Below are 255876 nucleotides of genomic sequence, written 5' to 3' on the forward strand. Positions count from 1 at the left end.
TCCAGTACTCTTACCTGGAAAATCCCATGGATGGAGGAGCCTGGTAGGCTGCGGTCCATGGGGTCACTAAGAGTTGGACACGACTGAGTGACTTCACTTTCACTTTTCACTTTCATGCATTGGAGAAGGAAATGGCAACCCACTCCAGTGTTCTTGCCTGGAGAATCCCAGGGACAGGGGGAGCCTGGTGGGCTGACATCTATGGGGTCGCACAGAGTCGGACACAACTGAAGTGACTTAGCAGCAGCAGCAGCCTGTATATTTAATTTCTATTTCCACTTCTATTCTCCTGAGAAGAAAATCACATTGTCTAAATTTTCTTGTAAAATTTTTTAAAAAGTCAATTTTTTTTTTCACTAAAGAAGTCAGAAAGGGTAGGACCAAACATTTGTTGAACATATTCAACAAACCAGCTTCTGTGCTTTGTATTTGAAGAGAAGGGGATTGGCCAAGATTTTAATCTTACTGCTTTGAGTTTATAAAGTAGAATCTTAAAGGAGTAGCCATAATATATTTCTAATGAGTAAAAGTAGGGAAAGAACTTTATTTCTGCGTGATATGAGATGCAGAGGTAGAGAGTGTTACTAAGGTTGGAGTGAAACTTTTGCCGCTAGTGTTCCGTGAGTAAACTTTCAGCCTATAAAATACACAGGAAGAAGCAGGGAGGTTCTTTGTATTAATTCCTAACATTCGGTAAACCCCCATCGACTTTTTTCACCTCCTGCTTCCAAACCACAGAGCAGTAGTGGAATGAGAGATCCCTGAAGTCCTTTTACTCAGCCCTTTTGCAACTGTTTCTCATCACTTCTTTTATTCATCACTAGACTCTGGTGAATTCCCTACAATGACTCCCATCTCCCATACCTTATTTTCTCAAGATGATTTTGTCCCTTCCTTTATGGAGAAGATTGAGGGAGAAGGATGAGAATTCCCTCATTCTACCTTTACTTTGTAGATAAAACTTCAAATCCTTAGAGGTCTCAAAATTAATTTCTGATTTATCTTTTCTTCCAGCCTTTATGTAGGACTAGTTCTTATATAATAGGGTATATATAGCATCTTCATTTTTCCTGTATCCACAGGCTTCTGTTTTGGCCTTGGTAGACTTAATATCTACAGATATTTTGGACTTAATGAGACCCTGTTCTCAAATACTGTAATTCTTTTTTCTCCTAGCCTCTGCTGTATTAGCACATAACCTCTGCTGTGTTAGTACTTAACAGCATCTTCTTTGTTTCCACTTACTCTATTTTTAAACTATTGATAGACTCTGCCAGGATATTGAAGATATAGAGTTTAACATATTAAGGACCTTAAAATCTAGTTGCCTAGACAAAGTATAATCAATCTATAAACTTGGTCAGAACTTCAAAGGCCGGAATTAGCATGGTATGTTGTAATTATAATGATATGTGCAGGTGGATAGGAAGAATGAGGGCATATTATGGAGAATTTGTCAGAGGAATTCAAATGTGGAGGGTAATCAGTCATCAAATATAGATGATACCTGTGCATTTTAAAAGTCTGACTATTTCTATAGCATTGTAGCATTAATATGAAATATATGGTTCTGCTTTTGTGGTTGAAATAGCCCTAAAAAAATAAAAATGAGGACCTGCTCTTTAAATAGCTTAAAGTCTTTCTAAGAGTAACAATTTTAGAAGTCTAGAGTAACAAAAACGAATTCATAGGTTGGACAGATGATACCTGCCAGAGATAACAGATCACCTGCTATTTGGGTGACCCATGTTCATTAGAGACATTGATCATGGAACCTGTCGCTGAAGAACCTAGAACACAGTAAGAATTTACAGAACAACTCTCTGAGCAACTGATACTAATGAACTTTGGCACTGAGATTAAACATTTTTACAGTCTTCTATTTAGGAGTTGGGATGTGCTAATCAAGGTTTCATTGTAAAGCTGGACCTTGAGTGATGGACAGCATCTCTCCAACCTTACTTTCTTTTGCTCTCTGACATGAACTTTTTGGCCTGTGGCAATGTTCGCCACATGAACCATTATAAATCATACCTGGATGTGTTCATGCTGATATTCCTTTCAATTTGAGATATTACTCTCCCCTTCCAGCCTATTGCACTTCAGAATCCTTCAGATTTGTTTCAGAATTTGACATACTAGATTCCTTTTCTTTGAATTCTGATGGTTAATCCCCACCACGCCCACTCAGCCCTTTTTTGTGGTTTTAATCTCTATTTGGCTTATTTGGATTCCATAATTAAAATCTAGGGAAAGTGAGGAGGGAGGTGGAAGGGGGGGATCAGGATGGGGAACACGTGTAAATCCATGGCTGATTTATGTCAATGTATGGCAAAAACCACTACAATATTGTAAAGTAATTAGCCTCCAACTAATAAAAATAAATGAAAAAAAAATCTAGGAAAAGGACTGTATCTGTATCTGACAGTCTTATTTCCCACAGAAAATACTAGTTGACTGATTGTAGGGGAAATTTACATCATTTAGCAGGAATGACTTAAATGTCATTCAATAATGTCAAGAATAAGCTGAAGACTGGTTGCAATATATGTGAGGCCTAATTGGTTTAAAATGAAGTGGTGGGAATTCCCTGGCGTTCCAGTGGTTAGAACTCCCAGCTTTTATTCTGGAGGGCATGGGTTCAATCCCTCATTCAGGAAGTTGTGCTGCTGTGCAAGTCACCCAGTCCTGCCAACTCTGCAACCCTCTGAACTGCAGCCCACCAGACTCCTCTGTCCATGGGATCAGGAGGCTAAAATCCTGCAAGTCCCGTGGTGTGGTAAAAAATTATAAAATATTTTAAATGAAATATTTTCTACTTTTCCAATAACTGAATGGTTTCATTTTTATTTTTAACTTTCTTCAGTTCTATCTTTAATTCCCACATGTAGATTATGGCAAAATCATTTTCTCTTCCTCGGTTTTGCTTCTAGACCCAAATTTTAGACCTCAGTGAGGTTCACCCAGTTTCGTTCAACAATAAAATCTTGCCCAAAGAAGACGTACTATTTAAAGTGTTTATTTTCCTTAAGAAGCTATTTTGTAGGAAGGGCCTAAAATATTTATATAACCCTTTCAATGAGAATTATGAAGTTTGGAGCCACTTATTTTTCCCTCAGGCAATAATGGTTAATAAATTCACAATCTCCACTTAAATCACTTGGCTTATAGAACGACAAGTCAAGGAACGTTTCCCCTCGTTTTTGGCAGCAACAGTGTTAAAAAATGTTTAATCTAATCCTCCTAAGGGAGGAAGGTAGTTTTGGTGAGGAGCGTTGTCTGAAAGATATTTTTGTAGAGTTATGTTAGAAAGGCCACTGGGAGCCTACCGTAGGGAGCTGCTCCAGATTTGTGAGTTCCGTTTTAAATTTCTCTTGGAAACCTCCTGTGGGCGGAGGCCAGCGCCTGGAAGTGCAGAGCGGCACCGCAGCCCTGTCCGTCAAGGGACCCGGCCGGGGTCTGTAAGCCCCTTTCCCCGCCCACCTATCATCTGGTCGCGCATGCGCTGAGCTGAAGGGCCGGAGAGTTGTCGGCTGGGAAATGGCGGCCGCGGGCTTGGTGGCTGTGGCCGCGGCTGCAGAATACTCTTGCCCAGGAGCGTCGGGAGGTAACCTCTCGGTTGTTAACTGCGGCCCAAACTCCGGCGCAGGCCCTGGTCCTGGCCCGGGCTCGTGGAGCCGCTCCCTCGACCGAGCGCTGGAGGAGGCGGCGGTAACCGGGGTGCTGAGCCTGAGCGGCCGGAAACTGAGGGAGTTTCCCCGGGGAGCGGCCAACCACGACCTGACGGACACCACTCGGGCGGGTGAGTGGGGTGGTGGACATCCCAGCGGACCGGAGGCCCGGGGCGCGGTCGGAGGCCGTCCTGGCCGTTCGGGGGAATCGCGGGTAGTTACAGTAACTGGTCCCATTACTCCTGGTCGGACCAGGGTAACGGGGAGAAACCGACTGCCCCAACCCACCCAGGCCTGCGGGTCAGATCCGGAGCCTGGGGCGAGGTGGACAGCAGCATCTCTCGGGGAAGAAGGCCATAGGAAACTGATGGGTAGTGTTTTACTCTCCGAGAAAATTAACTTCTGCGGAAGCTGAGGTAGACCCTTGCTCCACCGGATTGCTGCAGGCCAATTCGGATTTAGGATGCCAAATTGACTTTACTCAGATTTAGGATTGTAGCGCGCTTTTAATCGGAGTAAAATATTGGTCGCTGCATTGTCAGGAAAGCATGACTCTCAGCACTGGCGTTTTTTAAGAACTGTTGTTTCCATTGGAGCCCAAACGCTTTTTCTTTCTCCCTTTCGTCTGGTTGACTTACCAAATGTACTTGTAAAAATAACTAGGGCCAACTTTCAGACTTCCACTACTTTTCCTCTTTCCTCATGCCCTCTCAAAAAAAAGTTGCAGGAAGAAAACTATTTAGGAAAGGCACAAAAGATTGCCTACCGTATCTATGTTTAATTCTTAAAAAAAAAATTGCTTTGCCTTATACATATTTTTTTAACACGGAAAAGACAATAAATTAGATATTATTTGATTTTCTTAGTTGTAGAGAACAGTATCTGGTGACTGACGTGTTCAACATGTTCCCTTTGTGTTTAAAATACAGCTTCCTCAAGGAGTAGATTAAAAACAGTCAGTACAAAGGAGGAAAACATCTCTTACATATAGTATAGTATGATGTAATTATTTTCATACAACCTTTTTTAAGCTGTTAACTTTTCCTATGTTTGTGCACTCATTAAAGATTGCTGAGTACTACATATGATTCACTCATTTTAGAAAGATAAGCAAAACTATTAACACTACTTCAAGAAACTGTTTTCCGAAGAGACTGCCTTTTCTGTAAAATGGAAGGAATCAAATGTCTGTTTGTTTAATCTTTTTGAAAACAGTTATATAGAATATAGTTTGTGTTTTTTAGTGAATGACCTTAAAATTAATTTTTTTTGCTTATGTAAATGAGCGGCCACTTGCCTTTTGCATGTGTTCCGATCGACAGCGTCTAAACTTGTCGTTCATACCCCAGATTTCGTGATTCTCTTCAGGAGGTGGCTATATGGCATATGACTGACTGTTCAGGAGATGGATAGCATAGTGACTTCATATTGCATGAGTCATTTCAGTATTACTGCATTAAGCCTGAAGTTAAGGGATAAGTTGATTGTAGGAGTTTATCTAGCTCATTATCTTACCGGCTTTAAATAGCTCTAGGGCCAGTGTGTTTTTCCTTTAAGAAATATTAGCTAACAAAGAAAACGCTAAGGCATTTATAAAGAATAAGTAATGCCAATGAATTTTTCCCTTACTATGCCATGAATTTCTAATTCATTATTATCCACACTTATTTTTATTACTTTAATAGTTTGTTTATAAACCAGATTTTTTGTTCCTTGACATTTTATTTAGTCAAAAAGTCTAAAAGATTGCAAAGTACTTTATAACCTGTTAGACTAGATTAATTTCTAAAAGGTCAGAAATATCTCTTATTAAGTATAAGAAGTCTTTGGCAGACCTTGGTGAGTACAAAAATACTGAATTCTCTAAATTATTTTAAACAGATAATTTGATGTGGATAACATTGATTGAGTTTTCACTGTTTACTCTTCATTGTGGTAGATGTTTAAAATACATTGCCTTGTTAAATACTTAACAACCAATGAATTAAATATTATCCCAAGGATTTCCCTGGTGATCCAGTAGCTAAGACACCGCACTTCCAGTGTAGGGGACCTGGGTTTAATCCCTGGGCAGGTAACTAGTCCCTCATGCCACAACTAAGACCCAGCACAGCCAAATAAATCAAAATAAATGCTTAAAATATTATTATCCCAAATTTACATATGAGGAATCACACAGAATTTACAAGAAGCCACTCAGAAGCATGTAAATAATAATAGTGGTAGAATTTCAGCCTGGGTCCATCTTACTCTTTTTCTCTTCACTGTGCCACACAGCCTCTTTACATACAGATAGATATTACCATTCCTGTTTTTAGAGGTAGTGAAACCCAGGTTTGGAAAGAAAAATAATTTGCTTAGAGATCTGTAGCTAAAGCCAAGGAAAGTGTTGTTAGCCGTGATTTGAGCCTAACTCAAATCCTGTTGGAGGTAACTCCAAAACCATAGACTGTTACACAGGGTACTTTGAATTCAGACCCAACTTTTGTTAGCGGAAATGTTTTGTTTAGACCCTATAGAATATTTAAAGCCCAAAACATTACTTAAACACTATGTTAAAAGTTTCCACATAATCTGTTCTTTCCTAATATATAGAATGTATCTATAGATACATAGAACTGCTATCCTTACATTTTAAGAAATAGTACATATTACCCGTACTGTTTATAACTTGACATAATTACAATTCATCATGCAACATTTTCTTGGGATTTTTCCCCTCCTGTTTGTTTTAAACGGTAGATTTTTAGGAAGAAGAAGACGTATTTGTTTGGGAATGAGTTACCTGATCCAATGAACAGGGAAAATCTTAAATCATGAAAGACTTTTGGGGGCTGAAAAGTTGTAGCTTTAATTTGGGGAGGCAGAAATGGGAAGAAAAGCCACTCCAGGCAGTGGAATGGATCCCACCCTGCCACAAAGGTGTGCACATAACTCAGGGCTAGCTAGTCAATGTGGTCCATCCCTCTGGCAATAGTGATAGTTTAGAGATGGACACATTTTCCTATCAGCATGCAGGAGTGTTAATTCTGTTGAGAATGAGGCATGCTTTGAACCCTGGAGTTGCTGAGAGAATAGAATGTGAACCTGGAGCTTGCCAATAAATTGAAAGCAGAGCCAAAAGATAGAAGGAATGAGGCCAAGTTCTGATGGTAATCTTTGGATCAATAGCCAGGCTTTGAATTAGTGGTATCCTTGGACTGTCAAATTATGCAAGCTAATGAATTCCCTTTCCTACTTAATCTGAGTAGACTTTTGGATACAAAATAAGAGTCCTGAGTAATTTGATAGTGAGTCTGCTCTTGAAGTTGTGGGGAGGTCAGTTTGGTCAGAATAAATCGGTTGGATTAGAGAATATGAGAGCTGCCCTTTGCATTTGAGGCAGCTGACTGATGATAGGTTTGGAAACAGGGAGACTGTTCATTTAACAGATGTTTGTTGACTAAAGGATTTTCAGGTGTAGATACACAAAGAGGACCAAGACACTCCCTGTTCTGAAAGAACTCAAGAGATCTAGTGTAATAGAATGAGTAATGTAAAGATTATTTGAATTATCTAATAACAGCAAAACTTTTATGCGTAAGGCATTATGCTAGGTAATATAGTGGGAATAAAAATAAGAGAAGACTCTACCCTGTAAGCATTAAAAATCTAGTAATCTGTTTGGCCGGCTGCAGTAACAGTCAAGGAATGAAAAACAGTCTGAGGTCATACTGGAAAATAAATGTACAAATGTTGACTGAATTTTCTTTTTTTTTTGTAAAGAGACAGAATGCATCAAGTTGCCGGAGTTATTAAACCTGTAGGAGTAGGAAGGTGGTAATGCTGCTGATAATAGTAGCTAACATTTGTTGAGCTGTTAGCATATTGCAGATATTGTACTAAACTATATATATAAAATGCACATATAACAACCACCTGAGTTGTAAGTACTAGTTTTAACCCCATTTTACATGTAAAAATGGAGACCTGAGATTAATCTGATCAGTGTTACACAGGTAGTAAATGACAGCACTAGGATTCAAATTCAGATACATCTGATCCTAAAACTTGTGGTTTTGATCACTAAGCCATACTGACAAAGTTTGGTTCAATTTCTTTAGTTGGCCTGATACATGTGCTACTAGAGTCTTAAATGTATCAGGCCAACTAAAGAAACTGTGAAGTAAATAGAAGTGTAAATCTGGAACTTTTAAGAGTTAAGTTAGAACTGCAGCATAAATTTGAGACAGTCATAATGAAGGGTTTATGCAGTTCTTGGAGAGAGAATGTGGAGAATGGAAAAGTTGGTCACTGACAACCATGGGGTACCATAGCACTTAAAGGGCAAGAAGAGGAATCAGTTCGAGAAAAAACCAGAAAAAAAGTTTTATAACTAGGCTTCTACTAGAATTTAGAGACTCCTAAAACCAAAGGAACTGTGGTAACACTCTGAAGTTATTTTACAGGTGAGAAGCTGTCTTAAATATTAAGACTTTGTTTAAGGTTATGTAGTGAAGTGGTGCTGCTTTGCAGAAGACAAGTAGGATCATAGTTGACGGTGTAAGAAATCTTTTCTGAATGGAAAATTGAAAACAGGAAACCAAGAATTCAACTTTTGGAAAAAGCCTGTGGTTGATGGCAGATGGGAGAGACTAAGATGATACAAAAAAAAAGAAAGAAATTGAGATGTAATGGGTGAGCCTAAGTAACACAGTCTTATTGAAGCCATGAGAATAAAGCTTTCAAAAATTGTGTGCTTACTTCCTAGATAAAGAAGAATGAGGATTGCATAAAAGACCTTTTAATTTTTCAAAAAACATTCTGTAACTCACACAATCATGGTTTCGTTAGTCTTGGAAATATGCACTGAAATGCCAGGTCTTACGTGGAAACCATATTTTTTTTGGATACTTATTTATGTATATTTTGTATCAACAGCAGTCTGTATACTGTGAATTTTCTACAACGGTGCTGTCCAGTATAGTAGCTACTAGCCATAAGTGTATTAAAATTAAAATAAGTTAAAATTTTAAAATTTGGTTGTACTAGCCACATTTCAAATGCTCAGTGGCCACATGTGCCATACTGGTCAGCACATTAGACAGACCTACTGTCAGTTATATTGGACAGCACAGGAAATAGAATCTTCTCATCATCACAGAAAGTTATATTTGACAGTGATGTTGGGGCATACTGTGTTGAATAGAATTGAAATTTTCTTCTGCATTGTCTATTTTATAAATCATATTTCTTTTGGCAAATCGTTTCTATATCCATAAACACAATAAGCCACCATGATCACTAGAGATGAGAGCACTTAAATAATTGTTGAGAAGATAGCAGCAGATGGGGGCTCAGTCATAATTACCAGATCTTTGATAATATCTCAGGGCTGAAAGGGGGTATATCATTTTTTCTTCTAGAAATAATATCTTGATTTTTTTTGTTTGTTTGTTTTTTAAGGGTGTTGACTTTTTACTTTTTTTGGCTGTACCAGGTCTTCGTTGAAGTACACAGGATCTTTGATCTTTGTTGCAGCACATGGGATCTTTAGTTGTTGCTTGCGAACTCTTAGTTGTGGCATGTGGGATCTAGTTCCCTGACCAGGAATTGAACCTGAGTCCCCTGCATTAGGAGCACAGAGTCTTAGCTGCTGGACCATTAGGCAAGTCCTAGAAATAATATCTTCTTAATAACTGCCACTTAAGCATGCCATCTTTGTTAATAGAGGCATTAACTGTATAGTTGACCCATTTTTCATCTGTATCATGCGCTCAAATCAGGAACCTTCTAAGAGCCTTAGCCATGAGAAAAGAGTAGAAAAAAACCAAAGCTAATTTTATTTGACTAATCAGACTGTTTCAAAATCACTCCTGATATCAAGAGTTGTACATGCTCATTGTAGTACAAAAAGTTATAAAGAAGACATTAAAGATCTTTTGTAATTCCACTTACCACAGAAAACTGGTAGTGAATCTTGGTTTGAAATCTTTAAACATTTTATTCATGAATATATACATTCTCACTTTTTAAAAAAATCTTAAAATGGGACCTTATAAAGGCTGTTTTATCATTTTTTCACTAAATGATATACAGTATCAGAAAATATCTGCTACAGAAAGATATGTAGCATATTTTTTAATAGTAGTCCACCATAGGTATACTGTCTTCTCATTTACCCTATTGATACACTTTGAAATTGTCTTCATCTTTCACTGTTACAAACGATATTGCTGAAAATAACTGCATGTGTATCTCTTTGCAGACTTATTTAATTTCCTTAGGATAAATCCCTAGAAATATAATTGGTTGGTTAAAAGAATGTACAGTTTTAGGGGTTTTTAAATACAGGTTGTAAAACTGTTATTCCTAAAGGGTTTTTTAGCTTAGGTTTGTATCAGCAGCTCATGAGTTGTCTTCACTTTGCTGATTTTATTCTTTGTGATCTGTGTCAGTCTGATAGTCTGAAAAAGAGATTATATCTCCTTCTTCTGTATTCAGTTCATCTTGAGGAGTGTAATTTTTTACTACCATTAGAAAAAGTAAATACAAAGAGAAATATTTATTTTTTCTGTTCTTTTCTGTGTCCTTTTGTCAGAATAAATTGATGACAAAGAATCAGAAACTGTTTGTGCCTGTATATAAACTGTATATTTGAATTTTTCCATGATTATAAAAGTAACACGTTTATTACAGAAAATTTGGGAAAAAATAAAGTAGAGAAAGAAAAAGAGTTAATACTACTGCATCAATAAAGCACTGTGAACATTTTGACATATTCTTCCAAGTTTTTTTTTAATCTGTGTACATGTATATTGAAAAACATGGTATTAGCTTTTTGTAGTTTGCTTTTTTCCACTGTAGAGTATATTAGAAATACTGTGTCATATCTGTTGACATTTTCTTGTAATAGAATTCTAGTCGTTGCAAAGTATTTAGTTATATCTTTGCACTTAAGCAAATCCCTCTTATTGAGCATTTAGACTATTTCTAATTTTTTATTGTTATAAATAATACTAGAGTAGAAAATGGCATCTCCAGTATTGCCTGGAAAATTCCATGGGCAGAGGAGCCTGGTGGACTCTAGTTCATGGGGCCACAAAGAGTCGGACAGGACTGAGCACAAGTGAACACTTATATAAATGTAACTCTTTGCTCACATCTCTTGTTATCTCTTACTGGATAAATTCCTAGAAGTGGAATTGTTCTAACAAATTATATGCAACTTTAAAAACATAAGTAAAACATAACTTACAAACAGAAAGGAGTTTCTCATAGAAACAGTGTTACGTACTTTATGTAGTTTAACTAGGTTTATAGGCCACCCACAAAAGACCTGTTTTTTTCCCCTGGACATGAAAGCCAACTTAACTCACATTTGATACGTCTCTATACCTAAAAGCCAGCTCTTCCACATGTCTATGTCTATAAAGATTATGTGTATATGTTAATAACACAAATTCTTATTGAAGTTCATCTAACCTCAGAGAAGATCTGGGGTATAGAGCTTGAAGTTGCCTTAATAGAGAGCTTAAAATTTCAAGGCTTGGAATTGTAGTGAAGTACCATCCTATATTATATGTTCATGCTTGTTTTAATACAAACCTATGGCTTCAAACCAAATTAGTTTGTATAGTGTTATTGTTTTCTGTAATTCACGAGTGTCCCCCCGCCCGCCCACCCCAGCCGCCCCAGTATTCCACTTTCACAAATATGGATATAATATTGTATATAATGGTATTCTGTGTAACAAAGTTTCTGTGAATATATACACGTTGAATTGAAACGTGGGATGCTCAGAACACATCTCAGGAAACATTGTAGAACTCCCCTGCTCTTACAGCTTTACCTCCTATTTGGAATGAGAAATTGTGTGATTCCTAACTGGAATGAGCTCTGATACAGTCTCATCCACTTGCCATATCCTTTCTCTTCTCTTCTGCCTGAGGAGCAGCACAATTCTTATATTGTATTGACACAATACAAAAGACTTAAAAATATCCTGTTACTTATGTCTTTACCCACCTCCTCCCTTGCTCCCCTCCTGTGACAGACACATATTTTATAAAGAGAAGCAGAGACCATGGGGAAGATCATGGCTGTTGAGTATAAAGGTTTCTGAAATAAGATTTAAATTTACTTTTCAGGGGAAAAATCTAGACTCAGCTGTACTGGCATTGTTTGTTTTAAATAGGAAGGGTAAATAGTAGGATGGTGCCTTTAGGAGGGGTGAGAAGATGAGTCATAGATTATCACACAAATCAGTGTTGAGACTAAATGAATGGCAACAAGGTTGGGACCAAGGGTTTCCTAGGGTTCATTTTCTTTTCCTCTGGCTGTATTTGGAGGCTAGATGCTTAATATTACCTCATAAAATGAAATAGGACTTTTAAGTAGTAACATGCATGTTCATTTTTTTTTTTTCCAGTTTATTTATGAAGCAGTTACTCCACTGAAGTTTGGAAGAAAATAAATGGTTAATATGGTAATTCACAAAAGGAACACTGTTTTGAGTTCCTGAAGTAGCCAGCAATATCAAATGCAGTGCTACTAATTATAGAATCATAAACTAGTACTAAAATTTTAAGGAATTTCCTTACTTTTAACTTTCTTCCTTGCTCCTCTAAATTTGTAGATTTTTTATTATTTGAAAGAAATATCAAACCAAGAACTTTAACTTATTTGTTAAACATATTTCTTATAAGAACTAGGTAACCAGTTTTTTTCATTAAAAATGGGTTTTTAGAAATGACCTATAATCATAGAGAGTGAAAAGATAAGCCACAGAGTAACGGATTGCCAATAAATACAACAAATAAATGATATCTAGAGTATATATAGAATTTCTGAAAAAAAAAGAAGATAGCACAATAGAAAACTGAGAAAACACTTGAACTGATACTTCATTAAAGAGGAATTCCAAATAACTGATAAATGTGTGAAAAGGTGCTCAATCTCATTAGTAATCAAGGGAACGAAAAAGAAAACCAAACTGAGATATTTCTCTCTCTCTCTTGCTATCCCACGGTTTAAGTTGCTATCTCAGGTTAGCTCCCTCCGATTGCCCTCAGGGCATTCAGGCCCGGTCCTTACCCTAAGCAATGCCGCCCGCTCCTCTCCGTTCCGCCCCCACTTGTTGGTGGCGGATGCGGGCGTCTGGGGTACTTTTCTCCTGGGAGTTGCTTTTAGGCATGTAATCTGTGGGTTTTATTTATTTTTCCTCCCAGGTAGGTTGCCCTCCGAGAACTTCCCCCAGACCCGCCAGTGTGAGGGTTTCCTGGTGTTTGGAAACTTCCTCTATTACGACTCCCTTCCCGGGACGGGTCTCTGTCCCTAGCTCTTTTGTCTCTCTTTTTATGTTTTATATTTTGTCCTACCTCCTTTCGAAGACGATGGGCTGCTTTCCTGGGCGCCTCATGTCTTCTGCTAGCGGTCAGAAGTTGTTTTGTGAAGTTTGCTCAGCGTTCAGATGTTCTTTCGATGAATTTGTAGGGGAGAAAGTGGTCTCCCCGTCCTATTCCTCTGCCATCTTCAATGTTTTCCCAAACTGAGGTATTTCTCATAGATTGACAGACAGTACAGAGTACTAGAAAGTAACCGTTCTCCCTCAGTGTCCTCAGGGAAATGGTTCCAGGACCAGCCCCCACCTCCACCCCCCAGACACACACACACAAAGACACTAAAATCTGTGGTTGCTTAAATCCCTTACATAAAAATGGCATACTGTTTGCATGTAATCCATGCAATTCTCCCCTGTACTTTAATTCCTCTCCAGATTACTTGTAAGATTTAATATGATCTAAATGCTGTGTAAATAGTCACTGGTGCGTTTTGCTTTTTGGAGCTTTCTGTAATATTTCTCCCAAATATTTTCAATCCAAGGTTAGTAGAATATACAGGTGTTGGTTCCCACAAATACAAGGGTACTGACTATGGAGCACTGGGGACACTTATACAGTGCCGAATGGAGTTGAAAAATACCCAGTAAAGTTGAAAATACACATATTTTATGAACCAGAAATTCCAGGCTCTGAGGTACATACCCCAAAGAAACTTGTGTATAAGTGCACTAGGATATTTGTATAAGAATGTTCATGTGCTATGCTTAGTCGCTCAGTCGTATCCGACTCTTTGCAACCCCATGGACTGTAGCCCACCAGGCTCCTCTGTCCATGGGGATTCTCCAGGCAAGACTACTGAAGTGGGTTGCCATGCCATCTTCCAGGGGATCTTCCCAAACAAGGGATTGAACCCACATCTCCTGCATTGCAGGCAGATTCTTTACTGTCTGAGCCACCAGGGAAGCTGAAGAATGTTCATAATGTTGTTCATATTTGACAAAACAAAAAAGCAAATGATCATCAATAGAATGTTGTTTAGTCGCAAAGTCGTGTCAGACTTTTTTGTGACTCCATGGACTGTACCTGCCAGGCTCCTCTGTCCATGGGTTTTCCCAAGCAAGAACACTGGAGTGGGTTGCCATTTCCTTCTCCATCAATAGAATGGGTAAATCAATTATTGGATATTTATGTGATTTCACAGCAGTGAATATGAGTAAGTTACAACTGCATGCAATTACATGGATGAACCTTGGAAACATGTTGAGCAAATGAAGTATATAACACTATATGCAGCACACATTTACTTAAATGAAGTTCAAAAACGAGCATAATCATTCATAAATGCTAAAACTTTTAAGAGGCAAGAAAGTAATTACTGTAAAGTTAGGATTATGATTACTTGTAAGTGAGAGGGGAAAATATTAAAGGAAAGGGGCTGTGGGTTAAGGGTGGGTGCATTTCTGAAGTACTGAAAATATTCTTTAACCTGGATTCATCATCTATATGGTTATTCACTTCATACTATTTTTAAAAATTGTACATCTACGTTTATGATTTATGTACATTTTTAATGTCTTCGTTGTTTAGGCTTGCTTATTCATTCTTAACTCGATTGTTACTCATATCACCTCTTCTTTTTTGCCTTCATTTTGTCTTCTCTATCACCTTACCATCCCCCTTTGCCAGTCACTTTTCTTGCTTCCCTAATACTTGTTCACACATTTTTACTGTCACAGTGAACAGTAGTGTCTTTTTTTCATACTAAATTGGAAGCTTCTTAAAGAAGGTATATTAGTTTTCTCTTGCTGCATAACAAATCATTATAGCCAAAGCTCAAAACAACATTTATTATTTTACAGCTCTGTAGGTCAGAAGACTGGATTCAGCTGAGTTATCTGCTTGTGGTCTCACAAGACCAAAATCAATGTCTTGGCCAGGCTGGACCCTTATCTGGAGGCTTTGGGGAAGAATTTCCTGAATCATTCAGATTTTGGCAGCATTCAGTTTCTTGCAGTTACAAAACTCAGGTCTCCATTTCCTTGCTGGTTGTCATCTTCTGGCTGCTCTGAGGCTCTGAGAGGTATCCACATTCCTTACAGCATGGCCTCCTCCACCTTCAAACCAACAGTGGTGTGTCCTCTTGGAATCTCTGACTTCTTCTTTTACTATCAGCCAGAAGGCTCATTTGATGAGATTGGGTCTAGCCAGATTATCTCTTTTTTGTTTTAATTCAGAGTCAGTTGATAAGCAGTTGCTTAATTATATCCGCAAAATCCCTTCTGCCTCATGAGGAATATAATCAGTGATATTTCATATTCATAATCCCAGGGAGTAGGGTGGAGATCTGCGGGGGGCATTTTAGGATTCTGCCTAACATTAAGGGTTCTGTCTTAATTTCATGTTTATTTTGTACATCACTTAGTACAATACCAAATACCCTTTGAGTGTTTATTGGATGGATGGATGCATAGATGGGATATGGATGGGAGGGAAAAGTGAATGAATGAGAAGGCAAAAACAGGAAATGAAAAGCCTCTTCTCTTTTTTAGCTTTAGAAATAGTGACAACTGACTTCTGTGTGGTTGGGTATAATGAGGAGCCTTGGGGCTTCAATGATATAGTAGAATTCAGTCAACACATTCTCAAGCATAATGCCAGTGTATATACTTCCCTTTTATGTCAAAAGTCAGGCATTCAAAGCCTCTTTAATTGGTGTCATAGAGGATAAGAGTGATCATGTTACATGTGCTAGGAGTCAGTACCCCAAAATAATAAGTAACAATTGAGAATTTTTAGGTGTTTGAAAAATTTTAGAATAGGACCTTGATTTGCTAATAAAAGAAGTAAAACAAATTTTAAACTCCTTACAGTAAAGCAAGTTTTCCGTGTATATTCAGTATTTATAACTTTAATAATTAGGCAAGGCTCAGTTATCCAAGGAGACTCTTAGCCTGATAAATATGTGATCCTTTTTCTATCTCAGTAACATTGTGATATCTGGTCATCTGTTATCAAGTGACAGACCATAGCCTGTTGGTTCTCAAACTTTAGTGTGCATAAAATCCCCAATGGCACTTTAAAAAATATATACATTCCTGGGTCCAGACCCTAGAGAGTCTGATTCAGCAGATCTAGGGTGGGGTCCATTCAGTTCCATTTTTAACAAGAAATCAGATAGTTGTAGGTGCATGTGGCCTAGGAACCACTACTTGAGGAATTCGTTCATAGACTTTACTACTTTACTCTAAAATTTGTTTAGGAAAATAGTATCTGTTCACTTCCTAAAAATATCTTGATTGGGTAAGCCAAAGATTTTATTCAATTGAAAAAAATATTAAGTATAAAATACAGACTTCATTTTGCAAAATTGGGCACTTTGATACAGAATAAACCTTTGAAAGATTGGTTTATTTGTTTTAAAGGTAGTGTCACTGAAGAGCTGTATTGTTAACTAGATACAAATAGATAACCAACTTAATAAGGTTATCCAGTGGATATGGGTAACCAATTATCTGTATAAACAGCTAACCAAATACACTATGAAAATTGAGCATAAATAATTAGTTAGGGTCTTAATTACAAGCAGCAGACACCGGCTGTGGTTATGAGTAGCCCCCGTGATCTCTGGGAGAACTGGAGAACCAGGCTAGTAAAACATTACTTTCTTATAAGTAAGTAACCAGGAATGTGGCCCAAATCATGTGGCAGAACTTATCCTGTGAAGACACCACTAGCATTGCCACCTGGGGATAGACACCTCAAATTGCACCACCAGCACCAAAGATAATGGACACTGTTTACTAGCCCTGGAGCGTTTGCCACCACTACCTGTGGAAATTGGAATGTATTGTTATACTGCTTTTAGTTCAAGGTTAGGGGAGGATGTGCCTGGGAGAACCAGACCATATGCCCATGCCCATAACTGCAAGAGAGTCTGGGAAAGCTAACATATGGTGTGGCACTTTTCAGCTTCTGTTGAGGAAAGAACTGTTTCAAAAAGTATTGGATTCTCCAGACTGGAATAGTGTTTAGATCCTGGGCAGCCTGAAAAAATGGCATGTGTCTAACTACAAGTTGTTTTTGGTACTAAAACCAGGTAATCAATTAGGCCTTTATAATTATCAAAATAAACAAGAAGCAGTATGTATGATGCAGTGATAGGCAGTTTATTGTAAGTAGTATAATTTCTTTACAATTAAACATTCCATTGCCTGGTTCAGTTGGGAGAGGAGGAAAAGATTTTTCTTTTCAAGGGGTACCTTCAGTTTTCCTTTCCTTTTTTTTTTTCTTTTTTTCCCCTCAACTCTGATCATACCCTTAGTTTCTGTTTAAGATCTGAAGTCTGCATTAATTTGAGAAGAAGGATGAACAGTGTTGCCTACTTCCTGTCCTTTCAAGTTTGCATGTCCCAAATCCCAGTATCTAGGGACAATATTCTGTCATTTTAGCCAGTGGTCTCCATAGTAAGAAATTATTGACAAAAAATGTGTTTGTTTATTGTGTGTATGTACTAAATTACATGTATTATAAAATAGGCATAAAATACAAAATTTAAAGTAGAAATTAAAGACAAATAGAAATAGAAGTTCTAATGTTTTTGTTCTATACTCCAGTGGATCATTATTTTACACTCCAGTGGATCGTTACTCTTCATCCTGTGGATAGCAGGCCCACATGAATACTGTTGATTCAAAACAATGATTAGCCTCTTAAATATCTTAAGTAGAAGAAAGGGAATTTAATGTTAAGTATCTGAAAGCACTCTAGACCCTACTTTGAGGCAGTATGGGAAGTGAGAGACTGTCTGAAGTATGGAATCCAAGGATAGAGAGCTGTGACCTGTTGAAAAGGAAAGGGTTTTAGAAGACAAAGACTTAATAATTTCTTGAAGCAGTGCTATAGATGACAAGGGGTTCCTTTTATAGCATGTGCAAAACCAGTGTCTGTGTGAAGTGTGCTGAGCTGCTCCCACAGATTTGAAGGGATGAGGTTAAGTAGGGTAGGAGCAGTGTTACTTTGGGAGTAAGAAGATTTGGATGCTGCTTCTCTGCTTTTAATACTTTTCCCCCTGTCTTTTATTTTCTGCAGCTTGATTATGATGAAGCTTTCTTTATATGCATCCTGCATTAGGTTTACAGAGCCTCTTGATTGTATGAATTGAAAAATTTTGGTTATTTGGTTTCAGTCACGAGTTTTTCTTTTTTCTTGGTTGACAGACACTACTCAAAGTCATAATTATTCTTCTTCGTTATGATTTGCTTTTCCCTGGGTATTACTATTATATAACATCTTGTTTTGAAATTTTCAAGTGTGATCTATAGGTCCAAAGTTTTGCTATTCAAACTGTGGCTTATGGATCAGCAATATGGCATCACTTAGGATTTAAGAGAAATGCAGAAATTCAGGCTCCATCCCAGAATTAGAGTCTGCATCTTAATAAGACCCCCAAGTGCTTATGAGAACATTGCAGTTTGAGAAGTGCTCCTCTACAGCTGTTCCAGGTAACTGAGGTTGCTTTTTTCCCAAAGGGTCTCTGAGGTAAGTATATAGATGACCCCAGTCATTCTAACCCCGTGCCGCAGAAGTCAGCCAGATTGAGCACTCTCAACACCAATCTCTCAAAAAGGGTGGGGAGAGGTTCAGTAGACAAGAAAGTTATGCCAGCGGTTTACTTTGTTCTAGGATGTGATATGCTCATGTGATTTTTTGGGCTCCCAAATCACTGCAGATGATGACTGCAGCCATGAAATTAAAAGATGTCTGCTCCTTGGAAGAAAAGCTATGACCAACCTAGACAACGTATTTAAAAGCAGAGACATTACTTTGCCAACAAAGGTCCATCTAGTCAAAGCTATGGTTTTTCCCAGTATTCATGTATGGATGTGAGAGTATAAAGAAAGCTGAGTGCCAAAGAATTGATGCTTTTGAGCTGTGGTGTTGGAGAAGACTCTTGAGAGGCCCTTGGACAGGAAAGAGATCCAACCAGTCAATCCTAAAGGAAATCAGTCCTGAATATTCATTGGAAGGACTGATGCTGAAGCTGAAACTCCCAATACTTTGGCCACCTGATGCGAAGAGCTGACTCATTTGAAAAGACCCTGATGCTGGGAAAGATTGAAGGTGGGAGGAGAAGGGGACGACAGAGGATGAGATGGTTGGATGGCATTACCAGCTTGATGGACATGAGTTTGAGCAAGCTCCGGGAGTTGGTGATGGACAGGGAAGCCTGGCATGCTGCAGTCCTTGGGGTCTCAAAGAGTTGGACATGACTGAGCAACTGAACTGAACTGATGCTCATGATCTGGGCATATCGTGGATATGTATAAGCTAGAGTTAAATATGATGCTAGCAAGTCCTTTAGACTGTGCCTTGGCTCAGCCGAGCCACTGCTAAAGTTATGTTCAAAGGGTTAAAAAAAAAAAAGTCTTAGTATGTCATCCTGTAGGTGTAGTAAGGATGCCAGCTTGTACAGAAACCCTAACCTATGTCCACAGCTCAGTCTTCTTGTGTTTTTTGATCTCCACTTCTCTTATGAGGATTGGAGCTTTCTACCCAAAATTACTATGTTGTAAGCAGGTTTTTATTTCTCATTGGTATATTTGTTTCTCATATTTGCTTTTAAAAGTCTAATTGTTACTGGTTCAGTTGTTTATCTTGCTTATAAAGACACTGTTTAGTAACAGTACAAATTAACTATTCTTGAGGTCGAATCAACAGTGACCAGCATAGGTTTATTAGTTTTGCTCTCCTATCATAGTACTTAGAGCTTCTCAGATGGCACCAGGTAAAGAACTCCAAGAGATGCATGATAGGCAAGTTCAAGCCCTGGGTTGGGAAGATCCCTGGAGTAGGAAATGGCAACCCACTCCAGTACTCTTGACTGGAAAATTCCATGGAGAGAGGGGCCTTGTGGGCTACAGTCCATAGGGTTGCAAAGAGTTGGACACGACTTAGTGCACATGCATGCATCATTGTACTTGCAATTTGTAAACACTTCATTTTCCAACATAAGATAATGACAAACACAACTTCGACTTACTTTCTATAGAATCTGTATCTTGATTATCCTTTTGTCACAAAAGAAAGAGAATTTTTCATAATGGGTATTGATTTCTTCACAGCATCCTTCATGTTATCTTTGTTTTTTCGGATCCTTCTGGACTTAAGGATCTCTTAGAGATTTAAGAAGTTTATAATTGGCTTTACCTGTTGTGTTCCATTACTCATATCACTGCCTAAACCCTTCATATGTGGGAGCCCTTCTCTTGAGCAAGCCTTTCCCCATACCAGCGTTGCTGCTGGGAACTTGAAAATTGCATTTCAAGAACAAAAAGATTTTCTAACTCTGTCTTGTTTCCCCTTCCCTCAAATAAAGCATTTGTTATCTTTAAGCAGTCTTTGTTCCTTGTAGTGAGCAATAGGATACAGGATTACAGTCTGTCTGCTGCAGCCTCCTTTTATCGTATTTCATATGACAACTGATACCAGACAGGATAGCATCAGGGACAACTTAGATAATTTATGTGAAGGAGTAGGAGCCTTTCAAAGGCATGAATGTGGACAGTTTTAACTGTTTGACCAAATTCTTTTTTTTTTTTTTTTGACCAAATTCTTTTCTTACTGTAATATTAAAGCTCTGCAGTTGATTCTCATTTAATTCTAATCTGAGTTACCAACTTTTCCTTTCCTTCATACCCAGTATAGTCTTATTTTATGCACTGTTACTATATTTTATTATATCACACTGTATTTTCAATTAAAGTACTGTCCAAAGTTTCAGAAATATTACATTTAAATGCCACCTTATGACTGCTTATTTTCAGTAACTCTTATATATATGATGCCACTGAACCGTATTTTTGAAGACTCCTGAGTTTAACTTCCTTAGTTTTCTCAGTATATTGATAATTGGTTTGATTTCGTATGTATATCCAGTTGGCTAATCAGGACCAATTTCACCAAAGACTTATCTTCTTTCTTTAAAAAAAGGAGTATTTCATATGCATAATGACTTTCTAGCAAAATGTATTTAAACTAACATACTAAGTAATGTAACAGCTATTAAACTCAATGTAAAATAATATTATTATCAAAATAAGTAGTATTGAATTATTTCACATTCTCTGTGCCTCAGCATGTGATGGTTTTTGCAGAATACAATATGTTCTTTGCTGTCTTACATTATGCTGCCTTGTCAAAAAGTACTTTTTTACTTTGCCAGGGTTATATGACTCAAAACTTTATATTTTTCTTTAAGTTGTTGTGTTACTATTATCATTAGAGTATGTATTAAAAGTTTGTTATTTTTGTTTTCATCTGTTTTCTGGAGGAGGAAACCTTACTGCAACATACACAGTTGCAGCTTCATAGTAATGCACTATTCAGATTTCTTAGTCTGTTTTTCAAATGTAGACAAACACAGAAGCACAGAGATAATTTATTTTATTTTTGGCTGCACTTGCTTTTCGTTGCTGTGCCTGAGGCCTTCTCTAGTTGCGGGTGTGTGGGCTTCCCATTGTGGTGCCTTCCCTTGTTGCAGAGCATGGATTCTGGGGTACATGGGCTTCAGTAGTTGCGTCATACCTGCAACATGTGGAATCTTCCCAGACCAGGGATCACACCCGTGTCCCCTTCATTGGCAGATGGATTCCCAACCACGGGTCCACCAGGTAAGTCCAGAAAGAAATATTATTCGGTCTCACCTCAGGCCTGTAGTATCTGAAATTCTAGGAACCAGGTCTTGCAAGCCCTCCGGGTCCATCTAATGCATGCTAAAGTTTGATAGCCCTTGCCATGGAATATAGAAAATCTCAAGGTAATTATATAATTATTTTTATAACTTCTCCATTAAATTCACAGCATCAGTTATTTTTAATAGCACAAACTAAAGAATTTATCTAAATTCTAAAGCTCCAATTTTGAGGGGCCAGTACTTTAAAATCTTCATGGTTACAACTTTGCAATGGAAGCCCTAGTACATTGCTTGCTGCTAATAAAACCTTTGTTTTATCATTCCCTCCACCATGCGTGTGTGCTCAGTCATTTCAGTCATGTCCAATCCTTTGCTACCCCATGAACTTTAGCCCACCAGGCTTCTCTGTCTGTGGGTTTACCCTGGCAAGAATAGTGGAGCAGGTTGCCATTTCCTCCTCCAAAGATAATCTTCCCAACCTGGGGTTCAAACCTGCATCTCCTGCATCAGCAGGTGTATTCTTTCCCATTGAGCTGTCAGGGAAGCCCTCCCTCCACCATACTTTGTTTTTAAAAACTGAAAAACTGCCTTTTGCTTTTTAGGAACCATTGAGTAGTGGAGGGAGAGTAAAGGTTTGATAATAGTATAAAACATTTTATTAAAAGTTTTATTAAATGCTTCTTAAAAATGGTAATAATCCCCTTCTCCAATCCCCTTCCCCTCAACGTAAAGGAACAGAAATTCCAGTAGATACTGAAAAAGCAGGCCAGGGAGCATGAGTAAGAAAAGTAGCCCCTTTCCCTTCCCATTGTAATTTTCAGCCTTCCTGTTTTAAGATGCAAAAGAAAATCCAGTCCAGTGACATACCAGAGTATAAGTATATTGTAGTTATTTAACCTGTAATCCCTGTGGATCTTAAAGGTAATACTTAGTGAGAGTCTCTGAAGAAGCAGTTTGATGATGCTGTATGATGTTAGTATTACATGATATCTCTTTAAAAATCCTGATGTTTCACTCTAATAATGGCATTGACTATTAATCATATATCTTTTTCAGCATTTTAAAACAGTTTTTAGTATAATAGTGTTTGATGTGAATGTATTTATGCATAGGCTTTGAATTTGGAGAAATCTAGGTTTGAATTTTGATTCAGTCACTTACTAACTTTGTGTGACCTATAGGCAATGTTTCTTAACCTTCCTAATGGCAGTTTCCTCATTTGCCTCAAGGACATTTTGTTGGATTAAATAAGATTGTAGCTATATGAAACAACAAGTGTTCTAGTGCTTATATGTGCCCAGCAAAAGATAGCTTCCTTTCTTTTCTCTTTTCCTTTATTTCCCCTGCTTAATTCAGTGCCATATCTATTTAGTAAAAATGTATTTTGTGCCTGTGTCTCAGGCACTGTTCCAGGCATGGACGTAGTTTTTTTTTTTTTTTAATAAATTGGGAGAGCTTTTTGAAGCATGGTTTTTTAATCTAACATAAACTAACTCCAGTTTGTTACAAAATGTTTTCAATTTTTCAGTCATATTTTCTGTTTCATTATGGAGTCATTTAAGGGCTTCCTTGGTGGCTCACTGGTAAAGAATCCACCTGCCAGTGCAGAGATATGGGTTCCATTGCTGGGTCAGGAAGGTCACCTGAGAAAGAAGTGGCTACCCACTCTAGTATTCTTGCGTGGGAATTCCCATGGACAGAGGAGCCTGGTGGGCTACAGTCCATGGGGTCACAAAAGAGTCAGACATGACTTAGCTGCTGAAGAATATTGAGTCATAACATACATGTAACAGGATTAAATTGATACATTGTGCTGCCATGGTTTTAAATGGACATATACCCCCATTGTACTGATAGAAGATAAAGATATTTGGTTACCACTGGTAATTGGTATGATCTTTTCCCAGAGTATTTTGTTGAAGTCATTTTTTGTAATGTATGATTTAGTTTCCTTCTGTTTGTACTTTAAAAGTTTCATTTTACTTGGAATTTTTGGATTATCACTTTTAAGGATTTCTTCTAAAATTTTGGAGAAATTCTTTAGTTGTCTTTAAATTTTATATTATTTAGAGTAAGAATCTGTCAAATAAAAATATTTTTGACTGCAGAGTTTCATCATTAATAATGCCTTACGTTTTTAAAATACCTTTTTCAAAGAACAGAGTTCTCATGCTTTTTTATTACACAGTTTTTACATTTCACTTATCCTAGTTCTGCATATGTCACCAACAAAACAAGATTAGAACCCAGGTCTCCAAAGATAATTCTCTTAGCTAAATTATATTAAGAGTTCTAAGTTTGATTTAATTTTTCACTCCTCTTGTTAAATTTCTTTAATATTTTTATCATAGCCCAGCTTTAGAAACATGTAGCAAAATTTTGTCAGCCTACATGCATTTTTCAGCATCCTACACTTCTAGGATATGTAGAAAACATAACTTGGGAGGGGGAGTTATTTTTCAAAATCATTTCGTATACATCATTGCTTTTCCTGGGTTAAATATGTGTAAAGGGGTAAAACATGGAATGTGGGCCTTCTTAGACTCTAGCGTTCTTGATAGCTTTTCCATAAGACTTTTTTTTTCCTTTTGTTTATTACACACTCGGTTCCAAACGTTGACTGCCCTGGGGCCTGGTGCGTCCTCCAGACAGTGAACAGAGGGTGGAAAGAAGGGCTGGAAAAAATGCAGTGTTTCATGATGTTACAGAAATGAGACCTTTACTCTGGCAATAGGAATTCACATTTCAAAAGCTGATGATTGTCAAGCTGATCTAAAAAATTTTATGAGAATGCCGAAATAGTTGCTGCTTTCTTAAAACTTGACCCTTTCTAAAACAAAATTTGTCTTTTCTCTAAATAGCCTTCCATATCAATAAGGAAAGCATATCACTATTTTTGAGTTAGTTCTCTTCTTTAAGATGTGTTGTGAGACAACATTCTAAGTTGGAGGGAAAAAAGGGGGCAACTATAGCATAGCTTAAATGAAATGAAATGCAATGAAAAAAATCCATTTACCTACATTTAGTTGTGTGGAAGATAGATGGCATTGCTTACATTTTCAAATCTTGTAAATAACTAGTCACAAAGTTAAGTGTTACTTGAAGCCTCTTGAGGTAATTAAAAAAAAAAAAGTCTCAGAAAGTTGCTAGAAACATCTTGTGTTAAGTTGTGAAGGAATAATGATCAACAAAAGCATTTACATAAAATCAGTATCTAGCAATTTTACACATCCTATAAAATAAGAGTTTGGGTTTTGAACAAAATTTGAACATTTAAGTATAAACAATGAGACCAAATTGCCATCCAGTAGGAGCCTAGGAAACTTTGGTCATCATTAGTGAGCTAGAATATACAAGATTACCAATATGATGTTTAACAACTACCTTGGGACTCCTCAGTTAATTGCTTTTATAGAATGACTGAATTGCAGAATAAAAAGGTTGTTTGAGGATCACTTTGTCTTCGTCCTTTTGCTGAATAAAATAACCTGTTTTTTCTTTTTCTTTTTTTTACCAGTAAATCCTCAATTTGATTTAACAATTACACTATGAAGAAATCATTTCTGGAAAACTGATTAACAATTTAAGTAGGGTAATGATAATACATTTGGCCATAATTTAAATTCTGCATGAGACAAGTGCTCCGGCCTGGTGCACTGGGAAGACCCAGAGGAATCAGTCTTTATATCAGCAATGATTAAAAAAAAAAAAGGTGTTAATCTTTTTTTTTTAACTTAAAAAAATTTTCATTGAAGTATGGATAATTTACAATAGTGTTAGTTTCAAGTATACAGCAAAGTGAATCCATTACACATACATATACATATATTCTTTTTTAGTTCTTTTCCATTATAAGTTATTACAAGACATTGAGTATAGTCCTTGTGCTATATGGTAGGAAAACAAGTTACTTTTAACAATTTATTTTTCTAGTAACATGTTTCTATGTTAAAAAGATTTGACAGTGCATTCATTTAATGTGAGGGTTTAATTTTAACCAATATCTATTAGCAACAAATTAAACTTTACTGTAAAGAAATTCTTTATAGTGTCATGACCAGATTTCCTAATTTCAGGGAAGGCCACAATGAATTGGCCAGACATGTTACAGTTAAAGATTGTTGTGACAAGATTATAATAAACTTGTTCAAAAAGTTAGTAAAGTTTTAACTTGTAAGGTACTAAAGAGAAATATAAAAAGATGTCATTGTATCATCTAAAAATTTTGATCATAGTCTATGCTTTTAATTTTCTAACTGATCAAAATCAACATCTGCCTCATAATGAAGCACATTTTGGCATCTCTGTAGATGCTGCTATGTGAAAGTAAAAATAGGGGAAATAAGTTGTGATAGTCACATTCGTAACTTTCAAAGAAGATTATGTATTTCCTGAATTAGTCATATCAAGTGGTCATCATTCTGTATGAATTCCAGCATTATAAATGAAAGTAAGATATTAATGGAATTTCTCCACTTATTTCTAACAGTCTACTTTGACATCATTGCTGATTATCAACATCCCTATTGTCAAATTGCTAGGCCTTTCTAGTTCACATTGTTTTTTTTAGTTCACATTGTTTTTGACTTTGGGGATTGTGAGTTACAGAGACTGGATCTTATTCAAGTATTTGCTTCACTCAGAAGTCAGATAGGTCAATGGCAATCCCTCTTAAAAGTTATGTGTGTTAATTGCTCGGTTGTGTCCGACTCTTCGCGACCCGCCAGGCTCCTCTGTCCATGGGATTCTCCAGGCAAGAATACTGGAGCGGGTAGCCATTTCCTTCTCCAGGGGATCTTCCCTACCCAGGGATTGAACCCAGGTCTCCCACCTTGCAGGCATGTTCTTTACCATCGGAGCTACCAGGGAAGCCTACCTCTCTAAATTTTTTTCCTGTTTCACTATGACACCAGTCATGATGGTCTGAATTTTTATACAGTACTCTAATGCAGAAATTAAACTTAGCCATCAGGTTGAGATTTTGAAATTTTTTCAGTCCTTGAAGTTGTTGCTATATACCCTGTACACTTCCATTATTTTCTTCCTCTAAGCAATCGAGATTTCTTAAAGGTCCTTGCTTTCTGAAAAGGAATAGTAATCTTATGGCAGACCATTTGTCTTTCCTTTCTGCCTCTGCAGTGCTTGGGCAGTAGTCAAAGTCCTGACTCTACTAGTCCTCTGACATCATACTAGCAGGAAAGTGGCAGGTACCTCATTACTGCTAACAAGTTGAAGTCCAGGCTCCCCATAAATGTCTACACTGATCCCACATTGTGGGGAGTGGAGCCCTGTTACCTTCTAGCGGGCACAAAAGTCTCAGCTTCTTTCTTACCCTCTTTGATCCCTTGCCAATGGGGACTGGTTGGAGGAGCCAATGAAATGCTAAGTTACAGTCCTGCAAGGGTGGAAGTTTAGGCTCCCTATTTAACCTTTGCTCCTTGCATGGTATGTGAGGCCAGTTTTTTCTGAGGTGTTTGGCTGGAGTAGTTACTGTATGAAAGTTTTCTGTCTTGTTAAGTTGCCCCTTTCCTGCTCCTTTGGCTAGAGAAAGCAGTCTTTTGTTGGTTAGCTGTTTTGTTTTGTCTCTGTCCATTGGTGTTTCTGGATTGCCAACTTGGAGATGTCTTCTCCAAGTGTAGGATATAGGAGGCAAAAAGAAAATCCAGGGAAATGATCACCATGTCACTTCTTGGATCTCGAAACCCTTAGTTGTCTTGTTTTAACCCTTTTGAATCTTATGTTTGTTTTAGATGTAATGACCAGTTTTTAGTTTAGGAATAGGGAAAAATATATCTGCTCTTTCTTACAGGAAGCATAAGTCACTAATTGGCATTTAAAATTATGTAAATTCACTAACTTTAATAAAAAAATTAAAATTAAAAAATTTTTAAAGAATATTCATACATATATAAATAAGACTTAATGAAAAGACTAGAAAATATACTCATTTCAACTTCTCTGGGTTGTATGATTTTATTAATAAAATTATTTTTATTGCACTCAAAATTTTCATGTCAATCTCATAGTAGTTGAAAGCATAGAGGAAATAACTATATATAGAGTATTTTTTTAGACTTAAAATTTTAGAGCAAATTTAAAGAGGGTGTTTAAAAAGTGTAACAAACTTTTGTCAGTCATCACAGTATCTTCATTTAATGGTCAGCTGTTTATGTTCATTCTCCTTGGTATTTGTTAGCCTGTGGGAAGCACCCCAAACAGTATCATTGTGGCTTGTTAAATAGTTACCAAATAAATCATATTTTAAGTTATAACTTTTACATAATTCTTTAGGGTCTTGATCTTCCTTAAGAATTTTAGTTTATATTTTGTACTTAACAGTTTCTTATTGAATGTGTATTTTAGAAATGTATAATAATTTGTTTTATCTTTTACTGTTAAAGGATATTATCTCTATAATATTCTTCTGAAATTTATAGAGTAGTGTTAAAATTCTCTTACACTGAATATTTGTCATAATCTCAGCCCGTTTTAACATTTGCAGCAGTGACAGTTCTCACAAAAACTTATAGTACTGTATATGTGGATATTGCATAATAGGCTTTATTTGGTAAGGATGATGTCATTGCATGGGATGGACTGAAGGAGTTACTATAAGAACATAAGACTTTTGACTGCTAGCATTTCTCAATAAATACCATACAGTTGAAAACATTAATTTGTGTTTGGACTGGAATGAACCTAGGTTTTCCTGGCTTAATTTTTGAAATTTAAAGAAATAAGTTCTGTTATAATTACAAAGCTGAATAGAATGAAATATTAAATCCTTTGTTTCCCCTGGGAAAGAGAAATGGAGTTAGGAAGGAAAGAAAAATGGAGTTAGGAAGGCAAAAGCTAATAACCGATATACATTTTTTGTTATACAGGTGTGAAACTAACTTTCTGAGATTTGGCATTACAGAATACTTTAAATTTTTGTTTCTTTAATTTCTGCATTATTTAGTTTATTGCTGAGGTGTAAGATAGGGTTTTTAGAAAAGTCCATAATTTTGGAGGAAAATTTTTAAGATACACATCACTAAAAGGAGACAGATGACATTTATTATCTACTTTGAGTACTATGCATTTTTATTGTAATAAAATATATGTAACACAATTTATCATTTAAATCATTTTTAAGTGTATTGTTCGGTGGCATTGAATATATTCACATTGTTGTACAACCATCACCACTATATCCATCTCCATAACGTTTTTTTTTAATTATTTTTTATTGAAGGATAATTGTTTTACAGAATTTTGTTGTTTTCTGTCAAACCTCAACATGAGTCAGCCATAGATATACACATATCCCCTCTCTTTTAAACCTCCCTCCCATCTCCCTCCCCCACCCAACCCTCTAGATTGATACAGAACCCCTGTTTTGAGTTTCCTGAGCCATACAGCAAATTCCCATTGGCTGTCTATTTTACATATGACATGACATCTCCATAACTTTTTCATCATCTAAGACTTCAGTTATGTTTATTAAACAGTATCTCTCCATTACCTTTTCCCCTTACCCCCTGGTTCAGTTCGGCTCAGTCACTCAGTTGTGTCCAACTCTTTGAGGCCCCGTGAACCGCAGCATGCCCGGCCTCCCTGTCCGTTACCAACTCCCAGAGTTTACCAACTCGTGTCCACTGAGTCGGTGATGGACCATCCAGCCATCTCGTCCTCTGTCGTCCCCTTCTCCTCCTGCCCCCAATCTTTCCCAGCAGCAGGGTCTTTTCAAAAGAGTCAGCTGCTCACATCAGGTGGCCAAAATATTGGAGTTTCAGCTTCAACATCAGTCCTTCCAATGAACACCCAGGACTGATTTCCTTTAGGATGGACTGGTTGGATCTCCTTGCAGTCCAAGAGACTCTTCAAGAGTCTTCTCCAACACCACAGTTCAAAAGCATCAATTCTTTGGCGCTCAGCTTTCTTTATAGTCCAACTCTCAAATCCATACATGACTACTGGAAAAACAATAGCCTTGACTAGATGGACCTTTGGTGACAAAGTAATGTCTCTGCTTTTTAATATGCTGTCTACGTTGGTCATAACTTTCCTTCCAAGGAGTAAGTGTCTTTTAATTTCATGGCTGCAGTCACCATCTGCAGTGATTTTGGAGCCCCCAAAAATGAAGTCAGCCACTGTTTCCCCATCTATTTGCCATGAAGTGATGGGACCAGATGCCATGATCTTAGTTTTCTGAATGTTGAGCTTTAAGCCAACTTTTTCACTCTCCTCTTTCACTTTCATCAAGAGGCTCTTTAGTTCTTCTTCACTTTCTGCCATAAGGGTGGTGTCATCTGCATATCTGAGGTTATTGATATTTCTCCTGGCAGTCTTGATTCCAGCTTGTGCTTCATCCAGCCCAGCGTTTCTCATGATGTACACTCCAGTGGTCATGTATGGATGTGAGAGTTGGACTATAAAGAAAGCTGAGTGCAGAGGAATTGGTGCTTTTGAACTGTGGTGTTGGAGAAGACTCTTGAGAGTCCCTTGGACTGCAAGGAGATCCAACCAGTCCATCCTAAAGGAAATCAGTCCTGGGTGTTCATTGGAAGGACTGATGTTGAAGCTGAAACTCCAATATTTTGGCCACCTGATGCGAAGAGCTGACTCATTGGAAAAGACCCTGATGCTGGGAAAGATTGAGGGCAGGAGGAAAAGGGGACGACAGAGGATGAGATAGTTGGATGGCATCACCAATTCAATGGACATGGGTTTGGGTGAACTCCTGGAGTTGGTGATGGACAGGGAAGCCTGGCGTGCTGCAGTTCATGGGGTCGCAAAGGTCAGACACAACTGAGAGACTGAACTGGAACTGGAACTGGAACTCTGCATATAAGTTAAATAAGCAGGGTGACAATGTACAGCCTTGATGTACTCCTTTTCCTGTTTGGAGCCAATCTCTTGTTCCATGTCCAGTTCTAACTGTTGCTTCCTGACCTGCATACAGGTTTCTCAAGAGGCAGGTCAGGTGGTCTGGTATTCCCATCTCTTTGAAGAATTTTCCACAGTTTATTGTGATCCATACAGTCAAAGGCTTTGCCATAGTCAATAAAGCAGAAAGATGTTTTTCTGGAACTCCCTTGCTTTTTCCCCCTGGTAACCATTCTATTTTCTCTCTCTATGAATTTGAGTATTCTAGTTATGTATGGAGTCATACAGTACTTATCCTTTGTCTCTGGCTTGTTTCTGGAGATGGAAATGACAACCCACTGCAATGTTCTTGCCTGGAGAATCTCGGGGGCAGAGGAGTCTGGTGGGCTGCTGTCAATGGGGTCGCACAGAGTTGGACTCGACTGAAGCAACTTAGCTGCAGTAGCAGCTGGCTTGTTTCACTTAGTACAATGTTTTCAAGGTTCATTCATGTTGTAGCATGTATCAGGATATCATTACCTTCTAAGGCTGAATAGTATTTTGTTGTATACATATATCACATTTTGTTTATCCATTCATTTATTGGTGGACATTTGGATTGTTCATTTGGGTTGTTTCCATCTTTTATTTCTATTGTGAATAATGCAGCCATAATTTTGGTAGATAAATACCTGTTCAAGTCCCTGCTTTTAGTTCTTTTGGGTATGTACTCAAATTAATTGTTGGATCATAAACAACATTCTCACCAGCAATGCTCAAGGATTCCATTATTCCATATTCTCACCAGCTCTTGTTGTTTTCTGGCCTTTGATTTTAATAATGGTCATCCTTATTGATATGAAGTGGTATCTTACTGTGGTTTTGATTTACATATCCTTAATCATTAGTGATGTTGAGTGTTTTTCCATGACCTTTTTGGCCATTTGGAAAAATGTCTATTCAAATCCTGTGCCCATTTTTTAGTCAGTGATAGTGTCTAACCATCTCATTCTCTGTCATCCCCTTCTCCTTTTGCCTTCTATCTTTCCCAGCATCAGGATCTTTTCCAGTAGTAAGTCATCTCTGCATCATGTAGCCAAAGTATTGGTGCTTCAGCTTCAGCATCCTTTCTTTCAGTGAATATTCAGGGTTGATTTCCTTTAGGACTGACTCGATCCCTGACTCAATGGAAATGAATTTGAGCAAACTCTGGGAGATAGTGAAGGACAGAGAAGCCTGGAGTGCTGCAGTCCATGAGGTTGCAAAGAGTTGGACACAACTTAGTGACAGAACAACACAACAACCATTTCTTAATTGGGTTGTTTGGTTTTGTTGAGTGTTAGGAGTGGATGTGTATGTGTGTGTGTATGTGTATATATATATATATATATTCATTCTGGATGTTAACCTAGCATTGATTTTACCCATTTTATTTTTAATTCATGTTGAAGCGGGTTGGTGGTAGTGTGGGTATAATCTGACCTGGTCTGTGAGTATCTCTTCTACATTTCCATTACTGCTGTTAAGGATCTTTTCATATGATTTCTTTCATGGATTTCCTTCATGATTTCCTTCCCACATTTAAAGATTAATTAATTACCTACCAAATAAACTTTGTTTATTCAGAAATAATTTTCTAATTCTTAATTTAAAAAATAGCTAATTAGAGAGTTGATCAGCATGAAATATCTAGTGTTGGCACACTGAATTAGCTTAATTCTAGCAAATAAACTTGACCTTTTAATAAGTCAGATATTGTATTAGATGCAAGAGACACAAAGCTCTTGGTCTCAAGGAAGTTAAAATCTAATGGAGAATTACAGTACAGTGTGATAATTGCTACATTAGAGTAATGGAAACACGGGGAGAGAATTTTTTGAGTGCCTAGACAAATCAAGGGAAGTGAAATGAGATTATGTTTGAGATGGCTCTTAAAGGAGGAGCAGAGTTTACGAGGGTATCAAGAATGAGGCGAGCTATGGAGTTCAGTGTTACTTCCTTTGGGAGGGTTTCCCAAGGTTAAACATCACTGATCTATATGACTTGGTATATATGACTCTGAAAAGCTGGGAGGGAAGGAGAGGCAACCCTTGTGAATGAAAGGGAGAAATTAAGAACATTGTGAGCTGAGTAAACACCCTAAAAAATGTCTCACTATATATTTACATGTATGATAATAAGCAGTACCCAATAGCTAAAGCATCTGTTTTTTTAAGAGAGATTTGGTCCCTTTCTCTTGTGTGCTTTAGATAACCTCATGTATAAGAGCTGGAAACATTCTCAAGAACACTGTATAGAAATGAATAAATACAAGTTATTTAAGTTTAAAATTAAAATATTTGTATTAATTGGTTCAACTGAATTTAAATTATTTTGGGTGTCATCCGGATAGGTGGTTCCTTTTAACAGGAATGTCACCACATTATTTCTTTTGATAGTTTACGTGAGAATAGGGAGAAAAATAGATGGACAGAGGTGAGCACAATATCAGATCTAGTGGGTCAAAGGAAATGATCTCAGGCACCTTATTATAAAAGTCAGATACTGATCTGCTCAGAAAAGGAAAGTGCTTCCTGTAGCACTAGGAGGAATCAAGAATAGTGATTGTTAAGTTTGTACTGAAAGAAGGGACAAAATTGAGCAGACTTCTTTAAGAGCAAAGAAGAAATTTATTGAACTAAACATTGAAACTCCTTAGATTATTAATAATTATTTCAAAATATTTAATTCATAAAATTATTATAAACAAGTTTTTATGTAACAAAGAATTAGGGTTTTTCCTTTTTGCACTAACTTATGAGAAACAATATCATGTTAGTAAAATAATTATACTTTTTTTTTTTTTTAACATTGTGACCTTCAGAGTCTCAAACAGAAATAGGAAGTCATAAAGTTAGCTGGAAGGAAAATGCCATGTCAGTTAAATAAATGTTTCCCAAAAACTTTTTTAGGTTTAAAAAGCCATGTTACTGTTGTCTTTGGACTCCAGGTTTGTCCCCTGAAAGCAAGAATCAACTACTCTTCACTCATAAAATCATAAAGTTATTAAATAGTTAATTGGGAAATAGAGTTAGGAAAAAAGTACTTTTTAACATGTTTCTTGCCTGCAAGAAAGCAAAATAATTGAAAATATCAGTGAAAATGTTAGGAAGATTCTGAAGTCTTCTAGAAATCTGTTGTTTAGTCGCTAAGTCATGTCTGACTCTTTGTGACCCTGTGGATTGTAGCCCGCCAGGCTCCTAGATGGTAATAAATGGGAGAACTAGGGCTGAAGTCTGGCTATGTCATATATCTCATTTAAGATAATAGTTTACTCTGAATTTCATTGTTTTGGGGCATGGCTTTGAAAACTTTATTGGCAGGCTTTGTGAAAGTGAAAGTCGCTCAGTCATCTCTGGCTCTTTGTGACCCCATGAGCCATATAGCCTGGCAGGCTCTTCTGTCCATGGAATTCTCCAGGCCAGAATACTGCAGTGTGTAGCCATTACCTTCTCCAGGAGATCTTCCCAACCTAGGGACTGAACCCAGGTCTCCTGCATTGCAGGCGGATTCTTTACCATCTAAGCCGCCAGGGAAGCCCTCATTTAAGATAATAGTTTTACTCTAAATTGCTTTGTTTTGGCTATGGCTTTGGAAACAGTTTATTGGCAGGGTATGTAATGAGCCATATTTCAAGATGAAAATATTACGAGAATTCAATCACAATTTTAAGGGTAATCTTCATAAACTCTGAGTTCATTTTCCAATATTATATAAAACCAGAATCCATTCTAGGCAGAAGTTCATGTTCTTTACTTTGTGGGCAGAGAGTCTTTTAAGTTTGTTGCATTATCTGAAAAGGAAAAACATGTAATGTATTTGAATGATATCTAAAAATAAGTGAGGGGGGGAAAATTTAATTAGAAAATTGCAGGAGTGTATATATGTATGTATGTGTGTAAGTATATTTATATATACACCCTTTCTCATCATTAAGATTTAAGATCAATACTTAGGTAATCCTTATTGTCATATATTTAACTTCAGCTAACATGTTTCACTACCAGATAGCCACATGTATTTATGATGATTTAAATCTTTTAGATACCCTTTGTACCTGTCACGATACAGCAGCTTGTAGTTTCTTTAATCGTTCTGTCAGAGCAGAACTAGAGTGACGTTTTCTCTAGCCTTCAGTCATAGTTTTTTTTCCCCTGCACTCAAGCCTCCATTGACCGGCACTGGGAGGCCCCTTAGGGCCACTGCCTGCTGCCTCATTTTAAGCCAGTTTTAGTGTTTTGTTATAGCAGCACTCCACTTCCAGGTACCAATTTCTCTTCTGTTTTTCTATTGCCATATAACAGATCACTATAAAGCTGGATGGCTTACAAAAACAACCCAGCAACAGTCATTAATTCTGAAACTTCCCTCGGACTTGGTGGTTTTCTCTTTTGTCCCCTACTCTGCAAATCTAACTTGCCACAAAAGTTTCTGTTATATGAGGGTGAAAAATAGCTGATTCTAGAACTGGGGCACAGAAGTTGCAAAATAAGCCTGGAACATCTTGCTGTGTCAGAATATAAGGAAATGCTAAAAAAAAAAAAAAGTGGCATATCAAAAAGATACAGGAGGACTTCACTGGTGGTATGGTATATAGAAATCCGCCTCTCAATACAGGGGACATGGGTTCCATCTCTGGTCTCAGAAGATTTCACATGCCGCGGAACAGCTAATACCTGTGTGCCACAACTACTGAGCCCATGTGCCTAGAACAAGTGAAGCCACCACAATGAAAGGTCTGTGCACCACAATGAGAAGTAGTCCCCGCTCACCACAACTACAGAAAGCCCATAAGCAGCAGCGAAGACCCAGTGCAACCAAAAATAAACAAGCAAACAAACTAAAAGATACAGGAGCTAGTGTAAAGGGGAGTTTTCATAATCAGTTCAGTTCAGTTCAGTCACTCAGTCGTGTCTGATTCTTTGCGACCCGATGAACCCCAGCATGCCAGGCCTCCCTATCCATCACCAACTGCCAGAGTCCACCCAAACCCATGTCCTTTGAGTCGGTGATGCCATCCAACCATCTCATCCTCTGCCTTCCCCTTCTCCTCCTGCCCTCAATCTTTCCCAGCATCAGGGTCTTTTCAAATGAGTCAGCTCTTCTCATCAGGTGGCCATATCAGGTCTGGGTCACAACGGGTTATAACATTGAATAAAATGAAAATCCATGAATTTAGGCAGCAAACGGATCAGTAAATGTACATCTTTTTTAAAAAATAGGAAGGTATCATAAATTAAAAACATTTTATATTTCAAAATGGAAAAAAGTCCTAATGTCAGTTTTTATATACCTGAGCCATTCTTTTGTTTGTTTTATAATTTATTTATTTTTTTGGTTGCACTGGGTCTTTGTTACTGCATGCAGGCTTTTTCTAGTTGGAGAGAACAAGGGCTACTCATCGTTGTGGTACATTCTGTTCTCATAGCAGTGGCTTCTTTTGTTGTGGGGCACAAGTTCTAGACACATGGGCTTCAGTAGTTGCAGCACACAGGCTCAGTAGTTGCAGCTGGGCTCTAGAGTGTGGGCTCAGTAGTTGTGGCACACAGGTTTAGTTGCTCCATGCATATGGAATCTTCCTGGACCATGATTTGAACACATGTCCCCTGCACTGTCAGGCATGTTGCTATCCACTATGCCATCTGGGAGGTCCACCCTCCTGAGTTGAGGCAGCATCTCTGACCAGGAGAGAGAGGCTGCAGGTGGTCCAGGATGTGTGCATCTGCCTAAGTTTCTGTTCTTTGTTGATAGAAACAATAATGTAATCTGAAGGGCCCTCTCGATCATACACTTTCTGAATCACTTGATAAAAGTGCTAGAAAAGCCACTCTTTCTGAGTGTCCCTGCTGCCGGCATCACCCAACTGAGGGTACTGGCCCTATGCATGCCTATCTTCATTCCCTTTGGAATAATCAGCTACTTTCCACCATAATTCTTCAGTGCTTAGCATGTCTTCACCCTCCTTTAAGTAGGCCCCTTGGGCAGAGTAAGAAATTGACAGAAAAGGTTTATACGGCTTACTTTTTTAGCTACCAGAGGTCTTCCATATTGTCTTCTTTGAAGTCTGACCAACGAAGACATCTTAAGTCCTGGCCCCAGTGTGCTTCCAGGGCTCTCTCAGGCTCCCTCTGAGTGCCCCTTCCATCCAGCTTCCTAAGCCATTCTTTTTATGGTTGTAACCTATCTTAGCTTTTTTAAAATTATAAATACCTATTTATGGTTTGATACACATAATAGTTTTTCCCTCGGGGTTGGAATTTATTCATTTTATCTAAAACGTACTTCTTTGGAAATTATCTTCAATCCAGGTTATGTAGTGTTTCTTAAAAACAAAAAAATAAAGATAAAATTGTAATTTTGTCCTTTTTCAGTATATTAATTATGCCTTACCATAGATGAAGCTCTGTAGATGGAAGACAGGATTCTTTCTTTCTTCTTATTCCACAGTTTTTGTTTCATTCATTTATTTGGTCTTTTTTTAAAATAAATATTGAGTGCTATTATATGCTACGAACTGTGGCTCTACTAAGTGCCAGCTTATACAGAGTTGAACAAACCAAACCTTTTCCCTACTCTTTAAGTATTCACCATGTGAATCTAGAGTGATCATTCTCATGCACCCCCCTTTAATATTGAAGATTCTCTTTACATTGTTTTAGACTTTTTTCTTTAATGTAGTATTTTTAAACTTGATTATTTGAGATGAGTTTAACTTTGAGGGTAACTTTTTTATAAATAAAAAAAAATCAGCATTTCATTGCAAGCAAAATGTTTTAAAGCTTTTTCCATTGAAATATTTCTTTTACTTATCTGAAGCTTCCATAATACATTTTTTAAGCTAAAAGTTTTCTCATATTTTTTATCAGGCCAAAATAGGCTTTTTTTTTGCTTTGTTCAACTGAATAATACATCCAAGAGCTGTGCAGGGTGGTACAGTTGTCAGCTCATGTTAAGACCAAGGCCATATTCAGGATATGATATGTAGAAGTAACTTAATAGCTTAATTTGCAAAGTTGCTTATTATCCAGTTTGTGGCTTTTTACAATACTTGGCAAATCTCAACTGAGCTTGCAGTCTGGAAAACAGCCTACAACTGACTACATTGACACAGAGATGGAAATTTAGAGGGCTCATGTGGCAATAACTAGTCTTATCCATATGTGTGAAATTAAATTTACTCTAGTGATACAAAAATATAGCAACCTCTCTTTATTTAACCTCACTGAAAGATAAGGAAACTGTTAAGCATTTTAATGTAAATCTTAAAATAAGTGTTTTCTACCTTTATGCTTTTTAAACTAAGTATACTGAAAGCAGTATTCTTTTTGGTGACCAAAGATCATAAATTATTTTATTGTACTCTGCTATATTTTATTGCATAGTGCAATACCATGTAATTGGTGAGGTGGTGGTATTTTTGCTGTATTGCTGTCAACCTTATGAAGATAGCTTTATGCATGTGCTTCTTTGCATTTTACAGTATATGAAGTAATTTTCCATGCATTATTTGATTTGATTCTTAGAACAATCCTAAGAGGCAATGACAGAAGAGATGAAGAAAAATGGTTGGGCTCACAGTTTATGTGGACCAAGAAATTGAGTGTTTGTTGATAGGATTATATTGGTTGGCAGGGGAACAGAGAATGGTGTTAAGATGCTTCCAGAATCCTGACTTAAGCAACTGGATACACAAAAGCATCATGTACTGAGAAAGGAAATACTGCAAAAGGAGTATATTTGCACATATGTAACATTTCAATGGCATTGTATGTGAAGTTAGTCCTCAGAAGCTCAAGTCTTTTTTACCTCTGTGGAAATACATGAGGTAGTTTCAGAGCATTCAGTTTACATACAAACTCAGGACACTGACTATAAAATGAGAATTTCTTATATCAGTTTAGTTACCAAGTCAAATATGGTTAAAATTTTATTTCAGCCTTTATTTCCTTCTTTTGAACTTTAATGATTAATAAAATTGGAAATATTAGTAGTCTAGCTGAGACCTTTGCTGTTTTGAATACAATTGAGATTCTTATAGTAAGAAAGAAGGAAAGAGCATAGATACTCAAAGGGCAATGAACTACATCTTTCATAAATAACATGGCCCTTTAAAAAGTTCAGATATATTGGTTGGGTCTCCTTGTTAGTTCCTCAGTCTTGTCCAACTCTTTGTGACCATATGGACCATAGTCCACCAGGCTCCTCTGTCCATGGAATTTTCCAGGCAAGAATATTGGAATGGGTTGTCATTTCCTTCTCCAGGGGATCTTCCTGACCTAGAGATTGAACCAGGTCTCCCGCATTGCAGGCAGATTCTTTACCATCTGAGACACCAGGGAAGTGTATTGATTGGGTGATAATATTAAATATAGAGTGATTTCAGTTAAAATATTAAGATTGTCAGACAATAAAAGAAAGAAAATCTACCTGTGGGTTGTTTATAAGAAACTTGTTCAAAGTGTAATAATCCAGAAAGTTCGAAACTAAAGAATAGGAAAAAGTACTCTGTAGAAATACTGATTGTTAGTTTTCTGTGCTGTATTACAAATTACCACAAATTTAGCAGCTTAAGGAGCTTCGTGGTTTCTTTGGATCAGAAGTCTAGGCACAGCTTAGCCTGGTCTACTGCAAGGTGTTGATCTAGATTGAGTTCTCTTCTTGAGGTATGACTAGGGAAGAATCTGCTTCCATGCTCCCTCAGGTTGTTGCAACTGTAGAGTTTGCAGCAACTTACTTCTTCAAAGTTGGCAACAGAGATAGAACAGATTGGATAAGAGAGTCATAACCACAGGAATGGCATCACATCAGCTTTGCAATATTCTATTGGTTAGGAGCAAGTTGGTTACTTTTTAAGGCCCACCTACACTCAAGTGGAGAACGGGATATTATACAGGGTGTTAATAGGGATCATGGGAGTCACAGTAACGTCAGTCCAACAGACCAACCAAAAGAAGAGATTTCAAAGCAAATAACTGTACTAGGAATAAAAGGAATAACTTAAGAATTATAAAACGTTTGATTTTTCAGTTCAGTTCAGTCGCTCAGTCGTGTCCAGCTCTTTCCAAGCCCATGGACTGCAGCACGTCAGGTTTCCCTGTCCACCACCAGCTCCCAGAGCTTGCTCAAACTCATGTCCATCGAGTTGGTGATGCCATCCAACCATCTTATCCTCTGTCGTCCTCTTCTCCTCCTGCCTTCAATCTTTCCCAGCATCGGGGTCTTTTCCAATGAGTCAGAAGATAGTAATTTAAAATTTTGTGGGTACCTAAACCCAAAACTCCAAAATACATAAGGAAAGGGTTGAATAATTATAGAGAAAAATAGACAAGATAGCAATAAAAATGAAACACTGTAATATACCCTTCTCTCTCAGGGTTGATAAAAAAACTCTCAGCAGTTGATACAAAAAACTGACCAAAAAATAAATCAATAAGGATGCACCTTGAACAATGCAGTTAAATAAATACGACCTAATAGACATAACCAAAACATTAATCCAATGTAGAATAAATATTCTTGTCAAACTCACAAAGGCTTCCCAAATAATTCAGTAGTAAAGAATCTGCCTGCCAATACAGGAGACGTGGGTTCAATCCCTGGGTTGGGAAGATCCCCTGGAGAAGGGAATGGCTACCCATTCCAGTATTCTTACGTGAAGAATTCCAAGTCAGAGGAGCCATGGGGTCACAAAGAACTGCCCCAGGTGGAAAGCTTAGTTCCAGTGCATCATAGAGGTTGTTTCACTATTTTGGTGTAAAATGCCATTCAAGGTACCCCAGCAGCTTGATCTGAGCTCCAAGGATGAGGCAAACCATGAATTGGCAAGGGAAAATAATTCACTTAAAGGAACTCTAGCAGCAAGAGAGAGGATGAATAAGGATTACATCTAGAAAAAAGCAACTTCAATGAAATAGAACTATTAGAAGAGATAATGACAAGTTTAACAAACAGAACAAAACAGAATGATCCAGTAATTCCACTCCTGGGCATTTATCTGGAGAATAGTTCGAAAAGATACATGCACTTTAGTGTTCATAGCAGCACTATTTACAATAGCCAAGACATGGAAGCAACATAAATGTCTCTTGACAGATGAATGGATAAAGATGTGGTACAAATGTATACAATGAAATATTACTCAGCTATAAAAAAGAATGAAATAATGCCATCTGCAGCAACATGTATGGATCTAGAGATTATCATACTAAGTGAAGGAAGTCAGAGAAAGACAAATATCATATGATATCACTTATTTGTGGAATCTTAAAAAGTGATACAGATGAACTTGTTTACAAAGCAGAAACAGACTTAAGACATAGAGGACAGATTTATGACTACCGAAGGGCAAAGGACAGGAAAGAGGTGGGGATAAGTTAGGAGTTTGGAATTAGCAGATACAGACTACTATATACAAAATAAACAACAAGGTCTTACTGTAACAGCACAGGGAACTATGTTCAATATCCTGTAATAAACTCTAATGGAAAAGAATCTGAAAAAGGAGATATATGTCAAGTTACATATATACATAGGCATGTGTATACATATATATATGGGCTTCCCTGGTGGCTCAGATGGTAAAGAATCGGCCTGCAATGCGGGAGACCTGTATTTGATCCCTGGGTTGGGAAGATTCCGCTGGAGGAGGGCATGGCAACCCAATCCAGTCTTCTTGCCTGGAGAATCCCCATAGATGGAACCTGGAGTCACAAAGCGTCGGACAGGACTGACCCACTAAGCACAGCACAGTGTGTGCACATGTGGGCGTGCATGTGTGTGCACACACACACACTCACACACACACACACACACACACACAGAAAATACTGCAAGGTGTACTACTGGATTACAAAAGAAGATAACATAGATGTTTGTTTTTTCCCCTTTGTCAGCTTATAAGATAATGAATTGGTTCTTTAATCATCTTTGGGGGAGTGTTTTATTTTAAACTCCTTTAATTCAGTAGCATATTATAGATTTCAGTCTGCTGCATTTATTATCTTTACTGAATCTCAGATTGTCTCATCTTTGGCCAGTGGGAGCAAAGATGTTTCCTGAGTCCTTTTGATGTGACGCTGATACTTTTTGACTGATAAAGAGACAGTATTTTGTTTTGTTTTTCTTCATTTTTCAGAAAATCTCAGGATGTTGTCTGTGCTTTTGGGAATGTGGATTTTAGGGATCCATTTGTTTTCTAGGATATTTGATACTTAGCATGATCTGTGATATGATTTGAAATGAAATTCCAAGGCTGATATTCCTTGAAATTTATGTTACTTGCAAAGAATAATGGTTTTATCTTTTTAGTATGTGTGTGTGTGTGTGCCAGGTTGCTTCAGTCATGTCTGACTCTTTGCAACCCCATGGACTGTCGCCCGACAGGCTTCTCTATCCATGGGATTCTCCACGCAGGAATACTAAAGTGGGTTGCCATGCCCTCCTCCAGGGGATCTTCCTGTCTCAGGGATCAAACCCCCATCTCTCACATCTCCTGCATTGGCAGGCAGGCTCTTTACCATTCGGGCCACCTGGGAAGCCCATTTAGTATTTATGGAGACTCAAAAGTTAACCAATGGGGCTTCCCTGGTGGCTCAGATTGTAAATAATTGGCCTGCAATATGGGAGACCTGGGTTCAATTCCTTGATTGGGAAGATCCCCTGGAGAAGGGCATGACAACCCAGTCGAGTATTCTTGCCTGGAGAATTCGATGGACAGAGGAATGTGGTAGGCTACAGTCTATGGGGTCGCAAAGAGTCAGACCCAACTGAGCGACTAACACACGCAAAAGGAACCAGCATTTTCCAGCAACAGATGTAGAGGCATATGTTAAGCTGGTTTATTCAGTCGGTTAATGTTTGAATGTTTACTCTGGACCAAACTTCACAATAGGAACTCTGGGAAATTCTGACAATTACAAAACCTACTTTTTGGTTAAAATTTTTATAAAATAAGTTCCAGGGATTAATTTTAAAATTATTTGTTTCAGATCTGTCACGAAATCGCCTCTCAGAAATTCCCATAGAAGCATGTCACTTCTTTTCTCTTGAGAATCTCAATTTATACCAAAATTGTATTCGATATGTACCAGAGGCAATTCTAAACCTACAAGCGCTAACTTTCTTAAATATTAGGTAAGAACTTTTTTTTTAATTTTAGTTTTGTGTGGTGTTTTCAATTTTCCTCATCCCTTTCACTAAAGTTAACATTATCTGAGTAATTCCCGTCCTGTGGCTGACCCCATGTTTCCATTTCAGGGGGCACGGGTTTGTTGCCTGGTCAGGGAACTAAAATCCTGCATTCCTTGCAGCCAAAAAATAAAAATAATACTTTTTAAAAAAATTACATCATCTGTTTATCTCAGCAATATCTCTTCATGTTTTTAGGCTAAATTAACAATATTTTCTGGGTCCCTCTAGTTTCTCCCTTAGTCTTTGCCTTTGCAATAGTTAAACTCTATAAGAGCTGTTACCTAATTGTCTTGTAGCAATGGTTGTCCAATTACATTTTCAAATAAGTTTCATCAAATAAGAATGATAGATCTGAAATTATTTTGATTCTTGTGATTATGTATTTTTGTGTACTAAGTTCTGAACATATAAATGCATTTATTTAACTCATCTACTCCGTTGTTTCACATCTTACAAGACTTCTTTTGTTATTTCATTATAAAAAGTTATAAATGTTGACTGGAGAAAATAAATTTAGAAAAGTAAAGGAAATACATCAAAATGTGTCTGAATTAATAGATGAAATTTTCCCTTTTTTTTCTAGGCCTTTAGTCGAATTTTTGAATAAATTTTTCCCCTTGTCAAGAAATATCCTTTGGAAATATTTTTTATATGTAATCATTTTAATGTACAGTTTATTTTTCTAAAACTCATTTTTGCTCTCAGATATTTACTTATTTTTTCAGTTTTTTCCCACAAAAGTAGAACTATTAGACAGCTTTGTATGTGAATATCTACTTATTAGATATGAGAAGTTTTAATGGCTCATGATCTATTAATAAAATCATCAAAAGATCTTACAAATGGGGGCTGTTGTTACTAAGGATTAAGATGTTAAATATGCATAAGGAAAACTTTAACTTAGTTTTATCCTTATGATCTATTTTTTACTTCCAGTTCTGATTTGTATACTTTTGTTTAGATAAAAGATTTCTTATCTATACTTCAGTTAGTATGATATATCTGAATTCACAATCTGTCCCTTGTTTCCCATAGAACTATATTTGGGTTGTTTATATACATTTGGTTATAATGCTGTGATGATGAGGCAGGCAAATTACAAATACTCTTAATGTTTATAACTCTTTGGAAAGAAGAGGAGAGGATGTTAGTTACCTACCCTATTTTAAAATAATTTTTCCTGTATAAATTTAACTGTAATACAGTAATATGATTTGCTTATGAGACATCTCATTATTTGCAAAGGAGTTTTATGGTGCAACAGTCCTGTAAACCCTGTGATTTACAGATGAGGAATCTGTGTAAGATGCAGATAAATTAAATGCTTTGCCTAAAAAACAAAGCTGACAAGTGAGTTTGACAAGTAACAAACTTGAGCTCAAATCTGTTTGTTTTTTCAAACTCAAATATAATATCCTGTTTCTTTCTTATAAGATTTACATTTGTTATTATACAGAGTGTAGAATGAGAAAGATGGCAGTTTTTTTCCCTGAGTGGTGGGCTCTGACTTAGTTCTTTTTCTGCTTACCCATTTAGTCGAAACCAACTGTCAACATTGCCGGTACATTTGTGTGATTTACCATTGAAAGTCTTAATTGCTAGCAATAACAAATTGGTCTCACTTCCAGAAGAAATTGGACATCTCAGATATTTAACGGAACTTGTAAGTGAATATTTCATTTTTTGATTGTTTTATGTATATATGTATGTGTATTAAAAAGCAGAAATGTAACTTTGCTGACAAAAACCATAGCTTTGACTATACAAAGCTTTGTCGACACAGTGATGTCTTTAATATGCTGTCTAGGTTTATAATAGGTTTCCTTCCAAGGAGCAAGCATCTTTTAATTTCATGGCTGCAGTTACTGTCAGCAGTAATTTTGGAGCCCAAGAAAATAAAATCTGTCACTGCTTCCATCAGTCAAAAGCCTATACATTTAAAAAATCAAATTCTAGTACAAACTGTGGAATTATTCCTGGACACAAAATCATAGTATTTTTTACAACCGGGGGGTATTATGCTGTCCAAACCTCATTTTGCAGATAGTTTAAAGCTGGCAAGTTTGTAATATCAGTACAGTTCTTTACTGTGTGTGTTGTTGAAATAGGATGTGAGCTGCAATGAAATTCAAACAATACCTTCCCAAATTGGTAATTTGGAGGCCTTGAGAGACCTTAATGTAAGAAGAAATCACTTAGTACGTTTGCCTGAAGGTAAGAAACTGTGAAACAGTTGTTTTGTTTTGTTTTTTGCCTTTTTATTTTAAAGATCTGTCAGACTGATTTGCACATCAAAAATGTATAAAAGTTACAGCAAGTGTTTGAGGTGTAATGATTTATTTAATACATGTTATCTGTTCTGGTGTAGATTTTAAAAGCTAGACTCTTGATTGAAAAGCTCCAATAACTATTGAGTAGTGATGGTAATTTTAGATCCTGTTAACTGATAATGTAGGGTCTCTGGAAGTTTCATTTGGCCTAACTACTTAAGAGAAATTTCACATGTTTTTGATAAATCATATACATGATTACTGGAAAAAACATAGCTTTCACTAGATAGACCTTTGTTGGCAAAGTGGCTCTTTTTTAATACGCTATCTAGGTTTGTCATAGCTTTTCTTCCAAAAAGCAAGCATCTTTTAATTTCATGGCTGCAGGCACCATCTGCAGTGATTCTTCCTGCATCAGAGATTCACATCTTTCATTCTGAGAAATTGTTTTATATCTGTTTGATAATTTCCTGTCTTCTGATTTCTGTTTTCTCCTTCGAGAATTTTTGCTAATTGGATAGTGGACTCTTAATTGATCTTATGATTTTCTTATATTTTTTATTGTTCATTTCTTTGTCATTTTGATTAACCAGGTGGTAACAGTTCAACCATTTATAATCTAACCATTCTTCTGAATTTTTAATTTCTGCCATCTAATTTTTCATCTCTAAAAACCCTTACTTTTTGCTGATTTAAAAACAAAATCCTTTCCTTTTTCAGTAATTTAGTATTTTATTGTTCTGAAATTGGAGACATTAGTTCTAGTTTTCAGAGTTTTTTTCTGTTTCCTGTATGTTAACCTGTTTTTTCCTGCACTCATTTTTTTCCATTGTTTTGCATATTTTGATTTCTCTCTCATATGTTGAAAGCTCTTCTAAATGTTTGTGGGTCATATGCCATTTATACAAAGCTAATTAGAAATTCCAAGTGTACTGGGCAGAAATTGTATTAAGCAGTAAGCTGGATATTTTATTGGAGGAAACTCTATATCAGTATCTAAAGGCCTTTTGTATGGGACTATATAGTTTGTCCAGAGAAAGATGTTTTCTTTCTTCTATGCTGTGTATCTCCTTAACTAACTGCCATTCAAGGCTAGGGAATGGGGTGAGGTTGGGTAGCAAAGTGCTGAGGTCTTGTTGCTAAGTTTGTAGACTTTCACTTAAATCCTCCATTTTTAGCAGGCAACTCATCCTGACTTTCCATTGCGCGGTCCTTGAGTTCAGAGGCTTTCAATTCAGTTTCACTAAAGGATAACTTGTTGACTTCTGTTGTGAATGGAAAGGAGCATGCATAAGTTAGGATTGAAAGCCTGTGCATCTAACTTGTTTTTATACAGATTGTCATCTAATCCTTTTGTTATTCCCAGCTTTCTGTGGTATCAGACCTAGTTTCTAAGACTTTCTGTTGTTCCGTAAGGGGTCACCATTTCATGCAAAGTCGGGCACAGAAAAGGACAGAAATGATATGGACCTAACAGAAGCAGAAGACATTAAGAAGAGGTGGCAAGAATACACAGAAGAACTGGACGGAAAAAGATCTTAATGACCTGGATAACCATGATGGTGTGATCACTTACCTAGAGACAGATATCGTGGAATGTGGGCCTTAGGAAGCATTACTACAAACAAAACTAGTGGAGGTGGTGGAATTCCAGCTGAGCTATTTCAAATCCTAAAAGATGATACTGTTAAAGTGCTATACTCAATATGCCAGGAAATTTGGAAGACTCAGCAGTGGCTACAGGACTAGAAAAGGTCAGTTTTCATTCTAATTCCAAAGAAAGGCAATGCTAAAGAATGTTCAAACTACCGCACAATTGCAGTCATTTAAAATATTAGCAAGGTAATGCTCAAAATCCTTGCAGCTAGGCTTCATCACTGTGTGAACCAAGAACTTCCAGATGTTCAAACTGGGTTTAGAAAAGGCAGAGGAGCCAGAGATCAAATTGAAAACATCCGTTGGGTCATAGGAAAGGCAAGGGAATTTTAAAAAAAAATGTACTTCTGCTTCACTAAAGGCTAAAGCCTTTGTGTGGATCACAACAAACTGGAAAATTCTTAAGGAAATGGGAATACCAGACCACCTTACTTGCCTCCTTAGAAACATGTATGCAGGTCAAGAAGCTACAGTTAGAACTGGACACGGAACAGCGGATTGGTTCAAAATTGGGAAGGGAGTACATCAAGGCTATATATTGTCACCCTGCTTATTTAACTTATATGCAGAGTCCATCATGTGAAATGCTGGGCTGGATGAATCACAAGCTGGAATCAAAATTGCCGGGAGAAATATCAATAACCTCAGATATGCAGATGACACCACCCTAATGGCAGAAAGCGAAGAGGAACTAAAGGGCCTCTTGATGCAGGTGAAAGAGGAGATTGAAAAAAGCTGGCTTAAGACTCAGCATTCAAAAAATGAAGATCATGGCATCCAGTCCCATCACTTCATGGCAAATAGGTGGGGAAAAAATGGAAACAGTGACAGACTTTATTTTCTTGGACTCCAAAATCACTGCGGACAGTGAATGCAGCCATGAAATTAAAAGACACTTGTTCCTTGGAAGAAAAGCTATGATAAACCTAGACAGCATATTAAAAAGCAGAGACATCACTTTGCTGACAAAGGTTGGTCTAGTCAAAGCTATGGTTTTTCCAGTAGTCATGTACGGAAGTGAGAGTTGGACCATAAAGAATGGTGAGCGCCAAAGAATTGATGCTTTTGAACTGTAGTGCTGGAGAAGACTCTTGAGAGTCCCTTGGACAGCATGGAAATCAAACCAGAATATTCACTGGAAGGACTAATGCTGAAGCTGAAGCACCGATACTTCAGCCATCTGATCGAAGAGCCAATTCATTGGAAAAAACCCTGATCCTAGGAAAGATTGAGGGCAGGAGGAGAAGGGGGTGCCAAAGGGTGAGATGATTGGATGGCATCACCAACTCAACGGACATGAGTTTGAGCAAACTCTGGGAGTTGGTGGTGGACAGGGAAGCCTGGCATGCTGCAGTCCATGGGGTTGCAAAGAGTCAGACACGAGTGAGCGACTGAACAGCAGCAACAACATAAGGGGTCAAATAGTTTGCTTTTCATTAATATTACAATCCCTAAGCACCTAGATTTCATTTTATGACACTTCGCTATATATCAGTTAATCATAAGAAAGGATGGACGTAAATACTTCCGTTAAATCAATTATATTTAGATAGAAGCTCCTGAAGAAAAAAATGTCTAGCTTTGAAATATCATTGTATATTTCCACCTTACTTCCCTGCAGAACTAGCAGAGTTGCCTTTGATACGGTTAGACTTTTCCTGCAACAAAATTACAACAATTCCTGTCTGTTATCGGAATCTCAGGCACCTGCAGATGATCACCCTAGATAACAATCCACTACAGTCTCCTCCTGCACAGGTAAACCACAGTTGATTTGAAGTATGTTATAAACTTTTTGGACAAAGGATGAAGTTTAAAAGTTGTAAGTTATATGTATTTACTTTTTGTCAGAAATTAACTTCTTTTTAAAATAAATTCACACTCACATGTATTCTTTAAAAGCCTTGAAGTAAAGGAGATGAGAGATAGGTAATGTTCCAAAAATGTTTTTCCTTTCACTAAATTGACTTTTTCACGTTTGAAGGGTTCTTCCTTAAAGTTTTTTTTTTTTCTAATTAAATTTGAGTTATTTCTTTCTAGTAAAACTTAAATGAAGACAATGTGAATGCTAAAGACAAAATACTCAGCTTACAGAATTAAAGATCATCAGTGTATTTCTCATGTCCGTTGTCTTTGTACCTTCCTGTTTTCTAAAATCTTAAGTTCCTCATTGAGTCAGTTTGGTCATTTGTTTATTAGTGACTGAAATGAAACTACTTAATGAAGTTGTTATAAGGTAGCTTTACATACAGATTTCAGACATTCCACGATCTAAAAAGCTTTTTATCTTATATTTTTCGCCATAGCTTTCCTTACTGCAGTTGACTCAGCCTTGTACAGGTGTCTGTGTGGCAGCTGTTAAAAGTGTTTGAGTGAACGTCATAACTACAGAAAGGCCTCATGTCCCTGAAGAGTTTATATGTTGATTTATAGGACAGAAATAAATAGGTGGCAACAGAACTATATATGACTTTAAAATTTAATCATTTCCTGCTTTTCTTTCTTACAGGAAGTAGGATTGAAAACATAATTGTGCATGATTGTTGCATTTCTAAAAACAAAAGTTGCCAGTAGAATCCATGGGGAGCAATGCTTTAAATCTCTGACTGTGCCTAACTAGTCAATATAAGTTTACTTGGTATTCTAACAGTGTTTATAATCATGAATTATGTATATTATGTTACTGAAACTTACTAGTGACTAGAAAACAAAAACCTACATTTATATCACTTAAACACCTAAGGTAACAAATGATATAATGTGTTATAATGAGTTAATTTTTAATATTACCATACATACTTAATAGAAATACCTTCTATTTCCAATATACATTAAATAAAAAGCTGATTGTGATTTAAAAGGCAGGGGCTCCTTCAGTTAAAAAAAATAAGTAAATTTAAAATTAAAAAAAATAAAAGGAGCAGAAGGAAAAAAGGTTCGGGTACACATATATTTCAGCTGAATAATAATTTGTTTCTATATGTTACTTTACTTAGATATGTATAAAAGGCAAAATCCACATATTTAAATACCTGAACATGCAGGCTTGTAAGATTGCTCCAGATCTGCCAGATTATGATAGGAGACCCATGGGTTTTGGCTCCTGGTGAGTATATTGTATTCTTTCATTTATTATTTTCCATCTCACAGAGAATCAAATAAATGGAACCCTTAAATTTGCCTGACAGTTTGTTTGACCAAAGCAAAATAACCTATTTTAACGTTATTTTTCTCAGAATGCTTATATTAAGTAAAAAATTGATTACATAGATGTGACCAAGTATAGTTCTAAGTCAGGGTTTCTTAACCTCAGCACTGTGGATATTTTGAAATAGATAATTATTTGTGGTGAGGAGCTGTCCCATACACTGGAAGATACTCAACAGCTTCCCTGGCTTCTGTAGCACTTTCCCAATGTGACAAACAAAAGTGTCTCCAGTTGTTACCAAGTATCCTGATAGGTCCTCAGTTGAAAACTGATGGTCTAAGTGACTTTAATACTAACTAACCTTGGCTCTCCTGTTAACTAACTCTGTAACTTAAGGCAACTCATTCAAACTTTCTGGGCTTCATTTTTCACAAAGGGAGTGAAGGGGTTGGATTTGATGACCATTAATGTCACTTTGGGATCTTATAAGCCTGTGAATCCCTCAGCTGCATACAGCATCAGACTTTTCAAAGGCATTTCCTTGGCATTCCCAACCATTGCAGCAGTCTTAAGTATTCATAAGGTCTTTAAAGGCAAAATAGATATCTCAGTGAAGGTGTAATAATATTAATAAACTTTACTCAAAAGAACCCTTTAGGCATTCTCTTAGAACTTGTCACATTTTACGTAAAAGCACAGTCCTGACCTTCTCAGTGTCCTAATTTAAAACAGATTAACAAACTTCTATTCTATTAGAGTTTCTAAAAGCAAACATATTAAAAATACAAAAATAATTCAAAGGAAAAAATAAAACCATAAAAAGCAGATGCATATTAACAAAATTAAAATTAGTGATAAATTCTGAAAGGGAGAAAGATTCCAAGTGAAAGAGACATAAGGGGGCTTTAAGGGTATTCATGTCTCACCATACCTTAAAAGCTATGTCAGTTATAGCTATTTTTTTATTTTATATGGTATTTCATAATTTTAATAAAGTTTTTAAAAACAATGAAGCTCTAGAAACATAGCAGTTTGACATCACCACGCATATATGTAAAGTACCCTTCATATTTTAATAATATTTTAAGTTACTACTGTATTTTAGCACTGTACAGTAATTGGTGCTACTTAAGAAAATGCTAAGATTTATCTTCCCAGTAAAGGGAAATACATATTATAATTTAAATTTTTTAAACTATATTTTTAGCTTTCTCTGCCTAAAGTCATCAGAAACAGCTTTGTAATGATATTTGGAGTTTTTTGGTCTGGCTGTTAGACTGCAGATTTGTATAGACCGAAGGACATTGGGAACACCAGCTTTAATCTAGTTGTTTGGTTTAGTATACTTACACAAGTACAGGGAGAAATGATGCATATGCATAAAAGATTCCTACCAGAACATCCTCAGCACTAGCACTTTTGACTCTGAGAGGACTAAAAGCAAGTATGTGGTATTAAGGAAGACAAAAAAGGTTTCGAAAAGATGGTGGGCGGGGGAGATTAGGTCTTACAGTGTGCTGATCTAGGTCTCTCTTAGAGGAAGAATTTTGGCAGTGGGGAAGATATGAGGAAAGCCAGACCACTAATACCAAGAATTTTTTAATTTTCTCCGTTATTTCCTTTTCATTTCTTTTTCCTCTTACCTCACTTCATTGCTTATAATATGGAACTCTTATTATCTCTAGAAGAAAGTTTTGTTTTTCCTATTTAAATATTTCTAAAAGTTTCTATTCCTGTACTGTTAAAAAAAAATGTACAACAACAAAAAAAGTAGCTTTTAGAGGACTTTCCTGGTAGTCCAGGGGTTAGGACTCAGCTCTTCCACTGCTAGGGTTTGGGTTTGATCCCCCTTCTGGAAACCAAGATCCCACATGCCATGAGGTGTGGGCAAAAAAGTAAATAGTACTAATCTTTTTTTTTTTCAAGTTGTTTTTATTTTATATATACACTAATTTATTTTCTCCCTTGGAGTTAGTAACCATTGCAAAGGAAAAGTTTTCCTCTCCTGAAGTAGCAGAGTAGGAATATTAAACTGCTGCTGTTGCCTTGAGGTCTGTGTGTGAGAAGATGAATAGTGATTACTGGGTGTGTGTATGTGTAATGATTACAGGGCATACCTGAAGAAACCAAGGAGGAAACATCATTACCTGTTTGAGTAGTGAGCTTTGATTGAGGGCCACAGTGCTAGTTACAGAATCTTTTTCTCTCTGATTCTGTCCTTAGTTTTGAGGACTAAGAAGTCTTCACCTAATTTCTTTGAATATTGCAGTCTTCATTGTTTTCCTTTTAAAAAACAGACATAAAAAGTTCATGGGAAGAGATTTGTTTGCTAAGAGATATAAGAAGGCTTGAATCAATAGAGAAACTCTTCCTAAATGGGCAGTCTAGATAGCATAAACATATCATGTTTCTCAAAGGAGTTAGTAATTACAGATCTAATATATTCCAATCCCTGTATCATCCCTAATTATGCTCAATAGATTATCCTCTGCATTTTCTATTTTTCCAGAGTTATGTTACTGTATTTGTGATTATTTCAGAATATCCTATAAGTTTATATATATATCAGTATATATGTTGTGTGTGTGTGTGTATATATATATATATATAAGAAAAATATCTCCTTCAGCTCCTCTTGCACCAACAAATGACACGTTGTACTTTCATGTCCTTTCTTACTAAGGTACAGATTAATAAGATTGCATTGTAGTTGGCAGTGCATTTATTCAGAATGCAGTCACGGAGTTAGATGGCCCTGGTTCTGGCTCTGAATGTCTGTACTGTTGGGCAGTTTTCTATTTATTTTTGGCTGTGACGGGTCTTTGTTGCTGCATGTGGACAGGGCTACTCTGTAGTTGTGATGTTCGGGCTTCTCATTGCAGTGACTTCTTTTGTGGATCACAGGCTCCAGGCGCATGGGCTCAATAGTTGCGGCTTGTGGGCTCTGGAGCATGAACTCAGTAGTTTGGTACATAGGCTTAGTTGCCTCAAGGCATGAGGAATCTTCCCAGACCAGGGATCGAACCCATGTCCCCACATTGGCAGGCAGATTCTTAACCACTGAACCACACAGGATCTTCACTGTATCATGTGGGCTCAGTAGTTGTGATCTTTGGGCTTAGTTGCTTCAAGACGTGGGATCTTAGATCCCTGACCGGGAATTGAACCTTAACCCCTGCGTTGCAAGGTGGATTCTTAACCAGTGGACCACCAAGCAAGTCCCTCAAATGTATTGCTCTTTCCTTGTACCTTAAGTTCTGATTCATTGTGACAGCATGACATAGTAACTTTTTTAAAGTTGCATACACAAATTGTAAGAATACATGGAATACAAAATTGAATACCAGAAGAACACTACATGTTTTAAATTTGTACCATTGAAAGTTGTTTTTCAACCTAGGCCATCTTATTAAATAAAACGCTAACAGACCAATTTTTAACCTAGGTTTTGTCATGTTTTAGACTTCAAATTAAGCTAACTTTTTAAAACTATGTTCAAGAACAAGCAAAAACTAAAGCTTTTATAGCTTTAGAAGAAAATGTAGAAGAATATCTTTGTGACTTGGGGAATGCAAGGATTTCTGAGGACACAGAAAGCAATAACCATTAAAAAAGAAATGATAAGCTCAATTTAATGAAAATTAAAGCCATCTATTTATGAAAAGAAACTGTTTAGAAAATAGGCAAACCACAGACTGAGGGAAATGATTTGCAAAATACATATAAAACAATAGACTTACATCCAGACTGTATAAAGAATGTGCCAGTTGTGTCTGACTCTTTGCAAGCCCATGGGCTATAGCCTACCAGGCTCCTCTGTCCATGGGGATTCTCCAGGCAAGAATACTGGAGTGGGTTACCATGCCCTCCTCCAGGGGATCTTCCCAACCCACGGATCGAACCAGGGTCTCCTGCATTGCAGGCGGATTCTTTACCAGCTGAACTACCAGGGAAGCCTGCAACTTAATGTTAAAAAGACAAACAACCCAACTGAAAACTGGACAAAAGGCTTGAATAAACTTTACAAAGAAAGATACATAATTGATCAGTAAGCACACAGAAAAGTGCTTAACATCATTAATCATCATTGAAATGCAAATTAAGTCACAGTGAGCTGTCAGTGCATATCCACAGGAATAAAATTAAGGCTGACAACACCAGACGGAAGGATGTGGAGCAACCAGTGCTGTCATGTTGCTTATGTAATGTAATTTGAGTTGTAAAAAAGTAAAATCAGAACATCCATTTTGGAAAGTTAGTTTGGCCGATTTTTTTTAACAACTTTATTGAGATAAAATTTACCCATTTTAAGTGTCCAATTTGGTGAGTTTTGGTAAATGGATACAGTCACAAAACTACCAACACAATCAAGATACGTATTTTCTTTTAATCACCCTCAGCCCCAGGCAATCACTAGTCAGCTCTCTGTCATTTGCCTTTTCTAGAATTTCATAGAAATGAAATCAAATATCATATGGCGTTTTGTCTGTGGCTTTACTTAGCAAGCTGTTTTCAAGATTATTGATGTTGTATTTTTAAATAGGCCAAAGATTTGAACATACATTTCATAAAAGAAGATAAATAAATAGCCAATAAGCACATTAAAATATTAAATATCACTAGTCGTCAGAGAAATACAAATTAACATTACACTTTACACCCATCAGAATAATAACTAAAATTAATGACTGGCAGTACAGTGTTGGCAACTGGAACTCCAGTATATTGTTGTTGGGAATTTTAAATGATTCAGCTACTTTTAAAAACAGATTGGCATTTTTTTGTTTTTAAGTTAAACCTGCACTTACCATATAAATTCATTCATCCAGGATGAATTCACTGACATGATGCCAAGTAGAAAAAGAGTACATACTCCATTTTTGTGCATTCTAGAATAAGCAGAACTGTTGCAGGAAGAGGGACCCCTTCCAGGGCCAAAACTGGGCTCTTGGCTAACACTCGGAAATGAATTGTCCGAGGAGACACATGTGCTGACAAAGCAAGAGATTTTATTGGAAAGGGCACCCAGGTGGAGAGCAGGAGGGTGAGGGAACCCAGGAGAACTGCTCTGCCGCATGGCTCGCAGTCTCAGGGTTTTATGGGGATGGGATTAGTTTCGCGTGGTCTTTGGCTATTCATTCTAATTCAGTCTTTCCTGGTGGCGCACACATCGCTCAGCCAAGATGGATGCTGGCGAGAGGGATTCTGGGAAGTGGACGGACTCGCGGTGTCTCCTTTCGACCTTTCCCAAACTCTTCTGGTTGGTGGTGGCTTATTAGTTCCATATTCCTTATCAAGATCTCCTGTCATAAAACAGCTCTTGCAAATGGTCACTATGGTGCCTGGCCAGGGTGGGCGGCTTCAGTGTGCTTCCCCTAACAGAGCAAATTACCCCAAACTTACAGGTTTGAACAACACAAATTAATCATTTTATGGTATAGGTCAGAAATCTAAATTTTGGTCTCATTGAGCTAAAATTAAGATGCTGGTGGTGCTCCATTCTTTTCTGTAGGTTCTGAGTAGACTGTGTTTCCTTGCCTTTTTCAACTTCTAGAGGTTGTGTGCTTTCCTTGGTTCTTGTCCCTTCCTTTGTCTTTAAGCCAGCATTGTATCCTCTTCTTTTTCCCTCTTTCACGTTCAAGAAACCTTGTGATTACATTGAGCCCATTCATACAATTCAGGATAATCTCCTTATTTTAAAGTACTCTTACTAGCATCCTGCCTTTTATCTCCAACCTTAATTCCCGTTTACAATGTAAAGTAACATATTTACAGGTTTCAGGGATTATATCTTTACATCTTTGAGAATAATTATTTGGCCTTCTATACTAATTTAAAGTTAAAAAAATTTGAATGGTAGTTGCTTCTTAGTTGATGAGGTGAGGGAAGTTGACTGGGAAGGGATGTGTGCTAATTTTCTGGTGAAGTAGAAATGTCCTATATCATGATAGGGGTGTATGTTACAAAGATGCATTCATTTGTCAAAGGTTTGTGTATTTCAGTGTGTATAAATTTTACCTTAAGAAAGAGAGTGCTATTAAAAACAATAATGGAGAGGTACGTTGGGAATGGCTAGAGGAATAGATGAAGTAAGAGTGTTGATATTTTTGAAGGTGGATGATGAGGACATGAAAGTTCATTATTCTCTTCTACCTGATTTCTTTGAGTTTGGAACTTTTCATACTGAAAAGTTAAAGGAGTACTCACTTCATTCTAAGCAATTAAGTCCCTAAATGCCATGAAAATATTTATTGCTAAAATTGCATCTATTTCAAATGTTAATTTTTAAAGTATCAAACTTCACAATGAGAACTAAAGTTTCTTTTTGGCAGCCATGAAGAACTGTACTCAGGTCGTCCCTATGGAGCACTTGATTCAGGTTTTAACAGTGTGGACAGTGGTGATAAGAGATGGTCAGGGAATGAAGTAAGTATTTATTGTACATGCTGCAACTTCTGATTAAGAGGAAGTAAAATGATGAAAATGGAAAGTGTCTTAATTGGACTCAATTTCTTGTTACGTAAAATATAGAAAAGCCAAATGAGGGGTAAAACTCCCACATAGTCCTGTCACTCAGAAATGGTATTATGTTTCTTCATCGTCTTTTTAGCATATTGTGTTTTACATGTTTGTTATCTCATTGTCTCATATAAATCATTTTATATCCTGGAAGATCTGAATGGGAACTGAGCCAGTTACATGGGAAATCTAAAATTTGAGTGCCTGGGTAATCTTGAGCAGAGATGAATAGAAGATCTGCTAGGTGAGAAAATAGAACTATAGGCTGATGGGTAATAAGATAAGAACCTAATGAAGTTATCTACATGCTCAAGATAAATAAGTAACTTTCTCAGCTAATTATATCATTTTTCTCTTTTGTTCTAATTATTAGTATTATGTTTTCTCTCTTTTTAAATTACTAAAGTATAATACTTTAGCTATAAATTAGGTTAAATAATAAAAAGATTTTGTTAGCAAGGCTGGTAGTATACCATTTTTAACATTGTTTTATTTGGAGTCTAAAGCAAATTAGTTTTAGAATACAGCCCATTTGTCATTTGAAATTGCTTGGCTATTTGTGTGTGGTTGGGTGTGTACATGATTGTGGCAATATCAAAAAAGATACATTTTTTTGGCTGTACTGGGTCTGTGTTGCTACCCTCAGGGTTTCTCTAGTTGCATCAAGCAGGGCCTACTCTCTAGGTGTGGTGTGCAGGCTTCTCATTGCAGTGGCTTCCCTTCTTGCTGGAGCACAGGCTTTAGGGCCCATGGGCTTCTGTAGTTGTGGCTCCCAGGCTCTAGAGTACAAGGTCAGTAGTTGTGGCACACAGGCTTAGTTGCCTCACAGCGTGTGGGATCTTCCCAGATCAGAAATTGAGCTAGTGTCCCCTGCATTGCAAGACGGATTCATAACCATTAAACCACCAGGGAAGCCCCATTTTAACCATTTTTAAGTGTGCATTTCAGTGGTGTTAAGTACATTCATATTGTTGAATAATATGTGCATCTTTCTAGATGCATCTCTGGAATTATTTTGCTCTTTTTTAAAAAATATAAATTCTGAGTTTATGCTATAAATACCTTGTCTAAAATTTGAAGTGATTTAGTGTTTCTACTGTTTTTTTAAGCCTACAGATGAATTTTCAGATCTGCCTCTTCGAGTAGCAGAAATTACTAAAGAACAAAGACTACGAAGAGAAAGCCAATACCAGGAGAATCACAGCAGTTTAGTAGTAACAAATGGTGGAGGTAAACATGATTCCTGACAACATCCAAAATCTTTTTTATCTCTGACTTTTTAAATGGCCTTTTCACATCCATTCCTTTTATTTATATATCTGTAACTTCTTCCAGTCTTTTTTTAGAGACCTCCCTCCCCTTCTCATGTGAATAGAAAAAAAAATGTTTTCAATTAGGATTAAATTTCAATTTCTCTATGTTTTCAGACTTGTAATTAAAATATAATGTTTTTCTCTTAATTTTATTTTGGGAGAGAACTTTACTAAGGACAGTTTATCTGGAATAGACATTTGCTAATCTTTTCTTTTTTTTTGGCTGTGCTGAGTGTTGGTTACTGTGTGGGCTTTTTCTCTAGTTGCAGTGATCATACACTGCATTTTACACTGCAGTCTCCAGCTGCAGTGTGTGGGCTTCTTGTTGCACTGGCCTCTCCTATAGCGGAGTGTGGGCTCTAGGATGCTCAGACTTCAATAGTTGCAGCAAATGGGCTGGTAGTTGTGGCTCCGGGACTGTAGAGTACAGGCTCAATAGTTCTGGTGCACAGGCTTAGTTGCTCCACGGCATGTGGGAAATTCCTGGATCAGGGATCAAACTGGTGTCTCCTGCATTGACAGGCAGATTCTTTACCACTGAGCCATAGGGGAAGCCTGATCTTTGCTAATCTTGATTTAACCATGGTCTTCTTAGACGTATTCTCCTTTTTAAAGATTCTCTTTGTGATCATTGTGTGACCTCTTTTAGAAATTGAGTGTCTTCTTGATGTCTGCCTCGTCTTTCATCTGAAATTGTGCTCTTCAAGGGCATCTGAATCTTATTTATGTGCTTCTCACCCCAGAGCATTTTGAGAAGCAAAAATTCCTCAAATGATTCCCTTCCATCCACAAACTGCTGCAACATACCTGCAATACTGACCTGTAAAAAATAGTTTTCTAAATAGGAAAATCTTTTTTTCTAGTAATGGACAGCAGTTACAATAAGGGGAACAGTCATCAGTATCTATTTTTTTATCACCAAGTCTCTGCTCCTGTCTTTTCACTTTTATTTAGAGTTGATTGTGTTAGGTTTTCTGCCTAATTATTCAAAGAGATATGATTAAGCCCCAAACCTAAAACATCCAAAAAAATGAAACAAAACCTAAAAGAAGATATACCCTTCAACATTAAAAAGTTATTCTTTCTCTTTTTGTCTCACAGAGTCAAGCTTGTTTAAAATAGTCAAGAGCTAGCCAAAGAAAAAAGAAATACTAGAGGTCTAAAGTCTACTAATTAGTACCAATTACTGCATTCTTTATAGTGAATCAAGACTAGGACTTTTCTTTAGCCTGTTCTTGTGAGTGACCATGGACTAAATGATAAAGGCTTATGTAATTTAAACTTATTCTTCCCACTTTCAGAATAGAAAACGTTAAGGAAAAGGAAAGAATGCAATTTAATATTTTTTGTTGGCTGTCTAACTTGAATTTTTTTTTTTGATGTGTGTGTGTGTGTGTGTGTGTGTGTGTGTGTCATGTGGACAGTGGAACATGATCTGGATCAGATTGACTACATTGACAGCTGTACTGCGGAGGAAGACGAGGACGAGGTGAGACCACACAAGGGCCTGGACTCGGACAGCCTCAGTTCGCAGTTTATGGCGTATATTGAACAACGGCGAATCTCTCATGAGGTAGTATACACATTTAAACCTAAATTTGTTGCCATCCCCTAGTAAACACAATTTATGATAGTCTAAATTTCTGTCATATCAGTAATTTGTTGGTTTAGGCTCAATTATTTGTTTTATTATCTTTAGTTCCAATTTTTTTACTTTTTCAAACTATTTTTAAAATCAGACAGTATTCTTAAGTAAAGTTGAGATTTATTTTTCAAACAAAAAGACAGATTTCAGAATTTTAAAGAAGAGAAATCTTAAGAAAATGCAAAGGAATATGATGCTTTTTATTGTCATTCTTAATGCTTTTTTATTAACTGATAAATCATAGTTTGGTCAGTAATTAAGAATTGAACCAACGGCAGATTTTTGGAGCAACATACTAACTCAACCATAGAATTTTATGATGAGCTTAATTATATTGGTGCTTTTATGCTAAGTCACACAGAATATAAATTGTTTGCCATTAAAATTCCTGGGTGTCTGTTATAGTGGAGCATTGAGTTGCCTTAGAAAACAAATGAGCATTCAGCCCACTTCGAAGTCTCTGCCAGTTCCCCAAGGGTCTCAAGTAGAAATAGCATTCTTCAGTGTATCTAGTCAGCATAATAAAATGGCTCCACTTCAGTGTGTGTGATGTTAATGTCTGGAGTTGGTCCCAGACTCTGAGCAGAGAGTATTTGAGAAACACTTGGGGCCTTTTTGAAGAATGATGTATTTAGTCTTTTAGAAATAGCGAATAGTCACTTCAAGTGGGACATGTTATAGAGTGTTATTATCATTCTTTTAAAAAAAAAAAAAAAGCTTGGTTTTCCTATCTGAAGACTTGAACACAGTATTTTTTGTTGGTTCAAAAGACACTCTTGTATTTAAAGTTTGATAAATACGTTATTCCCCCCACCCCATATTTGAGGGGAATACATTCCAAGAGCACCAGTGGATGGATGGTACTGAGCTCTATATATACTGTTCTTTCCTATATATACACACCTATGATAAAGTTTAATTTATAAATCAGGCACAGTAAGAGATTAAGAATAATAACTAATAAATATTTGCAACAGTATACTGTAACAAAAATTATGTGAATTTGGATGTGTGCACACTCACACTCTCTCATTATCTCACTGCACAAATTTAATGCCTTTCCCATCTTAACTAAGCATTCATTTACACACACTGTGGGTGTGTAACATTTGCAGTTTGAAGTGCAGTAGCAAAACTAGCATGAATGTCTCTTTCCTTCTTCACAACTTCACAGATGGAAGCTTTGTTCTTACTATAGATCTTACCTTAGAATACAATTTTTTTCTTTCCTTATTAATTCAAGAACTTTCACCTTTTCACTTCAACAAAGCATTTTACACCTTCTCTCAGGCATATCTGAATTACCACCATTACTACTTTTGTACTTGGGGCCATTATTAATAAAATAGGATTACTTGTATACAAGCACTGCTGTACTGTGACAATCTGATAATTGAGAGAAACTTAACTGAGCCAGCTACTAACTGACTAACAGGCAGGATACCCTGGTGAAAGGGATGATTCATAACCCAGGTGGGATGGAGTGGGACAGCTTGTGATTTACCACACTGCTTAGAACAGCATTCAGTATAAAACTTACAAATTGTTTGTTTCTGAAATTTTCCATATAATATTTTTGGACCATGGTTGACTATGGGTGACTAACATCTCAAAAGATGAAACCATCCGATAACGTCCATTGCTATGAATCAAAGTCCTGCAGCCTACAGATAGCAATGTGTACAGGTGATTAATGAAACTACTTGTGGTTCAGACTATAAGCATTTCTGCTAGAGCAAAGGGCATCTAGTTGGCAATAACATTTAAGTTAACAATGCCAACATTATAATCTTAAAGGGAATCCTTTTTCTTTTCTTGTAGTCTTTCTCTTTGACTATTTTATGGTTAATTATCCTGTGTAGATGAGGTATTTCTAGTAAAAGTGAAAATACCTGTTATACTGCCAGTGAAAAATTGTAATATCATTTCTTTAATCCATTACATTGGCTAATTTGTAATCTTTTTTTATTCCATCTACCTATTATGTCTTTATGATTCTGTCATAAGGCTCTTAAGGACTTCTGTGTAAGTCTGCCTGCAGTGCGGGAGACCTGGGTTCAATTCCTGGGTCAGGAAGATGCCCTGGAGAAGGAAATGGCAATCCACTCCAGTATTCTTGCCTGGAAAATCCCATGGACAGAGGAGCCTGGCGGCCTACAGTCCATGGGGTCGCAAGAGTTGGACACGACTTAGTGACTAAACCACCACCCATATATAAAAATAAAATGAAGCAGTATTATTTTAAGTGGTTTAATAACCAGTGAAGAAATTTTTTTTATATTCTTGGATACTGCCTAAAAATGGGTTGTTAAAAACTATTTGAGATTTTAAACGCTCTGCTATTGTTTAAGTTTTATCATAATACCTGTCACATGCATAGAAATATTATTTTAAAATGGGGTATGGCTTATAGACTGTAACATATTTACTTTTTTAATTAAACTAATGTTGTATTCATTTTTGTCACAAAAATTTCATGTACCTCTTGCAGTAATTTTAGGTAATCACAGTATTGTAAAACCTGGGTGATAAGTCGCTGATGGTAGCATACTAAGAGAGATTTCTGTTTACTTAAAAAGTCAAATTCACTAAAATTAGAATAAATATTCTCTCATCCAGATTCTAGAATTGTGTCTCATTTAGTATGATCCTTACGCCCATACTTTACAGGAATCAGCTTTAGCCCTTTGGAGTAATTCACCTAAGATTTTCTAGTTATGTGTGATGTACCTGTTTCTTGGAGATAGACTGTAAATAATTTTACAATTGATTTTTAGGGGGAATAAGTTGGGTTTTTTTCCCTTCTAGAATACCCATTTTGATGATTTTCTTTGGTGTTCAAGTAGGATTATTTTGTTTTTATAGATTCTCATTTGACAGAATACATGATGTCTCTATCTTTGATTTATATTTTTCAGTATATAAGCCATATAACTTAAACCAGTTAAGTTTTCATCAGTAATTTTTTTAAATGACCTTTACCCTTCAGTTTATAAATGTGTGTTTTAGTCGTTCAGTCATGTTCAGCTCTTTGTGATCCCGTGGACTGTAGCCTGCCAGGCTCCTCTGTCCATGGAATTCTCCAGGCAAGAATACTGGAGTGGGTTGCCATTTCCTTCTCCAGGGGATCTTCCTGATTCAGGGATTGAACCCAGATCTCCTGCATTGCAGGCAGATTCTTTATCATCTGCCACTGTTTCTCTTTTAATTAATACCATGGTGGTGGTGGTTGTTTAGTCACTAAGTTGTAGCCTGCCAGGCTCCTCTATCCATGGGATTTTCCAGACAAGAATACTGGAATGGGTTGACATTTCCTTCTCCAGGGGATCTCCCCCACCCCACAGATCAAACCTACATCTCCTACATTGCAGGTGGTCTCCTACATTGCAGGCAGATTCTTTACCACAAGCCAGCAGGAAAGCCTTAATTAATACCATCGTGCTGTGCGTGTTCAAGTCACTTCAGTCATGTCCAACTCTTTGCGACCCTGTGGACTGTGCCCTCCCAAGCTCCTCTGTCAATGGGATTCTCCAGGCAAAAATACTGGAGTGGATTGCCATGCCCTTCTCCAGGTGATCTTCCCCATCCAAGGATTGAACCTGAGTCTCCTGCATCTTTTGCATCACAGGCAGATTCTTTACCGCTGAGTCACCAGGGAAGTCCCAGTTAATATCATATTTTACCATAAACAGAAATTACTTTTGAGCTTCCCTGGTGGTACAGTGATTAAGAATTCACCTTGCAAAAAAAAAAAAAAAGAATTCACCTTGCAGTGCAAGGGATGCTGGTTCCATCCCTGGTCCAGGAAGATCCCATGTGTTGCTGAGCAGCTAAGCCAGTATCTCACAACCACTGAGCCCATATGCTGCAACTACTGAAGCCAGCACTCCTAGAGCTTGTGCTCCGCAACAAGAGAAGCTACCTCAGTGAGAAACCCGCACCGTAGAACAAAGAGTAGCCCACGCTTACGCAAGTAGAGAAAACCTGCGTGCAGCAGCAAAGACCCATCATAATAAATGGATGGGAAATAAATAAATAATAAATAAAATAAGTAAATAAATATTTAAAGAAAAAGGAAGAAATTACTTTTTATCTTGATATTCTACTAGCATCCCCAGGACTATTTGTCTAACATAAGTACAATTTATGATGATGATGAAGTAAAGAAATGTAATCTCCCCGGTGAACTTCCTGTTACCAGGAATAGTCAAGAGAGGCTGAGCAAAAGTCAGGATAGGATCAGTAGGAGTTCCTGTTCTAGAGGAGAATTTGTGCTCAATGACCTCTAAGATTCTTTCCAACTTTCACGTCTTATCGTTTTGTAAATATTACTGTATGGTCATTATAAATCATAAAATACAGTGAGAAGAAAATCTACATCTTTTAAAAATAAATGTTTTTGGATTGTGAACAGTTTTCTGTTTACCAAAGCAGTGATATAGCCTATAATTCTTCTAAACATGAAAATTCACATTCCAAGATTTTGTTAAAATATTTTTAGTGTAATATAATATACTGACCCCTAAATGCCATTGAAATGTGAACTGTGTAATTACACTTTTCTGGATACATGTGTTAAATTGATCTGTTTTTCTGTTTTTGGCCTAGGGTTCACCAATAAAGCCAATACCCATGAGGGAATTTCAAAAAACAGAAGACATGAGAAGATATTCACATCAAAATAGGTTTGAAAAACCAGTGCTAGTCATTTGTTTCTGTCTTAAAACTCGGTAGTAAGAGCATGAAATTATTTTGGTTTTGTGTAGATATATGTATAATGAAGGTGTTTAGATACTACGTGTTTTAAATATGATGTATTTATAGCTAAATGAAATGTACCTTTGTGCTGTAAAATAAGAAGTAAAACTGACTTGCTGATTCTAAATTCAGATTACCTAAACCACTATCTGTATAATTATTTGAAGACACTTTGTAAAGTTTATAATGATATATCTGGATTTATGCATAAATAGGGCTACATGAATTTCAGGAGTCCAGCGATTTTACTTAAACTTTTGATTAGATGACAGAACAATAGAGAAAACAATATATTCTTCATTCCCATCTCAGTTGAAGTAATCTTTTATCTATAATTACTGCCTCACAGGATATTTCTAAAATTAGCTTGATCATTTAGAATACCGCTGCTGCTGCTTTTTTTTTTCCTCAAGAGTACTGCTTCTTATTCTTGAACTCCAAAAAGTTTCTTTCATAAACTGTATCACAGTAGTTGAAAAATTCTCAGCCTTTGATTTTTTTGCTTCCTTTTTTTTTTTTTTTTTTTTGAAATCTTAAAAAAGTAGTCTTGATAAGTCTGTTTTTAAGTAGCATTAAATTTGTTGTGTAGAAAGTGTCATCCATCATTCTTTACTTATACTTGACAGGATATTAAAGTTGTTTAGAAGGCTGAGCTATAGATGAAACTGTAGGGAGAATAATGAAAGAAAGAAATCTTATAACTTGGCCTTTTTAAATCTTGTTAGTTCATGAAGATTTAGACACATTTCATGTCTTTGAAATTTATCTCAAAATGACCTTTTAGTTGCCAGTGTGTCCCTTTACTGAAACTGTGGTTATTTGAGATTCCAGTATCATGTGGGGATTTCTTGTTACATTTCCCCATGTTGGATAGACCTCTGCTTTATTTTTGGCCCCTCCTACCTTCTGTGTCCATTATAAGTAAAGCTCAGGATCTCCAGATATGACACACACCCTCAAGGCGAAAGCCAGCTTTTGGCTCAATTGCCTTACTAAAGTTTTAGTTTTCTGACGCTTCAGTTCAGTTAGGTTTAGTCGCTCAGTCACGTCCAACTCTGAGACCCCATGGACTGCAGCACGCCAGGCTTCCCTGTCCATCACCCACTCCTGGAGCTTGCCCAGACTCATGTCCGTCAGTTTGGTGATGCCATCCAACCATGTTACCCTCTGTCGTCCTCTTCTCCTCCTGACTTCAGTCTTTCCCAGCATCAGGGTCTTTTCCAATGAGTCAGTTCTTCACATCAGGTGGCCAAAGTATTGGAGCTTCAGCATCTGTCCTTCCAATGAATGAATATTCAGGACTGATTTCCTTTAAGATTGACCGGTTTGATTTCCTTGCAGTCCAAGGGACTCTCAAGAGTCTTCTCCAGCACCACCATCCAGAAGCATCAATTCTTCTGTGCTCAGCTTTCTTTATAGTCTAACTGTCACATCCATACATGACTATTAGAAAAACCATAGCTTTGAATAGATGGACATTTGTCGGCAAAGTAATGTCTCTGACCCTTATATAACAAATTACCACAAATTTAGTTGCTTAAAACACACCTATTTATTATATTACAGTTCTGAGAGATAGAAGTCTGGGCAGGTTTGTTTTGGTTCTCTGCTTAGGGCCTCACAAGGCCAAAGTCAAGGTGTTGGCTAGCATAGAGTCTTACCTAGAGACCCTGGAGGAGAATCCACTTCCAGCCTCATATAGGTTGCTGGCAGAATTCAGTTCCATGCAGTTGTAGATTGAGGTCTCCATTACCTTGTTAGCTGTTAGCTGGGAGTCATTTTTGCTTCTAGAGTCCACCCACATTTCTTGGTTCATGGTTTCCTCCATCTCAAGCCAGCAGTGACAGGTCAGATCTTCACATTTTAAATGTGATTTCCCTTTCTGCCACATCTCACAAACTCTTCTTGCCTTCCTCTTCTGGTTTTAATGACTTGTATGATTATACTGGGCCCACCTGGATAAGGTCGACCAATTAGTAACCTTAATTTCATCTGCAGAGTCCTTTTCTGATATGTAATGTATTTATTGGAGTAATACTAGGGGAGGAGATCTTGAGTGCCAAAAATCTGCCTACCAAACCTTAATCCAGAGTTCCTGTTTTTTAACTTCTTTTTAGAATCTGTGAGTTTTGTTTTTTTTTTTCTTTTTGGCACTTCAGCAGTGCATTTTAAAAGATTACTTTATTGAACAGTTTTTTTGTTTCCATTGGAAGAGTCATTCAGAATATGTAACCTGCCACAGTGCTAGAAACTGAATCAGTGATTACTGTTAACTAGGTGTTTCAAATCTTTAGATCAATACAGTTTTTGGATAAGAACTCCATACTTTATCCCTGTCATCAGTTGAGCTTTAAGATCAATACATACCTCATGTTGCTAAATATCTCATATGTGCTAAGCACTTTTTTAGGTATTGGGAAATAGCTGTAAATTTCAGAGTTCCTATCCTCCTCAAATGGAATCATGAACTAGAACCTAGAAAAACAAAATCACCTCAGAATGGCTGGCCACTCTCAGGCTCACAAGACTTGCCTGTAACCTGAGTAATGTTGCATTGCTTCATGTGTGTGCTCAGTCATATCCAACTCTTAACGACCCTATGGACTGTAGCCTGCCAGGCTCCTCAGTGCATGGAGTTTTCCAGGCAAGAATACTGAAATGGGTTGCCATTTCCTTCTTCAGAGGATCTTTCCAACTCAGGAATCCAACCTGCAGCTCCTGCATCTCTTGCATTGCAGGAAGAATCTTTACCTCTTGAGCCATTGGGGCTTCCCAACCTGAGGAATATGTTAACCTACAAAGTGTCGATCAATCTTCTGTTACAAAGACTGAAAGGAATTGAGTTAGTTTCTAGATTGCTACTTGCTTGTTGGTCACTGCTGGGAAAAAAGCTGTTTGCTTTTTTCCTCCCAATTCTCCCCTCCCATCACCCACCATGTACATATCTTCCTCCCTCCCCCTCCCCCCCACACACAGACACTGCCTGAGGATTAAGAAAGTTAAGGAGGTATGTTAAGAGTATTATGATAAATTGGGAAGTGTTTTATAACTGTTTGCTAAAAGGGAGTAAATAAATTTTTAGTTAAAATAACAAAACTGCCATTTATTTTATATATCAAAAAAAAATTTTAAGGGCTCACAAATAACCTGATTGTCATTTTAGTTCAGGAGAGATGATAATGTCAGGCTATGTCCTATGAAGTTCGTTAATTTCTACTGGAAGCAGTATAGTATTAAAGAAGTACCTGGATATTTTTAGTTTCATGTTACATAGACAAAACTAGAAAAGCTACTATATTAAATGTGATATCCTGAACAAAGAAAAGCAGAAGGGCAGTTCAGAGTCTGTCATACAGAGGTACAGAGGTACAGTTCTGGTTTCTCAAATAAGTTCAAGATTTAAAAATGAATAATTACAAACCTGTATTTTTGTATCAATATCCTGTATTTTTGAGAGGAAGATACCACTGCCATTTGTTTAAACAATATTTCTTGAGCATAGTCTTCATAACCAGCATAGTCTGGTTATGTTCTAGGTCCCTGATGTCACGTAGTTAACCTTTAACAACGCAATAACGGACAAATATATGTAACAAATACTTGTCAGGTTCTGCTCAGTGCTACAAAGAAAAATAAAGCAGGATGAAAGAGTTAATACTGAGTCAGTTTGAGGGGAAAGCAAGAGCAATTTTATGAGGTAATGATATTTTGATCAAAACCCCAAAGAGAGGGATCAAGGATTCTGGCTATCTAGGGGAGGAACAGTCTAAGCAGAAGCCATGATAGAGGAACATACTTAGTGTGTTCAAGGAACACTGCTGCTACTGCTGCTGCTGAGTCGCTTCAGTCGTGGCTGACTCTGTGCAGCCCCGTGGACTGCAGCCTACCAGGCTGCTCCGTCCATGGGATTTTCCAGGCAAGAATACTGGAGAGGGTTGCCATTGCCTTCTCCCAAGGAACACTAAGGAGTGTAAATAAGGCAGAACAGTTTTGAAGAGTGAGATGAAAATTAAGTTGTGGTTATGTTCTACTTGAGATGCTGCTAGAAATTCAGTGGTGTTACCAAGTAAGCAGGTCTAGATAGATAAATTTAGAGTGAAGGGGAGAGAATTAAGGCTTAAACAAAAAACTAGATTGTTTGTTTTTATTGTTCAGTCGCTAAGTTGTGTCCATCTCTTTGCGACCCTATAGCCTGCAGCACACCAGGCTCCTCTGTCCTCCACTGTTTCCTAGAGTTTGCTCAAGTTCATGTCCATTGAGTTGGTGATGCTATCTAATCATCTCATCCTCTGCTGCTGCCTTCTCCTGTTGCCTTCAGTCTTTCCCAGTGAGTCAGCTCTGACCTCAGGTGGCCAGAGTATCAGAGCTTCAGCTTCAGCATCAGTCCTTTCAGTGAATATTCAGGGTTGATTTCCTTTAGGATAGATTGGTTTGACCTCGCAGTCCAAGAGACTCTCAAGAGTGTTCTCCAGCATCACAGTTCAAAAGCATCAGTTCTTCGGCACTCAGTCGTCTTTATGGTCTGACTCTCACATCTGTACATGACTACTGGAAAAACCATAACTTTGACTATACGGACCTTTGTTGGCAAAGTGATGTCTCTGCTTGTATGCCGTCTAGGCTTGTCGTAGCTTTCCTTCCAGCGAGCAAGCATCTTTTAATTTCATGGCTGCAGTCACCGTCCGTAGTGATTTTGGAACCCAAGAAAATAAAATCTGTTACTGCTTCTACTTTTTCCCTTTCTATTTGTAATGAAGTAATGGGACTGGTTGCCATGATCTTAGTGTTTTAAATGTTGAGTTTCAAGCCAGCTTTTTCACTCTCCTCTTTCATCCTCGTCAAGAAGCTCTTTAGCGTCTCTTCGCTTTCTGCCATTAGAGTGGTATCATCTGCATGTCTGAGATTGTTGATATTTCTCCTGGCAGTCTTGATTCTAGTTTTTGATTCATCCAGCCCAGCTTTTTGTGTGACGTACTTTGTGTATAAGTTAAATAAGCAGGATGACAATACATAGCTTTTCCAATTTTGAACCAGTCCGTTGTTCTGTGTCCATTTCTGTTGCTTCTTGACCTGCATACAGGTTTCTCAGGCAACAGGTAAGATGGTCTGGTAGTCCCATTTCTCTTAAGAATTTCCCACAGTTGGTTTTGATCCACACAGTCAAAGGCTTTAGTATAGTCAGTGAAGCAGAAGTAAATGTTTTTCTAGATTTCCCTTGCTTTCTCTGATCCAGCAGATGTTGGCAATTTGATCTCTGGTTCCTCTGCCTCTTCACAACCTAGCTTGTACATCTGGAAGTTCTCAGTTCACATACTGCTGAAGCCTGTCTTAAAGGATTTTGACTATAACCTTGCTAGCGTATGAAATGATCACAATGGTATGGTAGTAGAGACAAGCAGGAATGGTTATGGAAATAGGAGAAAGAATGTCATGTCCCAGAGGCTAAGTGAAGAGACATTCTCAAGACATGTGGGGAGAGAGAGAAGCAAATCTCACATACCGCTGATAGGTTCAGGAAGGTGAGGGCTGAGAATAACTATTGGATTTGGACATGTAAATCCCCCAAATTGAAGAGAGCAGTTTCAGTGAAGTTGTGAGGACAGATCCAGATTGGAGTGGATTCAAACTAAAATGGGATGAGATGAAGTGGCAACAGTGAATTCAACCAACTTTTAAAGAAGCTTGGTGTAAAAAAGGGGATAAATAAATAAGGATATAAAGAAGATGTATATTAAAAAGTTTTGCTTAAAAAGCATTAAAGAAAAATGTTCAAATCAGGGCACATACACCCACTTGAGATGGTTTTATATGATCCTTTCTGGTATAGTTTATAGATGGCCAATAAAAGCTTTAAGAAATGTTAACAGTGAAGTTGGTAATTTGGGACAAACTTGTACTTAATGCTAGTTATTCTAGTACATGGTCCTGGAGTCACTCATCTCTCATTCTTTATTGGTTATATCTCAGTTAAAAATCTTATCCTACCAATACACTCCTCTCTCTTCTTGCAAGACTGTGACTGAGTATGCTCTGTTTAGGCGTGCTAGGATAAAAGTTGGCGAGGATTAATAGAAAGTTAAGGAAGTTTTAAATCTCTACCTTTAACATTATTTTAAATATTGTATAGGAAGTTATTAAGTAATTTATTTGGTAGCCATTAAGTAATTTATTCTGTTACTTTTAAAAATTATAAACAATTTATTCTGTCAAACTTTTTTTAATGCCTAGAAATTAAAAAAAAATTTGTGAATACTTCAAAGATTTGGAACCAATATGAGAAAAAAATATAGCATGAAAGAACAATAGACTAGCTTAAGTTTTTGTTTTCTTACATACTATATTTTTAAACTTTAGGAAATACAACAGGAAATAAATAAACCAAAATATAAGAATTAACACTGATAAAACTGAAAAGCAAATTTTACTGTTTTTTTTTAAGCATCAAATCAGGTTTCATATTTTTCTTAAAGATAAAAATCAACAAAATCTTCAGTTTTAGTACTAAAATTGCTCTTCAGTTAAAAATGGGAGTAGATGTGCTCTACACATAAAGTTACAGGTTCTGTAGTATTCCAGAATTGTGTTGATAAAGTGGCTTTGTGTTTAAACCATCTCTATGTACATGATCTTGTTTCAGTCCTAGTAATAAAGAAGATGTAGTTCTGTGAGCTGTAAAGAAACAATACTATTTGAAAAGTGATCTCAAATAACTGTCATCAGCACTGGCTGACATAGACAGTTGTTTGCTATGTATAGCTTGATCAGTGGTATCATCATGTGAAACATGAGTTGGAGACATCAGGTGTTCCTGTAGCTTAATTTAATGACTTGGGCTCAAGTTTATAAAATGCAGTTGGTCTTTCAATGTTGACCAGTTTGCCTGCTGATTAATAGAAAGCTACATTAACAGTAAAATTCCACTTATCTTTTATTTATCTGTCTTATCAAAGAGTTTTTTCTTTTCTATTTTTCCTTTTTGGATCAGGGTTCCAGCTGAGCCATCTTCTCTCTTATCACTATCACCAAGTCACAATCAGGTAAAAAAAAAAATTTCCAGTTTTAATTTCTCTTTAAATTAAGATGATTTTCTTCTTTTATAATACTTAAATTGCAGTTAATTCCCAAACATCTATAAATTTTATTACCTGTGTCTTCAATCTACAATTAATATAATATGTGCACCTGATAGGAGTAGCAATGTTTTAGACACCAGAGAGAAAATAAGTCTTTATAGTACATATAAGAACACAGTGCAGAAATGGGAAAAAATTAGCAATAAGCACATCTGAAGAAATGCTCAGTAAATGCAGAGTAAAAGTTGCTTGGGTCAGCAGTAGTTTCCCAAAATTGATAAAGAATATTTGTAAGTTGATCTTTATCCCTGCTTGCATATGCAAAATGATCCTCTTGTTCCAGTTTTCACAGACAGACCTGGAACTTCATCGGAGAAGAGAACAATTAGTAGAACGTACTCGGAGAGAGGCACAACTTGCTGCCCTCCAGTATGAGGAAGAGAAAATAAGGACCAAGCAGATTCAGAGAGATGCTGTCCTGGACTTTGTCAAGGTGAGTTCTTCGGGTTCTTTGAATGGTGCTCCTAAAGCTGCTAAGAATTAAGTGCATATTTGTTTCACAGAGGCTGTCAGGCTTTATTGCCTTCATGGGGAAAAAAAATTGGTAATCATAAGAATTCTTGAGTAAATAGTATAACTGTCTCCTTTTGTGATTAGATTAATTGTCCTCAAAGGTGGATGGGCTTGAGGATAATCAGAAGTGATTGATCTTGCTTTTAGGACAGTGACAATCTCTTACTCTTAATGAGCTGTCTATCATTAGACGTATCACTTTACTGTCCAGCTGCTGTTTCCTATGTCTCTAGTGCATCATGAAAGTGAAAATGCTGTGTAAACTGTAAAGTACCATGAAGATTTAAACTATTGTTATCTGAACCTATCACTAACTTCCTTACCTCAAAAATTTTCAAGGCTCACAGGCTTAATACTTTAGTCATCTTAGGTTCTTTCCTTTCTGTTTTCTTCCCAGCTACTCAGTTAATAATCCTTATTAATACTTCTGTTTTAAACAGACTCTGTAGTTGTCTCTAAATCTGGTTCACTTTTTTGGCCTGTTTTACTTACATCTTTTTGTTCTGCAATCACCTTAGATTTTTTTTTTCTTTTAAAATAATTATTTATATTTTCGCATGTTTAATATATGTCTCTCTCAAGAAATCCCTGGTGGTCCAGTGGTTAGGACTCTAAGCTCTCACTGCCACAGACCCTGGTTGGATTCCTGGTCAGGGAACTAAAATCCCACAAGCCTAGTGGTGTGGCCCATATGTATGTATTTGTCTCTCCCATTTGTCTGTAAACTCCATGAAGAAAGGGACATGTTCTTTCTATCATGTTTATTCACTGATGTTTCCCTAGGTCTAACCATGCCTTAGCCAACAGTAAAGCTCAGTAAATACTTTTTAAATGATTGAACAGATGAATCACTCATTGTCTCATTGCTTTCTCTTGTTTCATAACTCTAGCCAAAGTGTATCTTCTTTAACTACCATACACATAATAAATTCTTACATTTTTTCCAAATGTATGAAGCCTGCAATGATGATATTTGACGCCCAGAGAGGATAAGAGTTTTCCTAAGGTTAAATACTCAGCTAGTAAGTGGCAGAGCAAAGATTCTAATCAAGACAGACTGAATAGAAAATGGAAATGAAGCGGATGGAACATAAATAGTTTCTTAAAAAAAAAAAACTCTTGATGGTAACTAGACTTACCATGGTGATCACTTTGATATAGAAATATCAAATCATTATATTGTGTACCAGGAACTAATATAGTGTTGTTGATCAGTTATACTTCAAAAACAGACAAACTCATAGAAAAAGAGGTCAGAATTGTGATTACCAGAGGCATGGCATGGGGGAGGGGGAATTTGATGAAGGTATCTAAAAGGTACAAACTTCCAGTCATAAGATAAATAAGAATTAGAGATGTAATGTATTAATACAGCATATATATTAAGTGTGAAAGTTGTTAAGAAGGTAAATCCTAAGAGTTCATCATTTCATCATTTTTTTTCTTTTATTTTGAATCTGTATGAGATGGTAAATATTCATTAAACTTATTATGGTAATCATTTCATGACTTCTATAAGTCAGATCATGGTGCTCTCCGCCTTAAACTAATACAACACTATGTGTGAATTATGTGCTTAGTCGCTCAAGTTGTGTCCGACACTTTGCGACCCCATGGACTGTAGCACATCAACCTCCTCTGTCCTTGGGCATTCTCCAAGCAGGAATGCTGGAAGGGGTTGCCATCCCCTCCAGGGGATCTTCCCAACCCAGTGATCGAACCCAGGTCTCCCACATTGCAGGAAGATTCTTACATCTCAATAAAACTGGAAGGAAAAAAGAAAGGGAGACAGGCTGACTCAAATCCCTGGTCTATGACCAGAATGCTATACTGACTCTCAGTTGATGATAATGGCTAACACATATTATGTCCTAAGTGTTGTTCTATGCATTTTATATGAAATAACTCATTTAGCTTGCCTTATGTAGAAGTAACATAATTAGTAAGAGATAATTACATTGTAGATAGCCTTGATTAAAGGTCAAATTAGAGTTTGATCTTGAACAGTTAGGCAGACAAGAGCCATTTTAGTTCTTAAGTAGGAGAAAAATATGAGAGGGAAGGTACTTCTGAGAAACTAATCTCATGTTAGAATATATTAAAAGATGAGGAACGAAAGAAAATGAAATAGAGAGTAATTGCAGGAATTAGATGAAGGCATACAACTAGACAATCTCTAAGTTTCCTAAGGAAAAGCAGTGTTGTCCAGTGGTAAGGTCCTGTATCAGAAATATCTGAATTTGAATCTAGCTTTCCTACTAGGTATATGCTTGACTTTTGGAAAGTTACAGAGCCATTCTATGCCTTTATTTTCCTTATCTGTGTAATATTTAACAGTTAAATATCAGCTATTTCAGAATAATTGTGGCTGCACCTAGTACTTTTATTAGTATGGTATGTGCTACACCCTTTGGTACCACAAAGTGTTTTATAAAATAACAGTAAGAGTTTTTAGAAGCAGCATCATTATGTCCTATACATAGATGTGTAGTGAATGTTGAAAAATTATTGACAATGAATGGGGAAAAAAAGGTTCCAGAGCAAGATTTTTAGGCTACAAGAATGGTTTTAATGGGAATTAGCTTTGTGGAAGGAAGGTCAGATTTAGAGTTAGAAGACATAGGTGCAAATCTGAGTTCTGCTGCTTACTTTGTGACCTTGCACAGACCATATAAACTCTCTATCCTCAATTTTTTCATCTTTAAAGAATATGATTATGGTGTTTATCTCACAGAGTAAGAATCACTTGAGATACTGTGTATAGGAACACATTATAAAACACAGTGCAGATATTGTGAGATTATTAATTGACGTAATAATAGAAATTATCAAGTTAAATGAAAGAGCCAGTTATTATGGGAAATGGAAGGGTTTTTTTGATTATGTTGAACGTAAGATGACAGTGGGGTTTCCAGGTAGACAGTTTCCACAAACATTTGAAAATACAAGCCTGAAATTTGGCTGATGGGAGAGAGCTAAAGCTGTTAGCATTGGTGTAATATTTGAAGCCATTAGAGAAAGAAAGATGATTTCATTGAGAGAATTTAGTGAGAGATCACTACTCTGTGAATATGTTTTTATCCATGTACATATTTTGAAAAGCATAGTTTTTAAAATGTTCTCTTTATAGATGCTTGTATACACAGAAGAGTACTGTATATCAGCTTACTGCTTTTCCGCATTTAAAATATAAGCTACTTAAGGAAAGGGTGGCATCTAGTAACCAGTTAATTTAGAAAAGTGTCATACATAAGAGATACAGAAATTAATGTGAATGGTTACTTAATAAATAGAATTTTTCATTTCCAATGTTCCAAATTCTAACCAACTTTCCTTTCTTGTGGGGTATATAGCAAAAAGCATCGCAAAGTCCACAAAAACAACACACCCCCTTAGTTGGTGAGGTAAGTTTATATAATCACCTTTCTTTGAAATTTTTTATTACTGCAATGAAAATGAAATAGTTTGCATGTGGTTATCATATGTTTTCAGTGATCAAATTATTGCCATTTTCTTTTTTCCCTTCATAAAAATCTACTTACTAGGGAGAAAAAGACACAGGCCAGGAAGTTTATCACAACCTATAGATCACGATTTTTTTTTTAATTTATAACATATCCATCTGGAGGTTATTACCCTCCTTGCATCCCCAGCAGAGATATCATCTCCCTCATCCATTTTCAAAGCTACTGTGTAATGAGAGGTGGTCCTGAGATCTGTATCTAACACAGGTGATCGGTGTCAGTATTAAACCAAAAGCTCTATATAGTATTTCCACTTCGGAGCTCATTTCCTAAGTGTGTATGTTATTGGTTATACTTTGTACACATTAATTTTATCATAAGTTGGACATTTTCATTACAAATTGACATGTAAGATTAATTGCTTATTAACCTTTTTAAAAATCTATGCACCTGTTTTGATCTGTTAAACTGATGCTTACTAAATGAGTATTTTTCTTGTAATTGGCTTTTTCGTTAGCTATTTTCCTTTGTCTTTGCCTTTTTATTTTTTGGTTTTATGATCACCACTTCCTTAAGAATGCATTAATGTGTTTTTTCATGTGAATGATGACTTTGTTTTTTGTAAAATAAGTTATTTGAAAACCTAACACATGGGACTATATAAGCATCAGTTTTCAGCACAGTGTTTTTGTAGCACAAGTGTTTCTAGATTGGTAAAATATATTGGAAATGTTTTAAATTATCCATTATAAAGTTTTTAAATTTTTATTAGACATATAATAACTATTTTTGTTCATTTATTTGAGAACTTGGGCATTGGTAACACCTGAAAGATTCACTCAAGCATTTTCAATTGTCTTTTCTTCTCATGGTAATAACTGTACAAACCTTTGAGAGTCAGAATTTGATAAGTTAATATACTCTTCCTTTTTTACCCGAACATTTACTTCTTAATGATCCTTCTGGAGTAATTCATTATATAAAACTAAAGCTCTTCAGGAAAATGACATGTGCAGTTTAAAATTTCCAGTTGTACCGTTGTTTTGTCTTGAAAGGTAGTGAAGAGATGCTTGGAATATGAGGCATCACTCTTGGGTTTATTGTTTTGAATTTATCACTAGCTCACTAAATAACCAGAAATTCTTTACGTTATTGCTACATCCGTACTTCAGCTTTCTCTTCTTAGAACAGAGAATAATTTCCTGTTCCCTCCTCACTTTAGAAAGTTTTTAGGCGATAAAATCATACTTGAAATTGTTTAAGCTCTTTAGGAGAAAATCATTACTCACAGCTTACTAGCTGTTATGATGCATGAATTCTGAATGATTGTGAATGTGGTCCTGTATGTTGGCATCTTTACGAGTTTGTGTTAATATGTCTCTCTGCATGTGTATTTGTGAAATTCGTCGTGTGTGTGCATAGCTTGGTTTTGACACTGCTTCATTTTTCTCCACCTCTCCAGTGTCCCTTCCCATCCAGAAGGTCTCAGCACACTGATGATAGTGCCTTGTTAGTGGTAAGAACCTTGCACAAAATGGAGTTTTACATTGCTGTGTCTCAGGATTGGAGAATAGCTATTGTACTTTTCATTCTGAATTGATCTAAATACCATAAAACATGATGAGCATCATTACTGAATGCTTTACAAGTAGTTAGAATGTCTCCCTACATTACTTTTCATGATTTACTCAGTATTCCAAGTATTCTGCAGATGTGATTCAAATACCTTTGTTAGTGTTCTCAAAGTAAAACATCTGCATTGAGAACCATATTGGCTTTGTATGTGTGTTGGAGGAGAGTTTAAAAACATACTAGTTTTTAAAATGTCATTTCTAATTACAGATGTCCATTGTTAATCATTAATTTGTTTTGTGAGTCACCTGTATGATGAATGGTTACCTTATTACTTCATGATGCTAATTATACAACTGTATATTTGACACCCTATTTTATCATCTATTTTATGCTACTGAAAATCCCAAACTTTAAATAAATACTTCCATCTCAAGATTATCCCTCCATACCCATTTTATGTTTTAAACTCAGGGAAACATTAACTTGGAATGCTATCTAGTGATCTTTGTTAACATTAGTTTACTTTTCTTTTTTAACTTTATTTGATTTTATTGAACACATGCAAATTTAGAAGATACCTTAAAACCCAGTGGTTTACTTTTATTGTCTGTTTCATCAGCTGAAAATGAGTATAACAGGAGACCTTTATTGAGAGTCTCATTTTTATCAGCTTTGCAAGAGGATTCTAACCATTTACACAATTGGTTTTCCCATCATGTTTTATGTTACTTTTTTCACTGTAGTATTGAAAACCAGCAGTTCAAAAGCCTATTGTCTGTAGCAGTTCCTGTCTTAGGAGCTGGTAACTGCTGCTGCTGTGCATGCTATTGCATGAACTACATACGTCAGCATGAGATTCTTGTTACATAAATTTCACTGTCAAAATCTTTGTGTTCTGCAATCATCATTTCCTTTATGATGGATAAAGCATATTTTAACTGGACAGTCTTATAAAGAAATAAACTTCTGGAGTTTTAGTTGAAGTTGATTGGCTTGAGAGGCAAATAATAAATTAATGTAAAAAAAATACTGAGAGCCTGTGATGATCCAGACACTGTACCAGCATTATTTCATTCATCCTCACAGCATCCTAAAGAGCTAAGGGTAAACTTAACATCATTTTACAAATGATTACTGAGGCACAGAATGTTTTGTCCAGATGTGACTTCTCCAAGATCACGTAGCTAATAAGTACAAGGCTGGTTCAGATCCAGATTTGGGTGACTTAAAACCTGCATGAACACTGTGCTATGTTGCCTCCTGTACTATAATTGAAAACACTTCAGGGAACTGAAGATGAGATTTAATAACACGTATAGTAAGTGCTGAATGCCCAGATGTTTTTATCAAGGAAAAAGTGGAGTTTGGAAAAACAGCCACAAAATCCCCCCTTAGCGTGAAATTTGAAATTTCAGCCATTTTCAAACACATACACTTGTATTTTACTTAATAGTATTCATGTCTGGCATAAATTAGATGGCCCTTAAAAGCAAGAACCATATCTCAGATATTTTTGCATGCCAAATAGTGTCCAACATGTACACAAAGAACCATTATTTAAATCCTACCTCTCCTCTGATCTTATCAAAACTACTCTTAAATGACTTTTAAGAGCTTAAGTATCATCTTCACATGGTAGAATAAAGTCCATATACTTCTTAACATGGTCTGCAAACCCTTTAGAATAAGTTGCAAACTTCTTAACATGGCCTCTAAGTTCCTGTGCACTCTGGGTATTATTTGTCTCTCATCTCTGGTCTCATGCTATATCAGCATTTTTTTCTGCTCTGCAGATATGAGAAACCCTTTTCCACCTCAGGATCTTTGCAAATGCTGTTCCCTCTGCGTGGAATGTCTCTCATTCCATGCATATACCCCTTGGTTGACTCCCACTGATCTATCTGGTATCAACTTAAACGTCACATCCTTAAAATGGCTTTTCTGCCACTTTGCTTACCCCAAATCAGTTCTCCACTGTTACTCGTCTTCATAGTACTTTTAGGTGGGAGTTTATTGTTTTTTATATCCCTCCCCCAATGATAGACTATTAGATTATAAGTTTCATGGCCCTGGGGATATTCTCTGTTGCATTTACTTATGTATATTCAACCCCTATCTAATTCCTGGGATATATTAGTTATTAATTACTAATAAGTATTCCTCAATAATAAGTATTCCTGAATAATTTGGAAGTTTTATGTATTCTTTACATGTAATAATTGCTCATTTGTTAAGGTGGTCAAGTGGTTAGGATTAGGTGTTTTCACTGCAGTGGCCAAGGTTCAGTCCAGGGAACTGAGATCCTGCAAGTTGCATGGTGTGGGCAAAATAAAAAAAATAAAATCACAGTCAGGAAAATAATAAAAAGTTGTCAAAAAAAATAGTTTCGTGATGAGAAGGTCTGATGATACAGCAAGTAAATGTTGAATCTCATTTAAAGACCTCAAAATATGGGATTTGATATAAGTATTAGGAATGTTTAATATCTGTTACACTAACATTCTCTTAGGGTTGCCCTTCAGGCTCTGTTGCTTTCATATATGTTACATCTATGTCTATCCTATCTCTAGATAATGGCAAGTAGCTAGACTCATTTCACTTCCTCTTCTCTCCATTCCTTTTTTCCTCCTTTGCCAACATAGTGCCATTTAACCTTTTTATACTTGAGATTGGGCTTCCCTGGTAGCTCAGATGATGAAGAATCTGCCTGCAATGCGGGAGACCTGCGTTTGATCCCCGGCATTCAATCCCTGGGTTGGGAAGTTCCCCTGGAGGAGAACATGGCAACCCACTCCAATAGTCTTACCTGGAGAATCCCCATGGACAGAGGAGGCTGGTGGGCTACATACAGTCTGTGGGGTCTGAGAGTCAGATATGACTGCGACTAAGCACATAGCACATACTTGAAATTGACAGTAATTCAAGTCCATTTGATTACAAGGAAGCCCAGGAAATCTAAACAAGTAAAAGCATGTGAAATGTAAGACTGTTGTCACAGTCTGTTCTTGGTACATTTCTTTCTTCACTTTTTTCTGCCTTAAGATATGTAATGTTACTGTGAGTATTACATGCTTTTTTTTTTTTTTTTTTGCACACATGAAAAAAACATTGCTATCTATCAGCTCATTAAAATTATAGTTGTATTTATTTTATTGACCGTCTTACCTTTTCCTAAACACCACTTGTGTTCCTGTTCATTTATCCCATGATTCAGGTATTTGTGATCATAGTTTAATTTGTTTTTTAATTATTTAACTTATAAAGACTTTAATATCTTGAAACCTTTGGCATTTTTAACAGGTAAAATCCCACCCAAGCACCCTTTGTGAAAGTCTTGTCTTCTCTGATTTCCATTCCCCACAAGTAAAAAAAAATTGTCACGTTTTGAACAGCTTTTATCTATAAAATTCTGTATAATAGATTATAACAGTATTTCTAATATATTTAACTAGTTGTATGTATTCATAGATTGGTGAAAGGATAAAACATTCAAACAAAAGGAAAATTGTATGTTTTAGAGGTCATTTGGATTTTCACAGAAGCAGAAATGAAATGCTGGTTCATCCTTAAGTTGTGATGCAAAACCCTTATATCCTGGCATCTCATACCAGAGCCATTAACCTGAATTATAATAAATCTAATTTGGATTAATATTGAAAAAATATTGCCCTTATTCATGCCAGTTCCGATCAGTTAAAATGAACTCTTTGACTGGATTTGTTTACCTTGTCATAGGAATAGCACAGGACTCATTTGTTTCTAAGGCTGTTTTGCTAAAAAAAAATATATATATATGTTCTATTTTATTTCTATATTAAATCAGTCTTTCACTTCTTGATTAATGTGGTATGGAGTATTGAAACAGTTGAATTAAAGGTGGAGAAACTGTGTTAAATTACAGGCCTTTTCTCCCAGGTGTTCTCTTTCTGCCCTGTCAATGTCTTAGTGAACCATTTGAAAGTTTGTCAGTGACCTTTCCTTTTCTGCCTTTACTGAGAAGACCTGCCTGCCTGCCTGGCTGTCTGACGTTTTGCTAACATAAATGCTGCCTTCTGTTTCTTCTCTTTTTCTTTTGCAATTTAGTCGCTGTCAGGTGTGAATCAAGTGGGTTGTGCTGCTACCCTGCCTCATTCTTCTGCCTTCAGGCCTCTTCAGGTATCAGTATATCTCGTTATTGTATTTTACCAGGAACTTTTGCAAGTTTTATTATGCAGAAACATAGAGCCTTCATTAATTCTTTATACTGAGATTTTGCTTGAAATATTCTATTATCAAAGAATTTTTTTATCATGAGTTTACTTTGTAACTTTGTTACTATTTTACTTTGATCATGAGTTTTTATTTGAATTAACTCTGTTGGCTAAGTGCATGCGAAATAACTTGAGTCTCCCAGTTTGGGAGACTGTCTGCTGCCAAAACCCTTTTATAGTAGGGGTCAGTAAGCTATGGTCCCTAGGCTACCGGTTTCTGTTTTATTGACACACAGCCACCATGTGTCTATGGCTGCTTTTGTGCTTAAGTAGGAAGTTACAGTGGAGATCATATGGCCTGTAAGTCTAAATTAAAGACCTGTGGTATTTTATATTTTGAAGGCTTCCCTCTAAGGATGATAATTCCATGCTTATTATCATTTGGTACATAAATGATTAATAATCCTCATTGTCAACCAGGTCCTTTCCTTGTCTAACTTACATCTGTCCTCCTGTGATTTACACCTCAACTGTTTCTTTTCTTTTCTTTTCAGAGTGGAGATTTTCTAGTTACTTAGTAGTTCTTTTGTAGGGCGAATCTTTATAATTGAAAATGATTATGATGCCTCCCTTGTCTTCTCTGTAAATTAAGCTTTGGCCCTTTTATGTACCTTTCCTAGCCTGTTTGTCCTTACGAACTTTCACAAGTTCTCTGCCCTACATTTTGGCTGCATGGTCTCCCTCATTAGAGCCCACATGGTGCTGAGCATGAAACCAGGGTTATTCACATCCTAACACTGTTAGGTTGGGGTTTTCCTTTTCGGTATTCATTTTACTCAGTGCCCACTGTAATTGTCAAATGTTTTTATTATACTCCTAATGATAATAATTTCTAAATATTATATCTTCTGTTTTCCTGCTTAATTTTTATTTGTGAACATTTAAAATTTTCTAGCTTACCAGAATACTTTCAGAATCTTGAGTCATGTCCTTCCAGATGCTAACCCCAACTTACATCTGTAAACCTGATAAACCTCCTTTCTGGTTCTTATTGAAGCTACTCATACCTGAATGACTCCTGAAAAAGCTTTCTGATTCTCTTCTGTATTAACCTTCTGCTAGCCTTTGTCAGTACGTTCCTTATTTGAACAACACAGAAAATTATCTGAGGGACTGTTTTCAAAATTCTTTCAGGGAAGGTATATAAGAGAAAAGTTAATTTGTTACAGTCAGAGTATCAGCATGGTTTGAGCTAATCATTTTAGTATACTGGAATGCAAATCACTCAGATTTACAGTTTCAATAAAAATATATTTTAAAAGTCCCCATTAAAAAAAAAATAAATAAATAAAAGTCCCCATTTTATAAGTCCCCTCTAGTCTGGCTTTGTTTTTCATTACACCCAATTGTATGTTATCTTGGTACTTCTGGAGGTGAGAACATTTGTTGCCATTCAATGGAATGTGTTTCAGCTCTTCCTTATCTAGTTCAGTTCAGTTCAGTTGTTCAGTCATATCTGACTCTTTACAACCCCATGGACTGCAGCACGCCAGGCCTCCCTGTCCATCACCAACTCCCAGAGTTTACTCAGACTCATGTCCATTGAGTCAGTGATGCCATCCAACCATCTTATCCTCTGCCATCCCTTTCTCCTCCCGCCTTCAGTCTTTCCCAGCATCAGGGTCTTTTCAAAAGAGTCAGTTCTTTGCATCAGGTGGCCAAAGTATTGGAGTTTCAGCTTTAACATCAGTCCTTCCACTGAATATTCAGGACTTATTTCCTTTAGGATGGACTGGTTGGGTCTCCTTGCTGTTCAAGAGTCTTCTCCAACACCACAGTTCAAAAGCATCAGTTCTTCGGCACTGAGCTTTCTTCATGGTCCTACTGTTACATCCATACATGACTACTGGAAAAACCATAGCTTTGACTAGATGGACCGTTGTTGGCAAAGTAATGTCTCTGCTTTTTAATATCCTGTCTTGGTTGGTCATAACTTTTCTTCCTAGGAGTGTCTTTTAATTTCATGACTGCAGTCACCGTCTGCAGTGATTTTGGAGCCCCCCAAAAATAAAGTCTGTTACTGTTTCCAGTGTTTCCCCCTCTGTTTGCCATGAAGTGATGGGACCATATGCCATGATCCTTATCTAATAGAGTTGCCTATCAACTTTATCATTTTATTCCTAAATGTGTTAAAAGTTTCTAATCTATCTCACAGTAATAGGTCTTTTTAATTTTTTTTTCCCCTCGGTATCTGGAATAATCTCTTTCAATTTGTACCATTGTTCCTTCAACAGGTCTTTGTTTAGCTAACTAGCTTTCTCCTTCCTATCTCATATTCTTTGAAGATAAGGATAGTCTTTTGTTCACTTATAAAGATATCCAGCTCTTGCCTCACTTGCCTATTCATTCCCTTTACCAGTGCCTGTTGCTTTTACTTTAAACTTGTTATTTAAATTCCCATTTCTTCTCAGCATCCTAAACTTAGTTTACTGGCATCTTTATACTTGATGAACATGTTGTCTTTTTCACTAATGAAGATGTGATACAGTTCTTCACTCAAGAATGCAGCTTACTTTTTAAGTCTTAATTCTTGGCCTGAGAGTATCAAATCAAGGAATCATTACCTCAGAATTGTCTTTCAGATCAGTCCAGGAATTTTCTCAACAGCATGGCTTCTGTTTATTATTTATTTATAGCAGTTAAAATTTCCTTTCATCATTAGTCTCACCTACCCAACTAAAATTTGAGATAAAGATTTCTGAAAATACTGAAACCCAAAAAGGAGAAAAAAGCATGGGAGTGTGTATATGTGTATGTGTGTGTTTTAAAGTCATTCTGTTAAAAAATGTCTCAGTTATCATAAATTATTGAGTACAATTCATTAATCATTGAATATAACTAGATATCAAGGCCTGAAAAACTTGTTAATTCTAGATTTTGTTGATTTTACTCCTCTGCCATGTCTTTAATACCTTTAACCCAGCTAACCAATACTTCTTTTTTAATTAGCTTATCTCCAGTCCCTTTTTTTTAGATATACCTTATACCAGTTGAGCTACTTCTCTCTCCTTTATAGTTCCTTTGTCAATAAATTAAAAAGATCTTGGATTCAAATACTAGTCACAAAATACAGCTATCATCTTGCACCATCTTATTTCCTAGCTGAAATGAAGAAACCTTCATTACTCTTTCTTAAAACATTATTTGAGGAGTAGAGGAGAAATACTTTAGAAAGTATCCCAGAAAAACACTATTGTAAAATAAAATTTTATTCTGTCTTATACATTACCCAATAAAATTTTCTGCCTTAGGATGATTTAATTTTTCACAGTCTTAGGAAAGACCTGTTACATATTAGGACTATCTTTAGAGAATGTGTTACTTAAATCTTATAGTCTCTAGAACCAAGTAAGAGATTTGACATTAAAAAATATTCAAAATTAATTATACCAAATTCTTATTTCTAGATTTCATTTTGAATAGAGTTGCATGATATTTTTTCTTTTATAATCCCTAAGTTATCACAAATGTGGAAAGTACCTCTTGAATAATAATTATTGATGTATTTATTTCTCCACAGAATGATGACAGATCTAATGCTGTATCAAATTCACCTACAACAGAAACAGGTAATAGACACAAAAGTACAATTAACCACATCCTGATTATAATTCTTTACATGGATTTTCCTGATAAATTACTTCTTAAATGGCTGTGGCTTCCTTTTCTGAGAAATCAGACACAAATATGGGAACTCTGTACATTTTTCATTTTTTACTTCAAGTGGTTGTTCAGCTACTCAGCCTTTTGATACAAAAAAATGCGTATTTACTAGCAGGGCTGTAGGTTGGCACAAGACTATATTTAATATATTAACATTCATTCTGTCTTTATTGATACACCAAGAATAACATGACAGTTAAAAATACATACATGAAACTTCCCTGGTGGTCCAGTAGTTAAGAATCCACCTTTCAATGTAGAGAGTGAACATTTGATCCCCAGTTGGAGAACTAAGATCCCACATGTCATGGAGCAGCTAGGCCGACACACCACAACTAGAGTCTGTGCACCAGTGAAAGATTCAAACAAACAGGGAACTCCTTGGTGGCCTAGTGGTGAGGATTCCAGGCTTTCACTGCCATAGTCTGGGTTCAATCCCTGGTTGGGGAACCACAACCTGAGATTCCACAAGCCATGTGGCATGGCCTAAAAAATAAAAATGCATACAAACAGCCCTCCTGTTTTCAGGGTTACTTTCCTGTACCAGATTTTTCTATTAATAAGCAAAATTATTATTTTATATCATTGCAACATTTAACGTTTCTTTTTCATTTATCATTTATTGAACTTTTGTCACATCTATTATTATATTTAATTTTTTTTCCATCTCCTTTAATTTTATTTTGCTTTTCCATGCTGATTCAGTTCATCATTCCCCTGCATATTCTTTTCCTGCTGCTATCCAGAGAAACCAGCCCCAGCGCCCTGAAAGCTTCCTTTTCCGAGGAGCTGTCAGGACAGAAACAAATAAAGGTAGGTGGTAGTGACTAAAAGGGGGATGGGATGGAGGTGGTTATACAATGACATTAACTGTTAACACGCTTTTAAATTTCTACCCTGGGAATTCCTTGGCAATGCAATGGTTAGAACTCGGTGCGCTCACTGCTAGGGCCCAGGTTCAATCCATGGTCAGGGAACTAAGATCCTGCAACCTGTGTGGTATGGCCAAACAAAAACAAAAAACAATAATAAACTTCTGCCCTATGGTGTCACTGAGACAGTGTTTTAAGCTCTGCGTTTGTCGGTGATTTCACTGAAGGAAATGGCAACCCACTCTAGTATTCTTGCCTGGAAAATCCCATGGACAGAGGAGCCTGATAGACTACAGTCCATGGGGTTGCAAAGAGTCAGACACGACTGAGCGACTTCGCTTCACTTTCACTTCACTGATGTTAAAGGAAGAGAATCTTAATCTTGCTCAAATTCATCTTGTTCAGAAAGCTTCTTAGTATTACCTAAAAGCAGGTTATAGTGTTTGAACAAAAAAAATACTCTTTTAGGGCTTCAGGGAATGAATGTCTCTTCTCCCTGTAACATCCTCTTAGATTTTTCCATTGGTAAAAGCTGTTTTCTATATTGTTAAAGAAATAAATCAGTAATTTAAAAACAGGTCTACTTAGTCTTATGGTTTTTAGTTAATATGACAAATCTCTGTTGATCCCCAAAGAAGTTACCTAGATGTGGAAACACATTTTACTCCCAAAATTACTTTTAATGTAACTGATAGATAGTGAGATTTAAACTCAAACCAGAGGTATGCTGCTGGTGGGACTGTAAATTAGCATGGAAAACTGTTTACATTATCTGCTAATGCTGAATACTTGTTGAGTTGGTCAGGTAATTCACTTGGTTTTAGGTAAAAATAGAAGAAAATTTTCATTTTCATGAAGAACTGTTAACTTTTGGCCAACCCAGTGTGTCCTATGAGTAGCAACTTTGCTTTCTGAAACATGTAACATAATATACCAAAAGATATGTACAAAAATACTCGTAGCAGTGTTATTCATAATAGCCCCAAACTGTGTGTCCATCAACAATAGAATGGATAAATAATTATGGTATATTTCTACAATAAGATACCAAATAGGCAATGAAAATGAACAAGTTAATACATACAACAACGTGAATAAATCTTATAATGTTGATCAAAAGAAGTCAAACCCAAAAGCATACACACATATAATATGCTTTTATTTATAGAAAGTTCAAAAATGGACAAAACTAATCTGTGGTATTAGAAGCCAGAAAGTATACATAGTTAGAACCCATGGTATTGGAAATAATTCTTTGGTACCAAGGGCAGAGAACAGGAGAGGGTCTCCTGGGTGTTGGTAATTTTCCATTTATTGACTTGCTTGTGTCTGCTTTGTGATGATAATTTACTGAGAGCTCTTTGCTTATGATTTGTGTAATTTTGGGGGGTATGATATTCAATAAAAACATTTTTAAATGGATGTGATAAAACACAAAATAGTTGAGACCAATGGATAATGGACATTTGGTAGTTTTTCATACTATTCTCCCTGTTATTGTGCATATTTTTAAATTTCCATTATAAAAACATTTTTTAAAAAGGCAATACAGAAGTTGAAAGTGCTGTACTTTCAAGGAAACTGATCAGGTGGATCTGAGTATTTTTGCAACACTAGCAATCACTTTTCTGTCTCACATATCAATATTTTTTAGGTCATGCTTCACCCCTCCTTTCATCTTCTGTACCTACCACTGATTTGAAAGATCCAGTAACAAGACAGAATTCAAGACAGAGAGAAGAAGAGCTAGAATTAATAGATCAACTACGGAAAGTATATACATTGCCTTTGAGTTACACTTTTTAAAGTGATATTGCTGTAACCCATGATCCTGACATCACTTGTTCATTTGACTTACACATTTTTAATAGAATCAACAGCTGTCCATTGTGTGCTGTGATGCCCATTGTGTGATGAATTTTTTCAGCTATTTACTAGAAAAATGAGATGGGTTACTCCATAAAGCTCAATCCCTGGCCCTACTTAAAATTTTTTTCTGCTTCAATGTAAAGAAATCTTGTTAGAGTTAATAAAACTTAATGTATGTATGCACATATACATACCACACATATGTAGTGTTTATTTTAAAATTGCATCTAGTTTTTTGTTTTTTAATCAGAAAATTGTAAATGAATTCTGTTGTGGAACTTGGCAGCAGTGTCACCTGACTGCCATACATACTTGCACATATTGACCATACACATATATATGTATATGTGTGTATATATATATTGGATCTCCTTAAATTATTGACTTAGGATACAAAAATAAAATAAGAGATGGTGGTACTTAAGTTATTTGCTTTTTATCTTGATTTTTAGCATATTGAGTACCGGTTGAAGGTATCTCTGCCTTGTGATCTTGGAGCAGCTCTAACCGATGGTGTCGTTCTTTGCCATTTAGCCAATCACGTGCGGCCTCGATCTGTCCCAAGCATTCACGTTCCCTCACCTGCTGTAGTAAGTTTCATGCTTAAAAAAAAGTTGACTCTTCACCAGACATCTGTTAAGAGGCAGGCATTATGCGAGTGCTAAGGATACAAATATGAATAGAGTCTAGCCCCTACCTTCTGGGTCTTACTTCTACTAGAGAAAAAACAGGCCTGTAAACAGTAACTTACAGCTGTGTGGTAGTGTTATAAAAGAGTTATGTCAGAAGTATGCTATGGGAATACAAAAAAGGGACCACTTCAGCACTGCCTGGAAAGTTCAGGAAAGCCTTGCCAGTGGAGGAGGAGGTAAAATTTGAACTAATTCTTTAAGTATGAATAGAAATTTGCCAGCATTACAGAGGGAGAACGTCATCCTGGACATAGTATTCCTAGATTAAAAAGCTAAGGAAGATCATGGCATATTAAAGGAATTCTTAAGTTGGTTAAAGTAGATTATTTACAAGTTTGTGAGTGTAAATGACAGAGGATGTAGCTAGAGAGGTAAGCCACGGGCCATGTGGCAAGGGCCTCATGTCCCATGTCAGGGAGATAAAAGTTTATCTTAGTGTAGACAACCAGGAAACACAGAAGGAATTTGAGAGGAATAATAGGATTATAACTGCAGTTTAGAAAGATGAATATTTCAGGGTTAGAAGTGACATGATTCAGGGACCAACCTCAGGTGCAGAAGGTGCATTCTAGATAAGCAGCAGGTTTTCTTGAGACTGCTGGTCAGATATGAACATCAGTATATCAGGATGGCAACCCACAAGAGAAAGAGCAAGTTTTGGATTGACACAACTTTCCTTTTTTTTTTTTTCTTTAAGTTTTTATTAAGAAACATTTCAAACCTTCAGAAAAACTGAAAGAACAACATAAAGAAAACTCTTAGAGCCTCCACCTAGAGCTGACAATCGTTGCATCTTGCTGTCTTGCTTTGTATATTTTAATTGCACCATCTAAAAGTTGCAGATTTTCTAACACCTTACCCTAAATATTTCTGAGAATGTCCTAGGCCACTTTGCTCTTACCCATAGCTTGAAGCCAGGGATTGTAGGATGTGGGCGCTGAACCCTGTTGGTGGGGGTGTGATGTGATTCTTTCACAGAGCTCCCTGTGGGATTAGCCTGAAACTGAGAAGAGACAACCATGAGCCCTTAGCAGCCAGCAGGGAGTGGGGGTAGGAAAGGAGGATAGATGCACAGGCTGAGTAGAGACACTGGATGAGGCACCAGTAGCATCCACAGGTTATATTTGCATATCTCCAGTTGTTCCAAGAGTATCTTTTCATGGCTGTTCTGCCTCCTCACCCCTCACAAATATACAGACACCTAGCAGGATATAATCAAGGTTTCCACGTTGCATTGATTATTATTTGATGTTGTGACATCTCTTTTGATGAGTCTGAATGGATACTGTGCATTTGTAACATGCTTAGCAGTGTGTAACCTTTTCAGAATCTCATTTTCTGGTCATTTGTTGTTATTTAGCACACTTCCTGATGCAGATCCTTTACTCTTTACTGCAGTTGTATCCAGGCCTCTGGATTGCCACTCTGGACGTTCATCTTGCTGCCTCTCCAGATGCAAATCGTTTAAGCCTCCCAAGGACCTTTTAGTCTAATTATAAAAGCCGCTTTGTTACCAAGGTCCCAGGAGACTGATATGACCCTTTTCCCTCTAGCACATCCAAAAATAGTCATGCATTTGCTTCTAAAGAAAATAGGTAGCCAATTTTTATTTAGTGACCTCAGAAAACAGGCTTTCAGCTTTGTGTAGAAGAGACAGAGAGGAGTAGCAGTACTGCCAAGTCAACTATGCTTCCAAGACTTGAAAGACTTGGTTTGGGTCCTGAGGTGGTGATTAAGAGAATAGGAATTGGCATGCTATTTGGCAGTGCCAAAAAGGGAAAGGCTTATTCATACTTTGCATTCTTCCTAGTTTCTGTCAACTGAGTTAAGAAACATAATTTTTTTTAATAATAAAAAAGAAATCTGTCATTCTTCATACTCCAGGGAAATACTTAGGAAGTAGCAAGGAGCTCATGTGGAAAGTGAAATTTGAGAGTACAGGTGACTGAGGATCTTTATCTTGATCACTCAAACAGAGTGCCTTTCATTTAAGAATGTAAAATACATATAGGAAAAATAAAACTTTTATAAATGTTAAACCACTTAGAGAAATTAAACACATGGACCTTCTTGTTTATTAAAGAAAATGGGAAAATAACATTAAATTTTGTTGTTGTGCGTTCCCTAAGTCATGTCCAACTCTTTGCGACCTGATGGACTGCAGCACGCCAAGCTTCCCAGTCCTTCACCATCTCCCAGAGCTTGTTCAAACTCATGTCCATTGAGTCAGTGATGCCATCCAACCATTTCATCCTCTGTTGTCCCCTCTCCTGCCTTCAATCTTTCCCAGCATCAGGGTCTTTTCTAATGAGTCGGCTCTTCACATTAGGTGGCCAAAGTATTGGAGCTTCAGCTTCAGCATCAGTCCTCCCAGTGAATACTCAGGATTGATTTCCTTTAGGATTGACTGGTTTGATCTCTTTGCAGTCCAAAGGACTCTCAAGAGTCTTCAACACCACAGTTCAAAAGCATCAATTCTTTGGCACTCAGCCTTTTTTATGATCCAATTCTTACATCATACATGACTACTGGAAAAAACCATAGCTTTGACTAGACGGACCTTTGTAGGCAAAGTAATGTCTCTGCTTTTCAATATGCTGTCCAGGTTGGTCATAGCTTTTCTTCCAAGGATCAAGCATCTTTTAATTTCATGGCTGCAGTCACCATCTGCAGTGATTTTGGAGCCCAAGAAAATAAAGTCTGTCACTGTTTCCACTGTTTCCCCATTTATTTGCCATGATCTTCAATTTTTGAACGTTGAGTTTTAAGCCAGCTTTTTCACTGTCCTCTTTCACCTTCATCAAGAGGCTCTTTAGTTCCTCTTCGCTTTATGCCATAAAGGTGGTGGTATCTACATTATCTGAGGTTATTGATATTTTTTTCAGCAATCTTGATTCCAGCTTGTACTTCATCCTGGCATTTCACACGATGTACTTTGCATATAAGTTAAATAAACAGGGTGACAATATACAGCCTTGATTTACTCCTTTCTCAATTTTGAACCAGTCTGTTGTTCCATGTCTGGTTCTAACTGTTGCTTCTTGACCTGCATACAGGTTTTGCAGGAGGCAAGTAAGGTGGTCTGGTATTTCCATCTCTTGAAGAATTTTCCAGTTTGTTGTGATCCACACAGTCAAAGGCTTTAGAATGAAGTCAATGAAGCAGATGTTTTTCCAGAATTCTTTTGCTTTTTTCTGTGATCCAACAGACGTTGGTAAATTGATCTCTGGTTCCTCTTCCTTTTCTAAATCCAGCTCGTACATCTGGAAGTTCTCTGTTCATGTGCTGTGAAGCCTGGCTTGGAGAATTTTGAGCATTACTTTGCTAGCATGTGAAATGAGTACAATTGTGTGGTAGTTTGAGCATTCTTTGGCATTGCCCTTCTTTGGGATTGGAATGAAAACTGACCTTTTCCAGTCCTGTGGCCACTGCTGAGTCTTTCAAATTTGCTGGCATATTGAGTGCAGCACTTTCACAGCATCATCTTTTATGATTTGAAATAGCTCAACTGGAATTCCATCACCTCCACTAGCTTTGTTCATAGTGATGCTTCCTAAGGTCCACTTGGCTTCGGACTCCAGAATGTCTGGCTCTAGGTGAGATGTTGGCTTCCATGCCTGATGCTTAAACCAGCAGATGAATTTGAACAGCTGAGTTTATTAACCACTTTGAGAAATGGGATTCATATTTCTTTCTTACAAGATAACCCACTTGGCAAAAAAAAATTTACCACAACTTTAGGTCATGCAGTGCAGCTATGTTCTAGTCATCAGAGATATTTTCAGAAAAACAAGTTTAGTAGTGATTTTCCTATGGGAAATTTTCACCTTTTGGAAAATTTTTCTTTAATCCAATCTTTTAAAATCCAAATACTTATATTTAAATATAATCATTGAATAGTGACATGATAACATCTGTAGTATATTTATGAGCAAAGGCTACTGATTTTATTATTATTATTTTCTTTAAAAAGACTGAAAGAAAATGAACCAAAGTGCTAACAGTGATTATACTTGATTGACTGAGTTGTAGGTAATTAATTTTGCTATTCCTCCAGATTTTCTTTGGTGTATATTTTAAAGTGGAAAAAAGTTAGACAGCCATCCTCCTAAAATTTCTCTGTTTAGCACTTCCTTTATAAAAATCAAAGCCCAGTGTCTATAAAGTAGGAAGTGGCATACTGTGAGCCATAGGCCAGTACCTATTTTTGTAAATAAAGTGTTTTTAAGACACAGTCACTCACTTGTTTATATATTGCCTATGATTGCTTTCAGTCTCTTAGCAGATTTGAATGGTTGCAACAGATCATATGGCCCTGAGGCCTAACATGTTTATTATCTGATCTTTAAGAAAAAGTTTGCTAACCCTCCAGTCTGGAACATTGAATTTATGAAGCCATTAACTTTGCTAATAATACTATGTTTTCTTTCTTTTGCAGCCTAAATTAACAATGGCAAAATGTAGACGAAATGTGGAGAATTTCTTAGAAGCTTGCAGAAAAATCGGTGTACCTCAGGTAATAAATTTTATTTCTTATATTGCTAAATAAATCTGGGTATTACATTCCTAAAATCTTTTAGAAAATGCAAGTATTTAATATCTTATAGGATAGTTCTGTGCTAAATTGATAATTACTAACATGATTGTATTACTAGAGTCAGTCATTATGCTTTTGATCAGTTTTCCTTAATTATTTACAAGAACCAAGCAAAGAAATAATATACATGTTAATTAATTTTGTTATAGTAAGTAATTGGTGTCAAGTAATCAAAAATAGTTATTTTGAAATTTTCTAAGTAACCCCACTTGCTCACTACTTGTAGACAACTTCATACACAGTAGAGGCTATGCTTCAGAATATGTGCTTCTTAGACTAAGAATGCTTCAGTTGGCTTCAATTTTTTAACACTTGCTTTAATACTTTTAAAAAATGTTTATTTTCAAATAACTTTAGATTTTGAGAAATGTTGCAAAAATGGCACAGAGAGATGATATATACAGTTCACTTATAAATTCTACTATGTACAGGTTCCTGGACTGTTAAGCATAAACATAGTATGTCATCCAAAGTAATAAACACCTAGACAGCATTGTTGACTAAGTTACAGATTTTACCAGTTTTTCCTACTAAGGCTCTTTGGAATTGAATATACAGGAGGCCATTTTTAGGCACTGCTCCTGCTCTTGAGGGTTTTTTTTGCCTCTAGATTCCTCAGTTATAGCTTTATTGCCCTTTAATGGTACAAATAGTTAAACTTTTACCCTTTTAAAAACAATTAAGTGTGGTATTCTTAAAAAATATTATGTATAATGACATGATATATAGATAAATTTAAAGAAATAAAAACTGGTGCCATTGGATACTTTTTTCATTAACCACAACCATTACAGTTCTTGTCACCATATTTTGTCCAGTATTCAAAGAGAAAAACATGACTCTTCTCTATCACCTTCTTAATTAGCTGTCAGAAACCCAGTATTGGCCTCAACTCAACTACTCCACTGTTTCTCTCAAAGCTAAGCTCTTGTCCCAAGGGCTTTCACTGACAGTGACTCATTTTACCCAATTCACCATTCCTCTCTTTAACTAACATGAATTGAGAAGGTCATAGCATCACTTGTCCAATGGGCACCTTTCCCTTTCAGCTTTTTACAAAGGGGAAGCGAGCCCAGCTACACAAAGCAGCTGCGTTAGGCAGCGTGAACTCCCATGAGTGTTTTTTCTCCTTTTATTAAGTAGATTTTGATTCTGCTACTTACTTTTCACTTTTTTTCTTTTTTGTTTTATTAAGCTGAGTTATAACCGAAATGCACATTTAGTGATAGCAAGAATCTTTTTTTGTTCCTGTGGACAAATTCAAAGCAAATTTGTCATCTGCATATTGTACTGATTTCTAAAGGCTTATCATCTCTTTTAGAACAAGCCATATTTAAACATATTGAGAGCATTAATAAGATTTCTAGATAAATAGCCTGCATTTCTCCATATTAACAGGCAGGTCCTAATATTCCCGTGTACAGTTTAACATTCAGGGTTTCCCTATGTCTACTCTTAATTTGTTCCTACCTGACCATCACAGGCATGCCCAGTAGCTTCCTCAGTTTCTTAGTGCAGTGTCTTTGAACAAGAGAATGTGGCACACATTGGTGCAGGGAATGGGAACTAGAGGGAAAATAGGAGTGATTGAAAAGAGGCATTGCACACCTAGAGAAGGGTGCTGAAAACGACCCCACACAGCTAGACGTACAGGCACACTTAGCCTGTGTCAGACTGTGTACATGCACTGTGGACTTTACAGAACCGTCATCTGTCTCAGATTTAAAGTCCATACACTGATCAGAATGTAACTGCCATCAGTCAACAAAATCAAAAAGTGTGCCTTTTATTTTTTAAATGTATTTTAAATTGTCTGATAATCACTTTACAGTGCAACAGTATGCCTTTTAAAGCAAGCATTTTAATCCACTATTTGCCAAGCAGAGGTTAACAGTTTTTATTTGAAGGCAGGAGACAGGAAAAAAAAATGCAATTTGAAAGACTGGGTGTAAAAAAATAAATAAATAAAAGACTGGGTGTTTCTCCAGGGTGGTTTTAGACTGGAGTTGTTGACACATCCTCCCTCCCATCCCTCTCCACCAGAAAGAGGAAGTGGACATCAACCCGGGCCACTTCGTCCTTCTCCACTTCTGCCTTTCACCCAAGCCTCACCACCACCATCACTACCGCTTTTAGAACGTTCCTATTCTGCTGTTACTTCTGCTAAAACACTTAATTGTTTGCCTCAAACAAAAGGAAGAAAATGAATAAATACAAACTCATAGCTTTACACTCACATTCTCAGGTCCTTCTGCCATGGAAGGGAAGAAGAAACCTGTTTACAAGTTAAATTATGTAACACTGAAGAATACCAGTGACTGTTGAAAACCTCCAATAAGGCTAGGGATATGAATATTCTCTTTTATCATATGACGCATTCAAAACACTATAATGGGTGGTAAAAACTTCTGAGTCCAGTATATCAAGTCCTAGAGTTATTATATGTTATGTGTGAAAGAATATTTTACTGTTACCAAGTCCAGTAATGCTTTTAATTGCTTAATCTGTAAACTGGAGGGTTTGGATGATCTCTAAGGCCCCTTACAACTCTAAATAAGTAATTAGTAAACTGGACTTAATTTGATTTTTAGAGAAACACCAAGTCATTTAGTACAACCTGACTTCCAGGTAATAAATTTCCTTTGATTATCATACTTTGTTCATTCCTTGAACCTTCATGGCTCACCTGGCTTTCTCTGAAAACTTGCCCCTCTTCTGTCCACCCCAAGGTTTTGTCCTTGCTTTCTGACCTATTCTTTTTTTGTTAATGGGGAAGGAGGAGCCAAGAAAGAGGTTGCCTGACCCACTCACCACCCTCCGGCCTCATATATCCCTAAGTCAGCGTCCACCTCTGTTTATTTTATCCTGAATGTTCGTACTAGGCACCAACAATTTTATTCTGCTGTTTAGTAGTAAAATCAAGCTCAGCACGTAAAAATTTGTGGTTTTGTTTTTCAGCGTTTTATTTTAATTTATAATAAAAAATGTTACAGGGCATGTTTCTTTGAATATGATTGAGATGATCATATTGAATTCTATACTCAAATCTGTATTTCTGATCCACTGACTTTGTTTTTCTGTTTTCCTTTCCTGCTCACACTTTGGACAGGACAATCTTTGTTCCCCTTCTGACATCCTTCAGCTAAACCTCAGCGTAAAAAGAACTGTTGAAACACTACTTTCTCTTGGGGCACATTCAGAAGAATCCAGTTTTGTCTCTCTATCTATCCAGCTTTTGGGTTTTGTGGCATTTTATTGTACTTTAATGTTAACTCTCTGTATGCTTTATTACTGGATCTTCCCCCTCTAGCCAAAAGAGTGCATTCCAGTGATTTCCACCTCATTCCTATGCTTGGTAAAGGAGGTTTGTTTCTCATTCAAAAGTATTTACATATGTGCTTTTTTTTCTGGCCATCAAAGAGCTAATCAATAAAGTAGATGAATCCTGTCCTCTTGTGCCCAGACAAGCAGTTCCTGACATTAGGAAGCATTTTTAATGCTAACACAGAGTAAAAAGATCAGCATTTTTTCTTCTGTTCATTCATCCATTCTCCTGGCCTGAACGGCCTTGTTTCTCTCATCATGAATGTTGAGCAGGTTCTACTAATACAATCCTGAGCCCATTGTTAAAATATGACCTATAAGTTTGTTTCCAAATGGCATAGTAAAATTTCCATCTGGCAGTTTTTCCATGCCTCAGCACAACTTAAGTACTGAAACTGTGAGAAATATTAAAATTATGACTTGCTGAACTTTTCAGCAGCTGTTCATAAGGAAACAGTTGTACTCTTTCTGTTCTGGGAGGGCACCTGGTCACTCAGATCTCCATATTTAACTGTACCCTGAAATCCTGAAGTTTCTTTGTATTAGTAGGCACAGGCCCACCTAATAAGCATTTGCTGTCTTGACATCTGGAAGGCACTGGCCATTTAATCTTAATAATTTTAATTTGATTAGGATTATCAGTCCAAACATAACATTGGTTCCCTAGATTGCTATTCTGAGCCCATTGTGTACACTGAAAACAGTACACAAGGCAGTTATCTGGAGCTGCCCTTTCAGGGGTTGGCACCTGTCAGCACATTTATTATGTTTTGTTAAACTTCATTTCTGGAATCCTATTTAGAATTTAAAATTGGAATTTATGTGTTTTCCAATGTATTTGAACCGTGTTAATAGGTGAACTTGTATTTGATAGGCTGTTGAGATTATATCTGAACACTAGCAGGTAAAGTATTAGGCAGCAAACTCTGTTTTGTACCCAAGGCAATGAATATTGTCTCTTTCAGAATGTTTAGTATATTAGCCTCTAGCCTTAATGCTTGAAACTACTTTATATTGCATTCAGATTCTGGTTCTCATAAACAGTGTTTCTGAACATTCAGGAATCTCCTGAACTCTGTTAACAAAATTGGACAACTGAACTCAGGTATGAAGGGAGATTGTGAGGAACATAATAACATCATGTGGAAGTCAGTCTGAGGATCTGATTGCTTTGGTTTCTTTCATATTAAATGGGAAAAGTGTTTAATACATTAAAAACTGTTTACTGTCAATGCTGAAACATTGAACACTGGGTTGAAAAGTTCAGTTTTATACAGTAGTAGTGCCTTTCAGAGTTTGGGGGAGATGTTGTTTTTAAGGTGTCTCTGAGTCAGAGATCAGTTTTGTCAAGTTTTGTCCCTTTAAAAAACCACTGATAACACACATGGTGTGGTGTGTTGTTTGGGGGGAGTAATGGTGCATAAGTCAGCTAGAAGGCAAATGTGCATCTGGAAAGCATAAGCCACTGAGGGAATGTCTAAACCACAGGCTCATAGGTCGCAGGGCACTCCTTAAAGTGGAGATCAAGAAATCTGCCTCAGGAAATATGAAAGTGAAAAGTGAAAGTGAAGTCGCTCAGTCGTGTCCGACTCTTTGCGACCGCATGGACTGTAGCCTACCAGGCTCCTTCGTCCATGGGATGCTCCAGGCAAGAATACTGGAGTGAGTTGCCACTTCCTTCTCCAGGAGATCTTCACAACCCAGGGATCGAACCCGGGTCTCCTGCATTGCAGGCAGACACTTTACCATCTGAGCTACCAGGGAAACTATGTCTCCCCCAAAAGCAGAACACTCTGCAGGTTCATATTAAGTATAGTTAATCTGTACTTGCAATTGTACTTAAAAGATTTACACAACATTGCTAGTTATATAAGATCAAAAGATTCCATTTATCTTGTTTTATCAAGGTAAGTATTAAATAAAAAGAAAGTAAAGCAAGAATACCAATAACTGCTCATAATACGTACTTGTTATGTTTTTTATTGCAACTGGTTTTGTAAAACTTCCTGTATTAAGTGCCAGTGAAAAGCTGAGGAAAATCTTCTTTAATAAATATGTATAGTCACTTCTTCAGTAGAGCCAGAATTCCACTTTCATTCCTTTGAGAGTAATCATTCTTTCATCTAATCAGTGATAGATGTTATTATGATATGCCTTTTTTTCTTATACGAAAGGATTAACCAAACACATTAATGAGGTAAATAAGAAGCGATTTAACTTCCTTAAACAAATACGTAAACACTTTTCAGATATATGTTAATTAAGATGTTCTTGACTAAACTCACATCATTGTTCTCCAGCATAATTTAATCCATTAAATACCAGGATATGAAACACTTTTTCAGATATGATTACTGTATTTAAATTCTATAATTCAGATTTTTAAGTAATTCAAACTGGACCTTCCATAAATTACCCAGTGTGGTGGGGGTGGGGGGGAATTTTCTCAAATACATCTAAAATTCAAGAATATACTTCAGTTTCTTCATGTGATGCCTGTCTGTATGAGAACCCTGATTCTCATAGTCAGGACTGTAATGTAGATAGTGGCCATTCCTGTCTCATGCAGTCTTGAGTTATGCCATGAAACTATTTTGCATTCCTGTGATTTGTAATTTCCAAAGCACTTTCTCTTACAATATTGTATCGTTGGGCTTAAGCCATCTGGTAACTTGGAACTGTTTTTGTTTTCACCTGTCTCATTTTACTGATCTGATCTGCATTGCTTTTTTAATCATCAGGAATGAAGGATGTTGCTTTTACTCCATCATAGTATGTTTATCTTCTGTTGTATGTATAAGTGTATGTGACTTATTTTCCAGTATTCAAAATAATCTGTATGTACTTTTAGTTGTATTAATAATAATAATAATAATTTAAAAAGTGACAGTGAGTGTCAGGTACCATTTCTGTATAACTCATATGAACAGAGGTCAGATTCCCAGCTACTGACTTTTCATGTCTCAATTCATTATTATGAGGGAGAGAAGAGATGCTTATTTTTTCTTTTTACTTCTGTAACGTTCATCCTTTTTTCTCTTTTGTTTTTATGTCACGTTGTCCCATTTCAGGAGCAATTATGTTTGCCTCTCCACATTTTAGAAGAGAAAGGTTTGAGCCAGGTTGCCGTGACGGTCCAGGCTCTCCTGGAACTTGCCCCACCCAAGCAGCAGCAGCAGCAGCAGCACCAGTTATCTGCTGTGTAAGGACTCCCAGCATCTTGGGCATTGGCCTGGCCAAAATGGAACAGGACAGCGTGACTGCTGCTGCCCGCCGTCTGCTTAACAAAGCGCTTGCGTGTTCTTAAAAGGGACTGTTTCCATGATTCCTGACAGGAATATTTCGCTTCATTTCTCCATTTTAGGGGAGGTTATATCCACTTGCATTGAATTGTTTATGAAGACATGGTTGGTTTCCACAAATGAAACTTCATTACTGAGAACCCAACACTGATGCCCAGCCTGGCTGTGCTTTTCTAGAGTGGGCTCTTTTATGTACTGAAGACTGACTTCTCGTAAGGGTATTTGGCTCTCTGGAAGGCACAGACATGCTTTTATTTTTACCTGTTTCCAAACCCTCTGGAATCCACAGGTTTCTAAACGTGGTTGTTCATTAGAATCTCCTGGAGAATTTGTTAAAATACAAATTCCCATTCAGTGGGTCTACAGTGAGCCTGGGTATCTGCATTTCAACAACCATTCCAGGTGTTCCATGTAGTGAAGACCATTGTTCCAAACTAGATATTTGTATCATTTGGGGGAGTGATGTCTCCACGGTGTTTCTCTGCCACATTTAAGATCAAAAGCTATATTATACTTGGACTGTTCTGTCCAAAAAAAAAACATGTAAACACTCCAGATTTTGCATAGTGAACCAATGAAACAAATACTGTGGTATTTAAGGCCAGTGTCCTAGGTCTCCCCCTAGCACCACTTAGAGGTTGGATCCATATATCATCCCAGTGTTATTCTCATCAAGCACTCTACACACAGGTTCCAGATCTTCAGGCTGGTAGCATGTGACACTCTGCATCCTGTGTACTGACTTCTCTGAGCACACCCCTTCTCCCCTCCCCCCAGGCTGCTCCCAGGATACCTGGATCTGCGAACATCTTCCAGTCACACACGGCAGATTCACTTCTAGCTCCCCAACTAACGGATGATTATGAAAATAAAGGAAAAGCCAAATTTCTTATATTTCTTTCAGCTAACAGCCAGTTTCTGTAGCTGAATTAAAGCACTTGTAGCATTTTAAAACAGCTGCTGTCTTTTTATCTAGCTCCCCCACCAGTGCCTTATTTACCAAACTGTGGGTGCAGTAAAAGGACCCAAGGCTCAGACAACACAAAACCTTTATTCAAATCTAAGCCACTTTGGTCTTTTTCCCCCTATATTTTGAGCCCCTTTTAGTTGTCAGTGATATCTTCTGGTATTCACTGCCTTTGTAAACCAAGTAAATAGAGTAAGTGATAACTAGTTATCTAGGTTTTTTCCTGTTGTTAATTGTTCTGGAGTTTCTTTACCAGTGCATGCATTTAAGCATAATGTCCTCTCTTTTTTATCATGTAGCAGCATCTAAAAGTAACTTTGGATAAAATCATGTTGTGTATCTGGTCAAAGTAATGTTTTCTCCTTGTCATCACAGGTTTAACCTTATATAATACAAAACATCTGAGCTCAAAGCCCAATCCTTCAGGGTCTTTGCAAAAGTAAAATGTATTTTAGGTGCTTAGAACCAGACCCCATTATATTTACAGTTCCAAACAGACCCACCAATCATACAGCTTGTTTAGAATTTAACTATAAGTATTTTTACTTCTAGTCAATGTTAAACCTCAGTGTAATCTCCAGATTATAGAGAACAATTTGAAATGAAACTCAGCAAAGGACACTATTTGTCACATATTATGCAAGGAATAATCCCAGTTAATATACACAATGCAACATTTGGAACATTTGTGATTAATTTTCCCATGAGAATAATTGGAATTTTTAATTTATTTCAAATTTTATACTTAGCATGAAACCTTATTCATATATTTTATCAAACTAATTCAAATTTATGTTTGAATTGTTAGAAAATATTTGTGTACAGTTCTGGTTAATAATGAAAGAAAAATATATATTAAATGTCTTTTCTATGTCAAGATGCAAAACAAGTCATGTTGGAAAATTTTTGTACTCAGTATTTTGTCTGTACCTCTTTCTTTTTTAAGCTGGAAAGGAAATTTAACATTTAGCCTTGCTAGACTCTAACATAAGCTGAAGATGACTTTGTAACACATCCACCTGACCTTTTATGAGCTTCCTACTGAAGCACAAGCGTCCCAACACTGAAGAGTGAATGAAGAAAAGGCTGAGTGCCTGCCCACCAGGGCCCCTGTCAGCTGTGGAGATTTTAAGCCAGGTTTCTGGGCTTTCAAATTCATACTTGCTTAGCACGCCAAACAGTTTTCTCTGGAAACAGCTCATGAGAGGAGGGGCCTGTGTATTTGACTAGAATAGAGTAGGACACTTAGTAGCGGTAGGTCACTTTCCTTAATAGCTTTTGAAAATACAGCTTCACAGCTAATCAAGGAGTCTGATTTCTCTACTTGGTAACAGTCCAGCAGTGACTAATGATATATGACTATGCTGATGAGTATGATGAATTTTTTAAAACTAAGCGCTTAAGTGGTTATAGAAATGAAGGAAAACATGGATATTTAGAAACTTTTTATATACATATTGCAATAAGATGGTTTATAGCAGATTTCATTTTATTTCTGAAAATGTTATAAACATGTAATTAGTAAAAAAATTTTGTAAAACACTGTCCTATATTTGTATGTTTGTAAATATAATGCATAAGTTCTAAGAATAAATATGTCAGTATCATGTATGTTATTTTAAATTGCCTGTATGCCACTTTACATATTGACATTAAAATAAAAGACACCACTTCAATAGCATGAAATAAAGGCTGACGTGAAAATGTTCATATCTAAAGCATGGTTTCCTTGGAAAATAAAAGGGTAAATTCTCTGATGGAACATTGGTAGAAACTCGTAATAGCCCCTTGAGATCAAAATGTACTTTTTTAAGGAAGTGTAGATACAAGTATTGTCTTATATTTGGAGTTAGATATGGCTTAATTTTGAAATATTACATATCTGGAAAGCTTTTCTCAGAAATTTCCAACTGTTCTGTAATTGTCTTAATGTTCTAAGACAGTTCTGTTCTGATTAATCGAGCCAACAGTGACCCCATGAGTGGGCTCATGTTCTTTTAAAAGAACATGATTAAGCTTGTTGTGCCAGGCACAGGTTAGGATTTTCACATGCGTTACCTTTTTCAGCCTTAATACCCCATAAGATGACAGTCACTGAGTAATAAGCAAAGCAGCTATAGGCCCTATTATCTCACTTATCAAAAATATCTCCAAACTCATCTCCCCACTCACCTATATCTCCTGTCTTTCCTATGTATGGGTTGTATATCCTGACATCTCATTTCTATCTTCCATTTATCATTTATATCCCCACCTATTTCCCAGAAAAGGAGCTGAAGCAGCTTATAATAAGATATATGTTCTTATGTGACATTCCCCATAAAAAACAATAAAGTGATAATAAATTTAAAAGGCAAGCACCAACCTTTATTAAAACTTTACTGTGTATGTATCATGCTAGACACTTGATAAACGTCACCTTGTAGTTCCTACTGAACACCTCACTTTTGCTTTTACACTAAGTATCATTTTTCACAATAAGCAAATTGAATAGTCAGAATCAGAGACGTTACAGGAATTACTGATGTTTTAATGCAACACTATAACTAAGATTATGTGCTTTTTGTTTTTTTCTGGTGAGCCAGAGCAAAAGGAATCTTCACAAGACTTCTAGAAATACTTCTTCCCAGCAGTTTTTTTTTTTTTTTTTCAAGTTATGAAGAAGCCCTAAATCACAGTATAATCCTAATTCAGGGTTTGAAAACTAGTATAGCAGGCAAAGTGACCTAGTATAACCAAGCCTCACCTAGGAGTATCCAAATAAGAAACAACCCATAGATGAGTTAATCCATGATGGTAAAAGATACTTCTTAACTCCCTTCAGGTCCTCCTTCCCATCTCCAGAGCACCAACAGAAAAGATAACTTGATCACTTCTTGCCTCTCCTCTTGTTCTTCTCTTTGCCTTTGCCTTTTCCATCCTTGCTGTCATCTTTGTCCTTAGGCATTTTGAAACCACCAATTTCTCTCCGCACCACAGTGCCTCGCCACCAGGCCTGGAGCTGAAAGAGAACAGGGAAGTGAGTATACTTTGTAGTATGCCTGACAAGCTGCATTTTTTTTTTTTCTTTCTGTGTAAGGGGATTGTTTTTTCATAAACTTAACATGTGAAGATGGTCTCTGAGACACAGAAATGGCCAAGCATGCCGTAGAGCAGTGCTAGTGTGATCTGCAGCTTGAAATCCCACACTCAAGTTCTCAAGGAGTAAAAAGGAATATGATTAGGCCTGACTTTGCTTTGTGTGTAGAAACCTGATTGTCTTGTACTGCTGCTCTTTATGAACATTCAAGTTCCCCAAATCTAAAAACCATTTGCTCCAAAAGGGATGCTAGTTACCTGAACCATAGGTAACTCAGTCAAAAATGTGCAGATAAACTAAACTATAGATTCAATAGGTTTCCTGGCACATTTCAATCCCTAATGATTGATTCAGTTCAGTTCAGTCACTCAGTCGTGTCTGACTCTTTGTGACCCCATGAACTGCAGTACGCCGGCCTCCCTGTCCATCACCAATTCCCGGAGTCCACCCACACCCATGTCCATTGAGTCGGTGATGCCATCCAACCATCTCATCCTCTGTCATCCCCTTCTTCTCCTGCCCTCAATCTTTCCCAGCATCAGGGTCTTTTCCACTGAGTCATCTCTTCTCATCAGGTGGCTGAAGTATTGGAGTTTCAGCTTCAACATCAGTCCTTCCAATGAACACCCAGGACTGAGCTCCTTTAGGATGGACTGGTTGGATCTCCTTGCAGTCCAAGGGACTCTCAAAAGTCTTCTCCAACACCACAGTTCAAAAGCATCAATTTTTCGGCGCTCAGCTTTCTTTACAGTCAACTCTCACATCCATACATGACCACTGGAAAAACCATAGCCTTGACTAGATGGACCTTTGTTGGCAAAGTAATGTCTCTGCTTTTTAATACGCTGTCTAGGTTGGTCATAACTTTCCTACCAAGCAGTAAGTGTCTTTTAATTTCAAGGCTACAATCACCATGTGCAGTGATTTTGGACCCCAGAAAAATAGAGTCAGCCACTGTTTCCACTGTTTCCCCATCTATTTGCCATGAAGTGATGGGACCAGATGCCATGATCTTAGTTTTCTGAATGTTGAGCTTTAAGCCAACTTTTTCACTCTCCTCTTTCAGGCTCTTTAGTTCTTCCTCACTTTCTGTCATAAGGGTGGTGTCATCTGCATCTCTGCGGTTATTGATATTTCTCCTGGCAATCTTGATTCCAGCTTGTGCTTCTTCCAGCCCAGCGTTTCTCGTGATGTACTCTGCATGTAAGTTAAATAAGCAGGGTGACAATATACAGCCTTGATGTACTTCTTTTCCTATTTGGAACCAGTCTGTTGTTCCATGTCCAGTTCTATCTGTTGCTCTTTAAGCATTTTCCACAGTTTATTGTGATCCATACCGTCAAAGGCTTTGGCATAGTCAATAAAGCAGAAACATGTTTAAGGATCAAAACTCACCTTCAAAAAGGATTTAGTTAACTCCCTTGAATATCTTGGTCACTAGATACAACTGTTCTGAATACAGTCTGAGCTGCTTTAAAATCAGACTAAACCCCAAAGACAGAGCAAATCCACTAATGAAAACAAAAATGGTCTTCAGCTACTTCAGCTACTTTTTTTTCTTACAGTTTTGCTCTAAATCGAGGAAACTCAACAAATAGAAAACACCATAGAAGCTCAATAAACACTTGCTAACTATACATGTGACTCTCTCCTAATGGAAAGCTCAAGTTTGAGTTTAAATACCTGGTCCTGAATGTATTACACTTTAAAGCTTACTTCCTTAGTTCATCCCCTAATATACATCCCAAACCACGGTTTGCACACCACAGGGTCTCAGCAGATACTCTTTCAGAGAGAAGGGCAATCCTCAACAGTACAGTTTCAGTGCAGCTGATCTTATATTTGCTTGAAACAATTTCCCAAAATCTGACTTGCCAGTTTCATCATCACTAATAAATACAAGTTCATATAAAACTTTTGTTTCTGAACTATTACTTACCCTTTCACCTTTTTTGAGAAAAGCTCTTATCAAAACCTAGCAGATAGTCTTGGCTAACATAAATAGGATCTTAAGAAGCAGTTGGATATTAAAAAATTCTTCTAAGAGCTCTATTGATTAGAAATAGTATTTATAAGTTTGACCTCTGGGCACAAGGTCTAGGCTTTGCTTCCACTGTTAACCACCTCTTCTTTCCCAGATTAAAAACTGGGGGGCATGTCCTCTTTAACTGTCTCCCTGCACCATGGACTATGGCAAATTCCAATGATTAGGTCATGCTTCCTCACAGATCTCCTGCTCTGTGTTTGATAATAAACGAGAGGTGCTTTGCATTCCTCAGTGTTCAGCCAGTTACAAAATTGAAAAGGCCCCAAGATGCAAAGTGTGATTTTTTACCTTTATGATGCTCCTCAGTTCCAAGTCATCCTGTTCTCTCTTCTTCCGGGTCTTCTCCTTTTCTATACGATCTTCAATGATGACTTGTTCATATTCCCTTATCTGCAAAAGTAGACATTAATCGTGTGTTACAGGACCCAGGGAAGCTATGGCCCACCCAGACCTGCTTTTGTTCACGCCACATCGCTTGCAGGATCTCAGTTCTCCCACCAGGGACTGAGTCCAGGGCCAAGGCAGTGAAAGCCCAGAATTCTAACTACTAGGCAACCAGAGAATTCCCCAGCCCTACCTTTTTAATAAAAAACTTTAAAATGAACCATACCAAATTAAACCATCCAAAAAAGAAAAAATGTACTTGATTCCTATATTGTCAGTATTCACGTAAGCTTTATAATTGTCCCCCAAATTTTTTCAGCTTGAATAAATTTGCTTTAAAGTCTTCTAATAAAAATGAAATACTAACTTGATATGTGGCTAATGACATCAAAATAATGTAATAAAAAACTAAGAAGGCACACATACAAATAATCATCCTTGAAAAGAAATTTGAGAAGTTCTACACTTATTCAATGATGAAACCATAATCAGAAGGTTTTTATAAATCATTTATAAATTATCTTCAGAGATCTTAAAGTAGAAATTAAAACAGTATCTAGCTCAAGGAGGTTTGGATAGTGTTAAAATAAGTTATGTATGTAAACCTGGGTTTGATCCCTGGGTTGGGAAGATCCCCTGGAGAAGGGAAAAGTTACCCACTCCAGTATTCTGGCCTGGAGTATTCCATGGACTGTATAGTCCATGGGGTCACAAAGAGTTGGGCACGACTTGAACGACTGAAAAAAAAAAAGCAAAATACTAGAAAAGTGCCCAGGCCAGATTAAGCCCTATCAAGTGTCAGCTGCTGCTGTTATTGTCCCATCAACGAGGACATCATCATCATCATCATCATCGGAAAAGAATCCCAGTGGTTGACAGGCACACATCCACTTTGTGACCAAAAATTGTCCCCCAGCTACTGCAGCTTAGCTCCCACCCACTCCTCCGTGCTCTGCCTTAATGCCATTGAGACTCCCCCTTCCTTACCGTCTTTGCAAGTTCTTGAAGGTGTGCTAAGTCACTGGCCTTAGCAGATTTGAGGGCATTTAGTTCATTCTGTTTCATTTCTGTGTCCTTATCAAATTTCTCCATCCAGAACTCTAGCTTCTCCTCAAGCTTCTATTTCGAAGAAAAAAAAAAACCAAACATTAAAATGTGGCCAGACATGAAACAGTATATACTGTATGAAATCATGTATATGAGGTTCAAGAACAAGCATGACTGTTCTATAGGGAAAGAAGTCAGAATAATGGTTACTTTGGGGGGGATTGTTGGTTTATTGATTGGGAATGGGGCGGGAGGGAAACTTCAGGGATGCTGAAGCTTCTACTTGGAAAAGAAAAAAACATTAAAATGTGGTCAAACCTTTGACAAGTCTTAGCAATAAACAGAGAAGACACAAACTTTTTAAAATAAAGGATGGAAAAGAGAAGTTCAGAAATAACAGAAAATTTAAGTTGTAAGAGACTACAGCGCATATCTTTGTACTAATAAATTCAAAATGAATGTTTTGACGAAATGGATTACTTCCAGGAAGACATAAGTTACAAAAAATGACTCAAAAAGAGTTTTTTTTTAAGTAAAGACATCAATAATCATTAAAGAAACAGAAAAGGGAGCCAAACATCTCTCCTTTACCCAACCAGACAGTTTATGACTGAATTTTACCAGTTTCAAGGAACAGGTAATAATCTATTTTGTTCTATTTCTATTAAGTTAGCTAGCATAACTGATCACAGTACAACAAAGAAGCACCAAAAATAAATCTATAGAATAATCTCACTTATGGAATACATAAATACAAAATAAAAATCTATAATTCTAACAGTCTAGTAAAAGAATCATAAATTATGAACAAAGTAGATTTATCCCCCAAATTTAAAGATGATTCAACATCAACAAGTCTATTAATGTATTTTAACTTATTAACACATTAAAAGAAATCATATCTTCTCAATGGATTAAAAAAAAATCCATCTCATAAAACTCAATCTTCATTCCTGAATAAGGAAAAAAAAAAACTTAGCAAGATTTGACTAAAAGGAAACTTTATTAACGTGATAAGGTTTCCCTACCATAAACCTACAGTGCAAATGTCATAATATCCCCATTTGTGTCAGTTATCAATTTATTTCCTCTCAATTCCAAATCATCCTTCACTGACCAGCTTTGTAAAACTGGATGATTGCAGCCAACACTCCTTTCTGCAAACTGGCACAATATTCAGCTTTGTCAGTAGAGGGTGGTAGAGGGACATGACAAAAGAGCTTCTCTCCTTGGTTCCCATGGGCTTCCTCCTTTGTTTCTGGGCACAGCTGATGGTGTCATGGATGTGACATACTCGATGGCACTTGTTCACCAAGTTTTACTAACACAACAGACAGAGTCTTGCTTGCCAAACACAGTCTACGGTTCCCTGCTTGCCAGTTTTACCCCACTAGCTGTAAGCCAGCTCTGACCCAGGCAACAAAGCAAATATCTGTTTATTCCTCTCTTGGATACTGTCCTCCAGCCCTAGAGTTCTCTTGTATCCCTCCTTTTTAGCCAATCCCTTATTAGCAGTGAATGATTCTTTTTTAATATGTTCCCTGCTCAAATTACCAATGTGGTTTCTGTCCCCAAACTGAATGATAATGATACAGAATTAGTATCAAAACTAGTTTGTCTCTCACCTTCTAATTCATGTGTCTCACTAAGTCATCTAAAATCCTTGCTTCTTCTGTTCATCAGATACAATCAGCATAATGCAGTAAACTACTAGGGTGTCTTGTGGAAAGTCAAAGCAGGCAATAATCTCTGCAGACCATAATGTGGCAGAGAAAGCAGAAACGACACAGCCCTGATGTGACTGTGAGTGTGTACTGCTGGCCCAGCCAGGTAAAAGTAAACTGCTTCTGCAGGTTTTTCCAAATGAGTTTGGAGACAGGGGGGTTAGTCAAGTTAATAGCTGCCATTCAAGATTTTCTCCAGTAAAGATATGACATCTGGAACAGTATTTGCAGTTGGAGTCACCATTTGATTATATTTACATTAGTCCACAGTCACTCTCCAAGATCATTCAACCGCACAGGCCAAACAGCTGACTTGAATGGGAATGTGATAAATGTCACTATCTCCACTTTGAAGCCTTTGATGTTGGCATTAATTTCAGCAGTTACACTGAGACTACAGTACTGCTTATGTTCACTATCTTGGTAGGGATGGGAAGGCCCAAAGGCTTCTACTAGGCCCTTCCTATCATAATGGCCCTCACTCCATAAATCAGGAGCAAAGGTGAAAATTCTGTTACCAAGTATGTCTTACTCCAACCATATATTCAGTAACTGGGGAAAATAACCACAAGGTGGATCCATAGCAAAATGAGCCCAGAGTAAATCAGACTTAAGTCTTCATCTATCACCTGACCATCATAATTGCCCATTTTGAGAGGGTCCACAGTGTTGTCTTGAATCCCCAGGAATTAGCATAACTTCAGAGCCAATGTTTAGTAACCTCAAAAGGTCTGGGTATTTTCTTTTTTCCAGTCATACTCACTCTAATAAGTAGGTCCCTTGGGTAAGGCTTAGAGGAAGATTCACTTGTTCACAAGTGAACAATTGCTGCTGAGTTCACCTTCAGGGGGACCTGCTGCCCTCAATTAAGGGGCTTTGGGTCTGTGAATTTACTTAGTTTGGAAACTGGGTGAGAGGCCATGACTCTTCATTGTGGTGACTCAAATCAAGTTTTTAGCTACTAGATTTGGACTTTTTCTCTGTTGTATAGATCAAGTAATGCTTTATCCCAGTACCTCCCTGTAGTTCAGTGCAGCCACATGTCCTCTGGCACTCATGATCCTATCAACTCCACTGAAATCAGGAGTGGTATCACCCATGGTCTTACTCGGCCTACATAAGAAAGCAATCACAGGGCTTTTCAAGGATGCAGGTATTCCCCTAACTAAGAAGCTGAAGTTGAATGGTTCTATGAAGACCTACAAGACCTTTTAGAACTAACACCCCAAAAAGATGTTCTTTTCATTATAGGGGGCTGGGATGCAAAAGTAGGAAGTCAAGAAACACCTGGAGTAACAGGAAAATTTGGCCTTGGAGTACAGAATGAAGCAGGGCAAAGGCTAACCGAGTTTTGCCAAGAGAACACACTGGTCATAGCAAACACCCTCTTCCAACAACACAAGAGAAGACTCTACACATGGACATCACCAGATGGTCAATACCGAAATCAGATTGATTATATTCTTTGCAGCCAAAGGTGGAGAAGATATATATAGTCAGCAAAAACAAGACCGGAAGCTGACTGTGACTCAGATCATGAACTCCCTATTGCCAAATTCAGACTTAAATTGAAGAAAGTAGGGAAAACCACTAGACCATTCAGGTATGACCTAAATCAAATCCCTTACGATTATACAGTGGAAGTGAGAAATAGATTTAAGGACTAGATCTGAAAGACAGAGTGCCTAAAGAACTATGGACGGAGGTTCGTGACACTGTACAGGAGACAGGGATCAAGACCATCCCCAAGAAAAAGAAATGCAAAAAGTCAAAATGGCTGTCTGAGGAGGACTTACAAATTGCTGTGAAAAGAAGAGGTAAAAGGCACAGGAGAAAAGGAAAGATATTCCCATTTGAATGCAGAGTTCCAAAGAATAGCAAGGAGAGATAAGAAAGCCTTCCTCAGTGATCAGTGCAAAGAAACAGAGGAAAACAATAGAATGGGAAAGACTAGAGATCTCTTCAAGAAAATTAGAGATACCAAGGGAACATTTCATGCAAAGATGGGCTCAATAAAGGACAGAAATGGTAGGGACCTAACAAAAGCAGAAGATATTAAGAAGAGCGGCAAGAATACACAGAAGAACTATACAAGAAAGATCTTCATGACCCAGATAATCACGAGGGTGTTATCACTCACCTAGAGCCAGGCATCCAAGTCAAGTGGGTCTTAGGAAGCATCACTACGAAAGCTAGTGGAGGTCATGGAATTCCAGTTGAGCTATTTCAAAACCTGAAATATGATGCTGTGAAAGTGCTGCACTCAATATGCCAGAAAATTTGAAAGACTCAGCAGTGGCCACAGGACTGGAAAAGGTCAGTTTTCATTCCAATCCCAAAGAAAGGCAATGCCAAAGAATGCTCAAACTACTGCACAATTGCACTCATCTCACACGCTAGTAAAGGAATGCTCAAAAGTCTCCAAGCTAGGCTTCAGCAATACGTGAACAGTGAACTTCCAGATGTTCAAGCTGGTTTTAGAAAAGGCAGAGGAACCAGAGATCAAATTGCCAACATCTGCTGGATCATCAAAAAAGCAAGAGAAAAATACCTATTTCTGCTTTATTGACTATGCAAAAGCCTTTGACTGTGTGGATCACAATAAACTGGGGAAAATTCTGAAAGAGATGGGAATACTCAACCACCTGACCTGCCTCTTGAGAAATCTGTATGCATGTCAGGAAGCAACAGTTAGAACTGGACCTGGAACAACAGACTGGTTCCAAATCAGGAAAGGAATATGTCAAGGCTGTATATTGTCACCCTGCTTATTTAATTTATATGCAGAGTACATCATGAGAAATGCTGGGCTGGAAGAAGCACAAGCTGGAATCAAGACTGCCAGGAGAAATATCAATAACCTCAGATATGCAGATGACACCACCCTTTTGGCAGCAAGAGAAGAAGAACTAAAGAGCCTCTTGATGAAGGTGAAAGAGGAGAGTGAAAAAGTTGGCTTAAAGCTCAACATTCAGAAAACTAAGATCATGGCATCTGGTCCCATCAGTTCATGGCAAATAGATGGGGAAACAGTGGCTGACTTTATTTTGGGGGGTTCCAAAATCACTGCAGATGGTGACTGTAGCCTTGAAATTAAAAGACGCTTATTCCTTGGAAGAAAATTTATGACCAACCTAGACAGCATATTGAAAAGCAGAGGCATTACTTTGCCAACAAAGGTCCGTCTAGTCAAGGCTATGGTTTTTCCAGTAGTCATGTATGGATGTGAGAGTTGGACTATAAAGAAAGCTGAGCGCCAAAGAATTGATGCTTTTGATCGGTGGTGTTGGAGAAGACTCTTGAGAGTCCCTTGGACTGCAAGGAGATCCAACCAGTCCATCCTAAAGGAAATCAGTCCTGGGTGTTCATTGGAAGGACTGATGTTGAAGCTGAAACTCCAATAGTTTGGCCACCTGATGCGAAGAGCTGACTCATTTGAAAAGACCCTGATGCTAGGAAAGATTGAAGGCAGGAGGAGAAGGGGATGACAGAGGATGGGGTGGTTGGATGGCATCACCGACTCAATGGACATGAGTCTGGGTAAACTCCGGGAGTTGGTGATGGATAGGGAGGCCTGGCATGCTCGGTCTATGGGTCACTGACTGAGCGACTGAACTGAAATGAACTGAATGCATTAGTAAAGAACTGTCTTCTACGAAGAAGTGTCTCACAGAAACTTCTTAGAGGTGGGTGTTTGAGTGGATGTTAGGCCACACATGATAAATTCACATTGTATTCCTATCTCCCTAAATCTTTTGAATTCTCTCCTCCATATTATAACAAAGATGCACTGACATCTCCACTTCATTAAATGAGTCCAGATTTTTGTTAACCAATCAAGCAAACTGTTAAGAGTCACTTCCAGCTGCACAAGCTAACACATAAATCCAGAATCTCTAGTAAACAGGTCCACATCAATGAACTCAACGCAATCCAGTGTTCTATTCTACTTTTCTTGGCCCAACAACCTCAGATTCTCTTATCTGTCTCCTGGGCTTATGCCAATATATATCAGTAAAGTCTTGTAATTCTTTTAGAATGTAAGTTATGCCTTTCTAAGTTATAGTCATCTGAGTTATCTATGAGCCTGGAACCCGCTGAGATTTGACTCTAGTGATGGAACCACGAACAAAAGGGGTGATTGCACTAGGTCTTGAGAGATATCATGCCTTTTCAAGGCATCTGCCTCAGATGAAGTTATTATCACAGGGTTTTCAGGGAAAATAAGACTAATCTCCTCAGACATAGGAGGGCAGGCTACTTCCACCAGCAAGAGAGGCTTACGGTGACTTGGGGGTTCAAGAATGTAAATTACATACCAGGAATTCCCATTCCAAGTTGCAGGATCCTATTTTTTCCAAAGGAACCCTAACTTACACATGAGAAACTCGTCAAGACTATGAATGAATTGACTGAAATACCATTAAAACCAACAATAGAGAAACAGTGCCACATGATTACTTTAGTAATACTACTAAACATTACACTTGCTATTCTATGTATACAATAAGCCACAAAATGGAAACAGATATATAAATAATGAGAGGGAAAATAGGAAACTGCTATTATTTACAGTCAATAGGAGAAGGGGTGACAGAGGATGAGATGGTTGGATGGCATCATTGACTCAAAGGACATGAGTCTGAGCAAACTCAGGGAGAGAGTGAAGGACAGGAAAGAAAGTCTGGCATGCTGCAGTCCATGGGGTTGCAGAGTCAGATACAACTTAGCAACTGGACAACAACAGCAAGATTTTCTACCTAGAAAATCCAAATGAGCCAAGTCAAAAGCCATTAAAAACTAATATGAGGGGACATAAGGAATCTAGAACAATATACAAAAATGAATAGCCTTTCGATATACCATGCACTTAGACGTATGTCCACTGAGAGAAAGATGGTTGCCTAAACCTTGATATATCCCCTCTTTGGCATATTATACAGCAAGTATACTGCTTTAGAAAAAATTAAAGACAATGCAAATTTTTTAAAAAACTGGGTCTGGGAAAAAATATATACTATGATCCAATTTATGTCAAAAACAAATATAAATAAATAAATACTAAGTAAGCATTTAGGTATATACACAAGAACATACATGAAAAGAAAAATATATGGAAGAAATACTTGAAAAGGGAGTAATTAAGAGAGCTTTCGCTTTTTAAAATCTATATATTTCTGCACTGTTTCAAATTTTTCATTAAAAAGTATCTATGTATTGCTTATGTTATTAGGCTGAAGATCTGGGTAACACTAACTTTATCCATCCAACATCCATTTATCTACCAACTCATCTTACTGTTATCAAATACTTGCTCTATATCTAACATTTGAGGTAGGTAACATGATTCATAATCCTGAAATTGCAGGGGTACAGGTTCTAATAGCCTACTGATATGTTTTTCAGTAAAGCCCTGTGAGACAGCATCTAGAAATCATTTTCTTTAACCACAAATTTGGAATTATTTACTAAAACTTCATCAGCTTTCTCAAAGGGAGGCCATACCATGAGTAAGCTGAAAATTTTTTTCCTTATTCAGCCAACAGAGATACTTTGAAAGGTTCCTTCCATTCAGCTTGTTTTGTTACTAGTTGGAAATACTAATTCAAACCATTTCAGTCACATAATTTATATAATTATGTGAATAATTTCATAATTCACACAATAAAAAATGAGTAAATAAATACGTGGAAAAAATGGTCAATTCCATTAGTAAGCAAAAAAAAAAAAAATGCAAAATAAAACAACTCATTAAACTAGCAGACTTCAAAAAAATATCTAAAGCAGTTAGTTCCATTGAGGATACCTTCAAATTAGTACCTGTATCCATTGCTGATGTCAGTGTAAAACAGACTACTAGCAATATTTATCAAAAGTCACAAAATACCAGTCTCTCAAATAATAATCTCATGCTTGAGATTTACTTTTAGCAAATAATTGCAATGAAGAAAACAGTAATTTGGGCCAAGCTTTCATTACTGCATTATTTACAATAATGAAACTTTGAAAATAACCTAAATATCCAGAACAAAGAGTAACAAATAAATTATAGAATAACTACTCTGTGGAACATTATAAAACCATTTAAAATTATTTTATAAGGAGACTATAGTAAAATGAAAAAAAGGGTGAAAAAACAATTGGCAATTAAAAAAAATCTTCACACAACTAAGAATGCTATTTTTATAATTTTAAAAAATCAGGAAATTTAAAATTATGACTATGAGGCAATATAAGAACAAGAAAACAGTGCCTTATGTAATACTAAGTGATAAAGGTAAAGGACAAAATTTTACCTGTACTCAAGTTACAGCTTTATAAAACATTTATCCAGATGGATAACTTATACAGAAAACATGGGCTAGATAGCTCTTTTATTAGGCTGGTACGATTACGGTCGATTTTTCTTTCCTTAAAAAAAAATTGTTTTGCTGTCCTTGGCATTTTATAAGTGGGAAACAAACACTTCAGAGGATAAGAAAGGTTTGGGGACCCACCTGCTGCTCCTTTCTAAGGAACACTTCAATCTCTGCATGAATTCGGTTCTCTTCTTCAGTTTTCAGCCGTAGTTTCTGTAAATAACAAACCAACATCAGAATTCTTCCCAACAGGGCTGGAAGTGAGTTCTCAAGATTAGGGGTAGAGCTGTGACAGTAGTACAAGTTTTCCCTATCAGCTGGGATCCTAAGAATTCCACGGTATTCCTCCAGAGCAGCAATTCAGTTTCCCTGAATTCAATTCATGTTCACAACACATCTGAGTCATGTCTGGCACTGTGCTAGGCACAGGCAACAGCCCAGAGCAAGAGGGCCACAATGCTGTTGCCTGGAAAGTGATGTCCATTTAAAGAGAGAAACAGTGCTTCAAGGGCACAGGGTTCTCAGGCCTACAAAAGGATATTCCAGAGTGCAAAAAAATATGTTTGCTGTCATAGTCTTAAGCCACACTTGGGAAATAAGCTTTCCGATGAGCAGGGGACTCAAAGAAAGGAGTCCTCCTACTACATGCAGATGACATGCTTGACTAAGGTTTGCTCCTTCTCACCAGCATCTTGTTCTTTTAGCCATTTAGCCTCCTCCACAAACGATTATTTTTAGAAATAGTTTCCAGGAAGTATACAACATGTTACTATTTGTAACTTGGAAATGAAAATTTGTAGTTCTAATACGACAAGTTTGGTACTGAGATATATAAAGAGATGTTAAAATTTTTAATTAAATTGAATGTCTTTAAGAGAGGGTATGATTTAAAGAAATCTGGAAATAAGTTTTGAGCCTTCTTAATGTAAATGTATGTTATTTGAAGTAGGTTATTTCTATGACTTAAGGACAAAATTTCTTAAACACTGCTCTGAATGAACTGAATGTGTTCCATGCAGGGGCGAAAATAACCTTTCTCCTCTAAAATGAGGGTCTACCCTTGCTTCTTTCTACTGATAATTTTCACTGTGACTTTTCATTTCTATTAATATAAATTTAGGTGTGCATGAAGTTCAGCTCTCTAAATTTTGTATTTCTTAATGGTGGGATGAAAAATACTGGCTGGGTAAGAAAAGTAGCAGCAAAAACCTGCAGTTACTGAGTATCTTGTTTTGCCCTCTCCCCATAATTACCAGAAGAAATGGCAAGCGGCTTCATAAAATAAGGATAAAGTGACCAAGAGAAGAAAGTACAACCAATTTCAAAGTCCTTACAAAAAATCAGGAGATGTAGGCTATTCCCCATCAGAATCTCTGCTTGTAAAAAAGCAAGTCTTCATCCTATTTTTGTCTTTTACCTCAAATGTTAGGGTTGCTGGAGAGAGAGAACAATGATCAGGGAAGTCTCCCTCTCGCACCTCCTTTGTCGGCTGAAATATTGGGAGCGACAGTTTGAAAGCCAGTCACTAGATTCATTCCTAATTAACAGTGATCACCTCAATCTCTTCCAGCAAGAGCTCTTCTGTTTTGCTACATTTTTTCTGGGTCTGGGAAATCTGCAGTTCTGTGTTTTTCTTCATATAGCGATTCTCCATGTTGGTTTTTGCCTTCATCTCTTGCAACTGGTCCTTGAGGTGAGCAATATATTCATTCCGACTCTGTAAAGGTTAAGACCAGATTTCTAAATTAAAATGCATTCTACCTGCACTCAGCTCAGTCAGCAGCTTAAGCTTTTATAGTTACAAAAGTACAAAAGTTCCCTGTATCAACAGGGAAACTGTTCCCTGTTGATACAGGGAACTGGATCTGTTTTTCTGCTATCACATTAGGAGAAATTTACCCAATAATCATGGATAGTATAAACGAAAATGAAAAACAAGTAGTTCTAAGACTGTGAGATTCTTCCCTAGGCACATTATTTGGGTATCCTGTATCCACACAGACTTCCCATTACTATTTCATTTTAGTGGAAAGAGCATGGACTAAATGATCAAAAGACCTAACTTCCCACCCAAGCCCCGCCAATTGTGTGAATTAGGACACGTAAGTTAAACTCTCCAAGTCTCACCTTCTTTAAAATAGAAACATTAATATCCACCCTGCCTGAAATATCTTAGCAAGTAATTATAAGGATTAATTGACAATGTTTTGAAAATTAATCCCAGGTTACAAAGTGCTTGGCAACTTCTTTTCTTTTTTAATTGCATTAACATTGGTTTATAACATTACATAAGCTTCATGTGTGCAACATTATATTAATATTTCAACTTCTGTATACGTTATAATGTGCTCATCACCAAAACTTTAGCTTCCATCTGTCACCATATAGTTGATCCCCCCCGCCCACAGCTTTACCTATTTCTTACCCACAACCTTTCCCCTTCTGGTACCGACTACTCTATTCTACATGTTTGTTTTTGTTTGGTTTGTTCATCTATTTTTGTTTGTTTCAGATTCCACATATGAGTGAAATTATACAGTATTTATCTTTCTTTGTCTGACTTATTTCACTTTGCATGATAATCTCAATGTCCATCCATGTTGTCAAAAATAGCAAGATTCCATCTTTGTATGGCTAGGAAGTATCCATTGTCTATATAGTATTGTAAACATGTACCACACCTTCTTTATCCATTTATCTGTCAATGTGAATATAGGTTGTTTCCTTATCTTGGCTGTTCTGAACAATGCTGCAAGGAACATAGGGGTATATACACCTTTCTGAATTAGTGTCTTCATGTTCTTTGGATAACTACCCAGAAGTAGAATAGCTGAATCATATGGTAGTTCTATTCTTAATTTTTTGAGGGATCTCCATACTGTTTTCCAACGCTGGAGCTGCCACTAAGGTATATAGCACTAGAAAGATACTCTCAGAATAGGATTCCAAGAAGGAGTTACTTCCCCATTGGGCCTAGGAATTCTCATTTTCCTTAAATTTTGAATGCTGCACAACTGAAAATATAGATAGATAGATACATAGATAGATATAGAGATATATCTTCCATAAGCTAAAAGAATTTGAAACTCTGTTGATATTAGAACACTGTACTGACTCCGCCTCAGTCAGTCTCTTCTATCAGGAAGCTTTCATAAGCCTGTTATACTTCTCCATCAGAGGGCAGACAGACTGAAAACCACAATCACAGAAAACTAACCAATCTGATCACATGGACCACAGCCTTGTCTAACTCAATGAAACTAAGCCATGCCGTGTGGGGCCACCCAAGACGGATGGGTCATGGTGGAGAGGTCTGACAGAATGTGGTCCATTGGAGAAGGGAATGGCAAACCACTTCAGTATTCTTGCCTTGAGAACCCCATGAACAGTATGAAAAGACAAAAAGATAGGACACTGAAAGATGAACTCCCCAGGCTGGGAGGTGCCCAACATGCTACTGGAGATCAGTGGAGAAATAACACCAGAAAGAATAAAGAGAAGGAGCCAAGGCAAAAACAACACCCAGCTGTGGATGTGACTGGTGATGGAAGCAAGGTCCAATGCTGTAAAGAGCAATATTGCATAGGAACCTGGAATGTTAGGTCCATGAATCAAGGCAAATTGGAAGAGGTCAAACAGGAGATGGCAAGAGTGAACATCGACATTTTAGGAATCAGCGAACTAAAATGGACTGGAATGGGTGAATTTAACTCAGATGACCATCATATCTACTACTGTGGGCAAGAATCCCTTAGAAGATATGGAGTTGCCATCATAGTCAACAAAAAAGCCCAAAGTGCAGTACTTGGATGCAATCTCAAAAATGACAGAATGATCTCTCTTCATTTCCAAGGCAAACCATTCAATATCACAGTAATCCAAGTTGATGCCTTGACCAGTAATGCTGAAGAAGCTGAATGTGATCAGTCTTCTATGAAGATCTACAAGACCTTTTAGAACTAACACCCAGAAAAGATGTCCTTTTCATTATAGGGGACTGGAATGCAAAAGCAGGAAGTCAAGAAGTACCTGGAAGAACAGGCAAATTTGGCCTTGGAGTACAGAATGAAGCAGGGCAAGAGCTAACCGAGTTTTGCCAAGAGAATGCACTGGTCATAGCAAACACCCTCTTTCAACAACACAAGAGAAAACTCTACACATGGACATCACCAGATGGTTAACACCGAAATCAGATTGATTATATTCTTTGCAGCCAAAGGTGGAGAAGATCTATACAGTCAGCAAAAACAAGACCGGGAGCTGACCGTAGCTCAGATCATGAACTCCTTATTGCCAAATTCAGACTTAAATTGAAGAAAGTAGGGAACACTGCCAGGGTCCAGCCTCGGCAGGATCCAGGGGGTACCCTCAGGATGAATGGTGTCGACGAGAGATAGAAGACACGTGAGATCAGCCTTGATAGGGCCAAGTCTGTCTTTTATTTTTTGACAACAGTTTATATATCCTCACTCAGAATGTATCCAAGATACAACATGCTTACTCATGTTTATACAGGGTTAGTTTACATTACATCAGTTTGTCCTTAAGGAAGAACAAGATGCTTTCTGCATTTTGTTTCTATAATAAATCTTTACACATTATCTTTTGGCCTTGGGGCTATTAACATTTTATGTAAGTCAGGTGAATGTAAACCTATTTTCTGTTTCTGTGGTGATCTTAACAGAAGAGTTACAGTCTTATAGGGCAACAGTATAGCATGTCACAACATAGTAAAAATATGACCCTATTAATACCAACATCAATTTTTCTGCAAAAGTTGTCAGTTAAATTTATCTAAGAGTTTTACCCCATACAGACTCTGTGGCTTAATAAGGCAGCCTCTGCCAAGCACTCCTGGCTAATAATTAACAACTATTTCATTGTTACAACACGAGGGCTTAGCTCTTATTTTTCTAGATCTATAAGTACATTAACAATGGTTTCCAATAGCACAGCCTTAGCACACTAAAAGCAAAAACACAGCAAGCAAACGTTAACCCAACAACCACTTTTATAATAATTTTTTCTTATATTTTCTAATAGGGCTCCTTCACCCCCCAGAGGGCTCTACATCTATTAGGGCCTTCTATGATCAGATGCTTTATGCTAATTAAAATAATATAAGCAATCATGCACATTAGCACCAAGGGCATAAACGCATTTGCCAAACAAACTAAAATATCAGCAAAGGAGTTTAAATTAAAACACTCCTTTCACCCTGGCTAATCTCATAAAATACCACCATCCGGGAAACTTATTGATTAAAGTTCTAAATTGATTCTTATTTGGAAAGAGATCTGGGAAGGCCTTCTGCCTGTGTCACAGAAATTAGGGAGTAGTCTATTGAAGCAAGCATCAGAAAAACAGATATCATCTTTTTTTTTTTTTTTTTTTTTTTTTTTAGTGGAGTGAAGTTTATTACACCGGCGGGCCCAAGGCAGAGTCTCCTCTTAGCCAAGGGCCCCGACCAGCATTTGTGAAAATCTTTTATACCCCATGTGTCCAAACCCACTACCCCAATTCCCTTGAGACTTACATAAACAAAGGAAGGGTAAATACAACTACAATAACCCCATCATTCACGTGTTATGTGTTCAAACAGTCAATAATCAATAAGCCCGCAGTTACATTCCAAATAGTTAATAACTGATAAGCCTGTGCTTACATTCTGATAGATAGTGTCCGGAGGCAGGGGTGATTAGTGTCTGTTCTTCAAGATTCCCCTACCCAGAGGGGGGTCTTATCCTTCCATTGTCATTCCCACAGGCACTAAGCACAGAGTTCAGAGTCCACTGGAGAGGTGGCCACACAAGATCAGCACAGACAGGCCTGAGATGGAGTCCAGACCCTATGAATTCCTTCTTCATTCCCCCCTCTTGATGCTCTTAGTTTCCATAACGAGCATCATTTATTGAGATATATTGTACCTTAGCCCTCCTGCCACCCACATGAGAGAATGCTATCAACCTCTGGGTTACAAAATTCACAAGGCATTGTAGGAAGCAGGGTCCACAAAGCAGTATGATCAAGATTACTATAACAACAATTCATTAGACATGGCTTTCACTTGATTTTGCATATCCTCCAAGGCAGCAGATACATCTTCAGACAGGTCAGGGATGTACACACCATTCGCCAAAGTCCCTCCTTGGGCTGCTGTGAGTATGTCTAATGCCATCCTATTTTGAATTACTGCCTTCCTCATCTGAATCTGTTCTTCGTTCAAAGCTTGAGTGGCTTTAGTACTGTCTAAGAGGGCCTGTTTAATGAAATTAGTTAAGGCCTCTACCTTAACCATGATATCCGTTGTCCCTACAGAGGGTATAAACAAGGCAGCAAGATAGTCATACCACTGGAACACAGATCGTGTCCATCTTGCATGCAGATAAGGCAGGTTTACTGGAGGCTGGTGTAGGCTAGGCTTAATACTGCCATGGGCGAAAGCAAATCCTAATGTGCAACGCCCCACCCAGCCAACTGGTAACCATGGCCATAAGTTAAGCCCACAGAGCCACTGGGTCCCATTGGGGGCTACCCAGCGGATTCCAGGATTGTATTTCCAGTCGGAACCGGGCCACTGAACAGACTGATTGGGGTGATAGGTAACTTCCAAGATTTGTTTACATTGTTCAGGGGGCAAATAACCCATATATTTTAATTCTTTTGGGTCTAGGGGGTGGTCTCCAAATACAAGTTTCTGTTCTTTTTGTTCCCAGCAAATAGTAGCAGGGGTAATCAACTGTCCTTTCTCAGGAGTCATCCAGAAATATTCACCCCAGACCTGGTAGTATTGCTCAAGGTACCGGGAGGCCTGTCCCCGTTTTGTTAAGGGAGCCCTTTTCCTCTTTAATTTTCATATATGAGGTATAAGCCTTTGTTATCTCCATAAGGCTGGTGTTCATGTTAAATGTAACCCTATGTCCCTGGCCCATTGATGGCTTCTTCTTACACCAGGAGAGCAAAGAAAGGTTATGGTTGGTGAGAGAGAGAAAAGTTCCTTTCTGTTGCTCTAAGAAGGAACACAGTGGTATAAAGTCCCCATAACGGAGTGGTGATACCCACAAGGGGAGTCCGTCCATTACTGACAGGGGCATGGCCCCACATACCCAATAGTTGGAGGAGTTGTGGAAGTTCGCGTAAGAATGTGCCCACGAGATGAAGACGTTGTCCTGTGCAGGAACACTGGTCAGGTTCAGGATTGCGTTGAAGAGGCCGAGCAGCAGGAGTCGTTTACCCAGCTCCATCCTGTAGAGGGCTCGTCCGAGATATCATCTTTAAGGTGAGCGCCGGGGGCAGCTTTGGGGCAGCTTTTCGGAATCCCTGAAAACCTGATCCACCTTGCCCGTCAGATTTTCTCCCCATGACCTTGTCATGGGTGGGATCTCGTGAGCTAGCCTTTTCAAAATCCTGAAAACCTGATCTGCCTTGCCCGTCAGGTTTTCTCCCTCATGACCTTGTCATGGGTGGGATCTCGTGTGCCGGCTCCCGGCAGAAAACCACTAGACCATTCAGGTATGACCTAAATCAAATCCCTTACGATTATACAGTGGAAGTGAGAAATAGATTCAAGGGATTAGATCTCATAGACAGAGTGCCTGAAGAACTATGGACGGAGGTTCGTGACATTGTACAGAAGACAGGGATCAAGACCATCCCCAAGAAAAAGAAATGCAAAAAGTCAAAATGGCTGTCTGAGGAGGACTTACAAATTGCTGTGAAAAGAAGAGGTAAAAGGCACAGGAGAAAAGGAAACATATACCCATTTGAATGCAGAGTTCCAAAGAATAGCAAGGAGAGATAAGAAAGCCTTCCTCAGTGATCAGTGCAAAGAAACAGAGGAAAACAATAGAATGGGAAAGATTAGAGATCTCTTCAAGAAAATTAGAGATACCAAGGGAATATTTCATGCAAAGATGGGCTCAATAAAGGACAGAAATGGTAGGGACTTAACAAAAGCAGAAGATATTAAGAAGAGGTGGCAAGAATACACAGAAGAACTATACAAGAAAGATCTTCACGACCCAAATAATCACGATGGTGTGATCATTCACCTAGAGCCAGACATCCTGGAATGTGAAGTCAAGTGGGCCTCACTACAAACAAAGCTAGTGGAGGTGATGGAATTCCAGTTGAGCTATTTCAAATCCTCAAAGATGATGCTGTGAAAGTGCTGCACTCAATATGGCAGCAAATTTGGAAAACTCAGCAGTGGCCACAGGACTGGAAAAGGTCAGTTTTCATTTCAATCCCAAAAAAGGGCAATGCCAAAGAATGTTCAAACTACTGCACAATTGCACTCATTTCATACACTAGTAAAGTAATGCTTAAAATTCTCCAAGCCAGGCTTCAACAGCAAGTGAACTGTCAACTTCCAGATGTTCAAGCTGGATTGAGAAAAGGCAGAGGAACCAGAGATCAAATTGCCAACATCCGTTGGATCATCAACAAAGCAAGCGAGTTCCAGAAAAATACCTATTTCTGCTTTATTGACTATGCCAAAGCCTTTGACTGTGTGGATCACAATAAACTGGGGAAAACTCTGAAAGAGATGGAAATACCCAACCACCTGACCTGCCTCTTGAAAAATCTGTATGCACGTCAGGAAGCAACAGTTAGAACTGGACCTGGAACAACAGACTGGTTCCAAATTGGGAAAGGAGTAGGTCAAGGCTGTATATTGTCACCCTGCTTATTTAACTTATATATGGAGTACGTCATGACAAACACTGGGCTGGATGAGGCACAAGCTGGAATCAAGATTTCCAGTAGAAATATCAATAACATCAGATATTCAGATAACATCACCCTTATGGCAGAAAGCGAAGAACTAAAAAGCCTTGTGATGAAAGTGAAAGAGGAGAGTGAAAAAGCTGGCTTAAAACTCAACTTTCAGGAAAATAAGATCATGGTATCTGGTTCCATCAGTTCATGGTAAATAGATGGAGAAATAATGGAAACAGTGACAGACTTTATTTTGGGGGGCTCCAAAATCACTGCAGATGGTGACTGCAGCCATGAAATTAAAAGATGCTTGCTCCTTGAAAGAAAAGCTATGACCAACCTAGACAGTATATTAAAAAGTACAGACAGTACTTTGCCAACAAAGGTCCGTCTAGTCAAAGCTATGGTTTTTCCAGTAGCCATGTGTGGTTGTGAGAGTTGGACTATACAGAAAGGTGAGAGCCAAGGAATAGATGCTTTTGAACTGTGGTGTTGGAGAAGACTCCTGAGAGTCCCTTGGACAGCTAGCAGATCCAACCAGTCCATCCTAAAGGAAATCAGTCCTGAATAGTCATTGGAAGGACTGATGCTGAAGCTGAAACTCCAATACTTCGGCCACCTGATGCGAAGAACTGACTCATTTGAAAAGACCCTGATGCTGGGAAAGATTGAAGGCAGGAAAAGAAGGGGACAACAGAGGATGAGATGGTTGGATGGCATCACTGACTCAATGGACTTGAGTTTGAGTAAACTCTGGGAGTTGGTGATGGACAGGGGAGCCTGGTGTGCTGTAGTCCATGGTGTCACAAAGAGTTGGACACAACTGAACGACTGAACTGAACTGAACTATACTGACTCTAAGAAGAAGCAAAGTGAAACTAAAGTCCTGATTCTGGCTAGAAAAATCTTGTAAGTTGAGAATTATAAAGACCTAACTGTCGTCAACGGTTTCATTAGAGGTTGTTGTTGTTATTCAGTTGCTAAGTCGTGTCCAACTCTTTCTGACCCCATGAACTATAGCACACCAGGCTTCTCTGTCCTTCACTATCTCCTGAATTTGCTCAAACTCATGTCCATCAAGTTGATAATGCCATCCAACCATCTCATCCTCTGTCGCCCCTTTCACCTCTTGCCCTGAATCTTTCTTAGCAACAGGGTTTTTTTCCAATGAGTTGGCTTTTTGCATCAGGTAGTCAAAGTATTTAAAGCTTTGGCTTCAGCATCAGTCTTTCCAATGAATATTCAGGACTGACTTCCTTTAGGACTGACTGGTTTGATCTCCTTGCTGTCCAAGGGACTCTCAAGAGTATTCTCCAACACCACAGTTCAAAAGCATCAGTTCTTCAGCGCTCAGCTTTCTTTATAGTCCAACTCTCACATCCATACATGACTACTGGAAAAACCATAGCTTTGACTATATAGCTTTGTTGGCAAAGTAATATCCCTGCTTTTTTTAATACATTGTCTAGGTTTGTCATAGCTTTTCCTCCAAGGAGCAAGCATCTTTTAATTTCGTAGCTGCCGTCACTGTCCACATTGATTTTGGAGCCCAAGAAAATGAAATCTGATACTGTTTCCAATTTTTCCCCATCTATTTGCCATGAAGTGATGGGACTGGATGCCACGATCTTTGTTTTTTGAATGTTGAGTTTTAAACCAATTTTTCCACTGTCCTCTTACACCTTTATCAAGAGACTCTTAAGTTCCTCTTCACTTCCAGTAGGAAGCTTCATAACTCAATTATTCCCTCACATTCCAGTGATCTCCACACATACTTTCACACACTCAAGCCTGCCACCTTAATTGCTGGCATCATTTTCTGACCCACAGGTCTCCCATATCCATGTACTTCCTGTCTTCTTGTTTTCCAACCTTGACTTGACCACTGGTTCTTCAGTAACTCTAGAGATTTTACTTGATTTCATCTTTCCAGTTGTTTTTTGTTCAAGGCTTGCCTTCAGTCTTCTAGTCCTGGTTTACTCCTTTGCTGATGATCAAAATATCTGAGTGATATTCTACTTTAGTTTTACTTCACTTGAATGTAACAGCTGAGACTGCAATCCAAGAAGGTAAGTTTCACAAGCAAGTGTTACTTGTTGGAAAAATTATATTGTCAACAATATAATGTAGAGAAAGAGAAAAAAGGGGGTTGTGATAGTAACATAGGGGACTCGATTGGCAGAGGCCAAAGCTGAGGTCTCTTTTGATACTATTTGGTTTGGAGTCTTAAAAGGACATTAATATAAATATCTTTTTTTTTTAATACTCAAGGAATATAAGAGGAACTTTTAAATAATGGTAAGAGTTTTTGAGGGGAAAAAAAAGAAACTTCTGAAAAAGTCTATTCATTGGCGAGAAAGCCTAAGTGTACACCAGTTTTTATAAAGCTTTTGGAGGTGAGGGAGGTGCAAAAATGGTTTTCAAAGAACGTAAGCCATAAACAGAGGGTTAATAGGGATAATGAAGTAAAAATCGGTAACAAAGGTACTTTAAAACTGATAATAGAAAATAAGAGAGGATGCTAAGCAAGTCAGAAGACCTAAAGATAATATCTCAGAAGAAAGGCTAGTGACCTTCTTTAGACAATTCTTCCAAATATATTTTCCTAATATTCTTCTAACTTCTCTGTAGGAAATAAGGAAGATTCCCACATCTGAAGTATAAGCTTGTCCAAATAGCTAGGCAATGAAAAGCTGATATATAGGCCATACTTGGTAACTTTCTTAATTTTAATAGTCATGGTACTAATCTCTAACTGCCCAAACGCAGTTTTGTAAGCACTTGCTTAAAACTTGGGATGCATTTTCTTAGAGGTAAACTCGACATAAGGGAAGGCCCTAATGACCAGAAAAGCTCAATAAATCCACTCTGTAGTTGAAATATAATACAAATGACATTATTAACCATAACCATCAGGTGTAAGGAGTATTTGTGTTGTACTCAATCACTCAGTTGTGTCCGACCCTTTGCGACCCCATGGACTGTAGCCCACCAGGCTTCTCTGTCCATGGGGGTCACCAGGCAAGAATACTGGAGTGGATTGCCATGCCCTCCTCCAGGGGATCTTCCCAACCCAGGGACTGAAACCAGGTCTCCCGCATTGCAGGCAGATTCTTTACCATCTGGGCCACCAGAGAAGCCTTGTAAGCAGTATGTGATGTGCTTAAGGTACTACCTAGGACTATAATCTCCCATCTGGGACCTTGGCATATAAGGAACTGCCTGAGACAAGGTCTCCTGGAAGGAAGGAGTGGTGATATGGCTGGATTGGTTGGGAGGGGTAAGAACAGTCTAAGAGCTCCAGCAGGTTAGAGTCTTTCAAAGTTCGATTCTGGACATGTTTGTGCATTCCACCAAATATCTGCATCCTTTTATTTTTAATACAAATATTAAAGGCAACCCAGGGAAAACAACAATTTCTTATACATAACTCCTTTTTTTGCTTGAAGAAGATGACTTCTACTTAGCTGTTATCAACTCAGTAACTTTTGGCGTTGTCCAGATAATTCTTACCTGTACTTCAGCTTGCCTTTCTTTTTTGACATTAAGCAGCTGTTTTTGAAGAGATTTTATCTTCTTTCTTCCATTTTCCTCCCTAGAGAAAATAAGGATAATTTGTATTTTAGGGAAGTGCTTCTCAAAATTCAGTGTGCACAGGTTCACCTGGAGGCTAAAAAACAGATTCCTGGGCTCTATCCAAGATTCTAATTCATTCAGTGGAATTTGCATCTCTACCAGGTTCCCAGGTGATGCTAATGGTGCTGGTCCATGGAGCAAAATTTCAGTAACGTTTTTAAAAAGACTGTGATTTTGCTCTCCCTCTGCTCTCTCACCACGCTGCAGTTTGCACTGTCACTCAGCTCTGCATCCTGGAGACGGTGCTAAAGTGGAGAGGAGTTTCTCAAATGCTGATTGCTGAAGCTTCCAAAGAAGTTTCTCACCTCCTCCCAGGTGTCAATAGATTGGCTTCAGTGCACAGGGGTGACAGGACCCGGAGGCACCTTTCCTAACACCAGAAAGTGCTGGAGTGGGTTGGGGGGCTGGTCAGTCCAGAGACTGCTGTCCATACCCCGCCCAGGTTCTGGCTCAGAACCTCAAAGCAGGGAAGAACCCCACATTCCATGCTGGGCTCAGGAGGGAGGATTTGTCAAGTGATCAAGCCCTGAGCCTTTGGAGTGGGAACACTGACTCCAAGACCCCAGTCTACCAGAGAACTAACCCAGGGGAGTATCAAATAGTGAGAACTCACGAAAAGGAAACCACTTGAATACAAGAGCCGGCATCACCCAAACACCAGTAGCACCCTGTGCAGGATGCCTCATCTAAACAACAAACAAAACAAAAATCCAAACCCAATCATCAGCAGAAAGGATTACCACATCACTCAGCTTTACCCATCAGAGGAAAAACAAACAAAACCTCAGCACAACTCTCACCCTACAGGAAGCTCACACAAACCACTGGACCAACCTTAGGAGGGCAGAAACCAAAAGGAAGAAAGAATTCAACCTTCTTCAAGGAAAGAATTCAACTTTCCTTGAAGCCTGGGAAAAGGAGACCTCAAACACAGTGACTTAGGAAAAAAAATAATGAAAAGGCAGAGAAATACTGCACAAATGAAGGAACAAACTAGAAACACAGAAGTCCAAATAAATGAAGAGGAAATAGGCAGACCACCTGAGAAAGAGTTCAGAACAATGACAGTAAAGATGATCAAAAGCTTTGAAAACAAAATGGAGAAAATGCAAGAATCAATTAACAAAGACCTAGAAGAATTAAAGAATAAATATACAGAGACAAACAACACAATTACTGAAATTAAAAATACTCTAAAAGGAATCAATGGCAGCATATCTGAAGCAGAAGAATGAATCAGTGAGCTGGAAGATAAAATGGTAGAAATAACTTCTGAAGAGCAGAATAAAGTAAAAAGAATGAAAAGAGCTGAGGACAGTCTCAGAGACCTCTGGGGCGATATCAAATGCACCAACATTCAAATTATTGGGGTCCCAGAAGAAGAAGATAAAAAGAAAGGGTATGAGAAAATTTTTGAAGAGATTATAGTTGAAAATTTCTCCAGCATGGAAAAGGAAATAGTCAGTCAAGTCCAAGAGGCACAAAGAGTCCCACACAGGATAAACCCAAGGAGAAACACACCAAGACACATACTAATCAAACTAACAAAGACTAAACACAAAGAATATTAAAAGCAGCAAGGGAGAAACAAGACGTAACATACAAGGGAAACCCTATATGCTTAACAGCTGATCTTTCAGCAGAAACTTTACAGGCCAGAAGGGAATTGCAGAATCTATTTAAAGTACTGAAAGGGAAAAATCTACAACCAAGATTACTGTACCTGGCAAAGATCCCATTCAAAATTGATGCAGAAAAAAAAAAAGCTTTTCCAACAAGCAAGAGTTAAGAGAATTCAGTACCATCAAACCAGTTTTACAACAAATGTTAAAGGGACTTATATAAGTCAAGAAATACAACAGAAGAAAAAAGATCTACAAAATCAACCCCAATTTGAAAATGGCAATAAGAACATATATATCAATAATTACCTTAGATGTAAATGGATTAAACGCTCCAACCAAAAGACACAGACTGGTTAAATGTATACAAAAACAAGACCCATATGTATGCTGTTTACAAGAAACCCACTTCAGACCTCAAGACGGAAAAGTGAGAGGACGGAAAAAGTATATTCCATGCAAACGGGAAGCAAAAGAAAGCTGAAGTAGCAATCCTCATATCAGACAAAATAGACCTTAAAATAAAGAAGATTACAAGAGATAGGGAAGGACACTACATAATGATCAAGGGACCAATCCAAGAGGAAGACATAACAATTGTAAACATCTATGCACCCAACATAGGAACACCTCAATACATAAGACAAACACTAACAGACATAAAAGGAGAAATTGACAGTAACACAATAATAAGTAGGAGATTTTAACTCCCCACTCACACCAATGGACAGATCATCAAAACAGAAAATGAATAAGGAAACACAAGCCTTAAATGATACATTAGATGAGATGGATCTTATTGATATCTTCAGGACATTCCATCCAAATGCAGAAGAACACACCTTCTTAAGTGCACATGGAACATTTTCCAGGATAGACCACATCTTGGGTCACAAATCAAACCTCAGCAAATTTAAGAAAATTAAAATCATATCAAGCATCTTTTCCAACCACAATGATATGAGACTAGGTATCAATTACAAGAAAAAAAGTGTAAGACACACAAAAACATGGAGACTAAACAACACACTTCTAAGTAACCAACAGGTTACTGAAGAAATCAAAAGGGAAATAAAAAATTTCTAGAAACAAATGATAATTAAAACACGACAACTCAAAACCTATGGGATGCAGCAAAAGCAGTTCTAAGAGGGAAGTTTATAGCAATACAATTCTACCTCAAGAAACAAAAAAAAACATCGAATAGACAACCTAACTGTATACCTAATATAACTGGAAAAAGAAGAAAAAAAAACCTAAATTAGTAGAAAGAAATAAATCATAAACACCTGAGCAGAAAAAAATAAAAAAGAAATGAAAGAAACAATAGTAAAGATCAATAAAACTAAAAGCCGGTTCTTTGAGAAGATAAACATAATTGACAAACCTTTAGCCAGACTCATCAAGAAAAAAAGAGAGAAGAATCAAATCAACAAAATTAGAAATGAAAAAGGAGAGGTTACGTCAGACAATGCAGAAATACAAAGGATTATAAGAGACTATTATGAACAACTATATGGTAATAAAATGGGTAACCTGGAAGAAATGGAGGGATTCTTAGAAAAGTTCAGTCTGCCAAGACTGAACCAGGAAGAAATGGAAATTATGAACAACCCAATTACAAGCACTGAAATTGAAGCTGTGATCAAAAATCTCCCAAAAAACAAAAGCCCAGGACCAGATGGCTTCACAGGTGAATTCTATCAAACTTAGAGAAGAGCTAATGCCTATCCTTCTAAAACCTTTTCAAAAAATTGCAGAGGAAGGAACACTTCCAAACTCATTCTACGAGGCCACCATCACCCTGATACCAGGCAAAGACAAACCAAAAAAAGAAAACTACAGGCCAATATCACTGATGAACATAGTTGCAAAAATCCTCAACAAAACTTTAGCAAACAGAATTCAGTAACACATCAAAAAGCTCATACACCATGATCAAGCTGGGTTTATTCCAGGGATGCAAGGATTCTTCAATATACTCAAATCAATCAATGTGATATACCATATTAACAAATTGAAAGATAAAAATTATATGATAATCTCAATAGATGCAGAAAAAGCCTTTGACAAAATTCAGCACCCATTTATGATTAAAACTCTTCAAAAAATGGACATAGAAGGAACTTATCTCAACATAGTAAAGGCCATAAATAATGAGCCTACAGCAAACGTTATTCTCAATGGTGAAAAACTAAAAGCATTCCCCCTAAGATCAGAAACAAGACAAGGGTGTCCATTTTCACCACTATTATTCAACATAGTTCTGGAAGTGCTAGCTACAAGCAATCAGAGAAGAAAAAGAAAAAAAAGAATCCAGATCAGAAAAGAAGTAAAGCTCTCACTGTTTGCAGATGGCATGATACTGTACAAAGAAAACCCTAAAGATAGTATCAGAAAATTACTAGAGCTCATCAGTGAATTTAGGAAAGTTGCAGGATACAAAATCAATACATAGAAATCACTTGCAATTCTATATACTAACAATGAAAAATCAGAAAGAGAAATTAAGGAAATCAATCCCATTCACCATCGCAACAAAAAAAGTAAATATTTAGGAATAAACCTACCTAAGGAGACAAAAGAACTGTACACAGAATATTATGACACCAATGAAAGAAATCAAAGATGACATAAACAGATGGAGAGATATTCCATGTTCCCGGGTAAGGAGAATCAATATTGTAAAAATGACTATACTGCCAAATGCAATCTACAGATTCAATGAGATCCCTATCAAATTACCAATGGCTTTTTTCACAGAACTAGAACAAAAAATTTCACAATTCATATGGAAACACAAAAGAACCCGAATAGCCAAAGCAGTCTTGAGAAAGAAGAATGGAGTGGAGGAATCAACCTTCCTGACTTCGGATTATACTACAAAGCTACAGACATCAAGATAGTATGGTACTGGCACAAAAACAGAAATATAGACCAATGGAACAAGATAGAAAACCCAGAAATAAACCCATGCACCTATGGGTACCTTATTTTTGACAAAGGAGGCAAGAATATACCATGGGGCAAAGACAGCCTCTTCAATAAATGGTGCTGGGAAAACTGGACAGCTACATGTAAAAAAATGAAATTAGAACACTTCCTAATACCATACACAAAGATAAACTCAAAATGGATTAAAGACCTAAATGTAAGACCAGAAATTATAAAACTCTTAGAGGAAAACATAGGGAGAACACTTGATGACATAAATCAAAGCAAGATCCTCTATGACCCACATCCTAGAGTAATGGAAATAAAAACAAAAGTAAACAAGTGGGACCTGATTAAACTTAAAAGTTTTTGCACAGCAAAGGAAGCTTTTATAAGCAAGATGAAAAAACAACCCTCAGAATGGGAGAAAATAATAGCAAATGAAACATCTGACAAAGGATTAACTTCCAAAGTATACAAGCAGCTCATACAACTCAATACCAGAAAAACAAACAACCCAATCAAAAAGTGGAAAAAGATCTAAACAGACATTTCTCCAAAGAAGATATACAGATGGCTAACAAACACATGAAAAGATGCTCAACATCATTCATTATTAGAGAAATGCAAATCAAAACTACAATAAGATATCACCTCACACCAGTCAGAATGGCCATCATCAAAAAGTCTACAAACAATAAATTCTGGAGAGTGTGTGGAGAAAAGGAAATGCTCTGGCACTGCTGGTGGGAATGTAAAAACAGCCACTATGGAAGATGGCATGGAAATTCCTTAAATAACTAGGAATAAAACCACAATATGACCCAGCAATCCTACTCCTAGGCATATACCCCGAGGAAATCAAAATTGAAAGAGACATGTGTATCCCATTGTTCACTGCAGCACTATTTACAATAGCTAGAACATGAAAGCATCTAGATGTCCATTGACAGATGAATGGATAAAGAAGTTGTGGTACATATACACAATGGAATTTACTCAGCCATAAAAAGGAACACATTTGAGTCAGTTCTAATGAGGTGGATGAACCTAGAACCCATATGCAGAGTGAAGCGAATCAGAAAGAGAAAGAGAATTACCGTCTTCTAACGCATATATACAGAATCTAGAAAAATGGTACTGAAGAATTTATTTACAGGGAAACAAGGGAGAAACAGACATAGAGAATAGACTTATGGACATGGGGAGAGGGAAGGAGAGGGTGAGATGTATGGAAAGAGTAATATGGAAACTTACATTGCCATATGTAAAATAGATAGCTGTGAATTTGCTGTATGGCTCAGGAAACTCAAACAGGGGCTCTATATCAACCTAGAGGGGTGGGATGGGGAGGGAGATGGGTGGGGGGGTTCAAAAGGGAGGGGATATTTGTAGACCTATGGCTGATTCATGTTGAGATTTGACAGAAAACAGCAAAATTCTATAAAGCAATTATCCTTCAATAAAAAATAAATTAATTTTAAAAAAAGACTGTGATTTTAGTAAACTGGAAGAGGATTTTCTGGCTTATCAGTGTAGTATCTAAAATTGCTGCTGCTGAGAACAAGCTAAGAGGAGGAGGAACAGGAAGAGGAAAAAGAAGAATCTTTTCTATTCTGAGCACCTCTTAAAACCTAATGACATAATCTCTGTCATCACTCCTGTTTTACAGATGAGAAAAATGCACATAGTTGAGGTAACTTGCTGCAGAGGACCTGAGAATGTGCCCCACAGACCTCCAAGTACAGGCAATGTAATAAAATAAGGGTCCAAGCTCTCGGCTCTGAATTCCTCCAGTGTGTGTGCTCTGAGGCCATCCTTCCCACAGACTGCTCCCAGCCAAGTTTTGCGGGTGGCAGGGATAAGGCCATCCCTTCCTAGGAGACTCTGGACTTTTCTGATGCTTGACTTTTGCTCAAGGACTCCCTGATGACCTTGCCAAATCATCCTTAGATTGCAGAGTGGTCTCATCCACCCAACCTTCCCTCTCCTTCACTTAGGGTGAGTCTAGCATTGAGTCCAAAGGCTCCCTCCCCATTTTCTCTCATGTAACAGTTTCCCTGATAGAAATCTTAAATCTCATCTTGGCATCTAGCTCTAAGAAGATACAGACTCACACACTTGCCATAGTCACACAAGTAGTAAATGGCAGAGCAGAATTCAAACTCAGCACTGTCTGAATAAGAATTTAACTATTTTATGTTGTTTCTGTTTGCCCTCAGAAATGGAATTCTGCTATCTTCATCAATCCCACTATTCAGTTTTAAAATAAAATAACAGAACAATACAATAAAAAACAAAATAATACCTATCTTAGCTTGAGCTGCTATGATAAAAATATCATAGATTGGAAGGCTTATAAACAGAGAAATTCATTTCTCACAGTTCTGGAGGCTATTAAGTACAAGATCTGGGTGCCATCCAATTCAGTGTCTGGTGAGAACCTGCCACCTGGCTCACAATTGCCCATTTTCATTTGTATCTACATGACAGAAGAGGAAGGCAGCTCTCCTGGGTCTTGTTTATAAGGGCACTAATCCCACTAATGAGGGCTCCATCCTTCAGACCTACTCACTGACCAAAGACGTCCAGCCTCCTAAAACCATCACTCTGGAGGTTAGGATTCCAAAAATTGAAGTTAGAGGGGCACAAACATTCAGTCTGTAGCAACAATAACAACAAAAAAACCCTTATCATTAAGTAGCATCTAGAGAAATCCTGCTAACTTGAGATTGTCATTGCCAAAACAAACCATAGGTTATGCACTACTCATCTGTGTAGTACATATATTGTACTATCTATACTATAGATACAGATAACTGAAGCCCAGAAATTGAGCTATTGTTCCAGCAGAACTCCAAATAGAACCCAACTTTCTGACTTCTAGTTATCTCCCCTTAAAAGCAAAACTTTGATTGCTTTAGAAATCCAAGACTTCCAGTAAGAGTTTTATAGCACTTTAAAATGCAACAAGGCAAATAAGCCTAAAGTTACTCTCACCTGGCAATGATATCATAGAAATGCATTTTGCTTTCCCTCTCTTTGCCCAAAGCTTTCAGGAGATTGGTGAAAGTGCCTTCTTCTTGCAACTCTTCCATAGTTTCTGTAATTACATCACTGAAAAATTGCCTGTAAGGAGAAACAAAAAAGATGAATCAGTAAGATGTATTTCCCATATTCACAAAAGGCTACAGAAATCACACAAGTTAAGACCCAGAAGGACCATCATAACTAAATTTGAATTATTATTGGAAGGCAGAAATAGTTTAGTATTAGAAAATCTACTAATGGAAATCATCACATTAATAAGGACAAAAGGAGAAAAAAGCCAAATGATCATCACATCATTTCAAAACAAACAACAACTCTTAGCAAAAAGAGAAACTCCTTAACCAGAAAAAGTTTACATACTGAGGACTAACGGACCTGGAATGTACAGCATGATATTGTGTATGCAACATTTAAGAACATGTAAAACCATGAACGTGAAAGTGAAAGTTAGTCAGTCATGTCCGACTCTTTGTGACCCCATGGACTGTAGCCCAGCAGGCTCCTCTGTCCATGGAATTCTCCAGGCAAGAATACTGGAGTGGGTTGCCATTTTCCTTCTCCAGGGGATCTTCCTGAACCAGGGATCAAACCCAGGTCTCCCGCATTGCAGGTAGACTCTTTACCATCTGAGCCACCTATATGTATCGTTTAAATAAAATACTTACCTACCTAATAAAAGTATCACAACATATACAAGAGAACAATAAACAACAAATTCAGAAGAAATATTTGGGGGAAGGGTCAGCGGACTAGAATCAGAGGCTTCAATTGTACCTGACAAATTTGAAAAAAAAAACTCTTAAAGCTATCATGTAAAATGTTAAGATTTAGTGGTTATATACATAAGGATTAATGATTTTGTTCTTCACATTTTTCTGCATTGTTGAAATATTTCATAATTTTGAAAAAGTTAAATCATTTAAAAATTTTTGTATGAAGAGCTAATACAACACATTTTAGAGATGAGTGAATCCAGACTCAGGAAGATTAAATGCCTTCCTTGCCCAAGTTCACAGAACTAATTTGAAAAAGAGATAGAACTATTTAATTCAGACTCTTGACTCATAGCCCATTGAGTATTCTCTCCTAGGGAGAGAATTTTAAATACTGTTATTTAATGTTTTGATATAGAATCAGCAAGAAGTATACTTACTGTTTTACATAATTATTACCAATAGTTCACACAAAATATTCAATAACTATATTGAGAAAATAAATACGATGAAGTCACATCAATTGAAAAACTATGATCCCACACACTGAGAATGAAAGGACATTAACTAGCAGCTTATAAATAGGACACCATCTTTAAGGGATGCAAATGTGAAATCAGATTATTTCTAATAAGAGATGATACCCTTCTGGTGAGGGTCTAAAGCAGGGGTCAGCAAGTTTTTCTGTAATTGGACAAATAGTAAATGTTTTTGGTTTCGCATGACATAAATTCCCTGTTGAAACTACTCTCCCGTGAAAGCAGTCATAGACAATATATAAAATGGGTGATGCTGTATTCCAGTAAAATTTATTTTCAAAAACAGACTACAGGTTGGATTTGGCTAGTGGCCCTGGGTAATTGCTATAAACCCTTATTTACCAAAAGTTACTATCATAAGGTTATACTTTCTTTTAAACTTAACAGGATTCTTTGTCAGCAAGCCAGTTGACAATGAAAAACTGAGCAATAAGACAATGGAAATTGAGACTGCTTAAGAAATCCTCAGGATTAAAAGTTTAAAATTTGACTACTTTGATAGTATCTATCTCTTACTAGAGAATAAAGCATCACAATAGCCACCAATCTCTGCCAAGCACTTGGCTGATAACTCCCTCCAAAGTTATCATTATTCTCATTTTTAAAAACTGTAAACAAAGGTTCAATAACTTGCCCAACCATATAGCCACCATATTAATACTTTTAACTGTACCACACTTCCCCCTAGATAGCCCTTGGCTAATTCTGTTATCTGCAGTCACTTGGATATAATGACCAATCCATTAAGAGAAGACAGCAGTCAGCCACCCCTGTACTCACTCTTCATCCATCCAGAAATACATTATTACATTTCCAAATGTGCTCTCCTTCCTTACCTATCAATCTGAATTTTCTTCAGTGTCTCTGTATTCATTATGGTCTGCCTTGTGGGCTTTTTGAAGATAAGATCTTGCACTTTGTTAAACTGGCCTCCTTGTCTGATTTCTGGCAACTTGGGTTCTTCTTTATGTACCAACGAACTGGATATTTTTGAGGGTTCTGATACCAGTGGAACTTTTCCTGAGCTTCTTCCTTCTGAATGCATTTCTTTGTTATTCTTCTAAAAACAATAAATGATGTTTCATGTTAAGACAGATTTTTAAAACAAAAAGAAACAATGCTATATGAGGGCCTATTCCTACATTTTAAACCTCTTGTAATATCAGTACCAGAAAATAATCCTCTTCTTCAGCCACATTAAACTGCATGCTCTGTCTTCCTGCCTTTATACATTCCCACTCTCTGTCATTCCCCAAACTGGTAAACTTTAAGACAGTTCTCTGCGAAACATCTCTATTAGCAGACATTTACCATTTGTAATTATTTGTATAAATATCTCCATTAAATTATAAATTCCATGAAGAGAGGGACAGTGTCTTACAGATCTTGGTGCACCTCAAATTCTTTTTGGAACAAGATAATATTAAATAAATGTGGCCATCTTTATAATCCCATTGTTTAGAACAATGTCCAGGGTACAGCAAAGACTCAAATGTTCACTGAACATGTGAATCTGAAATATAGTCATCCCTTGGTAACTGTGGAGGACTGGTCTGATCCACCACCACACCCCCACCCCAGCCCTCAAGAAGACCAAACTCCACAGATTCTGAAGTCCTTTATGTAAAATGGCATAGTATTTGTATATAACCTGTGTACATTCTCATATACTTTTTTTTTCTCTCATATACTTTAAATCATCTCTGCTGCTGCTGCTAAGTCACTTCAGTTGTGTCCAACTCTGTGCGACCCCATAGACAGCAGCCCACCAGGCTCCCCCATCCCTGGGATTCTCCAGGCAAGAACACTGGAGTGGGTTAAATCATCTCTAGATGACCCATAATACTAAAACAATGTAAATACTATGTATATAGCTGCCAGCACACAGCAAATTCAAGTTATGCTTTTGGGAACATACTGGAATTTTTTTCTGAATATTTATGATCTATGGTTGCTTGAATCTGCAGATGTGGAACCCACAGATATGGAGGGCCCACTGTATAAAGAATTAAAAGAGAATCATACCAAAGAGTAGGAGCTGATAGTGTATTTAGTGCTGCGGTATAGATTTCGAAGTTCATGTGGGGAAAAGCCAAAAAAAATTATTTTTCAGACCCAAACTTGAATAGTAAGAGGTAAGCATTACCATCTTTCAACTGGGACAGGATACATCTTTCAATTGATGATTCCTATTTAATCTGTGGCTAAAACCTTGAGCCAATGGGAAACCATATAACATAGTGGTTATGCAGTTCATATGGGACTCTGAAACCAGACTTCCTTGTTTAAATCCTGACCCTGTTACTAAACCACATTGACTTTAGACAACTATTTAATATCTCTACGCCTCCATTTTCCCATTGATAAAATAGGGATAATAATAGTACTTGCCATCCTGCAGTTACTGATGAAAGAAAAAAAGAAAGGAAAGGAGGAGAAAAAGAAAGAAAAAGGGCATTTAGAACACTACACAGAACCATGTAAGTTCAACATTTGATATGATTACTTAAATTCTTGTGCTGATCCTATGCACAGGAGAATTTTATTTGCATAAAAGCCTAGGTCTTCCTTAGCTAAAGTTCAATTAGATTAGTTTTTTAAAAAAACTATCAATAAAGATTAATAAACACAGACTCAACAGCCTTTTTCCTTTATCAACAGCAGGCAAAGAGATGCAGATCTGAGAAAAACAAACATACCCAAGTACAAAACAAAATGCTACCTTAAATAAGAATTAAATTTAAAAATACTCCTTTAAATTAAAATTGATATGACTGACTACAAAGAGAACAGAAACCATAGAACTCCAACAATTAAATTGACACTTAGCTATGCATAAAGAAAGCTTTAAGTATGCAGATGGTTTTACTCTAGATTTTCTAAACTAGGGAGGGAATGGGAAATGTAAGGTCTGGAAAGTTTGTTTTTTCTGATCGCCCTAACCATCATTCCTCTACATTTGTGCTCGGGCATCTGGAAAAGGAAGCAAATGTGTCAAATGACCTGATGGACAGATTACTAGAAATAAATATGAGTTTTTAGAAGAGAACTTAAAGGAACTAGCTAAATATTCTGGCCCATTCACCTCCTTGTATGGGAGGGTGTTAGATCCTAAGGGAAAAAATAAGAACACTATTCCCGGCAAGGGAGCTCTTTCCAAAGTTCAGATCAATTACTCCCACTTCTTTTAGAACTTAGTACATTAGTATGTTTTTCATCATTCCATTCCATTATTCTTTAGCTATAAAAATGGTTGTGGAAGAGGGATAATGCTAACTAAACTTTCATTGCAGTGTTGTTACTGTAAAGCTCAACAACATGAAGCTTTTAAAGAAAGAAAACATCTACATTAGTACTAAGGTTTTTAATATTTATCTTATGCAGGGTAATGGTACTATAAAAATTTATGAGTTAGAACAACTATAATACTATAAAATGAAAAATTATTTTAAGAGTCACATTTTTAAAAGTTATATAACTAACATATTCTGAAAGGGGCTTTTAAGCTCTATTAATCAGAATAAGAGTACAAACCTTTACTATTTATATTTCTATAAAATCATAAGCAGGGCCTCTCTCTGTTACGTCAGAAAATTCTGTGGGTGAAGATCACAAACCAGAATAAAACTGGAGAAGTTTTCTTCTTTTATGTACTGGAATGGTGACCACTACTGAATGTTGTTTATAAATTTGTGTTTTTCTTTCTCTCTTGAGTTTCTATGAGGGAAAATTACCCTTTTTAAAGCCTGACAGTAAATATCATTGGGAAAACTTTATCTTGTTAACTGAAGATATTTAGTGAGGTTAGTGTCTCTTCTGTACCACTTGTTAACAAACAATTTAAGAATTATACTCATTTTAAGCGCACTGAAAGGTTTAGTTCTTGGGTTTCCAGATGTCCTCACTTTTCATAAATTAATAAGGAAACTGATTTGTTGTAAAATTCCTATAACACCCATTAATGTTTTAAAATCACCCTAAAACTCGTGGAATATTAGTATTAGAAGGGCTCATTTCATTAAAACTCCACCACAATTCATAAATGAGAAAACTAAGACTGAGAAAGTGAAATGAATTGCTTACTGCACAATTCAACCATAATGATCCTGTAACTTCAAATCCACTTTTAAAACTCTAATAAGTTTTGTGAATCTAGTTTATACATATAGCAGTAGTAATAATAACAATAATAATTATAAAATTGTAAGGGGCAATTAAAGGAAAATTTAATTTTCTAGTCACAGTAAATATGGACTTCTTTTCTATTAGACATGAAAATTAATTTACCCTCTCATTTTTATAGCAAGTTGCATTTATCACAGAATCACAAATAATATATTCTTTACAAATTATATAATTTTGTTAAACTTAATAAATATGTATTTTTACTTAAAAATTGTTTATGGTTTAAGGGCTTAAGAATTTATGAAAGATTTTGCTCACTACTAAGTTGAGTTTTTTGATAACAGTGGTGATTTGAGGGAGGAATCCGTAGCATCATTGAAAATGTAATGGCTAATGCAATAATGTGGCTGGCTATTCAGAAAAGCAGATTGCAACATATTTAGCAATGACAAAATCATTTTAGATGAAAGCAATGTTGACAGGGTCCAGTTGAAATTCCTCCCCCTTGGTGTTCAGTTAGCTTTTTTTTCTTTTCTCCAGGCAAGAATACTGGAGGGGGTTGCCATTTCCTTCTCCAGGGGAACCTTCCCAACCCAGGGATTGAACCCAGGTTGCCTGCATCGCAGGCAGATTCTTTACCACTGAGCCACCAGGGAAGCCCCTCAGTTAGCTTTTGTGCTGTTGTACTTAATTGCTCAGTCTGATTCTTTGTGACCCCATGGACTAGCCCGCCAGGCTCCTCTGTCCATGGGGATTCTCTAGGCAAGAATACTGGAGTGGGTTGCCAGCTGACAAATACCAATACAAGACAAATAAGACAACACAATTATTTATCTCCTCAGTATATATATTGTATTTATACTGACTTATCTATAGACTTTTTAGAATAATGCCAATATATCATGAGAAAAGGATATTTTGTGAGATGTATCTGAGCTATGTCTATTTCACTCCATTAACTGAGAGTATATATCTCAGATCATTACTGTAGCCCTTTACCTGACTAGAAGGTGCAATTTCCCAAGTTAAATTGAATGGCATAGGTACTGAAAATGAGGGAGAAATAAAGAGAAAGCAAAAATTAAGTAATGGTGAATGTATATACCATGCTGATGTTTTGTCTTTTTTCATACTGAAATGGCATGATATAGTTTAGAATGGAGAGCTGGTCTATGGTGTCCTCCAGAACTGCAGAGATCCTCAGCACGTCTAGAATGGGGAGTGGCTTCATGATTTCTGGCCTGATTTCTTTGACTGCTTCTTTGGCTGTTTCCTCCTTTTCTTCTACAGCAGTATTAGGTGGTTCTCCTGTCACTGACACCGTCACTTCAGAAGGCCAAGCTTCTGGAGGAAGATTTGAGGCTTCCAGTTGACCTCTAAAGAAAGAAGAAAGGAAAAAATAAGTCAGCAATCAAATGTTTAAAATGACTTAAATCCAAAAACACAGGCAGCATGTAGATGGGTTCCTGTAAAGTCCATTTTGCCATATACTCAAGAGAATGAACCAAAGTACTTTGCAGATGATTCTGCTTAATAACCCCCAGTAATATTCTGACTTCCCAAAGAAAAGCAACTTACTGTTTATTAAGGATGGGTAGCCCCTGCTATTTGACTATGCTTAACCAATTTGAACTTCAGCCAGATAAACTTTTTTTCTAGCAACATTTTCAGATGCTAATCAAAATTGTCTCATGGTTATGTTAACTGAAAGCTCAGCCTCTCTGTACACCAGGTGCCAAATCAAATCCTGGAGACAGAGTTTGGGGTGGAGAAAAGGATAGCTAGCTTTATTGCTTTGCCAGGCAAAGAGGAACCTAAAACTAAGTTCTGTCTCAAACAACAATGGAGAGTCCCAACCCTAGAGAATTTGATGAGGGTCAAAGGTGGGGTCTCTAACAAGATTAGAGTGAGGGAAGCTTGCACTTCCTTAATCTCATTTTAGGTGGTGGGTCTTCTAATCTTGATGAGCTTCTCTGGTCTCTTTCATCTTACCTCTGGTGATTTTTGGCTGCTTCTCCCTTGATTGGGCTTCCCTGATAGCTTAGTTGGCAAAGAATCCACCTGCAATGCGGGAGACCTGGGTTCCATCCCTGATTTGAGAAGGTCCCCTGGGGAAGGGATAGGCTACCCACTCCAGTATTCTTGGGCTTCCCTTGTGCTCAGCTGGTAAAGAATCCGCCTGCAATGCGGGAGACCTTGGTTCCATCCCTGGTTTGGGAAGGTCCCCTGGAGAAGGGAAAGGCTATCCACTCCAGTATTCTAGCCTGGAGAATTCCATGGACTGTATAGTCCATGGGGTTGCAAAGAGTCGGACACGACTGGGCAACTTTTCATTTTCACTTTCCCTTGATTAGCTTCCCAGGTGGCTCTAGTGGTAAAGAACCCATGTGCCAATGCAGGAGGCCTAAGAGGTGCTGGTTCGATCCCTGGGTAGGGAAGATCCCCTGGAAAAGGAAATGGCACCCCACTCCAGTATTCTTGTCTGGAGAATCCCCATGGATAGAGGAGCCTGGCAGGCTACAGTCCATGGGGTCTCAAAGAGTCAGACATGACTGAGGTGACTTAGCACGTACACCCTTGATTAGCAACTGTTCAAATCTGCCCTTTGGAACTCATGGAAAGTTATAATGCTGGAGTCTTGCCTACAAGAAATGGGAGACAGAAAGGCCTCCATGCCTGGGAGCCCTACAGGGCCCTGCTCCGTTTCAGTTCACAAAACGTGGAATGTAGTAGCCATTCTCAAGGTGGCCCATACGAGTCTCACCTTCTTATACTCATGCCCTTCTGTGATCTCCCCACACTGAATAGGACTAACCTATATAACCAAAAGGATATCGTGGCTTCCAAGGCTAGGTGATTTTGAGACATTAGTTTCTCTATCATTTTCTCAAACCTCTCACTCTGTGGGAATCCAGATGCCTTGTCATGAGGATGCTCCAGAAGCCCTATGAAAAGTCTCATGAGAGTGAGGAACTAAGGCCTCTCGACAAAAGACAGCATCAACTTGCCAACTCTGTAAACGAGCCATCTTGGAGTGGATACCCTAGCCCCAGTCAAGTCTTCAGATGACTGCAGCCCTGACCAACTTCGACTTATAAGAAACCCCAAAACAGAACCACCCCACTAAGCTGTTCCTCAATTCTTGACCCATATAACCAAGCTACTCCCAAATTCCTAACCTTCAGAAACTCTGTGAAATAATAAACATTTATATTTTAAGTCACTAAGTTTTGGAGTAATTTGTTACACAGCTAGGGTAAATAATACACAGAAATTTAATATAAGTCATTATATATATATATACAATAAAATGGAATTTGGAACATACTCTTCCATTCTTCTTGAGTTAGTTTTAATTTCCTTGGTACATTATAATCTCACGGACATGCAATCACCTAAAGTGGGAAAAAACATTGAGATTAGTTTAAGGGAGTGTTGAATGACATTTATCTATATAAACTGTGACATTAACAACAACAAGTGAAGTTGCTCAGTCATGTCTGACTCTTTGTGACCCCATGAACTGTAGCCCACCAGGCTCCTCCATCCATGGAATTTTCTAGGCAAGAATACTGGAGTGGATTGCCATTTCCTTCTCCAGGGGATCTTCCCAACCCAGGGATCGAAGCTGGGTCTCCTGCATTGCAGGCAGATGGTTTACCCTCTGAACCACCAGGGAATCGGAAAAAGAAGTACAAGAGCTGTGGCTTATCCCCTCTAGCTTTGCATAGCAGTCTCAGAGATGGAAGAAACATTGCCATCAAATGGCAGAGGTCTATTTAGTAGCCAGCTTAATTACTGGCAGATAAATCCAATCTTCGTGTTTCTTAAGGCAAATTAATGCCAATGTAGGGCTTCCCTGGTGGCTCAGCAGTAAAGAATCTGACTGCAACACAGGAGATATGGGTTTGATCTCTGGGTCAGAAAGATCCCCTACAGAGGGAAATGGCAACACATTCCAGAATTCTTGCCTGAGATATCCCATGGACAGAGAAGCCTGGTAGGCTACAGTCCACATGGACACAACTTAGCAACTCAAACACCAAGACCAATGTCTAATATGTCTTTTGTATGTTTTTAAATTATATTCTGAGTATTAAATGGTAATCTTCATATACAACAGATTTACTTTTCTGTTATTCTGATTACTAAAATATTTGATGGTTCCATTCCCCTGATCTGCTAGATTAACAGAATTTATTGCATCCAGAAAAACAATTGCCATTATACCTGGAAAAACTATTTATCATGAAAATAAGTTTAATACTGCTATCAATATGTTACCCTTCCTCAGTAAAGGAAAGTCCTTTCTGGTTAAATAAGCTTTACAATGAGAACAGACTATGGAGAATTTTGCCATATACAGAGCAAAGAGTGAATAGTAAGTTTCCAGTGTGATCTTGTCTACAATAAAGTGATCCTTAGGAGGGTGGTACAAGTATGTCCCATGCAACAAACATTTTATATGAAAAACTGAAAGAATATTCCAGATGTTTAAGCTGGTTTTAGAAAAGGCAGAGGAACCAGAGATCAAACTGCCAACATCCGCTGGATCATTGCAAAAGCAAGAGAGTTCCAGAAAAACATCTATTTCTGCTTTATAGACTATGCCAAAGCCTTTGACTGTGTGGATCACAATAAACTGTGGAAAATTCTGAAAGTGATGGGAATACCAGACCACCTGACCTGCCCCTTGAGAAACCTGTATGCAGGTCAGGAAGCAAATTAGAACTGGACATGGAACAACAGACTGGTTCCAAATAGGAAAAGGAGTATGTCAAGGCTGTATATTGTCACGCTGCTCATTTACTTATATGCAGAGTACATCATGAGAAACGCTGGGCTGGAAGAAGCACAAGCTGGAATCAAGATTGGTGAGAGAAATATCAATAACCTTAGATATGCAGATGACACCACCCTTAGGGCGGAAAGTGAAGAAGAACTAAAGAGCCTCTTGATGAAAGTGAAAGAGGAGAGTGAAAAAGTTGGCTCAACATTCAGAAAACTAGGATCATGGCATCTGGTCCCATCACTTGACGGCAAATAGATGGGGAAGCAGTAGAAACAGTCCCTAACTTTATTTTTTGGGGCTCCAAAATCACTGCAGATGGTGATTACAGCCATGAAATTAAAAGACGCTTACTCCTTGAAAGGAAAGTTATGACCAACCTAGACAGCATATTCAAAAGCCGAGACATTGTTTTGTCAGCAAAGGTCCATCTAGTCAAGGCTATGGTTTTTCCAGTAGTCATGTATGGATGTGAGAGTTGGACTGTGAAGAAAGCTGAGCGCCAAAGAATTGATGCTTTTGATCGGTGGTGTTGGAGAAGACTCTTGAGAGTCCCTTGAACTGCAAGGAGATCCAACCAGTCCATCCTAAAGGAGATCAGTCCTGGGTGTTCATTGGAAGGACTGATGTTGAAGCTGAAACTCCAGTACTTTGACCACCTGATGCAAAGAGCTGACTCATTGGAAAAGACTCTGATGCTGGGAAAGACTGAGGGCAGGAGGAGAAGAGGACAACAGAGGATGAAATGGTTGGATGGCATCACAGACTCGATGGACATGAGTTTGGGTGGACTCCGGGAGTTGGTGGACAGGGAGTCCTGGCGCGCTGCGGTTCATGGGGTCGCAAGGAGTCAGACATGACTGAGTGACTGTCTGAACTGAAAGAATCTTTACATAAACTGGAAAAAAAAAGATATTCCAAACTAGCTAAATTTTCCAGTACAAGGGCAGACTTAGAAGCAAGTAATATGGTGTTAAGATTTTGTTCTTTTGCTGCGTTGTTCTTTATTTTTCCATTTTTTAGGCCTGGGGCATCAGTAAGTATGCCTCACCTAAGTAATATAGGCCTATGCTTATGAAGAATCCAGTGCTTTCAAGTTCTGCCTGCTCATTCCTCAACACTAGAAACTCAGGAGTCCTTTCTGCTTCCTCCTGCATCCTGTAATCAGCATTCCCCCAATTCAAATCATCACCAGGTTCTGTGGATTTTACTTCAATTTCTATCTCCAACCCTGGATCGGAGAGATCCCCTGGAGGAGGGAATGGCAACCCATTCCAGTATTCTTGCCTAGAGAACCCCATAGACAGAGGAGCCTCGCGCGTTACAGTCCATAGGGTTGCAAAGAGTCGAACACGACTGAACAGGGACGCAGAAAGGGAGAAGAGGGCTTCCCAGGTGGCGCTGGTTGTAAAGAACCCGCCGGCCAATGCAGGAGATGCGGGTAAGCTCCTTGGGTGGGGAAGATCCCTGGAGGAGAGCATGGCAACCCACTCCAGTATTCTTGCCTAGAGAATCCCATGGACAGAGAGCCTGGCGGAGGACGGTGCGTAGAGTCACAAATAGACGCGACTGAGTACACGTGCACGCAAAGGGGTAGGAAAGGTATAGAGAAGTAAGAGCTTCTCCTCCTGCTTTCCTGCTCGCGGGGTTTCTCTTCCAGGCTAGGATCCGAGAGCTTACGTTTGCCCTACTCCTAAGTGGTAAGAAGGAAAAATACCCCCTTGTTGGCAAATCAGTTCTGGGGTACTCCAAGCGTAGGTCGTCCTTCCCTCTGGCTTCACTTTGCCAACTACACCCTCTGATGCCGTCGGAACTAAGCTAAGGTGTTTCTATGGCAAAGGACAGCTTCGGAGGACCTTTTCTTCTCTTTTAGGTGGCTACCATTTTGCCTCCCTGTATTCCAAAAATAATACATTTTGCAGCTTACAAAGATAAAAGGACTTAGGTAAAGAATTGTACAGGTGATTTTGAACGTGGTTTATTTCAGTCAGAAGGCGATTTCTGAGGCTTACTTTTTAGGCGGTCGCGGAAGTTACCTAAACGGGGGCGGGGCAGAGATGTGTTTACCCACAAGGCCACGCGGCGGGTCCTCGCCGGTCTCTTTCAGCCATCTTGGACCCTGTGAAGGTGTGTGGAGTTCCTGCAGCTGAGCTTTGGGAGCAAATAAGTGGGGTAGGCTCGGCTATATCCCTCGGACGAGGCACTGGTGCGACTCCGAGGCTCTACCAGCTAACGATCTCTGTGGTTTCCAGCAACAGGGAGGACAGGATGGAGGAGATATGGGACTGATGGTGCTGGTACACTGACCTCCGAGAATGGGCGCTCCGGTAACCCCAGTTGCTTCCGGGCCCTAGCGGAGTAAAATACAAAATAGATGCATTTTGTCTGGCAACAGCAGCACCTCTAGGCAGGGTTCTTTGTCCATTTACTGCCACCTCAAACCTTTTTTTTTTGCATGTTTACTATGTCTTCCCTTAGGTTTTCTTTCCTGTTCAGTGTGTAAAAGTGGTGTTCTCTGTGTTCTTCTCTGGCTTCTTGACCTTCATTTTTTCCCAGTGATCGTAGCATAAATTTTCTTAAGACTTAATTTTGGTGTTTCTAGGAGTTATGTCTTGTAGTGTAGAATCTTTAGTTTTTATCTTCATTTTGGCGTTTGCTTACTGATCCAGCATTCTTTGAGTTTGGGATGCTGTTCCACAGGAAGCTAGTAAGTGGGAAACGGGCGTTGCAGTGTTTTAAACTGATTATTTTTGTTTTAAGGCCTGCTGGGAACGGGACTTCTAAAACGACAAATATGTCTGGAAGGTATGTGTTTTAAATATCATTGCTTTGTACTTACAGTGTACTTGTTTATTAGGCATGATCGTAAATGTGATTTTAAGTCTGGTGGGGAAAAAAAGATTAGATGTTTGGTATAGGTAATTTAGGTGGGGGTCATCACAAGTCAAACCATACCTGTTACTTGTTGAAGTTAAATGAGATCTTTTAACAGCTTAGAATTAACAATGTATTTTGTCTTAGGCTGTGGTCCAAGGCCATTTTTGCTGGCTATAAACGGGGTCTACGGAACCAAAGGGAACACACTGCTCTCCTGAAGATTGAAGGTGTATATGCTCGAGATGAAACTGAATTCTATCTAGGCAAGAGATGTGCTTATGTGTACAAAGCAAAGAAGTAAGTTTATAGTATACTTTCTGGAGTTTTTACTTGATTTGTCTCATTTTAAGTTGGTAAAGTAATTGATACTGTTGTGGTTTTTACTTTGGGATTGTAAGCAACTTTAGGGTAGTGTTGGATGTAGATGTCTACTGCGCTTAGAAAAATTACAGCTGTTAATTGTTTCAAAGGAGGGGTCAGCTTCTTATAATATGATTTTAAGGTTTTGTAGAGCATTTTTCATGTACTCTAATTCATTTTGTTGATCTCTTGAGGTTATATTTTTTATGGATGCTTAAAGATATTCTCTCTCTCAAGTATTGGTTCTTAAACCCATTCCAACTCAGTTAAACTTCTGGGATAGAGGCTGAGGGAGAGGTGGAAGAAATGGGTGGACTGTTGTTTTTTAATTGTTTTAAAAAAGATCTTTGGGGAATGCTTTCATCTCCCTCAGCCCCTTTTCTTGCTGCAACCAGAAAGATCCTTTGAGATTTTTAATTATAAATCAAATCATCTATACTTTTGCTGAAGCTCCAGGCTGGTCCCCGTCTCATATGGTTAAAAGCTGAAGTCATTAAGGAGCTTCTAAGACGTTATGCATTTAGGGCTCCCCGTGTTTTCTCTTAACCCAGCTAAGATTCATCTTGGTTATATTTTGCCTTCCCCCAAGCCAGGGACACAGCCTCCCGTTCTTTAACACAAGCTGTTCCCTTACCTTCCAGTCATTTTTTTCAAGCATTAGCTTTTTAGTAAGGCCTTCCTTGGCTGTTTACAATTAAAAACAAGTTTCTCTCCCTGTACTCAGATTTTTTGTCCCCTCTTTCATCTACCCCCTGCCTTTCCACTCTTACAGCTATTAGCATTAATTTCTCAAGTGAATTAAGTGGTTAATGGGGTTGAGGGCCACTGATCTAGAAGTCACCTTGATTTTGCACCACTATTTTGGTCCTGTGGGTTCTCATGCCTTTTTTATTTTTAATCGTTTGAAAATCAGCAACACAGTAACTCCTGGTGGAAAACCTAACAAAACCAGAGTAATCTGGGGAAAGATAACTCGAGCTCATGGAAACAGTGGCATGGTTCGTGCCAAATTCCGAAGTAACCTTCCTGCTAAGGCCATTGGACACAGAATCCGTGTGGTAAGTACATTGTTAACAGTGTGGAACCTTGTGGAATCAAACTAAGCGCAACGAGTTCGGCTTGGACCACTAAGGACTATTGTGATAATAAAATGTCACCAATAGTTCAGGCTGTAAAATTAGCGGCTACTGTGAAATGTATTATGGAATATTTTCTTGGCATTATATGAAAAGCGAAGGCAAAGGGTTCAAATAGATTGTGCCTAGATTTCAGGTAATTGCTAAAGCTTCCTGGAAGTGGTGGGGAATAGCATTTGACCCTTGAACAACACAGGGGTTAGGGGCTAGTGGGAAATCTACTTACAACTTTGCAGTTGGCATCTGCATCTTTGGATTCAGTCAACTTCAGATTGTGTATGTATTTACCGAAAAAAGTCTGCGTATAAGTGGACGCGTGCAGTTCAAACTGGGTTGTTCAAGGGTCAGCTATTTAAATGAACAGTTTTCTGGCAAATGTATTGGGCTCTGAAGTAATTGCTAGAAAATTAAAAATCAGTATACCTTTTCCTGGCATAATTCTTTTTTCTTTTTTGACATAATTCTTAATACTTCCCATCTCTTCATCATGACAGTCTTGAAATGGGTTTTAAGGCTAACAGATGCTCACATCCCAAGGCTTCAGCCAAAACCTTTAACTCCAGATTCTGTGGTTTTTCTAACAGGATAGCCCCTGTTTTCTTTATTTAGGATGCATTTTTAATAGACAGGGCTACATCTTTGGGGACACAGGGCACTACTGAACCCTGCTGAGCAGTTGAAATTTTTATCAGAACAGGTTTTTACTGTTAATGCGTGTGAGTGAAGTCTCTTCGGTCATGTCCAAACGCGACCTCATGGACTGAAGCCCTCCAGAGTCCTCTGTCCATGGGATTTCTCAGACAAGGATACTGGAGTGGGCCATGCCCTTCTCCAGGGTATCTTTCTGACTTGTCTCCCGCACTGGCAAGCAGATGCTTTACCACTACCACCACCTGGGAAGCCCCCATATTGTTAGAGGAGACAAAATTAAATGGACTCTGTGTTCCCAGTACTGATTCTTAGTCAGTGAATATTCAGAAACTGAAGGCTATAAACATTAGTTCCCTTCCCTTGAGGGTATGAGTCGCTGGGTGCCTCTCAGAGAGATAGGTAATGGGATGAGAGCTGTATTTATGTTGTGGTATTCAGTAATTCTTGTATATAACATGCACCTTGTGTTCTTTTCCCCTCCAGATGCTGTACCCTTCGAGGATTTAAACTTCTTGAAAATAAATAAAAGTGTGGATTTGTCCTGTTGTGCTTTTGTTAAATGGCTTAAAAAATCCTTTGTCCTGAATACATTCATTTGCTAAGTCCTAAAATGGTGGTGGTTATCAGGCATAAACAGAGTACACAGGAGCCTAGAGAACATGACTATAGGAGGGTTTTGATGAGGATGGATGTATCTTGTGTCTTAATACAAGACCTTAAATGGTAGGGGGAAGATTACAAGTGATTTTTAGTTGGAAACAGTGGAAAGGAGTATCTTGGAAGGTTTCTAGTGATGGAGCACTGGAACCTAGCCTATGGAAACATTTTTTAATTTGGCATCACTGTGTGGCTTATGGGTTTTCTCTGTCCCCCAACCAGTGATCAAACCTAGGCCCTTGGCAGTGAGACTGCAGGGTACTAACCACTACTCAGCCAGGGAAGTTGCTTTAGCCAGTATTGATATATATGTATAACTTTTCCAGATTTCCACATCAAATGGATCTATAATTCTTCCTGTTTCAATTCTGGCACTGTGGTGTTGGTAGCTGTCTCCCTCATTACACTGAAATAACCTTGTTTTGACCTAAAGTACCTTGTAATAGCATGCACTTTGATACAGATTGGTTGGGAAACTTGGGAATTAAAAATGGTAGATGGGAGAAATTTGCGGAATATATTGATGGTATTTGGCGGCTTATTTGAACAAACATGGGTGAGGTATATTTGGGATTTGTGACTGGACAAAGCATTGCAGTATTTATATAACATTTGGTTGGGAATAATACGTAACTTGAAAGTGCCTCCAAAATGCCATAAACCTTAGAAGAAAATCTTAGTAGAGGGTGGTCAGGATTGCCTGGACAGTGTTGCTTTCTTTGGCTCCATGTCTTAATATAGTAAAGTGCAGGATTGAGATGTTTTGGCATAATATAATGGGAGTTTGACAAACTGAGCCCCTTTTGACTTAAAATTGTGGGCTTCTCTAAGAGCTCTTAAAAATGAGTAACACATAGCAGTTCTACATTTCACTTAGTTTATTGGGGGCCCTGAAGCCAAAATTGTTGGAAGAGTCAGGGAAATTCGGTATGTGTTTGTACTGCCAGTCTTTGTTGTCCAGCAGCAACTGTTGGGAGGCATGGCCGTAAGGGAAACAATGTGGGTCCTAAGAAGCAGCAGTTTGGAGTCATTGAGCAACCATGCTCTTACCCTTTCAAGGCCACCACATTTCAAATGTCTTGAGTAGAATCTTAAGGAAATTGAACTTGGAAAGTTGGGTCAAGGCAAGGTAGAGCAGATACCAGACCTTCAGTGAGCTGTGAAGTGAAGTCGCTCAGTCTCTCCGACTTCGCAACCCCATGGACTGCAGCCTACCAGGCTCCTCCGTCCATGGGATTTTCAGTGAGCTTTAGTTATCCTCAAAAAAATAACCAACATAAAGTAACTACTTTGTTAAGTAGTATTCTTGGGGTCCTCAAATAGAGGAGATGCTTGAAATATCACTTGCCAAGCATCTCTTCCTACAGTTTCAAAAGGGAAACGGCACAAAGATTTGATGTGTAAGCAGAAGGCATGTGAGGAGCCAATTAACTGGGTTATATAATGTGACTAAAACCTATTTGGAGTAACTGGAAAGTCTAGAAAACTACCAGGTGCCAGATATTAGTATTCAATTTTGTTTTTAGTCAAAAACACATGTCACCCATAGCATATGGATCTTAGTTCCCCAACAAGGGGTCGAACCCATGCCCCCCTGCAATGGAAACAAGGAGTCTTTTTTTTTTTTTTTTCTTAATATGGAACACTTCACATATTTGTGTGTCATCCTTGTGCAGGGACCATGCTAATCTTGGTAGTATCCCAATTTTAGTTTGTGTGCTTCCAAAGTGTGGAGTCTTAACCACTGGACTGCCAAGGATGTCCCAACAATATTCTCATATTAGAGTGTCATTGAAGAGCTTGAGTGACAGGTGACAAAATTCATGTTTTAGAAAGATCCCTCTGCAACTCAACATAAACCAGGAAGGGAAAACCAGGTAGGCTTTGCAGTCTTAACTAAGACATTTGCACACTGAAATAGATGAAACATTAACCAAATTGTAAAACCAATTGTGGAAAGGAGTCTTCAAAAGTAATGTTCTCAGCTTTGGTTGCTGAACAGGTAACCACAAATTTGGGGGACCAGGAGATGGTTGAGAGGGAGAGTTCATGAGTTCGAGAAAGCTGGAGAATGCCCACCTGTCAACATGTCTAGGAAGGCAGGTAGTGGGGTCTGGATTAGGCGTACAGAGGAGACGAAATCTTAATTCTCTCTGTTGTAGGAGTTCAATGGATAAATCCAGGGACGACGGTAGAGTAATGAGGTGGATAAACAAGAAGTGATAGGCACTTGAAAGCAAGCTGAGAGTTTGTAGGATAACCAGAGTAAATGCAGTTGGAAGCAAGCCTTGCACACAAATTCATGCATACTCTTAAACTGACGTAATGGTAGCACTTGTGAGAACCTGTATTAGGCTTATCTGCTCCCATAGCGAGGTTTGGTTTAATGCAGACTATCGTCAAGACAAAGTTAAATTGGAGGAGTTGCTTGTTTCACAGAAATGAACTAAAATGGCTAGCACCTTGTCCTTTAAACTATTAAAACTGCCACTCCACAAGCGTGACACTGCTGTTATCTCTAGGAACTTGATAACTGGTACCATTCTTTCTTCACAATCTGGAATTTCTTTGTGGTTTTGTGTAGACAGCACATACTAAAAGTGATAAATTTGGTTTAAAATCCCACCTTCCACTAGTGGGAAGATAGACACATCTAATGCCACTATTCTTGTATAGGATTTCCCACCCATTTTTTTCTTTTTTCAAGTACATAATCTTATCCAATGAAGTATAAATTCTTGGGAATTTTTTTTTTTTAACCTACTACAGTTCCTAGTAATTTACAATATTCAATTCCTTAAATGACTGTTACAAGCTCAGTGCTTCCAGTTCTCAGTTCTTTGGTTTCTTTTGTGGGCAACAAGATGAGTTTTTTTATAGTTCCTCACAACTCAGCTTTTAAGCTGTTTTTTTTTCCCATTTATTTTTATTAGTTGGAGGCTAATTACTTTACAATATTGTAGTGGTTTTTGTCATACACTGACACGAATCAGACATGGATTTACATGTATTCCCCATCCTGATCCCCCCTCCCACCTCCCTCTCTACCCCATCCCCCTGGGTCTTCCCAGTGCACCAGGCCCGAGCACTTGTCTCATGCATCCAACCTGGGCTGGTGATCTGTTTCACCATAGATAATATACCTGTTTCGATGCTGTGGGAGAAGGCGAGGGTGGGATGTAATCTAGAGAACAGCTTTTAAGCTTTTAATAGCAAGGATCTACCAGGTTTCCTCCAGGGTTAAAAGTGTTAATTGCTCAGTTATGTCCAACTGTTTGCAACCCCATGGGCTGTTACCCTCTGTCCATGCAGTTCTCCAGGCAAGAGTACTGGAGTGGGTAAGGCATTCTCTTCCCTACTCAGGGATCAAACCCGGGTCTCCCGCATTGCAGGCAGATTTTTTTGCCATCTAAGCTACCGGGGTTAACGCATTTGCAACTCTTAACATTCATTGATTGTACAGAAAATGACTTTAGTTAAGAAGTGGGTCTGGGACCTCTCTGGCGGTCCAGTGATTAAAAAGTCACGTTTCCAATGCCGGGAGCGGTGTTTGATCCCTGGTCAGGAAACTTAAGAGCCCACATACTGTGAAAGTGAAAGTTGCTCAGTCCCGTCCGACTCTTTGCGACCCTAAGGACTATACAGTCCATGGAATTCTCCAGGCCAGAATACTGGAGTGAGTAGCCTTTCCTTTCTCCAGGGGATCTTCCCAACCCACGGATCGAACCTAGGTCTCCCGCATTGCAGGCGGATTCTTTACCAGCTGAGCCACAAGGGGGAGGACAAAAAAAAATTTTTTTCTAAATGGATTTAACACGATATTATAAATCAACTACCTTCAACTTAAAAAAGGTAGGTCCTAAAATCGGTGACTCAGGATTAGGAAAATTGAAAAGTACATTCCACTTACCTTTTAAACAGAGAGCTAAATCGTAAGATTTTGCATCTGGCTCCTGGCCCCTAGTGGGTCCATATCTTTTCACTGGATAACTGAATTAAAAAGTAAAACTCCCTCTGTAAGGACACACATTTATCACCATCTTATTACCATCAACACCGACTAATCTCACAGCGCAACTCACGTGGGACGCTAGGTTGCGTTTATTGGCCGGCTTCACGCGAATGAGACGCGATGATCGTGATGCGACTCTCATCTTTCGCGTTGAACTTCTTACCGGTGACGCCAGCCAATCAAAGAGCAACTTTCAGCCGCCAAGTCCCTCCACCTGCCTGGAGAGGCGAGGGGGCGGGGCTGGCGCTGGGCGCGGAGGCGTCACGTACTCCATGGTAACGACGCTCGGCCTGAAGATGGCGGCCGAGTCTGGTAGAAGAGCGGGCTCCTCGGATTCAGGCCTGGGCCTGAGCCGGTGGCGCTGGAGCGGTCCTTTATGGTTCCGAGGCGTTTTACTTCTTTTGGGTGGGCTCCGGGCAAGCACCACATCTATTCCTGTCTCCTTGCGCAGTTCTCCTCCATGCCGGCACCACGTCCCCTCTGACTCTGAGGTAGGGCGACAGAGGGGCCCTGTGAGGGTAAAGTAATATGGGAGGCAACGGTAGAAAGGATCGTGTTGGAACAGGGTGTACTGGAGGAGAAAGCGAGATTGGGCCAGAGACTGAACTCTGAGAGGGTTGGGACCAGCCATCAGTTCCCTTCCTGTACGCAGTAAAGTGGCTCAATTCGGCACTCGAAAAGAACATCATCACTTTGCCGTGCGAAGAGTTGTGGTTAGCAAGTTGTCCTAGAGCAGTGGTTTTCCAACTTGGGTGTGCCTCAGAATTACCTACTGTGCTGTGCTGTGCTTAATCGCTCAGTCGTGTCCTAAGGACTTGTTAAAATTCAACTGGCCGCTCCATTCATTCCCTCCCGCTGCCCACTTCTGACTCATTAGATCTCGGATGGAGCCTCAGAATTTGCAGTTGAAGTTCCCAGATCGTTGATGATGCTTCTTGTCAAAGGATCTTACTTTGGAAACCACTGACCTAAAGATCTGAAAAAGAATTATTTGGAGAGCTAGACAAAATCGTTGCGGAGATATTGGGGGTTCTCCGGAGACAAAATTCAGATTTATTTTCAAGTTACTTCATCACATTGCTTGCTTTATCCTATTCTACCCTGAAATACCTTTCTCCCTCCCATTATATTTTTCTTCCTGTCTAAATTCTTTCATTCTTAAGTTCCTTAATCGCAAGGCAGCCTGCTGAAACCACCCCAGCAGAATGTTCTTTCCATTTTACAATATGTCTTATCTGTACTCTTTTCTGGCACTTAACCGAGTCCTGCTATGTGGTGACAGCTTATTTTTCAGGCATATCTTGCTTTTGTAGTTGAATTGTAATTTTTCTTGGTATATGAGGTTTGTGTCTTGTACTTTGATTTCTGTACGGTCCTTAGAGGAGGGCCACAGTAATCAGTATTCTTTGAGGAAAGGAGACACAGTACCTGGGGGCAGGGCTGCATGTTGTGATTGATTTTATATTAACATTTTGTCTTATTACTTTATCAAAAAAGATTAATTTGGAAATTTTCAGTTCAGCCCAGAAATCTAAGACCATTCATTTTTGTGATAATTTTCAAATTTCTCTGCATGCTCTTATAACCATATATGCCAGAATACTAAGTTTGGTGGTTATGGCTATATTACAGCTTTTATCATGACACTGCATTCTGGCTGAATTGTTTTATTTATTCTTTAGTCTCTTAGCAACTTGTAAGTTTATAATACAGTACTGTGTCTGTAGTTACTGTGTTGTACATTACTTATCTACTAGTTGCAAATTTGTACCCTTAAACATTTCCTCAGTTCTCCCACCAACCTAGTGAATTCCTTTTAAAATACATTCCCACAAAACCCTGCACTTCTCTCTGAATTTAGATCAAGAGAAAGTAGTTCAAAGAACTGCAAAATCTCTGTACTTGAAGGAACCTTAATAGCTGTTTTCTTCTTGTGATTGTTGCCAGTGTACAAATCTCTTACTTATATTTGAACATTTCCACAAATAGGGAAATTGTCCCCAGAGGCAGTCCCTTTGCTTTTTGGAGAGATCATTGTTCTTTTTGTAGAGCTGAAAACAGACTTCCCAGGCAGTAGCTAAGACTCTGAGTATCCACTGTAGGGGACACATGTTCAATCCCTGGCAGGGAACTAAGATCCCACATGCTGTTCAGTGTGGCCAAATAAAATAAAGGTACAGAGCCTGAAAACTCTTCCTGAAACTTCCCTCCACTATTCTTACTTATGGCTCTTGGCTGAACAAACTAAATAGTGATGGTGCTTTGGATATTAAAAGCAAGCTATTAAATTCTTAAAGAGTTCTCATTCCTAATAAATTTTCCTGTTTCTTCATAGAGTGTGTTATAACAAGTCCTCATGGCCATTCTCTTTGCTTTAATTTGGACACAAAGGATAGGCAAATGCTCTTCATTGTAACAGTAGTGACTGCATCTTTCCAACAGTAAATTACAGTAACTTTATATTGGTAATGGTGGGGAACTACAAAACATTTGACTCATATAACTTGTTCTTAACTGAAAACTTTTTAAGTTTTGGTTTTATTTTTTATTGTGTAAATTAAAACCAAAACCAGAATAGTATAATGAACTCCCATGACCCTTCACCCAGCTTCAACACTTAACACTGTTCCCTTATTCTATTTCATATACTTCTGTCCATTCTCCATCCACCCACTGTTATTGTTACTTTTACAAGTTTTTTTGTTTTCCCGTAAAATTTATATATACTAAAATGTAGCAAATGCAATCATTTACATTCATGTAAAACCAAAAACCTATCAGAATACAGAATAGAACATTTTCAAGTCTCCAGAAAATTTTCTCCTGTTCTATGCCAATCAGTCTCTCCCATCTCTCTTTTTTTTTTATTTTTTTCGTATTAGATTTAGATTTTACAGCAAATTAGTTTTGCCTGTTCTAGACTTCAGCTTAAATAAATGGAATTATATAATACATAATATAGTAGATCACATTGAATTTTCCAATAGTAAATCAACCTTGTATTTTTGGAGTAGATTTTAATTGGTTATGATGTATTATCCTTTTTAATACACTTCTGAATTCAGTTTCCTCATAGATTAAGGATTTTTATGTCTATGTTTATAAGTGATGTTGGTTTATAGTTTCCTTTTCAGTGAAATTTTTATTAGCTTTTGGTATCAGAATTATGCTGACTGTACAAAATGAATTGGAAAGTTCTATCATGTATTTTCTAAAAGAGTTTGTAGAAAATATCTTCCTTAATATCTTCCCTGTCCTTCACTATCTCCCAGAGTCTGCTCAAACTCATGTCCATTGAGTCAGTGATGCCATCCATAACTGAAACTATCAGGGCCTACAATTTTCTTTATGAAAAGTTTTGTGTTTTTTTTTTAAACACTTTTATTGAGCTATAATTTATATACCATAAAATTCACCCACTTAAGAATCCAAATACGTGATTTTTAATAAATTTACCGAGTTACAGAACCATCACCACAGTCCAGTTTTAGAACTTTTTCATCACCATGGGAAGAACCCTTGAGCCCATTTACAGAAAACTCATGTTTTCATTTCTGGTCCCAAGGAACCACTTGGTAGGAACAGATAAATCCAGTTTCACTGATACAGGTCTATTCATAGTATCTATTCGATCTTGTGTCAGTCTTGGTAACTTGTGTTTTTTAAGGACTTTATTTCATCTGAATTGTTACACTTACTGACATAACATTGTTCATAATATATTTATCCTTTTGATGTCTATAGAATCTGAGTGATATCCACACTTTGATTTCTAATGTGGTAATTTGTGTTTATTCTGTGTTATCCTAGCCTATTCTTTCTAGGAGCTTATTAATCATATTAATAATTTTAAATAACCAACCATTAGCTTTGGTAATTTTAATTATTATTTTCCATTTCATTGTTTTCTGTTCTTTATTATTTCTCCGTTCTCCTTACTGTGGATTTACTTTGCTCATATTGTTAGGAGGAGACTTAGATCATTGTTTTTGAGTCCCTTTTTCTTTTCTACTATAAACATTTAAAGATCTGTATTTCTCTCAGTACAAATTTAGCTACACTTCACAAATTTTGACACATTGTATTTTAATCATCACTTAGTTCAGATGCTTTTATTTTCCCTAGTAATTTTATCTTTGATCCATGGGTTATTAAAAATGTTTAAAATATAATTTCTAAATATTTGGTCCTTTTCTAGATAGCTTATGGTTATTAATTTCTAATTTAGAGAATATCTTCTGTAAGATTTCAGTTCTTTGAAATTGTTTTACGTATAATTCAGCATATGCTGTATCCCACTAAGATTTTCTGTGTACTAGTAAAGAGTATACTCTAGGTACTGAGTGTCGTTTTCTGTACACATCAATAAGGTAAGGTAACTGATGGTACGCTTCAGATTTCTATATTTTTTATACAAGTTTAAGGGTTATATTCCATTTACAATTATTATAAAATATTAGCTGAAGATTTCTATGTTCTTAAAATCTTTTGTCTAATTGATAGGATCTTAAAATTTATGATTATAAATGTTTTTCTTTTTCTTTAGTTCTGTCAGTTTTTGCTTCATGGATTTTGAATCCATTGCTCGGTACATTCATACTTATAATTATGAATTTCTGGTGTATTAATCCTTTATTATTATAAAACATTACCCCTTATTACAGTAATACTCTTTGCCTTTGTCTGCTTTACTGATATTAGTATGGCCATTTCAGCTTGCTTATGATTAGCATTTTATATCTCCCCTGTCTGTGAGATGTAAAAGTTTATTGTTTATCTTTTATCTCATTGGAGATAAACTTCAGTATTGAACATCTTTCTTTTAGTGCTTTAACTATTTGTTTCATTGCGTTCTCATCTTCATTTTTTTTTTAGTTAAATACTTTATTTTTTTAAATAAAAACAGGTTTAGACTCACTGCAAAATTGTGAAGAAGGTACAGAGATTTCCCAAGTACTGTATTCCTCTTCACATGCATAGACTCCCCTATTACCAACATCCCTAATCAGAGTGGTACTTTTGTTATAACTGATGAAACTACACTGACACATCTTAAGCACCCAAAGTCCATCATTTACATTAGAATTTACTATTGGTGTTGTACATTCCGTGGGTTTGGACAAAGGCATAATGACACATAGCCATCATTACAGTATCATACATGGTAGTTCCACTGCTTTCAAAATCTTCTGTGCTCTGCCTATTCCTCTGCCATCCTTCTATCCCTGGCAAACACCAGTCTTTGTACTGTGTCCATAGTTTTCCCTTTTCCAAAATGGCATCTGGTTGGAATCATATAGTATGTAGCCTTTTCAGATTGACTTCTTTCACTTTGTTGTTCAGTCTCTCGGTCATGTCTGACTCTTTGCGAACGTGTGGACAGCCTTCCCTGTCCTTCATCATCTCCCAGAGCTTGCTCAAACTCATGTCCATTGAGTCAGTGATATGCATTTAAGTTTGCTTCACGTCTTCTCATGGCTTAATAGCTCATCCTTTTAACTCTGAATACTATTTCATTGTCTGGATATACCACTGTTTATTTATCCATTTACCTATTGAAAAGCATCTTGGCTGCTTCTGAGTTGTAGCAATTATGAATAAAGCTGCTATAAAGATCCATGAACAGGTTTTTGTGTGAATTTACATTTTTAACTCATCTGTGTAAATGCCAAGGAGCATGACTGCTGAGTGGTTATGGCAAGAGTATGTTTAGTTTTGTAAGAAACTGCCAAAACTGTCTTCCATGATAGCTGTACATGTTGCATTCCCACCAGCAATTAATGAGAATTCCTATTGCTCTACATCCTTGGCAGCATTTGGTATAGTATATGTTCCAGATTTTGGCCATTCTCATAGCCATATAGAGATATCTCATTGTTTTAATTTGCGTTTTCCCAATGATATGTAATGTGAAACATCTTTTTGTATGTTTATTTGCCATCTGTATACCTTCTTTCGGAGAAGGCAATGGCACCCCACTCCAGTACTCTTGCCTGGAAAATCCTGTGGACGGAGGAGCCTGGTGGGCTGCAGTCCGTGGGGTCGCTAAGAGTCGGACACGACTGAGCGTCTTCACTTTCACTTTTCACTTTCATGCATTGGAGAAGGAAATGGCAACCTACTCCAGTGTTCTTGCCTGGAGAATCCCAGGGACGGGGGAACCTGGTGGGCTGCCGTCTATGGGGTCGCACAGAGTCGGACACGACTGAAGCGACTTAGCAGCAGCAGCAGCAGCAGCAGCATACCTTCTTTGGTGAGGTGTGCGTTAAGGTTTTTGGCCCGTGTTTTACTTGAGTTGTTCATTTTCTTATTGTTGAGTTTTAAGAGTTCTTTGTATATTTTGGATAATAGTCCTTTATCCAATGTGTCTTTTGCAAATATATTCTTCCAGTGTGTGGCTTGTCTTCTTATTTTCTTGATGTTAACTTGCATTGAGCAGAAGTTTTTAATTTATTATTAATACAGTTGAAATTATCAGTTATTTCATTCATGGATTATGTCTTTAGTTTTGTATATAAAAAATCACTAGGCACTTCCCTGGTGGTCGAGTGGGGGCCAATGCAGAGGGCCTCGGGTTGGTCCCTGGTCAGAGAACTAGATCCCACTTGCCACAGTTAAAAGTTTGCATGCTGCAACTAAAAAAATAATAAATAGGGACTTCCCTGGTCCAGTGGTTAAAAGTCCACCTTCCAATGCAAGGCATGTGGGTTTGAGCCCTGATGAGGGATCGCATATGGTGTAGGGCAACTAAGCCAGCGAGCTGCAACTACAGAGCCCATGCGCTCCGGAGCTCGTGCCATAACGAAAGATCCCACGTGCTGCTACTGAGACTTGACACAGCCAAAAATAAATAATAAATAAATAAGTATTAAAAAAAAAAAGTCATCACTATACCCATGAATATCTAGTTTTTCTCCTATAGTATCTTCTCCAAGAGTTTGATAGTTTTGTATTTTATATTTAACATTTAAATTTATAACCCTTGTTGAGTTAATTTTTATAAAAGATGTGGGGTCTGACTCTGGATTCATTTTTTTCCATATGAATATCCAATTGTTCCAACCCCATTTGTTGAAAAGACATTGTTTCATTTTATTGCCTTTTTCCTTTGTCAGAGATGAGTTGAATGTATTTATGTGGGTCTATTTCTGGGCACTTTATTCTGTTTCATTGACCTATTTGTTTCTTCTTTTGCCAGTACCACACTGTCTTGATACAGTAACTTTATAGTAAATCTTGAAGTCAAGTAGTGTCATTCCTTCAACTTTGTTTTTTTCTTCAACTTTTTGTTAGCTATTCTGGGTCTTTTGCCATCTATATAAACTTTGGAATTAGTTTATTGATATTCACAACATAACTTGCTGAAATTTTGATTGGGATTGGCATAGGTGAAATTGGGAAGAACTGACATCTTGATAATACTGAGTTTTTGTATCCGTGAGCATGAACTATCTCTTGATTTATTTAGTTCTTACATGTTTTTTTTCCTGAGGATTACATTTGAAATTTAGTTAGTTAATTTTGAGTCCTTAAGTAACTAATCTATATATATTTTTTCAAATCTATTCTTTTTTCTCAGGTCATAAATAAGGTCCATCTTAAAAATCATATTGTAAAGAGAGATGTTAATGAACATTTAAGAATTAAGATTATCTACGATAAAAGTATTGAAGAGTAAGTACACCATTATTCTGTCATCTTTTTTATTAAGAATCAAACTATTGAAGATACTTGCATTGGTTACCTGGAGTTCCATAAATGGAATTAAACTAAATATGCTTTTTAGTTTAGAAAGATGAAGGCCATGAGATATGATTTAAACCTATGCATCTTGAATAATTTAAACAGAACCAGCGTATATCTACTTGGATGTGGTCAATAAGAGACCTGGCCACAATAAGTACTTGAAGGGAAAATAAGAGGAAATACTAATGTATACAATAATAATAACATGTGTAAAATTATTAACCAAAGAGATGATATATAGCCTGATTTTTAATTTAGAGTAAGAGAGGTTCAGAAAAGAGATAAATTATGAATCTGTAGTAGTTTATGAAGAGCTACTGGGGGTAGTTGATGTCTTTCCCTATTATCTTTAACTTCCCAAATGAACGAGACTGTATTTGATCAACTCTAAAATGCTCGCTGAGATCTGGGGCTCCTGCCAGATATATTGTGAACAAATGAGACAATGGTTTGCCCTCAGCATGGCAATCTTTATGTTTTATGTCATCATTTTCAGGTTGCTCCCTGAGAAAAGACATCTTGTAAAGGTATGTAATAAATACTCATGACTTGAATTGAACACTTAAAATGGTGCATTTTATTATATGTTAATTTTACTTCAATAATGAAAAGTAAAAAAAAAAAAAAAAATGAAAAGTATATATACATGACTATTTCCTGAATAAATAAAAGACGTTGGTAAGTGTATTTCTCATTTTCACAGACATATTGTTGTGATGTACTCACTAAAACTGTGTTCATATTTGATATTAAGTTAGTTTTCTCATTTTATGATGTGATATTAAGGCATTCTCATTTTTTTTACTTGTCCTCTTAGGTTTTAGGGGAGCAGAGCATGCTTAGGATAGGATGGAAAAGATGACTTTTTAAAAACATCAAAAACAGTTTTCTTGGTGTAAATGCTCATTCTCCTGAAGAATAATTGGCCTGATAGTATGAAATGCCAAGGTTGTTTATAAAGGTGCTGGCCTCATACATTTTTTTAACTATTACAGAGGCACGCGCACATGCACACACACACGCACACACTAAGCCAGCTCATTATGGGCAACAGAAATTGGTGAAGTTAAAGTTAGATCTTCTAAATACAAGATTTTCTTAACATGAACTACATTAATGTTGGAGTTATCTAAAGCAGTCTCAAATTTAAAGTAAGTTAGATTAATAGTTGTGATTTATGTTTTATAATATTCTATTTAAATAGGGTACAGAAGGAACTTTCTGGTGCTCTTTCTTCTAAAACTAAATTAGAAGGTGAAGAAATTCCTTTGCACCTACGCTCACTCTCCCCCTTACCCCTAGCCACACCACCTTTGACTAAATATTGTATTTGAGTTACAAGGCTTTTTCCTTCTTTCCCTTTTGTCATTAATACCCTGTGCTTGCTTGTTTTAAGTATGGTTTATCTCTTGGTTGTAATTCTGACTGTTTTTTTATTTCAACTTTTATTTAGAACAAACTTTTCCCACAAGCTGTTTCTTATTTAGAGAAGACTTTCCAGGTTCGTAGACCTGCGGGCACTATATTACTTAGTAGGTATGTCACATTTCACACAGGTCATTTTCTTCAATTGTTTAGCAGTCTGCACTCTTCATTCTGTCAGTATGGCAAATTTTGAAATTTATACTGGGAGTATTTTATTATGCTGGTTCTTAGAGACCAAACTGTAAGATATTTAAAAAGAAAAAAAGAGCATGTTGGGTAGTCATTCTTTCCCTGGTTTTCCATTATGACGGGACCCACTGGGTCTTTTCTTTGGGTGTAGTTGTACCCTTTTCCCCATCTCCCCTTCCTTCCTCCTTCATGTGTACACTATAGGCTTTTGAAGTGTTTGAAAACCCACATTAGGAGGATTTCCCATGGAACCAAAATTCTTTCTGAGACTACTTTTCTAACTAAAATAGTAGCTGTTAATGAACTAAACATAGCAGCTACTAGTTTTTTACAGTGTTTTTAATTGCCGTGAACTAATCTTGTTTTTTGTAATTAAACTTTAATGTAAAAATGAACTGAAGACAATGTGCAACAAACCAATACCAATACCTACGGAAGGAAAATGATCACCATAGATGCTGTACTGAGGAATGTGCAGAGCATACAAAATGTGGTCCCATTATAGTGCCTGAGGAGCACCTCCAGGTAGTTTACCCTGCTCTTTGAAACATTTTTATTCTTTAGGATAAACTTAGAATAGATTTTCAATCTGTGATTGTTTCCGGAAGTTTTTACAGACTTAAGTTCAAAAGCTTCATTCTCTACCAAAAGTAATCACAGTTGGGTGTGCTGATTTTATTCTTTCATTGGTTTTCAAATGAATTTAGTTATTTCTTTTCTTTTTTCAGTTTATCTCTGGGGTTGCTGAATCATTTCTGCTTATAACTTTATCTTTGCTCTCCAAAACCTTTTTTAGCAGCTGTATACCTCAGTATTTTTAAAGGGCAGTTTAACCTTATCTCTTCAAATAAAAGTAGGGTTCAACCCATCATGGAAATGTATTTGATAAAAATACTTACAACTATATATGTTCAAGGGTATTCTTTGCAAAACTATAAATATACCTATACTAGTTACATTATGGCATAACCACATAATGGAATACTATACAGCTGTTACAGAATGAAACTGATCTCTATATAAATAAATTGTAGCAAACATTAAATTTAGAATGGAAAAACAACAGGGTCCTACTGTATAGCACAGGGAACTATATTCAGTATCCTGTGATAAACTGTAATGGAAAAGAATGTAAAAAAAGTGCATATTATGTGTATAGCTGAGTTACTTTGTATAGCAGATTTGCACAACATTGTAAATCAGCTATACTTCAATAAAAAAATTTTTTAAAGGTAAATCAGTGTGGATAGTTAGCCTATTTTATTTAAAAATTAAAAATTATCAATTTTTCACCCTTGGTCTTCCCTTGTGGCTCAGCTCTTAAAGAATCCACCTTCAATGAAGGAGACCTGGGTTCGATTCCTGGGTTAGGAAGATCTCCTGGAGAAGGGAAAGGCTACCCACTCCAGTATTCTGACCTGGAGAGTCCATGGGGTCACAAAGAGTCAGATACAACTGAGCGACTTTAACTTGTTGGGCTTCCCTGATAGCTCAGCTGGTTAAGAATCCACCTGCAATGCAGGAGACCCCAGTTTGATTCCTGGGTTGGGGAAGATCTGCAGGAGAAGGGATAGGCTACCCACTCCAGTATTCTCGGGCTTCCCTTGTGGCTCAGCTGGTATACAATCCACCTGCAATGCAGGAGACCTGGGTTCAGTCTGGGTTATTCAGACCTGGGTTCAGACCTGGGTTATGGAGACCCAACCCAGGGTTCAGTTCCTGGGTTGGGAAGATCCTCTGGAGAAGGGAAAGACTACCCACTCCAGTGTTCTGGCCTGGAGAATTCCATGGACTGTACAGTCCATGGGGTCACAAAGAGTCAGACACGACTGAGTGACTTTCACTTTGACTTTTCACTTTCACTTTCACCTATCAATAAAGCTGAAATAAAAGCATAAGTAATACAAATAAGTATATACACACATATAAAAAGTTATAAAGTAATTGGAAATATACATATATTAAAAATCTGGAGACATTAAAATTTTAATGATTTTCATTAAGTTGGATTGTGGGGGACTTTTATTTGGTAAGTTATATGTTTTTGTAACTTTCTGATTTTTCATATTAAGCATATATTATTTGTATCAGAAAAAATAGAAAAACTTAAATGCATAAGCCAGAAAACCAACTTATACATACTTTTTGGAAAATATGATTATTGCTTTAGATGTTTTTCTCTATTTAACTATGTTCTCTCATTACTTGTAGAAAATAAATATGTTATTGAACATTGATTTTGTAAGCAAAATCAAGCATACTATTGAAGTGTACTTTGTAATTTTTTCTTGAGGTATCTGAAGCTCACCAAAGGCTTTTCGAACCCTATATTGGCACTAATTCAACTAACTTACTCAGCTTCCATTTCTTTTATCAAATTCCTCAAGAGCATAAAGGGTTTTAGGGACATGATTCAATATTAAAACAACTTGTTAATTATATATTTATCTTTTGTCCTAAGACATTTAGAGACATTTCCTAGACATTTTAAGGCACATTTCTTTTTTCCTAAAGTATTTTTGTTTATTTTTTATTCTTTTGTCTTTTCAAATTCTGTTTTATCTTCTTGCGGGGGGCGGGGTTCCTAAATTTTTTTTTTTTTTTTAAGAAATGAAAGATCATGGAAAAAAATGCTGTTAAATCACAGCTTTTCATAACACCAACTATTAGCAAATTAAAGTAATTGAATTTTAAAATTATAAATACATGTGTTAGAGAAGCAACAGTAAGCAGAAATGAGAATTTCTGTTTTTTTCTCTCTACAAACATCACTTATGTATTAAAAAAACCCAACATTTACTGATTTTCCTATTTATAATTTGGAGATTATGGTTATTTAGGAACTTTGATAGAAATTCTCTAAAAAGCATGTGTTAAAAGGGCAAAGTTTGCTTAGAAAACTAGAAACAAGGGTAGTGTTATAAAGATGACTAACTTTTTACCTTATATACTTTTGTATTATCTGAATTTTAAATAAGATACATGAATTACTTTATAATAGGAATGTATTTCCACTGGATAAAGATTTTATTAATTAATTTTGAAATAACCACAGATTCACAGAAAATTGCTAAAAAATGAATTTATAAGAAGGTTCCTTGTAATTTTCACCTAGTTTCAGGGTTTAATAAAATTTTTCTATTTTTTTTTTTGTACCCTGGTGGGATTGCCCTTTATAAATAGCAGTTGTTTGTTTTAATTAATAGTATACATTTATGATCATTGTATAAAAAGTAGAAATTTTAATAAAATAAATTTAAAATTAGAGATAGGAACTGAGTCGAGAGAGGTATGCATATGTGCGTGCATGTGTACCAGGTCACTTCAGTCATGTCTGATTCTGCAACCCCATGGACTGTAGCCCACCAGGCTCCTCTGTCCATGGGATTCTTCAGGCAAGAATACTAGAGTGGGTTGCCATGCCCTACTCCAGGGGATCTTCCGAACCCAGGGATTGAACCTGTGTCTCTTATATCTGCTGCATTGGCAGGCAGGTTCTTTACCACTAGTGCTACCTGGGAAGCCCCAGAGAGAGGTATGAATTTTGATACAAATTGAAGAATTAATAAATAAAAGTTAAATCATACATATTTAAAGTCTGGATTCACTGTAAGTTAAATGCCCTTGTAGTTAACCGTATCTCTGGTCTGATTTTCTGTTTTCTCCTGTGGGCCTAGCAATGCAGAGTCTGTTGTGGGGGTAAGTGGCCCTGTGGAGCAGTGGGTGTGCCAGACCAAGAGGGAGTCCGGGATGCAGACTTCGTTCTTTATGTTGGTGCTCTGGCCACTGAGAGGTGCAGCCATGAAAACATCATCTCTTATGCAGCCTACTGTCAGCAGGAAGCAAAAATGGACAGGTAAGCTTCCCCGCAAGACTTATTCCCAAGATCTAATATAAGAACTCTTAGGGTGGGCACAACATTGTAAAGTAATTAGCCTCCAATTAAAAAAAAAAAAAACTCAGGGTGGGGAGGGAGCTGTGGGGGGGTTTAGGATGGGGAGACACATGTGCACCTGTGACCGATTCATATCGATGTATGGCAAAAACCAGGACAGTATTGTAATTATCCTTCAATTAAATAAATTTAAAAGAACTCTCAAAGCATATTCTGAGTGTTTAGAGTACAGGGAGTTTGCGTTTGCCAGATTACCCTCCTCCAGTAGTAAGAAACAGCATACTGCTTGGATGTGGGTGTGGTGGGGAAATCAAGTTATAGGACTGTTATGCATATGGTAATATGAGTAAAGAAAAAGTCTACTGTCAATAGAATTTTCTTTGGAAGTGATGAATACCTCTCTAAGGAAACAGTTTGAACTTTAATTTTAGCACTTTTGTGCTAAACTTTTAAGACGCTGAAAATAACTATTCACCTAATTTTCCTATCACTTGATAAGTCCTTCACTTAGTTATTTCTTAAAAATTTAGAATCCTCCTTTTTATTTTTAAAATATTTCAAAAAAATTTTTCTCAGTGAAGCAGTCTTGAAATAAAGTTGTTACATATACAGAGGATTGCCTGTAACACACCAGACAAATCAGTCAAAGGCAGTAGAAACTGACATGTCTCAGTATAGATTGTGTGTGACATTCTCAATTCTAAGAGAGTTAATGTGACTTGTTCATTGTTTGTAAGGACCATTGGTGAGTTCCTGAACATTCATCTACCAGTCAAAATACTAACTGACTTTAAAGAGCTGTTTCACTTCTATCAATATCTAATTAATTTAAGGGAAAAAAGTGAAATTATTAGTAGAATCAAGTAGACAGTACAAAGGAAACACTAATATACGCTTTGGAGTAATACGGTCAATACTGAGGTTAAAATCAACATCATGGATTATGAAAGCAGTCTGTTAGCATGATACCATATACTTGTTGATCCATGAAATAAACTCAGAAATCTTTAGCTTCTGAATGCTGAGAATGCTTCAAGTGAAATATTTAATATATTACTGAAGAAGAAAGTACTAGATAGTTTTGCAGATGTATATGTTCTGTTTAGTATTCTTAGAAAAGAATATATGTATTTAATAGAATGTTCAATTTTTTCCTGAGAAGCTATCATTAAATTTATGATATTTTATAATTAATAGTGTCTCAATATCAAGCAAATATGGTATTTGAAGTGCTAAATGAATAAGCTACTTAATGAAATGAGACACATCTCAAAGTAGATGTCTTTGAGAAATATACCTTCATAATAGCAATGTTGCAAAATCATGGTTCTTTATCTTAATTTGACCTAAGCCATATGGATTGTGCATACACCCATAGACAATTTCATTTTTAATATACTGTTGAGTATCAAACATTGCAGAACAGTGTACATAATATGATTTCATACTTGCTTTAAAAATCTGCTTATATGGGAATTCCCTGGTGGTCCAGTGGCTAAGACTCTGCGCTCCTGATACAGGGGGGCTGGGTTCGATCCCTGGTCAGGGAACTAGATCCCACATGCCACAACTAAGACTCTATGCAGCCAAATGAATAAAAATAAATGTTTTTTAAAAAAAAAAAAAAAAAAAATCTGCTTATGGATTTTTAAAGCAAGTATGAAATCATGGTAAAAGTAAAAAATGATTAGGATCACCAGCTATGCTGATTTTCTCAGGAGTACCCTTATTTTAGACCTAAAAGCCCCATAACCTAGGAAATCCCTCAGTTCTGGGCAAACGGGGATTGAAGGTCACTCTAAAAATAAAAACATCCCTATTGTTAATAACAATTACTTGTGTTAGTGGAATTTAGTGGTGGTAGGCTGTAAAATAAAGACTTTTTATTTCATTCTTCCTACATTTCTGTCGTTTGGATATATAGCTCTTTCCAGTGAGCTTTTATTACTTTTTTTAAACAGAAGACATGTTAAAGTGAGCTTTAAAAAAAGAAAACAGAAGTGAACTTTATGTATCAGGAACAGAATGGGTTCCCTGGGGAAGTAGGGAGAGTGATATAAAATCCCATGTTGAGATGGGTCTAGATTAGTTCATCTCTTTTTAGCACCGGATAATACTGAAAGTACTTAAAGTATTTACTTGTCTTTTAGGGAGAGAGTCCAGCATAGGAGTTATCAGATAGATGAGAATCCCGTAGCCCAGAGATTTGTTTCACTTTCAAAGCCCTGCTGTTAACGTTTGTTTAAGGCACTTGAACATTTGGTTCCCTTTAGGTATGAATGACTAGCTGAAAGAATAAACATTCCTTGTGTCAGTGAATTTGAAGCTGTTCATGTTTGTCTTCTCATACCTGGGGAAGATTCTGGTTTCCTAGCAGAATGTTGACCTTAAAAGAAAGAGCAATATCTTAAGTTGGTGTTTTTGAATCTTTTATGATAGAACTGGCACTTTCCTTCAAAACTGCTATATTGCATTAATTCATTCCATAAATATTTGAGTGCTTAATATGTTGCCAGCAGACTAGGTGAACAAAAAGGCACATGTACCTGCCTCGTGAAATTTACAGATTACAGAGGGAGTCAGGTACTAGTTAAATACAGTTAGAGACTTGTGACTTCAAATATGATAAATACTTTGTAGAAAAAGACAGGGTGCTGCGACACAAAAGAGAACAAAAGAAGGCAAACATAATTTAGATGAATTGGACAAAGAAGACCTCTTTGAAAAAGTGAAACTTTAGATATAAGCTGACAGTTATCAGCATCAGCCACATAAAGAGCTGGATTAGAGCTTATGTTAGGAAAAAGCTGTGTCAACCTGTTGGTGTTGAGGATGAGAGCTTCAGGAGATGCACTGGAGGGAGAAGCAGATAGGGCTGTTTTATTCTAAATGCTTAAGAAGTCCCTGAGGGTTTGAGCCTGACAGAGACATTTATTTTATATTTTAGAGGTCACCATGGTAACATTTTGGTGAGTAAATTATAGTCATAATTTTCTAAGTGTAAATCTGTTGTTTTCAAGTATGAAAAAAGAAGTGCACTGTGTGGTTTTTTTTCCTTTTTTACCTACATAAGGCTTTTTTTTTTTTACCTACAAAAGCCTGTTACTTTGTAAATAAGCTATCACTATTTGGGGAGGTTTGTGACATTTCTGTGGTAAAATGTTAATGTAGTGTTGGGAGAAAAAATCTTGGGGTTCCTTATATTGCTGTTTGGCACAGTTTTTGAAAGACAGATGCATGGTGAAATTGAATTACTCTAGGTCCCAGTCAGCTCTTGGATTCTCAAGTTCTAGGCTCATAAAGAGATATAGAATTTTGTAGATTCTAGAAGGTACAAAATACTGTATGAAAGATGATGATAGGAAGATAAAAATCTTTATGTTAATGAAAGTATTGTTGGGACAGAAGGAGGAGGATAGTGAAATGGAAATAAGAGGGTTCTGTAACTTGCAGCAACCTGAATGATTTGCTTATTGTCTGTCCTATTATATAACTATTTTCCCTCTCTACCTACTTGTCTGTCCCTGTGCCTGTACATATAGTGAAATGCTAAAGTCAGAAATGAGTTTTGCGAGTAAAATAGTGTTAGAATTTAAGTTTTCCAGTTCATTCCCTTTTTTGGTAGATATTGACCTATTTTACAAATTCACACTGAAGTATAATTAACTGACTCTATCCTTTCATGGGAACAAGTGTTGATTAGCTGTATCACAGGGGAAAACAGGTATAAGTCTTGGAAATAAAATATAGTGAAAGTTAGACGTTATGTTATAAAATGACATTTGATATTTAACAAAGATTTTTCTGACCTTAATCAGTTTTTTATAGAAAAATATAGGTTAATAGATATCATAGTACACACTGTTCTGGAATATAATTAAAAATTCAATGTCTGTTTTAACAGGCCAATAGCAGGATATGCTAACCTGTGTCCAAATATGATCTCTACCCAGCCTCAGGAGTTTGTTGGGATGCTGTCCACAGTGAAACATGAGATTATTCATGCACTGGTAAATTTTGCTGTTAACTATTACTCTTTCCTTCATGCCTTGAGTTTTTGATTATACTCTCATTTTAATTATATATTAAAATTTAAGATTATGTGGCTTTTTAGATTGTGTTCAATAAAACCTAGTTGATTAGGCCTCTGCCAATAGCTGATAGAGAATTTTTAATGTTTAGGATAGTGTCTAGGTTGAGTTATACTACTAAAAATAATTAAAGTAAATCCATTGGATAAATAGGAGTTTTGAAAAAATGATTAAGCTTCTTAAGAAGACTTAGTAATTAAAAGTGATATCTAGGGACTTCCCTGGTGGTCCAGTGGCTTAAACTCTGCGCTCCCAATGCAGAGGGCACGGGTTCAATTCCTTGTCAGAGAACTAGATCCCCACATGCCGCAACCAAGACCTAGTTCAGCTAAATTAATTAACAAATCTTTAAGGGAAAAAAAGTGATATCAGGTTATAGATCTGTCTTCTCTCTTTTAGAGATCTCATTTCTAAAAGTCTTCTTGATCTGTTTAGGCTTTCTAAATTTTATATATACTAACTGATTCAGAACTTCTTTTTGCTTTTCCCCAATCAGTCCAAAGTAGTAAACTTTTACACGATGTCTGGGGAATTAAATGAAGTTGCCTAAGACATAGGAAATGTCTTCCTGATGTCTTTCATGTGTTTAGAAAATATAATAGATGGGAGTTAAATGCAATGATTAAGAGAGAATAGATCACACAGATCTAGGTGTGAATCTCCTTAAGCTAAAAATCTTGGGGGTCTATTAGAAATTATTTAGCCTTTATAAGTCTCCATTTCATCTATAAAATGAAGATAGTAGTACATACTAGAGTGGATTTTTTTCTTGAAGTTCAGATAAGATAAAGCATATAAATGGTTTAGCACCATGCTCTACAGAGTAAGGTATAATAAAATTAATGGCTATTATTTATTAGTCTTTTTTCATGAGCTATCATGTATTATTTGTTTAAATCAGCAAATACCTGAATAATTCAGTGAAACTCTAGTGTATACAGATAGCACTTATGTTTTTCAAGTAAGGAGATTCTGAAATGAATCATGTTTTCCTTTTACTAAAAAAGTAAATCGAACCTGCTATTGTGATGAAAGACAAACATCATTCAAAAAAACATTTTCAGCTTTAAGCTCCAAAAACTGTAGATATTTGATGCTGAGAGAACCAGAAAAAAACCCAGCAGTTTTTAAATCTAATGTATAAGTGAACATGAATGCAGAAGTCCCAGACATGAGGTAAATTGGATTATAAACAGGCAGGTCACAAAAGAAAAGATCCAGTTGGTCAAGAAGTATATAAGAACACATTGAGATTTATTTTAGCAGTCAGGGAATCTCAGAGTCAGACACCATTGAATGTAAAAGCATGCATCAGAGTTACTATGTATGTTGACTTTTTTTTAATAAAAATAATAAAAATTTATTTCAGGAATAAGATGAAACAAATGAAGCACAAAGCATCTCTCAAATGGTGCGAATAGAAACTGCAAAAAAAACAAATCAGTAATTTTACTAATGTCTAATTATGATGAAAAGGATTCTAAATTTGACTGATATTTTTAAGTTATTTATATTGACAGGAAATCAACTAACTATATTGTCATAATATGTGTATTGACTTTAAGGTAGTAATTACCTCTGGGAAAAGAGAGAAGAGAAAGGGTTAAGGTAATGGGCCTTCAACAATATTCTGCAGTGTTTTTATTTCTTTAAAAAAAGTCTAAAGAAAACATAGCAAAACATATCTTAAATCCTCTTAAACAGTAAACATAAGTTTCTTTTAGATCTTTAAACTTTTTTGTATATTTGTATTTTAAAAATTTCAAAAACCTAAGAAATTAAAAATATTAGTTTGTCTCAAAAACCATTCTGGAAGATGGTAAGAATTAAATGTTTAACAAATACACTTATTCTCTATAAAGTTATATATGCTCTAACTATCAAATACAGTCATTCCTGGTACTTTCAATACTAGATATGCCTTCTGAAATGTGTGTGCTTAGAAAAATTTTCAACTTGATAGGGAAGAAAAAAATGTGGATTTAGAATATTCTAAAGGATGAGGCACATCATACTATTTTAAGCTTTATATTACCTCAATGAATTCTATATTAAAAACTATTTAGATTTTCTAAAAAAAAAAACTATTTAGATTTTCTTAGCTGACTCCATTAAATATCCTTTGCATCTTCAGAGATTAAAAAAGAAGAAATGTAGGAATAAAAGAATACTCTGGATTCCGTTAATCATTTTGGCAAGCCTTGAATGACACAGAGACCACAGTTATGTAAGCAAAGAAATTTGCCAAAGAAATTGATTACATGATCATTTGTGATTGTTATTTGAATATAAACTCTAGCATATTTTCAATGTTAAAACATACTTAAATTAGTAGTTACAAAAGTGCTTTTTTTTTTAGTTATTTAGGTTAGGAAAGAAAGTAAAGAAATCTTACTAATGAAACAGGAGATGTCCAATGTCAATAATTTTTTTTTCTTTTTTTGCCCATTTCCTTATCTTATTTGGGAGGGGGGAGAATAGCAAATGGGACTTTGAATACGTTTATGTAAAGTATCTATTATCTTATTAAAATTGAAGACTTCTTAAAAATATTGTCTAAAAATGTGATTATAGACAAATTCACATTGGAAAGAAAACCTTTAGAAATACAGATGATTTTACATGTTACCACCAAAAGAACTACAGCTAACATTTCTATATATGTTTCCAGTCTTTTTTCCAGAGTATACATCCCCCCACATATGCATACATTTATAGTCATTTTTTAGATATAGATATATATTAAGTATGGACTTTGGGATCAAAGTCTTTGAATTTTTATGAGTATTCTTATGAGCACACTCCCCTGCTCTGAACTGTATTGTTAATTATTCTCAATAGTAGCATTCCCTCATTGCAGATATAGAGTTTATTAGTAAGTTCATGTAAAGAGGACCACCTGTGATAAACACATCTTTAAACAAATAAATGCGTTGTCTATACCAACCAAAGAATGTCTTTACTATTGCTTTTGATTTTTTCACTTAGGAATTATCTCAAGTAATTGGAATTTAAAATTTATAATATGAAATAATTTCAGTCCTACTCTAGTATATGGCAAGTTCCTACAGAAATATTGCCATGATGCTTTTATGTGGTTATATCAGTGTTTTCTTTTGATAGTGGCATGTTGTGATATCTGTAGTCAGATTTGATATTTTTCACTGTAAGACATTTTGAACTTTTTCTTACAGGGTTTCTCTGCTGGGCTATTTGCATTCTACCATGATAAAGATGGAAATCCTTTAACTTCAAGATTTGCAGATGGTCTCCCACCTTTTAACTATAGGTATTTGGGTTTTTTTGTTCTTGTTCTCTTTTAGGAGGATGCTAAGACTAGAACCTGAGAATTCTTGTGTGTTAATTTCTACAAATAATAGTGGCTTTATGGCTAGCCTAAGATTGTATATCCTATATTATTATAACAAGATAGGATATAAGGTTATTTAGCTTTACCTTTTCATTTCACAGATGAAACAGCTGAGACGGAGAAAACTTAAGTGACTTACCCAAAGAGCGAAGACTCTTCTTGCCAGGCAGGGCTCTTTTCCACCACTCTGTAGTAGCTTATGTTACTTTACAAGAGAGTCAGGCCATGGGAGAATATGGGTTGGTTATATTTTGGCTTATTAATAGTTATTGTCTATACATTACAATGTTTACATGTTAACTGTAAACTGTATTTTACAGTTTTTAAAAACTATTTTATTTCACATGTTACCAGTGATCTAGAAGTTCAGGGCCTAAAAGAAATAATACTAAGAAATACTTTAAAAAAATTATTATATAGACTATCAGTCACAGAATTATAACCATTTGCATGGATTTATATATCTAATTTAAGAGCACATGTCCACAAAAAGACATGTACATGAATGTTAATGGCAGTTATTAATAAGCAAAAAATGGAAACCACCCAAAGGTCTATCAATAGAGGAATGGATAAATAAATTGTAATATATTCCTATAATCAAAAACTACAAGGCCCTGAAAAGAACACATCATTGCTACATGTAATAACGTGAACGAATATCGTAGTTATAGGGTTGAACAAAAGAGGTCATAGTCTAGTTGTATGAAGTTTAAAAACAGTCCATGATAAAAGACAGATGAGTAATTTTACTTGAAGCCTTAGGCTATTAAATGCCATGCAAGTTGAACAGATTGAGAAGGCACATAAGGAAACCTTCTCAGTGTACTGACGCTATTCCACAGAGTAGGTAGTGGTAAACAGATATAGAATAAAAAATTAATTCTCTCATGAAGATCTCCATTTAGGTAGCTTATTGTTCAGTTGCTCAGTTGTGCCTGCTTTGTGACCCCATGAACTGCAGCACACCAGGCTTTTCTGTCCTTCACTATCTTCCTGAGTTTGCTCAAACTCATGTCCATTGAGTCAGTGATACCATCCTGCCATCCTCTGTTGCCTCCTTCTCTTCTCACTTCTAGGTAGCTAGAAGTGCATAATTATTAAAAACAGATAATACTTTATTCATCATAGTATTTTTTTAGAGTACATGTTAAAAAACAAAATTGTTAGAAACAAAACTGTAATGTAGAAATAGATGTTTTACTTCCTAGATTGTATTTGTTTGGTGGTATGGAAGAAGTCTGGTCTTTCCTAAGAATTGTGGTCTTTATAGGAAACACATAAGTAGTGAGAGTAGGAACATCTATGTAGTGATAAGGAGGAGAGAGATACCCACACATAAGGACCATTATTAAGCTGATAATTGCAGTACTTTCTTACATTTTGGATATTCCTTAAAAGCAGAAAATCTTACAATATAAACAGAGATAACAGAGTAATAAATACAGATGGTAGACATAGAAAGAGTTGGATTTGTCTCTCACCTTTTTATTTGAAGAAACCTTTAATCTTGAAATGTGAATGGTGAAGAGAATATTGGAGTTATTAATACAGTAAACACTGTTTCTTTTCCTTTTGGCTTTGTTCACTATTTATGTTTAAACATTGCCTTGCTGTGGAAAAAGAAAAGGAATTAACAATAACCTTTCTAAGGCATGAATAGATGAACAGATACACAGCAAATAAAACAAAGGATTAATTGTAGAATATAAGTAACGGTTATTGAGTATACAGTGTTTACCATATAATTCCTTGAATAATATATAAAATCTTCATAAAATAATGGTGGGAAAACTGATTTCTTTATATTCTGTTTTACTGTTGAGAGAGATTCATAGGGTCAGTGGTAGAAGTAATCTAGGAAAAGCCAGAAAATAACGATGCAGCTTATAGGCAAAGATGAAAATTGATGACCATTATAATTTTCTATAATAAATATAACACTTTTGTGGTAGTGCTTTTATTTGTGCAAGATAGATTCTCCAAAATGAGATTGTTTTCTCCCATTTACTTATTTTTTTATCATATTTTTGCCATGCAGAAAAGTTTTTAAATTTTACACTATTAAATTTATCTATTTTCTTGCTTAAGAAAGTTTCTTCTGCTCTAAAAGATTATAAAAATATTCTAAATTTTTTATGGTAAATTTATTATTTGAATTTTTATGTTCCTAGCTTTAATCCATTTAGAATTTATTTTTGCTTCATGTATTTTGGGGTTCTTTCCTAAGGTATATACATGTTTATTATGTCTTCTTGGTGGGCTGACCCTGTCTTCATTATAAAATGTTTCTAGTAACAATTTTGTCTGATAATAGTATAAATGTCCCAGCTCTTTTTTTGAGTGCTATTTGCATGATACATGTTTTTAATCCTTTTACAGTCAACCTATTTGTATCCTTGAGTGTGAACTGTGTATCTTATAGGCATAGTTGAATCATTTTGTTTTTTTTTTAAATGCCTTCTGCCAGTTAACCCTATTCTGCTCCCTCTGGCTGCCAGGTTGCTGGTTTTCACCATGACTGTGGGCTGTTGGTTTTCAAGGCTGCTATAGAGCTGGAGAGAGGGCATGGGAAACTGCCACAAAGCTTGCTGTTTTTCCTGAGATTCATCCGTTTTTCTTAAAGAAGTGCTTCCTGGATTGCTGCAAGCCTTTGGTTAATTCCCAGAGCTCTGAAAAAATTCATTTGGCTAATTTTGATACTTTCTTCTTTGCCTTCATGAAGTTCAGTGGTCCTTACTCTGCCATTTTTACTGACATTTGTCTGGAATTTATTTCTGTATATGGGGTACAATAGGGATTTTATCCTTAAAATAGGGATTTAATTTTTTCTTGTTGAATAATCAATTATAAAAAGTATAATTTACTTTACAGCACAATTGTTAAGTAAATTATACTTTCTTAGTAAGTTTAAGGGCTTCCCCAGTGGCTCAGTAGTAAAGAATCTGCTTGCAATGCAGGAGACACAGGTTCAGTGCCTGGGTTGGGAAAATGCCCTAGAGAAGGAAATAGCCACCCACTCCAGTATTCTTGCCTGGGAAATCTCATGGACAGAGGAACCTGAGAGGCTACAGTCCATGGGGTTGCAAAGAGTCAGACACAATTTAGTAACTAAACAACAGCAAAATTAAGTTAAAATGTCACCTTCTGTTAAGTCTTTTTATATACAGTACTTAGATATCTCTCTAGATATACTTTTGTTTTATTCAGTAAATTTGTTAAGAGGAAATAATTCACTGTCATCTTAGCCCAGTATTAGCTATTTGAATTTGAGCAAATTACTTCATCTCTCTAAGCTTCTGTCTCTTTATCTGCAAAGTAGTGATGATAATCTCTTAAAGTTACTGAAAAGGTTAAATTAGAAAATGCTATCAAGTCTTTGCTTGCACTTGGTGTCAAATACAAGGTCAGATATTTTAATTTCATATTGATATTCATAAACACTTCTACACTAAAGTGGTGACAAATTTGCAAGAAGGACTGTATTTTTATTCTTTAATTGCAGTCTTGGATTATATCAATGGAGTGATAAAGTAGTTCGAAAAGTGGAGAGATTATGGGACATTCGCGATAATAAGAGAGTTCCTCACACTGTTAATCTTCTAGTAACACCTCGTGTTGTCGTGAGTATTACTGAGCTTCATGTCTCATGAGCTGTCTGCTCTTTTCATTCATTATGGTCCTTTCTTTACTAATCATTATTGTTTAAGAACTAATGGTTAAATTTCAAATCTTGTAGTAGGAAACATAAAGGCAGTACAGTAAAGCTGCAGTCCAAGAGACATCTGAGGAAGGAAAATTTAGCAATGACTCAACGGCTCCATTCTACCCACCGCTTTAGGTTGTTACACCAGTGCTCGGTTGTGATACCTCAAAGGATCACTTGTACTATTTGTATAATTGCTGGTCATTTCATTTGGAATCAGTTTTATTCAGGAGGATCTGCATAGGAACAGACCAACAGGATGTGTTTGTTGAGAGAGAAAGAGATGAAGAGATTTATTTTAAGGAGTGGCTGATGTAGTTGTGGAGGTTTATTAGAGAGACTAAAATCTGATGAGGTAGTCTGGCAAGCTGAAGAAATAGGGAAGAGTTGCAGTTTGAGTCCAAAGACAGTCTGCTGGCAGAATTCCTTCTTGCTCAGGGGTGAAGTCAGTCTTTGTTCTATGAAGACCTTCAACTGACTGGCCCATTTATGTTACAAAAGTGGTCAGCTTTACTTAAAGCCCACTAATTGAAATGTTAATCTCATCCAAAAACACCTTCACAGAAGCATTCAGAATAATGTTTGATCAAATATGTGGGCACTTTGCCCCAGCCTGGTTGATATATAAAATTAATCATCTCACTCGCTTATTTAATGACAGAAACTTATTCTCCCTACCCCCTCTCTTAACTACATACAGCTCGTTCTGACCTCTGAATTTTTGCGCTGCTCTCGGAATACTGCCCATCCCTGTACTTCATATTCTTAACTGATGTACAGGTGAAACCAAAAGAACAAAATTGTTTTCTAATGAACAACTTATTTTTCTAAACAAAGACTGTGTCCATAATATGAGCAGTTTATACCTGCATTAAAATCATTGTTGACACAAAAGTTACAAATAGCAATCATACCAGTCTATAACTTTTTAAAATATATGACTTAAAGCCAAAATCTTCAAATAGAGGAAAAAATAATAAGAGAATAGTAGTTCAATAGCAAAGAAAAGTGTGACGGTGTCAAAATATTTAATTATATTAAAAGCTATATTTTTAAAAGACATTCTGTCTCCTCATCAAAGTAATTCCTTAGTGGCTACTTTATTTTATCCAGTGTGATAATGAGTTTGCCATTATGTTGTACTTTTATGGGTTTATTTATTTATTTTCTGATTCTTAGGATGAAGCACGAAAACACTTTAACTGTCCAATTCTTGAGGGCATGGAACTTGAAAATCAAGGTGGTATGGGCACTGAGCTCAACCATTGGGAAAAGCGGTTATTAGAGGTCAGTTTATTTGAAGATGCTACTGGACATATTTTTTCTTTAAGAAAATAGATATACTAATGTAGTTTTTTTTATTTAAATAGGTTCATGCATTTATGCAGCTTTTTCCATTTAATAATATACTTTCCAAGGAATTACAGATGCTTCTGCTGTAATACAGTGTATGCTTTCCTAAGCAATCTCTTTCTTCAAAATAAAAAATAACAATTTGTGGGAAACACAAATACCAAGTCTTAACAAAAGCAATAAGTCTTAATAAAAGTACTAGCTCAGTCTAAAAACACATTGTATTTCCAATAAATAAGCTCCTATATTTATTTACTTTAGTATTTCTTTTACCTTAAACAACAGTAAAAAGCAATGGGAGATCGATGGGAGACTATAAATCTAAATAATGGGGACAAGAGTAAAATGTAAAAAGAGTGAAGTGTACAAAAACAGTGCAGCAAGTCCTTCTAAGACAGAGCCTCTGGCCCTGCTGAGCCAACTGGAAGAGCATGGAGCTTCATGCACAGCACAGCTGTCCTCTCTTGCTGTGTTCAGGTGTCTTAGTGTATTTTGGGTTTTTGTTTGTTTTTTAATTTTTATCTTATATTGGAACAGAGTTGACTCACAATGCTGTGTTAGTTTCAGATATACAGCAAAGTGATTGATTTAGCTGCTGTTCCTCCACTGCATAAAACATTAAAATCCAGGAGAAATTGTTATGAACCAACATGATTCCATCTTATACTAATGTGATTCCCTTATTTGCTAGTCTCATATGAGCTCATTCACATTACAGAAATACATTCATTAGTAGAATATACTTTATACTTGGATCTGTTTATTTTTAAATAGCTACATAGTGTTATATGTGGAGAAGGAAATGGCAACCCACTCCAGTATTCTTGCCTGAAGAATCCCATGGACAGAGGAGCCTGGAGGGCTACAGTCCCTGGGGTCACAAGAGTCAGACACGACTTAGTGACTAAACCACCATAGTGTTATATGAATGGGACAGTAATCCTATGTCAATGAATAATTATGTTTTAAATGTTTTCTCTTAAAAATGTTATAATGAGTGATTTATTTATATCTTCAGTGCCGTACAGGAGTGGCATTCCAGTGTGTTCTTAGGTTCAAAAAACAGTCAGTCAAACCTGTGAACCCTAAACAGGTCACATTCAAAACATACTAGAAGGATACAAGAGAGAAAGTATAGCATGTCAGCATGGCAGTCAGGCATTTCTCTTGTGCTCTGCACAGTAATCTAGGGCTACCATGCATGCCTCTTCCCCTCTCTCTCTGGCTCAAACACGACAAGCACAAGACCATAACAGGTGTACAAGAACCAGCCTGGTTTAGAAGTACCATGTCCCAAATAAGGACCAGCATGGTTTATTTTTAACAGTTTCATAGACTTAACTTCCAGATGCCTGTAAGGGACATACCCATAACACTCACTGCACACAGAGAAGTCCCTGCTGCTGCTGCTGCTGCTAAGTCGCTCCAGTAGTGTCCGACTCTGTGCGACCCCAGAGACGTCAGCCCACCAGGCTCCCCCGTCCCTGGGATTCTCCAGGCAAGAACACTGGAGTGGGTTGCCATTTCCTTCTCCAATGCAGGAAAGTGAAAAGTGAAATTGAAGTCGCTCAGTCGTGTCCTACCCTTAGCGACTCCATGGACTGCAGCCTACCAGGCTCCTCCATCCATGGGATTTTCCAGGCAAGAGTACTGGAGTGGGTTGCCATTGCCTTCTCCGAGAGAAGTTCCAAACTGTGGCTAACCAACAGGTATTCATGTTCATCTACAAGAATCCCAAGTCCAGAAGGATATCAGGTGATCTTTGTTCCTTAAGTCCTATTGCCTAGTAGCACAGTTGACATTCCACCCTTATTAGGTTTCCAGGGGAGCAGAACTAGAAAGTTAATGCAAGATCAGATCTGTTTATGTAAAAGAAGAATGGAATTTCTGGGTCAAAGGAAGTTTGAACAAACTCCAGGAGATAGTGAAGGACAGGGCAGCTTGACATGCTACAGCCCATGGACTCGCAAAGAGTCAGACACAACTTAGCGACTGAACGACAATAGTATATTTTTTTAGAGGTCTGTTTAAATAAGGAAACGGTTGCAGTTTACGTACATCATGATCCAAGTTAGCAAAATTATGAAAAGAATGAGATTAGTGCTTTACTGACCTTATCTGGGTGACCATGAAATAACAGTGATAGAAACTTACAGAAGACATGTACACTTTTATCTCACATGGGAATTTCAGTTTCTTTATTTTCCTTAAGCAGTTTTTCTCAAGTGATTCTCTTTCGAAAGCTACAGATGGGTCAGAAATGAAAATTTACTTACATTTCAATAGAAGACTTGAAAATAGTAATTTTACTAATTTCTTTAACTGCTGCCTTTCATCTAAAATCAACATTGTGTTCTTGAGCTGTGTTTTAAAAAGATGAAATTAAAGTACTTGAGATGGCAATCCAATGTTCAACATAAAGGTTAACAAGATATAGGAATTCCCTGGAAGTCCAGTAGTTAGGACTCCATGCTTTTGCTGCCAAGAACGTGGGTTCAGTTCCTGATCTGAGAACTAAGATACCTCAAGCCATGCAGCACACCCCCTACCCAAAAAAGAAGAATCTGAGCATTCCAAAGATACAATGTACTTTCTTAAGAGACAGGGAAGTCCTTACCATTAGGTGACCTCCTGGTAGGAATTTTCTTATATATTAATTAAGACATTGGGTAGATAATAGACCTTGATGATATTTTGTGTCCCTCAGGCAACTCCTTTGACCCTATGATTTTGTGATACTTGTTTTTCATATTAGTATATATTTTTGTGATCACAGAGTATAAAAAGTTGGTTATAAAAGCATTTTCTTTGTAATTGAAGCAAGTATTCCATTCTCCACTCCATTATCTGGGTATCTGTCTCAACCACCAACATTACTTTGCCTTAATAGTATAATGTTTTTACAATATTTCTGTTTCCATATATTTATCTTCATTTTCATCACAGAGTTCTAAATGCTAATTATCTGTTATTACAGGGAAATTGTACACAATATAGATATTTGAGGGAGAGAGTAGATTTTGCTTTAAGCTTCAGTCTGTCATCTTAAAGAAAGCTTATATATTTTACTATTTTAAGTCAACATTTTGTCAGCCTCTCACACCTTCAATATTTTACCTATACACTAAAGCAATCACGGAAATTATTGGGAGTTGCAAGGAATCCAGTCTTCTAATTAAAATCTGTTGGTGATTTTCAGAATGAAGCAATGACTGGTTCTCATACCCAGAACCGAGTCCTCTCTCGAATCACTCTGGCGTTAATGGAGGACACTGGGTAAGATAGCTGTGAGAATTTTACATGAATTGTTTATTAAAATGAAATGAATATTAAGATTACTATTAAGATGAAATGAATATTAAGCAAATATATTTTACACTGAAGATAAATATATCTTTTTTTTTTATAAATATACCTGTTTTTAAAATTTTTTTCAGTTAGCTATCCATGACCATTCATTCATTCAATAAATGTTTGAGACCCTGAGGTATGTAGAATAGAATAAAACTAAATCCCTCATAAATAAATGAATGAGATTTATTTTTTAATAAATAGAGGGCATGATGATATGAAGGAAAAGCTTATATAAACAGTATTTTTTTTTTCATTTATTTTTATTAGTTGGAGGCTAATTCCTTTACAATATTGTAGTGGTTTTTGCCATACATTGACATGAATCAGCCATGGATTTACATGTGTTCCCCATCCCGATCCCCCCTCCCGCCTCCCTCTCCATCCCATCCCTCTGGGTCTTCCCAGTGCACCAGCCCAGAGCACCCGTCTCATGCATCCAACCTGGGCTGGTGGTCTGTTTCACCCTTGATATTATTGTTAATAGCATTGTTTCAATGCTATTCTTACAAATCTTAAAGGGAGGCAAATTCTTGCCCTAACCCCTGCATTCTTGCTGTGTCCTCTGCCATAAATATTCTTCTAATCTAACTTTCAGTTTCTTCTTTTTTTTTATTTTTTATTTTTTTTTAAATTTATTTATTTATTTTTTCAGTGGGTTTTGTCATACATTGACATGAATCAGCAATAGATTTACACGTATTCCCCATCCCGATCCCCCCTCCCACCTCCCTCTCCACCCAATTCCTCTGGGTCTTCCCAGTGCACCAGGCCCGAGCACTTGTCTCATGCATCCCACCTGGGCTGGTGATCTGTTTCATCCTTGATAATATACATGCTGTTCTTTCGCAACATCCCACCCTCACCTTCTCCCACAGAGTTCAAAAGTCTGTTCTGTACTTCTGTGTCTCTTTTTCTGTTTTGCATATAGGGTTATCATTACCATCTTTCTAAATTCCATATATATGTGTTAGTATGCTGTAATGTTCTTTATCTTTCTGGCTTACTTCACTCTGTATAAGGGGCTCCAGTTTCATCCATCTCATTAGAACTGGTTCAAATGAATTCTTTTTAACGGCTGAGTAATATTCCATGGTGTATATGTACCACAGCTTCTTTATCCATTCATCTGCTGATGGGCATCTAGGTTGCTTCCATGTCCTGGCTATTATAAACAGTGCTGCGATGAACATTGGGGTGCACGTGTCTCTTTCAGATCTGGTTTCCTCAGTGTGTATGCCCAGGAGTGGTATTGCTGGGTCATATGGCAGTTCTATTTCCAATTTTTTAAGAAATCTCCACACTGTTCTCCATAGCGGCTGTACTAGGTTGCATTCCCACCAACAGTGTAAGAGGGTTCCCTTTTCTCCACACCCTCTCCAGCATTTATTGCTTGTAGACTTTTGGATAGCAGCCATCCTGACTGGCTTGTAATGGTACCTCATTGTGGTTTTGATTTGCATTTCTCTGATAATGAGTGATGTTGAGCATCTTTTCATGTGTTTGTTAGCCATCTGTATGTCTTCTTTGGAGAAATGTCTGTTTAGTTCTTTGGCCCATTTTTTGATTGGGTCATTTATTTTTCTGGAATTGAGCTTCAAGAGTTGCTTGTATATTTTTGAGATTAATCCTTTGTCTGTTTCTTCATTTGCTATTATTTTCTCCCAATCTGAGGGCTGTCTTTTCACCTTACTTATAGTTTCCTTTGTAGTGCAAAAGCTTTTAAGTTTGATTAGGTCCCATTTGTTTAGTTTTGCTTTTATTTCCAATATTCTAGGAGGTGGGTCATAGAGGATCTTGCTGTGATTTATGTCGGAGAGTGTTTTGCCTATGTTCTCCTCTAGGAGTTTTATAGTTTCTGGTCTTACATTTAGATCTTTAATCCATTTTGAGTTTATTTTTGTGTATGGTGTTAGAAAGTGTTCTAGTTTCATTCTTTTACAAGTGGTTGACCAGCTTTCCCAGCACCACTTGTTAAAGAGGTTGTCTTTTTTCCATTGTGTATCCTTGCCTCCTTTGTCAAAGATAAGGTGTTCATAAGTTCGTGGATTTATCTCTGGGCTTTCTATTCTGTTCCATTGATCTATATTTCTGTCTTTGTGCCAGTACCATACTATAAACAGTATTTTTAATTACAAGTGAAATTGATTTATGTAGAGATTCCTGGTTTTTAAGGCAGTAGAACTTTCTTATAAAGCAACAGAATACTGTTTTAAAATGACTCCAATGGGAGTCTTTTTCTTTGTGGGCTCTTGGGTTTATTTTGATGAGTCTCAGTTTTTGATAGCTTCCTTGCTTTTTGGTATGGCAAGATGTACAGGCTGATCTGCCCACGCTCTGTATTCTAGATCTGGCATCAGCCAGTCTTCCAAGGAGCACAGGAATGCTCCTTTTGTTTGAGAATAGCTTTTAGAAATCACAGTCTAGGGACTACGTTAATTTCTACTGGGTTGTCCTTGTTTCTTACTGTTTTCAGTGGTCCAAGTAGGGAAATTCATACTTTTGAAAAGAAGAAAATGCTGGATTCCTTTTAGCGCTATTATCACCCTTTCCCATTTATCACTTAATAAGCAGTAACCAATAGCAGTGGTCCTGCTGCTCTATTTTGCTAGCCCTTCTGTAAATAATGCTAGTTTCTTTAAGATACAGGTAGGATGCAGAAGCATCTTAGAGTGTATGAATCACTAGGGAAATCATGGCACTGGTTAATTTTAAAACATTTCTTCCTTTTTCTGATGCAACAGAATTCCAGTTTACTCCCTTCTCTTTTTTTCTCTCATTCTCTTTGTTTCTTTGCCTTTTATACTCCTTGTCTCACACCTCAAACATTTTCTCCTCTGTGACTTATATCTTTGAAAGTTACAATGGAAACATGATGTGGTTTGGTGTTTTTCAAATATAAAAGCACCCTTAAGTACTCATGTTTCCCTCAAAATTAAAGGTTCCTAGTCCCTGCTGCAGTGATCCTGTGTAGCTGGGACTTTGGTTGTAAATGCTCATCTGTGGGGATGGTCACCAAAGTCGTTTTTGAGGTCCTAGTTTGCTCACTGTTAAGATTTGTAATTGATATGCTTGTTTTTTAAGTGACACTAATATAAAGTGCTTTGTTTGGGTTATTTCCACAGCTGGTATAAAGCTAATTACAGCATGGCTGAGAAATTAGACTGGGGCCGAGGAATGGGCTGTGACTTTGTCAGGAGGAGCTGTAAATTCTGGATTGATCAGCAGAGACAAAAGTAAGATACATTTCCTCCTATTGTCTTTGCTAACAGTTTACTTCTGATTTTGTTCTCTATCCAGTGTCCCTATTTTCAAAATGTGGTTTGAACCATTCAATTTCAAACTGTGTAGAAACCATCCACAGTTCCTTTTTTTAAAAAATTTTTTTCTATGTTGGTGCTTTGTTGCTGCACTAGGGCTTTCTCTAGTTGCAGCAAGCAGGGGCTACTCTCTAGTTATGGCGAGCAGGGGCTACTCTTCGGTTCCAGTGCGTGGACTTCTCATTGTGATGGCTTCTCTCCTTATGGAGCACGGCTCTAGTGCATGGGCTTCAGTAGGTGTGGCGCATGGGCTTAGTTGCTCTGCAGCATGTGGGATCTTCCTGGAACAGGGATTGAACCCGTGTCCTGCATTGACCAGTGGATTCTTTACTACTGAGCCACCAGGGAAGCCCTAATAGGGCTTTTGTGAAGCAAAATTTTTAAATTTTGATTAATTTCAAATTATCAGTTTGTCCTTTTATAAGTCATACCAATGCCTGATTCCTGACTTCAGACATTCTGATTCAGTTGGTATGGGTTTCAAGGTGGGCATGGAGGTTTTAAAAGTTTCTCTAGATGATTCTAACGTGCAGCAAAATTTGGGAACAACAACACTAGCAGATCAGGTTGTTGTACTGGAGTTAACTGTCCCCAAAATAGCCACAGTGTTTCCTGCTACTGCTTATGAGCAGCTTTCCTCATAGCAGGCTTTTAACTCAGACCTGAAACTCTTTAGTAGAAACTCTGAGTGATTAACACTCTTTGAGACCTAGCCCAGATGAGAAGAGTAAGACTTAACATCTTCAACGGAAGAAGTGCTTGTTACCAGGTACTTCTGTAATGGACAAGGCACTGACCTTAGAGAGAGAAGTTTAAGTCCCATCTCCATCCCTTGTCAGCTATATGATCCTGGACAAGCTAAATGTCTCAAACTATTTATTTATCAGTGAAATGAAGATACTAGTTCTACTTTGGAGGGTTCCTCTAGGAATAATGATATTGTATACTAGAATGTGGTCCACTGGAGAAGGGAACGGCAAACCACTTCAGTGTTCTTGCCTTGAGAACCCCATGAACAGTATGAAAAGGCAAAAAGATAGGACACTGAAAGATGAACTCCCCAGGTCGGTAGGTGCCCAATATGATACTGGAGATCAGTGGAGAAATAACTTCAGAAAGAATGAAGGGATGGTGCATGAGATGGTTGGGTGGCATCACCGACTCCATGGACATGAGTTTGGGTAGGCTCCGGGAGTTGGTGTTGGACAGGGAGGCCTGGCCTGCTGCGGTTCATGGGGTCACAAAGAGTCGGACGCGACTGAGTGACTGAACTGAACTGAACTGATACTGTTTGAAAGTTCTATTAATCATAAAATGCTGGACTTCTGTGGTAGCCCTTGTTCACAGCAATTAGAGAAAGTCTGCATGCAATAATGAAGATCCAGTGCAACCAAAAATTTTTAAAAATCAAATTAATTAAAAAAGAATGATTAAAAAAAAAAGAATGGTAAAAGCATTGAAGTTGTAACAGAAAAGACAAACTCTAGAATAGACTTCTAACATCTTCTTTAGAGTTTGATACCATGGTATTTTTATCTTTGTCTGCAGGAGACAGATGCTGAACCCTTACTGTAACACACTCAGAAGTAATCCATTGCAATTAACTTGCAGACAGGACCAGAGAGCAGTTGCAGTGTGCAATTTGCAGAAGTTTCCAAAACCATTACCTCAGGAATACCAGGTAACACTTGTTTGGGGCACAGTTTCAGGATTCAACCTTTTAAAAAGAAGTCTCCATTTTGAATTGGAAGAGTGAATTAAGCTCTTAAGTTTTTCAATTTGTCAGGCTCCATTTGTTTTCTGTAAGTTAGAAAAAACTGAAGTTTTTCATTTCTTTATAAACAGTGTGTTAATTGGTAGCAATTAACTATTATCTAGCAATGCCTTGTAGTAGTGGTAAGAGACATTTAGAATATTTGTGTATTTTTTAAACTATTTCTTTTTGTTTCAAAAGTCTTCATATTTAATTTATATTTAAAAAACAAGGTTCTTTAAAGAAAGGAACTGACTGGGAAGACAAATATATAGCTTATATGCAGGATCCTTAAAAAAAAATGATACAGTTAAACTTATTTTAAAGTTTATAACTAAACTTTATTTTAAACAGAAACAGACTTAGAGAACAAACTTATGATTACCAGAGAGGAAGGGTGAGAGGAGGGATAGATTAGGAGTTTGGAACTGACATGTACACAGTGATATATTTAAAGTAGCTAACCAATAAGGTTAGATAGCATCACTGACTCAGTGGACATGAATTGAGCAAACTCCGGGAGAATAGTGGAGAACAGAGGAGCCTGGCATGCTGCAGTCCATGGGGTCACAAAGAGTCAGACCCATCTTAGCGACTGAACAACAGCAACCAATAAGGACCTACTGTATAGTACCGGGAGCTCTGCTCAGTACTCTGTAATAACCTAAATGGGAAAAGAATTTGAAAAAGAATAGATACTTTATATGTATAACTGAATCACTTTGCTGCACACCTGAAACTAACACAACATTGTTGATCAACTACACTCCAATATAAAATAAAAATATTTTTTAAAAAGAAAAAAATAAAGTAACTAAAGTACTCTAATCCAGTTAATTAAAAGGCTTGGAATTTCTGCTCTAGACAAGTTTGCCTAATGGTATCTAAAAGGTGAAGACAATGGTCCCACGTGTTCAGTCTGAATCTCTGATATAGGTTTTAAGCTTTTTGTTGAAGTGGCTATTTCTAAAAAAGTTTTAACACTGCCTGCCATTGACCAAGGAGTTGTTTAAATTTTAAATTTTGAGCTTCCTACATAGTTTATAACGCCACTGAGTGCTTTAGACACTGTAAGGTAGTGACTATATATTTCTGCACTTAGTACTTTAATTCAGTGAGTTGGTATAAAGTGTGAAATCTTTAAAATTTTTCTGGTATCTTGTTCCTTTGGTGTTTCCGAATATATATATTATCTCATTCATTTTCTCATGGGTTTTTCAAATTTGTCAAAACAACATATAAATTAAGTCTCCTAAAAACATTTGAAGTACATTGTATTTAAAACATCTTTATTTTATGAATTAGTTTTATGTTTTGTCAGCTCTTAAAACTCTATTTATCCTTTTAAAATAATCAAATTTGTCATCTAATAAAAACTTAACTTAGACTAATTTACTTACCTTGCTTATTTCTAAAACTACTACAACCTTGAAATACGCCTCCAGTAGTATATTACTCTTTTTGTGTTTACTCTGTATGGAAAAAATGGATTAATATCTCCTTTGTATTATACAGCATTAGAGGGTTGCTATAAATTGCCTGTGGGCTTCATGTTGATTATATAGAATGTTTCTTGCTCTCCTACCTTCCTAATATATTTTTCTTTGTAGTACTTCGATGAACTCACTGGAGTACCTGCAGAAGATCTGCCTTATTATGGTGGTTCAGTAGAAATTGCTGACTACTGCCCTTTCAGTCAGGAATTCAGTTGGCATTTAAGTGGTGAATATCAGCGCAGCTCAGATTGTAGAGTACTGGAAAATCAACCAGGTCAGTAGTTTAGTGAAGTTAAATGTTATATACATATTGAAAGTATATATAAGCAATATAAAATAGTGTATATCAACAATATGAAATAGACCCTGGAGCCAGATTGTCTGAGTTTATTTTGTGATTCCACTGCTCTCTACCTGTTTGAAGTAACTTCTCTGCACCTTAGTTTTCTCCTATATGCAAAGGAGATAATACTTATCTCATAGAGTTGTGAGAATTAAATGAGTTAATATAGTTAAGTGCTTAGAATTATGATACACAGAAAGGATTGTTAGCTATTAGATACATTTGCGCATTTGTGTGTATGCTACTATTTAGTGATACCTTATATTTGCATGACATTTTTCATTTGCAAAGCACTTTGATTTTAATCATTTCATTTTATTCTTCTAAAAACTTAATAAGTGACATAGAGAAGATACTATGACTGAATTTCACAGATGAGGGAAGAGATATACTAAGTAATATTGCTAATTGATGTCAGTGCGAGATCTTCCAATGCAGAACTCTTTTTATGATATCATATTAGGTATCCTATTTTTTCCTCTCCTGAGGAGTGTGCATTTTATGTTACTTAGACATAATGTGTCATTCTGCAGATATCAGAATAATACTGTTGTCTCATAACTAGTAAGATGTGTTGCCATCTTATTTATTCCCTATTAGTATATATAAATGAACAGGTCATCAAGGAAGTAAACCATATGGCATTTGGTTAGTCAGCAATAATAGTTGGAGCTCATACTAACCACCTTTGTAAACAAAATGTTCTCATGTCTGATTTGTTAATCAAGAGCAATAAATAGTTTTCCTCTGTATGGTCATCAAAAATTACCTGGTCCTTTTCCTCCCCCTACCCCTCATTCCATACTTCATTACAGATTAAGTTATTTAAAATTAAAATTTTCATAATATTTTTTCCTTTTATTCTTAAGCCTGGTAGCTTTAACTGGATTTGTATAGTCATTTTTTTCCATCACTTACCTACTTAATAATTCCTAAAGACTTATGATATAGCTACTCAACAGTTGCATGTTACAACAAAAGCAATGCACATATTTGTACTTATGACAAAGATATAGTATTGTATTTTATGTTTTTAGAGCTAGAGTTGGCAAATATTTATTATAAAGAGCAAGATAGTAGATACTTTAGACTGTGGATCTTTTACAACTTTTCAGCTCTGCTGCCAAGTGTGAAAGCAGTTACAGATAATATGTAAGTGAGTAAGTATAGCTGTGTGCCAGTAAAATTTCTTTATGAAAACAGGTAGCTCTCAGGATTTGACCTGAGGGTTGGCCTGACATCTCCTTTTTTTTTTTTTAAATGGTCACTGTGTGCTTTGAAGACTTTGAAATACTCATAAATAAAAGAAATATAAAATTTTGTTTTATTGTTTTTATTTTCTTTCTTAGCTTATACAATTAATATTTTTAAAAACTGATATAAAATAAAGTTTTATCTCTATAATATTTCAAAATGGACTAATTGAACCATCAGTTTTCCAAAGATGAAACTTATTTTATGTGTAGAGAGAGAAAATTATTCCTAGGCTTTTTTTCTCTTTTTAAAAAAATTCCTAGGCTTTAAGGACTTCACCCCTTTGTCCATTAGCCATTTAGAGGTCATTTAGTCTACCCCATAACTCTGTGGGTTTGTGCTTAGTCTAAGACCAGATCACCCTGTCATTTATTGACTTCCAGGAGATGGTATAAGTTGAAAATACAGGAACATATTGCAAAGGTAACAGCACTCCCAAAAAAATCTTCATTATTTAAATCATTGGCCTCATCTTATCATGGGTCACTTGGGAAGTGACTCCTATTTAGACCACCACTGAAGGTGATTCTTAGTGCCATTTCCTCTGTATATTTAACTTCAATGCTCTAGGCCCAGTTTTATCTCTTGTTTCTGATAGAATAGTTTTCTCCTACTAATTCCTTTATTGAGAATACAGTTTGAGTTTGGAATTTCCTCTTTCTTTTACTTTTTTTTAATTGACAATTTCCATGAAACATGTTTTATTTTTAAAGCAACTTTTAATCATAAGAGTGTACCCCATCAGGCTTCCCTGTCCGTGGGATTTTTCAGGCAAGAATGCTGGAGTAGGTTGCCATTTCCTTCTCCAGGGGAATCTTCCCAACCAATGGATTGAACCCAAGTCTTCTGCATTGGCAGGCGGGTTCTTTACCAATTGAGCTACCAGGGAACCCCAGCACTAACAAAACATGTGTGATTTTTAAAAGGAACTTTTAATCATTGGAGTAGAATGCTTCAGTTTCTTATTCTTTGAGTCCAAAGTCAATTTTTAATAAAGAAAACTTCTCTGGTTTGTTTCAGACCTTTTTAAAAACTATGGTGCTGAAAAGTATGGGCCTCATTCAGTTTGTCTAATTCAGAAATCAGCATTTGTCATGGAAAAGTGTGAAAGGAAGCTGAGTTATCCGGACTGGGGGAGTGGATGCTATCAGGTAAACTATATGATTGTTAATAATGATACCAAATATTATATAGTTGTATCTCATTATATGGCTTTTATATTTTCAAATATATTTTATATCTTTTATTTCTTCTGTTTACTACTTTAGCTTATTTATTGTAACTATTAGTTTGGATGTTTTTGTTTTGTCAAAATATTGTCATTTCTTGGAGAGAATTTGTCTTTTTCTGTTTGTTTAAAAGTTACACAGTTACTGTATATCAACATGTTTTATAATAATTTTGCTTCTGGGCATATATCGTAAGGAAATATTAGGGAATATGTAATTTTGCTCTTAAAAAACTACTTTGTAGTGGAAAAAGACTATAATCTTATAAAATCTGAAGAAGGCATGTGTTTAAGAATTAATAAATCAACTACTGGTTTTCAGTAGATTTTTTTCTTTGAAATTAGAAATACAAAGAGGGCAAACTACTATTTTCTTGATTTATTATTTGCATGTCTAATATTAAATGACTATACCATCATAGAACTTACTAAGATGCAGGCATTCTGTAATTTAGGAGCATCCAACCTATGAATATTCTATACCCTACTAATAGATGTCAGGGAATAGAGTGTGATCCTGAAAACTGAAAAATAAGAATTCATTGTGCAATTTCACCTACAAGAGCTAAGTGGACTAATATATCTGGCAATTTAACTTATTATTTTTAAAGTTTCTTTAAAATTAACTTTTTTGGTAACTGCTTTATTGAGGTATAATTCACACACCACATACAATTCATATAAAATAATCTTTGAAACCTTACAAAAAATAATTTAAAATAAACACATTGTAGTTACAATCTGACAACTATAATCCAGCAGCCATTTTCTGATAAATTCATTCTATTAAAGATTTATGTATTACTTAAGTACATAATTTTGATCTAGTTGTAATCATAATACATAGTTTTGTTTTAGTGTTTTTACTTAGAGCTTTTTATATAGGCCAAAATACCTATGCCTAGTTTTCCCAATAATAATACTTAACTATTCTTCATAGCTATAGAAGATTGTATCATTTTAAAGTATCATAATTAGGGAAGTCATTTTCCTTTTAGATATTGAGTTAATTTTCACTTTTCACTATGTAAAAATGCTTTTATAAGTATATTTACATGTTTTACCTTACTAAAATCAATTTTTTGAAATAAATTCACATAAGTGAGAATATTAGGTTAAAGGGGATTAAAGCTGGAACAGTGTGAACTATAATAGGAGGATGACCTTTTCAGGCTATTTTAATGTACTCTCTACACCACCACCACAACAAAGGGATTGCTGTTTTGTTTTTTGTTCTTTTTTTTTTTTTACTTTGACAGAGAAGTTGCAAGAATGGTACAAAAATATGAGTCATTTAAATGCAAATTGCTGATGCCTGCCCCTTCATTCCAAATACTTTAAAATGTATTCCATCCTCCTATGTGACTACAGTACTATTGAAAAAAAAATCAGGAAATTATCATTGATAGATCTAATTCCTGGACCCCATTCAAGTTTTGCCTATTGTCCAAGTAATGTCCTTTCAGTAATAGGATCTGGACTAATGTAACTACTGTTGAGTAGTTGTCACATCTCTGGTTCCCTTCAATCTGGAACAGTTCCTCAGTCTTCTTGACTTTCATAACCTTGACACTTTTAAAGATTACAAACCAGTTCTTATCTAGTGTATGTCTCAATTTGGGTTTGTCCGATGTCTCCTCATGTTTAAATTCACGTAATATGTTTTGAGCAGTGATGTTACAGAAGTGATGGTTGTGTGCTTTTGGTGGTGCACTCTTGATTTGTCTCTTTTCTGGCCATGTTAACTTGCTGCTATCTGCCAGGCATCTCCACTGTCAAGTTAACTGTTTTTCTCTTTTAGTTAATTCCCTTTTTAATTAGTAAGTGTTTGGGTTGAGGGGAAAGTACTATATCAGTAACATATTTCTTATACTTTCATTTTATTAATTTATACATTTAAGTCTGTATTGACTCATGGATTGCATTTTATTCAATAGCTTTTACCATTAGTATCATTGTTTGGATATTCAGGTTGCCCCAGATTTAGCCAAATGAAGCCCTTTGGATTGGTTCCTATGTCCTTTTGGCTTGTCCTATCTTTTTAAAATATTTCCTTGCTTTCTAGCATAAGATATTTTAGGTTCGTCTTCACATTCTTTGCCCCAGCTCTGGAATCAGTCATTTCTCCAAGGAACTCTCATTTCTTTTAGTAGAGTGAGGTATTTAGAAACTAAAGTCTGGGTGCTAGCTATATTGTTCGTTGCTATTGGGATATAGCTGCTCCTCAGGCCTTCTCGGTGAACAGAGCTAGGAAATATATGTGTATATGTAATTTTATATATACTCATATGTGTGCATATAACCATGAGTTTGCACCAGTATTTTTGATTCCAGTTTAACACCAAATAATCATTTTCGTTTTTTCCCTTCTCATATTTCTAACTCTTCTTTCCAACAGTGAGGAATCTGGTTTCTCATTGTCCTTAATATGCTTGTTATTTGATCTGTCCACATTCTTGCCATCTTCTTCCACTTGTATTCAGTCACCCTCCTCACCCACTTGAACTCTGCCACAGCCTACCAGGTCACAGCATCTCTCCCTCACTGTGAGCCAAACCCCATGCACATCTTTAGAATATAAATGCTCTTTCTTCTGTGAAACTTTACAATCTTTGTTGTTCTTTTTTTTTATATTGTTTATTGACTCTTAATAATAAGAGTCTGACACTAATTTTGGGGGGAAATGTTTATACCCTTCTTTCCTCAGGTAAAGCTGCTTGAGATCAGGCACTATGTCATGGCCTTCTGCGGTATCCTTTTCAGTAGCAAGCTTAATGCCTAATAAGTTCTCACTTAAAAGAATGGTTACATTGCATTGTAGCTGTGGTGATGCTTTCTAGGTGTGGGTCATTGAATGACAGACTTATAAGAGTTTACACTTTATTGTTTATTTTCTTGATAGCTTATTATATCTTAAATTTCCAAATGAATATTATATTTAAATTTAATTGATGACAGAGTTATTTTAAAATGACTCCATCATTGAAATATACCTTTGGAGCTCCTTTTTAAATTTCTTTTAGAAATATATTAATAACCATCTAAGAAGTCAGTTTCTGTATTTTGCATCATACCTATGTTGTCCTAGTCTTAATCAGTTTAGTCAGTTGTTTACCAACTGTTTACAAACAGTTTAGTAAACTGTTTACTAATTTACCAGACTTGGACTGGGCAAGTTTTGGATATTTGCAGAAGTTATATATACTTACAAAGTAAAAATTTGCCACCATCTAACATATTCAGAATATGCACTTGCTTTGAAGATAGTTCTGGGAGAAAAATTTCAGAAATATTTAAGATGAAGTAGCATAATGTGAAGTCTTTTTAGAAAACAACTTTGAAGAAAATAGTCATTTAAAATTTTTTAAAGTTAGTTTTAATATGTTTGCCTTTTAAAATTAATTTCATTAGTTACACCTTGTATTTGAGATATGAATCCTGCCTTTGAAGATGTTACCAGTTGTATTAAATAACTGTGACCATTTTCATCTTTGAGCAGAGGATCTGGGGTAGGGATAAAAATAACAAACTTTTACTCTGTTATTTCTATACTGTACACTTTTTTTTTTACAGTGAGCATATATTATTTATAAAAACTAATAATTTGATTTACAAAATTTAGTAACTCATAGAAAGAGTAACATGATTCTTGGCTCTTTGATAGAAATTTAAACTGAATTATAGGAGGATACTAGAATCTACAGAAATGTTATTATTGATGACTTGGCTTCCAGGGTCTGTGAATCTGCATTGTATGTAAAGCTGTATATTACCTTGTGTTTTTCAGGAAAAGTGTCCATAGCTTTCATTAGATATTTTAAAAGGTACTGGACTCAAAGTTGAAGAGCTGCTACCACAGAGTGAAATCCTTTTAGAACATGAATAAGTTAACCCTCTTTAAATGAGATTAAAATATGCGCACATCCCAAACTGTCTTTTATAGCCAACATTTTCAGTAAATTCTACTGTATTTTCCTACAGTTAAAGAAGGCTCACATACTAGAATCTTGCTGATCTGATTTTTTTTTTCCAACCTTTTGAAGGTTTCTTGTTCTCCAGAAGGTCTGAAGGTTTGGGTTCAGGATACTTCATATTTGTGTAGTCGGGCCGGGCAGGTCCTCCCCGTGAGCATTCAGATGAATGGGTGGATTCACGATGGAAACCTGCTCTGCCCATCATGTTGGGACTTCTGTGAGCTCTGTCCTCCAGAAACAGATCCTCCAGCTGTTAACCTGACTCGAGCACTACCCCTGGGTGAGTAGTCTCTGTGGTTGGAGTAAAGAGAGGGACTTTTCTTGGAAGATGTTGAAAATTCCCCAGAAGGAAGCTCTAAAACAGGTTGTGCATCTTCTCTTCTAATTGCAGTTTTATGGGAAGATCTCCTTCCCTTCATTGTTAGAAATCGAAGGTAGGTAGACTTGACACCTTACTTCAGTAAGAGCGAGAGTGAGGAAACTTTGTATGCAGAGAACCTCTGACTGGTACAAAAAATTCCCTAACAGTTATAAAAAGTTAACGTTTCAGCCATTCATTTTGAAATTAAGAGTAAAAATTCTGTTCATTGAATACAAAAAAGCAGTTAAATATGTTTTAGTTGTATTATAACTAGGTGAGATGAAAGAATGGGAAAGACACTGGACAATGTTCTAAGAAGGAATTGACATGTCCACAAAGAAGAGATAGGTGCAAGAAGATGCAAATATACACAGTGAGATAGAAAGACAGGCTGGCCAAGACAGTGGTTTTCACTGAAGGATATTTTACACATTCTGTGAGACTCTGGAGAGTAGAATTGAGACCAATAAAACGAAGTTGTAGGGAGACAGATTCAGTAAAATCGTTTAGAACCAGGAGAGGAATAGAAGGAACTGTCTTGAGAAGAGTGCCTTCCCTATTAATGAAGATGTGCAAACTGAGGCTGATGAGCTGTTTCTAAGAGTTATAGAAGCAGAATTCGTAACTTTCAATGAAAGCTTTGACTTATGGTATATCATGTTTTATTAAATGATTTATGAGATTTTATGACAGTTTGACATTTTGAAATAGGCCATGTTTCATTTTCTCAGCTGGAGGTATTTTTTAAAGGAAATTATATAGTCCTTTGTTTGTTTTGTAGTTTGGTTTTAAACAGAGGGCTACATTCACTTTACAGCTCAAAGTTTCTTTATCTCTAAAATTTAATCTTTTTTCTTTCCCACGTTCTGAGAGCTTTATCAAGACATGGGCTGCTAGTGGAGGGTGAGTTTGGGGGTATGAATACTTGTGTTAGGGGTGCCCAAGACTACCCCTAGATTTCATGATTCTCTAAGACTCTAGTTATACTTATGGTGCTGTGTTGTATTTTCTGTGGTACTATGTTGTGATTTCTTCCCGTTAACCAGTTCTATAAGGAAGCATGCTCAGAAAAGGATTGTTACCTCTAAATCAATACCACAATTTTGAAAAATGTATAAAATATTATAAGAATAGATGCCTTTTAGATATAGTTTGCATTAGTGAATATGAAAGATTTAGTTCTAAATTCTTTTTTTTTTATTTTTTAATTGAAGGATAGTTGCTTTACAGAATTTTGTTGTTTTCTGTCAAACCGCAATTTAGTTCTAAATTCTTCCTGATCTCTTCAGATTGTAGAGGTTGTTTTGTTTCCATTTATTAAATGCTGGACCCTTTGCTGAGTGCTCTATGTCTATATCCATGTATCTAATCATCACAAAACCTAATGAGGTAGGAATTATCATTTTACAGGTGAGAAAACTAAGGTATAAAGAGATTAAGTGATCCATTCACTGTTACAACTAATAAGGTGCAGATCAAAACCCAAATCGGATCATCTCATTCATTTTGAAACACCCTCTTTGTATCTTTCCTTTGTAAAAGGTACTGTCACAGAAAGTGCAGTGTTTTTGAAGGACGACAAATGTTCCAGAGCCACCATTAATGTTTTAATGGTTTTAATGTTTTAGCTTGTTAAATTTTAGTACCAACAGCAGATAAACAATAGCTAGTTCATTTCTCCTCCTATTTCCTTTGGATCAAATTGAGAATGAGGAAATAAAAGGATATGTCTGTGTTATTAGAAACTCCAGGGTCTAATCCTTATTCCAACCAAGACCACTGTATCTAATGCTCTAGGCCAGAATTAATCCACTACATCTTTCTGGGGTGATGGAGTTGTTCTATAATCTGTACTGCCCCATACAACAGTCATTAGTCACATGTGACTATTAAACATGTGAAATGTGGCTAGTGTGACTGAACTAAATATTTTGTTCCTAAATATTTAGGAACTAAATATTTTGTTTGATTTTGATTAATTTAGATAGCACATATAGCTGATGGCTATGTGTATATACACATCTAACTTATTCACTTTGCTGTACAGTGGAAAGTGACACATTATTGTAAAGCAACTATACTCCAATAAAAAGTAGTTTAAAAAAATTTTTTTTAAGTCACCAGCAGAATGAGAAACACCTGTGTAAACCAACCAAAGAAAGACAATTGATCAGGAAGGAAGGAGAGGTTTTATAGTAAATAGAAGACAAAAAAAAAATCCTAATTGCTACCATCAAAGTGAAGAATGCTGTGAAAACCAACAAGGACACAATGAGATGATTAACAAATCCAAAACCAAGTTTTTTAAAGCACCAGTAATATAGTAAAAATTCTAAAAATTTGATCAAGAGAAACATAGGCATGGTAAAAATTTTAAATAAACACATACACATAAATATACACATGCTTTGGAAATGAAAAAGAGTAGTCCATCTCATGAAAGCTAGAAAATGAATAAAAAAGCATAAGGGTGCTAATATTTCCATCTTAATAGGAAGCCAAGTGATAATGTGGAAAGTAAATGGAACATGAATAGAGGTTTGCTTATACAGGGCCTCAGACAGACTATGGGAAGAAAAGAAGGTGAAACATAATACAGGTTAAATTATCACCTTGAATAGCAGGAGCATTTTATCTAAATTAGGAAATAGTAGTTTAAACTTACACTTAAAAAAATTAACTTATTTATTTAATTGGAGGCTAATTACTTTACAGTATTGTAGTGGTTTTTACCATACATTGACATGAATCAGCCACGGGTGTACATGTGTTCCGCATCCTGAACCCTCCTCCCACCTCCCTCCCCATCCTATCTGCAGTAACCATCAAAGATTAAAACAGGGTTGGGGTTGATGGGAAGAATATGATGTAAGACCAAGTTTTAATTATATTTCCTCTTATACTGTTTTTTTCACCCTGACATTTGAATATTTTAAAAACTAAAAAATGCTATTTAATCAGTAGGATTTAAAACAATAAAGTCAAACTGGTTACATTTAACATGGGTTGACAAAGTGCCTTTTTATCTGACTGATTTTGCCATCAAAGAGGCAAAATAATCACAATCATAGGCTGTGTAGCCATAGCTCAAAGTTATGTCTTTATTGTATATTGTGTAGCCTAAAGAATATTTGCTAGTATTTAGAGGCTACTTTTTATTGTATTTCACCTAAAATATGTCATTGAAAAAGAAATGCCTATTTGCAGGGCAGGAATAGAGATGCTAATGTAGAGAATGGACTTGTGCACATGGAGGGGAAAGAGAGGGTGGGACAATTTGAGAGAGTAGCATTGACATATATACGGTACCGTGTATAAAATAGATATACTTCCGTATATACTACTTGGAAGCTGCTGGATAGCACAGGTAGCTCAGCTTGGTGCTCAGTGATGACCTACAAGGGTGGGATGGGGAGAGGAAAGAGACTTGAGAGGGAGGCAATGTATGTATACATACAGCCGGTTCACATTGTTGTATAGCAGAGACCAACACAATGTTGTAAAGCAATTATATGCCAATTTAAAAAAAATCAGCAGGCTTCCTTGGTGGCTCTTTGGTAAATAATCTGCCTGCAAGTGCAGGGGACACAGGTCCAGGAAGATGCCACATGCCGCAGAGCAACTAAGCCCACGTCCTGCAACTCCTGAGCCTGCACCCTAGAGCCTGTGCTTCACCACAAGAGAAACCACTGCAATGAGAAGCCCATGCATCACAACTGTAATAGAGAGTAGCCTCTACTCACCGCAACTAGAGAAAAGCTCATGCAGCAACAAAGACTCAGCACAACATATAAATAAATAAAATTACATATATATATTAAAAAATCAGCAAATGATAGTCCCTGGGCGCCCCCCCAAAAAAAGCTTGTTTATTGTGGAAAGAAAAAAGAGCAGTAAAAGTTACTTTAAAATAAATTTAAATAGCACATATAGCTATCGGACATATTGGACAGTGTAGCTCTAGGTCAGAAGTTCAGACTTGCATAAGATGCAAACTTTAGCATGCATCAAAATCATATTAAAACACAGATTGCTAGGACTTACCCCTGAGTTTCTGATTCAGAAGATTTGGGTTGGAGTCTGAGAATGTGCATTTTTAACAAGTTCCCATGTGAGACTGATGTTGTTGATCCAAATGCCGCACTTTGAGAAGGATTGATTTTTCTAAGATTTAACAATTGTCAGCTGGCTCCATTGGGAAAGAATATAAATTCCCCATGGTTTACCTGAATTATATACAATGAAATAATTTTTTAAAATGCTTAATTTACACTGTATAGTTCTTAGAAAAACAGCTGTAGTACCTTAACATTATCATTTTATTAGTTGTATGACCAGTCCTTTTTTCTCTTTTTAAGAATGTCGGACTAGAAGCTTGGTTGGTTATTTATTGGTCAAAATGGTAGAAATGACAACTCATCCTAAAATAAAGTCAGATTGGCCTGGTCTCTTGACTGCTCAAAATTGTTCTCCATTCTGAGAATTGTTAGGGAAAAATAGTTTTACTTATTAGAACAACTTACATAAATTAAAATATACTCCTACTGCCAAAAAACTATAGAATCTTCTACTGTTTCCAAATTAAGCCTGGGGTGATATGGATAGATGGGTAGATATTTAGAGATTGGGAAACATATGTCCTGTTTTGCCTGGGATGGTCCAGGTATGATTATTATTTATGATTGTATTAAAATAATCAAAGAGAACAATTTAGTTGATCAAAGCAAATTCTATTTAACATAGGTAGTCTCTAAGGAATCCAGAGAACTGTAAAATAAAGGAAAAGGTCTATAAGCAGGAAATAAGGAAAAAATACTCAGCTTAGGTTGATGGGCTGACGTTAGTATCTAACCTTATTTAGAAAGATCAAGGAAACAAGTATAGAGCCCAGAGTTGACTTGGTGGTTGCAGATTGGCTGACTGGATATGCTGTGGTTCTGGTCAAGTGGAGCATTTACACAAACATGAAAGTTATCTAAGTTTTAGTTTGATGAGTTATCTAAGTTTAGTTTCCATCTTGAGACTAGAAATTTATTTCAACACTTAGTTCAAAATGTCCTGATATGGAATGATAAATTTTGTGGTCACCCTACTTAGAAGGGACAAGGGAGACTAGAAGAGAGCCCTGCATCCCATGTTAGAATAGCCAAGAATTTAATTTACTTTCCTGTGTAGCATCTTTAGCTTTACCAGGATACTACTACCCTGAGACACCTTTGTTGTTTCTTGGGTGCTGTTTTTGAACCTTGATGGGGTAGGCATATCTTTTCTCCTGCATAAATATTTTGTTCCTTTTCTATAAACATAAAAGACTGCATATCCCTGTTTTAGGAAGTCACTCTTGATTCTGCTCTCAGAGGTGGTCCTTCTTCACCTTTTAGTAATTAACTCTATTCATTTGTCAATATTTTGTCAATATTGACAAAAAACTATTTGTCAATAGTTTTTTCCAAAAATGTCTATGGAAAATCAATTTTTTGTTTTCAACCCTAGATCTCTGTTCCCGTTCCTCTAGCCTGGTGGTCACCCTCTGGCTTCTGCTAGGCAATCTATTTCCTCTGCTGGCTGGATTTCTTCTGTGCGTATGGCATTAGGAATGGAAAAGTGAATTCTAAAGACATTCCTTTGTGTCATGTTCCTCTGAACAAAGCACAAAATCTGGGCGAGTGCCAGCCTATGTGGATGGTGGAAGTGGCATTCCTGACTTTGGCTTGGAAGTGTTGACCACAATCAGATCCTGAAGCAGAGCTTCACAGCAGTCACTCCTCATCAGCAACCCAGCAGCCTCAAAGTTTGGAGGAGAAGGATTTCCAAGTCTCCAAGTCTCTTTACATTTCAGGATACATAACCTTCTTGAAATTTTCCTTTGAAAGTGGGATAAAAGGTGAAGATTTCAGTGATTACATACCTCAGCATTTCCATTAACCTAAAACAGTCGGAAAGTTCATCTCTGCTGCAATAATTTAAAGAACAGCTAATCGTTGCAAGATTATAAGTTGTGGACCCTGTCCTCAAAAGTATAAATTGTCCTTTGACTTACAGAAAATAATTTGATTTCTACATCAAATATTATACCTATTTTAAATTTAATGATTGTACATCATATACCTAAATCATTGTTCTAATGGGTTTTGTTTTTAAATTTTTGTTTTGCTAAATCTTATGATTTAACCTTTTTCAAACCAGCTGTGTGGCAGTTTTCTGCTGAACCATTATGTGTTGTAGCCCTCTTCTAGCTGTATCCATACTCACTGATCTTCAGAGAGTAGCTTCCAGTTTTATTCTCCATTCGTTTAATATTGACTTGAAAAACTGGGAAGCAGAGGGAGAAGAATATTCTGCCCTGTGAATCATTGAAAACGTGCAAATTGAAGAAAACCTAATTGTGTGTTTTTCAGATAATAGTTATGACAACTGCTATCCAACAAGAATAGAACTTTCCTTTGTGAGAAATGAAGATAAAAAGAAATTCTGGTATAGACAGGTATGCAGTTATTTTCAGGTCGGCTTAGAAACTGTTACAGAAGAATTTCTACTATCTGAAAATTATTTTATGTATAAGAAGAAAAGATAGAAGTCAAAACAAGATGGTCTGAATTGCTTACTAACAGTAAAGTGTAGGTTTGGTGTAGAGCCTATCCAATAGGGTCCACTTTACCACACAGTGAATGACTTAGTCCTTGGAAATCAGAAGATTGCCTTTGTAATATCTTTTCCCTCTTGTATTTGACACTCTTTATGTCACCCATTGATTCTGGTTCCCAGAAGCAATTCTGCTGTGATACCAGAGCTGCCCAGCCCTACTTAGTAATCCCAATGTGAAATTCTTTAATAATGAATGATGTCCAGTTTTTCTAAAAAAAAAAAAAACTTCACGAGCTCTAAAACTATGAAGTCCTGTGGCATTATAAACATAGTCCTTGAACAGACATTAATTCATTAACTGGTTGGCCCTTTAATTCAGCATACAGTTATTGAGCATTCAGTTTAAGAAACTGTGCTAAGTGAACAAACAGCATAATTACTAAGAAATAATTCCAACCTACTATTTGGCACTGGAGTCAAACAGCAACTCCAACATAAAGGAAAGTCACGTCTTTTTTTTTTAAGTGCATACATTTAAAATAATTATCTGCCTACAATTTTAAATTGGAGGTTTTTGTCGTTGTGAAATGCTGGGAGTCTCTAGCATAGCCAACCTCAGCTGAAGAAAAGCTAATAATAACGGTGTTTTGCCTTTGTCCTGCATACTTTAAATCATGCAGATCAGAAAAATGTAGAGTATATTTTTAAAGAAGGTTATATATCTAAGCATATATACCTAATGTGATTATGAACCATTGCAAAGTTATATAAAGAATTTTACCAAAAATAATACGGATTAGTAATATATTTGAGACTCACAGTGATAGGTTCAATTATATTTTGACTGTTGTGCAGTAATCCCATTTAGGTAGTATTGTTTCTGAGCATGGTGCTTTTTATACTTGAAATATATTTTTGCTTTATTTTTTATTGATATAATTATATTTGCACTAATGAATTTCTGAAGAAAATATTATAGATGACATTTTTTCTATCTATATTTGTTAAGCTTGGTATCTGGTAGCCCAGTGTTTCCTCTGCACAAATGTAGAACCTGATAAAGTATAATGTTAAAAAATCTTGAATTTTTGAGGGTAACTAACTGTGCTGGTGTCTTCCTTCCTCCTCAGCAAGTTTTGAAAATGGTTGCTTGTCACTGATTCTGCATAGTATACTCAGTGAAGATTTAGAAGGACACTGAACCTATAAGAAATTTTAAGATGCATAGTTTAGTCACTTAGTAGATGATAAAATTCTAAAACAATATTCTAAAAACAAATTTTTTAAGTCTGAAATTTTAATGCAGAATTATTGGACTGTAATTCAGCTTTGAACTGAAGAACTTGAAATGACCTAAATGTCAGGATCCTGTGACAGGTGATTCCCTTTGTGTTCGCAAAACCTGTTCACTGAGAGACTGCAACCATGGTGGGAGGGAGGTGGGGCAGGGAAGGGGAATGGCAGTAGCTAATTTGAGGATAGCAGACTGAAGTCCCTTTCTGATTTAGAAGGGGCCAAGTGCTTATAAAAACTGACTACCTCAGTTTTCATTTCAGACTTAAGTTCATTTTGATAGTATTAAGGTCCCAATGTCAAAATTAACAAGTGAATTTAGCTCAGGTTTTCAAGAACAGAATTTACAGGAAGGAAGCAAAAGCCATGTCGTTAGACTTGAGCTGACAGCTTTAAAGAAACTGGCAAGCAGTTAGGTAGTCTTAATATAGATCTCTCTGTATTCTCCTGAAAAACATCTTTTTCTAAAAATGTTATAAATTATGCTTAAAGTTAGTTTCAGCCTAATATGTTGGCTAAGAATTTATCAGTATTTGAAAGTGAAACATAAATTAATGAAGTTTAAATAGTTTTAGGAAGATACATAAATAAGTATTCCATAAAATTTTATCAATATTCTCTTCAATATTAGAAGACTCGCTGATTGAGGCCATCTGTAAAATGGCCGTGTGCTTTCTCAGAGTCTTTCCAGCTCTAATATTCCGTGACTGATACCGAGCAGACTCGCCCGGTCACCGCTGGCTCTGACCTCCTTCCTGGAGCATGCCAGCTCACACACCCGTCACGCTCATCGCAGGGTCCTGGCTCTGCCTTAGCACTGTCCTTGTCCTTGGACGCTGAATGGAGAGAGAAGAAGGCATTTGAGTGGTCTTGGCAGGATGAGGCAGACTTCAGTCACAGCCCCACAGACCTGTTTCATAGTTGGCACCTGTCATCCGTGCCATGTCCTTGCAGCCCAAGAGGACTAATATATTTTAATAAAGTCTATGTTACTTGTTCTGAAGAAGGAACTTTACCTGAAAGGATGACCTTTTTTTGATACATTTAGTCAGGGTTGGGGAGGGAGTGGTGAATTATTTTCTTTTTGTTTACATTTTTAATAAAGTAGATTTAAGAACTAATCTTTATTTATGGTATTTAACTTTAAGTGTAATATATTACCTAGAAAAAACAAAGCTTTAATAAAAATGGAAACTAATCTGCATCTTGTCTTTACTTTAACACTGTCAATTTTTTTAAACCAGGTTAGGAGTACAAACCTCAGATGGTGAAAGAATCTGCAGGCAATACAAGAGACCTGGGTTCAATCCGTGGGTCAGGAAGATCCCCTGGAGAAGGGAATGGCTACTCACTCCAGTATTCTTGCCTAGAGACTCCGATGAACAGAGAAGCCTGATGGGTTACTGTCCGTGGGATTGCAAAGGGTCGGACGGGACTGAGCGACTAACACTTTGAGGAGTACAGACACATCCATACACTTTATATGGGGACAATGAGGTGATTATTGTGAAATATAATTCAATTTTTACTTTTAACTGGAGTAATATTGTTCTACTTAAAGATTGAGGACAGGTGTTATGTAAAGCTATAGGGAATAACCCTCCTCAAATAGTTAAGCAGAAAGAGTGTTGGGGTCCTTTAATGGACCGGAACCTGGCAGTCCGGAATCAATGATAAGTGAAAGAGAGAAAGAAAGAAAAGACACGGGGACCCAAGCTCTGATGGAGCAAAGGTGCTTTAATGATCTTTCTGTGAGTATATATAGGCTGTTGTACAAGAAATTTCTTTTGACAGTGATAAAGATCAGAAAACCAAAAGGTACAGCAACCATTAACAAGGGATTAATAATGGTCACAAGGTCAGGAGACAATCCATATCTCAAGAAAGAGGATGGAGACTAAGCAGTTTTGTCATAAGGATAATGTTTACTGAAGGAGATTCAAACCTGTCTCATCCTATGACCTCAGTCCTGGGAGCGGTGTGCTGTTCCACTGGTTTCTGGCAACAGAAACTGATAAGAAACAGAGGATTTATGAGAAACAGCATGTAGGAATCCTCCTGTTAAACATTCCCTGACAAAAGAGAGTGGACTAAAACAGTTCAGGGCAGCTGTCTGAGGATGATTCCTGTCCCATTAGTTTCGTGTTGTGAGCCAGGAGTCTCATTGCAGGACCACTCTGTGCGTTCAAGGACCACACTCTATTTGGGGCAGCAAGTGCATTGTGACTGTTATCATGGAATGTGATTCTTCCTCATAACCTGACTGTAGTTTGAGAGAACGGACCTGGGACATGCCTTCATGTGTACGCAGAGCCATCCTGCCCTGGGGGCTGGAGCTAAGCACCATGAAATGGACTGAATGTTGCCTGTTTAATCTACCTGCTGAGTCTAGATCTTTGCAGGAAATTTTAATGATAATATTTAGATTTTTTAAATGTTTTAAGTATTTCATATAAGTACTAAAACTATGTACAATAGATTACTTCACGGAGTTTAGTAAATCCAATATTATTTGCACAATGTACTGAAGATAAAGCCATCCACACCACATACATTATCTGTTTACACTCCCTTTTTGTATATTCATAGAATATAGCTTATTTAGTAGGTGTCATTGCTTCCCTGGTGGCTCAGCTGGTAAAGAATCTGCCTGCAATGCAGGAGACCTGGATTCGATCCTTGGGTTGGGAAGATTCCCTGTAGAAGGGAACAGCTACGCACTCCAGTATTCTGGCCTGGAGAATTCCATGGACTGTGCAGTCCTTGGAGTCACAAACAGTTGGACACAACTGAGCAAATTTCACTTTCAGTAGGTATCATTACATAAACAAGTCTTTTGTCCACACATCTCTGGTAGATATGCTGAAATGGAGAGGTTTATTTAAATCAGCTTGTTAGTGGTCCATCAGAAGTTCATTCTTTAATGTTTAAAATAAACTGGACATATTTGGAGATAGAAGTTCAAATACACCATCTGATATTCTGGTAGATGACCAATACCATTCTCATTTTGTATGTATAGAAATGTTTTGTTCTGCCTATAGACCTTGGTATATCTTAGATTTAATGCCATTTCAACATCCAGTGCCACTAACAGCCAGTTTTTCAATTTCAGCAGAAACATTAGGGACTCAATGTTCTAACATCATCGTCTTGTTTGAAAATCAGTCAAGAAGGCTACAGGTTGATAGGAAGAAATTTCACATGTGCTTACACACATGGGTGTTCATTAGTGTGTATATAGTGACAGCTCTGATGTATTTGGCTGAGACTATGAAAATTTATTGTAAGTGGGGTAGCTGCGAAGAATAGAGCAAATGCCTCATGCCTCAACACAGTTTGCCAGAGCCTTGCATCTTTAATAGAAGTCAGATAAAACAGGTTATGCCACTGCTCTAAAATGATATTGGTTAGTTGTGAAGCTTAATGCTTGTTACCAAGTAAATGTGTAAAATCTACATTTCTTAAAATAGGTTTGACAAAGGAGTAAAGAGAGAGCCAGTAAGTCTGAATAGGTGTTAAATGATCCTTAGGGATAAGCATCATGGGAAGAAAAATGAAGAAATGAAATATCTGAGGCAAATTGGTCCTCAGTCTGATTGAGGTGAGTCAGTGGCTTTGCCACTCTGGGATTTTGCCCCACAACCCTGACACCAGCAGTGTGCCCCACGCCTGGTCTCCACAGATTTTGTTCTAACTTACCCTCTCATAGCTGCCCTCCAACCCTAGGCTGTGATCATTCCTCCTCCTGTTTCCACATTACCATTTCAAAACAACCTGGTTTCCTCAGGTACATATGCATATCTCTGTGGTGGTATTGTTAACTGGGGGTAGTGGTGAGGGGAGTCTTACCCGGCCATCTTTTTCAAGGATGGGTTTGAAAAGAGGGAACCAGCAGCTCTCACTAATTTGTCAGAAACCAGAAATTCCCCTCCCTCTGCAGTTTGCTCCTGCTGTCTTATAGTTTTCATACCATCATTTAATTCCAGGTCTGGAATGACAGTGCCTGGTGTGGCTGCCTTGCACCATGGCCCAGGAGCCATGGTGGTGAAAATGAGCAGATTAGCGTCTGCTGAGCTCAGGAATGAGCAGGTCAGCTTCAGGGAGGGCAGGCACTGATCTGGGTGTGGCTTTCAGCTACTCAGGCCAGAAGCATAGATGCAGAAGTTATTAGTGTCCTGGAGAAGGAAATAACAATCCACTCCAGTATTCTTGCTAGAGAGTCCCATGGACAGAAGAGCCTGGCGGGCTGCAGTCCATGGGGTCTCAGAGAGTCAGACACAACTGAATGACTGAGCACAGCACAGAGAAAGAAACAGATACTGAAGGTAAGTCTAAACTCAAGGGAGAATGAAGGCCTAAGAATTGGGTACTAAGAAATGACTCAGAGAGGAGGGAAACAGGAGCAAGAGGGTGCATGCAGAATGACCAGACCGCTACTGTTGCATGGGGAGGGGCTGCCTAGTGTTTTTGCCTCCAAGGTGTAAGCGCACTTGAGAGTGCCTTCTGACGCTTATCGAGGTACTAAATCTAGTGACTGAACATTGAAGTATTTGTTGGATACTTAGAATGTTCAATGCATATTTAGCACCAACTCTGGCAGGCACTTTACTGGGAGCACAAGAAACTGACAGACATGGTCTTTGTCCTAGAGGTGGTGAAGGAGGGGGACAATCAAATGATTGTTTACTCAGTACTCTGTAATAACCTGTATGGGAAAAGAATCTGAAGTACAACAGCTAATCCTTTGCAGGGAGCCATTGCAGACTTCTGCTCACTGTGAAGACAAGGAATATAAACCTTTCTTATACCCTCTGTGCCCCTCAGCCTCCTCCATCCGTACCGCCTCCCTTTATCTACATTAGATCACATGGTCCTCATTTGCCTCTACTGCAGTGGATCTCAAAGTATGAACTATGAGTTCAGTTCATTTGGGTTCAGTCGTTCAGTTGTGTCTGACTCTTCATGACCCCATGGACTGCAGCACACCAGGCCTCCCTATTCATCACCAGCTCCTGGAGCTTGCTCAAACTCATGTCTATCAAGTTGGTGGTACCATCTAACCATCTCATCCTCTGTCGTCCCCTTCTCCTCCCGCCTTCAACCTTTCCCAGCATCAGGGTCTTTTCCAATGAGTCAGTTCTTACCATCAGGTGGCCAAAGTATTGGAGTTTCAGCTTCAGCATCAGTCCATCCAATGACTATTCAGGACTGATTTCCTTTAAGATTGACTGATTTGATCTCCTTGCTGTCCCAGGGACTCTCAAGAGTCTTCTCCAACACCACAGTTCGAAAGCGTCAATTCTTCGCTTTACAGTCCAACTCTCACATCCATACATGGCTACTAGAAAAACCATAGCTTTGACTAGATGAACCTTTGTTGGCAAAGTAATGTCTCTGCTTTTTAATATACTAAGTTTGTTACAGTGTTTCTTCCAAGGAGCAAGCATCTTTTAATTTAATGGCTGCAGTCACCATCTGCAGTGATTTTGGAGCCCAATAAAATTAAATCTGTCACTGTTTCCATTGTTTTCCCATCTATTTGCCATGAAGTGACGGGACCAGAGGCCATGATTTTAGTTTTCTGAATGTTGAGTTTTAAGTCAACTTTTTCACTCTCCTCTTTCACTTTCATCACTTTGCCTTCTGCCATAAGGGTTGTGTCATCTGTGTTTTGGAGGTTATTGATATTTCTCCCAGCAAGCTCGATTCCAGTTTGTGCTTCATCCAGCCTGGCATTTCACATGATGTACTCTGCATATAAGTTAAATAATCAAGGTGACAGTAAACAGCCTTGACATACTCCTTTCCCCAATTTTGATCCAGTCTGTTGTTCCATGTTCAGTTCTGTTACTTCTTGACGTGCATACAGGTTTCTCAGGAGGCAGGTAAGGTGATCTGGTATTCCCATCTCTTTAAGAATTTTCCACAGTTTGGCATAGTCAGTGAAACAGAAGTAGATGTTTTTCTGGAATTCTCTTGCTTTTTCTATGATCCAGTGGATGTTGGCAATTTGATCTCTGGTTCCTCTGCCTTTTCTAAATCCAGCTTGAACATCTGGCAGTTCTTGGTTCATGTACTGTTGAAGCTTAGCTTGGAGAATTTTGATTATTACTTTGCTAGTGTGTGAGATGAGTGCAACTGTGCAGTAGTTTGAGCATTCTTTGGCATTGCCTTTCTTAGGGATTGGAATGAAAACTGACCTTTTCCAGTCCTGTGGCCACAGCCAAGTTTTTGAAATTTGCTGGCATATTGAATGCAGTACTTTCACGGCTTCATCTTTTAGGATTTGGACTAGCTTAGCTGGAATTCCATCACCTCCACTAGCTTTGTTCATAGTGATGTTCTTAAGGCCCACTTGACTTCGAATTCCAGGATGTCTGGCTCTAGGTGAGTGATCACACCATCATTGTTATCTGGGTCATGAAGATCTTTTTTGTATAGTTCTTCTGTGTATTCTTGCCACCTCTTCTGAATATCTTTTGCTTCTTTTAGGTCCATACCATTTCTGCCCTTTATTGTGCCCATCTTTGCAAAGATGTTCTTTTTTGTTTATTTTTTAAAAAATAAAAAAGAACATCTTTTTTTGGTTCCCTGGACCAGCTGTACTCCTCAGAATGCAGTGTTTTGTTTTGTTTTTTTTTCTTTTTGCCACACTGTGCAGCTTGTAGGATCTTAGTTCCCTGAGCAGGATAGAACCAGTCCCCCACCAGTGAAAGCCTAGACTCCTAACCACTGTACTGCTAGGGAATTCCTATAGAAATGCAAATTCTTTGGCCCCATCCCAGATCTACTGAATCAAAATCTCTAGGGTTGGGGCCCTGCAATCTGTGTCCTAACAAATCCTCTAATTGATGCTGTTGAAAACTCAAATTTGCAAACTACTGTCCTTAAACTCTCTGGTGCTTCTTACCAAAATCCACTTGGTAAAATCCCAACTTTGGATGAATCCTATTATCTGCTTTGGCCTTACTTATACCAGATGAGCCCTACTAGGGAAACACACTAAGCTGAGTGTGTGTACTCAGCTGGGCTCTGCCCAACAATCTTGTCTTGCTCCAGTCACTTCCTCTCCCATGCTCAAGGTCGTCAGAATTCGTGAAGAAAAACCCAAAGCCAGGACACACAAATTTTAATTTCAAATAATCATATACTAAAAAATTATTTGCTCGTGTCAGCTACAAATTGGCACTTACCAAGAGCATTGCTAATGACTGGACAACAAAGGCATTTGCCACCTGCCTCTATGGAGAGGCAGGTGCTGCTGTAGCTACTGACCTTCAAAAACCCCTGACTGAGTTCACGGTGGAGTGAGGCACTCTGTGCTCCAGGGAATCTGGTGGGACAGGTCTTTAGATAGTTGGATGTTTTTAGAAACAGATTTTATGATCTCCATCCTTGTATCTCCTCTTATCTAGAGAAGCACTAAATCCGCTCAGGTGACATCAGATCCTCATGACTAACAAAAAAAACTTTTGTAAAATGAGGGCTTAATGGTGTTGAACTGCCCCCACCCCCCACTGCCACCTGTTAACCAAAAGCTGATTTGGAGCAGTCTCTCAGAGCTATCTGAGATGCTGCCTCATGTTGCCCCAAATAAAACTTAACTAACAATTCAAGTTGTACATCTTTTCTAGTCGACACTTCTCTCTGAAATTCACATTTCACTGAGCAAGCTGTATTTTTATTTGCTAAAGCTAGCAACTCTAACTAGGAGATATATATATATATAATGAGTAGGCAGGCAGTTGGGAAGCAAGCCAGCCCAGGATGGAGCCAACAGTGAAACCATGTCAGTCCTTGTTGCCTCTGACCTTGATGGTACAGATGCCCTGGAGAAGCTAGGACCCTTCAGCACAGAACTAAACACACACACACCTGGTCCAAAAGCCAGAGATGCTGCAGGAGGATTCAAAGGAAGATGGGGCAGTTGGAGGCCTGGCTGATGCCTCACACCAGCAGGGTGACCCAGCAAATAAATAACAATGTGTTTGCAAAATGACTCTTGCTTTACTTCTGTCCTTAATCTCCCCCAGGTATGTCTCTGAACCATCCTAACTGGAAACACAGGGAAGGGAATTTTGGGAAAAACAACAACCTAGTCAGGGTGATGCATTGTACTCCACACACCCATTCTCCAGCTTAAAGAGGCTTGATATTAAATGCCAGGGACAGATGAAAATTTTACACAGCTGCTCTTTACATAGAAACCCTTTGGAAGATGACATCAGCAACATAGTAGGGTAAGATACTATTTTTGTCTTTCCCTTTGAATCTCCAACCAGTAAAACATCCACAACACAACAAGGTGCCTCTGTCCAAAATACCAGGATGACAGAGAATTACACACCTGTATATCTAAGGGTGGACTGGAACACACAGAGGAAGTGGAATCGGGAACAACAGAGACAGTGCCTGCAATCCTGGCCCTTTAGCTATGGCAGCCCACAGCCCCAGAGAACCCAGTAGTGTTACTGAGACCCCAGCCTCTCTACACACCAGTGCTGATTCAAATCCTAGAGACAGAGTTTGGGGTGAATAATAGAAAAGGATAGCTTTATTGCTTTGCCAGGCAAAGAGAGACACATCAGGTTTCTGCCTCGAAAAATTGTTATGTCTTCACCTGGGAGGATTTGATGCGGTTTTTTTTTTTTTTTTTTTTTTTTTTTGGGGTTTTATAACAACTCTCAAGTTTCAAAGGTGAGGTCTCTGACATGATAGGGTGTGCAGGGCTTTCACTCCCTTAGTCTCTTCTCAGGTGGGTCTCCTAATCTAATCTCTGGCTCATTTCATCTTGCTTCAGATCTTTCTTGGCTGCTCCTCCCTTAGCAGCTGTTCTGAATCTGCCTTTGGGACTCAGGGAAGGTCATGGAGGCAGAGTCTTGCCCACAAGAAATGGGAGACAGCAAGGCCTCCATGTCTGGGAGCCCACAGGGCCCCACTTGGTTTCAGTAGCTGCAGGAGAGGCAGTGCCTACCACTCCAGTCTCTCAGGCACAGTGGCACTCACGGCCACAGGGAACTGGACAGCAGTGACAGTGGGACCTGGGGCCCTGGCCCTCCAGCTGGGGAAGCACCCATGACTCCAGCCCTCGACCCTCCCAGTGGCGGCAGCAGAGCCCAGGAGCCTAACACCAGACACAGCAGAGGTGCCTGCTTCACCCTGGCTCCTCTCCCTCCCCTCCTCCTCCGCTGACAGCAACAGAGCCTGATCCCATTTGCAGAGGAATCACCCACCATCCTGGTGCTTCACGTGGGGTAGTGACACTGGCAGCATCAAAGGCTCCAACAACCCCAGAGACACAAGCAGTGATAAGGACCACATGGAGCCACGCCTCTGATGGAAGCAGTGGAGAGGGGAAAGTGCTGTCTTCCTTCCACCTGAGGCGGCTCAGGTAAGAGAAACCAAAAGTTTGTGCTGTAGCGCCACCTGCTGGAAAGTAGAAGAAAGGCCTCTAATTTTTAATTACGTTGAATTGTTAGAATCAAATAGAAAGGTGCTGCCCCGTTTCAAATGAGTTGGCAGAGGGGCTGAGTAGACATTTCCCCAAAGAACACATACGGATGAACAACAAGCAGATGAAAAGATGTTTAACATCACTAATCATTAAGTAAATGCAAATCAAAACCACAATGAGATACCACCTCACGCCTGTTAGAATCCTTATTATCAAAAAGGAAAGTATTGTTGAGTATGTGGAGAAAAGGGAACTTATATATAAATAGAAAGATATTTCATGCTCGTGGATTAAAAGAACATTGCTCCAGTTCAGTTCAGTCGCTCAGTCGTGTCCGACTCTTTGCGACCCTATGAATCGCAGCACGCCAGGCCTCCCTGTCCATCAAAAACTCCCGGAGTTTACTCAAACTCATGCCCATTGAGTCGGTGATGCCATCCAGCCATCTCATCCTCTGTCGTCCCCTTCTCCTCCTGCCCCCAATCCCTCCCAGCATCAGGGTCTTTTCCAATGAGTCAACTCTTCGCATGAGGTGGCCAGAGTATTGGAGTTTCAGCTTCAGCATCAGTCCTTCCAGTGAACACCCAGGACTGATCTCCTTTAGGATGGACTGGTTGGATCTCCTTGCAGTCCAAGGGACTCTCAAGAGTCTTCTCCAATACCACAGTTCAAAGCATCAATACTTCGGCGCTCAGCTTTCTTCACAGTCCAACTCTCACATCCATACATGACCACTGGAAAAACCATAGCCTTGAGTAGACGGACCTTTGTTGACAAAGTAATGTCTCTGCCCCTTAATATGCTATCTAGGTTGGTCATAACTTTCCTTCCAAGGAGTAAACGTCTTTTAATTTCATGGCTGCAATCACCATCCGCAGTGATTTTGGAGCCCCCAAAAATAAAGTCTGACACTGTTTCCACTGTCTCCCTATCTATTTCCCACGAGGTGATGGGACCAGATGCCGTGATCTTAGTTTTCTGAATGTTGAGCTCTAAGCCAACTTTTTCACTCTGTTTTTTCACTTTCATCAAGAGGCTTTTTAGTTCCTCTTCACTTTCTGCCATAAGGGTGGTGTCATCTGCATATCTGAGGTTATTGATATTTCTCCCGGCAATCTGGATTCCAGCTTGTGCTTCATCCAGCCCAGCGTTTCTCATGATGTACTCTGCATATAAGTTAAATAAGCAGGGTGACAATATACAGCCTTGATGTACTCCTTTTCCTATTTGGAACCAGTCTGTTGTTCCATGTCCAGTTCTAACATTGTTTAAATGTCCATAATACCTATGGCAGTCTACAGATTCAGTGCAGTCCTTATCAATATCCCGAGGACACTGGGGACAAATACTATTGGTAGGAATGTAAATTGGCACAGCCACAATGGACAACAGAGTGGAGGCGTCTCAAAAAATGAAGACTAGAAGTACCGTTTGATCCAGCTATTGCACTTCTATGTATTTATCCAAAGAACATGAAAACACTAATGCATGCACCCTTGTGTTCATTGAAGCATTACTTACAATAGCCAAGATATGGAAACAGCCTAAGTGCCCATGAATGGATCAATGGATAAAGAAGAGGTGATATATAGATGTATATAAAATGGAATATTGCCTAGGAATAAGAAAGATGAAATCTTTCTATTTGTGATAACATGGATAGAGCTTGAGAACATTATGCTAAGTGAAATAATTCAGGCAGAGAAAGACAGATATCGTATGATTTCACTCATATTTGGAATATTTTAAAAATAAAAATAAATCAACAGGGCTTCCCTGGTGGCCCAGTGGTTGAGTCTGCTTGCAATGCAAGGGCTGCTGGTTCAATCCCTGGTCCAGGAAGATCCCACATGCTCTGGAGCAACTAAGCTCATGCACCACAACTACTGAAACTGTGCTTTAGAGCCCATAAGCTGAAACTACTGAAGCCTGTGTGCCTGGAACCTATGCTCTGCAATAAGAGAAGGCATCGCAATGGGAAGCCTGTGCAGCACAACAAAGAGTAGCCCCTGCTCGTCAAAACTAGAGAAAGCCCTCACGCAGCAAAGACCCACCACAGTCAAAAAACATGAACAGGAACAAACACACAGAATGCAAAGAGCAGAGTAGTGGTTACTAAAGAGGAAGAGGCCAGGGAAGGGCCTCTTAATGGATATAGGAGATCAACTGTACAGTGACAGAAGGAAACTAAATTTTGGTGGTGAGCATACTGTGGTGCATTTGTTGTTGTTCAGTCACTAAGTCATTTAACTTTTTGCTACTCTTTGCAAATCCGTGAACAGCAGCATGCCAGGCTTCCCTCTCTTTCACCATATCCCAGAATTTGCTCAGACTCATGTCCATTAAGTCAGTGATTCCATCCAACCATCTCATCCTCTGTTGCCACCTTCTCCTCCTGCCTTCAATCATCCCCAGCATCAGGGTCTTTTCTAATGAGTCAGCTCTTCCCATCAAGTGGTCAAAGTATTGGAGCTTCAGCTTTGGCATCAGTCCTTCCAATGATTATTGACTGATTTCCTTTAGGATTGACTAGTTGGATCTCCTTGCTGTCCAAAGGACTCAAAATCTTCTCCAGTAACACAGTTCAAAAGCATCAATTCTTCAACACTCAGCCTTCTTTATAGTCCAATTCTCACATCCATACATGACTACTGGAAAAACCATAGCTTTGACTAGACAGATCTTTGGCGACAAAGTGATGTGTCTGCTTTTTAATATGCTATGTTGGTCATAGCTTTTCTTCCAAGGAGCAAGGGTCTTTTAACTTCACGGCTGCAGTCACCATCTGCACTGATTTTTGGAGCTCAAGAAAATAAAGTCTGTCACTGTTTCCATTTTTTCCCCCATCTATTTGCCATGAAGTGATGGGACCAGATGCCATGATCTTAATTTTTTGAATATTGAGTTTCAAGCCAGCTTTTTCTCGCTCCTCTTTCACCTTCATCAAGAGGCTCTTTAGTTCCTCTTTGCTTTCTGCCATAAGGGTGGCATCATCCGCATGTCTGAGGTTGTTGATATATCTTCTGACAATCTTGATTCCAGCTTGTGAGTCATCCAGCCTAGCATCTTGCATGATGTACTCTGCGTATAAGTTAAATAAGCTAGGTGACAGTATATAGCCTTGATGTACTCCTTTCCCGATTTTGAACCAATCCATTGTTCTATGTTGGGTTCTAACTGTTGCTTCTTGACGGGCAGTCAGGTTGCTCGGGAGGCAGGTAAGGTGGTCTGGTATTCCCATCTCTTTAAGAATATTTCACAATTTGTTGTGATTCACACAGTCAAAGGCTTTTGCCTAGTCAATGAAGCAGAAGTAGATGTTTTCCTGGAATTCACTTGCTTTTTCTGTGATCCAATGGATGTTGGCAATTTGATCTCTGGTTTCTCTGCCTTTTCTAAATCCAGCTTGTACATCTGGAAGTTCTTGGTTCACGTACTGTTGAAGCCTAACTTGAAGGATTTTGAGCATTACCTTGATAGCATGTGAAATGAGCACAACTGTATGTTAGTTTTAACATTCTTTGGCATTGTCCTTCTTTGGGATTGATATGCATGTAGTGCATACAGAAGTAGAAATACAATGTTATATGCATGAAACATGTAATGTTATAAACCAATGTTACCTCAGTAAAAAATAAATTATAAAAAAATCACAAAAAGACATAAAGTACAAGAAAAGATCAAAAAAAAAAAAAAAGAAAAGAGCTACATTCTGTTGAATCCTTTCTATTTAAGCACTTCTAATATAAATACTCTATTAAAGTACAGTTGTACAATAGTTATACAACAGTGATTCAGTATTTTTATCAATTATACTCCATATAAAGTCATTATAACATATTGACTATTTTCCCTGTGTTGTACAATATATCCTTATATCTTATTTATTTTAGACCTAGTAGTTTGTACGTCTAAATTCCCTAGTTCATTTTGCCCCTCCCCAACTCCTCTCCCCACTAGTAACCACTAGTTTATTATCTATACCTGCCGGAGCCTGCTGGCAAACGAACTGGTCGAGAATGCAATTACCAGAGTACCTAGGAAAAATAAGACTCAGAAAGATGGGGTTGAGAGGGACGGAATCCGCTTGTGTGTGACTCCGCCTACTTTATTGAAGAATACCACGCCTATATATACGCTAACAAGAGTTACTAAGAATAGATCGAGGGTTTGCATACGTGCAGAGCTACAGATGTTTTAAATTCCCACACTCAAGATCAGTAGAGCATTAATTACCCTAGCGCCCAACATGATTAAGATCAATAGAACATTAGATAGAAAACAGGCTTCATCAATAGAACACTATCTAGATGGAAAACAGGTTTCGAGCATGATGAGTTTATCAGCACCAGAAAAACAGGCAAAAGGTCACCGGTGTGTTTTTTCCCTGAAGGAGACAAATACCAGTCTATACTTTAACAAGAAGGGGTGGCAGGACAAAGAGAGACCCTTTGTTCTCTCTTAGGGCCGTAAGGGGCCTGTACGTTCAGGCCGTCTCCCTGCATATACCTGTGAATCTGTTTTTGTTTTTTATATTCATTTGCATTTTGTTTTTTTTTTAGATTCAACTATAAAGTCTCATATACATTTTACTTACATAGATATATGAATACATACATTACAAACATGATCTCCTTTAGTCCTCATAACAATGCTATAAAATTGGTATTACTAATATCATTTCATAAATGAAGAAACTAAGGTTGGAGACATATTCCCATGAATATCCAGTAAGTAAGGGGCAGAGCTATGGTTTGAAGCCAGGTCTCTCTAAAGACTGTGTTCCTAGCCATTAAGTTCTATGCTACGCAGCCTCCCAACAAACTGTGGACTTTGTTATTTCATAAGCACTAAATCTGCACACAGGCTATAGACTGCCTGCGAAACCTTTAGGCATGAGCACTCAGTGACTGACCTGTGACACCACTAGCTTGGGAACAAGCTCCTGAGGCACTCATCACATTTCTCCCTGAGAAGGTGCCTGAGTTGGATTCCCAGACCTTTCACTTGGTAACTGAGTGGCCTTGGGCGAGTTACATAACCTTTATCAGTCCTACTCGCCTGGTGAAAGCAGTAATTCCCACCTTACAAACTGTAAAGGTAGATGATACTAATACCAGGAGAACATCTGGCACAGCCTGATCATCCTAAGAACTCCCAAGTGAGAGTTCTCCCCCTTTCTCAGTGAATTAGCTACTACTACCTATGTGTAGGCTACAGACCCTTTAGTCTATACCTTCAGTTCTAGTCTCTTATTCTTCCTCTAGATCTGTGTTTCTTGTTTCTCACCAGAAAGTGCAGCCAATGCCAAATTATCTTCACTTGAACAATTATTCCCAGCTTTTCAACACCTAATACCATCAGTGCTATCTTCAATACCATCTTTCTGGTCCTTGAGCTCATTTTCTTAAAATCATCTCCATCTCTCTCTCCTTCTACTTGTCAGATATCATATGTACACATCACTCCTCTTTCCCAAGAAAAATATTTCAACTCCTAGTGCCATATTTTAAAAAGTATATTAGCAAACTATGTTTGAGAGTTGCCAAGAGTAGATCTTCAAAGTTCTCCTCACAAGAAAAAAAAACAATGTTTTCTTAACTATGTATGGTGACAGATGTTAATTAGGCTTATTGTGGTGATCATTTCACAGTATATATAAATATCAAATCTTTATCATCTGAAACTAATATCATGTTATCTGTCCATTATATCTCATTGGAAAAATCATACTGTGAAAAAAAGAAAGTATATTGTCAAATTTGAGTAAATTAGAAGGATCAGGATGATGAGAACCTGGAAACTGGCATAGTGAACATATATGTATATCAAGGAAATAGGCATTTTCCTCTTTTAGAACAAAACCCTAAGGGTTGTCATTGGGAAGAAAAAGTTCTTTCTCTGTAGGCTTCAAAGTACAGACCTGATCCATAGGCAGTGGATTTCTGCTCAATATAAGGAAACAGTAAGGACTTGAGTCTTTGCCAGTGAGATGTGGTACAGCCATCTGGGATTCTCTGTCTTTGTCTCATCTGCTTGCTTCTTCCACTCTCATGCCAACGGGAGGAGGAGGATTTAAGCTAAAAAGACATAGTCACCATCTGCTATGAGATTCTTAAGGAAGCAGCTTGCTAAGTTTCAAGTATGTGCATATGTTGTTGAATGATTTAAGACCCTCTGGAATCATATGCTACCCATTTTGAGCCTGTTTGAAACCTGGCTTCCCAGCACCAATGGCATGAGAGCTAAAGGTTGCTTGTGACAATGAAGGGTTTAACATCCCCCTCTGAGTCAACCAGACTGCTCAACTCATAAAGTTGCCTTTAATAATAAATTATCTAGCACATTCATTTTCAAGGCAGTCAATATTAGCAAGACAGAGGCTTTTCTTTTAAATGATCCTTCTGCTTTAAAGAGTATGAGGACCACAGCAAAGGCACTTTGCAGATGTATCCCACTGGCCTGAAGACAGAAGGTGTGGGAAGGATGAAACGGGGCAGACTTCTGAGGGGTGAGCGTAAGGGGAAGGGTAGGAAAAAGGCAGAGGACAAGGAGAGGTGCCTGCCTACCCATCCAAAAGGAAACTGCACAGCAACAGAAAAGAAATATATTGCTCCATCCTCCAGACCCTGAATGTGTTGCCCATGGTCCACAAATGGAAGAACGTGCGAACAGAAGAACACAGGGGTCTTGGGCGCTGAACCCAAGAGAAAGTAGAATTGATGGCTGACCTGCAGGTGCCGGAACACGTGGGATCTTTCTTGCATCATGTGGAATCTTGCATTGCAGCGCATAGACTCTCTAGCTGTGGCCTGCGTGCTTAGTTGTTCTGTGGCATGTGGGATCTTACTTCCCCAACCAAGGATTGAACCTATGTCCTCTGCATTGCAAGTTCAGTTCAGTCGCTCAACTCTTTGCAACCCCAGGGACTGCAGCACGCCAGGCTTCCCTGTCCATCACCAACTCCCAGAGCTTGCTTAAATTCATGTCCCTTAAGTTGGTGATGCCATCCAACCATCTCACCCTCTGTCATCCCCTTCTCCTCCCACCTTCAATCTTTCCCAGCATCAGAGTCTTTTCCAAAGAGTCAGTTCTTTTCATCAGGTGGCCAAAGTATCGGTGTTTCAGTTTCAGCATCAGTCCATCCAATGAATATTCAGGACTGATTTCCTTTAGGATTGACTGATTGGATCTCCTGGCAATCCAAGGGACTCTCAAGAGTCTTCTCCAACACCACAGCTCAGAAGCATCAGTTCTTCGGTGCTCAGCTTTCTTTATAGTCCAACTCGCACATCCATACATGACTACTGGAAAACCCATAGCTTTGACCAGATGGACCTTTATTGGCAAAGTAATGGCTCTGCTTTTTAATATGCTATCTAAGTTGGTCATAGCTTTTCATCCAAGGAGTAAGTGTCTTTTAATTTCATGACTGCAGTCACCATCTGCAGTGATTTTGGAGCCCAAGAAAGTAAAGTCTCTCACTGTTTCATTGTTTCCCCATCTATTTACCCTGGAGTGGTGGGACTGGATGCCATGATCTTAGTTTTCTGAATGTTGAGCTTTAAGCCAACTTTTTCACTCTCCTCTTTCACTTTCATCAAGAGGCTTTTTAGTTCTTCTCTTTCTGCCAGAAGGGTGGTGTCATCTGCATTTTAGAAGTTATTGATACTTCTCCCATCAATCTTGATTCCAGCTTCTGCTTCAGCCAGCCTGGTATTTTGCATGATGTACTCTGCATATAAGTTAAATAAGCAGAGTGACAGTATACAGCCTTGACATACTCCTTTCCCTATTTGGAATCAGTCTCTTGTTCCATGTCTAGTTCTAACTGTTGCTTCTTTACCTGCATACGGATTTTTCAGGAGGCAGGTAAGGTGGTTTGGTATTTCCATCTCTAAGAATTTTTCAGAGTTTGTTGTGATCTGCACAGTGAAAGGCTTTGGCGTAGTCAATAAGGCAGAAATAGATGTCTTTCTGGAACTCTCTTGCTTTTTCAATGGTCCAATGGATGTTGGCAGTTTGTTGTCTGGTTCCTCTGCCTTTTCTAAATCCAGCCTGAACATCTGGAAGTTCTTGGTTCATGTACTGATGAAGCCTGGCTTGGAGAATTTTGTGTATTACTTTGCTAGTGTATGAGATGAGTGCAATTGTGTGGTAGTTTGAACATTCTTTGGCATTGCCTTTCTTTGGGATTGGAATGAAAACTGACCTTTTCCAGTCCTGTGGCCACTGCTGAGTTTTTGTAAGGTCCACTTGATTTCACACTCCAGAATGTCTGGCTCTAGGTGAGTGACTGCAGCATTGTGGTATCTGGGTCATTAAGACCTTTTTTGTATAGTTCTTCTGTGTATTCTTGCCACCGCTTCTTAATCTCTTCTGCTTCTGTTAGGTCCTTGCCATTCTATCCTTTATTCTGCCCATCTTTGTTTGAATTCTCCAGGTAAGAATACTGGGATAGATTGTCATCTCCTTCTCCAGGGAATCTTCCTAATTCAGAATTCAACCCCACATCTCCTGCATTGGCATACAGATTCTTTACTGAGCCACCAGAGATGCCCTTTTTTATGATTACATATTAAAATTTTCTGAATATAATTGGTTCTGTTGTTTGCTTTAAAGATCTTTGGGATTCTTTTTGCCACATCCTCATCAAAATTCCTCACTTTTTGCTTTCTAATATGTCCAGAGTACACTCTGTTTCCACTGTTTTAAATTTCAGGCAGATGTAAGACATAGCACCTACCGGTGCTTATCCTTCCTGGTTTGTTTTGTTAAACTCTCAAATCAGGAGACTGTGAAACAGCCTCACCATGTATTAGTCCCTGGTCTTCCCCTAAGGCTGATAAGATTTGATAAAACTAGTTTAGCTGTTCCCTATGTTACACTACAAAGGTCTCAGAGTATTTTTCTGCACCAAGCCCCTGTAATTAAACACTTTGTCTTTTATGAATCTTGGGATTCATAGGATTTACACTTTTTAAAATTAATTTTTATTTTATATTAGACTATAGTTGATTTACAACACTATGTTAGTTTCAGGTGTACAGCCAAGTGATTCAGCTATGCATACACATAGGTCGGTTCTTTCTCAGATTCTTCTCCTATATAGGTTGTTACAGAGCATTGAGTAGAGTTCCCTGTGCTATCCAACAGGCCCTTGGATTATCTATTTTATATATAGTAGTGTGTGTATGTTAATTCCAACCTCTTAATTTATCCCTCCTCCACTTCCCCCTTAGTCTTCTAAGTCTGAGGACTTAGGCTTTTTACACTGTGGCTGTGTTATTTCACTAAAAGCTCTTCTTTCCCTGGTAGAAAATGTTCATGGTTTATTCATTTATCTTCTTTTTTCTTCTATTTAAAAGTTGTGCTAAAATATGTATAACCTCAGTTTCGTCATTTTAACTATTTTTACATGTGCAGTTCAGTGGCATTAAGTATATTCACAGTGTTGTTCAACCATAGCCAAGGTTTCCAAAATTTTTCATCTCCCCGAAAAGAAATCCAGTGCCTATTAAACAATAATTTCCCTTCCCTACTTCCCCAGCTGCTAGTAACTTCTGATCTACTTTCTGTCTCTCTGGATTTGCCTATTCTAGTTATTTCATGGGAGTGAAATCATCCAATATATGTTCTTTTGTCTGGCTTATTTCACTTTGCATAATGTTTTCAAGGTTCATCTGTGTTGTCGGGTGTGTCCAAACTTCATTTTTATGGCCGTAAAATAGTTGATTGTACGTATATATCAGATTTTGTTTATCCACTCATTTGTTAATGAACATCTGGATTGTCTCTACCTTTTGACTATTGTGAATAGTGCTGCTATGAATATTGACACTGAGTCCTTGGTTTAAATTCTTTTGGGTTTATACTTAGAAATGGAATTACTGGGCCATATGGTAATTCTATGCTTAACTTTTCAAGGAATTGCCAAATTGTTTTCCACAGCAGCTGTACCATTTTACATTCCCAGGAATGCATGAGATTTCCAATTTCTCCACATCTTTAATGAAATATTTTATTTTTTAAAATTTTATTATAGATCTTCTAATGGGTATAAAGTGATATGTCATTGTAGTTTTGATTTTTGTATTTCTTGATGGCTAATGATGTTGAGCATATTTTCATGTTTATTGATCATTTGACTATCTTCTTTGGAGAAATGTCAAGTCCTTTGCCCATTTTTAAATTGGGTTGTTTGTAGTTTTTTTTAACCTAGAGTTTTGAAGCCCTCTCCACTGTAGGTCACAGGCAGTCAGTCTGCACTTTACAAACTAGAACTACTCTCAACCTTAGAAGACAGACTCTGGTATCAAGGGCTGTCCATTTTTAAATCTGGGGCTGATTGGAGGAACTGGGGTTGGTTGTGTTGATTGCTCAGCCATAGAGGTCCCTCTGGTCATAATATATCATGAGATAGATGAACCAAAAACTAAAATTTAAAACAAAAGAACGAGAGGATAGAATTTGAAGTTAATCTAGTTTACTTTTCTTCATTCATCAATTTCACAAATATTTCTTGAGCACTTTATATGTGACAAACATTGGCTAGGTACTGGGGATATAGTGGTCAATGACATAGATGTGGTTCATGTGGGAGGCAAAATAATGGTCCCCAAAGATGTGCGCATCCTAACCCTGGGACCTGTGAAATGTTGCCTTACATGGCAAAAGGGATTTGGCAGGTGTGATTCAGTTAAGGATTTTGAGGTGGAAAGATTATTCTGGATTATCTGGTGGGCCCAATGTAATTGTATGTCCTTATAAGAGGGAGACAGGAGAATTAGAGTGAGAGAAGAGGGAAGCAGAGTTAGAGATTTGAAGACAACAAATAGCTTTGAAGACAGAAGGGGCCATGAGCCAAGAAATGCAGATGACTTATAAAAGCTGGAAAAGGCAAGGAAGCACATTCTCCCCAGAGTCTCTGGAAGGATTGCAGTCTGGCCAACCCCATAACTTTAGGACTTCTGCCTTGTAGAACTGTAAGATGGTTGATTAGCCTCATTCTAGACTCACACTTTATGATCATTTATTATGGCAGCAATGGGAAGCTGACACAGTTCCTCATTCCCCCATACAGGACACTGAGGTATAGTTTCAGTGCTGAGCTTGACTCAGAGTTGGACTCAGACTCCTGTCAGAGTCCAGTAGCTGTGTGACTTGGGACAGAGTTTCTTCATCACTGAGACTTGTTTTCCATGTCTGTAGAATGGGGACAGCAATGTCTGCCTTGCAACATTATTGTAAGAAGTAGAGATAAATTATATAAACAGTGGGCATTTAGTAGGCTCTTAGTAAGTGGAAGCTATTATTTTTGCCATCATTATTTTCTTTTAAATGCTTTCCTTTATTTATTTTTTTTTAAATGCTTTCCTTTAATTAGGCAAGAAAGTGAGAGATCAAAGACCTTATTTAAAATTAGGATGTTGGAAGAGGAAGGGATTACAAAATGCTTCCATGGGAGTAATTAGGGGAGATTCTCTTCTAGGGAGCAAGGCAATGGCCCTGGTTGCCCTTCTCTCTCCCTTCTCCTTTCTCTTAGTCACACTGTCCTGCTGCTCAGCTCCCATGTATCAAACACAAGGATTCATCCCTTCTTTTTTTTTTTTTTACTGCCATCAAGTCCTGCTTCCATTTCTCCATCTAAACCCACTCCCAAGAAAAGCCCTTGTTTTGTTTATCTTTCTCAGTCATGATTAAGGTGATTTTGGTTATAGTTGTTCACATTTGGTCATGTTTGCTTTCTTTATGCAGCATTGATAACCCAGTCTAGATTGATTTCCAGTCCTTGGTCATAAATTATAATGTATCTCTCCCTTCTCACAAAGGACAGGTGCCAGTAGCCAGCTCTGCACTGGGTATCTCATTTCCTCTGCCTGTAATAGCTCACTGGCCAAGATGGACACCTTACCCAAGCCAGGAACTGGGATTTGTGATCTAATCAGCCCTGACTCAGAACTGATTGGAACCATATCCATCAATCAGTCACTCAGGAGAGTAATAACAGCTATATAAGTTTAGGGAAGGGGGAGGGGAGGAGAGAAGAGCTCAACAGACATGCAAGGAGACATCCCAATGGCTCTGCAGTCCCCTTTTCTAGCCCCTTCCTACAGCTTTACTGTATTTCTGTCTTCAGATTCCATGAAAAAGCACTATGCATATCCTTATAGAGTTAAGATTTTTTATACGGACCATTTTTAAAGTCTTTATTAAATTTACTACAGTATTATTTCTGTTTTATATTTTGGTTTTTTGGCCACAAGGCATGTGGGATCTTGGCTCCCCAGCCAGGGATTGAACCTGTACACCCTGTATTGGAAGGTGAAGTCTTAACCACTGGACTTCCAGGGAAGTCTCATATCCTTATACATTATACATGGTGTACATACATAGAATATATGCCTATACATAAATATGCATGTATATAAAAACATGTATATAAGATATACAAATACATGTTGAAATAAATTTCTAGGCCACTTCTGCCCAGGGTCCCATGTCAGCAAATGGAAATTTAGATAACTTTCATGTCCCTGTAAATGCTCCATTTGACCAGAAATGTAGCATATCCAGTCAGCCACCCCCAAATGCCCAACCCAGCTCTGAGCGCTATACTTATTTTCTTCTTCCTCTCACCCCAAACAAGGTTGACCATGTGGCCCCAGCTAACCAGATATCTTCCATTTTTCTCTTCTCTGTTCTTTATTCTCTATCCTGTGAAAGCTATCTGCCTTCAGCCCCATTTTGCAGTTCTCTGGACCCCTGTCAATGGAGACTGGCTGCTTCGTGAAGCATTAAATGAGGATTGTTTGTATCACCTAAATTGTCTCCTTTAATCATCTGTAACATCCATATACATAAAAATTTCAGTTTTCCCTTCAGCCAACTTTAAATGAAATCTGTTATGGCAACCAAAGGGTTTCAGCTAATTTAAACATAAATATCTCTGGGGATAGCAAGCTCTAGAATTCCTAGAGGAAAACCATGTAATATAAATGCTGCCATACATCCTCATCTCATTTTATTGCTGAGCCAGAGGCCTAAAAACTTTAATCGCCAATGTCTTACATCATCAAATACCTTCATCCAGGAGAAGGTCTTTGGAAAATCACACAATGTGATCATACCAACATCAGACACTGACAAAAGCATCATATCCTTTCTTGAGATGTATGCAAAGAGAAGAAAAGTTCAGGATGTCCCCAGCTCTGGCAACTGATCTCAATTTCTTTTAGTGTGGAAAAGAAAAGCAATAAAAATGATGCACTCAAAGATTCTTTCTTTCCCTTCCTTCCTTCCTTATTTCCTTTTTTCTTTCTTTTTGTATTCTTATAGGCCCAAGTTAGTCTTAAAAGAGGCACTTTCGAGCAAAGATCCCCTCCATGGATGCAGACGTTAATGTTCCAAATATCTTTTAGGTTTTATTGTTCCTACTGGGCTAACTCACCAAATCAGGCAAGTGCTACCAGGTGTTTTGCAGCCAGTACCTCCTATAGGAAAGATTAAAAGAATGAATGAGGATTGTTGTTATTTAGTCTCTAAGTCATGACCAACTCTTTTGCAACACCATGGACTGTAACCTGCCAGGCTCCTCTGTCCATGGGATTTCCCAGGCAAAAATACTGGCGTGGGTTGCCATTTCCTTCTCCAGGTGCCAGACATATGACTTTTACTCATTTCTCTCAGTCAGTCAATGAGAAAGGTGGTGTTTTTCCCATTAGACAGGTAAAGAGTTGAGGTTCAGGGTGGTCAAGTAATCTGTTCGGTATTCCGTAGGAAAAATATGGTGAATTCCATCTCAATCTAGGGTCTGCAATTTTTACTATACTAAGCACAACCTTCAGTTGAGAGGAACCTCATTCCCAGGAAAAGTTCTAGAGTTTTCCCACCCAGTCTAGAACAGAGCTCACACTATAGCCTGGGTCAGGAAAGTGCTCTAAACATTTATCCAATGGACTTTCTGTGGTTCTGTTACTAAGGATTCTAGGTGTTAACCTAAAACAATAAAACAGCTGGTTATTTTACCAGCAAAACACGTTTATTCAGCAACAGCAAAGAATTGCAGTTTGGGGCATGCAATTATGATGAACCACATGTAAGTCCCATTAAGCAAAGGAGAGGAGACTCTTTTATAGAGGAGAAGTGAAGTTGAGAAGGATTATTAGAAACAAAAGTCCTTTGGAGGGAACTGGGTGTTCTAAGTGGGCTTCCCAGGTGGCACTAGTGGTGAAGAACCCACCTGCCAATGCAGGTAGATATAAGAGACGTGGTTTTGATCCCTGGGTTAGGAAGATACCCTGGAGGAGGGCATGGCAACCCACTCCAGTATTCTTGCCTTGAGAATTCCATGGACAGAGGAGCCTGGTGGGCTATGGTCCACAGGGTTGCAAATAATCTGACACCACTAAAGCTGACTTAGCACGCAAGCAAGCACATGTATTCTAAGTATCATGGATTTTCATTGGCTGAGCCATGATCGTCTTCCATTGGTTGAGCTGTTTCCAAGCAAGGAGAAAATCTCCATAATTCTTGTAGTAAAGTAGTGTAACTTCCTGCCTGAGATGCTTAGTATGTCTTTTCCTGCGCTACTGATGTCTGTGTTGATGTCAAGTAGAAAACACATGGGAGCTCCCTATTCTGGCTTCCTGACTCCATTTTAGTGAGGTTTCCCTTTATTAATTTTCACAAGGATTCTACATTCAGAGTTTATTATAACTGCCTCCTGAAGTGGTCAGTGAGAACAAGAAGGGTGGGGACTGGGGAGCAACCAGTGTGATGGTCTCATCTCTGCTTCTGATTCCTGTACCTTTGATTCCAAGTCCATAACATGGAAATAATAATTCTTGTCCATTCTACCTCACAAAGGACAAAGAGAAGGAGAAGGCACTGCCAAGAGTGAGTCATGCTTAGCAATATCATTGTGATGGCAGAAAAAAATGAGTCAAATTAGAAAACTCAGGCAGGTGCCTCCCTTTAATATCTGTGTATGTCCCCTGACCCTACATATCACAAGAGCTGCCCTTCCCTGGAGCAGGGGAGGGACCTAGCAAGACAAGCAAACTTGCCCAAACTTTATCTAGGTCACTTTGAAGCAAGATGTGACAAAAATGTGGTCCACTGGAGAAAGGAATGGCAAACCACTTCAGTATTCTTGCCTTGAGAACCCCATGAATAGTATGAAAAGACAAAAAGTAGGACACTGAAAGATGACTTCCCCAGGTCGGGAGGTGCCCAACATGCTACTGGAGATCAGTGGAGAAATAACTCTAGAAAGAATGAAGAGGCAGAGCCAAGGCAAAAACAACACCCAGCTGTGGATGTGACTGGTGATGGAAGAAAGGTCCGATGCTATAAAGAGCAATATTACATAGGAACCTGGAATGTTAGGTCCATGAATCAAGGCAAGTTGGAAGTGGTCAAACAGGAGATGGCAAGAGTGAACGTCAACATTTTAGGAATTAGCAAACTAAAATGGACTGGAATGGGTGAATTTACCTCAGATGACCATCATATCTACTACTGTGGGCAAGAATCCCTTAGAAGAAATGGAGTAGCCATCATGGTCAACAAAAGAGTCTGAAATGCAGTAGTTGGATGCAATCTCAAACACAACAGAATGATCTCTGCCTTGTTCCAAGGCAAATCATTCAATATCACAGCAATCCAAGACTATGCCCTGACCAGTAAGGCTGAAGAAGCTGAAGTTGAATGGTTCTATGAAGAGCCACAAGACCTTTTAGAACTAACACCCAAAAAAGATATCCGTTTCATTATAGGGGACTGGAATGCAAAAGTAGGAAGTCAAGAAACAACTGGAATAACAGGCAAATTTGGCCTTGGAGTACACAATGGAGCAGGGCAAAGTTTAATAGAATTTTGCCAAGAGAACGCACTGGTCATGGCAAACACCCTCTTCCAACAACACAAAAGAAGACTCTACACATGGACTTCACCAGATGGTCAACACTGAAATTAGATTGATTATATTCTTTGCAGCCAAAGATGGAGAAGCTCTATACAGTCAGCAAAAACAAGACCAGGAGCTGACTGTGGCTCAGATCATGAACTCCTTATTGCCAAGTTCAGACTAAATTGAAGAAAGTAGGGAAAACCACTAGGCCATTCAATTATGACCGAATCAAATCCCTTATGATTATACAGTGGAAGTGAGAAATAGATATAAGGGACTAGATCTGATAGACAGAGTGATGATCTATATGATGAACTAGTTCATGAACTGATGAACCATGGACGGAGGTTTGTGACATTGTACAGGAGACAGGGATCAAGACCATCCCCAAGAAAAAGAAATGCAAAAAAGCAAAATGGCTGCCTGAGGAGGCCTTACAAATAGCTGTGAAAAGAAGAGAAATGAAAAACAAAGGAGAAAAGGAAAGATATACCCATTTGTATGCAGAGTTCCAAAGAATAGCAAGGAGAAATAAGAAAGCCTTCCTCAGTGATCAGCGCAAAGAAATAGAGGAAAATGATAGAACGGGAAAGACTAGAGATCTCTTCAAGAAAATATGAGAAACCAAGGGAATATTTCATGCAAAGATGGGCTCAATAAAGGACAGAAATGGTATGGACCTAACAGAAGCAGAAGATATTAAGAAGAGGTGGCAAGAATACACAGAAGAACTATACAAAAAAGATCTTCATGTCCCAGATGAATCACGATGATGTGATCACTCACCTAGAACTAGGTATCCTGGAATGTGAAGTCAAGTGGGCCTTAGGAAACATCACTACGAACAAAGCTAGTGGATGTGATGGAATTCCAGTTGAGCTATTTCAAATCCTGAAAGATGATGCTGTGAAAGTGCTGCACTCAATATGGTAGCAAATTTGGAAAACTCAGCAGTGGCCACAGGACTGGAAAAGGTCCGTTTTCATTCCAATCCCTAAGAAAGGCAATGCCAAAGAATGCTCAAACTACCGCACAATTGCACTCATCTCACATGCTAGTAAAGTAATGCTCAAAATTTTCCAAGCCAGGTTTCAACAGTATGTGAACCAAGAACTTCCAGATGTTCAGGTTGGATTTAGAAAAGGTAGAGGAACCAGAGATCAAATTGCCAACATCTGTTGGGCCATTGAAAAAGCAAGAGAGTTCCAGAAAAACATCTATTTCTGTTTTATTGACTATGCCAAAGCCTTTGACTCGTGGATTACAACAAACTGTGGAAAATTCTGAAAGAGATGGGAATACTCAACCACCTGACCTGCCTCTTGAGAAACCTGTATGCAGGTCAGGAAGCAACAGTTTGAACTGGACACGGAAAAACAGGATGGTTCCAAATAGGAAAAGGAGTATGTCAAGGCTGTATATTGCCACCCTGCTTATTTAACTTATATGCAGAGTACATCATGAGAAACGCTGGGCTGGATAAAGCACAAGCTGGAATCAAGATTGCCGGGAGAAATATCAATAACATTAGGTATGCAGATGACACCACCCTTATGGCAGAAAGGGAAGAAGAACTAAAGAGCCTCCTGATGAAAGTGAAAGAGGAGAGTGAAAAAGTTGGCTTAAAGCTCAACATTCAGGAAACTAAGATCATGGCATCCGGTCCCATCACTTCATGGCAAATAGATGGGGAAACAGTGGAAACAGTGAGAGACTTTATTTTGGGGGGCTCCAAAATCACTGCAGATGATGACTGCAGCCATGAAATTAAAAGACGCTTACTCCTTGGAAGGAAAGTTATGACCAACCTAGACAGCATATTAAAAAGCAGAGACATTACTTTGTCAACAAAGGTCCATCTAGTCAAGGCTGTGATTTTTCCATTAGTCATGTATGGATGTGAGAGTTGGACTATAAAGAAAGCTGAGTGCAGAAGAATTGATGCTTTTGATCTGTGGTGTTGGAGACGACTTTTGAGAGTCCCTTGGACTGCAAGGAGATTGAACCAGTCCATCCTAAAGGAGATCAGTCCTGAATATTCTTTGAAAGGGCTGATGTTGAAGCTGAAACTCCAATACTTTGGCCATCTGATGCAAAGAACTGACTCATCTGAAAAGACCCTGATGCTGGGAATGATTGAAGGCGGGAGGAGAAGGAGATGACAGAGGATGAAATGGGTAGATGACATCACTGACTCAATGGACATGAATTTGGGCAAACTCTGGGAGTTGGTGATGGACAGGGCAGCCTGGCCTGCTGCAGTCCATAGTGTTGCAAAGAGTTGGACATGACTGAGCAACTGAACTGAACTGAACTGAACTGAAGCAAGATAATCAAGGCTTTAACCATATTTCCTTGAACATAGCACAGAAGAATAGGGACACGATTAACATGGAGAAATCAATCGCACTGCCCCGCCCCTGTGGCCTCCCATAAATGCTATTATAGCACTTATGATGCTGTCTTGTTGTTTATTTTCATGCTTGTCTCCCTCTGATAGTGAGCTACATGTAGTCAGGGTCATTACAAGCTACATAAGAAAAGTGTGAATATGTTTTCTGTGTTAAATAAAAATTTTTAAAAATTACAGAGATGGCTGAGATCCTCTTTGACCTACTTTTTGTTTAGCATCCCTGAAACCATTCACCTCAGACTGAGATTCGAATCCATATACCATTGTTGTTGTTGTTCGGCCGCTTGGTTGCATCCGACTCTTTGTGACCCCATGGACTGTAGCACATCAGACTTCCCTGTCCATCACCATCTCCTGGAGCTTGCTCAAACTTTTGTCTATCGTGTCAGTAGCACCATCCAACCATCTGGTCCTCTGTCATCCCCTTGTCCTCCTGCCTTCAATCTTCCCCAGCATCAGGGTCTTTTCTAATGAGTCAACTCTTCGCATCATGTGGCCAAAGTATTGGAGCTTCAGCTTTAGCATTAGTCCTTCCAATGAATATTCAGGGTTGATTTCCTTTAGGATTGACTGGTTTGATCTTCTTGCTGTCCAAGGAACTCTCAGAAGTCTTCTCCAACACCACAGTTCAAAAGCATCAATTCTTCTGTGCTCAGCCTTATTTATGGCCCAACTCTCACATCTATACATAACTACTGGAAATACGATAGCTTTGACTAGACAGACCTTTGTTAGCAAAGTCTCTGGTTTTTAATATGCTGTCTAGGCTGGCCATAGCTTTTCTTCCAAGGAGCAAGTGTCTTTTAATTTCATGGCTGTGTCACCATCTGCAGTGATTTTGGAGCCAAGAAAATGAAGAATGTCACTATTTCCATTGTTTCCCCATCCATTTGCCATGAAGTGATGGGAACAGTTGCCATGATCTTAGTTTTCTGAATGTTGAGTTTTAAGCCAACTTTTTCAATCTCCTCTTTCACCTTCATCAAGAGGCTCTTTAGTTTCTTTGCTTTCTGCCATAAGGGTGGTGTCATCTGCATATCTGATGTTATTGATATTTCTCCTGGCAATCTTGATTCCAGTTTGTGCTTCATCCAGCCTCGTGTTTTGCATGATGTACTCTACATATAAGTTAAATAAGCAGGGTGACAATATATAGTCTTGATGTACTCTTTTCCCAACTTTCAACCAGTCCCCTGTTCCATGTCCAGTTCTAACAGTTGCTTCTTGACCTGCATACAGGTTTCACAGGAAACCTGTACTGGGACTTGAACCCATGAGACCAGGACTCAAACCTAGTTAAAACCCACAGTCTTCCTTTCAACTGAGATCACACACTTGGTTACAGAACCTAATGAATCTCAGCTTTTTTCTGTTTTATCACAGAAAGAATTCATTGAGAAAGAAAGTGATAGGTAAGAAGTGGATTTAGAGAGAAACACACCCCACAGATAGGAGCATGGGTCATTACAGGGTGTGAGTTCGACCTTCAAATGTAGTGTGGTTAGCTTTTATGGTCTGGGTAATTTCACAGGTTAATGAGTGGGAAGATTATTCCAACTCTTTTGGGGAAAGGGTGGAGAGTTCCAGGAATTGGGCCATGGCCCATTTTTTGATCTTTGACGGTTGGCATTGGAACTGTCATGGCGCCTATGGGTGTAACTTAGCTTGCTGATGTGTTACAATGAGTGTATACTGAGTATCAAGGTCTAGTGGAAGTAGACTTGTCTGTCATCTTGGACTCATTTGGTTCTAATCAGTTTATGTTGTGTCCTTGTGCCATTCTTTCAAAGGTCATGCCCTGCCTCATTCCCTCCTGTTTCATCCCCAATCCTAGTTTTCTCCTGGGGTGTAACCTTAGTTAGCAGGTTGAATGTAGATATTTTTCTATGTATTTCAAATAAGTGTCATACATATATTTAGCTTACTCTAATTTCAGCCAAAACAGAACAAAACAAACAAAACTCTGAAATTGTAATTTAACTAGTTCCATTCCACATACTGAGTGTGTGTGAGATGAATGGCAGAATCCTTCAATTAAACCCAGATCCCTCAGCTGTCCTGGTGCTTCTTTTGGTATGACCATTTCACTGCCCTTGAGGATGATTTTAAATATTTTCAAGGGTATTTCTTTTTTAAAAAATTATTGTTTATTTTAATTTAGTTTTGACTGCACAGAGTCTTGGTTGCTATGTGTGGGCTTTCTCTAGTTGCAGTGAGCAGGGGCTACTGTCTCCAGTTGTGATGCTTGGGCTTCTTCTGTTGCAGAGCACAGACACTTGGGTGCATGGGCTCGGTAGTTGTGGAGCAGGGGCTTAGTTGCTCTGAGGCAGGTGGAATCTTCCCAGACCAGGGATCAAACCCATGTCCCCGGCATTGGCAGATGGATTCCCAACCACTGGACCACCAGGGAAGTCCTTCAAAGGTTATTTCTGATAATACTTGATTTTTGCTTTATACATTAACTTTTGGATCCAATCCCTATAAGAGTTATACTGTATACGCTCTCTCAGGCTCCATGTCATACCATGATGCCAATGCCAGACCTGAAACACAGCAATAAAGCTAATTCCTCTATCAGGACCCACAGAATGCAGGCTGCCCAGTGGCCCAGCCCTCAAATCTAAGCTTAAGTCAGCAGCACTTACAGGAGAGGCCTCACTGACAAGGAAACCTAATACCAATCTCAGTTCTCCAGCTCAGATTTAGTTGGTTTATCCAACCCTAGAAAATAGATCCTACTAGCTGATCATGCCTTGTTTCCACATTGCTGCTTCTAACACAAAATTTGCTCTTGTCAAAAATCCCTGGGAAGAGCCCTCCACTGCTCGTGAGGCCCTGTACTTCCCCAGCCCATGGATTGCTTTCCCCTGAATAAAGGAAAGAACACTAAATTGTTTTCGTTTTTTAAAAAAATATTTACTTATTTGATTATGCTGGGTCTTAGTTGCACGTGGAGAATCTTCCATCTTCCTTGAGGCTTACAGGCTCTTTAGTTGTTGGCATGCAGACTCTTAGTTTTGGCATGTGGGATCCAGTTCCCTGACCAGAGATTGAACCCTGACCCTCTACATTGGGAGCTCAGACTCTTAGCCACTGGACCACCAGGGAAGTCCCAATTATTTTAGTGTAGTCGTTTGACTCTAGAAATGAATGCCCTTTAATTTTTTAGGACAGAGGAAAGGGAACTAGGGAGGATCCTGGAGTGGTGGTACCTTACAAAAGAAAAAAACCCTGGCTACAGATTATTTGAGTAATGGCATTTCTGACTTTGTTGAGATAATATCTAGAGTGAACCACCACTCTGCTTATATGTAATGTGAGTCTTAAATGGTCGCCATTTGGAGGCTGCCCTTCAAAGCAGCATGTGTGGGCTTCTGTTTTGAAGATGGTATCATGCTAACAGGGCCCCCGTTAGCAGGAAATACCAATGGGCTGACCCCTGTCCACATGAACTCCGTGGTTACAAAAGCTGACTTGAGCCAGCTATACTTTCCTTTCCATAAATGCACTTTAAAGAGAACCAGTCTGAAGTGCCCGGGCCTGGTGCACTGGGAAGACCCAGAGGAATCGGGTGGAGAGGGAGGTGAGAGGGGGGATCAGGATGGGGAATATATGTAACTCCATGGCTGTTTCATGTCAATGTATGACAAAACCCACTGCAATGTTGTGAAATGGTTAGCCTCCAACTAATAAAAATAAATGAAAAAAAAAAAAATTTAAAGCTCAAAAAATAAATAAATAAATAAATAAAGAGAACCAGTCTGGATGTTATCTCTAAAAACCAGGGGAACTTTGGTCCTTACTCTCTTCTCTACATTCTTGGGGGGCCTGGTCTCCTGGCAGGTACTTGGTATTTTAAGGGTCCTGATTGGTGATTGCTATCAAATCTCTCCTACCCACCAGCTCTTCCTTAACCCAGAGTTTCCCTTTACTGTCAGATTTACTGTCTTTTGGATATTCGGGGCAACTATTCCTGCAATGGGGATTTCCATGACAAGGAAGAGAAGAAAAATGAATGGCTGATTCTTACAATGTTAAAGATTGTCCTGGAACAAATAAAAATAGAAAGATTGTCCCAGAGTTGGCACAACCAGCTCACAACTGCCAGATAATGTCCAGTCAGATCTAACCTTCCACAGGAAACAGCTGTGTTAAGAGAACATGCTAGCTGCTGCCCAGCTGTTCCGGTGCCGAGGCAGAGCTGAGCTGAGACCGTGTAGCTAAGTACCCACTGTGTAAGCCTTTTAGTTCATCAAGGGCCCAGCAGAGTTGTTCATCCCTTCTAAGCAGAACAGAAAATGGGGATTAGAAGGGCTGGCTCCTAGAAATTATCTAATCCAGACATGTCATTTTAGGGTTTGTTTTTTTTTGTTTCAACCCATTCAATTAACAAATGAGGAATTTGAGGCTCCAAAAGTGGAAGTGTCTGATTCAAGATCATGCATTTGCATTACTGGCAGAGAGGAAATGAGAACTCAGGTCTTCTGACTTCTTGTTCAGTGTCCATTCCTCAACATTGTGCTTTGGAAGCCCTGAGTGAAACAAAATTAAGCCTTGTTCTTTAGCACCAGACATCTGACCCTTAAAATGTGCTAATGAAGTCTTCAGACTTTCCCAAACATTTTTGACCAGATTACTATTTAATACAGTTTTCTATTTACATTTACAAAAGAGGATTAGAGGATTCCTCATAACAGTTGAGGAAATGCTGCCCTAGCCATGCAGTTACTGTTAAGTGCTACACCAAATAATTATTTACACATAATCCCTACAAGCCACATTATGCAGCACTGATGCTGAAACACAGGATAATCAGCCAATGGCAAACATCAGCTGTCATTCTAAAGCAACCCTGAGCTCTGCATCCCCAAATGCAGTAATGTGTGTGTTGGGGGAAGGGGAATATGGGCAGGACCGGGGCTAATGGTCAGTTCCTCTTTGACGTGCAGTCAGTTCAGTATTTTGGATTTAGGGCTGTTCAGCCTCCATTCAGCATGCATGGTTGTGCCTCTGAGATGTGTCCTAGATCCTTGCCCTCAAGGAGGTCAGTCTAGTAGGGGAACCAGCACATGAAGGAGTGAGCACTGTGATAATGCAATGACAGGGACTGTGACAGGGACTGTACAAGGAAATGAGGAGGGAGAGAGTGAAAGTTAGGCCTGGAGACAGGGGTGGTGACTAAACAACTTCCCAGAGAGGTCCTTTCCACGGGGTGTTAAAGGTCAAGTAGGAAATCACTAGATGGATGAATGGGGTGAGGAAGAGAAAAGACAGCATATTAAAAAGCAGAGACATTACTTTGCCAACAAGAGTTCTGCCGTCTGTACTCCTGGGATGCCCCTTCCATAAAATGATTACTCTTTTACCACAGCACTTCAGTTCAGTTCAGTCACTCAGTCATGTCCGACTCTTTGCGACACTATGGACTGCAGCATGCCAGGCTGCCCTGTCCATCACCAGCTCTCGGAGTTTGCCCAAATTCATGTCCATTGAGTCAGGGATGCCATACACCCATCTCATCCTCTGTCGTCTCCTTCTCCTCCCGCCGTCAATCTTTCCCAGAATCAGGGTCTTTTCAAATGAGTCAGCTCTTCACATCAGGTGGCCAAAGTATTGGAGTTTCAGCTTCAGTATCAGTCCTTCCAATGAACACTCAGGACTGATTTCTTTTAGGATGGACTTGTTGGATCTCCTTGCACCAAGGGGCTCTCAGAAGTCTTCTCCAACAGCACAGTTCAAAAGCATCAATTCTTCTGCATTCAGCTTTCTTTATAGTCCAAATCTCATATCCATACATGACTACTGGAAAAAACATAGCCTTGACTAGACGGACCTTTGTTGACAAAGCAATATCTCTGCTTTTTAATATGCTGTCTAGGTTGGTTATAACTTTCCTGCCAAGGAGTAAGCGCCTTTTAATTTCATGGCTGCAGTCACCATCTGCAATGATTTTGGAGCCCAAAAAAATAAAGTCTGACCACAGATATGCAGATGACACCACCCTTATGGCAGAAAGGGAAGAAGAACTAAAGAGCCTCCTGATGAAAGTGAAAGAGGAGAGTGAAAAAGTTGGCTTAAAGCTCAACATTCAGAAAACTATGATCATGGCATCTGGTCCCATCACTTCATGGCAAATAGATGCAGGTACAGTGGCAGACTTAATTTTGGGGGCCTCCAAAATCACTGCAGATGGTGATTGCAGCCATGAAATTAAAAGGTGCTTACTCCTTGGCAGGAAAGTTATGACCAACCTAGACAGCATATTAAAAAGCAGAGACATTACTTTGTCAACAAAGGTCCGTCTAGTCAAGGCTATGGTTTTTCCAGTAGTCAGATATGGATGTGAGAGTTGGACTATAAAGAAAGCTGAGTGCAGAAGAATTGATGCTTTTGATCTGTGGTGTTGGAGAAGACTCTTGATAGTCCCTTGGACTGCAAGGAGATCCAACCAGTCCATCCTAAAGGAAATCAGTCCTGGGTGTTCATTGGAAGGACTGATGTTGAAGCTGAAACTCCAATAATTTGGCTACCTGATGTGAAGAGCTGACTCTTTTGAAAAGACCCTGATACTGGGAAAAATTGAAGGCAGGAGGAAAAGGAGACGACAGAGGATGAGATGGGTGGATGGCATCACTGACTCAATGGACATGAATTTGGGCAAACTCTGAGAGTTGGTGATGGACAGGGTAGCCTGGCATGCTGCAATTCATGGGGTCACAAAGAGTCAGACATGACTGAGCAACTGAACTGAACTGGACTGAATGGTCTAGTGGTTTTCCCTGCTTTCTTCAATTTAAGTCTTAATTTGGCCATAAGGAGTTCATGATCTGAGCCACAGTCAGCTCCCGGTCTTGTTTTTGCTGACTGTATAGAGCTTCTCCACATTTGTTGTGTTTTTTTTTTTTTTCCATTTATTTTTATTAGTTGGAGGCTAATTACTTTACAATATTGTAGTGGTTTTTGCCATACATTGACACGAATCAGCCATGGATTTACATGTATTCCCCATCCCAGTCCCCCCTCCCACCTCCCTCTCCACCCGATCCCTCTGGGTCATCCCAGTGCACCAGCCCTGAGCACTTGTCTCATGCATCCCACCTGGGCTGGTGATCTGTTTCATCCTTGATAATATACATGTTTTGATGCTGTTCTCTCTAAACATCCCATCCTCGCCTTCTCACAGAGTCCAAAAGTCTGTTCTGTACATCTGTGTCTCTTTTTCTGTTTTGCATATTGGGTTATCATTACCATCTTTCTAAATTCCATATATATGTGTTAGTATACTGTATTGGTCTTTATCTTTCTGACTTACTTCACTCTGTATAATGGGCTCCAGTTTCATTCATCTCATTAGAACTGCTTCAAATGAATTCTTTTTAATGGCCGAGTAATATTCCATGGTGTATATGTACCACAGCTTCCTTATCCATATGTGTGCTGATGGGCATCTAGGTTGCTTCCATGTCCTGGCTATTATAAACAGTGCTGCGATGAACATTGGGGTGCACGTGTCTCTTTCAGATCTGGTTTCCTCAGTGTGTATGCCCAGAAGTGGGATTGCTGGGTCATATGGCAGTTCTATTTCCAGTTTTTTAAGGAATCTCCACACTGTTCTCCATAGCGGCTGTACTAGTTTGCATTCCCACCAACAGTGTAAGAGGCTTCCCTTTTCTCCACACCCTCTCCAGCATTTATTGCTTGTAGACTTTTGGATAGCAGCCATCCTGACTGGCTTGTAATGGTACCTCACTGTGGTTTTGATTTGCATTTCTCTGATAATGAGTGAGGTTGAGCATCTTTTCATGTGTTTGTTAGCCATCTGTATGTCTTCTTTGGAGAAATGTCTGTTTAGTTCTTTGGCCCATTTTTTGATTGGGTCATTTATTTTTCTGGAATTGAGCTGCAGGAGTTGCTTGTATATTTTTGAGATTAATCCTTTGTCTGTTTCTTCATTTGCTATTATTTTCTCCCAATCTGAGGGCTGTCTTTTCACCTTGCTTATAGTTTCCTTTGTAGTGCAAAAGCTTTTAAGTTTGATTAGGTCCCATTTGTTTATTTTTGCTTTTATGTCCAATATTCTGGGAGGTGGGTAATAGAGGATCCCGCTGTGATTTATGTCAGGCTTCTCCATCTTTGGCTGCAAAGAATATAATCAATCTGATTTCAGTGTTGACCATCTGGTGATGTCCATGTGTAGAGTCTTCTCTTGTGTTGTAGGAGGAGGGTGTTTGCTATGACCAGTGCGTTCTCTTGGTAAAACTCTATTACCCTTTGCCCTGCTCCATTGTGTACTCCAAGGCCAAATTTGCCTGTTATTCCAGTTGTTTCTTGACTTCCTACTTTTGCATTCCAGTCCCCTATAATGAAAAGGACATCTTTTCTGGGTGTTAGTTCTAAAAGGTCTTGTAGGTCTTCATAGAACCATTCAACTGCAGCTTCTTCAGCATTACTGGTCAGGGCATAGACTTGGATTGCCATGATATTGAATGGTGTGCCTTGGAAACGAACAGAGATCATCCTGTCGTTTTAAGATTGCTTCCAGGTACTGCATTTTGGACCTTTTTGTTGACTATGATGGCTACTCCATTTCTTTGAAGGGATTCTTGCCCACAGTAGTAGATATGATGGTCATCTGAGGTAAATTCACCCATTCCAGTCCATTTTAGTTTGCTGATTCCTAGAATGTTGATGTTCACTCTTGCCATTTCCTGTTTGACCTCTTCCAACTTGCCTTGATTCATGGACCTAACATTCCAGGTTCCTATGTAATATTGCTCCTTACAGCATCAGACCTTGCTTCCATCACCAGTCACAGCCACAGCTGGGTGTTGTTTTTGCCTTGGTTCCTCCTCTTCATTCTTTCTAGAGTTATTTCTCCACTGATCTCCAGTAGCATGTTGGGCACCTCCCAACCTGGGGAGTTCATCTTTCAGTGTCCTATCTTTTTGTCTTTTCATACTGTTCATGGGTTCTCAAGGCAAGAATACTGAAGTGATTTTCCATTCCCTTCTCCAGTGGACCACATTCTGTCATCTGATTACATAATCTGCTTGGAGATCCTTTGTCTTTGGACTGGAAGCTCTTGAGTACAAGGATACTTCGTTTTCATTTCAGTATTTCTAGGGTTTATTCCAGCGCCTGGGAAAAAGCAGGGACTCACAAACATTTACTGAATAAATGAGTTTAACCACTTGGGAACTGTGCCATCTTAGCATATCACTTAACCTTCTGGAGTCTTAAGATTTTATCTGTACAAGAAGGTAATGATATCTCCTCCTTAAAGCTGTTATGAGAATTAAGTGAGATAATGTACATTAAGGCATTATCATTGCACCTGGCTGGTGGAAAGCAATCAATAATTATTTTTAGGAGAAAAGAAGATTTAAGAAGTTATCTGTTCCAGCCTCCTACTTTCTTTAAGCCAATCTCCTCATGCTGCAAGATCTAGATACCATTTTAGATTAAATGAAGAAGATAATAACCAGGTGCATCTCTCTGGGGATACACACTAGATTGGGCTTCAAAGGACAACCCTCTCAAGGGCAAGTTCTCCAAAGCACACTCTGCTTAAGCCACATCTAGGTAATCAGGTTTTACATATGAAATACTCCTTTCATATGTAAACCAAGTCAAATACGCCTTTTACCCTGACTGTCATGAAACAGTAAACACTCCAGACTTCCACAACTCTTTAGTTTATTTTTGGCCATGCCATGCAGCTTGTGGGATCTTAGTTCCCTGACCAAGGATCAAACTTGGGCCTTCAGTAGTGAGAGCGCAGAGCCCTAACCACTGGACAGCCAGGGAATATCCATACTTCCACTACTTTTTAAAAATATTATTTATTTATGGCTGTGCTGGGTCTTCCTTGCTGCCTACAGGCTTCCCCTAGTTGCAGTGTATGGGGTTCTCATTGCAGTGGCTTCTTTTGTTGCAGACCACAGGCTCTAGATACATGGGCTTCAGTAGGTGCAACATACAGACTCAGTAGTCATGGTGCACAGGCTTTGTTGCCCTCCAGCTATGGAATCTTCCCAGGCCAGAGATCAAACCTGCGTCCCCTACGCTGATAGTTGGATTCTTTACTACTAAGCCAACATGGAAGCCCTCTCAGTTCAGTTCAGTCGCTCAGTCGTGTCTGACTCTTTGTGACCCCATGAATTGCAGCACGCCAGGCCTCCCTGTCCATCACAAACTCCCGGAGTTTACTCAGACTCATGCCCATCGAGTCAGTGATGCCATCCAGCCATCTCATCCTCTGTCGTCCCCTTCTCCTCCTGCCCCCAATCCCTCCCAGCATCAGGGTCTTTTCCAATGAGTCAACTCTTCGCATGAGGTGGCCAAAGTATTGGAGTTTCAGCTTCAGCATCAGTCCTTCCAATGAACACCCAGGACTGATCTCCTTTAGGATGGACTGGTTAGATCTTCCTGCCGTCCAAGGGACTCTCAAGAGTCTTCTCCAACACCACAGTTCAAAAGCATCAACTTTTCGGCGCTCAGCTTTCTTCACAGTCCAACTCTCACATCCATACATGACTGCTGGAAAAACCATAGCCTTGACCAGACGGACCTCTGTTGGCAAAGTAATGTCTCTGCCCCTTAATATGCTATCTAGGTTGGTCATAACTTTCCTTCCAAGGAGTAAGCATCTTTTAATTTCATGGCTGCAATCACCATCTGCAGTGATTTTGAAGCCCCAAAAAATAAAGTCTGACACTGTTTCCACTGTCTCCCCATCTATTTCCCATGAGGTGATGGGACCAGATGCCATGATCTTAGTTTTCTGAATGTTCAGCTTTAAGCCAACTTTTTCACTCTCCTCTTTCACTTTCATCAAGAGGCTTTTTAGTTCCTCTTCACTTTCTGCCATAAGGGTGGTGTCATCTGCATATCTGAGGTTATTGATATTTCTCCCAGCAATCTGGATTCCAGCTTGTGCTTCATCCAGCCCAGAGTTTCTCATGACGTACTCTGCATATAAGTTAAATAAGCAGGGTGGCAATATACAGCCTTGACATACTCCTTTTCCAATTTGGAACCAGTCTGTTGGTCCATGTCCAGTTCTAACTGTTTCTTCCTGACCTGCATATAGGTTTCTCAAGAGGCAGGTCAGGTGGTCTGGTATTCCATCTCTTTCAGAATTTTCCACAGTTTATTGTGATCCACACATTCGAAGGCTTTGGCATAGTCAATAAAGCAGAAACAGATGTTTTTCTGGAACTCTCTTGCTTTTTCGATGATCCAGCAGATATTGGCAATTTGATCTCTGGTTCCTCTGCCTTTTCTAAAACCAGCTTGAACATCTGGAAGTTCTCGGTTCACGTATTGCTGAAGCCTGGCTTGGAGAATTTTGAGCATTACTTTACTAGCGTGTGAAATGAGTGCAATTGTGCAGTAGTTTGAACATTCTTTGGCATTGCCTTTCTTAGGGATTGGAATGAAAACTGACCTTTTCCAGTCCTGTGGCCACTGCTGAGTTTTCCAAATTTGCTGGCATATTGAGTGCAGCACTTTGACAACATCATCTTTCAGGATTTGAAATAGCTCAACTGGAATTCCATCACATCCACTAGCTTTGTTCATAGAGATGCTTTCTAAGGTCCATTTGACTTCACATTCCAGGATGTCTGGCTCTAGGTAAGTGATCACACCATTGTGGTTATCTGGGTCATGAAGATCTCTTTTGTATAGTTCTTCTGTGTATTCTTGCCACCTCTTCTTAATATCTTCTGCTTCTGTTAGGTCCATACCATTTCTGTCTTTTATTGAGCCCATTTTTGCATGAGCCCTCTGCTGCTTATTAAATCAGGAAGGAAAAATGAAACAGAATCAGTGGTCCCAGACTATGTTCCAAAGATAAGATGTTATTTCTGAACTCTCACCCATCAATCCTTTTTATTTCCCATCCTTAAGATAATATCCATTTGCCTTTATAATTGGGCAAGAGTGAATAGGTGAGGAGTGAATAGGCATAGCAGAGAGGAAGACAGTAGGTTGGATAAACTGGCTGTTGTTTTACTGTGCGTGGGTGCTAAGTTGCTTCAGCGGTGTCTGACTCTTTGTGACCCCAGGAACTATAGCGCACCAGGCTCCTCTGTCCATGGGATTCTCCAAGCAAGAATACTGGAGTGGGTTGCCATTTCCTTCTACAGGGGATCTTCCCAACCCAGGGATCAAACTTGAGTCTCTTATGTCTCCTGCATTGGCAGGCAGGTTCCTAACCTCTAGCACCACCTGGGAAACCAGTTGTTTCATTGTAATGACTATAGAATGAAAACAACATATCATGTTAGTATCTTTTTCACACTTAAATTTGCACTTGAAATAAGGGTGGAAGCTGTAGGAGGTCTTAACATCTGGACAGATGTTAAACTCCCCAAGTTTTACTTAGAACTAGAAGTTTGCCTTTTTAAAGGCAAACCAAAGAAAGCTGCCTAAACCTGGAGTGCAGAGGACCCATCCTCAGGGTGCAAGTCTTTGGACAGGTTGGACTGTCCAAATTCAATCCAGTTCAACACATAGTTACTGCCTATTTTTGGCTAGGCACTGTGATAAGAGCTGGGGAGACATATATCAATAAGACATGATGTCTGCCCTAACGGAGCTCCCAGGCTGTGACCCCCTTCCTAAATGATGTCCAGGTCTATCAGTGGATGTGCCATTTGGGGATGACAGATATGCCATCTCCCCTCCAATGCCTACACTCATGCCCATTCAGCCCAATGCAGTCTCAGAACTGTTCTCAAGATAGCACATCTGACTGACCTACTGGCCAGGAATTGACTCTAACCCTACAGTTGATAAAGTATGGGCTTTTGATAAAAACAACTCTAAATTCAAACCCCAGCTCCATGTGTGGTATTGGGAAAATTCCTTACTGTTCCTTGAGCTTCAATTTTTCTCATCTGTAGAATGGGACAGGCTTCACAAAATACTGTAAGGCTGGCACTATTACTGTCCCCATTTTAAAGATGAGAAAAACTGAGGCACAGATAAGGTAGATAACTTGCCTAAGATCAAAAATAGAAAGAAGGAGAGCCAGAATTCAAAACCAGAGGTCTGTTTCAGAGTCTGTTCTGATAACTGCTATGCTACTTTCCTCTTAGGATGGTCAAATGCTCTCTAAGTGCCGAGAAGCACAGAACTGCCGGGCTCAGATGAAATATTCAATAGAGGGGTTTACTAAGGGCCATTTTCCATTGGCTGAGATGTTAGCTCTGGTTGGAGACAGTATTTTGTCTTCAAGTAAAAAAGGTTGTGGTGGAGAAACCAGCTGGATTTGCAAATATAGAGGCTCACATCATATTTAAACTATTTGGCAGAATCTGACTCTTATCTCAGCTGATAACAGAAATATGAGAGTCAGAGATCACTCGACACAGTAGTCCAAGGTCATGTGACTAAAAACTGTGCCTCCAAGGAACATTGTTAAAGTCACCACGCATTTCTAAGATGATTCCACAGTGATTAAGACACAGGTTGAAAAGTAAAAAAGAAAACAAGCAAATCTTAACTCATAATTGAGCCCTAATAAATGGGCTGATATTTGTAGAACTCTTAGAACACTGTCTGGCACCTAGTAAACACAAAGTGTTTTGTAAGTAAATGAAAAACCAACAAGTGGGCCTGGGAGAAGACCTGGTCAGAAGCATACATGCTTGGGTGGCAGTTGATCTTTTTTTCACACCCTTCCCCCACTGGCCTTAGAAAAATCTTTTCTGAACCTCAGTTTTCTTGCCTGTGAAATGAAATTATAACAATAACTAATTCAAGGGAATTGTAAGAACCAAATGAGACCAGTGAGATATAAAGATGAAAACATGTCAATTGTGAATGATAAAGCACCATACAGATGTTATTATTATTACTACTAGGACTAGAACGAGGTCCTAAGGCAGAGAATCAAATTTCTGGTGTTTGTGCCCAGGATCATCTACCCTTATCCGCAGTTCCCTCCCTGGCACAGCCCTCCACTAGCTGCTGGCCCTGCCAAGTAGGGAGTAGGGGAGAGCTGGGTCCCTGGCACCCGGGGCTGGAACACAGAGTGCCCTCTCTCCCTCTCTTCCCCTCTTGCAGAGTCAAAGACATATAGAGCTGTTGAGAGTAGCTGGATCTAGTGTGCCAGGTCAGCCACATTCAGGATTAGATAGACTTTTGTGGACTGCCCTGAGAACCCAGTGACCCAGGGTAGCCTCATTCCTGTGGGCACTGGTATTGTGAGTTTTAAATGACTGGCTTTGTAATTATACTTTGGAATGCATAACCTATTCCAGAAATGGGGACTGCATGTGCAGAACCAAATTGAACTTCTTGAACTATGGTGTGTCCTTCAGAAAACAGTACAAAGCCGTAGCATTACCATAAGCTGTGAGAATTACCTCACAGGAAATTCCCTTTTCTTTCTCTCTCTCTCTCTTTTTTTTTTTTTTTTTTTTTTCTCATTTTCTTTTACTGATTGGGAGAAAACCATAATTACCTATTGATTTATCTCTGTGATTAAATCAAGAGAAAAAACCAAATTGACTCCTCAGGAATATGTGAAAGACAAAACTTCATGGGTGCTGCATATTGGATTTACCTTCCTTGAAGGGCAAAAAGCAATATAAAGCCACCAAGGAAAAATGCAGCTGAAAGGTAATAAGGAGGAATTCTTATATGGCCCATTAGTTCAGTAGGGAAGCAGAAACCCACAGGCTGATGGAAACTCTGTAAATACAGCTTTTAAGCAACTTTCCAGTATGCCATCAATAGCAGAGATCAAATGATTTTTTTGATGTGGATCATTTTTTGAAGTCTTTATTGAATTTGCTACAATATTGCTTCTGTTTTATGTTTTGGTCTTTGGCTGCCAGGCATGTGGAATCTTAGCTCCCCAACCAGGGATAGAACCTGAGTCCCCTGCATTGGCAGGTGGGTTCTTAATCACTGGACCTCTGGGGAAGTCCCTAACTTTCTTACTATAAACCAGGAACATGCTTGTGCAGCTAGTTGTTCAATAAATTACTTATGAAAAGCACTGTCTCTAAAAAGCTAGAAGACCATTGTCTTATCATGGCTAACCTGATTTTTCCAGGAGTTAAGGGATGTATTAAGATAGTAAGGTAACTCTTTAAGATTACTTCAGACCCAATTAATATCAGCCAAAACACAATTGAGACCAGAATTACAGAGACTACTACTCAGCCCATCAGAATTGAGTTTAAGGTAAAGAAGAAATCTTACAGCTCTGGTTCTCTGGTTCTGGTCTGAATATTTGTGTCTTTCTCAAATTCATATGTTTAAACCCTAACCCTCAATGTGATGATATTAAGAATTGGAACCTTTAGAAGGTGATTAGGTCTTGAGGATGGAGCCCTCATGAGTAGTGTTAGCATCCTTATAAAAGGGACCCCAGAGCCCTCTTGCCATCTCCACCATGTGAGGGTACAGCAAGAGGGAAGCTGTGAACCAGGAAAGCAGCTCATACCAGACACTGAATCTGCCACTGCCCTGATCTTGGACTTCCAGCCTCCAGAACTGCAAGAAATAAATGTTTGTTGTTTAAGCCACCCAATCTATGGTACTTTTGTTATAGCAGCCCAGACAGACAAAGACAGCTCTCATGGACATCATTAAGGAGCAAAGGTGAACAGGATGAAGATGTGATTTATTTTTCCTTTGAGGCTTGGACCTAAAGAAGCAGCTGGTGACAAAAGGGAGAAACTGGGCTGAATGGAAGAGCCTTTCAGAGCAAAGCCACATGTGAAGCTGATGGACTAGGTGGCATCCAGGAAGCAGTGTCCCACTGGCTCCTAGTAGGCCATTTGGACATTTGAGACTTAGAACAAGTGCCCTCCACTTTTCCCTCTCTGTTGTAGCTCTCCTTCTAGTGGCTTCTTAACACTCAAGACAACTGAAACCCTTCCAAGGTCTTGGTCAGGTTTGTTTGGGGTTATACCTTCCTCAGGTTTTGCACCTGACAGGTATTCATTCTTTGCTGAAAGCCCTGCAGGGATCAAGAATTTGCAGTATTTTTCTTGTAGACTCATCTTAGGATCTCCCATATTTTCATAATCAGAGAGACACTCCATGTCTCCCACCTAAAGCTGAGCTCAGTGTTCTTTGCTTGGATTTAAGAGACAGGAATGAGAACAGGAGGTCAGTTGTGATGTCAGAGTTATGGCATCACAAGGGGATGGAACTCAAGATGGGCATAGAGGCTTTTGAGCTCTGGTCTAGGCTAAACTGTCTGAAGCTCTGAAGTATGTGCAGATTTAGTACTGATTAGTTTTCTTAACTGTAAAGCTTCTCCATCTTTGGCTGCAAAGAATATAATCAGTCTGATTTTGGTGTTGACCATCTGGTGATCCCATGCATAGAGTCTTCTCTTGTGTTGTTGGAAGAAGGTGTTTGCTATGACCAGTGCGTTCTTTTGGCAAAACTCTATTAGCCTTTGCCCTGTTTCATTGTGTACTCCAAGGCCAAATTTGCCTGTTACTCCAGGTATTTCCTGACCTCCTACTTTTGTATTTCAGTCCCCTATAATGAAAAGGACATCTTTTCTGGGTGTTAGTTCTAAAAGGTCTTGTAGGTCTTCATAGAACCGTTCAACTTCAGCTTCTTCAGAGTTGCTGGTCAGGGCATAGACTTGGATTGCCATGATATTGAATGGTTTGCCTTAGAAACGAACAGAGATCATTCTGTCATGTTTGAGATTGCATCCAAGTACTGCATTTCAGACTCTTTTGTTGACCATGATGGCTACTCCATTTCTTCTAAGGGATTCCTGCCCACAGTAGTAGATATAATGGCCGTCTGAGTTAAATTCACCAATTCCAGTCCATCTTAGTTCGCTGATTCCTAGAATGTTGATGTTCACTCTTGCCATTTCCTGTTTGACCACTTCCAATTTGCCTTGATTCATGGACCTAACATTCCAGGTTCCTATGCAACATTGCTCTTTACAGCATCGGACCTTGCTTCTATCACCAGTCACATCCACAACTGTGTGTTGTTTTTGCTTTGGCTCCATCCCTTCATTCTTTCTGGAGTTATTTCTCCACTGATGTCCAGTAGCATATTTGACACCTACTGACCCGGGGAGTTCATCTTTCAGTGTCCTATCTTTTTGCCTTTTCATACTGTTCATGGGGTTCTCAAGGCAAGAATACTGAAGTGATTTTCCATTCCCTTCTCCAGTGGACCACATTCTTTCAGACCTCTCCACCATGACCCATCCGTCTTGGGTGGCCCCACACAGCATGGCTTAGTTTCATTGAGTTAGACAAGGCTGTGGTCCATGTGATCAGATTGGTTAGTTTCCTGTTATTATGGTTTCAGTGTGTCTGCTCTCTGACCGGGAGCTGACTGTGGCTCAGATCATGAACTCCTTATTGCCAAATTCAGACTTAAATTGAAGAAAGTAGGAAAAACCACTAGGCCATTCAGGTATGACCTAAATCAAATCCCTTATGATTATACAGTGGAAGTGGGAAATAGATTTAAGGCACTAGATCTGATAGACTGCCTGATGAACTATGGATGGAGGTTCGTGACATTGTACAGGAGACAGGGATCAAGACCATCCCCAAGAAAAAGAAATGCAAAAAAGCAAAATGGCTGTCTGAGGAAGACTTACAAGTAGCTGCGAAAAGGAGAGAAGTGAAAGCAAAGGAGAAAAGGAAAGATATTCCCATCTGAATGCAGAGTTCCAAAGAATAGCAAGGAGAGATTAAAAAAGCCTTCCTCAGCGATCAGTGCAAAGAAATAGAGGAAAACAACAGAATGGGAAAGACTAGAGATCTCTTCAAGAAAATTAGAGATACCAAGGGAACATTTCATGCAAAGATGGGCTCGATAAAGGACAGAAATGGTATGGACCTAACAGAAGCAGAAGATATTAAGAAGAGGTTGCAAGAATACAAAGAGGAACTGTACAAAAAAGATCTTCATGACCCAGATGATCATGATGGTGTGATTACTCACCTAGAGCCAGACATCCTGGGATGTGAAGTCAAGTGGGCCTTAGGAAGCATCACTGCGATCAAAGCTAGTGGATGTGATGGAATTCCAGTTGAGCTATTTCAAATCCTGAAAGATGATGATGTCAAAGTGCTGCACTCAATATGCCAGCAAATTTGGAAAACTCAGCAGTGGCCACAGGACTGGAAAAGGTCAGTTTTCATTCCAATCCCAAAGAAAGGCAATGCCAAAGAATGCTCAAACTACTGCACAATTGCACTCATTTCACACGCTAGTAAAGTAATGCTTAAAATTCTCCAAGCCAGGCTTCAGCAATACGTGAACCGAAAACTTCCAGATGTTCAAGTTGGTTTTAGAAAAGGCAGAGGAACCAGAGATCAAATTGCCAACATCCGCTGGATCATTGAAAAAGCAAGAGTTCCAGAAAAACATCTATTTCTGCTTTATTGACTATGCCAAAGCCGAATGTGTGGATCACAATAAACTGTGGAAAATTCTGAAAGAGATGGGAATACCAGACCACCTGACCTGCCTCTTGAGAAACCTATATGCAGGTCAAGAAGCAACAGTTAGTACTGGACATGGAACAACAGACTGGTTCCAAATAGGAAAAGGAGTACATCAAGGCTGTATATTGCCACCATGCTTATTTAACTTATATGCAGAGTACATCATGAGAAATGCTGGGCTGGATGAAGCACAAGCTGGAATCCAGATTGCTGGGAGAAATATCAATAACCTCAGATATGCAGACGACACCACCCATATGGCAGAAAGTGAAGAACTAAAAAGCCTGTTGATGGAAGTGAAGGAGGAGAGCTAAAAGTTGGCTTAAAGCTCAACATTCAGAAAACTAAGATCATGGCATCTGGTCCCATCTCTTCATGGCAAATAGATGCGGAAACAGTGGAAATAGTGCCAGACTATTTTGGGGGGCTCCAAAATCACTGCAGATGGTGATTGCAGCCATGAAATTAAAAGACGCTTACTCCTTGGAAGGAAAGTTATGACCAACGTAGACAGCATATTTAAAAGTAGAGACATTACTTTGCCAACAAAGGTCCATCTAGTTAAGGCTATGGTTTTTCCAGTAGTCATGTATGGATGTGAGAGTTGGACTGTGAAGAAAGCTGAGTGCCAAAGAATTGATGCTTTTGAACTGTGGTGTTGGAGAAGACTCTTGAGAGTCCCTTGGACTGCAAGGAGATCCAACCAGTCCATCCTAAAGGAGATCAGTCCTGGGTGTTCATTGGAAGGACTGATGTTGAAGCTGAAACTCCAATACTTTGGCTACCTCATGCAAAGAGTTGACTCATTGGAAAAGACCCTAATGTTGGGAAGGACTGGTGGAGGAGGAGAAGGAGACGACAGATGATGAGATGATTGGATGGCATCACTGACTCGATGGACATGGGTTTGGGTAGACTCTGGGAGTTGGTGATGGACAGGGAGGCCTGGCATGCTGCAATTCATGGGGTCACAAAGAGTCGGACACGACTGAGCGACTGAACTGAACCGAAGTTTTCTTAACTAGTCACATAGTAAAAACGTTCTCTTTTACTTGAGAATGGGAACAAAGATTCCTAAGAACTGTCTTAAAACTGTAATGGTGGATCCATTTTTGAATTCTTGTTTCCTCCCTTCATAAGTTCCACACAAGTGATGTGAAAGTGTGATGCAGGCACAGGTAGGGAGATGTGGCTGAAGCCTCTTTGACCTGGGACTAAGCGGCACTTTAGTATGAAATTTTCCTTGTCATGGATGCTTGAAACAAATGCCTTCATTCTTGGCCCTTTCTGCTACAAGACCATGGCTATAAGGACTGTAATAGCCATCTGGCCCAGATATCTTGTTGGATGTTCCTTATGGCCAGTCTATGCCAACTGCAACAATCTTTCTAGGAAGGAGATTCCACAGAGGCTGAGGAATACTGTTTCAAATGACTAACAGCCCATATTTAAAGAAAATTTCATTTCCTCTATTTTGCAGAAATGAAAAATCATGGGAAAGGACATGGCATGCTCAAAGTAGTTTCAGCCAAAGAGGCTTTTATCTGCCTACAGCTCTGTTATTAAGTTTGGATCATGGACAGGTCCCTCTAAGGTCCTTACTTCTTCTTCTTCTTTTCATTTTTTAAAATATTTATTCATTTGGTTGTAACGGGTCATAGTTGTGGCAAGCAGGATCTTCAGTCTTTGTTGTGGCTTGCAGGATCTTTAATTGCAGCATGTAACTCTCAGGTGTGGCCTGTGGGATCAAACCTAGACCCACCTGCGTTGGAAGCTTAAGTCTTAGCCACTAGACCACCAGGGAAGTCCCAGGCCCTCCCTTCTTATATTTCATTTTCTCTCTACTGATGGAGAAGAGAAGTGCCTGGTCCTCACAACTGACTGTGACTCAGTTGTGTGTTCTCCTGTCTCCAAATAGACTGGGAGATTTGGGATAGCAGAGACCACACTGTGTGTAGCTCAGCCACTAACTTGTTGGGTAATTCTTCTTCTTTTTCTTTATTTTTTAATTTGAGTAATTCTTTAAAATTAAGGCTGCTAGAAGATAGGCTAGAGAAATGTTGTGACCACAAAATTTCAGCCAAATCTCTTATAATAGCCTTTCAAATATTGGAGTATGAGCTGGGTGAGGTACTCCATCATGCCAGAGGATTCTGATTGATGGGATCTATGTGAGTCCAGAGGGAAGACTCTATCAGGCTCTGTCCTGGTCAGAATTTTGTCCATGAATTGGATGAGTACAGATGACAACCTGATGAATCTGCAGTGGACATGAAACCAAACTGGTGTAGTTCATGAAACCTACATATTAAACAATTTTTTGATAATTATTATTTTTGCTTGTTTAATTTATTTAGCTGTGCCAGGTCCTAGTTGTGGCATGTGGGATCTTAGCTGTGGCATATGGGATCTAGTTCCCCAATCAGGGACTGAACCTGGGCCCCCTGCATTGGGAGTGCGGAGTCTTAGCCTCTGAACCACCAGGAAAGATACACTTTTTTGAAATAGTGGTGAACATTTAAGACTTGAGGGGCTTTCACATTAAAGCTCATATTTCTGGCTTCTCTTAGAAGATTTGGCTTCACTGAGCCTTTCTGGCAAGAGTTTGTTGGAATGGAGTAGTACACGTCTCTTAAGATGGAGCATGTACTCTCCACTTACTATCCCCACCTGGCCTACTGCATTCATTTATCTGACCCTGTCCTGTGTCTATGACTCTTGTCAACTAAACAAACCAAAAAAAAAGGAAGAAAGGAACCTGTTACTCTCTACTCTGCAGAGTCATCACAAAATTCCCCCTTAATAGCAAGATACATACAATTACAAGTGTGATATTTTCTTTGCCTTTTGTTCAACCAGCAAAGCCTATATCATGTTTGGCTCTTTGGATCTTGATGAAAAACTGAGCATGAAACAGTATGTTGCCCTGAGAAAGGATCATAGAAGCCTGAAGACCTTGGGCTTGGGAGGACTGGATACAGATTAGAGGACTACCTGACCTTGGCCTCTGGAAGCCTGACCAGACACTTCAAATAATTAGCAGCTTGGCCTGCCAACAGTACTGCTTTGGCAATGGGGTACCTTAAATTGCCGAGAACAACCAGGAATCGTTGCTGCAATCCCTCCAGGATTGAAAGCGCGTCGAATCAGACAGCTGGAATGACTGAGGACACTGTCTCTCTGCTATGCTTGAGATGAACTGATACTATTGGACTGTGGTCTTTGTGAAATGCCTTTACCTGTTCTGTTCTGAGAACAGATGAGAACTTGGTTTAAGCTCTGATCAATTAAAATCTAAAACTGAATGGTTCAGAAGAGCTAAAATAGGTTTTGTTGCAGGTGAAAGTCATGGACAACTCTAATTGCCATTAAAAGTACAGCTTATGACGAAGCTAGAGTTGCTTTGGAAGATGGAAAGAAGGAGCAGAATGTCCCTGATGCTGCTGAGCAACTTCTCACAAGGTTGTGTGGTTGCCCAGGACTACTTGAAAATCTGTAGACACCTCAGGGGAGAAGAAAGGAACAACTAGGAGAGGACTCACTTGCCTTTTTCTGGGCAAATGAGAGTCAGGAAATCAAGAAATGCAAACAGGTGGTAAAAGATCCATCACTTAACTCTCTCAGACATTTCAGGAAGAAGACATCCTTGCTGGAAGTTTCTCTCTGTATGTTATGGCTTGCAAGACCTGGCAGTGGAGCCAGGTGTCATTTTTCTACTTAAAATCCAGCAATGAGTGGGCACAGACGTTTTCCTGAGAACCTAATTCAGGTAAGAGTATACTTAGGTCCAAAATAAGCTAAGTCTAGAAAGAATGTCATTCTATATTAGACAATCTAAATCTCCTCATGTAATTAATTCCTTTGCTTAGAATCATTCAGTGACACTTCTTGTGTTTAGGAAAAAGTCTAAATTCCTTGGCGTGGCATATGATCCCTCTCTGCCTCCCTAGACTCATGTTCTGTTATACTCCTTTTGAGACCTGGCCATCCTGGCCTTTAAGTTTCTCATATCTCTTCTTTCTCATCTTTGAACATGTTTTTCCTTCTGCCCAGGATATTGCCTCACTCTGTCCTCAACTCACGCTTCTAGTTTTAAGCTTAAATATCACTTTTCTCAAGAAGGCTTCTCTGAT

At 37.9% G+C, this 255876-nt stretch overlaps 4 protein-coding genes and 1 pseudogene across 15 annotated transcripts; 3 read left to right on the forward strand and 2 right to left on the reverse strand.

Annotated features, from left to right (window-relative positions):
• Positions 1 to 3448: 3448 nt before the first annotated feature.
• Positions 3449 to 102006, forward strand: LRCH3 (leucine rich repeats and calponin homology domain containing 3). 6 transcript variants are annotated; one of them, XM_043875263.1, is made up of 21 exons: positions 3449 to 3802; positions 42563 to 42707; positions 44301 to 44427; positions 44873 to 44978; positions 48312 to 48448; positions 49687 to 49796; positions 56171 to 56264; positions 57467 to 57587; positions 59095 to 59243; positions 63924 to 64000; positions 71059 to 71110; positions 71490 to 71639; positions 75073 to 75123; positions 76646 to 76699; positions 80842 to 80913; positions 84529 to 84577; positions 85377 to 85484; positions 87198 to 87316; positions 87865 to 88002; positions 92543 to 92620; positions 95811 to 98919. In XM_043875263.1, the coding sequence occupies exons 1-21, from the start codon at positions 3541 to 3543 to the stop codon at positions 96009 to 96011; spliced, it is 2400 nt and encodes a 799-aa protein (XP_043731198.1). In that variant the 5' UTR covers positions 3449 to 3540; the 3' UTR covers positions 96012 to 98919. The 6 variants fall into 6 exon arrangements, with proteins under 6 accessions (XP_043731198.1, XP_043731199.1, XP_043731201.1 ...); XM_043875265.1 differs by lacking the exon at positions 95811 to 98919 and adding an exon at positions 99097 to 102006 and having other exon boundaries at positions 3455 to 3802; XM_043875264.1 differs by lacking the exon at positions 76646 to 76699.
• Positions 102007 to 102803: 797 nt separating this feature from the next.
• Positions 102804 to 154784, reverse strand: IQCG (IQ motif containing G). Of its 4 annotated transcripts, none has more exons than XM_043875271.1 (11): positions 154656 to 154784; positions 143604 to 143670; positions 141381 to 141651; positions 136987 to 137210; positions 134848 to 134976; positions 127169 to 127250; positions 116490 to 116651; positions 115073 to 115147; positions 106792 to 106923; positions 105709 to 105810; positions 102804 to 103295 (listed from the first exon to the last, which is right to left on the reverse strand). In XM_043875271.1, exons 2-11 carry the CDS (start codon positions 143609 to 143611, stop codon positions 103164 to 103166), a joined length of 1317 nt encoding a protein of 438 aa, XP_043731206.1. In that variant the 5' UTR covers positions 143612 to 143670; positions 154656 to 154784; the 3' UTR covers positions 102804 to 103163. The 4 variants fall into 4 exon arrangements, with proteins under 4 accessions (XP_043731206.1, XP_043731208.1, XP_043731205.1 ...); XM_043875273.1 differs by lacking the exon at positions 154656 to 154784 and adding an exon at positions 146782 to 146894 and having other exon boundaries at positions 136987 to 137207; XM_043875270.1 differs by lacking the exon at positions 154656 to 154784 and adding an exon at positions 146782 to 146894.
• Positions 147131 to 150634, forward strand: RPL35A (ribosomal protein L35a). 3 transcript variants are annotated; one of them, XM_043875274.1, is made up of 5 exons: positions 147131 to 147191; positions 147825 to 147869; positions 148086 to 148238; positions 149215 to 149359; positions 150572 to 150634. In XM_043875274.1, exons 2-5 carry the CDS (start codon positions 147859 to 147861, stop codon positions 150593 to 150595), a joined length of 333 nt encoding a protein of 110 aa, XP_043731209.1. In that variant the 5' UTR covers positions 147131 to 147191; positions 147825 to 147858; the 3' UTR covers positions 150596 to 150634. The 3 variants fall into 3 exon arrangements, with proteins under 3 accessions (XP_043731209.1, XP_043731212.1, XP_043731210.1); XM_043875277.1 differs by having other exon boundaries at positions 147158 to 147236; XM_043875275.1 differs by lacking the exon at positions 147131 to 147191 and adding an exon at positions 147194 to 147391.
• On the reverse strand, positions 152377 to 152476 carry LOC122676234 (annotated as a pseudogene).
• Positions 154785 to 155025: 241 nt separating the features above from the next.
• On the forward strand, positions 155026 to 206688 carry LMLN (leishmanolysin like peptidase). 2 transcript variants are annotated; one of them, XR_006335394.1, is made up of 18 exons: positions 155026 to 155248; positions 162337 to 162431; positions 163000 to 163030; positions 163957 to 164039; positions 164519 to 164642; positions 167795 to 167973; positions 171917 to 172022; positions 175298 to 175392; positions 178979 to 179096; positions 180359 to 180466; positions 183732 to 183808; positions 187009 to 187119; positions 188752 to 188884; positions 190567 to 190726; positions 193070 to 193200; positions 197321 to 197531; positions 203106 to 203496; positions 204011 to 206688. XR_006335394.1 is itself a non-coding variant. In XM_043875269.1 (17 exons), exons 1-17 carry the CDS (start codon positions 155030 to 155032, stop codon positions 203204 to 203206), a joined length of 2082 nt encoding a protein of 693 aa, XP_043731204.1. In that variant the 5' UTR covers positions 155026 to 155029; the 3' UTR covers positions 203207 to 206688. The 2 variants fall into 2 exon arrangements, 1 of the variants encoding a protein (XP_043731204.1); XM_043875269.1 differs by having other exon boundaries at positions 203106 to 206688.
• The last annotated feature ends 49188 nt before the right edge of the window (positions 206689 to 255876 follow it).

This window comes from Cervus elaphus, chromosome 19 (assembly GCF_910594005.1).
Source record: "Cervus elaphus chromosome 19, mCerEla1.1, whole genome shotgun sequence".
Lineage (NCBI taxonomy): Eukaryota > Metazoa > Chordata > Mammalia > Artiodactyla > Cervidae > Cervus > Cervus elaphus.

Bases quoted from the DNA above. Each gene is read 5' to 3' on its own strand.
- IQCG (XM_043875271.1), bottom strand. The intron at 134,977-136,986 runs GTAAGGAAGGAG...TTCTCCTTACAG, and splicing joins AAGAAAATTCAGATTGATAG to GCAATTTTTCAGTGATGTAA. The intron at 116,652-127,168 runs GTAAGAATTATC...TAACCTTTACAG, and splicing joins AAAGGCAAGCTGAAGTACAG to AGTCGGAATGAATATATTGC.
- LRCH3 (XM_043875263.1), top strand. From the start codon at position 3,541: ATGGCGGCCGCGGGCTTGGTGGCTGTGGCCGCGGCTGCAGAATACTCT. The intron at 48,449-49,686 runs GTAAACCACAGT...TACTTTACTTAG, and splicing joins TACAGTCTCCTCCTGCACAG to ATATGTATAAAAGGCAAAAT. The intron at 84,578-85,376 runs GTAATAGACACA...ATGCTGATTCAG, and splicing joins TTCACCTACAACAGAAACAG to TTCATCATTCCCCTGCATAT.
- RPL35A (XM_043875274.1), top strand. The intron at 148,239-149,214 runs GTAAGTTTATAG...TTTGAAAATCAG, and splicing joins TATGTGTACAAAGCAAAGAA to CAACACAGTAACTCCTGGTG. The intron at 149,360-150,571 runs GTAAGTACATTG...TTTCCCCTCCAG, and splicing joins TTGGACACAGAATCCGTGTG to ATGCTGTACCCTTCGAGGAT.
- LMLN (XM_043875269.1), top strand. From the start codon at position 155,030: ATGGTAACGACGCTCGGCCTGAAGATGGCGGCCGAGTCTGGTAGAAGA. The intron at 162,432-162,999 runs GTAAGTACACCA...CATCATTTTCAG, and splicing joins TACGATAAAAGTATTGAAGA to GTTGCTCCCTGAGAAAAGAC. The intron at 183,809-187,008 runs GTAAGATAGCTG...TTATTTCCACAG, and splicing joins GCGTTAATGGAGGACACTGG to CTGGTATAAAGCTAATTACA.